We start from the raw sequence: 243,793 nt of genomic DNA on the forward strand, positions 1-243,793 counted from the left end.
ACCATCGATAGGTGATGGGAATTGTTTTAAATTAAGACTTGAATTGTTTGTTTTAAGTAGGTTTTGTAATTCTAGGTCCTGCTCTTGTTCGTGTCTCAACGTTTCGAAGTTTACTGTAGACTGCTGTAGCACGTTCATTTCTAGTCTGGATAAAGCATCTGCCGCCTGATTGTCCTGACCTTTGACATGTCGGATATCGCTTGTGAACTGTGATATATAGTCAAGGTGTCGGACTTCTCGAGGTGAGTATTTATCGGCTCTCGCTTTTAATGCATTCGTTAATGGTTTGTGATCCGTAAAGACTATAAATTCCCTACCTTCTAACATGTGTCGGAAGTGTTTAATGGTCAGGTAGATTGCAAGAAGTTCTCGCCCGAAGGTAGAATACCTTGTTTCGGCTGGAGCGAGTCTTTTCGAGAAGAAAGCAATTGGTTTCCAGGCGTTTTTAACCAGTTGGTTAAGGGTACCGCCTACTGCTTTATCTGAAACATCCACCATCAAAGCAAGTGGGGAAAGAGAATTCGGATATATTAACGTAGTTGCTTGAGCCAGTTTATCTTTAAGCTGTTTAATAGCTTCGATGGCGTCAGAAGACAGTTTGAATTCTTTTGGTTTTCCTTTAAGTGAATCTGTCAAAGGTTGCATTAATTGTGTACAACCTGGTATGAATCTGCGATAAAAGTTAATTAGACCTAGAAAACTTCTCAGTTGTGTTAGAGAACTGGGTATGGGGTATTGTTTGGTGGTATCCACTTCTTTTTTGATAGGTTTAATCCCTTCTGGGCTTATTGTGTGACCGAGAAATTCTAAAGTTTGAACACCGAAAACACACTTACTTTGATGTATGTTTATTCGATGTTCATCCAGTCTTTTCAACACTGTTTGTACATGCTGTTCGTGTGATTGCAAATCGGGGCTGGCAATTAACAAGTCGTCTATATACCCCTGCGCAAATGGCATATCTCGAAGTAGGTTATCTATGAATCTTTGAAATGTCTGTGCCGCATTTCTCAGGCCGAATGGCATGCGTGCAAACTCGAATAAGCCAAAGGGTGTAGTAATCGCTGTCTTGGGAATATCTTCATCAGCCACCGGGATATTGTGATATGCCCTGACTAAATCAATTTTAGTGAATATGTTCATACCCTGAAAACCGTTGGTGAAATCTTGGATATGAGGTATTGGGTACCTATCTGGTACGGTTTGACGGTTTAGGGCTCTGTAATCCCCGCACGGTCGCCAGTCACCTTCATTCTTCTTTGGGACCATATGCAAAGGGGATGCCCATTGACTATCAGAGGGACGGATAATACCCAATTGTAGCATATAATCAAACTCAGCCCTAGCGATTTTGAGCTTATCTGGTGCTAGTCTCCTGGGTTTTGCAAAAACCGGTGCACCTTCGGTTTTGATAGTGTGACTTACTTTTAGTTTGTCTTTAGAAGGCTGTGGGTTTGGTTTAGTTAAGTTTGGAAATTCCGCGAGTATATCTTGGAATTTCGCTGTTGTTACTGGGGGAGTTTGAATCAAGTTAAGAGAGCTGATGTGACTTTCTTTGCCTTTTGTGTAATACGAAGTTTCTTTTAGTGTTAATCGCCGTTTCTTGGTGTCAACTAGAAATTCGTATCTCTCTAGAAAGTCCATCCCCAGTATTGCCAGATCTAAGTCGGCTACCGTGAAAACCCAAGGGAATTGCCTCCTGAACCCCAAATCTAGGGTTAAAGTTTTCTGCCCAAATGTCGCGATTTTAGTTTTATTTGCAGCTTGAAGTGTAATTGATGATGTTTCTTGACTAATCTCAGTTTTATTTTGAGGGATGATGCTAAGAGCAGCGCCAGTATCCACCAAGAAATTCAAGCCAGAGTTTCTGTCTCTAACATAAAACAAGCGACTGTTTAGGCGCCCCTCCTCAGTCGTCGCGACCTGGGGAGGGGTTACTCGTTTCCCGCTGCCTTAGGATTATGCTTAGGCCAGGCGCATGGTTGCATGCACTTGGTTGAGTTGACACCAAACTTCCAGTGGTACCAACAAAACTGCCCAGATTGTCTGGACATTTGTGACCTGATTTGTGACTTGGATCGTGGTCGTTGTGGTGACCTGCTCCTGTTTCTATGACCCATTTGCATTCTGGTGACAGCCTCAGTGAGACTCTTAACACTCGCAATGAGTCCTTCTATGACGGGGTCTTTTGCTGATTCTACTTTTTGTGTGTGATTTATTGTGCCTGATCCAGTTGGAGGACCTCTTTCCATTATTCTGTCGGCTATACGCGCTAAATGAGATAATGAGGTTTCAGGATCTTGTGCATCCAAACAGTGTTGGACGTAGCATAGGAGAGCTTGTATCCATCCTTGTTTTAGGACTGCTTCACCCACTGTGTTATCACCCAATGAGACTTGGAGGTGACGTAAAAACTGTGACGGCGACCGATCACCTAGTGTTTCACCTTGAAAAAGTCTTTGAATTCTTTGACTATCTGATAATGATAAACGGTTCATTATCTCTCGTCTTAAGATGGTGTATGGTTGTGGTGATGGTGGACTTAAAATCAAGTCACGGACTTCTTTGGCGACTGAAGGAGGAAGGATAGAACACAAATCTCTATAGCGAATCCCTTCAGATTTGATATTGTGTCTCGTGAAATAATGCTCTAGTTGAGCAAACCACAACTCAGGATCACTACGATCAAATTCTGGAAGTCGGGATTTCGTAGTCATAACAGTATCTATCTCCACTGGTGACAAATCATCCAGATTATGGGTTTCTATTGAGTCTGACATGAGGTATGTGACAAATATAGCAATAAAGTTAGCACGAAAAAAGGGTTTCTATAACACGAATAACTTAAGGTAATTAAAAAAAAGAAAAAAACTATTTATATATCCAACTTAGTTTACGGATAATCAGGTCTACTTTTACGATTGAGTACAAAAAATATAATATTAATAACGAAAATGAGGTTAAATTTGTGTTCAAAAGGGCTCACCAATTTCGTGTCTATAGGTAACCCTCGTGCTATTGATAGAAGAAACCAGACAAGTAGTGAATAGGTCTTTATTTCGATCTTAGCGCAGTCACAGTGGAGCGTGGGATTATCTGTTCAGACAAACAAAGGCTCTCAACATTCAATATAAGATAATAGGGAATATAACGCTTATACAAAACAAGGAAGTGAATGAATACTTGAACAATACTGTTTTGGCATATACTTGGTTGTTTGGGGTCAACTCTTAACCAACCAACCTAAGCTGTTACAACGTTACACTGTATCTCCATGTCTTCTAAATTTAGAAATCTGAATCGTCTTTAATATTCATCAGTGAACCCATCATAGTCGTTGTTGCTAATCGTATTTGGGTTTATAAATTGGTTTATCATATTAGCAGCCTAAAATGCGAACATAGTTTAGATAATAAGATTAAAAATTTAGGTACTATCAACTGCACTAGTAAAATAACTAAATCTCTAAGTAGCTGTTGGCTAAACAAACGTTTAAAATCAAGACTCCGTAGCCTACTAGAATTAACACTAAACGAATATTTCTGAATTGAAATTTATAATTAAATTAGGCGTCTCGGATTCTTTAACGTTATAAATTTCTGATGATTTCGAATCACCTAAAGCAACAATACCTATTTTTCCACTGACTAATCCTCATTCAACACTACAACTAGTTAAGCATAGTAGTTTCAAGATATCGTCATAAAGCATTGTCATGACATGACAATCACGTAATATGATTGATAAAATTAATGAAACTACTAACAAAATCGGTCAGCAAATTGACTTATAACTATCACTAGTGTTGTTTTTCTTTTATCTTCATTCACTACAGATGATTACAGTATGTTTCTTTATCAGTTGCTCATTCAGTAAATATCTCAAAACCTTGTCAGTCTAATTGATGGTTTAGCGACACAATCATGCATGCAAATAATCAGTATAAGCAGTCGAGCAAATCTCCTGCAAACTGAAAACATCAATGTCGAATTTACCCCAACACTGACTAAGGTTCAAGCCATTATCATAGACATGAGTTGGGAGTGTACTCCCCCTGGTTACAACTTATGTTCTCTCTGATAATCACATGAGCATCACTCACTATTAATCATCTTGTAAAAACTTATTTAGCTAAATACATCTTGCAGCACCACATCACTTCGTAATATGACCCATAGGCTTAACTGATTTTAATAACTTATAACCACTATATCTCAATTAAATCGTATTCCGCCTTATGATAAACTGCATACTTGCAACTAACTTGTATGCCCAACCAGCCAGCAAGTATAAATATAAATAAATAGTCTGCCGCAGATCAGAACATTGAGTCCAGAGCATGTCTCTTACGAATACACTCATGTTTAACGATTTGTTCCTAGCTATCTGTCCAAAATTCATATAATTATCATGTATTTAAATTTTATTTTGATAACCATTCATGTGTATTAGTAGTATTACTAAATTCTATCACGGTCAAGTAAAAATCAGATTGAGAAAATCTCCCCGTAACTAAATAAACCGTATCAAACTAACTGGAACACTAGTTGGAATTCTTCTCCACGGTATACTTTTGTTCCTTCAGTTAGCCTACTAATACAGATGCATTTGGAATTCAATTCATATGGACAACTTACCGGCATAATCGTTATTTGATTTCATAATTTAAACCAAAACTAATACCAATATTAATATTTCTACAACGTTCTAAACACAAAATACTTACTACCTATACGTTAAGCTATTAACCAACGGCTATTAACACGCAACGTTTTATTATTATTGTAATCCCATTTTTTATAGCTCAAATAATCTTCACCCAAATTTTCATTTTAAGCGTGTTAAGCATGGAGGCAGATTTTTTTAAAAATTATTACATGTATTTCCCGACTAGATGCTGTCGCCTTCTTTTTGATTTACTTTTCAGCTTATCATTACCCCGGGGGATTCCTCCTAGTCTTGGTAACCTTCGGCGCACGACAATCCCATCCAATTCGGTATCGAACCAACATCACGTTGATTCTGGTGGGAGAGTAGTGTAGTGGCATTGGACAATAACCGCACAATTCACAAAGCTGAACACGAGACTACTCAGAAAATAGATATTCAATATTTAACGCGGATAAATACCTAACGATGGAGAAGGCGCGAACAATGAATTGAATGGACTGGAGTTGATCGAGTGGCATGGCTCGGCCATGCAGGCGTGGTCTCTGCTGAATGTTACCTTATATCTTCTATTCATATTAAATATATTGTTCTTTCTCTAGCCTAACCTTGTTCTACATCATGTATTGGTAATTGATACGATACAGTGAGTTGGTGTAGTCGATGATGTGACTTCCACGTAAGATCTTATAGATTAGGCAGTTATATCATGACAAATCTACAATTTTAGGATTAGGTCTATTATTAGAGCAGTACTAATATCATAGTAGACCATAATCCTACATATGCTTACTCCTGGCAGGGATATCTAGTTTGTCGCTGGATCAATATCCGTTACACTCGAGGGACCATTTAATCATTCCGCTTAACAAAACAGAATTCAGTTGGCATTTATTAAATTATCGGCTGTTTACTCTTAGAGATGTTACTTGGGAAGAGGTTGCGAGGGAGACATTATAGTCTCATAGAAACCTAGTCCATGTTCAATAACTTACATTATTGCTTAAGTGAAGACTTTTCGCTCATTGTTCACCTTATCTATACAAAAAAATCAGACGAACTTCACGAATAACAAAAAAATCAAATATTCCTTACTTGGAGTCTAGATAGGATGGAAAGATTATGGATAACGGGAAGTCTACTGACATTGTCTCGACCATGAAGAATATTTAATGTAAGTTTTTAAAAGACGGTTTAAGGAGTGAGGCTACAGTATGTAGCACAAAGTTCGTTGCCATATAGACGGGCTGTATGGTATCTCCAAATCTATGGTATTCGGGGGACAAAGTGAAGGTATGGAAGTTCCGTAACTTAACGAATACTTTTGATAACTGGTTTGAGACTCAGTTGAGCTCTGAGATTGTAGTCAAATGTGTTTCAATGACTATAGGATGTAGAGATAATAGGAATTTTAAAACTGAGATGTCTTCACAATCAGTTTTGCAACAACTTAGGAGCTATCATTTAAAACTACAACTTCCATTAAGCTACGACTAACGAGCTCAGTACGAAATGAGCTTAAAAAGGGATGAAAAGAATTTTAACTGGTAAATTACTGAGTTACTGATACATAAAAGTGATAAAACTGCAATAAAGCAGAAGATTCTTATCCAAATGAGGTTTAGAGCTCTGAGAGTGATCTAAGGGATTGTGAAAATGCCGTTATAGAGATGCTTGTTAAAAAGATTTCAAATGACTGTAAATGAGAAGACAGTTTAAAAAACTTCAGCGTTTGGTAATGACGAACCATCAGTGAGCGCAGGTAAAGACTTAGAAATTTAAAGATTAGTATTCTGACACATGTTTTAACGAATCTTTGTCATGTTTTATTGGCTTCTCAGGAAACGTTTATGATTCATCTCGCGATACCTCTTAGAGTATCAAATTTCAAGCCATGATTGTTATCGAAGAGCGGAATTCACGGATAAAATTTAATGCTTTATACTAAACGTCCCCCTTATGTATGCTGCCTTTGAGCTTGATGTTAGAATTCAACTTCAGCAAGTTCATGAGAGGATCTGTTGTAATATTCGCAATTTTATGAGTCATCGTAAAACATTCATACATTGAGAGATATAATGACTTTATACATAAGCGTATATAATAGGTTCTTAAATCACATGATCAATTCTTGCTGTCATTACGAAGTATGCTTCAAAGTGTATCCATCAGTTTGAAGGACGTATTTACTTACTCCAAGCAACATCGAACACCATATTAAAATGTAGATGAAAATACATACCACTGAACTAACTTGGAATGCTTTGCAAAATTGCCAGAGGGATGTTATCTAAATATATTGGGAAAAACACTGGTGTTGTGGCCGCCCGCTGTAAAAGAACTTATTTTTAGTGTAGAAATGTGCATAGTTGCCAACAGTACGCCAAAAACTGACGCTATAAACTGAGGTGACTTTCAATGAATTAAAAGAATAACAAACAGCACTTACGACACAGTGGTACATTAGGTAGGAAAAAATGACAACTATTATGACACGGATTTTACTTGTAAGCATTAAGATACCATAGATATTCGGAATGTGAAAGCAACTTTACACGTAACACCTTTATAATCCAAAGATCACAAATCCAGTAAACCAGAAGTCAGGAATGAAGTGGTTCGAAGATATATTTGGGAAGCTCTCGATGTGTTGAGAAGTGTCTGATCTAAGCTGGCTATCAGTTGCAAGTGATGCGTAGCACGGTGTACCTTTTGAATTATGGTCTACTTCGTTATTAATACTATTACGGTAATAGACCTTATCCTAAAATTATAGATATATAATGATGTGACTGCCTAGTCTATAAGATTTTACGTGAAAATCACAATGTTGCTCACACTGACTCATTGTATCGTAACAATTACCAATACGATACTTAGTACTTTATAAGACTCATTTATACTGAATACGAATAAAGACAAGTTACACAGAATAACCACGTCTGCGAGCCTGAGCCATGCCATCCGATTGAATTCAGTTAACTGTTCCTGCCTTCTCTGTTGTTAATCTTCTTTTCGTGTTAATTGTTGAATATGCATTTTCTCAGTTATCTCATGTCCGGCTTTGAGGATTGTGTAGTTAGGACCAATCCCACCACATACCCGCTCGTGATCTGATACGTACGCGTGACCGAGTGCTTTCATCTAGATATGTCCAGTGAAACTAATGAGGTTAGTATCAATGTCGAAGACTTATAGAACTATTTATTTTTGGTATCTATTTACCGTTACAAGCTCCTCCTAGGGTAACAGCCACAAACAAGATTCACCCGATCAACAAAGGCTCCTCTGCATGACCAGCTCTGATTTCGTGAAGGGAGATATAAATTCAATGGCGTTACTGATTGGTAATTCAGGCCAGAAGTTCCACGTGGTGTAGAGCGGCGTAAACGCATGTTATAACACTATTATAATGTTCGGTCACAGGCCATAACCGATAAAGCAGAAGAACAAACAACGATGGTGGAATTTGCTTGAATACCAACAGTAGCGCATGCATTAACCAGTCATTATAATTACAAAATTATTGAATATACATGTCACCTAAGTGTCCGGAATGTCCCAGTTCGAAGACACGGCGGCTCGATACCTACTACAAGCTCCATTAGTTAGGTTCACATTATTCTTCCATGGACCAAAATGTGGTTAATGTTCGTCAGTCATGATGCTTATCAATCAACTACTTTCCCCTATTAAATGAAATATCTGAGAAATAATGAGACATAGGACAGACAACACCCATATTAAGAGCTACTTTCTCCGTTCCTGGAAACTACGGACATAACAAAAGCGTTCAAACCTTCAGTTAGGCGATTCGTTAGATAACTAGACATATCAAGAAAGTCTCCTTTTTCATGAAACTAGATCTGGAAATTTGAATCCGTATTATTTTCCGAAATGGACGTTTATGTCTTTTTTCAACTACTTAAAATAAGATCCGATGTATATATCAAAATATATTCTGAATGGTCGAAATTGTTCCATGGAATCGCATAGAAAATTTATCACAATTACCTGTACATGAAACATTGAAGGACGAAATAGTCTCCACACGTCTTGTTTGAATCTATCTTTTCGTTTGTGTTTGTGTCTCTTGTTTGGATCGTGGACTTTTCGCTATTGAGACATCAGTCTCTTTTTAAAGACTCATGTTTCCAAGCAGACCACCTGTAAGTTTTGCTAAGCAGTGTTTTTGCATCCTATTTGTATTCCCAGTTCACACTCATTATTATAGGGGCCCTCTGGGCCGGGGGGTTCATGCAAGTTTACTGTAGTAGAAACTTGTGATAGAATAAAAGAAGAGTTCACTTGTATACAACAGCAAAATCACTCGTATGAATACTTTTTGCAATAATGGCTTTTTAGGCTGCAGCTGGAAAGAGAAAAGCTTCTCAGTGAGAGGTCAGACATGCAACGAATTTGTGTAATGTATTATGAGATGGCTAATGGTTTAAACCTAGAAATGCACAGACAAGTAAGTCATTCTCCTCATAGTAAACTTTGCTAGATGGAAATAGCTAAAAGATTAAGCGCTATCTTGACTCAAGTATTACCATTCCTATCACAAGAGGTAAGTTTTTCTATGTTTGCCACAAATTCGTAGCACCAATCCCAAGTTCTTTCAGCTATCGAAAGAGCCAAACAAGTGACAATGCAGGAATTAAACTCTGTGTTGGCAGTAAGTGTTCAGTCATTTGGATTCCAACTCATATATAGGCACAAATAGAAGATGTCAAGTCCTCGAAGTTCTTCAACGGAAATAATATGGGGCTCCCATTAGAACAGTTCGAAGCATACAAGGTACACTTTTGTGCATTAATACATCTTTGTAGCAGCTGTCTGTCATTGGGGGTGCTAACCCAGGCGTTTCCGGTTTACATGCTTCTAATTTGACTTCTAACCATTCTGCGGGCAGTACATCGTCCAGCACCCCTGGATCTCTCCAGTCAGGGTCAGCTAACGCACAGACGTCCAGTCTGCTTCCATCTCTTTCTCCATCTGGTAATCCGTCAGTTTCAGCGGCACTGTTGAATGGCTTGATGTCAGCAGCCGGTGCAGCATCTGTTGGGCCGGGAGCCCTTATGTTACAGTCTTCTGGTTCAAGGATATCTCCACTTGGACGTGAAGCCGAAAAGTTAATGAGTAATGAAGATAAACAAGTAAGTGCCATTCTAAGTGGCTACAGTGTACACTTATCTGTCAAGTTACACAACGAAATACTATCGCTTCGGCTCTGGATTTAAACATAATTGTTTTAACTTTTCAGAGCCTAGTGAACAATTTTTCTGTCACGACTCGTAAAATGAGTGTTGATGCACGTCTCAGCTACTGCAAATAGTATAGTTTACTTTGGTGATAAGGATGGTTAAACCAAAGTTCAATCAAACGCATGTGTCCAACTACTGATCTTAGGCATACAGGAAGTAGGCGTCCTGAATCAGGTCCCAGGGATGAAAGGATATCCTAGTTTGTATTGATAAACTCTGGATGGTTCGTTTCAAGAATGGAGCGTAGTGACGCAAATGTATTCGCTTTGCTTCTTAAACATTTACCCACTTGTTGATTTTTCTATCTCTACTCTGGGTCAATTTTTTCTTTGTACTGCTGCAAAATGTGTCAAGTTGTTATGCACATCATCGGGCACCATATCACTGATATTTTTGAGTCGAACGGTACAAAACACTACTTGAATTGGTTTCCAACATTGAAGCTATATTAACGGGAATGGATAGGGGATTAATGACATTCATCACTCATCATGTGAATAGGTAATTGGTTTTTCTCCGTGACCACATTTAGTCGATATTCGATCACGCATTTTTGCATTAATTTTCTACTTTTAACAGCGCGCTGCTGCTGCTGCAGCGGCGGCGGCAGCAGCAGGTAGTTTCCTGTTATCCAACCGCTCGTCTGGTAACGGCCCGTGTTTAGTCCCTCCACCGCCAAATCCAATCACTGGTTTGTTAGGTGGTTGTGGTGAGTTTCCTGGCTTTCCAGGCACATTCCCGATTAGTGCGGGTCTAGGAGGTGGCGATATTGGGAGGTCCCCTTCATCTCTTCCACCAATCTCTCAGCAGCCGTGTCGCGGTTCATCCACGGATGATGCTGGGGGTCGATCAAGTAACTCAGGTGGGATTCAGTTAGGATCTAATTTTGCTGGCCTTCCTCATTCGAGTTTATCTGCACTGACCAATCCGCTATTGCTTCCTCCACCTATGACTCCTACACCCGGCGGAAATCTGGGTCTCAGCAGCTCAACCCCAACAAGTTCTTCAGTTATGGATGAAAAAAGACGCAAACTTAACGAGCCTAAGGTAAGCTGTTGTGACCATTAGATATAGTGTGTTGTAATAATTTGTCCCTATACTCGCTGTTAGTTAATTATCAGTCTCACTTTTCTCACGATTTTATTGCTTTTGTTTTCTTGTATTCGAAAAGTGTGTTAAGTGTATTTAGATACGTCATGATTTTTGTTGGGATGTTTACTTTATGACCGATCTCATCCACGGGTCGATGTTAGTTGGTTGATAATAATGAGAAATATAGCTCAGATGAACGCCTTCAGCACTTGCGTTCTCTGACCTAGAGGACGTAATTGTAAAGCTTTTTGTCGTTCTAAACAGCATTATCAACTCATACATTATGCAGAAGTAAAGTTTCTGATTATTCCGCAAGCGTACAGTCATTCCGTCTTGGTGGCTTTGTTTCTAACTGGTTGACCTCGCCGGTTTTATTGGAGGGGTTGATTCGCGTCTAGATTTTTTCGAACAAAGGAAGTAGGATTACGAAATTTCAGGTTTTATATCGACCGAGGTCTTGAATGAATAAGAAAACCTAGTATAGTTTCGCCGTATTGGTTTTTGTGCGCATTTTAAGTAGAGAACACCTCGTAAGTAGGGTGGGGCAAACAAATGTCATTGCCTTTCGGCTGTTTGAAGTGTCGTAAGTAATATGGATACCGAAAGATCTGTTCAATTAATGTAGTACTTTATTCTCATTAAGTATAACGTCTTTCGTAATAATACACTGGTGCTTAAAAGTAAAAATCTAAAAAGTTCAGCGCCATATATTCATTGCATTGTCAACAAATAGATTGGCGCAACGCATTTTGAAAGTATTATATACAAACTTTTGATTTTTTAGGAGGGTGGGCACGAAAATGGCAATTGGAGGATGAATGACGATATGCGCACTATCCCAGTAAGTTAAGCTTGTTCACTTTCTTAGTTGTGACTGACTTGTATTTCCTACCTTTAATTTTCACCAAATAGATTACGGTTTGTGAATTAAAATTTATTTCCGACTACTGAGACACTTTTGAATCCCGTTTCGCTCACTTCTATCTGAATGGCCGAATAACATCATTAGCCTCCATAAAACGCATATCGTTTCTTGGTTTTATTAGTTTACAGTTTATGGGTTTTACAAACTATGGCTGATACTGACGACCTAGCCAGATTGTTCTAGCGTCTGTGTTTCTGACTAGAAACCAAGTCCTTGATTTAGTTTCTCAAAATATTAGCACATTTTATTATCAGAACTTTGACCTAGTTTTATTCCATTCAGTACTCATTCCTATCTAGTTCCTGTATTTCTTAGAACAGGTTCGGCATAAATGATTATGTCAAGTGGATATGCAGTTCGCTTAATTTGTCACAGTTGAATTCACGAGTCGACCTAAGATAGACCACCATTGCAAACCTGGAAGCATTGGACGGTCATTTCATCCTAGTATGGGACCCCTCAGCAGTGCGCACCCACGGTCCCTCATATGAGACTCGGACTTAGGACCTTCGGACTCGCACGCGAATGTTTAACCCCTAGGCCACTGAGCCGGAATCCAACGGTGTTAATGTCTAATTTTAATCGGTCCATGATCTTGCGCAACCTTCCACCCATTGTCTCAGGTAGATAACTGTCTCACACTCGACACGGATTGAATTCTACTTGCCACGACTTCTCATTAGAACTCCAGGAAATCCATCTTAAAGCTAATTACTAGTAAGCACATGATTATTATTAGTATGGGGATACACACTGCTAAGTAGTCCTTTAACAGGACGAAACGGTTGTCCAGTGCTTCCAGATTTTCAGTAGTGGTCTAGCTTAGATCGACTCGTAATTTCAACTGTGATAATTTATTCGATGGTCTTTCGACTGTATAACTAAAGGCCCTTAGGTTTTGAATAATTTTGATCAATACCTGTAACATTGAGTCGTGCTTTTGACATCGTGTTTGGATTCAGATTTCAACACTAACTGAATTCCTATTTTTAGAAGAGGATTACTTTGCAATATATTATAATGAGTACCTGTATAATCATCCTCTTACGTTTCTGTCTACTAAGTAACATTTTTTATCTGGCCTTTATTCGTTTGAAAACAAGTCGTCTAGGATCAAAAGACTATGATTTATTATATAGAAATAGATGTATTTATGCTATTGATTATTGCATTACTTTTACAAGATCTTGTATTTTACTTTATTGTAACAAAGGAGAGAGGTCCAAATCTTGGGGGTACTGGTCGTCGAAGTGGAAGCAGTCGTCAGCCTCTCAGTGAGTTATATTAGAGATATTCATGTAGTTTAATTTCCGAATAAATAGTTCTGTTTCCAAACGTACCCAATAAACTCGCTCAATCTCCTGTTTAACGATTGGCGAGTGTATTGAGATATATTAGAAATACGAAATCATTCAAACCTATATCTGTTAATTGAACCCATATTAAATTACGAGTTGACGTGTATTCACAGGCACTAAAATTCACTCATTTGTAGTGAACCTCTGTACTATATTGAGTGACTGTCCTCAAAACACTGGCAAGTCATAACATTATTAGTTCAATGACTTACATAATGAGGCACTGCAACATTATGGCAGTCTTCATCATTAAAAGATTCTTAGTGGTAGTAAAGGAAGCTATTTAGTATCTAAATCTTAATATCAACATCAGTCTTAAGATGGTGGTTGGAATTAGTCAACAGGAACTTCGTGTTACTTGCCACTCGTCAGCAAGGTGTACCTGTAATCTTGGGGAACTGATGCTTCCTGATGGATTTGATCCCGTGTCACCCAGATTCACACTTAGAGACGTCACCATTGAGCTATCCGGGTCGCAACTGGCTTCCTGTAGGACTGAGGTGTATTTACAATTGATTGGTCACTGGGTGGTGACCAACGTCACGTATGTCATATCCTTCTTAATGCAGATCGAATCCTATCAACCAAGTTGTAATATGGCCACTGGTCTAGGTGACTCGACGCAATCTTTCTTTTATATATTACTACCATTGAAGTAACTACTATGAATTTGGTGTTCATCTTGTGCTAATGAGGTGTGGCAACTTGAACCGATGCATATATGTGCCTGGTTATACGTTGTAGCTGACTGACTGACAAAATTACTGATTCACTGTAAACCTTTGAATTCACTTAATCCACATCTGCAATTGACTGGTAGCTGAAGGTGTATTGATAAGATGACAATTAACAACTTAAAATGTTTATGATATTTGAATAACCTACAAACCGATGCGGATTCGGGGCTGCGAAATATAACAATTACTACTATTACATTTTTAATTGCTTGAACAAACCAATAAGACTAAGTTTGTCCAACATCAATTGTCCCTGAATATTATTCAGCTTATCGAAAGACCATTTGCTGCTCACTGAGATTTGTTAAGTATGAGGTAAAGCACTACTGATAGGTATGTATGTGTATAACAACCCAGTTGTCTACAACTGTCAATGCAAGTTAGTGAATGTGTCTTCTTTCGAATTGGTCGTTTTGCAACAAATCAATCTTGTTTTTTACAAAAGTAAAAAGGAACTGAAACGTATTCGCAAAATCGACTCCAACAGTGAGAAGTACTGCGAAGTTAGGGTGATATAATTAAAAATGCAGTAACTGTAATTGTTAACTATTAATGAAACTTTTCAGGCGGTTTTTACACTAAAATGAGTAGAGCTATCATTGGGTTAATATAGAGAATACATACAGAATATACATATCGTGCTTAAGGCTGGGCGAACAATCGGGAACTGGATGGTTTTTCTTCAGAGAAGTGTATTGAAAAACTACATCGCCATCAAAAACCAATACAGTTAATAAGGTCCATAGAGGGTTGAAATGAGTTGTAGACGGTCAGTGCGTCCTAAATTTGTCCACTATCAGTTTTTCCGTTTAACTTTTTCGTAAACCTCACTAATGTACCAATTCTAACTATAACTTTTAAAGATTAAATCCCTATACAAACCTCTTTCGTTTTTCCTCTTCTCTCCTAGATCTTAGTCCACAGCTTAGTTCCGGTCACAACACTACCTATCCAACTACTTCAAGTGCACCTGCAGTCGGCACTGCCAACGCGAATTCTGGACGTCCATCTCAGGTAGGTTTTAATACTTTCAATGTTCATCTTGATCTTTTAGTTTACAAAATGTGGCAAATAGAACTGGTGCACTTTGTCACATGTATTTGTTTTCTTTTTGTATTTTGAATTTCATGGTTTGATTATCACAGTAGTTATTTTAGTAATGTTCTTAACTACTACTTATCGGCTGTTAGGTGATAATTTGTCCAAAAATGACAAAAATCCAATTAGCTAGTTTTTCAAGGCGACCTTGCTTTTCTTGTGTGCTGCTTACTTCTACCAACGTTCCGGAAAACAAAATTTTAGTTTTCGCATACTAGGTTTAGTAACCTGGTGAGATTAAGTAGTCTTATTTCCCTAAACATTTCTCTATACTATCCTATGTTAGTCATTCTATGCTTAGTCACGGATCACAGAGTTTTTTTCTATTCAGAAAGATAATATGAGGGATTGTAGGCGTTGAACCTGAAATAATGTTGCACTACAAGTTCCCATAGATTTCAGGTTGTCATATTAGCCAGCTATCTAACTTCATATCATACGCATATTCTTACTTAAAATCTATATCCACCTAACTTTGCAGAATCGTTCTTCGAGGACTTCACTTAATGGTGTTAGGTATTTTATCTATAGTGTTCTTTAATTTCATCTTTATTAATACACCCATTCCAAAATGCAAATGTTTGCACTTTTTATAACAATCATTTAAGAAAATTACAACAGTTAATTTGACACTTATAATCCCTTTCTTTATTCAAAGATAAAAACAAGCAGTGATTCGTTTTTAATATTTTCGTATCCTGCATTTAATTTTCAGATGTGTGCTTTATGCTATATTGTACAAAGTAGTAAGCTGTTACCTTAACATTATTTACAACAGGAATAGTTTTTCAGTTTGCAGTTATTTGTTTATCGTGCTATGATGCTATTCATTGTAATGAAGAAACGGATATTGAATCCGACTTCCGTGAATGTGTCAAACATATAGTGCAATTCCGCTCTAAATGTCTTTCTACAAAAGTAATACAGTAATCTATTCTCATCAATGGTGGTGGTTGGTTGTCAAATGGGTTTTATTTTCTGAGGTTGAGGTTTCAGTCAGTTTTACTATGGGGATTTCGCTTTGGGTAGGGGGTCATTAAACTCTTGATCATCATCTTAAAAAGTCTCATCTTTGCTGTATGGATTGTCAAGCTTAATCTAGTGACGATTAGTTGCTGATTAGATGAATGAACGTTATACATATAGCTTCTAACTAGAAAAATGGCATTTTCTTAATGAAATCCAAAGTTATGCAATATTTATAGTTCATATGCAGTCCGGTATTATTTTTGTGACAGCATTTTACTATCTGAAAATCTTATTTTTGTTACACATGTGATTATCCTACATTTCCCTGGAGTTCTATAATTAGGAATTGATGTATGAGAGTGAAGTAATAATAATAGTAATGGGAAAAGCAGTTCGGTTAGGAAAAATACAGCCAGAAAGAATTCTTTCAGTTAGAGAAGAGGATGATGAAATTATCAAGATTAGTACCAAAGTAGTAGAAGTGATGGTAATATCAGCGGTAGTAAAAAAAGATGAACAATATAAAACATGATTCCAGAGTAAAGAATTAGTTCGTAGAATAAAAGATGTAAAGCAGACAGTCTGCATCTACCAACATAAGGGGTATTGCAGGAAGTAAAGTATAAATTTTCCAGTTCAAATAAAGGAACTACCAAAATCGTTCACCTGAGATACAAATCATCATCACTGTAAAATCACTAGTTTCTTTCAGCAACTAGACCAAAAGGTCCCAACATCTATGGTCATTGCGTCAAAAAATGTGCGCACATTGTTATGGTTGTTTTTTAAAGACAACGTGTATCTAGCTTCCCGACTGTAAAGTGAGTATGACGCAATCTAGTCTAAATAAATAAGTAGAGAAAGTTAATCTGAAAAAACAAATTGATTCTGTTCGTTATATCAATTATCAATATCTATGGCTTTTCCCAATTTTCTACAAAGTTCACTTCTATTTATATCCACGGAATTATGAGACTTGACAGTTGCTATATCAGTTAATGGCCACAATTAAATAAAGTATATCCATCGATAAGTTTACGTACTTTGATTAGAAGAGTTCACCAGCTTGGTTACTGCAGTGTACTTTTTAAGTGTTGTAAAATAATTTTTGGTTCCTAATTTGAGATACTTTGCTCAATTTATTACCATCTTACTGTTTTCAGTTTGGTGGATAATTCATGCTTCGTTCTTTTCCTTCATATTTTTCAGGCGTCTGAGGTCCCAGCTTCAACCCGGTGGAAACAATCATCTAAAAAGTAAGTTTATGTAAAGTAAAACTAGTGTTAGATTTCTTTCAGAAATCATGTTTGTATCAATAAAAGGGCTGTTGTATATATATATATATATACTAATTAATTTTATATTAAGCATATTTCGGACCTTAATTATACCTGTGGATAACTGCTACCTATTCTTGTTACTATTGTTTCGGCTACAAGCTTACGGGGATGGAGTGTGTGTAAATAATGACTGAGTTTTTGAATTCTTTCTATACGAAAGTAATAGTTTGCTGGTGGTTTTTTCTTTGTTAGAAGTTTCCTGTTTAACACTAGCTTGGTTACATTTATCTCACGCGTTCTATTCACAGATAATTCTCAAGATTCCAACTTCGAGATAAATGCATGTTCACGGTTCGAACAGATAAAAAATTGTCTCGTGATATCCTGAAAATAGTTTATGTTAAACACAGAAGTTCATGTTGACTTATGTTTACAAAAAATTTTCGTCATGTTTTGTAAAAAATTTGCATTTATTTGGCCCCAATATCTATTTAACACACTAGATAGCAGTAATGTCTTGCAGTATTTAAGTTCTTAAGGTAGTAAATACAATTTATAACTGAACATATTCCCTTGCATATGGAATTTAGTGGCCCTATATCTAACTCTAGTTAGATGGTTTCTGACTTTCATCGAAATATACATGTCGTCAGTCCTCTTATATAATTATCGACTTAATTCGCGTTAGTGAATAACAGAATTGAATAAGTCAAATGCGAGAATGAATTTGGAATGTGTATTTCATACAACCGTTGGTCTGGACAAACGATCGAAGAAACGAAGCGAAGTGACGCCCGGTGGAGAAGGCATGTAAGCCAACTCCCAGACATGTAGTGAGTTAGATAAGAAATGCACATACATACGCCTACATAAAAAATAGTCAAGGTTAATAAACGAATAAGTGACAGGGTAAAAATGTGGCTTTTGGAGAATGAATAGATTGATCTGTCCAGAGGCTAGAATGACCTATGTGGGCTTGACATAATACCAGCCACGCGTATTATAGCCTCTGCCACACAGGTCCTACTCACTGCCTTCTCGCTCCCACACTGTTCACGAAACTGGAAGGACGAAAAGTGAATGTTCGGTGCCTTAACCGGGTTGGCGGACACAGATAGTCAACCTAGGGGAGTTGTAAAACCCTGATTCCAAACCAATAGTGCACATAGGCTCCAGTATCCTGAGGGAACAAATGGCGTATGAACCAATTATTAGTCACCGGCTACCATGAGACTGCATCTCCTTACGATGCTCCACTGCCTTGTGGATCAGACCTTTAGGTCAAAGGCTCCGGATGTGGCCCCCTAAGGAAACCGCCGACTTCGGTTTGGGCACCCGGGCAGTATCACAGCCCTCACACAAATAAAACGAAATTAGTGTGGCGCATATGTATCTGGTGCCCTCTTGTACCAATATCTATGTGTTCAAATAAATAAATAAAATCCCTTACAGAAGTGTATTCAGTAAAAATGTTACTGACCAAAATTGACTTAAGGATGAAACGTCTTCCAGTTGAAACGATTTCCGGTTAACTATTTTGATAAAAAGGACACACGAAACCGTTTATTAGTCAACTTTTTAAATGCTGTTGAATGTGCTTACACTACTGTGTTTTTAAATATAAACCACTTTGTTTCTATACGTGTCATATTATACAGAGTTAGATGTTGATTTCATGTTTTGCTAACATGTAATTGTGATATAAAATGCGTCCCTATTTGGACGGATATTAGATAAACATATAATTTTGATTGATATGTTCTGTGAGGATAAATAAGTCAAAGCTCATTGGTTTTCTGTCGTTTAATTTCTCTTTAATCGGATAGGTAATGTACTATTTTCAAAACTCGTAAATTTTTCTAAACATAGTCTTTTACACTCTATGCTTTCGTTTTGAAATGTTATTAATTCAGTTTCTAGTCATTTTTTACATATATATATATCTTGTCCTACCCTTTATTTTAGTGTTCAGTCTGGTCCCGGTGCTTATTCATTCATAGTGTTGCCTAATGGACAAACTCGACCGTGTGCATTGGCGTCCGCTCCCGGAGCGACTACTGCTCAGGGATTGCCTCGTCGACTTCAACACCTTGCTAGTTTACCTCATGGTGACGTCGTTTGTGCTGTCACTTTAGGCCCATGTCCAGTAGGACGTGCTTCTTCATTGGCCTCAGCTGATACCTGTATTGGATCTCGTAATGCTGGAAGTGATACTGATAGTGTTACAGTTGGTTCTCCAGGTTCAAATCACACCACTTCCATCCCCGCCCACTTTGCCTATACTGGTGCTCGAGGCAGCGTCAAGTTATGGGATCTTGCATCGATTAGTGCTAACTCTGGAACTGCCCCACTTGCTAATAGAGATATTACTCCCCTTGCTACTTTTGACTGTTTATGCTACGATAGCTATGTTAGATCTATCAAACTTTTCCCGGTAAGATAACTTTACTATATCATATTTACTGACAAAAATTTTAAATAAAATATGGATTTTTATTTACCGATCTTTCTGGTTTCACGATTTTAGGATGTTTCTGGTCTTATAGTTGGTGGTGAATCTAACGCACTCACTGTTTGGGATTTAAATGGTCCAGGACGACGTAGAGCTGAATTGACATTTGAAGCGCCTGCTTGCTATGCACTTGCACTTTCGCTTGATGGAAAACTGGCCTATAGGTAATTTTGAGTTACATTTACAAGTTTATCGATTGTGTACAGTAGAAATTTAATTTTCTGCTTTTACCACTATCGTGCTGTAATCTGATATTTCTAGTGCGGTAAAATTAATGTTCGTTAGGCAGTCCGATTATTTTAGAGTCTCTAAGTTTATTTACAGAAAACAAGCTTATTTATAGGTTCACAGGTGGCAGTGACTTTATTGAAGCTTTTGGAAATATAATGGGTTTAGTAACAAAATAAATAATTATCTAATCAAATTGTGACACGTAATCCTTAGTTTTTCTGGATGTTTGTGAGAAGTTTTTATTCGATTCTGATTAAGCATGAATTTTTCACCCTTCTCCCGACGTCGGGAGACTATCAAGAGGCTCCCAACAACCAAATAACTTTTTCTGTTTGCTTACTTTTTGAAAGGCTTATTGTAGGCTAAAAATGAATATTTCAGTTTAGCTATAATCCATTTTTATAAACGGTTAAAGAACTGTGTACTAATGGTTGTAGTATTTTCTTCATAACATCAAAGTCAATCATTGACTTCGTGATATTTAAACTTCCAGAAACCATCAACTTTAATCGTTCAGCAACCTACGTAAATTATTCGTCACATCTTGCCAAATATAATTTAACATAAAAACTGGAAACGTAGACTTTAAAATCCAACTTTCCTCAATTTATGTCGTTTGTCGCATGTATAGTCTTGGCTTATCGAAATTTAAGTTGGTTAGGGAATAATTCATTTCTTAATTATAGGACTGTATTTGTTCACTTTTATAATTTAAAACTTGGTTTATTTGAATTTTTATTTGCAAAAATATTTTCCTCTTTCTAGTTGCTGCTCCGATGGCCAAGTTGCTGTTTGGGATATACATAATCAGAGTATTGTTCACCAGTTTCATGGACATGTTGATGGGACATCATGTGTTGAAATTACTGGAGATGGGAATCGTTTGTGGACAGGTGGTTTAGATCATAAAGTCCGTTGCTGGGATATTCGTGGAAATGTAAGTGTATAATGAACATTAACTTTTTAACGAGTCCATGGTAAGTTCATGCATAGAGTTGAGATCAACTTGCATGGACTAGTTGTAGCTTGTTTAGTTAATCTGAAACGAGGAAGGGCAGCTGGTCCAGATGGATTGACTCCAGAGGTCTTTAAGGATGATGGTCCAATTTTAGCTATTAGGTTGACTAATATTTTAGCTAAGATCTGGGAGTTAGACGTTATTCCATCTGAATGGTCACAGTCACTTATCGTTCCAATATATAAGAGAGGGTTAAAATCATCCTGTGACAACCATAGAGGGGTTAGTTTAACTAATATAGTATCTAAAATACTAGCCTAGATAATTATCAGACGCCTAACTAAGACTCGTGAACTGCAAACACTAGAAAATTAGACTGGCCTCGGAACTGGTCGCGGCTGCATCGACTACATATTCACCATTCGTCAGGTTCTAGAACATAGGCATACTTGTCGGCGTCCGACAATGGTGGTCTTTCTTGACTTAAAAGCAGCATTTGACTCGGTAGACCGCGAGATTCTGTGGCAGTGTCTGTCATTGAAAGGCGTACCACAGAAGTACATAAACCTTGTGTAGGCCCTTTACTCGAACACTACCAGTCGAGTCAGAGCTTATTGCGAACTGTCATCTACTTTTGCAACCTCAAGTGGTGTCCGTCAAGGCTGTCCACTTTCTCCATTTTTGTCTAACTTCATCATAGACCTATTGATGGAAATAACATTCTCGTCTACTGAATTCTCGGGTATTGATCTCCTTCCAGGAGGTCCACTTATCGACTTGGAATACGCAGATGATATAGTCCTGTTTGGTGAAGACGCTGATAAAATGCAGTCTTTTGGTAGCACTGAGCAACAATGCCAGAATGTTTGGAATGCGCTTCTCTCCCTCTAAATACAAGCTGCTGCTTCAGGACTGGTCTGCGTCAACACCTGAACTAAGGGTAGGGAGTGAAGTAGTCGAACGCGTTGACAACTTCACTTATCTTGGAAGTCTGATCAGCCCTAACGGGTTGGTGTCTGACAAAATCTCAGCACGGATTCGAAAAGCTCGTTTGGCTTTTGCCAACTTACGTCACCTATGGCGAAGGTGAGATATCCGTCTATCAATAAAAGGACGAGTATACTGCGCGGCAGTCCGTTCTGTTTTAATTTACGGCAGCGAAACATGGCCACTAAGAGTAGAAGACACTCGTAAGCTACTAGTATTTGACCACAGATGCCTTAGAAATATTGCTGGCGTCTTCTGGGATCACTGGGTAAGTAATAGTGAGGTTAGACACAGAGGATTAGGGAATGGTGGTAAATCAGTTGATGAGGTTGTGAATCTTCATCGACTGAGATGGTTGGGCCACGTGTTGCGTATGACTGGACAGCGATTACCACGACGTGCAATGCTAACCGGTGTTGGGGATGGTTGGAAGAAAGTTAGGGGCGGCCGAACCAAAACGTGGCATCAGTGCTTGAAGACACTAACTTTTAGTCTAAGCGATGTTGGTAGATGCAGACTACTTGGTTGGGGTCCGCGTGACTATCGTAACCAATGGTTGGAGACTCTTGGTGACATGGCTCAGAATCAATCACAATGGAGTAGGTGTATACTCTCTCTGTCTTCCCTTAAACTAAGAGATTAAAATCGCTTCATATCTTTCTTTCTACTAACTAATTCCTTCTTCCTGTACTATATCCTTATTGCAATCTTTCTTTTATATATTACCACCTCTGAGTTAACTACTTTTATGAATCTGGTGTCCATCTTGTGTTAATGAGGTATGGCAACTTGGACCGATGCATAAATGTGCCTGGTCCTACGTTGTAGCTGACTGACTGTAGCTTGTTTGATTTCGTGCTTAACAATCGACATTATGCTAACTAGATCAGGCATATAGTAGAACTCTTTGGGTTTTAATTTGGCTGTTCACTTATTTGTTCAATTTGTTATATTATGTTTGTATTAGTGGAGTTCTTTTACTCATATTATCATGTTCAACGTTTTCTTTCAACTTAGTTTTATGTTGATTTAAAGATTCGCTTATTTATTTATCTATCGATCGATACTTCTTTCCCGGTTTATTCTCATTTTAGAAATTTTTTTCTGCGTAAATTATTCGTATTTTTGCTTTTATTTGAGAATGAGAAAGTTATTAATTGTGTGTGTTTGTTGAAAAGAAATTTTTTCAACCGACCAGTCACTTCAACTCCTATCCATCTTAACTAAATAGCCTTTTTTTCATCCTGTTGTGTAATTAGGTATTACCAAAAATTATCTATACATCCTTTCTTTTAAAGATGATTACTATGTGCATGTGTGTTGCAAACACAATGGCTTCAGTATCTTATGATATTTATTCTACAAGCTGATATGAAAGCTCTTCTTAAATTTTTGATCATTAACAAAATTATCTTGAACTTTCTGTTAGTTACTTAGTTCTCATATTCATTCAGATATGATATATCTCATATGTGATTGTTATACTAACTAACGGAACAGAGAATAGATAAGTAGCGTTTAATATATATCCACACAGATTATTCTTTGTTTAATGATATATATATATATATATATATATATATATATATATATATATATATATATATATATATATATATAAATATAATGAAAAATTACCACTTTAAAAAAACTTTAACGCTTCCCTACATCTTCCCACTTCTGTAATTTCATTTCAGTTGTTTTCTTTTCATAAAAACTTTACAAGGAACCAAATATTATACACTATTTTCCTTCTCTTCCTCATTTAGAGTTGTGTTTTTTATTATTTACTGTCATTGTTGCCTGTCTGTACAGATTGTTTATGAACGCCAGTATATATATATATATATATATATATATATATTGCTGGTGTTGGTAAGTAAGAATTGGGAATATTTTTTTTCACAGAAAGACATTAATTAATATTTGATTCTCATCGTTCTGGTTTTAGATTTTCTTTCGTTTGCATATTTTATTATCTGCAAGTATCACCATAGTATACAAAACTTATCTCGGTCATGCTTGCCTACATGTGTAAGTATGTTCTCTATACAATATAGTTAGTTACTTGATAATATATCTGACCAATCAGCAGTTTTCCGCTCTTTGCTAGTCTATTCCTAGACACACACACCTATACGTACACAAATGTAGAATGAGACTTTTTTAAAGTGTTTTTATTCAGTAGAATTAAAATAATGATTAAAATATGTTCGATATTTAATTTTATTTATAATGTTTTTGATTTGTTTCTTTTTGACATCACTCTGTTCTTTCTTTTCAACTCGAAAAGTTTACCGATATGTTTAATAAAGTTGCATCTTGTTATGGATTAGTAAGAAAACATATTAAGTACACAGTTCAACTGATCATTTTTATACTTGATGTTGCTTGTTGTCTTTCAGATGTAAAAGAAACGAATAAACGGTCACTTAAAATAATGACATCTTGTAATAAAAGGTAGCTGTGTTAGTTTCTCATTTGTCAATGCATCATTACATCCTCAACGGTCTCGTACACATAACTCATATGGACTTTTAAAACTTCGGACATATTATAGTGTTTTGTGTTTCACGCGTAGTATATAAAAATGAATACTTTAATCGGAATCTCTCAATAATCTTTGTTGTTAATGCCACTTCTCTAACACAATATTACTTAAATTGCACATCTTTTTGAGGTGAGACTATTGATGACTTTTGAGCGACGCTAAAGTGACATTGAAAATATCCACCTCTTATTAGGACTGAATAAGGATCATAGATCAGTGTGAAGAATTAGGATTAGGATTCACAGTTAGTGGTTGGGGGTTAGGAATTAGATTCGGGGTTTTTATCTCGAACTGACATCAACTAAAGTGCCAAAACGCTATCTAGCTAAATCGATGGATGAATTTTGCGCCAAAATCCAAGACCTACTATCCTAAGTCTGATTTGTTCGTCCATTAATTACAGTCTCGCCCATCAGTTTATTTAGTTTCTACTAATTTAATATTTTATTACAGCTGATTATTCAGTGATACCTCAGGCATAGCATATTATGAAGTATACTTTCATTATTTAGGTCAGTGATTAGTCCCAATAGCATTTCACCTGTCTATTTGTTATTTATTAGACTACAGCCCTTTTTTCTTTAAGTTCTTTATTCGTATGAATCTAATTGATTTTCCAACCTTTTATTGCTATTTCAAAATAGCCACATGTATCCACCAGTTATTGTTTTCTGAATTTACAGCCTTCACGAGATGTCTGTCACATTGAATTCAAGTCCCAAGTGTTTTCACTTGGCTTATCTTCACATATGGCCCCAACTCGGCGCCAAGCTGAATCAGTCTCTCCAGTTTCGGTTGACGGAGAGTCTACCTCTAGTGGTGGTGCTGGTGCTGGAGGAGGTACTCGCGACACAGTTAGTCCACAGTCGTTCGTCAGTGGAAGCAATAAGTCACTATCAATTGAAAGCTGGTTAGCGGTGGGTTTGGAGTCATCTGAAGTTGAAGTCCTAGCTATAGGACCAGATGGACCACCTGTTTCAGCATTCCCTGTTAATTATAATGTACCACGTGAAGAATCTGGAAGTGGGAGTGGTAATCCTTCCCCAATATCCCATCATACTGGATCTAATCAACCTCAACATTTTCGTCTTACTCATCATGAAAGTTGTGTGTTAGCTTTAAGGTTTGCACATCATGCTGACTGGTTCCTTACAACAGGTAAAGATCATCAAGTTAATGCTTGGCGAACTCCATATGGTGCCTGTCTTCTTGAAGTAAGTAATTTCATCAATGTGGTAATCACGTATCTTGAGTTTTTTTTTAAAAACAGAATTAGTTCCAGTTATCTTTTTATTACACATACCATTGTTCTTTAGTATACTGAGTTTAAAGTAAAAGTGACAACTCATTCCTTGTTGATCCTATTTTCCCTTTTGTATCCTGTAGTAAGAGGCGGTAAACTGCTAATCTAACATACACGAGACCTATGCAAATTCATTGAATGTTTTGTCTTAGTAATCGGAAATTAATGTATACTTACACTGATTTCCTAGCATTTGCTTTTGAACCGGACGTTATTTTTCTTTAGGTAGGTAAACTCACATGCTCAACCATCTGCTTTCATCAGTAAATACTTATCATTCATTACCTTTACATCTTTCTGAGTAAAAACAAAAATTTGTTCGTATTGAAGTGTTTATTGCCTGGTGATTTGTGAGAGTCCTGTAAATAATGATTAACAGTCGTATTTGTCAATTGCTTACTGTATGATGATTTATTCTTTGTTCATTATTTCAGGGTTTACTAGTAGTAGACTATGATTATAATCTTTTAATATTACTGTAATTACAATGTTTCACGTCTAAACAGTAGGAATTACTGAAAGTAGGATGGTATTTAACGAATAAACTGAATAGGTTTAGTGTATTTAATCTATTAACCTTTGTGTGTAATCAATATCCTATCGTACGTATTTGTAGCTGTTCGTTTGTATTGTATTTATGTAGTGTACATTAGTCAAAGTATTTATCATTTACCAATTTAGTACAGTCTTTTGATGAGACGTCACGTCTACATTTAACTTTAATTGACATTTCTCAAAATGTAGATACTAATTTTTAATATAAAGAAAAAACACAGCTTAGTTTGATTCCTTTTTTAAATAGTTTATTGCGGAAAGTTTAAAATGTTTATAAATGACAACGCCCATCGATACTAGCATTTGTTTCTACTTGTTACCATGTGGTTTGTGAAGTAACTTTTCACTTTTTGTTTTTCAGTGTCAAGACAGTAAGGATATTCTATGTATTAGTCTGGTAACAATAATCGTTAATTATCCACTCGTATAGGTAACTGAAGCATAAATATTTTAAAAAGACTAACAGATGCGAGTAAATTAAGTGGTATTCGATGTACCAGAACCACAAGCTTGTAGACGGTACTGAAGTTTATATTATTTAAGAACACGCTTTTTATTTATGTGGTAAGTAAATCGCAGTGTGTTTGATTGATTCGAGGTCGTTGTACGATGGTTGTTAATTGATCCAGGTTTCAACTACTTGGTCACACGTTTGTGTCACTCTTCGGTTTGGGAACCTAAACAGTTCCATTCCATTTCCTCTCAACAGCAGGACGTTTTGCTACTTTTTGAGCAACTTACAAATTTCATCAACTGGTAACAGCTGTCTTCAAATTAGTGAATGTGCACATTTTATCGTAGCAAATATCGCCCCTGTAGAACAATTTGACAACAAACTTTATTTGTCAATTTGGCTTTATGACAAGCGTGTATGTAGTGAGCTAATTGAAAGTTGATTTATTCAAGTTTGTTATTTTCTGCATCATTTTTAAATAATAACATTTTGTTTTCTTAACTGCTAGACGAAAGAAGCGGCGTCAGTTCTAACATGTGACATATCCTTAGATGATAAATTTGTGGTTACCGGTTCCGGGGATAAGCGTGCAAATTTGTATGAGGTTATCTTCACTTCTCAACGATAAATTAATGACATTCCTTAAATTTATGTGTGCAAAATGCAACAATGTCTTATACTAATGATCTGAGATCATTCATTTCATTAATGATCCTTTTCGCCTCTCTTTATGACTATAATCCTACATGATATATTGTATCACAACTATCCGGTATGAACTGACATTAATTAGTTTATTAATGTCTCTTAATGTTTCTTACTTATTACTGTTTTTGTTATTGTTAGTACTTTTACTGGTGTAGTCATTGCTGATATTTTCTACTTGTAACTGTTTTTTTCCTCTAAATTTTCTTGATTGTGTGCGTGATCGCACTGTTAGCTTTCCATAGGTGAGTAACCTTGTTGTTGATGATGATTTTTATGTGTCAAAATTTCGCAGAAATAATGCACAAAAAAACTTTCCCATTTCTTATATGAATACTCACCGTTCTCTTTGTTCTCATCATTATTGATTCGCAGTTATTGTTGCTAATGTTAGCACTATAAATCATCATCTCAAAAAAATGCACAACAGAGGTGATCTGGTCGCTAATCTGATCATCATTCTTCATTGACGGTATAATAATAATGATAATAATAATAATTGTTATTATTATTATTATTATTGTTATTATTATTATTATGAATCTTTGCATTTACCTCCAGTAATGTGGAATTTAGCTGCGTTTTTTGTTTTTATTTTCCAATTGGTTTACTCGAGAAAAAGAAATATTTAAATCTTGCTGATGGACGACAATACAGTACGTATGAAAGAGAAATGCATTTATGCCGTTGTCTCCTACTCAACACTCGCCAATTTTTCAGTTATTCCAAAATAACGCTACGCTCGACCTATGTTGTTTGTACACCATAACATCACAATATTGTATATAATCACCCTAAATCTTTTATTATAATACATTATCTCATCTTGGGATAAAAATAAACGTTTCTTTTCTTGTTTTTTTCCTTTTTATATCTCGTAAGTTCTCTTTCAACAACACATACTTTTTCTACTTGGTCCTATCACATTTTTTCTTGGGGATTTTTGTGTGTGCGTGTGTATCGTATTTACATACGTACTCTTGTGTACTTCGTTTTTCTTTTTCTATTGCATTTATATGATTGATTCCTTATCATTGTTGTCGACAATAACGACGGTTATCATATAATGAAAGAATTTTCATTCTGTTAACCACTCTCAAACTTATTATGCATCATTTCAGTCAGTGATTTTTATTGTGTCTGTGTGTTAATTTGTTCCTTATCTCATGGTATATATAATACCCATCGATCGATTTATATGTCTAAAACATTATTATCCAACAAGTCAAATCCGGTCTCATTTTGATTAAAGGACATATCTTATAGTAAGTAACGTCATTTTGTCCAAAGAATAACTTACATTTGTCTTATAGTTCTATAATTATTCTTATAGCCTTCCTAATTATCTTCATATCTATTTATGCGTTATTCCTCTACGTGAATATGTTACACTATTAATGTGACCAAAATAGTCTTCAACTTGTATGCTCTTAGATTTCTTAATGTGGCTAGGTAAAAATTATTATCTATGTATTCCTACATTTATTGATCTGTAGAAGGTAATCAGTAAAATTATTATTGCTTCTTTGAGTATAATTTCCTTTTCCTACTATAAGGGTTGGATTTATCTCGAAATGTGCGTTATTCTCGTCGGGATCTTTTTGTTGATATTTCGAATCGTCGTAAGTCTAATTTCTCAGTCGCAACTAGCACCTCGATGTTATAGTCATATTTGCACATCATGATGATTGATTGAGCTTAATTGGCTGAAACATCTGTTGCCTTAGTTCCCACCGTGCCGGACGGGTTGGTTAGAAAGCTGTAGTATTAAAAGAAGCAAACTCAAGATCTGACGGCAGCATGGTGTCTTTTCAGTCGACCAAGATCCGCAGCGTTGGTGCCTCCTCACCACGGAATGTGTGAGGGTTAGAAAAGGTGCGGCTCAGAAGTAGCTCGGTTCACTACGTCCAAAGGGATCTCCGTTGTTGGCTTTAAAAGTACCAAACTGACATCGAATCCCAAAAAATGCTTTGACCAGCCTCAAGCATTTGTTCCTTAAGCTCTGCAATCCTACTCTCAAATTGTCAAGACCGCTGCTAATGCAGTTCCCTGTTTGGGTCTCCGAAGAAGTATCCTTTAACGTTTTAGGCAGTTGGAGAGTGACAACCATACTTGTACCTTCAACTGATCATTGTTCACAATCAAGTCTACTTAGTGTTCTGTTTTCATTGTCAACTCATATCTCTAGTCCTTTCTCACTTGAAATTATTGATAACGTATGGGGCTCACAGAATGTTTTTCCTGGTCTTCTGAGGTCACTTCAAAATAAACGGGTCTTCCACGACCGTTGTTGCTATCTTGACGTGGTGGTCGGGCTTGCCTATCGTGATGAAGCAACCGAGCCATACTGGCTGGAACAACCGTTCCTCAAGGTCCTACAATGTCAGACAGGTCGGTTGAAGAGCGGTAAGACTACAAGCAACAAACCCAAGGTCCGAAGGCGAAGTCGTACTACTGACTGTACAGAGGTGTGGCAGCAGTAAGGTATTTCCTTCAGGAAACCGGCATGACAGCGATGCTACCTCCCCACAGGGAGGGATGGGGTTAGAAAAGGTCGGCCCTAAAAATGCACACCACCTTATCCCACTGATATCCGTCTCCGGCAGTAAGGTCTCAACAAGTACTGAGCTGACATAAAAATTACCCACAGAAAGGTCGTGTGTGACCGACCTCAAGCAGTTGTCACTTGGGCACTGCGGTCACGCTCTCAGGTCATTAAGACCACCTCTAATCCAATTTCCTTTTCAGGCACCTACAGAAGAAATGGGTCTTCCAGTGTCTGAATCGTGTCAAATTGAGGGCTAGGTGCACTAGCTGAGATCTTGGAACCTAGTACCATCGATGTGTGCTGTCTTCTAAACACACACTGGGTTCTAGTGTGATTATAATCGCGTATGTACTGTCCAAATGATACAATAAGAACTTGAAGGGAAGGCCGTTACCTTATCATTCTCGCCTACTCTTCACTAACTTGACCTTAAGCAGAGTAAGAGACAAATGTTCATATCCTTAGATATATCCGCAACAGGTTATTTTGACCTTCGTCGGTCTTTAAAGTCAATCTGGAAAATACCACACAGAATTCTCAACCTTGGTAGGTTAGTGTTTGGGAGAAGCGCGCTTGACTCATTTCAACCTGCGCCACCTTCAACGTAGTCAAAATGTTAGTCAGCCAACCAAAGGATGATTATACATAATACTTTATGTTACGAACCTTGGTATATGAAATAAAAGGTGCATTGCTCATGTATCATGAAGTCACCGACTGAACAGCGCTTATGTTATGGATATATGCGTATTAGGTTGGTGAGTTTGTTAACTTTCGGTGATTGAGTTGTTTTGGACATACTCAAGTTGCACTTACATCGTCGTACAATGTTAGGTATCATGATAATGTTAGAAGCAATCTGTCGTGGGAACAAACTATAATATTTAGCCTTATTGGCAGTACAATTATTTCAACTTAATATGGTAATGCAACTTGAGATAAAGCGCATTTGTGCCATGCTCCATGGTGATTTTGACTGTCACGATACATACATTACACGAATCAAAGTACTTTTCATAACCCAATTCAGCCAACAATTTATTTTGCTGAGAACGACGCTACTAATTGCACACTAGAAGTGCTAACTTGTTTCGAATAAAAAAAGTAGATCATACTCGGGGAAAGTGTGTATACTTTGTTTTGATGGATTTACTCAACTCCACATAACCAGTATTGTGAATTAACATATATTTTAGATGCGAGTTTAATTATTAGTGCGCGTTTAATAACATCATTGAGTGTGAAGTAGTTTTTGTTGACAATCTCAATAAAGTAAGTTTTCTCAAAGTGGAAAATGCCAGTTCTTATTTTTGTAGTCTAAGATAGTACAAATCATACTAAATTTGTCATTATGTTCATTACGTTTTAACTAGAGTACATGATGTTCCAAGTATTTTGTATAAGCTCGAGTATTCTGTTTATAGATTTAATGACCAATCTCTACAAACTAACATTCTAAATGATATCATTTAGTTTAAATTTTGCCATTTCATTTCTTGAAAAAGATTCCAGTTTAATAACTTTGAAACGATTCTTCTCATTTAAATGCGAAGTTTTTGTCCTATACTTAGTAGGATACATAAACCAATGGCTTTATTAGACAGAACTATTTAGTCAGTATACTGAATGTACAAATTAGAAAGTTAATTTCAGGAACTGTATGTATTGGTAATAGAAGTAATTATGTGTACATATATGTTGTTAGTATTTATCAATATTGATTTATAATACTCTTCAAATAATCAATATCTTGCAGTTATGGTTAGTGAATAATGATAAATGGATTATCATTACAAATGAACTGTGACCTAATCAATTATCAAGTTTATTTTCATCCTTTACTTGACAAGACATTTGAAAGCTTTTTTGAACTACAGATCGATATCAGATTTTCGAAGCCTATATGTATGACACAATGTAATGTGAAGAAAATCAATATCACGAAACTACTTACCAATATGATTCATTGTAGTTGTGTAGTCTTTTTAGAAATATTATTCAATACTTGATTTATTTATAAATAATTCTCATCATGAAATCACATAAACTGGATAATTCATTACGAGTCAAGTTATGACGGACAACTATTCTGCTGTCGATTTTGTTACTTCAATAACATGTATTAAGAACCTTAAATTATTTAAAGTTGACGATCTCAAGACATATCAGAAGGGATTTTGTGGATATTATAGTAATTTTAATAGTTAAGATCACGAGTCATTTGAACCTAGACCACCGTGGGAAACCTGGAAGTACTGGACGGATGCACATTGCTGAGGAGTCCCATAATAGGACGAAATGGCCGTCCAATGCTTCCACGTTTTTTATGGTGGTCTAGCTTCAATTAACTTGTTATCTCAACTATTAAATTGTGAATCATTTATAATCAGGATGGGTTTTGTGGAGATTTTTAGAAATTTCACAGGTTGAAATCATGAGTCAATTGAAGCTAGACCATCATGGAAAACCTGGAAGCACTGGACGGCCGTTTCGTCCTTGTATTGACTCATGATTCCAACCTGTGAAATTTCTAAAAATCACAAAAACCATTCTGATAATAATCAACTGGTCACTAGTGATTGACTTCAGGAGATACTCCTGGAGTTCTAGTGAGAAGCCGTTACCAGTAGAGTTCAACCAGGTCTGTTGTGAGATATCAGCTCACTGAAGACAATGGTATGGGGTGGCACAACTTCGTGGATTGGTTGGAGTTAAACATTAACACTGTTGGATACCGGCTCAGTGGTCTAGTGATTAAGTGCTCGCGCGCGAAACCAGTAGGTCCTGGGTTCGGATCCAGCAGGGTGCGGGATCGTGGGTGTGCACTGCTGAGGAGTCTCATATTAGGGCGAAACGGCCGTCCAGTGCTTCCAGGTTTTCTATGGTGGTATAGCTTCAATTGACTCATGATTTCAACGTGTGAAATCATTTATAGAATGCATGATTCATATATAATTACTGAACTAAATCGATTATCATTTGCTTAATAATCTTTAATATTGGTCAGAATCCGTTTAAAATTAATAGATTTTTATATGATTTTCTTCGCTTCTAGTGGAATTATATCTACTTTTGTTCCACAGTCAATGAATAAAATTGTCAAAATGATCAAATTGACTGAGTAAATATTTCAACTGAAATCAATTGTTGTATTCTATCTAACTTAGTTAGTATTTTGTAGAAGATAAATTCACTGATCAGATTAATGAATATGTATAATAAAAATTTATATGAATTTATATGAATACAAATTTGTTCAAAACCACAAACAAACAAACGATAGTATGATTGAGTTCGTTTGCATCTTGATAGTAAAATGAATGAAATTAAAGGTCACCAAAATAGCCAATTACATTTTTAAAAAAAAAGAAAATTTAATCTGTCATTTTATCAATACTGACCTTAATAAAACAAGTTTAAAGTTTCTTTTTTTTTCTGTATAATTGGTCAATTTTTTTTTACAAAAAAAAATATTTTCATTTTCTAATTTTTTCTTTTTATTCTAACCAAAAAAAAATCACACAACAAATCTCTCTCTATCTGTTTATTTCATTTTAGTTTTCTTGTGAATAATTATTCTCTCTCATTTTTTCTTTTTTGATTGATGATTTGTTTTCATTTTACCGTAAATCAACTCTATTGATACACACACGCACACACACACACACGTGCATACATACATATATACGTATATACACACTCACATACATACATATACAAAATTTACTGACAAAAACATTTGTTTACAGAATAGGTAATAATAAAATTGATTAGTTTCTTTGTTGGTTTCTTTTTCGTGTTTCGATAATTTTGTTCTGTCTAGTTTTCATTATTATTATTATTATTATTATTATTATTATTATTATTCATTTATTTAGTATTTTCTTATTTCAATTATTTTCGTTTTTCATTTTACAATACCACTTCAGTTTACTTCGATTTATGTCTTTTTCTATATCGACCGAAATTCTTGGAATAGAAAAGGGAAAAAAATGGAGGGGGGGGAATTTGAAATAAATATTTTAAAAAAATAATAAGATTTAAAAATAAAGTTTTTTTCTTCAGTTTTGTTTCTTTTTTATTTTGTTTGTTTTCCTATTACCTATAGGATTCAATGTTTTATTTGGAAAATAATAAAAAAAATTAAATTAAATTTCATATATATACACATTGTAAATATGCTTGTTACTGTTTGTTTTTTCTTTTGTATATTTAATTCATTATATGTAATTTCTTTTAAATAGTTTGTTTTGTATGTTTTTCTTTTCTTTTTCCGATTGTATTCAGTCTATTTTGTTGTTGTTGTCCCCATTGTACATTGTTCGTTTTATTATGTTTTCTCTATTATATGATGTTATATATATGTATGTAGTTTTTTTTTTTTGTATTGTTGTTTACATTGACTTGAGTGAAACAGTTAGAAATTAGTTAGTTAGTTAGTATGTTGGTTGGTTGGTCATTAGTAATTGAATGAATTAGCCTGTCAGTAATACAACACAATTGAATTTATTTTGGTCTGTTAGTTAGTCAGTCCAATTTATAAAATCGAATAGATAATATAAAGTTAATCGATCAATCAATCAAATCAATTGTTTATTGATTAATTTATTCATTTATATAATTTTTATAAAGTAAAAAACAATAAGTGATATTAACTGTTATAACTTGTGACCTGTGTGCCCTGCTAATGTATAATGTAATGATACCGCCAATTAGAGAGCAATGACTTGTCGATAGAACCAATGATGTATAAACCCGTATGAGCAGTCTAGAGTCCTTATTGGTCCCGTTTCCTGTCTAGCCCAGCCAGTTAAGTCCAGAACACCAATCCGAGCCTCTGCGATATGAATCATGTATTTTAAACATACTCGGTTTATGTATCAATCAGACAGACCACATCGTACCAATAAAATATGAAACAACATTTGTATAAGAATTAGCCAGATGTGGCTGTGAATAAGCGAGGTAGTATTTAATAGACAGGGCATAATTCAAGAATGGTATAATGATAGTTCATAGGTCAACCACAAACCTCATAATAAGTGGGACAAGGATATGAATAGTTTAGTTACATAACAATTATACGATAAAAATATACGTATAGTATTGGTCCATAATAGATCCCAAAATTTATCACTCATTATGCTTATCGGGACCTAACATTAGTTCTGATTTTTCGAAGGATAATGAATTGAAATGTATATTATTGATTATTTATTTAATATAACTGAATTTAAAACTAAGCATGGATAGTTTGTGATAATGTGTAAGGAAGAATAGATGAGTAGCACTATCGTGAACACAATCTGGAACGACTAAATGTATTTCGACACAACATTACATAATCTCTTAGTAATATCTGGGAATTATATAGTAAATACTTCATTTGCAAAATCTCAATCAATTGTCTCAGACTTGATTGTTCCTTCGTTTTCACACCAATCAATCTATCTTCTCATTGTGTTTTTCCAATCATCTACTATCATGTATTCTACTTTCGAATGATAATACATACTACTTATTTCTATCGACATCCGTAGAATACACTACATTACAACTAAATATTTTAAAAGTAACGTATTAGGATTCTTTTTTGATGATCGAACAAACTACCATCTTTTTGTTTAATTAGTTTAAGATAACCAATATTCATTTTAATCAAAACAAAAACTTAAAATAGTGAATTTTTGTTCATCAGCATACTTTCTTATACATATCATTTATATTTTGTTGTATTTGTATTATCTGCGTTTCCATCTCAGTAGATTGTTTTGACTTTATAAAGATTTTATTAAATACAGTAACGTGTATGATGATAAAAAGAAACATATAATTGAATGATATGTCCTTAGTATTTTATTACCAAAGATTTATTACGTAATTAAAATATGAATTTTAACAACATTTTTGATTTACAAATTAGTATTACAGATAAGAAATAAATGTGAGAGCACAGTGTATTAAGAAATGATGTAACATGTTGAAATTTGAGATTTTACAATGATCAATTGAACTGTACTAAAGAAAAAAAGTTTAAAATGACCATGTTTTCAGTTAAAACATTATTAGAAAATTGCATTTGATTAAATTCGACTGGATTATGTGGGCGTCAACATCTGGGGGTAAGCATAGGATACTATGGATAGCTAGGATGCAGCTGGACGATCTAGACTGCGTAGATGATATGGCCCTCCTATCGCAATCGCAACAACAAATGCAGGAGAAAACGACCAGTGTAGCAGCAGCCTCAGCAGCAGTAGGTCTCAATATACGCAAAGGGAAAAGCAAGATTCTCCGATACAACACAGCATGCACCAATCCAGTCACAATTGACGGAGAAGATATGGAAGATGTAAAAACCCTTACATATTTAGGCACCATATTTAGGCATCATTGATGAACACGGTGGTTCTGATGCAGATGTGAAAGCGCGGATCGGCAAAGCAAGAACAGCATATTTACAATTGAAGAACATCTGGAACTCAAAACAATTGTCAACCAACACCAAGGTCAGGATTTTCAATACAAATGTCAAGACAGTTCTACTGTATGGGGCGGAAACCTTGAGAACTACGAAAGCCATCATCCAGAAGATGCAAGTGTTTATCAACAGCTGTTTACGCAAAATACTCCGGATCCGTTGGCCAGACACTATCAACGAAAATCTACTATGAGAGAGAACAGAACAGATTCCAGCGGAGGAAGAAATCATGAAGAAGCGCTGGAAGTGGATAGGACACACATTGAGAAGGGCACACAAATGCATCACAGGGCAAGCCCTCACACGGAATTTTCAAGGCCAAACGAGAAGTGGAAAACCAAAGAACACATTACGCCGAGAAATGGAGACAGACATGAGAAGAATGAACAACAAATGGATAGAACTAGAAAGGAAGGTCCAGGACAGAGTGGGTTGGAGAATGTTGGTCAGTAGTCTGCTCCCCGTCAGGAGTAACAGGATTAAGTAAGTAAGTAAGCATTTGATTAACCGCATTAATGAAAAGTGCAGAATTGTTAAAAAGAGCCTAAAACGTGATAAGAAGTAAAGACCTTAGAAAATCAAGAGAAATAATGTGTTACGATAGGAGATGAAGGTTTTCAAGTACACCTGATCCACAAAAATAACCATTTTGCGGATAATCACTTACTCTGATACAGCTACATTGGATTGACTATATAGTCGGAGATATTACAATATTGGTTGTTCAATTCTTCCCATTGATATTTAGAACTACAATCGATCAGTCTCTTATTGACATAAGTGCATTCTATGCAGAATGTGACTTAAGTCACAGGTAAGTACATCTAGTTAACGAATTTCAAATAGGAAGAAATGTGCGTCCTGTATTCTCCTGCTAGCCACCATCATCTCCGCTTATAATTGGATATTGCAGTCATATCATTTTTACTGCTTTTTTAGCAAGATGATTGTAATGATCTATATGAATCCATAAATTATCAATTATAATTTGGTATCACTGGTTTAATTCAGAGTGTACAGTTTCGGTTACATATTATACTGAGATGACTGAAACATTGATGAAACAATTATTTCAAGATCTCTGAAGTTCTGTTTTGTGGTGAAATTCATCTTTCAATGTCAACCCACCAACGACGGAAGAAATTAGAATGGCCGTCAGACAAATCAAGAACGGGAAAGCAGCAGGACCCGACAACATACCAGCTGAAGCACTGAAATCAGACGTCGAAGTAACCACAAGCATGCTTTACCCTCTATTCAAAAAGATTTGGGAGGAGGAACAAGTGCCAATGGACTGGAAAGAAGGACACCTCATCAAGATTCCAAAGAAAGGAGATCTGAGCAAATGTGAAAACTACAGAGGCATTACACTACTGTCAATACCAGGGAAAGTCTTCAACAGGGTGTTGCTGAACCGGATGAAGGATGCAGTAGATGCCCAACTTCGAGATCAACAAGCTGGATTCCGAAAGGATCGGTCGTGCACAGACCAAATTGCAACACTACGGATCATCGTCGAACAATCAGTTGAGTGGAACTCGTCACTATACATCAACTTCATTGATTATGAAAAGGCATTCGACAGTGTAGATAGGAGGACATTATGGAAACTTCTTCGACACTACGGAGTTCCTGAGAAGATTGTCAATATTATCCGGAACTCATACGACGGACTACAGTGCAAAGTAGTGCATGGAGGACAGCTGACAGATGCATTCCAAGTAAGGACCGGAGTCAGACAAGGCTGTTTACTCTCTCCCTTCCTCTTTCTTCTGGTGGTCGACTGGATTATGAAGACCTCGACATCTGAAGGAAAACACGGAATACAATGGACAGCTCAGAACCAATCAGACGATCTGGACTTCGCAGATGACCTAGCCCTCCTATCACGTACACGTGAACAGATTCAGATAAAGACAGCCAATGTAGCAGCAGTCTCTGCATCAGTAGGCCTCAGCATACACAAAGGAAAACCAAGGTCCTCAAATTCAAAGCGGAGAACAGCAATCCAATCACCCTTGATGGCGAAACTCTGGAAGATGTAGAATCCTTCACATATCTGGGAAGCATCGTCGATAGACATGGAGGTTCAGATGCAGACGTAAAGGCGAGGATTGGCAAAGCAAGGGCCGCATTCCTACAATTGAAGAACATATGGAACTCAAAACAACTTTCAACCAATATCAAAGTGAGAATCTTCAATACGAACGTCAAGGCAATTCTACTGTATGGAGCTGAAACTTGGAGAACTACAACAACCACAATCAAGAAAGTACAAGTATTTATAAATAGCTGTCTACGCAAGATACTCAACATCCATTGGCCGGATACCATCAGCAATAGCCTTCTGTGGGAGAGAACAAACCAACTTCCAGCTGAAGAGGAAATTAGGAAAAGACGATGGAAATGGATAGGACATACATTACGCAAATCGTCAAACTGCATCACGAGGCAAGCTCTAACTTGGAATCCTGAAGGGAAGCGGAAAAGAGGAAGGCCAAAGAACACATTACGTCGGATAATAGAAGCAGATATGAAAAGGATGAATTACAACTGGAAGGAGCTGGAAAGGATTGTCCAGGACAGGGTTGGATGGAGAATGCTGGTGAGCGACCTATGCTCCTTCACGAGGAGTAACAGGTGTAAGTAAGTAAGTAAGTAAGTCATCTTTCAATAATACAAAATTTCTACATAATTATCTAAATAAATAAATAGTCAAAATTAAATGAAAGGAGACTAGTATGCTAATACATAATTAGGAACATTATTGTCCATTCAAATAATTAATATTCAATTTCTTCTTTTTAACATGTAATTTTGAACTACTCACTATAAAATGAAATTATTTACATTTACCTTATACGTCATTATTATGATTACGTAGCAACTAAAATTATGATAATTGATAAATCAATAATGTTACGTGATTTTACTCATAAATTAATAATTAAGTAATATAGCGAGTTACATCATTCTCTTTTTATGATTAACACCTTTTAAATAACATATTATCAATTAGATAATAATGGTATGCAATGCAATTATATGAAATTTATCTCTAAATTAACTTGGAATCGTTAGTTTAAAAAAAAAATGCAATTCTTACCACTTGTTAACATGTACTTGAATAGATTTTTTCAAGTTGAAACGTATTGAACAATCGTGTGCATTCAAGCTTTTGGAGGACATATCATTCCTCATTATTAGATCCACGTCACCCTGTTACCGCTTCAACAACGAATCGTTACCGTGAAGTGAAATAAGAACACAAAGATCGGTACAAGTGAATATTTATTGATACCAGAAAAAAAAGTGACCACCAAGTCGGAAAGAATACATTCACATTTACATACTGATTTTATTGTACATTTAATGATTAGTTAATAAGCATCATATTTAAATATAAAGATACACAGGTTTATTGTAAACACAAATAAATTTCACGGAGAATATAATTATTACAATTAGACAAAGTTAACACCTATCATATTGAATAAAAATTCACATTCAATTAATACGAAACAATATTAACCTGAAATAATGGAAATAAATGGAAAATGTAAATTCAATATCGTTACTCTGAGGATAAAACCAATGTCAAATGTCACATTGAAAATAAAAATTAATACCATGGATTATTATAATGAGTTAGAGAAAAATAAAAGTGAACTTTGCCTACTTATTCCAACTTATCAATAATATACTAGAAGGTTATTAACATTTTGGAAAATGATCGAAAAATCCAAACCGATTGTTAGCTACTTATCTCATATGTTTATCACTTTTTTGATCTCATTACTCGTATCGTATTCTAATGTTGGGTGGTGATGATCAACTTCATCAATAAACGTTGTTCAACAACACTAAAGACTAGTTATTTAATCTGATGAGATAAAGAGAGGAGGGGAGGGAAAGCCAAGTATGCATATTTAAAAAGAAAGTGTTTCTAATAAATGAAAATAACAGGTTATGCAGAAAAAAATGAATTTTCATCATAGAGTGTTCACATGGTAATCAACGAGAATACAAGTGGAGACAATCGAATGCATCTGAACACAAAATTACAGAACGTCTTAGTAAAATCTGAAAACTATATAGTAAATACTTTATTTGAAAAATATCAATCAATTATCTCAGACTTGATTATTCCTTGATTTCTATACCAATCATTCTCTGTTCTCATTCTTATTTCTTCGATTTTCTTAACCTTCTACTACCAATCATTTCATTTTCCATGGATAATACATACTGCGGTGCGTGCTACTTATATTGATATAAGTAGTATATGATGCGAGTTAAAACGTAATGTCTGGCAGCAGAAGATGAGGGGAAGATCAAGAAAAGAAGAGCGAGAACACAATGGAATTTGTAAGAAAACGCATGAACAATGGAATGAAAGACAATGGATTGGTGTTTGCAACAAGAACAGTCCAGTTTGATATGATGCATTGATATTTTGCAAATTGACAATTTATTATATGGTTTTCAGATTTATATATGGGCACCTTTGAAGGTTTTCTCTTTTTATTTTTCGCCTTATTATTATATATATAATGAGCAAACTTCTTAAACGAAAAAAATCGATAATAAGGAAAATATTTTTTTAGAGAAAAAAGAATAAATCAATATGAAAAATTTTATTATAAAACAAGATTTTTTATTTATTGAATCCTGTTGTAATTAGTACATGTACATATTAGATATGAATTTAAAAAAATAGATCATAAATATTGTACATTCCCCGATATACATGGATGTATGTCACTATGACTTAGTTACTTGGTTACTTAGTTACCAACTTACTTAATTGCTTACGTCATATCACTATTATTTATTCATAAAATATCTTTATTCAGTTTAATATATTCATATATAGTATATATATATGTGTGTATTTAAGTAGACATATTATTATGATTATTATTATTATTGTTATTTCAGTTTAATCAAATAAATATAACAAATGTTTTATATTACGATTATAAAAAAAAGGTTTTATGATTGTAACTTAGTTTGTTTTTTATAAGTAGTTGGATAAAAAATTATTGAAAAGTATGGAATGTTGAATAGACATTGTTTTGGAATTTATTATTTTTTTTTCAAGTATCTTTAAAATATTTTTTTAAAAAACATAATAAACTGTAAGCAAAAATGGATAGTGATTAGTAATGGTGTTGAAGACGTTAGATCCCCCGAACTCACTTAGGAGAGAACCTAATTTTGTAATTTTATTTAGAAAATTTGAATTTCTTTGTTTTCGCGCCAAAGGTGCTCTTGTTACTTTCATGCCGTATTTCCCACTGGGAAAGTATTTTAAATGCTATTGGTCCGTTGCGTCTTTTAGTATATTATTTGATAACCCTCCTCAAGGACGGTTTTGTACTGTATATATACGTTTTGAGTTGTGTTTGTTGTTATCGCTCGTTTCTGGCTGTTTGCAGAATATACTTCTCCATTCCAAGCTTGGACTTCTCCCTCTAGTTAGTAGTGCTGGGAAGTATCAAATAGCTAGCTTACTGGTCTTTGCTCACCGAGTCTTGTTTCGCGTTCGCAGATTAAGTGAACTCGTGATAGCTTCAACCCAATCAAGTGGAATCTAGTTTGACGAGTGTTTCATTCTATTTGAAACTCTTCAGTTAGATGTACCTGTATCAAAGAGTTGATGTTTACAGTGGGATAATAAGATAGCATTTGAAACGAATAGTATTGGATTAGAGTCCTAGGGTGAACATCAACTCTGAGATGTAGGTACATTCAGGTGATGAGTCTTAAATAGGATGAAACACGTGTCTTGGATTCCACTACTAGCCACTATCCATCATTGCTCATAATGTTTCTGAATTAAGGCAATATTGATGCAATACGCATATATGCTAATAAGAGAGTGATCAATTGCAGTCCTAAATATCAATGGGAAGATTCAAATAAACAATACGAAGTGGACATAATAAATTGTTTTTACTTGTGAATAGTTATAATAGTTATGATATCATGACAAATACGATGCTATTAATGAATTAAGTTGTCATCTAATAAGTCAGCCTAACTTGGTACTTGAGTAACAGAACCTAGAATGAGTAGAAAGTTTTGTTTGGTTAATTGAATAGAAGATATTTGAACACAATCATTTAAAAAAATTTTATATATTTATCTTTCTAAGAAAATGAATGGTGATTGTCAATCACTAGCATATATCTATTTATCTAGTAAGTGGCCGCACTAACCCAGGTTCGAATCCTCGCAGCGACATCCGCCTTATTTTGTCGGACAATAGAGATGGTTACTTCGCCAAAAAAATCTAGTAAGTTGACCCAAATCTTGACTAATTACATTCACTAGTCAATATCCCTTATTTGTTATTTAATCTTGAAATGGCATGTTTAATTAACCCAATATATCATATTCACATTATCATTTATAGACAATTCATGATTTAACAATAATCATCATTCAATGTTATTTTTCATATTAATAACATCTAAGAATATCAAAGTTTTGTCATTAGAACTTAGGAAGTTCATCTCATAATAAATCAATAATCAATACGAGATGATGATAAAGTTTGGTATGGTCATTTTTTTTGTAAAAATGTAGTCCAATTTACAATCTGAACTAATAATAATCATAACAATTATTATTATTATTATTATTATTATTATTATTATTATTATTATTGAATAATCTAATATTATTGATAAACATTTTTTTTCTATATTATGTCATAACAACTTAAGTTAATTGTTTTATTTTATAAAGAAATTAAATAAATTACAATTAAATCATTATTAAATTGAATTATTCAATGAATAAATAAATAAATAAAAACAAATTAATTATTCTGATGTTTGTTTTAAATGGACACATACACACAAACAAACAAACATACATACACACATACGTACGTACATACATACACACAGACACCAATATATATATCGATCTCGTATAAGATTGGTTATATTGTCAATATTATAAATGATGAAACTGGTTAGATACAAACTGATTGTAAGAGATATTACACTTATGTAAAGTGTATTTTTATATTTCATGTGTTAATTTATATATAGAACATAAAGAATCATCAACCGATATCAGATGGATATAAAATTGGAAACAATTTTTAATTGTATTTTGTTGTTGTTATTGTTGTTGCTTATTTTCATATTTACTTATCAGTTGACAATCATATAATAATAATAATAATAATAATAATAATAATAATAATAATAATAGTAACTGTCCACCTTTTATTAAAATACATTCAGATGGGAATAAATTGTAGTAAATGGACTAAAACAAACCATCTATTGGATTATTGATGGTAGATAGTTTTCAATCTAATTTTTATTAGAAAAAATGATATTGGTTTCATTGTTTATATTGAAGTAGATGGAATGTGACTAGTAGTAGAATTTACAAATTATGTTTCGTTTTATTTCAAACTTGTCAATTGAATCCATCTAAATTATAGAGTTATTATTCACTCTGAGACTTGTTCCTAATATCATTCACTTGAAATATTAACACATTAACCACTTAGTTACTGATTCCCAGGAATCACTTATTTGTATAACAAATAAGAATTTTAATCTAAATTGTAATTGTTCACATTATCTTTTTGTTGATATCAAATTTTAATCGAAATATCAATAACGGGGATAATTTACATCATTGTGCAAAAAATTGACTCAATGGATTCAATGGCATTAATTGCTTTTGTGATATGACATCTTATTACACACATACACACACACACACAAAGAATTTTATTTTAGTTTTTAGAAAAGTAATTAGATTTCTTAATCCATTTATTTGATATACATAATTAAATAACTAACTATTAAATACTTGTATCAGAAGGGGTTTTGTGGAGATTGTAGTAATTTCAGACCGACTTTAAGAGATATAGTGAGAATCAGTGACCAGTGGAGTTCAACCGGGTCAGTTGTGAGATAGTAACTCACTGATGACAAAGGTAGATGTGTGGCTAAATTTCATGGATTAGTTGAAGTTAGATATTACCACAATTGAATGCCGGCTTAGTGGTCTAGTGGTTAAGCGAACGCGCGCGAGACTGACAGGTCCTGTGTTCGAATCTCTCAAGGCGTGGTTGTGGATGCGAATTGCTGAGGAGTTCCACAATAGGACGAAAAAGCCGTCCAGTGCTTCCAGGTTTCCCATAGTCGTCTAACGCGTGATCTCAACTATTGATGTTAAATATTTTATTTTTTCCAGTGAAAACAATAATCACTAATAATTCAGATATATTAAAAGTTTACGAAACATTAACCTCCTAAATGATTCTAGACTCTTACAATCTTTAACAATGACAATAGTCAATTCATGTGTAGAAGAAAAAATTTTTCTCATTTCTAGAATTATAAATGACTTTAAGATTCTAGAAGTTTTTTAATCCATTTAACTAATCAGATCAATAGAAAACTAAATTATTTCGTTTGTTAGATTCTTTTTTCTCTCAATAGTTCTCAAGATCCTCATTTATTACAAAAGACATCGTTGACATTTCCTGGACTTCAATAAAAAGAGAATTTTGTAATCCATTATGTCTTATTACAGTACCATACTTTGAAAGCTTATTTATTGTATAGATTAAAAAAAACAAGTTTTTGTATTTTATTTTCGAAAATTGTTCTTTGTAATTGTTAATATTATAAAATTATAGATAAAAATTATTGTTAATAATGTGAGTTATTTGTTTCAACGGATAAGTCACAGTCAATTAATGAAATAGTTTTTAACAATTGAATTCATGAGTTAAATGAATTTAGATCAACATGGAAAACTTGGAAGAACTAGACGACCGTTTTATCCTAGTATTGAACTCCTCAGCAGTGCGCATCTATGATACTACTTCAAAAGATTTGAACTCAGGACCTATTAGTTTCGTGCGCAAACGCTTAAACTTTAGACTGTTGAGTTGACTGGTGTCCAACGGTATTAATGTCTAACCTCAACCAATTCACGGAATAGTTTTTTGGCGAGACTATAATTTATAGATGAACTAATCAGATATATAATAACAGGGCTTGAATTTCGGCGCGAAGAAGGTTCCATAAGATTTTCGTATCTACACTATTGAACGCTTTCACATAGCCAAGGAAGTTGATTTATAGTGACGAGTTTCATTGCTCAACAGTTGTCTATAATATCGCAGTTTTATTAGTACATAATCAATCTTCGCTGAATCCAGCTTGTTAATCTCCAAACCGGTTGTCTGCTGAATCTTTCATCCGGTTCAACAGCACACTGTCGAAAACGCTTCCTAGTACTGACAGTAGTGTGGTTTCTCTGTAGTTCTCAACTTGCTCAGATCTCCTTTCTTTGGTAACTAGATGAAGTATTTTTTTTCACGTTTGTCAGAACTTGTTCTTCATCCCAAACCTTGCGAAATCGAAACAGAAGAGTCATTGCAGTTATCTCTATATCTGATTTTAGTGCTACATTTGGTATGTTGCTTGGTCCTACTGCTTTCTCACTCTTGGTATTTCTGATGATCATGCTGCTTCCATTGATTGTCAATAAAGTGAAATTTATAGGAATGTTTATGTGTTCTGCTTCAATGGGCGGTGGATTCGGTGAAGCTGACCTATTCAAGTGTTTCTCAAAGTGTTCTACTCATCTTTTCTCGGTGCTTGGATCTCAGTGATTCGCTTACCTACTTCGTCTTTGATTGCTCTCTCAAAATTATCATATTTCCCTGTTAGTTTCCTCGTCGTTTCATATTTTCCTTTGTTGCAGCTTTCCCGCTGTCGTTGCCAAGTCTTCCATATATTTCTGCTTGTCGGCTCTAGTGTTCTGCTTCACTCTCTTGTTTGCTTTGGTATGTCCAGCTTATGCCTTGATTTTCTCTGTTCTTGTTCAGCTGTTGTTAGTTGCTATCTTCTTATTCTTCCTTTCTTCAATCCTGTCCAGAGCTACAAGAAGGCCACAACCAGGTAGTGATCTGAAGACATTTAAGCTACTTTCCTTGTTCTCACTTCCCCTCTGAACCTTCTGAATGTTTTTAGTGATTCAAAGGTAACCGGTCTGGTCTTCTATTGAGTGATCCGATGAGACCCATTTAGTTCTCTGTGTGTATTTGTGGGGGAAGGCACATAGATTTACAAAGCTCTGAACATCCTTGTTCCCTTCTCACAGTTCATGTCGTTCCACGACATCTTCATACCTAGTGTTATCTTCCCGACTTTGATTTCAGTCTCTGAGATTTAATTTAAGTAAAGTTTTTCACATATATTGTCATGTTTTGGATAGCCGACGGCAGTTAATCCAGGATGAACGTTTAATCCTAACAGGGATTGATCACTTGGATTTACTAGCATCCTAGTATTAATATCCACAATAAGACTAGAACGCAATGTCTATCGCTTTAAAAGTCAACGCACAAACCACTAAAGTACTGAGTCGCGTTAACTACGGAGCTGTCTATTGAGTATGGCACATGTTACTATTTGAAATGATCTGTGTTTTCTTGTTGCAACTATTCAAAACGGCATTTAAGCAATCTCATGTGAACACCAACACTTGGATTCATGTACATTCAACTAAATAATTTCAAACTAATACAAAACAAGTTTCCCATATTCCGTTGTATACCTGTTTCTAGATTAAAATCATTTGTCCTAGAAGTTTATATGTCATCAAAGAGTGGTTAAATTTATTTCAAAAAATAAACTGTAGCAAAATATGAACTGTGATATTTTGTTTAGAATAATTTTCATTTCTATCAAAATACATCCTCGTATTGTATAAATTACACTACATCATTGATTTAATTCTTCAACTTAAGAAGTTGATGGATCATATTCATTGTTTTGTACCAGATTAAATTCATTTAATGTTATTTGCTTATATCTTCCTATTGTTGTTTAGGACTGCAGTTGATCAGTCTCTTGTTGGTATATGTATATCTTGTTCGAATTGCTTCGATATAAATTAGATTATTGCTAGATTATCTTCATTAAGATTTACCCAACTAAATAGATGAAAAGGCAATTTAAACAGTTGAGATCATGATTCAATTAAAGCTGGACCACCATGGGAAACCTGGAAGCACTGGACGGCCATTTCGTCCTATTGTGGGACTCCTCAGCAGTGCGCACCCACAACCCCACCTCGCTGGATTCGAACCCAGGATCGATCAGTCTCGCGCCAGGCGCTTAATCATTAGACCACTGAGCTGGTCGGTATTCAACGGTGTTAATGTATAACTTTAACTAATCCACGAAATTGAGCGACATATCCACCATTGTCATCAGTGAGTTATTATCTCACAACTGACCCGGTTGAACTCCATTGGTCACTGCTTCTCACCAAAACTCCAGGATATACTTCTTGAAGTCAGTCACTAGTGAGCATATGTTGATTAGTATCAGAAGGAGTTTTGTGGAAGCTAGCTCCAACTGACTCATGATCTCAACTGTTTGAATTACTACAATCTCCACAAAACCCCTTCAGATGAAAAAGCATTAGATTATTTACACTTTTTGATCAGATATTTATTTTTAACAAATAAAAATCAAAATTATAGTTTATGAATATACTTACTATTATGATTATTGTAAATAATACTAATATGAATTGACTTATTTATGATGTAGGTAAACATCTAATATTAATCTTAATTAAAATGACTAGTACATTCTATAGTTATTATAGTCAATAATTACCAAGTTTAATCAAGATTTTATTATATATTTTATGATATATAGTTTCAGGGTGTACTATCTTCATGAATAAAAGACTGAGTGATAGACGCTTTTCAATGATCTGACGTAATCGATTTACAATCATCCATGAAATCATAATATTTAGGTGACCTCCTGCTTCTGATAATGAACTATTATAAAATAATTGATCAGGAGAATAGGATGGTTTTGATTGAGATCATAAACCGATTGATGTTCATGATCTCAATCAAAAACTTAATAATCTCCACAACTCCTACACTGATAATTAACATGTGCTCACTAGTGACTAGTTTCGTGAGGGAATTCTCGGAGTTTTAGTGAGAAGCCGTGATCAGTGGAGCTAATTCGTGTCGGGTAGAGACAGGTACCCACCTCAGTACAATGGAAGATGGTCGCGTGATTTCGTGGATTGGTTGATGTTAGACACTAACACCATTGGATGCCGGCTCAGTCGCACAGTAGGTTAAGCGTTCGCACGCGAGACTGAAGACCCTAGGTTCGAATTCTGGGAGGCGGGATCGTGGGTGCACACTGCTGAGAAGTCCTACAATAAGAAGAAAAGGCCGTCCAGTCCTTCCAGGTTTCCAACGGTGGTCTAACACCAATCGGTCCATGATCTCAATCAAAAACTTAATGATCTCCACAACTCCTACACTGAGAATAGAATGTGTTTTTTGTTGTTGATAAAATAACATATTTACAAATAAAATAGTATTGAGAAAAATATTAAAGATCGAAAGTAATTTGAAACAAATATAACTGAAAAACATGAATTTCGTTGGTCGCTTATATCCCAATGAAATTAAGACCTGGCCATCATATTAAATTCTTTTCCATCAAATTAGTTCATCGTTGTTTTAACATCGCTAGTGAATAATATATCCTCTGGAAATAAATTTTATATGAAAATAATGTTCTACGTTGGATTAAAATGTTGAGTTTTAATACTTCGTCAGAAAATGATGTTAGGAACTAACGATGTGGAGCTGATTATTTGTTGGCTGTGAATGGATGTAATGTGATCCCTTGAATGATTGAATGTGATTGTTAAAAATATTAACTCATTCATTTTAATATTCAGAGTAGACGCTTAATTGACAGCAATTAGTTTAGAAACGAGGATTGTTCAGTCGGTCAAGTTCAGTAGTATGCTGAATTGTCATCTAAACACGAAGTGGTAGTTGTTTTTAAATAAGAATTCATATTTTCTAGCAGTTTTATAATTTGACACATCTGTTCGATGACATACTAAAACAATATTGCTTCTTTTTCCGGATTAAACTCCCTATCAGGAACACTCATTCGGATATCCACAACCTTCAGACTATGAATATATGTTAGTGTGCAATTAAACATAGTCCTGAAAGTTTGCTAGTGTTACTGTAGTGAACAAGAACACCAGTTGGGATAATCGAATGTATTTGACACGAAATTACAGAGCATCTCAGTAAAATCTGAGAACCACATAGTAAATAGTTAGTTTGCAAAATATCAATCCATCGTTTCAAATTTGACTGCTCCTTCGCAAATATCAATCCATTGTCTCAGATTTCATTGTTACTGCATTTTCATACCAATTGCGTTCCGTTCCAGTTCTTTCCTTGTCGATCTTCTACTGAAATACATTCTATGTCTGACCATCGTTACATACTACTTATGTGGATATAAGTAACCCACATCATGATATAGGGAGCGAAACTATAAAACGTATATCCTTACAGCTGATTTTTCAGTTATTACTCTCATTTTATTATATTTTTACGGTTTATTTTAAGTGATATGATTTACGGACAAACTTCTAGGGTGATAATGTAACTATTGGATTCCATCTGGATTGATAGATTATCTCGAAATATGCCAAAAAAGAGGGCAGAAACAAGATAATTTGAAATCACTATAATGAAACATTTCACCTTATTACTAGAATTTTTAAAAGTAATATCTGAAATCAAACACTTTCTAAGCAATGTAAGAAACTTAACCAAGAACATTTACCGAGACTAGATACATAAACTGTTGAGCTGTAATCTTCTCAAGAGTATACTCAATAAAATTGACTTCATATTATAGGTATTGAAATGAAAATCTAATCAGTCAATATCACTATTTTATCCGTGTAATTTTTCGTTGTTGATATTGTTCATGATATCAAACAGATCATAAATAAATGTGAGGTCATTAGAGGTCGTTCAGTGGAAGCTCCAAGTTATTTTTGAGTTGATATTCAACAGTAGTTTGTAAGTAACTGATGCTTACTTTAGGATTCAAGCTTGAATCTCCAAGCTTCACAGTTTGAGAACCAACCACAGGTGTTAGTTTCTTTCATAAAAGTACGAAAATATTTGAAGTAGCTAAATCTCAAATCATGTATATTTTAAACTGTTTTGATTTTTTGACAGTTCAGCGGCAACTACTTGACGTTTCACAGACAAATCAAATTATTAGTTAATTTATTATCGAATGTTTTCAAGCAAATGATAGGGAAAATGAATACTTGAGAAGAATGCAAGAAGCAGAGAACAATTTCTAGCATTTATATCTTTTCATTTATTAGTTCTATGGAAAGTCTCTTTCGTAAACAGTTAACTCAATTCTTCTGTCATTATCACTTCTTATCGAATAGTAAATTTGCCATTCATCCATACACTTGAAAAATCTATCAAAATTGCCTTAGTTATATTTGCCTACTTATTAGTAGTATAAAACATAAAGTCAAAACATTTTCTAAGTAGGAGCCATAAACAGCGAATAGTAATAGGTATTTTTTTTTAATATTTTATTTTTTTTCAGGAAAAAACCGTCCTGATTATCTGTAATTCGCTCTATTCCTTTTTCGCTCAGTAATTTATTGTTCTCTAATTTAAGCCGAATTATTTTTGCAACTATAGACAGTAGATGAAGAGGGTTAGAAAAGATTTAAAAGAAAATCAAAATGCATATCCATCTATTATTTGATAATTACAAACAAACAACCTCATAATTAAAAGAATATTTAGTTATTCATGTTTGTTAGTTAGTTTATTTATTGAAAACACACTTCTCCTATCTGAACTAAATTGTCGAACATTTTCGGATTGAGTAATTGAATACCACGTATTGGAAATCGGGCTGTTGAACCTTTAATCAGAAAAGCGTCAGTTTTTAATCCCACTGGAAACTAAACATTCAAAAAAGAAAGAAATGAAAGGGGTTAGAGTAAAGACAAAATTACCCTAAAAGTTCAAGACTAACATTATTAAATAATAATGACTTGCTATGCAAGTCAAAATGAATGAATCTAACAAACGTCTGACTACATGGTGAATTTTTATGCATCAATAAATTTTAGAACAGAATAATGAAAGATAAAAAAAATATGGAGCTTGACTAATTAAATAGTTTATATTACCTTAGTAGACTATTTATTCATAAGGTTTTTCATGACATTTTTAAACAAACTTAATTTATTGATTGCTTTGGCAACTTACAATTGATTAAATTTAAGAAACAAAGAATTTATATCCTTATTCTATTTTTTAATGTTTAAGAGCAAATAAAAAATTTTCTTAACATACTAGGCATTTAAATATTCAGTGATGACATTAAGTGATTTATTATCAATATCATGAAAAAAACAACCATTATTAATATTAAAGATTATGAAGGCGAGACTCTAATTTATGGGCGAGCCAATCAGAAGCGTTTTAGAGATTTCAAGGTCACGGCACCAACTTCAGTGCTTAAGGCTAAAGTACGATCGGTTCACAGGGAAATTTGTACGAAACGTGATAAATGAGCGGCTATAAGAAATAAAACGGCGAGACTGTAGTTTGTGGACGAATCACTCAGGTATAAGATAATAGATTTCGGATTTTAACGCGAAAGCCTTTCATCCATTTGGCTAAATAAATTTCTGACATTATAGCTGATGTCAGTTCGTGATGAAAACCCCATATATAATTCCTAACTGAGGTAAATTACGAAAATTATTGCGAACTGGATAATAAAAGCACCAGTAACACCGGCTGTAGCCAGGTACTACAATATATACGGAATTTTGGAGAGCGTAGAGAGTCCTCCATGGGCTTGGTTATGTGCATCGTGTCGTTATACACACGTAGCATTTTGTGCACTCAACAACAGGAGTGCACATAAACAATATTGAAGCTATATGGTCGGGGCTGAAAGAGTTTTTGAGACTTTATCATGACTCCAGAGACCGACTATTCTGTAGCCATATGGATGATTTCCTCTACTGAATGCATTACGATTTTAGAACTTCTGAAGCTCTTTCTAACCTTGACATGTTTTCGAACCACGTATAAGAAGTGTATCCACTTTATTTCCTTGGTTTTGTATAATATATTTTTGCTCTATACTGACTGTGTGCTGATTGGCTAATATTTCTCAAAGCCACATAAGATTCGTTCAAAGGCCGTACATAAATTAGAGTCTTGCCGATTATGAATTCTAAGCGCAGATCGATACTGGCTAGTAATGGAGTTCAGGACTCATATTTCGTTCTATTCAAGACTTATCAAACAATACAACAATGAATTACAAAAAAATTATCCATTCACTTGAATATTTTAATATCTGAATTGATTTAACAATCAATGACTATCTGATAGTATTTAATTATAATTAGTTATTCAGAAATAAGTAAATCTTTTTTCTCGATTGAATAGTAGATCAGTAAAAGATCTACTTTTGTTTTTACCCTTAGTAACTAGATATCAATTTAAATAATGATAATTATTGATTGAATCATTTTTGATTTCATCAGCTGTTATATTGTAATGATCAATTGAGAGTTTTAATTAATCCATATCTTTTTCATACAGTATTGATTTTCAACAGATCAATATTGATTAACAATTTGATTCATGTTTGTTTAAATAAAATTTGAAAGTTTTGAAAATTCTTATTAATTGATCTTATTTTATTTTCTTAACTGAAATGATGATTGTTACACATTTGCCCTGAACCTCATTTAAAGATATGTGAACAATTCCACAGTAAGTTGAAGTTATGTAATGAACTATTAAAAACGTTGAAGCCATAGATAAGCACTTTACATTGAATTTTTTGAAACAAGAAGGATACTTTTAAACTAATGACTTATTACTCAACAGTTCACATATTTTTTAAAATTTTAACCAAGATGTTACACACAATATGATTTTCATTAAATGTCATCTTTGAATGATTGTTTCACGCTTAATATGTTTGAGTCCATAGGTCGAGAATTTATGTAAGAAATATTACTACTATTAAGTGAAATAACATTGTGGAGATTATCAGTATAGGGTTATGGAGATTGCTGGTATGAAAACAAAAGCCTCTATGAATCCCTTATGATCAGTAATGCAAACGAGGCAGTCGCTCATGATCCGTCCAGCGATCCAGAATTGTCCAATTCAGAAGCATGCCCTGTTGTGGGTTCAAATCCCACTGTGCCTGAAACATGTGAGGTATCCAGCTTACAAGAAGAACCCCTCGCGCCAGAAAATGTTTCCCGTGCATCAAATAATGGTCAGAAATCAAATACGAATTTCAAAGATGCTGTTTATTTTAGTGACCTACTACCCACTGATGGAGTTTTGAAGAGGTCTGATGAATATGTTTCACAAGAATCAAACCTTAATGACCTCATGTCTAATAACACCTCCCTTTTTTTTGAAGATCTGGAGTTGATGTCCGGATTTCAAATTTTTCTCGCATCTATCCTCCCCCTCGAAATAATGTTGGGTCCTCATATACCCAAGTAACAGTTAGTGTGACTCTATTTGAAGCATATTTCCCGCATTGAGTAGAGAGTTTACTAGAACTGACTAGATGGTGAGGATCAGCGACAGTAGATATGAGGTCATTAGGGTTTGATTTTTGTGAAACATTTCCATCAGATCTCTTCAAAATTCCATTAGTTGATAATAGGTCACTAAAACAAACAGCATCTATCAAAATTGTATTAGATTTCTGACCATTATTTGATGTATGGGACACATTTTCTGGCAAAACAATAGGATCTTCTCGTGAGCTGGATACGTTGCTGTCTGTACATGCTGTTTCGGGGATAACGGAGTTCGAATCCATTACCGGGCATGTTTCTGAAATGGAAAGTACTGGACCACTGGGCGCATTATGGATGACTGCCATTTCGTTTGAGGTACAGTTAATCGAGGATTCATGGAGGCTGCTGTCATTTTCCAGCTCACTGTGTAATTCAGCTATCAATCCATCCACTTCCGTCGCATCTTCATAGCATGACTGATTTAGCAGCTGCGTGCGGAACTTGATTAATAACTCCAAATGTCGTTCAAATAGCAGCTGTAATCGATCGGAAGGGAGTGTCATTTTTTTTATCAGCACCAGCAATGAAAATTACTGTATGAATAATGACCAATGTCGTTTTTAATTGAAATCATGAATCGATCGATGTTAGACTACCATTGAAAACCTGGACGCATTGGACGTCTATTTCATCCTAGTATATGACTCCTGAACAGTCCGCGCCCATGACCCCGCACACGAGATCCGAACACAGGACCTTCAGTCTCGCGTTATTACTAAACCTCTAGACCATTGATCCAGTATTCAATGGTGTTAATGTCTAACTTCAACCAATTCACCATATTACGCGATCATCTTCCATTGTCTTCGATGAGTGACTGCCTCGCCTCACACCCGACACGGGTATACTTTGATTACAATTTCGTATGGATGAAATTCTTTTGAAATAAGGTAAAAAGTAATTTAGACATTGATAAATTATTTTAAATTTAAAGTATGCTTTTCAGGACTAATGTTAAACTCGACTTCTGTTTTTACCATTAACATAAATATATTTATCTATCAATACTAGTGACGAATTGACTGAGGTGTTTTCTTTATGGCCATTTAGTTATAGGTTAAAGTTAAATGCTCTCAAGTGGCCACGTGAATACAAGCACTGTCACAGAAGACCTATCCACTGCCTTTTCACGGCACTAGTGTTGTTTACGAAATTGAGAGGACGAAAAATGAATGTCCGGCGCTTTAAACGGGTTGGTGGACACGGAGAGTCCACCTAAGGGTGTTGGAAAACCCTGATTCCAAACCAATCATGTACATGGGCTCCAGTATTCTGAGGGAACAAATGGCGTATGAACCAGTTATTGGTCACCGGCTATCATGAGACTGCATCTCCTGACGTTGCTCCACTGCCTTATGGATTAGACTTTCAGGTCGAAGGCTCCGGATGTAGCCCCCTAAGAAAGCCACCTGTTTCGGTTTGAGCACCCGGGCACTATCATAGCTCACACATAAATCAAGTGGCTTGTGTAGCACATATGTATTCGATGCCTCTTTCTACCAATGTTTATTTGTTTAAATAAATAACAAACGCCTAATAACTAGAAATTAGAAATAATACTTAGAGAAATCGTGTTTTTATTGGTCTATGATGTTTTTTTAAAAACAGGATCATTATTATTACTTTTGTAAAGAATCACAATAAATTTGATGTCTCAACCAGCTTTAACATCTGTGTTCAAACAAACTCAAGCATAGAGAACATTTAAACGACAAGGAAAAACATACAGTCCGCGTAGTAAATAATAATTGTCGTGTCAATAGTAAAGTGGTTGGAGCTACGATTGTTAATGAATAATGGATGATTTTAACCATATTGGATTTGTAGTATTCACTTTTTGATTTTATTCACGGGGAGAGATCTTTATGCATTTCAACTGTGTTCAGTATAGCAGAATTATACAACAATCAGTTAGTCTTTCCTTTGGTCAAATAAAAATTGCAATCAAATGTTACTCAGTTTTTTTTCAAAAGTAGTAGGATTTCCATTGAAATCATGAACCAATCAATGTTAGATTATCATGGAAAACCTGGAAGTACTGGACACCCTCTATGTCCTGGTATGAGACTCGTCAGTAGTGTACATCCATTAATCCGCAAACCGGGACCAAACTCAGAAACTTCAATCTCATGTACAAACGCTTAACTTCTAGACCACTTAAGTAATAGCATAATTTTCAGTAAACCTATTACTGTAATTTAGAATAGCGTAAGCTTGATGTACTTCTACGATAACTTTTATTGGTGTTTTTGGAAACTATAATATTTAAATTCACTTGGTACTGTTTACTTGAATCTTATCATTGATGTTTAGGACTGTAATTGATCAGTTTCTTATTGGCAAATGTGCATACTGTGCGTATTGCCTTGATATCACCTTAATTCATGAACATTATTAGCAAAGATGGATAGTGGCTAGGAGTGGAATCCAAGTCAGACATTTCGCCCTACATAGAACTCATCAGCTGGATGTACCTGTATCAGGACTCAGTAGCTAAGTGGATAACGCGATGGTGTATGAAGCGAACGGTACTAGGTTCGAGTCCCAGAGTGAATACCAACCCTAAGATGTAGGTACATCCAACTGATGAGTCCCAAATAAGATGAAACGCATATCCTGAATTCCATTGCTAGCTAACATTCATCCTTACTTATAATATTTAAAGTTAATAAGTACTAATGTCAGTTTTTCATTGGATTGATAAACAAAATCTCATTTTTCATCATCCATTCATTGATAACAAACAAAATTTTAAAACTGAATATAAACTATGAAAAAAGAAACAAAAAAAAACAAAACAACAACCTACATGACAATTACTTTGAATAATTTCATATCCAAGATAAGGATGACCATAAGAAAGTTCATTACCATTATCTGTATATAATGTGATTGATAAATTTGGCAATGAGATTTGATTTGTTTTAACTGAACATTCTTTATAAATTTGTTGTGTTCCTATTAAACTATGACGTTTTAAATATTCTAATTGACTTCCTTCTAATTCATATATTAACTAAATAAAAAGAAATTATATTCAATAATACTATGAATAATTGATTGAAACTATACAGAAACTATGGATAATCAAAAAGAGGTTTTGTATATATTATAGCAAATTTAATAGTTGAACTCATGATTCAATTGAAATTAAACCACCATAGAAAACTTGGAAGTACTGGATGGTCATTTCATTCTCGTATGGGACTTCTTAGCAGTGTACATCTACGATCCCGCCTACGCGAGATTTGAACCCAGGACCTATCAATCTTGCTCGTGAACGCTTAACCACTAGACTACTGAGCTGATCGATATCCAATGGTGTTAATGTCTAACTTCAACCAATCCATGAAATTGTGCATTATTGAAGTGTCTCATACTAGGATAAAACAGCTATCCAGTGATTTCAGATTTTCCATGATAGTCTAGAAATTATTTGGCTGGGTTTTTTTAAAAACATTCCTAGACGATCGTTTATTCTACTCGAAGGGTAAATCACCTTAAGTTTAATCTTGATTTCTTTCAGGAGTGTTCATTTATCTTTAGTTGTTATCTTTTTCATTAAAGATAATTTCAGGGGAATGATTTATATACCGTAAATGAATTGTGATTAGTTGAGTTCTAAAAATACGTATCGTTTTGCTGTGGATTAATTGCCTGAAAAAAATCAATGTTAAATTAATATGGTGAAAGGGAAGTAACCAGTTTATGATGAAATTGGTAAATAATACAAAATTGAGACATTATTAATAACTGAATTCTTGGTTTAGTTATTCGATAATTTCGATATTTGATTATATTTCCTTGAAAAAGCTTGAACCAGATTGTTAGGCGAAATGTTGAATTTACTTTAAATATATTCTTCCACTTTAATGTCTCAGTCGGTCAGTCAGTGGTCTTGAGTGCTGTTAGAGGTATGAGGGCAGTTATCACTTCCCGGTTGCCTATACCGTGGAAGAGTCCTTCTGGAGGTGCCTGAAAAGTAAATTGGATTAGAGGTGGTCTTAGTGACCTGAGAGCGTGATCGCAGTGCCCAAGGGACAACTGCTTGAGATCGGTCACACACGACACTTTTATGAGTAATTTTTGTGTTAGCTCCGTACTTCTTGAGACCTTACCGCCGGAGATGGATATCCGTGGGACAAGGCGAAGTGTGCATTTTTAGGGTCGACCTTGTCTAACCCCATCCCTCCCTGTGGGAAGGCAGCATCGCTGTCATGCTGGTTGTCTGAAGGAAATACCTTACTGCTGCCACACCTCTGTACAGTCAGTAGTACGACTTCGCCTTCGGACCTTTTGTTTGTTGCTTGTAGTCTTACCGCTCTTCAACCGACCTGTCTGACATGGTAGGACCTTGAGGAACAGTTGTTCCAGCCAGTATAGCTCGGTTGCTTCATCATGATAGGCAAGCCCGACCACCACGTCAAGATAGCAACAACGTTCGGGTTTAATTTCTCACATCAAATCGGTACCCAAATGCTGTGAAACTATTCAATCAAGTTCTTAATTGGTTCAGCCAGTTGACTAGTAATCTGATAATTTGAAGAAAAAAATAGTTTTGTTCTCACAATAACCCATGCTCTTTCATAGCTTTATTCATAAATCCTAAATAGATAGGTATACAGTATTGAGAATAACTATATGTTCACTTTGCTCAGCTATTCTCCATCCCAATGGGCAGTTGATTAGAGGTCTGTATCTTACACTTGTTGGTAGAACATGCTGACGAAGTTACTCATAGAGAAAATACAGTTGTTCTTGAGTGGAAACCTGCCTTTTGGCGAAATCCTATCATTTTTCGAACGACGAGAAGCGTACTACACTTATATAATTTTGAGATGGTAGAGAAGATTTGTAGCTCATTTGGATGATTTTGATAGAGTTTTGTTGTCTGAGCTGAATAGTTTAGTTGTGGAGCTTTCATTATTCTTCTGAACGACATCATCAGTACAAACTTCAGGTAAAAGCCAAACTTCTCAATTATTTTACATTATAGTTTAAGATCATTTATTTCACAATTTCAATATGTGAAAACATTGATTCATCTTCTGATGATCTACTTTCATTAGCTTGAATGTTACGGAAGAGTATGAAATAATATAGAATGAATTAGTATGATTCCTACAAATATACTATGTTTTGCCTCATTAAAAATTCCCCGAATTATAAGGATTCGAAAATTATCTTTCATAATTCAGACCCATAAATTATTTTCATCCTTATTATCTACTCTAATCCCCTTATTGTTATTACGTAACCTCATTTGATAATTAGAGTCTCAAATCACTTTTTGATGTAATCTTTTCTATCCTTCTATAGATATACATCTTCCATATAACTATATATATATGAATGTACAGCTTAAGTAAATGATTTCATCGAAAAGAAAATTTTGTTCGCTGAATAATACAATCAATTAGTTAAATATAGTTGTTTCAACTTAGTATCCAGTTAAAATTAGGTAAACAACAATAACTCGTCATTCAATCTGGTGATAACGATGAATATAGAATGATTAACTATTCAATTTTTATATTTATTTGATACTAAACTAACGTCAACGTCAATTGTAGTTCAAATATATTATTAAGTAATACATCTAAATATGACAGCAACAATTTGAACATTGAATAATGAATTGAAATGATTGTGGATACGCATTGCTGAAGAGTCCCACAATAGGACGAAACGGCCATCTAGTGCTTTCATGTTTTTCATGGTGGTCTAACTTCAATTGACTCATGAATTCAATCCCTCTTTGATAATAATTGAATATTGAGATAAATGAAAAACAAAATTACCCAGATTAATTATTGATCAATTAGATAATCAAAAAATTATTTGTTATCATTTTAACAACTAACTTCATAAAATTGACTTCCTAAATTATTTTGTTCTTCAGTTGAATTTCCATGATCTGGATAATTTGAATTTAGTGCTTTTTGTTTTAATCGAATACATGTTTCACTTGTTTTAAATTTACAATAAGCTTGTACAACATCGTTAATTTCATTTCCATTTGGATCAATCCAGTAATAATCTAATAATTAAATCAACAAACAAAAGGATTCTGAATATATTTAAATACCTTAAATTAATGATTAGAGGATATATATAGAAGAGAGAGGGAATTAATATTCGTAAGTAATCGTACAATAGCTGATGTATTGGTTTGTGAATTTGTTTTCTATAAAAATTCACTAGATTTTAATTAAACCATCACTAAAAACTAGGAACGACAGTATATTTGTTTCATTGTAGTATGGAATACCTCAACAATGCGAACCTACAATTCTTCCATCGGAGATTGAACCCAACGCCTTTGGTTTTACTGGTGAACATTTAAACTCTAGGCTTGTAGGGTGGAATCCAATGGTGTATATGTCTTGAGTAAGTCTATTCATGACTCCGGCTATCTAGGGGTTTATGGTTTTCACTGATGGTCTAACAAAGATCAGTCCATAATAAAAATTACGCAGATTGAATAATCACCACAAAACACTTATGGAATAAAAATTTAGTTAAATATACTTAGATGAAAAATTTGTTAATGAACAAGGATCGTAATTGTTAAAAATGAACAAATGGAATGCCGATCAGTAGATAAGATCCAATAATCCAATGTAACCGAGTGATGATTGCTCATGAAACTGAATTATTGATGTAAGCGCATAATCAGGGTGATATCAGAAGACAAAACATCAGTCCAGTAGAATATGTTTTTTTCTTCATATTAATAACCTACTTATATATGTATTACTCGCTCTCTAATCAATGAATTCTTACCCCATTTAAGTCAGAGTTGTTAAGGCTATGATACAATACTTGAAAAATCGATTACTGAAACCAATAGAACACAACTACAGATGTTATAACAGTAAAGGGATATTAATGGCTAATCATTATAGGGTTTTTGTAGCCCAGAATACAACTAAATAGTAGAAATATATGGCTATTCATGAGTCACATTTATTGTGAGTAAAATGCGAAAATACTACTTAGTTAGTCAAACTTTAATAGGTAGTACAGAGTTTTACTCCGTAAAAATATTTTTAGGGAAGTTGTGTAGTTGAATTACCAAGCGGTAATTCTATGGATATGTTTATTAATTTTCAGTTAAGAAAAATGTGCAAAACTAAAACGAACGTGATAATATGAACTATAATGCAAGTAAAAACGACAATTCTTCTTATCTAACTGTATAAATGGAGACACAGTTGACATATTTGTTTCTTGCAAGATATATCTGCTTATATGGAAGTTTAGAACTCCGCCTGTAGCTCTTCTAGAGTTACTGCCGGTCCCAAGCCCGGGTAAAGGAGGAGGGTTGGGCATGGGGTTAGCGTCCCCATCCCGTAGAAAACTAACTCGCTAAAAAAACGCTTACCAGAAAAAATAATTCAAACCATTTTAACTCTGCCCTGGGAGTTAGAAGGTCTTCATTTAGAAGAATTATGACGCTTCATGGTGAAAGCCGAATTCCTTCGGAAGCCACGAGGCCGATGCCCCTTCTAACAACCAGAGCAAAAATTTTTATAGGTACATGGAACGTTAGAACAATGTGGGAAACCGGGAAGACCAGCCAAATAGCAACGGAAATGAGGAGATACAACTTGGCAGTACTGGGAATCAGCGAAACCCACTGGACCCAAGCTGGACAGAAAAGGCTAGCTACGGGAGAGATGCTGCTATACTCCGGTCACGAAGAGGAAAATGCTCCACACACACAGGGAGTTGCTCTAAAGCTGTCCAAAGTAGCACGAAATGCACTTGTAGGATGGGAATCCCACGGATCCAGAATCATCAAAGCATCATTCAAAACAAAGAAGGAGGGGATCTTAATGAATATTATCCAATGTTATGCACCCACCAATGATAGCAACGACGACATTAAAGATCAATTCTACGAGCGGCTGGAGTCAATCATAGAGAAATGCTCAAGAAAGGACCTCACCATTCTGATGGGAGATCTAAATGCCAAGGTCGGAATAGACAACACTGGATATGAAGATATTATGGGACAACATGGACTGGGAGAGAGGAACGAAAATGGAGAAAGATTTGCAAATTTGTGTGCATTCAACAAATTAGTCATAGGAGGCACAATATTTCCACACAAACGTATACACAAGGCTACATGGATCTCACCGGACCACACTACAGAGAACCAGATAGACCATATTTGCATCAACAAAAATTCCGAAGGACAATGGAAGATGTGAGAACCAGGAGAGGAGCTGACGTAGCTTCAGATCACCACCTAGTTGTAGCCAATTTAAAACTGAAGCTAAAAAAGAACTGGACAAGTGGACAAACAGCAATACAAAGGTTCAATACAGCCTTCCTTCGAGATACTGACAAACTCAATGAATTCAAGATAGCTCTCAACAACAGATTCCAAGCCTTTCAAGATCTACTGAAGGAAGAAGAAACTACCATGGAGGACAACTGGAAAGGCATCAAAGAAACATTGACTTCAACGTGTCAAGAGGTTCTGGGCCTAAAGAAACACCATCATAAGGAATGGATCTCTATAGAAACACTGGACAAGATCAAAGAAAGGAAGAACAAGAAGACAGCAATTAACAACAGCCGAACACGAGCAGAGAAAGTCCAAGCACAAGCTGAATACATAGAAGCAAACAAGCAAGTGAAGAGGAGCATTAGAGCCGACAGGAAGAAATACGTGGAAGAATTAGCAACGACGGCAGAAAAAGCTGCTAGAGAAGGAAATATGAAACAGCTCTACGATACAACGAAGAAACTATCAGGGAAATACAGTAAACCAGAGAGGCCGGTCAAAGACAAAGAAGGCAAGCCGATCACTGAAATTCAACAACAGCGAAACAGATGGGTAGAATACTTCGAGGAACTCCTGAATAGGCCGGCTCCAATGAATCCACCGAACATCGAAGCAGCACACACAGATCTTCCTATAGATGTCAACCCACCAACGACGGAAGAAATTAGAATGGCCGTCAGTCAAATCAAGAACGGGAAAGCAGCAGGACCCGACAACATACCAGCTGAAGCACTGAAATCAGACGTCGAAGTAACCACAAGCATGCTTTACCCTCTATTCAAAAAGATTTGGGAGGAGGAACAAGTGCCAATGGACTGGAAAGAAGGACACCTCATCAAGATTCCAAAGAAAGGAGATCTGAGCAAATGTGAAAACTACAGAGGCATTACACTACTGTCAATACCAGGGAAAGTCTTCAACAGGGTGTTGCTGAACCGGATGAAGGATGCAGTAGATGCCCAACTTCGAGATCAACAAGCTGGATTCCGAAAGGATCGGTCGTGCACAGACCAAATTGCAACACTACGGATCATCGTCGAACAATCAGTTGAGTGGAACTCGTCACTATACATCAACTTCATTGATTATGAAAAGGCATTCGACAGTGTAGATAGGAGGACATTATGGAAACTTCTTCGACACTACGGAGTTCCTGAGAAGATTGTCAATATTATCCGGAACTCATACGACGGACTACAGTGCAAAGTAGTGCATGGAGGACAGCTGACAGATGCATTCCAAGTAAGGACCGGAGTCAGACAAGGCTGTTTACTCTCTCCCTTCCTCTTTCTTCTGGTGGTCGACTGGATTATGAAGACCTCGACATCTGAAGGAAAACACGGAATACAATGGACAGCTCAGAACCAATCAGACGATCTGGACTTCGCAGATGACCTAGCCCTCCTATCACGTACACGTGAACAGATTCAGATAAAGACAGCCAATGTAGCAGCAGTCTCTGCATCAGTAGGCCTCAGCATACACAAAGGGAAAACCAAGGTCCTCAAATTCAAAGCGGAGAACAGCAATCCAATCACCCTTGATGGCGAAACTCTGGAAGATGTAGAATCCTTCACATATCTGGGAAGCATCGTCGATAGACATGGAGGTTCAGATGCAGACGTAAAGGCGAGGATTGGCAAAGCAAGGGCCGCATTCCTACAATTGAAGAACATATGGAACTCAAAACAACTTTCAACCAATATCAAAGTGAGAATCTTCAATACGAACGTCAAGGCAATTCTACTGTATGGAGCTGAAACTTGGAGAACTACAACAACCACAATCAAGAAAGTACAAGTATTTATAAATAGCTGTCTACGCAAGATACTCAACATCCATTGGCCGGATACCATCAGCAATAGCCTTCTGTGGGAGAGAACAAACCAACTTCCAGCTGAAGAGGAAATTAGGAAAAGACGATGGAAATGGATAGGACATACATTACGCAAATCGTCAAACTGCATCACGAGGCAAGCTCTAACTTGGAATCCTGAAGGGAAGCGGAAAAGAGGAAGGCCAAAGAACACATTACGTCGGATAATAGAAGCAGATATGAAAAGGATGAATTACAACTGGAAGGAGCTGGAAAGGATTGTCCAGGACAGGGTTGGATGGAGAATGCTGGTGAGCGACCTATGCTCCTTCACGAGGAGTAACAGGTGTAAGTAAGTAAGTAATCGAAGTTTAGATTGATATCATGAATGGATAAATGTTAGACCACCATTTAAAACCTGAAAGAATTAGGGGGCCGTTTCGTCTTAAAATGGAAGCCCTCAGCATCGAGCACCCACAATCCCACGCGCGGGACTCGAACCTAGGACGTTCGGTCTCACGAGCTAACGCTGAACCTTCAGACCACTGAGCCGGCATCCAACGGGATCGTGGATGCCCGGTAGTGAGGGATCCCATACTATGACGAAACAGCCATCCAGTGCTTCCAGGTTTCAATGGCGGTCTAAAATTGATCCATTCTTGATATCAATCTAGATTCAACAATTTCCACAATCCTATACTGATAATTATAGGAAACTGTTATTAGCCTCTAACTAATTGTAAAATAGTCGGTTTTAAATATATCAAACTGATATTTAAATCGTACAACTTGTTGAATGTAAAATATTTTGAAATTGTTAACTGTCAATCTAAAATCTACACCAAGACCCTAAATAAATATAACCGTCGATATCTTTTGCCTTTCAGATAGATTTCCGTAGAGTAGACTCGTAAAATTAATCAAGTTGAGTATAAGGCTAATGCATCCATCACATTGGATGAAGGTTTACTGACATTGGAAATGCAAACCAATATATGCTGAGCAAGTGCCTTAAAGATATTGGGTTTCTATAGGAACTAAATGAACCTAGTTTCAATTGTTTTGTAGGCTGGTAATTTAGTACTGATAGAAATATACGAAGTAGTTTTTCAGTGCCTTTTACTCAGTACTGGATTCCCAGATGATATTAATGTGTGGTGAAAATTAGCTTTAATTTTTTAAAAGGGTTTTATTCTTTAGTTACCCTTTCAGACTCTGAGCTCTAGGTAAAATGTCACTTTTAAAAATGTTTACTATTCATCTTTTAAGATCTAATGTTTGGAATACTATCCTTCGATAACTACCACACATTATCCTGACAAAGCGTGTACAAGCAGTGTAATAGGAAAACATACTGATGATGATCCGTAGATATTTTAATATATTATCGTTAAAAACAATGATGTTAAATGATCAATTAACCGTGTAGTATTTTAGTGAACGAGAACATCAGTTTGGACAATCGAATGTACTTGGATACAAAATTACAGAACGTCTTAGTAAAATCTGAGAACAATACAGTAATTACTTCATTTGCAAAATGTCAATCAGTTGTCTCAAACTTGACTGTTCCTTTTTGCAAATATCAGTCCATCGTCTCAGACTTTACTGTTATTTCATTTCCACAGCAATTATTCACTGTTCTCGTTCTCTTTTGTTTGACTTTCTTAACTTTCTGCAACCAGACATTTCATTTTTGATTGATGGTACATACTACCTATATCTATCGATATCAGTAGCATACACCACAGTATTTTAGACTAGATTTCATTGACTTTTTTTATATAACTGTAATCAGTTATTCAAATATTTGTTCATGCTGATTAAATCAAAGCTTATAACGGCCAGATTAATCTTATTGTTTAATTACGTTAACCATGTTATATTCATTACATTTATAATTGTGTAATTGTAGTCAATTCACGATCAAATTTATTCATATAAACATTTAGGTTTTTTTTAATTTGAACTATTTCTTAGTAAGTTTAAAAATATATTCTGGAATTATATGAAGACACTATTATAATGTGCATGGAATAATTTCAACCATTAGGTCATAATTGATAAATGCAAAGACATGTGATCATTTTGGTATTATTGTACGGTAAATTACTCGGATCTATTCCTGTCAAGTATAGGATGATTAATGCGTACTTAACTTACCATCAGGTAGATTCTTGTTATATTCACCTAGTTGTTTACATGTCAAAGCAGGTGCAGATCTTGTTCCCCTTGGTCTTGAATGCTCATACGTTCCCATAATTCTTCCTGCCAATGGATCATCTGCGTATATATTTCCAGCTTTTGTACTCCGACTGATTGTTGGTAGTTGTACGGATGGCATTCCTGGTGGTCCAGGAGGTCCTGGAGGCCCCATCGGTCCAGGAGGCCCAGACGATCCATCTCTTCCTGAAGGACCTGGTGGACCAGGTAGCCCTGTTTCTCCTCTTTGTCCTTTGGGACCTTTGGTTCCGGTCTCACCAATAGGTCCACTATCACCCGGTGGCCCTGGATTTCCGGGATAACCTATTTCTCCAGGGTCTCCACGTACACCATCAGGACCAGGAGGACCGGGTGGCCCAGGTGGTCCAGACCATCCAGGGTGACCTCGACCGCCTGGGCTTCCTGGAAGACCACTCGATCCATCTTGTCCGTCTGGGCCAGTTTCACCAGCAGCTCCTTTTGCTCCAGGTGGTCCTGGAAGTCCGGGTTTACCGGAAACACCACGTTCTCCTTGTGGTCCAGGTCGACCATCTTGACCGGGTTGTCCAACTTCTCCAACCGGGCCCAAGGGACCTGGAATACCTCTTTGTCCTCGTGGTCCATCAAGTCCAGGCTCACCAGGAGGTCCAGCTAAACCTTCAGGCCCTTGCTCTCCATCTTCTCCTGGTGGTCCTTCAGGGCCCTCAGATCCAGGTGGCCCTTTGGCTCCTTTCGCTCCCCTTGGCCCTTGAGGTCCCTGGGGTCCAGTTGGTCCGGCTGCTCCCTGTGGACCACTTAGACCGGGTGGACCAGGTGGTCCTCTTGGTCCAGGTCCACCTGATGATCCACGCATACCCTATTTTCGAAAAAAATTAAAGAATAGTCATGATATCAAACATAGTAGCTTCTGCAGTTGGACTATTAGCATTCTGTTGAACAATATGTGTGTTACTTGGGTTATTTATGTTGTTCTTATTTAATGTCCTAGAAAACTCTATCTTCCATAGTATGACCAATAAGTTTCTAATAATTTCGTTAGTTAAAAATATATAATTGGTTTGCAAAATAATATCATAAAATCTGTTTACATCATGTCCAGTTTATCCACAAATTTTAAAATAATAATTCATTAACCTAATTTAATCGATTTGCTACTGGATTTTAAGGGATCTTGGTCAAATTACCAAAATTCTGGCATTGTTTTTCCTTGTTCAGTATTAGGAATCGCTTAAGTGAACTTCTGTATGTGTACATACTAAAGATCAATTCCAAATAGTACTAGTTGAAACAACACTTGTAGACACAATCACTAGGCTATTCTATCCTCAGTTGATTATTTGTAGAACTACGTTAAATAAGGAAATCGGTTAAGTGATCTATAATAAGCAAGGTTGTTCCTTTAATACTTTAAAATGCTAAGTATTTACTGCTGGTTGGAAAGCCAAAGACTTAAAATTTTACCTATCGGTGTCATTCAGTCAAAACTTTACTGTTGTCAGTTATTCATTTTCGTTTATCAATGTGATCTGATTTCACGCTTGTATCATTACTAATTGCTATCAGTTGCTTTCACTATTAAATGTTGATGCTTTTTGTGATCATGTTGATTGTTATTTTCTCAGGTTTGTCTTATCGTAACTTTCTAGTCACAAAATTATTTATATCTCTATAATAAGTAGTGATAATGCTTCATCTGAATTAAATGATATGGTCGTAAAGTTTTCGTTATCCTTCTAGTAAATACAGAAATTTAGCATCTACTTCTATTTTAAGTGAGCGCAGGACGGGGGACTATCAGTAACATCATTGATTGATTGATGTGAGATATCAAAACCGTTAGATGCTAGCTTAGTGGTCTAAACGTTAGGTATTTGAATACAAGACCGTGATTTTGGTGTTCGATTCCCACGTTCATGGTCGTGAGTGTACACTGCTGGGGAGTCTTATACGAGGAAGAAGCGGGCATCCATCGCTCCCAGGTTTTCAAAAGTAGTCAGAATATTGGTGTTAACTCACTCCAGTTTGTAGCAATACTTAAACTTAACCAACAGGATTCATTCATTACTAAGGATTAAACAGCATGACATTATTTACCATTCAAAAATTAATTTGTACACAGCATAAGAAGATGTAATTAATAGTTCATTGCCTAAATAATTATTTTTGATTGTGTTAATGAAAAATTTATCTAATAATTGAATTCATGGGTCAGTTAAAGCTAGACCATCATGGAAAACTTGGAAGCACTGGACGACCGTTTCGTTCTATTATAGAACTCCTCAACAGTGCACATCCACGATCCCGCCTCGTGGGATTTAGAACCCAGGACCAATCAGTCTCGCGCGCGAACTCTCAACCTCTAGACCAGTGACCCAGCATCCAATGGTATTAACGTTTAACTTGAACCAATCCACGAATTTGAGCATGTGATCATATGCACACTAGTGACTGTCTCCAAGAGTTATTTCCTGGAGTTCTAGTGAGAAGCCGTGACCAGTGGAGTTCAACCGGGTCTGTTGTGAGATAGTTACTCACTTAAGACAATGGTGGACGTGGCGCAATCTCATGGATTGGTTGAAGTTAGACAATAACAAACAAAAAATCTAAAGGGCTAGAAACAAGCAAACGCCCACAACAAGTAAGAATAAAATTGTGAAGACTGGGGCTTGGTTGTTTATTAATCACCTTGAGAAATTGCAAGGTATCGACTTGATGTCCCGTTTCCAAGTGATGTTTAGTAATTGCACTGTTTAAAGTCTTTCCTTCCATTAATCCAAGGCTTTTTGGAACATGCTCAAAATATTTTGTGATATGTCCTCCTTCATGTTCGGACAATCTAGGTGCTTTGCCAGGTACGTGTAAATTTATAAACACAGTTGGCGAGGACCAAACAAAACAATAATGAATTCATGTTATTCTGCTCAAATCTTTATATTTTTCTTCTCTTCAAGATGATGATAAGTGGAACTGTTTGTGTGAAATACTTTCCAAGCTGACAAAGGAATGTTTTCCATAAAAATTTTCATTGAACATTTATTTATCTTACCTGAGTTTTAATAAGTGATTTGTGACTATAGCTTAATCTTTAAATTTATTTTTTCTCTAATTGATGACGATAAATATTAAGTTAATTCGAAAGGTTCTACTGATGATCATAAGTTGTATAATATTATTAGATGTTAGTAAACTTTGAATATGTTATGAAGAATACTTCATGTTAGATTGGTAAACGATTCACTTTGGTTGCATAAACCCTGAAACATCAACAAGTTTAATCAGAAAATTCAATGAATAACTTTATAACTTACAATCAGTCCAATAGGTCCATCTCGCCCAGGTGCTCCAGGACTACCAACATCTCCGGGTTCACCTACCGTTCCAGGAGTGCCCGGTTCCCCGGGGTCACCATCTTTTCCGGCTGGTCCAGGTGGTCCTGTCGGACCTTGTTTTCCTGGTTTTCCAGGCAAACCTGTTTCACCTTGTGGGCCACTTAAACCAGCTTTTCCCGGAATTCCTTGAGTACCTTGTCTACCAGGCAGACCACGAGGACCTTGAGGTCCTCTGACTCCTGGGACACCTGCTGGACCTTGAACACCAGGAGGACCTTGCCCACCCAACTGACCTGCGCTACCAGCTCGACCTCTTATTCCTGCACGACCATTTGCACCTGGGCTTCCAGGTGATCCAGGTGCACCTGATGGTCCACGTTTGCCAGGTGTTCCACTTGGGCCCTGGAGACCGACTGGACCAACCTGTCCAGGCATTCCAGGAACTCCAGCATCTCCTTGTACGCCATTATCTCCGACTGGACCAGGTGGCCCCATAATTCCCAGTGACCTCCCACCCACATGAATTGCACCAGGTGGACCTCTAGCACCTACGGGTCCAGGACTTCCAGGCTGACCATCCTTTCCCGGGACTCCATGGGCTCCTGAAATGCCTCTATCGCCTTTAAAACCTGGTGGACCATTCGGACCAGAGGGTCCTGGAGCTCCCGGTATTCCCTAAAAGAGGGTGGTTAATAATCATTGGTAAGTTTGCGTGCAGTTATAAGGAAATAAATTATATCAGACCCGTGTTATTTATACATTTCAAGAAATTTGACCACAGTGAGATCGTTATATGAGTGATAAAAATGTCTAACTAAACAATTGGAAATCTTATAAAATCAAGAATAATTAGGAAAAAATGCGTCGTCATACCGATCATTAGTACAAAATATTCAAATCAGTTGTATTAGAGTAGGCTTAATGTAATTAAAAACTGTCACGTACAGCTCTTATATTACGCAGGTTGAATTTTCTGGTTTTTACACATACGACTACGTTGTTATCTAATTACATTCTATGAAGATTCATTTTCATTTGAATATTCTGCTAAAGTTTCAACATATGATATGAAAAGACTATCCAGCAAAGCTCCTAAAACACCGATCCGAAGTTGTCTTGCTTAAGAGGGATTTAGCTTTCATGAGACAATAGATATATTTAAAAGATCTAAAAGGAATAGCAAATGAAAGAACATTACTCGTCTTTGTGGGGGATTAATTTACAAACGAAGAATCCGTAGCAAGGATATTAATATTACGCAAGTTACGGATAAGTCCAAATTCTTCCTTCACAATGAAGCTTAAATAAACAGCTTCAAGTAAGGTTCAACTAGTTCACCCACCATTTCAAGAGATTATTTATAAGCTACCTGGTTACTATTACCACAGCTAATAATAATAATAATAATAATAATAATAATATTACTTCAGATCCAACTCCTGCTTTTAATACATACACAGTTACTGTTAAAACTCATGTGCAATTATTAATTCACATCCATATTTGGAGACAGTTTAGAACAAGTATAAGGAAAACAGTCATAATTACCAGTCTTGAATAATAATTTGTTTCTTTCCACCACTTTGATGCACAGTCACTCTCTGAGTAATCTTTAGAAAGATACACGAAAAGTAGTATATAAAGTAAAATGAATTTCTAACTAACCATCACTCCCATTCTTCCAGGTATCCCAATTGGTCCTATACTGCCAGGTTCTCCTTTCGGACCAGGCAAACCTCGAGGTCCTGGCTGACCTGCTGGACCTATAGGACCTTGTGGCCCCTCTGGGCCTGCAGCACCAACTTCGCCATCTGGTGCGTCTACTCCTGGTGTTCCGTCTTTACCAGGGTCACCAGATGGTCCAGGATCTCCTCGTGGTCCTCGTAAACCTGGGGAACCAACATTTCCAATCAAACCCTGAAATCCTTTTTCACCAATCGGTCCTTGTTTCCCTTGAGGTCCTGGGGGACCTGCATCACCAACAGCACCAGCCTCACCTAATGGACCTTTCTCACCTTTTTCTCCTTTTGGACCAGGTAGGCCTACAGATCCGGGAAGGCCTCGTTCACCTTGAGGACCCTGAAACAAAATAAAACTTAGGTTAAGTGTTTGATTAACGTTCTCTAAATTTTCCGATTTTTATTATTGGACTCAAAAACAAACGCACAGAATGTGTCCTGAAGATATTGAGACTCTATAACTTTGCATAATTAGAGGAAAAATTGGGAGTCATAGCCACCACAATTAATTATCTAGTGGATAATCATATAAACTTCATAAGAGAATTGAATTATCCATAAAGTGATTCAGTAAATTAACCTTACATTGTTTCTGCAATATTTCTAGAAAAATGTGAGACCTACCTGTTGTCCAATATCGCCTTGTAACCCTGGCGGGCCACTTGCTCCCGTAGCTCCTGGAAGGCCACTTGATCCGGCTTTACCTGGTTGACCCAGTGGACCAGGAGGACCGGAAGCCCCTGGGATTCCATCCCGTCCATTCTCTCCTGGTGGTCCAGGAGGACCGATCCTCCCTGGCTTACCATCTTGTCCTGCTTGACCTGGTTCTCCTCTCGGTCCCGTTTTTCCCATTGGGCCACTTTTCCCTGCTGGTCCTGGAACACCTGGTCTTCCGTCGATACCTGGTCGTCCAGGAGCGCCAGGAGAACCAGCTACTCCAGCCGATCCCTTTGCCCCAGGAGGCCCTTGAGAACCAGGGATGCCAGGTTTTCCAACTTCTCCAGGAGGACCTGAGTAAATAATTTTATATGAAAGCTTATGTTTTTAAGTATCTAGAAAACTGGCAATAACATTATAATGATTATTTAGTTGATTCCGATGTATTTTTTGTTGTGTTCATTGAGAAAAGAACTCATCTCTTACCTGGTAAACCACGAGGACCTATAACACCAGGTGGACCAGAGTTTCCCTGAGGTCCACGATTCCCTGGAGGTCCAGAAACTCCAATGGATCCCTTAGTTCCTTGTTCACCTGATGAACCTGATGTGCCAGGTGCTCCTCGAGGACCTGGCATACCTTCCGGTCCCGGCGCTCCTCGAAACCCTATGTCACCTTTTTGTCCTTGCGTTCCATCTTTTCCAGGCGGACCCTTTTAGAGGCAAAAGAATTAAATATAATCAGTACAGATGAAAATTAACTTTTATAGTCCAAAAGTATTGCGTAAATATATTTATCAGTTACAGTTTTAAACAAAACGAAATTGACAGCTTATGAATATGATCATGTTCGTCAACATTTTATGATGTCATCAAAAGGTAATTTTGCAGTAAGTTTCCCACAAAAGCTTAATGACACATATTTAAAGTGTATTAATATGTGAATAGGTTCATCTAAGTTCAGTGATCAATATGATGTGGCTAAAATAATTCGGTTGTTCACGTTGAAACTGTTCTGGTTCATCATCTTACTCGAAGAAATCATCCAATCTGTGTATTCAGTAATCCTATTCTATTATACACAATCAATTAATCTGTTCACGTGATATTTAATTACTTATTCCATTGTAGTAGTTTATTTAAAGTGTTTCATTAACATTTAGACTATTTAAATCAATAATTTATTATTTAACCCTTGTTATCATACATTATAAGTCATTTTAACATTATTAAGATTTTCCACTCAGTATAATCTTTGAGATTAATCAATTCGAAAGCAAGGAGGTACCCATCAATCATATTAGAGAATCGATCATGAATTCAATCTATGCTAGACTACCATTAAAAACCTGGAAACACTGGACGGGTGTTTCTCCCTAGTATGAGACTCCCCACCAGTGCCCATCCACTATCCTATATGACGGACTCAAACCCACGACCTACGGTCTCATGCGCGAACGCTTAACCTCGATCCATACTAGCGTAGATTGTCTCATGAATTCAACTATTAGAAATAACTACAATCTCCACAAACTCCCATTCTAATAATAAACACAATTATGAACAATTTGGAAATAATCACCTGGTGTTCTAATATGACATAGATTTTTAAGTTAACAGCATAATTTATTAATGAAGTTGATTAAATTGATTAAAATAAAATCGTTGTGGCAGGATCTCATCGAGTAGTTTTTAACACTAACGTTGTTTCCTGAAAGCACAAAGTAGAAGCTTTTTTATCCACAATATAAGATAAATTTTACAATTTTAGTGACAGTTAAAGCTTATTGAAATCAAAATGTGCATATTCTGAAGTTTTTATTACCTGAATTCCTTGTTCCCCAGGTCGTCCAGGTTTCCCATCAAGCCCAGGTTTACCAGGCTCACCAACTCCTCCACGTAATCCAGCTTCACCAGTTTCTCCTTGATCACCAGTTGGGCCAATAGCACCTGGTTCTCCTGGAAGACCTTGTGGACCTGGCGGACCTTGAGCTCCAGGAAGACCATCTGCTCCAGCAGGACCAACTTGTCCTGGCGTGCCTGATGGACCAGCAGGTCCAACTCCGCCACGAGCACCAGTACGTCCCATAAGTCCAGGAGCACCAATATCTCCTCGGACACCCTGATCGAAATACAATTAATACATTGAAACATATATCAGTTTGTCTCTTATAATAAAACTATCAAAATTTCATCTCAACATTGAAAAATCAAAGATTTCTAATTGTTTAATTATGTCGAATTTCCTCTCTAACTATAAAATATTTACTAGATTCATTCCATAGAATTTAATCAGTGTTAAGTTGTTTTGTATGAATTCAGTTGTACTATCATATAAACATTGTGTCATAAAAATATTCAGGCAAGACTATTATTTATGGACGAACCAATCAGATATTAGATAATAGGTCTTGAATTTTGGCGCAAAATTCATTCAGCTAAATAGAGTTTTGACATCAGAAATTATGTGAATTCGTGATAAAAACCCTAAATCTAATTCTTAACCATAACCATCAACTGTAATTCATAATTCTAATTCTTCACACTGGTTTAGAACTCTCATTTGGTCCTAGTTATTAGGTGGACACTCTCAAGGTCAGTCTGGCGTCGATCAACGGTCATCCATAAATTATAATCTCACTAATATTCATCATTGTTTCATTTCTATTTTTTAATATTCAATTAAATTAGATTCTTCATAGTTTATAAACTTCTGTTACAAACTATCTGAATCATAACTCATTAACTAATGTTTTCACAGGTACCATTTATTTATCAGAAAAGAATATACAACTTAAAATAATTAATGATGCATTAAATATTCAATATTGTTCTATTTGTACTTTGTATTATTGATTGACACAAAGTGGAAAAAGATCCAAAAGCAAGGAACATTGGTTAGATTTTAGCTCAATACTTCATAACGATGTAAGTCCACTTGTGTCTTTACAGGAAACTCATATATAAATTATAGAGTAATAAATATAGTAATATTAAACTATCATTTAAACAAGAAAGATTATCATATCATTAACTATTTCCTGGCTTCTAGTTTAAACTATTATTATTTTTGAGTTTAATTTAGGTACCTTGAATTGACTTAGATATGTTCTTAGTTTTATGATTGATTGGATTATATAAATGTTCTCTTAAATATGAGGAAATGTTTATGATAATACACAGCTAAGATGGTTGTTGGAGGTAATCAACAGGAAACTCTGGACCCGGGTTTCGTGCTACGTGGCACTCGTCAGTAAGGTGTTCCTGTAATCTTGAGGGAACTGGTGCTCCCTGGTGGATTCGATCTCGTGTCACCCAGCTTCACAGTCAGAGACGTTATCACTGAGCTATCCAGGCCGTGACCGACCTCCTGTAAGACTGAGATGTAATCACAATTGATTGATCACTAAGTGGTGACCAATGTCATGTGTTTCAAGTCCTTCTTAGACTAGTGCCCATATTGCAACTTGGTTGATAGCATTCGATCTGCACTAAGAAAGACTTGGCACAAACGACATTGACCACCACCCAGTGATCAATCAATTTTGATACACTGTGTGATTTGATTATTTTGTTTTCCATAGGTATTGGGTTTTTTTTTGTAGTATCGATTGATAAAAGAATAGCTATTTAGTTAAGGATGTAAATTTAAATATTTATATTCATATTTTGAATAGAATTTATTCATTGATGGCAGTCGATAATGTCTCGTAGACCGAGATTTCTTTTTAATCAGTTCGTTAAACGATCGACTTAAACCAACTTTCATCAGATACAAAATGCATTGTTATGTCAAGTTAATTAGATTGATTGGCTAGACGTCGGCTTCACTGATATACAATTAGATCAGCAGTAAAGAATACTTACTTACTTATATACTTACTTACTTACTTAAGCATGTTATCTCCAATGGAGCATAGACCGTTGGCCAGCATAGCAGTTAAGAATAGATGATTTAAAATTTAATACTACTGAGTGATAAAATAGTTTATATTTCTGTTTTGAATAATGATGATATTTATGAATGACTTGCTAAACTGACTTTCCAGTTTAAAGGTTTCAATATTAAATAAGATATAATGTTTGTAAAATTCTGATATGCTTTGTCAACTAATTTTCCAGGAGGTGTATTCATATTCGATTTGAAGTATTTACTATTTGTGAATGAATACCATTAAAAAACATGTTGAGATTGCATTACTTGGTAGTATTCAGCACGTATAGATGTTTTTTATTGAGATGGTGAAAAATATTTGTAGCTCTGGTGGATGACTTTGGTGGAGTTTCGTTTTCTGAGTTGGAAATTTTGGTCGTGAAACTTTCATTGTTGTACTGAACAAAGAAATGACAGTTGTTAGTTATGTGTAGAGAAATTCGAATACTTCACTTCTATCTGAAGTTTGTACTGATGATATATTTCAGCAGGACAGCGGAAGCTCCATGACCAAATCATTCAGTCCAGAGGAATGTTTTTTTTATTATTTGTGTGTTTTCTATATGTTTATGCTGAATCAAAGTCAGTGGAAACACTTTAGTCACTCTTTTATATAGAACTCCGACTATCAAGATGAACGTTACAGATACAGACTTTTATGGATTACGATGAGGATACTTAGTTAATATTTTAAAAAATGGATTGAGCATCGATATCTCGAAAGCTTCATCAATGCACATGTTTACAAGGAATAAATTAAAGAAACAGTAATTATTGATACGGTAATGCTTACCTCAACACCATCTCTTCCTGGATCGCCTCTTTCACCCTTTTTACCCTTCAATCCAACAGGTCCTTTTAATCCAGGTGGACCGGTTGGTCCTGATGGACCTGGTGGGCCAACTTCACCTGATGCACCTGAATTTCCAGCTTCTCCATCTCGACCTGGTTTTCCATCTGCACCTGGAGGTCCAGGCAATCCAATAGGTCCAGGAATTCCTGGTCCACCTGTTTTTCCCGTTGGTCCCGGTGAACCTGATGGACCAGGTGAACCATCTGGCCCCGGTGGTCCTGGTGGTCCACGTTCTCCTTGAACTCCCATTGCACCAATTCTATAAGTTGTTACACCAAATGGTGCTGGACCTTTAACCTATAATAAATTTCAGTCAAAATAACTTTTATGGAAATTTCAGTGATTTTTCAGAATGTTATGGTTATTCACAAATAAATATATCCTTGTAAATATCAATAACGATGTTAGAGTTGATAAATTTAAGCAAAATGAACAGAAATATCTTTGATATAAGATTTTTCAGCTTATTTCACACATAAATCTATTCGTAAGTCTTTAAAGTCACGTTTTTAAAATTGACTTCTACTTAATGGATAATTTACAATTCATTACGTTTTATGATCTGAAAATTCACTTCATCATTACTTGATGTTATATTAAAAGTACTAATTCGGATTGTGATTCATGAAAGATAATATCGTGCTTGACCAAAGGAATGAAAGTTCTAAGTTCTATTTAATTTGATCATGCAGTTAACAATGATGACGAATTCCAAAGTGTGTGTAAAACAGCTATCGAATGCTTTCTTATTCACATATTAAATGACACAATTACTAGATTCCATTGGTTACTAATTTAATTTAGATTGCTAATTGTTTTGCTTGAACTAATCACTCACCAGTGATAACTTTTACCAAGATATCAGTTCATTATTAACAAGTAATTTGTTTAAATGAAGAATATAAAACGTTTGTTATTAAACAATCATCATTCTAATAATTTATTCGAATGGGAAATTTCAATGATTAATTTTTATCAGTATAGGTGTTTGTAGAGGTTGTAGTGATTTTTTGAATATTTAAATTCATGAGTCAATCTATACTAGACCACCGTTGAAAACCTGGAAGAATTCGACGGCCGTTTCGTCCTAGTATGGGACTCTTCGACAGTGCGTATGCATGATCCCGAGTGAGAGACTGAAGCACAGGACCTCTAGTCTCACACACAGACGCTTAATCTCCAAACCATTGAGCTGACCAGCATCCAACGGTGTTAATGTCTAGCTTCAATGAGTGGTCTAAAGATTAAGCTTTCACTCGTGAAGCCGAAAGTCCTGAATTCGACCCCCGTATGTGGGATTGTGGATACGCATTGTTGAGGAGTCTCATACTAGGACGAAACAGCTGTTCAATGCTTCCAGGTTTTTAGCAGTAGTCCAGCATAGATCGACTCCTGAATTCAATGATTAATTTCTAGCTATTTACAAAAAGTAAATATGACGCAATACAGTAAACTGTATCTATAATACTTTACTTATTTATAACATAGATCAATTGAACATTTAATAACACAGATTTGAATAAAAAAACTAATATCTTTAAGAAATGCTTGAAGAGTACATACATACTTAACATGTTTTCTAATACATCAAACGAAATGTTACAAGAAACATTAAGTAGCCTGAATTGTTGTTTTGTTTAAACGAAGGAAAGAAAAAGAAAACCTTTTTTTCGATAATACAGTGAGAAGACGAAGTTTATCAGAATTATGTGACGATATATTTGTGCAATACATTTCGAACAATCTGATCACACACAATATACTTGTTAAGACATTTTTATATGAAAATTAAAAGGTCAACTAGACAGGTTAAAGGTAAGCCGTAACAAAGGAAAAAAAACAATGTGATGACCACTCTGGATGATAAATCAGTATTACCAGGGTAGGTAAAGTGTAAGGACGAATTGTTTTTGAATGCATAAAAGGGGATTTTAGTTTCCGTATAGCCAAGGCTTCAATAAACGTTAGTATAGGTTCTTGAAGGTTTTTGTATAACACTACAAATACTGATTTGATATCAACCTTATGACCAGTTTCAATCAAATGTTTCACAATGGAGGATGATGTCTATCTCTCCTGTGATCTTCGTTGACCATAGCAATCCAATGTTTCTGCAGCCATTTTGGTATGTGTTCACCCACCCTTAATTGTAAATCATCTTTTTTTATAAATATTACTCAATGTGTATATCGTTGTGAGTACAATAAACATAACGTTGTTAGTTTAGTAGATAGTGATATTTCTACTGATAATTTGATAAATAACATGATCTTTTTATCTTTAATTAATACTCATTTAATTATCAGAAGGGGTTTTGTGAAGATTTTACTAATTTCAATAGTTGAAATCATGAGTCAATTGAAGCTAGACCACTACATGTTATGAGATATCAGCTCACTGAAGACAATGGTGTATGGTGGCACAATTTCGTGGATTAGTTGAATTTAGACATTAACACCGTTGAATGCTGGCTCAATGATTTAATGATTAAGCACTCGCGCGCGAGACTGATAGGTCCTGGGTTGGAATCTCGTGAGGGGGGCAGGATCGTGGATGCCGACTGCTGAGGAGTCCTATAGTAGAACGAGACAGCCTTCCAATGATTCCAGGTTTTCCATGGTGGTCTAGCTTCAATTGACTCATTTAATTATATGTATGTAAGGTTAATCAACTTATACTGATGATTGTTAAATAAAGTATTGGCCAGTTTTTTATATATAAAATTACAAAGATATAGTTACTTCAGTAAACAATGAATTACTTCATATTTCCTATTCTGATTTTAGTTCGTTTAAGGTAAAAAATTAAAAAAAAAGAGAAAAGGGATATCTAGATTAGATAAGTATTTATACTTATTATAGATAAATTATATATAACTTACTCCAGGACTTGGTACATCTTCAGCTTGACGTTTTAATCTTCGAACACGTTCGCCTGATAGTTAAGAATAAATAAAATGACTTAAAATCAATAAAATGTATTTAGATTATATCAATAAATCAATATTTACATTTGTTTCCTTTTTCATGAAATATAAACGATGATTCAGGATCAAGATGTAAGTATTGAATGGTTAATATGTATTGATTATTTCTTTTGGAAATGTTATTAGTGGTTTGTTCTATTTTGAAAGGAATTTTAGTCAAAGAATATAGTCAAATGCAAAGCTTTTATAAACCACCTATTTTGATACAGTTTACAATTCATGTGTAATGTACAGTCTGAAGCCTATATAAGTTCAGATTACTGATGAATCACAAACCAGGACGAAACAATTGTCTAGTGTTTCTTAGTTTCCATAGTTTCTCAGATGCTTTTTATATTTTTGTATTATATATACATGTATATTTATAATTTATTGAATGGCGATGATACAGGAGCAGAATCAAAGACCGCGGATAAAGATGTATTACTTATCCAAAGTGTATCAAAACTTTGTTTGAATTCACTAATTTTTTATTTGTTTTGTTTACATTGGTCAACAGTCAAAAATCATGAAATTAAATAGATTAACAAGTTACACTAATTAATCAATAACTTAACGTATGAAAACAGTTTACAATATCATAAGATTAAAATGCTATTACAGTTAACGAGAACACAGGTGGGGAAAGCGAATTGTATTGTAGTACAGAATAACGGAGTCCTTTAGTAAAATGTGAAAACTATACATTCATTACTTCATTTTGAAATCCTTCATCAATTGTTTCGAACCTCATCGTCCCCGTTCTCTTCTATTCGATCTTCTTGAACTTCTACTGCCAGGTATTCCACCTTTTATTAGTGTTACATATTACTAATGTCGATATAACTAGCATATGCAACACTATAACCAACACCTGTAACTAGTTTTCAGAGTTATATAATAATTCCTTCCTAACAATCCCACATCTTTAGTTTAACTCATGTCACAAGCTCTCGTATTATGACCCAACTTGATTAATCATTGTATTTCTACATAAAACGATTGTAACGCAACATATGTTAGGTAGGACTGTAGGATGGAAGAATGGATTAATCGCTCAAGACGAAAATTGTAATCTATCCAATTAGTCTGGTCTTTGTTATTTGTATATGATTGTTTCCAAAGTCAAGTTAAATAAAATCATGATTTTCTACATCAAAAGGATTATCTCATTACCATTTGAATTTCAGAAAGCAAATTTTAATCAATAGTATTAGGCTTAAAATACAATAGTTTGAGTCGCTTCTTGCGGATGGATTTTTTGTACCAATGATAATGAAAACGGATTTGATTAATGAACGATCTTGAACCCTTTTGAATTATGAATGAATTACCTGATAAATAACTTAGTTGATGGGATAATAGAATAATATTAATTTGTAATGTAAATCGCCGACATATGAATCGTATATTCACGTGTCAGCCAGTATTTAACTCTTTGACAGTGAAGAGTAGTCTTATTATAATATAAAGATCATTATCTGTCTGATTTACAATTATTATTATTATTATTATTGTTATTATTATTATTATCAGCTTTATTCAATATTATATTTTTGGTACAATATAGAATTCTCAGCGCAAAGTATTTCAACAAGTTTCCGTTTCTTTCTTCTTGATCGGTCCTGGCGATAAATATTGAGTGATCGCCAGTTAGATGTTAACAGTTCACTAAATGAACATCTGACTAATGTGCATTTTTTTCGTTGTATATTGCCAGTAACCACATTGTCTCTTATTGAGTTTTTTGTAACTTTGACAACGAAAGGTTGTACACTTTTCAGAAACGCAGCTGGATAGCTTATGCGATTAATAAACATAATGACATATTAAAACAAACAAAAATAGATAACTTGTTGAAATATCTAGATGGCAGGAACAGGTAGCCCAGATGCTCAAGCAGGCCGCCCAATATTGAGGAACGTGATGACATAAACTGAAAAATTCACACTTTATTTTAATTTCTTATAATAATTTTTTTTCGAACAGTCAGTTTAGTTAACACTATGACAGTGGTTGAACTTGATAGATAATTGAAATGATATAAGCATAAAATGGACAATCTTAAGATTAGCAATTTCCTTACTAACAGGCTTGATCCCATATAAAGCCTTGATAATAAGCTATCAATGATTTACAAATGAATACAATCTTCTTTAGAACAAGATGGTCAAATTATAACTGATTCACTTTATCCAAGATATTATTACAATAATGCATAGTAACCAAATAATAAATAAATAAATAATAGACAGCTCACCTTGTATTAAATGTAATAAACATATTAAAAAGACTAATGTTGTAATTGAATAAAATTTAATGTGATACATTGGACATTTAAAGAAAAAAAAGATTCAATCAATTGTTTTAATGAGCACTACTCATGTATGGTTAGATGATAAATAAGTGGAACCAATTTTGGCTTAACAACTAACTAATGAAATTTATTCAATTATGAATGTGTTAGTTAACAACAAAAAATTTGTGTCTTCACTATTCTATCAGAATCTATAACTAGTACTGTGTATGTTTGGGTCACAATCTTTTTTTCTTGTTTCCATCTTTTGGACTAATAATAATAATAATAATAATAATAATAATAATAAAAGGAACCATTAGGATTAATATACTTCTTTTTTATTTACTCTACTCTTAGTTACCTTTCTCTTCCTTTGTTTCGTCCTAATGTTTTGTTTTTCCTGTATATATATATATATATATATATACGTGTATACTTGTATATAGTTGTATAAGACAGTAGTTTGAGACAAGAATTAGTAAGTATGCACAAAATTCTTGCACAACAAATAGACATTATAATGTATGTGCTATTTATTCAATGTGTGTATGTACTCCTAATAGTTACCGCCATAGATACCCATTCACCTTTTCACAAATTAATGATTTCTTTCCTTCTTTCTTTCTTTTTGAAACAATATTTGGATTAGTGAATCTTTGTGTTTTTTTCTCCTAGTTTTTGGTTACATTGAAAGATAGAACATATTAGTGCTTAGTGTTATTGTCTAAAATCTAGAATAAAATATAAATTTATCAATTTTGTAAAATAGTTAATACCAAGCGATAAGAAAAAAAAATCGAACTTAATTAGGAATTTCATAGAATACGCTTTTTTTTAAGTATAAATGTTTTACGTCAATTTGTGCTAGAAATGAAGACGGGAAAATTTACAGAGTATTACCATAAGGGATATAGACAATCGAATAAACAGGATCAGTGTACCTTATAGCACACATTCACACACACACACACACACCCATACACTGCGTTTATCTTAATGCCAATATCATGTATTATATATCGGACATTTATAAGATTAGGACACAAACAGTTATATACACCATAGAGAAAGGGAGTTATAGGGAGAATGACATTGAAAGAATGAAAGCATTAAAATGAATAATATAATCATTGTAATCATTTCTTTCTGTCCTAGATTTTAGACTAAAGAAATGTGTTCACTTTTAAGTGAATGTTTGTATATGTCTGTAATTCAATGATTGGTTATCCTATTTTTCATTTATGTATTAGAAATACATTTGAAAATGTCAAAGGATAAATACATCTTTATTTTATCATTAAATTATGAAATAAAGATTTTATTTTCATAGATTATACAATTTGAAGTTTACATTGGTCAGTTTATCTAATGAAAATAGGATACTTATCTTATTAGAAGGGGTTTGTGGAGATTTTAGAAATATCTTAGATTGGAATCATGAGTCGATTGAAGCTAGACCACCATGGAAAACCCGGAAGCACAGGACGTCCTCTTTATCCTAGTATTGGACTCCTCAGCAGTGCGCACCCACGATCCCGCACCTCGCGAGATTCGGACCCAGGACCTATCAGTCTCGCACCAAGTGCTTAACCCACTAGACTACTGAGCCAGCATCCAACGGTGTTAATGTCTAACTTCAACCAATCCACGAAGTTGCGCCACTGTATACCATTGAATCTCGCGGGGTGCGGGATCGTGGATGCGCACTGCTGAGGAGTCCCATACTTATCTTAGTTAAAAAATCATTTTGAGTCGTTTCAGTCTTTTAAAAATGGTTATGCGCAGCTATTCATGGATCAGTGAAAGTTAGCTATTAACACCATTGGATGCTGGTCAACTCAGTGGTCTAAAGGTTAAGTGTTTGTATGCGAGATCGGAGGTTCTGGGTTCGTATCCCGCATGCGGGATCATGGACGTGCACTGTTGAGAAATTGCATACTGGGACGAAACGGTTGTCCAATGCTTTTAGGTTTTCAATGGTGGTCTAGTATAGATTGAGCAATGAATTCAACTAATAATATTACTATCATCTCCACAAACTCCATTCTGACCATAGCTTATACATTTTTATACATATTAATATTCAATAAGGATGCATATAGGTCAGTTAAAAAGCCTTTTGATGGTTATGTTATGAAATGAAGATGTATAAATAATTTATATATAATGTATGTATTTTTCAAGATCTATAATAGGTTTTCCCATCCTAGATATAATATAATTTTCACTACAAAAACTCTTCTTTCCTAGTAAATCCCATACTTTTTGGATGTATGATGATAGCTGCCTCAATTAAACGTTGATAAATTTAAGAAAAAAACAATCTGGTGATTATATTTAAACGAATTTGCAATTAAATTACAACCATCAATAGGTAGTGTCAACATGGTATTCCATGGAAGTCATTCAACCATGAATATTCACTACAATATCTAGCATTCAGTTATTTTCTAGTTATAAAATATATTGCTAGTGAAATAAGTAGAGGATAGTTTAATACTGTTATTATTAATCTAAAGATGTTATTCAATAGAACTTCTTGATTCAACCATGAGAGGATCATTTCATAATCAAACTTGGAAATAATATTTCATAAGAAAGTTAACTTTAAAAATCAGCATTACAGACCAATTGAATAACATCCTCTTACTTGGGTAAAATTTGATAAATGATATATTGAGTATTCCACATATCCAATTCTGTAAGCATTGAATTGTATAGTAAATAAATTTACCAAGTATGAGTTATAATGGAAAGAACAGAAACTCCTATCATATTAAACAACAAAACAGAATATTAATTTTATTTATTGATATTTAGTATCAAGTATGTAAGTAGCTGTTTTATTTAATGCCTGATTCAATTGAGTTCACTATGATTCAAAGCATATAGTGTCAATTTCTTTTCGGTTTGGTCAAACAACGAAGCATTTTCCAGTAAGTCTTCGGATAGCGGTTCATTTCTATACATTTCTATACATAAACAATCCGTGGACTTTTTTGCTTCACTGAATTTTGTGCTATGATTTAGATGCTCATTGAGGACTTTGAAGTTAATGTAATCGAAAATTACTTAAATATCTGTTGCACAGAGCTATGGTCATTTGTTCTCATCACATCTTTGAAGAGGAAAGAATGCTTATCCATGATTTACTAAACAAAAATGAATAACCATCAAAGTTCCTGATGAATCATATATTGTTAACTAAGTCTAAAAAAGTCACTGTCAGTACGTAAAAAGCCACAATTCCTGAAATTACAATTTAAAGTCGATATAGCCAGTCAAATTGAGTTTATATATCAAGAAGAACCGGGGACAAACATTTATCGCTGAAACAATATATTCTCCTTTCTTCGTTTATTCATTAATGAAATCGGTAGTGAGCTCTTTCCAGTGATCAAGAAAAAAAGATAAATTATCTACTCCTCCCTTCATCTATTTGTGTGTACCATTTTAGTTGCTGTTGTAGAGCCATTTATATCGACTATACTATCAAACCATTACATTCTTTGATTTCTGAACTTCATTTTATATGGTTTACTAAAGGTGACGATAAAACAATATGTATCTCTTAACTGAGACTGAATGCCACAATTACACAAGTTCGGCTTTCAAAGTTATTCACCAAGTTCCATTGAACTTTCTCTATGATTCTCGAATCAGTCTATTACAAAGGATCCCGTAGGTTTATACAGCCTCTTTCATTTACTTTAACTTTTTACATAAATATCCTTCTGTCTCTCAAAATATTCTTTTCAATTATCCATTCTTGTCATCTTAATTCAGTTTTAATTTCTAAATTTATTGTTATGTAATCTACCCTAAATATCTATCTAGTTTTTTTCTCACTGGCTGAATGAATTATCTGTTAATAAATGTACAAGTAACATTGAACATTCATAAGTAATTGTTTAATTTCGAACTATTCTCATACCTGTGTAACTAGTTGTAATATTCTGTTGATTATGTAATATATCTTTAGTCGTATTCTTAATTTTAACTTTCCATCCATAAATTGTTTACTATATTCAAAACAAATTTTATGATATACATTGTCGAATAGATCTATCAGTTATTTGATATTGATTTTATACTTCGGTTAAAAACTCATGTACAGCATTGACAGGAAACTGCTCGAAAGAAATATCCTATTAATTGGTGGTTGGAGATAGTTAACAGGAAACCCTGGACCCAGGTATTGTGCTATTTGGCACTGGTCAGCAAGGTGTACTTGTAATTTTGTGGGAACTGATTCTCCCTAATGGATTCGATCCCTTGCCACCTAGCTTCATAGTCAGAAATGTTACCACTGGGCTATCAAATTTACGAGGTAATTAAAAAGTAAGATTTTTTTTTCGTTTTACAGTAGTTTAGAATAAAATGTTGAAACCCAGTAATAAACGATGCAAATGATTTCCATCATCATGTAACTATGAATAAATTCATCCAAATTTATTATGATTTATATCGACTATCAAAGCATAAATGAATAAATAAAGAGAACGTGATTATTGATTGATTAACTATCGTGTAGATACACAACGATTTGATACACACGTCATACTACGATGCAGTATCAAGTTGAAACTTTTTTCTACTGACAGATCCAAAGGATGATCGAACCGTTTTTAAAACTGAAGAAAAGAATTTATAGTCTTCTATCCTTTCCTAATTGAAACTGTAACCCATAAATTAACATCAACAGACTATTTAGAGATTCTAATGAAGAATATTTCTTAGTTTTCAGTCATCTTATTTAGCTGACTTCTAATACGACACCTCGGTTCTTACTGCGTTTCTTCCATTAATAGATATATATCTATCTACAGTAACTAGATAATAAATAAGTTAATCCGGTCATCAATATTAGTTGTTATTATGTTTATATTTAGCTAAACATGACTTGACATATATTCTCAACTGTTTTGGTAACTTTTTATGTGTATATATAAGTATACATGTATCTATGTATAAACTGAATGTACACCTATACATAGATCCACCGGTAAAATTTCAGAATATTCTTAGCATATTCTTTCCTATTAAAGTAATAAATTGTGCCCAATCAAATAACTATACTGATTGGTTCTTCCTTTCTTTTGTTTTTTCCTTTTTTTTTACTTCTAAAAGAACAAAATATATTTCTTCATCCTTATAACAAATACACATTTGCACTTATCAGCACTCAGAAGATTATAAAGTTATATACATATACATATACTACCCTATACATATGTACATGTCTATTATAATTCAGATTTAAGTAATGATGAACAATAACCGATTATTAGATGAATGAATCAAATTTTACTTACATGATACAATCCTTATAAAGGGGAATCATATAGAATAGTGTATGTATGCACTTAGTCTTTCTTATAAAAATTTTTTTTTTAAAAAGTAATAATAAAAGTATACAGTGACATGCACACAATTACACAATCATTATTCAATTACACACTGAATAAGTTTCTATGAATGGAACTGGAGAAAAATTAAAACAATTCATGAATTTGATTTAAAACCTTATTATAAAATTACCTTAGTAACTGACAGAAATGTATTTGTCTTTTCTTATCTTTTCTCCTTTTTCTAAAAATGAATATAAAACTACTACTTATATAAATTAATATAAAAAAAAGACTTTGTTACATACTACTTAAAAGAAAAACAAATAAACGATTGTGATTAGTGAGAGAAAAAAGAATGTTATTCCATCTTATTCTAATTCATTGTATTGTTTATATAATCAATGCTCAAGGTAAGTTGATCTATTCAATATAAAATTTTTGTTTTATTTTATTTATTTATTCCCTTTACTTATCATAGACTTCCATCATGAAATGATGAAAGTTGACTTAATGATCTAATTATTATTCTATGAATCTATGGTTAGTTTATTTAAATTGTAGCTTGATTTTTCTTCTTTCTCTTTCGTTCTTGCCACGTAAAGATCATGTTTGAATATCACATAGAGTAATTCATTTTAGATTAAGTAAATATATATACTCTATTAATCTTATTATGTAATTTATTATGATGTATAATTTTCTATGAAGCTGTTAGATACTGGTTACAATTCAATGATTAGATAGTATGTGTTCGATTCTGGTCCAAATGCCTCAGTTTGATGTTTTGATCGAGATAAATATTCTCATTTGTGATAAACTATGACCACAGATTATAATCATTCTATTGACTGATTGACAGATAAATAATGATGTTTTATGATTGTTTAATGATTATAAATTAGCTAGATGTAAGTTTGAATGTATTGAATGTCAGTTTCATCCCCTTATAGTAAATTTTAGTGTTATATACATTACAATGCTGTAAACAGAACACGGATGGGGACAATCGACTGCAAAAGCATGTAATTACAAAGTTACTTGTAAAATAAAAAAACCATATAGTGAATTGTTAATTTGCAAAATATCAATGCATCATATCAACCTGGACTGTCCCTGTTGCAAACATTAATCCATTGTCTCACATTTCATTGTTCATGCGTTTTCTACAAATTGCATTGTGTTGTCGCTCTTCCTTTCTTGATCTTCCCCCATCTTCTGCTCCCAGACATTGCGTTTTCAACTCGCGTCATATACTACTTACATCAATATAAGTAGCGCGCACCACAATAGAATTTAAACTGTTTAATTTAGTGATCTTCCTTGTAAATTCATAAAATTGATACAATTGGCTTGAATAATTACAAATTATAGGTAAACAAGTATCTTTTATATTTAAGTAACACCATTTAAGAATATCATTTTAATTATTATTATTATACTGAGGTTGATTATTTGCATATTTATTAGATTGCTAGATTGGATATTATTAAAAGCTTAAATATTTTAAGTTCAGTTGTAATATTGATTTATATAAAAAAAGATAGATGTTGGCTAATATTGGCGTTCAGGACACACGTTTTGTCCTATTTAGGACTTGTCAGTTGAATGTATTTGCATCCTAGAGTTGATATTCACTCTGAGACTCGAATCTAGTACCATTCATTTCAAATGCTATCATGTTATTCATTTCGATACTGAGTCCTGTTTGTTTGAATCTTTTCATTGATGTTTAGAAGTGCAATTGATCATTCATTTTTGTTGATAATCCTTGTAATTTAAGATAATATCAAAACAATCCTCTCATAGGATATAGATATGCTAATAATGGATTGATCAATTACTGTCCTAAACATCAATAGGATGATTCAAACAAACAATCTTCAGAGAACATAAACTTTCTTAATTATATCTATTGGTTTGACTCTAATAATGAACCGTATTAAGCCATTCAAATTTCACTTATTTTCTTAAAGAATGATCCGTAAATTTTCTTTATTTATAAATGAACACAACTAATCAATAAGTTACTAACCTAATTATGTTAAGTAATATGTATTTATAAAAGAAATTTGGTAATTATTAAATTTTGTATAGTTTCTTCATATTAATATACTAACCGCAAACTATCACTAAGTGATTCTTAGCATCATCAAACTATATGGATATCTATAATAAAATGATAAATTGTTGAAATTATCTATTTGTTTACCTATTACTTGTAACAATTTGAATAAACAGAACAGAATTATCGTTAAAGAGTACTTACTCCCAAATGCCTTGGTATGGCCGAAAGTGGGGACAGTCATCTCTCCCTCTCGAAATGCTTTCACATGGCCACGTACATACAAACACTGCCAAGAAAGTCCTATTCACTGCCTTTTCGTGGCATTACTGTTGTTTAAGAAATTAAGAGGACGAAAAGCGAATTTCCAACGCTTTAACCAGGTTAATGAATATGGAGGTTCCACCTGGGATAGTTGAAAAACCCTTATTCCAAACCAGTGGTGTACATGGGCTCCAGGATCCTGAAGGAACGAATGGCGTATGAACCAAATGTTGGTCACCGGCTACCAAAAGACTGCATCTCCTTACGTTGCTCCACTGCCTCGTGGATTAGACTTTCAGATAGAAGACTGCAGGTGTGGCCCCCTAACATAACCACCTGTTTCGGTTTGGACACCCTGTCAGTATCACAACCCTCACATAAATCGAATGATTGACGTGACGCAAATCTATTTGGTACCTCCTTATATCAATGTTTATATGTTTAGATAAATAAATAATAAAAAGTACTGACAAATGGATTAGTAATGAAATTATTTAACACTTAGTTTTGCATAGATTATAGGGAATAAAACAGTTTTGCAAATACACTATAAGAAATATTCTAAATAAAATTACTCCTCTAACCATCTATAGGATTGCAGTGAGTTTATATGCAAATTGTTTCATTATAAATTTAGTCATTAGACTTTTCAATAAATTTGAGTTACCATAATCATGTTCAATTACATAACGAATTACCTTTTTTGAATTGATTGTTATTGAAAGTGTCTTATCATGGAATGAAGTTTATTGTTACTGAACACTTTACTTTAGAGTAATGAACAAACATATTGGAAATATGGTGCGTAAAAGAAAGAGAAAGAGTGATATGTGCAAATGATTAATCATGACGGAATTAATATAAATCTTTAAATTTTATAGTTGAATACATGAGTCAATCTATGCTAGACCACCTTAGAAAACCTGGAAACACTAGATGGCCTCTTCGTTCTAGTATGGAATTCTTCAGCAGTGCGCGTCCGTGATCCTGCACCCAAGACCTTCAGTCTCACGTACTAACACTTAACCTTTAGATCACTGAGCTGACTGGCATCCAGCGGTGTTAATGTCTAACTCCAACCAATCCAAGATATCGCACCACCGTCCATCATTGTCTTTAGTAGGTAACTACCTCATTGTTGATGAGTCCCATATTAGGACGAAACGGCCGTCCTATGCTTACAGGTTTTCCATGGTGATCTAGCGTAGATCGACTAATGAATTCAACTATTTAAAAAAATGCTACAATCTTCACAAACCTTCCATTCTGATAAAAATGTTTAAATTTCAATACAATTTTACAGTTAAAACTTATATAGATATTTCAAGGAAATCATCAAATTTCTGTAATTATTAATCAGCCTTACTGTAGAATAGATTAACTAATATCCTTGTCTATTTTAAATGATATGCAACATAGAATGGTGAACATTTAATCCACCTTAATATCTATTAAATTTGCCTTAAAAGGATGTAAGTTATGCGGAATTGAACATGTTTATGTTCTGAAAAAACATCCGCTTCAAGTAGGAATAATTTCAGATAGATTTGAGTTGATATATAGAAGGTTCATTGTTAACAATATCTATCTCATTGGTTTAATTTTTTCTTTACATTGTTAAGGAAATATGTCTTAATTAATCACTTAGTCAATATCTATAATGTAGTATCGAAGTTTAAAAGTAATCATTCAAATTAATCACATACTTACATGTTAATCCGAATTCCTAGATGCTAATCACTGAGCCTACTTTTTTCATTCTAATCACCTACATATATATATATATATATATATATATATATATATATATATATGAATAATAAGACATAAGTATGTCTTATGAGCAAAGATGGATAATCACTAGAAATGGAATCCAGGATACGTGTTTCGTCTTATTTGGGACTCGTCGATTGGATAAGCCTGCATCTCAGAGTTAATGTTCACCCCGATAGTCGAACCCAGTACCATTCGCTTCAAACACCATCACGCTATCCATTTAGCTACTGAGTCGTCAACATCAATTCTGAGATACAGATACATCCAACTGACAAGTCCTAAATAGGACGACACACGTATCCTGAATTCCATTGCTAGCCACTATCCATCTTTGCTTATAATATTTTTTAGTTAAAGTAATATATCGAGGTAATAGGCATAAGTCAATAACAGACTGATCAATTGCAGTGCTAAACATCAGTGTTAAGATTCAAGTAAACAATAGCAAATGGACATAACTATATCAGTTATCTGACATAATTTATACAAACTTCATCTCGAAAACTAATCGATTATACGGGGATATTCAGTGGCCAGATCTGAATGATTTAATTGTGAAACTTTAGTTTTTATTCTGGACAAAAGGAATAAGAATGAAAATGTCCCCTTAAGTATGATATATTCATGTTTGTTATTATTATTTCAAATTAATTATGAATAGAGTGAATACATTAAAACAAATAATCAATCAGTAGTATGTCTCAATAAAGTGTTTATGTTGTATATTCTTTATTATGGACTTCTAATGTCTTTATTGACTCAAAATAGACGTTCTCAATCTCTAGAGGAACATTAGTTCCCAGAGTACTGGGAAACAAAATAAAATATACTGAATATGTTGTCCCTTCCAACTTTAAGATTGTGTGTAGTACATCACTTCAAGTTACTTTTCCAATAGTGAATACAGAACTTAAAATTTTCAGACAAATTCAATATTTACTTCATTGAAAACAAATGCTAAGAACTTCCTAATTTAATCTATTTATTATGGTTAACTTATATTTTCTAAATTATGATTTTTGGATTGTTAATGATGAAAAATATTTTCTTGTATTCTTTTAGGTTGTACAATGGACGATGGGAGAGTTTTATCCCCCGGTGAAGAAGTTCGATTAGCAAACTTTCCATGTGCAATATGCCGTTGTGATCCAAATACACGTGAAGTTGTTTGTGAAACAGAAACTTGTCCAACTTTGCAATGTGGAGAAGATGAAGGACAACTTCTAGAACCTGGTCAATGTTGCCCAGAATGTGTTGGTAAATTCATTTGCATTTCTTTTTCTAATGACTGAAATGATTGTTTGATGCCTATTAAAATTAATATTCAACGATTGGTTCAAAATTAAAAAAATTTGCCCTCTAAATTGCTATGATAATTTTAAAATAGTTTACATCACTGACTGAGTTTAGAAGGAAGCATAAAACAGTTGTTGTGTTCTAGTATGAAACTCCTAAAGAGTGTGGAGTCAAGACCCAATTACATGATATAACCATAAACTTCATGTCTCAAACCAATCATATAATTTTCAGACCAATTCCTCCAGATTTTAGACGGTTATGTAGGTAAATTCAGTTTGTTATATAAACTGTTCTCGAATTCAATGGTCTCCATAAAACCACAGTCCTGACTGAACAGTTATGAAACTATTTATTTATTTATTTTAACACGTAGATATTGGTACAAGGAGGCACCAAATACGTATGCGCCACACAAATCTCATTTGATATATGTGAGGGCTGTGATACTGCCCGGGTGCCCAAATCGAAACAGGTGGTTTCCTTAGGGGGCCACACCCGGAGCCTTCGACCCGAAGGTTTGATCCATAAGGCAATGGGGCATCGTAAGGAGATTTAGTCCCATGGTAGCCTGTGACCAACGCCATTTGTTCCCTCAGAATACTGGAGCCCATGTCCCATGTCCCCTAGGTTAACTCTCCGTGTTCACCAACCCGTTTAAAGCGCTGGACATTCACTTTTCATCTTCTCAATTTCGTAAAAAACAATTATGCCACGAGAAGGTAGTGAGTAGGACTTCCCTGGCAGAGGCTATATACGCGTGACTATGTGAGAGTATTTCAAGAGGGATAGCTGACTCTCCCCATTCTCGGGCGTACCAGGGCATTTGGGGGCATGAAACTAAAGGAGATAATTTTAATATTATAAAAGCAAAATTATTCTGTAAGGCTACTAAAATGACTGTATTGGTCAAGTACATCATCTACTCATGTAATCGAGCCACAAATCGCAACCGAACAATGTCAGAATAAAGGACGACTGACTAACTATATATATATAAATTCGGTTAATATCACATAATTGAATTAGTTGATTATTCGTAGCTGGAAACAAAAACCACAGATAAATCAATATTTATCTAATACTGTCCATTATATCAAAGCAATTATCGTTGGACTTAGTTGACTAAGAGTTATTGTATGAAATGTATAAGGTAATTTACTTGTCATACATATTATAAATTAGAAAAAAATTGGATAGAATTATTATTTGTGCAACATTCCACTTAGCTAAACTGACAGAGCATCATAACAGTAAATCAAAGGTTTATGAATTCACTTCCGTTTATTCCTATGACATCAGTAACATATTATTCTGATTTATGTTATTAATTTCAATTTTTAAGGATTTACTATTAAAGCCCCATTTAATTGATGAAATACGTACTAATTCGCCATTTTTTTCACCATTCTTTGTTTCATTTCTAAAAAATTAAAGCAAAGAGTCGTGTGGTAAGTACAGTTTAATAATATAATAAATTATTATTCAGTATACTACTGTGCTATTTAATTCATCCGACAATTTATGTTCATTCATGAGTGCTATTTATGTTATATTTTTTTATGGATAGTTTCTTAGTTCAGGAACTTTATTCAAGCTGCTCGAAGAGTGGAATCATATGTACTTAACGGGATATTGGACTTAAATGATTTTTTTTAACCATTAATTCATCTCATGAAACTGAGATAATCAAAGTATATGAAATTTTCAATGATGTCACGAAGCTAGGATATGGTGACAAAACTTTTAGTGATACATTTTATCTACTTATAGTTTATCAGTAAACAATGATTATCCACTAAAAACTACATGAAAGGAGAATGAATATTTCAGTAAACTAATAATTTTTGACAATGATCTCATTTTCGTTGGCATAATATCGCAATAATAAGTTATCCTTTTATTAATTAAGACGAGTATCAATCGTCTGACTTTAAGTTGAACTGTGTTCCATTAGGATACTTGTATGTATTGCGATAAATATGTTTATTGTTCCATTACAGTCAAGACAATAAATTTAATATTTAAAACAAAATAATTTAGCTGATATATGGTGAAAAACAAGATAGAATATGTGTTCTATTCGTAAAACAGAGCAACTGAAATAACCATGAAGAGAAGAGAATTATTCAAACCACTTTTAAGAAAAGAAAACAAGTCTGAATTAATTGGGATAATGAATGAGACACTAACTTGTACTAAACGATAACATAAGTAGGAACAATCGAATGTATTTGGAAACAAAATTATAGAACGTTTTAGTAAAATCTGAGAACCATAAAATAACTCCTTCATTTGCAAAATGTCAGTCACTTGTCTCAAGCTTGACTGTTCCTCTGTTTGCACTCCAATCATTTTCTGTTCTCGTTCGCTTTTCTTCGATCTTCTTAAGATTCTGATGCGAGTTATTTCACTTTCAATTGGTGATACATACTACTTATATCTATCAACATCAGTACCACACATCACAAACTCAATAGTGAAATTAAACGGGGATTTTTTTATATCATACATCAGATAAGATTACAGATGTTGACCATTGGATTTTTTTTCATTGCTTCATAATAGTTGTCGACAAAAGCTTTGCATAACTATTTGAAAAATGTAAAATATGTCTATAAATGATATTCATAATGAGAGTAGTCTAATAAATGTAATGGAGAATGAAAAAAAACATAGCATCCACATAAATCTTCTTTACATGCATTACTCAATAGAAAGTATGTAAATAATTAAGGTTCATCAATATAAGTGTCAGTTGGACATTCAGATTTGGTAAACTTATTACCGGTATACTTAATATCAAAGGAATAAGCCAAATTAATATGGACGTACTGAAAGATCTGTTTTCAAAAAAAGGGTTATATTAGAGCTGTAAGATTAGTTAACATTCTTCATATTAAACAGAAGAGAAACCACATTTACACTGTATGTAGGGTGACTATTCCGATGTTTTATTTTGCGAATACTCTTCTGTACTGTTGTCGATAAGTGACTCCATGTTTGTATTCATTTATATTTAGAATAACGGCAGAAGGGTTACTTATTGGTTAACCTGTTTACATTTGCTCTGATCATTTTTAGTTTCAAAATACCAATCAATCTTCTGTGATTCGGATAGGAATTTAATTAGAAATTTAATTACACAAAAACATATACGACATAACTAGGTTGCACCAAATAATATTCAAAGTGTGGGTACTTGCCACCAATAGACGAAAATATTAACAATCGAGATTCATATAGATTAGGTAAAGCTAATTACAACATTGGATTACGATTGATTTGAGTATCATTTGTGTTAATTTATTATTCCCTGAGATGGAATACTTGTTGAATTATAGTAGATTTTTCAATTCCAATACAAAATTGACCAAATAGTATTATAAACTACACGTTCTTTTCATTTGACCAATCTAGACTTTTAACATTTGTAGTCCATTTCAAGTATATCAGCATACCAGACAATCGTAACTTAATCATCAAATCAAATCACCATTTGTTTGCTAACAGTTTGATTAACTGAAATGACAAAACAGTGTTTTTAGTATTAACTGTAGTGTTACATAAGAGATAGTGTAGTGTGTGCTACTATTATATAGACATAAGTAGTATATGACGTTATTCGTGAACAGAATGTCTGGCAACAGTGAGACAAGAGAATCAAACAGTAAAAAATGGAAACAAAATGCAATTTGTATGAAAATGCAAGAACAATGAAGTCTGAGTCATTTTAAGACAGTTGATGTACGTTCTGCAAATTACGTATTTACCACTTGATTGCTAGATTTTATTAACAAGTTCTGTAAGCTTGTGTCAAATACATTCGATTGTTCCCCACTGGTGTTCTGTCCACATAAATGTTCTCATATTTTATTTGAGTTGACAAAAACGCATCATAAGTGTAAAATTAAGCAGAGATATTCACTTAATGTTCATTACTTTGATTTAATTTGAAACGCTCAGTTTTTCATAGTGAACTTAGTAAGTTTTAAGACAATCTACATTACATTGCACATTTTTATCTGATCAATTAGGAACCAGTACTACCCCAAGCTACACCTCGTACATATACTGACGAACCAAGGTCGACAAGAACACCAAGACCAACTGCCGAACCAGCACAAACTCTACCACCTCCACCCCCACCATTACCTGATGGGTCTCCAGGACTTCGAGGACCTGTTGGACCGCCTGGACCTCCTGGACCACCGGGAGATCCTGGTTTCGATGGTGAAAATGGATTGCCTGGTATGCCTGGTCTCCCAGGTCCAGTAAGTTTCATAATTTCAAATACTTGATTTTTTTTTCTTGCATAATACAAAAAGATTTTGTACAGTTTACAAACTATGATAAATACTAGCTTATTTAATTTTTTGGTAAACAGTTACAGAAAACATTCTTTTGATCAAAGTGTACAAACTTTCAGGTACATAATAGAGAAGGGGCGGGAATAAACTAAAGATCAATAAGATCATTGAAAATCACTTCTCTACCTTCTTCTAAATATCATTAATTCATATTGGAACTAAGTTTTGCAAATTGTAAATTTAGAATTCATTTTAATTTATCTAGAAAAGTATAAAGACAATAAATTACACAAACATGAATTTATGGTTTGCAGTTGATTGAACTAGATTAAAAGACATATTCATCGATGATTTTGTTACATCTCTTTATATACATTTATCAACCATAACATATAAGGAAACTTAAATATGTAACATTATAAGTCATTTAAAGCTGATAATTGACTAGTTACATAATACATGAAAATATTGTTTCTATCTGTTAAAATAGAATATTTAATGAAATTTTACCCTAAGATTAACTTTCAACCCTAAGCTTACACTGTTTAGACTACACTTAGTTGGAGTTTTAGATATCTATGTTAGTTTAATGACTAGAGCTAGACGATAGTCTAATTTATAAAAGGATTGAAGATACAAATATCGAAACACCTTTAGAGGATATCTGAACAAATTCTATTTTGCTTCAGATTGCTATGTAAAAGAATTATGTCTCAAAACAATCAATCATTTTCATTTTCTGCCAATTACAGATGTTGGCTTCACACACTTAAACCATACTATAATGAATGAGATTAAACTATAGAATCTCTTAGTAAAGTATGAATATTTAATTGGCATATTTCCATCATTTGTCCTTTACGTTCTGTATGATTCTTCTAGTTCAAAATTCCTTTCTATTTTCACATCTATTCAATTCGATATTCTTAGCCTTCTGTTGCCAGGTTTTCCACTTCTGATTGGTATAACATACTACTTATGTCGACAGACATAAGTAGCATACACTACAATATTATCAAAATAATATAGACAAGTGCAAAGGGAACCTAGGTAAAAATAATTATCTCATCATAAGCAAAGATGGATAGTGACTAGCAGTGAAATCCAGGATGCGTGTCTCGTCTTATTTAGGACTCATCAGTTGGATAAGCCTGCATCTCAGAGTTAATGTTCACCCCGATAGTCAAACCCAGTACCATTCGCTTCAAACAACATAACGTTATCCACTTAGCTATTGAGTCCTCGGAGATACTGATACATCCAATTGACAAGTCCTAAATAGGACGACACACGTATCCCGAATTCCATTGCTAGCCAAGTCAATAATAGACTGATCACTTGCAGTCTTAAACATTAATGCTAAGAGATTCAAGTAAACAATACGATGTGAATTATCTCATTGTTATAAAGTTTGAAATTATACACTAAATTAGCTAACTTTTGTAAATAACCAAAGTTGGTCAAATATTTTGTGTGTTTGTTTGTTTGTTGTTGTTGTTGTTGAAAATATTAAACTCTATTGACTTCGTCTTGTTGATAGTAATCAATAATTTTTCACTTTTTTTTAAAATAACACCCTAAGTAACTAGATACAAGTGCTCTATAACTTGAAACAATAATGACTATAAACTAAATAAGAAATTCAACAGATAAACTAATCAGTTGAAGGAAAGCCGAAAGAAATCGCATTTGATTAGAGCGCCAAATTTAGAAACATGACTTTGATTATATAAAAATTTTTTTGATGGAGTTTTGTTCTCTGAGCTAGATGGTTTAGTCGTAACCATCCAGCTTAGAGAACAAAACTCCATCAAAATTATCCACCTGAACTACAAATCTTCTCCATTATCTCAACATTTTTTTTAGAATTTAGGATCATACATTAATCAATCGTTTAATATTAATGTCAATTTTATCTAGTTCTTAGGTCTAAGCATAATCTATCAATCAATTTACAATGTAATTTCTAATTTAAGTAATGTAAACTTATAGTATATCATGTTTTCTATCAAGAAGTTAACGGAAATCGACTAACATTGAACGTGGATAATAAGGTAATGGTAATACCTTCAACTATAACAGTGGATAATTCAGGACTCTACAGTTCGGGATTCTTCTTAGTGACGTCTGTGATAGTTATGTATTCTTTTTCTAGCTCTATGAAAATCTTGTATTTTTATTATTCCATAGACAGATTTATACTGTGGACAACGTAAGTTTTAAAGAACAAGTTCAATAACCAATACTATAAGATGTTATGATTTAAGACAGTGTGACTTATATTACTGTAGGATGTTAGTTGTTTCATCTACTAAAGATGTGATTATAAAATTAATTCTTTGGGATAATGATAATAAAGTTTGTTAAATACTTTACAAAAAGATCAATATCATAATAAACCGTTTGTGAAGTGTTTTTACCAATAATTAATGAATAGTTATGACCCACTATTGCGTTTATCAAATCTTTTCATCATTTAGATGATGTATGTAATTTTAATTTTTCTTTTCCAATAATTAACTAATTTTAGCCCCCTCAAGATGTCGATGACTACATGCAACGTTCTAGAGCAATGGTAAAAGGTCCAGTTGGTGAAAATGTAACCATGTATCAAGATATCCGGGTAACAATGGTGAGTTGTAGTATATATACTTACTTACTCACTTACTTACACCTGTTACTCCCGATGGAGTATAGACTACCGACTAACATTCTCCAACCCACTCTGTCCTCAGCTTTCCTTTCTAGTTCTATCAAATTGTTGTTCATTCTTCTCATATCTATCTCCATTTCTCGGCGCAATGTGTTCTTTAGTTTTCCACTTCCCCTTTGGCCTTGAGGATCCTAAGTGAGGGCTTGCTTTGTGATGCAGTTGTGTACCTTTCTCATTGTGTGTCCTATCCACTTCCAGCGCTTCTTCATGATTTCTTCCTCCGCTGGAATCTGGTCTGTTCTCTCTCACAGTAGATTTTTGTTGATAGTGTCTGGCCAACGGATCCGAAGTAATTTGTGTAGACAACTGTTAATAAACACTTGTATCTTGGTTATATCGAATAATGTGTTTCATTGAAAATTCTCTAAGTGAATAAATATGTCTTGAAGTCAATAATTTTAAGATGAACAACACTCTTCTACACTTATCTATTTAAGAAAGAAAAAAGCTCTTAGGAAGTAGCAAGTAGATAATTCAACAAATCAGTTATATCAAAAGGGTTTTTTGTGGATATTACAGTAATTTTTAATAGTTGAGATCATGAGTCAATTGAAGCTCGACTATCATGGAAAACCCCGAAGCACTGGATGGCCGTTGTGTCTTATTGTGTGACTCCTCATCAGTGCGCATCCACAATATTATTAATTGTAGCAATTTCATCTTGTAATACTGTTCATTCAGTAACCTATTGTTTGATCAATAACAAGTTCTACTCAACTGAATTAATTCAGCTTACACTGATGGTTAGTCAACTATAAATTGATGATATAAAAATCAGTGTATTCAGATATACTGATTTATTTTTGACGTACTACAAATCCTCATGCATTCTCTTTACCTTTTTCTTGCATTGAGTCATATTAGTTTTGTTCAGATTTACTAATGTTTAATGGTAACTTGATTTGTTTTACCATCAATCTTTGCTTATTCTACAACTTGCTGAAGAAGCATTTTTGAGACGAAACTCTTTAAAGTTTATATTTCCTAACTAACTAATAGTTGCAATGCTAAAAATGTTAACTTTATACATCTTTTTAAATACATATAATAACAGTAAAGTTATTAGTCTGATAGACTGTTGAAATAGTTCGGTTACTTGACAACTGCTATAATATCGTATTAAATTATATTTTAATCTTAGGTTACATGTGCTAAAGTTGACCAGAAGTAGGTATATTAAAAGTATGTAGCTTTAATCATTGAAATTTCTGTACAGTTGTTGGTTATTTACTAATTTAAAGGCGTAACAAACGTTTACTATATTAAACGAGTTTTTCCATATGCATAACGATTTCGTTTAACCATTTGTTTTAAAAGAGTATTTAATTGTTTATTTAATTTGGTTTTACAGAGTTATGGCTTCTTTAGTACAATGATATTTTTAGGGCTTTCAATCCTCGTCTTATGAAATACTAATTTTTTTCAAGCATTTAGTCGGAACAAGTATTCTTTACCTGAGATTATTTATTAGTTCTGAAAATTTGCTTTTTAGCTTTTATTTTGCATCTCATAAGCTCAAATCAGTTAATAAAACTACTGTTTATCTCATTAGGGACCACCTGGTGAGCCAGGTGCACCCGGATTCCCAGGAGTCATAGGCACACCTGGACCGATCGGACAACCTGGGCTGATGGGAGATCCCGGTCCATCGGGAAACCCTGGATCGCGAGGACATGCTGGGCCTGTTGGAAATGATGGAAAAGCTGGACCGATAGGAAGACCTGGGTTAAAAGGTGCTCGAGGACCACGTGGCATACCTGGAGTCATGGGAGAAGCTGGGCTTCCTGGAGCAATGGGTCTACGAGGTGAACGAGGAGAACGTGGAGAAGAAGGTATCAAAGGAATGGCTGGTGATTATGGGCCGAAAGGACTACCAGGACCTGTAGGACCGAAAGGTTCGATCGGTCTTCAGGGTCAACGAGGTGAACCGGGCCCCAGAGGATTCATGGGACTGCCAGGACCTATAGTATGTCTTTGTTTTTATCAGTTAATGCTTTTATGATTATGAAGTTTATATCTTTATCGTTTATAACAATTCTAGTAGTGTATTTATGTTGGTATGAGATCAGACTTTCAGTGAACAGTTTTAGAAGACAGTAAATTTTCTCTAGTATACCATGAGCAACTAGTCTAAGTATTATATCCACAAAATATTTCAAGCAATGACTAACTTATGTATATTTTAAACCATTTTCAAACTTCATGTATTTAGTTCAGTATGGTGTTCCCCACTAAAAAGATTAATTTATTAAATAAGTGCTTTATATCATACATATAGATCGATTCTTTTCACGTACAGTGTGACTGTAATGAAAGACGACTCTCTGGGGAAAACCAATTTATGTCTGATGGAAAAATCACACAGTGGCTTAGTAAAACATGAAACCATACATTAAATAAATCATTTGCGCATCTTCTTTAAGTTGTCCTTTTCATACTCCATTATCTCCTTAATTGTATCGTTATTTCGTTTGCTCTCCGATTTCCTTCCTGTTCTCTTCATTTCAATCTTCTGCTGCCAGACATTTCACTTCTGATTTTCACTGTGTACTACTTATATCTGTCAGTATAAGTAGCATCCACCACACGACCACCGACTAATGCTATTTGAAATTATTGATTACAACAGATTCAAGGGGGAATAGGTCTTAAAACTGGGATATTATTGAAGGAAAAATGGTATGGTATAAGTGTTTTGTGAATTTTCAGTGAAACCAAGAAGTTATTTATAAATAAAATAATGTAAAATAATATGGATAGAAACTGGATATGGGATATAGAAACATCTGAAAACCCACGAAGCTAGAAGTCACTAGACATATAAAGAGTTATGATTAGTTAAAATCAGGCTTGAATTCTGACTACAGAAATAAAAGGACGGTATCTAAGTGTTCATGTAAATGTCGAAATTTTATGTTTCAAACTACGGATGACTTGAATAGTTTGATATACTTATATATAAGGGATTTCAAGTTTATGGTTAACAAGTAATTTCTTATGTTTGTTACCATATATTAACATCATTTTATTGTTGCTTATTTTTAACTTTAGGGAGTTGATGGGACAGATGGTGTTCCGGGAGCACCAGGTGACCCTGGAGCACCTGGCCCCCAAGGAAGTCCTGGGTTGCAAGGCCCAGAGGGACCTAAAGGTCAACCTGGTCTTCCTGGCCCTAAAGGAGAGGTCGGTTTCCCTGGATTACGTGGAGATAGAGGGGCGCCAGGACCACCTGGAAATCCTGGAAAGCAAGGTGCACATGGACCTCCAGGAGCGATCGGTAATAAAGGAGAGCCAGGAGATCGAGGACACCCCGGAAAACCTGGGATGATGGGAATCAGAGGATTTTCTGGTGGAGAAGGAGAAATAGGTCTTGTGGGTGCGAAAGGACCAGAAGGCTCGGTGGGTTTGCAAGGTGCGCAAGGTTTGCCAGGACCAGAAGGTATCAAAGGTCGTCGCGGTGAGCGTGGCCCACCGGGACCAGTAGGTGAACAAGGTAGTAGAGGTATACGTGGTTCCGCTGGACTATCGGGAGCCCCTGGGCACGAAGGCAGTCGTGGCCTTCCTGGACTTCGTGGTCCTCCGGGTCCTGAAGGCCCACCGGGTGCTATTGGTCCAGGTGGAGCACCTGGTATAACCGGTCCCGTCGGTGAGAAGGGAGCTCAAGGAGACATTGGCTCAAGTGGTCTCAAAGGTCCTACCGGTCCTAGAGTAAGTTAATGATATTCCACTTTTCAATATTCGGTTTAAGTAAATCTCTATCACATGAGAAATAAAAGAATTTTAGAAATATCGAAAAGTTTAGATGTTATTTGAACAAGTAGCTACAGTAGTAGTATCCTTCTTTCAATATTTTTCATTGAATCATTAATAATCTTCAGTGATTTGATTAATTGTGTACTAGAACACAGAAAATGGGTTGATAAATACAAATTCATGGGAATAAGGTAGAAAGTAATCACAATACGGCACTATTGGACTACTTCAAATAATTAATTATTCATGCATCATTGTTGATATATCTATAGTGTGAAGGAGTTTCACTTTGATTATTGCATAATTTTCTGTATTTTAATGAAAATTCAAGAGAATACTTAGGGTTTAACCATTTTATGACAAGTGTCATCATTAGAAAATATTCTCAAGAGTTAATCTGACAATCGAAAAATAGTTTCACGATTAAAATATATGATTAGTATAAGATTGTGGACATCATAAAGTTTTTGATTGAGATCATGAACCGATTGATGTTAGACCACCATTAAAACCCGGGAACGGGATCGTGGGTGCACGCTGCTGAGGAGTCCTACAATAGGACGAAACGGCCGTCCAGTGCTGCTAGGTTTTCAATAGTAGTCTACCATCAATCGGTTCATGATTTCAATTAAAAAATATGAAATAGTCCTATAAATCATATTTTAAAAAATAACTCACATATCTCAATTTTTAGTATATTTAATGTGATATAACAATGTGTCGAAGTAATCTTTTTAGGATACGCGTATAAATTCCAGTCCATAATATCGATATTTGGAAATTGCAAATTCTTACTTATACCTTTATATCCGTTGAGCAAGTTATTGGCTATTTGAATCCAGCACTTTAGTAGATAAAGCGCTAAGTTTGAAGTGAAAAGTACTGAGTTCAGCCCTCAATTTGAACATCAACATTGGCGCTGATACATCCGAATGGCGAGCGTCCAATAGGAAAAATAAGTAGGCACAATAGATTCCACTGCAAGCTACATACCAAATGTACAAGATTTGATAATCGTCACTCACTCAATGATACTCCAAAATTTAACGTTGATTTTCATCATGGACTAATAGAATGTGGAGAGCAATGGAAAACTAGAAAGTGTTGTACAGCTGTGGAGTTTGAATATAAGACCTTTCAGGATCTTTTAAGTCATGTGGAACTGAACATTGGACTTTCAGGTTTCGTAGTACAAACCATGTCTTTAAAGTATCAATTAAAAACTGAATGGTCCAAATTTCTTTAATTTAGTCAATTGATGTTTGAAGGAGGTCTAATAGTTGAACTAAAAACCAGCACATTAGGTTGTATCATATTTAAGTAATGAATCTAGGAATCATAACGAAATGCTAATACTGGCTGCATTAGTATAAAATACCCACACAAAAAAACAATAACTTAATATAAGTTTATAAATTATCTACAAGTATAATATTCAATTGTTTAACACATGTTAATGTAATATTCATTTCATTCAGGGTTCAGTTGGGAATCGTGGACAACCAGGACCAACTGGTGAACCTGGTCCTAAGGTTAGTTTTTGAGTTGAAAAAATTATTATGTTTCTTGTTTTTAGTAAATAAAAAAATAAAAAAATTCAATAACCAGTAAGCGCATTTGTAAAGTCGTTAGTACTACAACACTGTACAAAATCTTAGTTTTCATTGGGAATATTATATATTTAAGTATAATTATGAAGGATAATGTGTATTATTATCCAATTAAAGGAGGTCTATAAACAAAATTCGAAATTGTAGTGATTATATCAAGCTCAAAAGATTAAGCTTTCTAAACTTATTCAATATAACAATCGTAGATATAGAAACAAAGTATAATAACATAAGTAACTGATTTCGTCATTAAAGAAGAATTATATACAATTTTCTTTGTGATGATCGCATTTCATCAAACTCTATAGTCGTATTAATAGTGACTTAATCTATTGAAAAACATTAAGGCCTTGTGTTCGAATTCCGCGAGCAGGATCGTGAATGCAAACTACTGAAGAGTCCTACAATAGGAAGAAACGGCCATCCAGTGCTTCCAGGTCTTCAATGGTGATGTAACATCAATCGATTCATGATCTCGATAAAATTTTCATCTGACTGTCACTGTTCTCGAAATTTACTTTTGTACTCGCTAACATAGCTCATTGAGGTAGACTCGAGCTAAATATGTATAACACATTTCTCAAACAACTCAGTGGGGAAAGGTTTAATACCTTATCAAATGACTCACTATCGCCTTCAAGTATCATATGACTGATCGCAACTTTACTCAAATGAGGGTTCTAGAGTATACATCATCACTTAGAAAGGGCTTATGATCAGATACTATCAACCAACTCATGTCTCTAACCTCAAAATATCACGTCTCCTAGCTATGAAGATAGATAGACCAAGCTGATGTTCTGTTCTTTATCATCAAAACGGAGACCTCGCCCAAGCCACTGGTTAATCAAGGTATTAAGATTCAAGTGACTGCTCTGTACAGATACTGGTAACAATCCTCTAATGCTGACGAGGCTAAAAACGAATGAAGTGATTTGCATGCTCGACTATTTTACTTTATAATATGGAACTAAGCATTAAAGAAAAATCTGTCGGGATTAGAATTCAAAGTAATGATAATGGTATCGGTTAAACATTTCAACATTCGAATCTTTAATGTCCTTCAACAACGATGTGAGCCAATTAATCCTCTTATCCTAATTCAATATTTTTACTACATGGGATTATTTTTCTGACCTCATATTTTTATTTCCTCATTATCACACAGGGTCCACTTGGATCTATTGGTCGACCTGGCATGCCTGGTGCAGCAGGAATTCCTGGGCCGCACGGCCCTCAAGGAGGACAAGGGTTACGTGGTCTACCTGGCTCGGTCGGGAAGACTGGTGACCCTGGAGCAGTTGGATCAAGAGGTCCCAGGGGTGACAGAGGTCCACGAGGGGAACCCGGACCTCCGGGTCCATTTGGACTGTCAGGTGAGAAAGGCCAACGTGGGCAATCTGGCAAACGTGGTCCTATGGGAGCAGAAGGTAGAGTTGGTCCCGAAGGTCCACCAGGGACACCTGGGAAACTGGGTGATCCTGGGCCAGCTGGAGAACCTGGGCATATCGGTCCACCAGGACCTCCAGTAGGTGACATCTGTTTGTTTTCCGTAATGATGAAGTTATTTGCATATACTACTCACAGTTCGGTATCAACTACAGTTAAGTAGAAATATCTAATGGTTATCTTGATCAGTGGTTACATTTTGAGTTAGATATTGAGAAATTATGCACTCACCATGTCTGTTTTTTAAGATCTGGAAAAAAATCATGTAAATGTTTATTTACGGAAAAACTCGTCTATGTGTGAGTGTGAATACTTTGTTTGCACACTGTATAATATTATTACAATTAGTTTTCTTACCAGTTGTTAGGGAACGTGATTTTAACTGAAATCCTAACTGTTAAAATACTCTAATATGTAACAATAGTTTATTTTTATATTAAAAAAATTCATTACACAGATTTTAGTCTAGATTTTCATGAAACCATAATTGTTGCATTGAAATGTACATTGAAACATATATGTTATCAAGTAAATCTATTAACAGTCTCGTTTACACAACCAATCGACTTTGAATACATCTCAGTCCTAAAGAAGGTCAGTCATGACCCGGTTAGCTCAATGGTAGCGTATTTGACCGTGAAGCAAAGAGATATGAAGTTTATTCTACTAAAAAGCATCGTTTCACCCAAGATTACTCTTAAACCTTGCTAACGAATGACAGATAGCACAAAATCTAGGTCTAAGTTTTCCTGTCAACTGCTTTCAACCGCCATCTTACATTTTCATATAGTATATGGATTATATACTCAATAGCGATGACATAATAATCAGTGTCATTCTTTTTAAACCTTTACGCAGACAATACTTTATCACAAAAACTTGAAATAAGAAATATCCATTATGTTAAATGTTTTGGAGTCAGATGGTACTATTCTTAATGTCAAGTGATTAAAGAGATTATCACACAACCATAAACCTTGGTTAGTTATTCACTTCGACTTATTCATAAAATAAATCTGCATACTAAATCAAATTCTAGCATAAATAATTAGAGTAAACCACACTCATATGGGCAAGGGTAAAATCAAGAGGTTTATAGTTGAAAGTTTCCTTTAATCTCTTCTAATTTATAATTCTTCACAGAATAAAAATACGAAAGCCGGATTTAAATTAGTACAAATAATTATAGCAGCTATCTCTTGAGAAAAATCTATGAGTAGTCAATACAAGGCTTATTCATTTATTCATTTGCATTTTGTCAAAGAACTAAGCACGATTATTTACAAGTATCAATGTATGTTTGATAATAATATTCACTAACATGGTAAGAGATATGACATGTCAAAGGTTAACGGAAATAATAATATCAGAACTATTAGTACTTATGTAATAATTTTATGAGCTCACTTTTCTTTTGGATTGTCATTGTCTCCAATAATCAGTTAGGTAAGTGTTCTACTGATCTGAGCTATATACATGTAAAACCTTTGTAATGAAATAAACATTTCCGTCCGGTAAGATTAGAATTTATGAACGACCTTGAGCAACACTAAAGTGACCCTGAAGATGTCCATCAAGTTACTAGGGCTAAATGAAGGCTATAAAGCAGTATTAAGAATATGAATTGCGATTTACAATTGATGGTAAGGGTTGGGAATTAGAATTATGGTTTCCATCACGAGCTGACATAAACTAAAATGCCGAAACGCTATTTAGACAAATGGATGAATGAATTTCGCGCCAAAATCCAAGACATGTTATCCGAAATCTCATTGGTTCGTGCATATATATAAAAGTATCGCATTTCTCCTTATTGTTTAAGTTTCTAACAGCAGCAAACAAAACAGGAAGGTAGTTAGGAAAACTCAGAATTAGGCAGTAGCAACAGCTAGCTAAAAACGACTGTTGCACGTCCTGTTTATTTATAAACTCATAAAACTGTTTTGTAGTGCAAAATGATTTTTTTTGTAACTTTTAGGGAGAACGTGGAGCCCCAGGACAAATGGGCCCACCGGGCCCACCTGGAAGGGCTGGGGACAAAGGAGCTTCAGGTCCAGTTGGACGTGATGGGCTCAAGGGCGACAGGGGCGAAAAAGGTGACATGGGAGACAGTGGGACGGTTGGTGTTCCCGGCCTTGTTGGCAATACTGGAATTCGTGGTGAGAGGGGTGAAAAGGGCGATAGAGGACCCACTGGGCCACGAGGGGAACCGGGCCCAGTGGGAGCTCCAGGACAGAGGGGGTCCGACGGCCCTATGGGACACCCTGGACCGCAAGGACGAACTGGTAACAAGGGGATATTAGGAATTCGTGGTTATCAGGGCGACAAAGGGACACCTGGGGATCAGGGACCACAAGGTATTCCGGGTGATTCAGGTATACCAGGGCCACCCGGCCCACCTGGTTCTGTCGGAATGAAAGGAGTTAAAGGGGAAATGGGTCCACGTGGACCTCGTGGTGAGGCTGGTAACATGGGAATAAAAGGAGTTCAAGGACCACCTGGGCCTAAAGGTCACCCTGGATTACCAGGTCAGCAGGGTGATAGAGGCCAACCAGGTGTACAAGGAGATCAGGGGTCGGAAGGTTTAATTGGAGAACCTGGACCCCAAGGGCCACCAGGAGAAAATGGTCGACCAGGCCCCCCAGGACCTGCTGGACAAACTGGGCCTAAAGGTGAGGCTGGGGACCCAGGACTCGAAGGACCTGCGGGTTCAGACGGAATGGCTGGACTTCCGGGTCCTGCAGGTGATAAAGGGGAACGAGGAGACCCTGGATTACCGGTAAGATTACACTGCTATTTTGAGTGAATCTTAATTAGTTACAATATATATATCAGCTGGCATATTATATTACTTATACGCCACAGTTACACAGTATTTAAATGTATTATTTTCAAATAAGTTTTATCTTATAACATTCCCATCTATTGTGAATTTTTCACTTCATAAGAGTATATCTTTACTGGTTATTTTTCGGTGTTGTAATTATTTTGATCATACACACTATAAGTACATTCATTTTGTTGAAATGGCTAATCCAGACTACTTTTGGATATTACTTATATTTTACCATAGTAATGTTCTTTTTTCAGAAAACTAAAACACTAAAAGAGTAAATGTAGATTTAATCTGTATCATTTGGATAAGTGTGAATAACTGACAACTTAATTAAACCTAATATTCCATTAACCAATGAAGTAAAATATCATAACGACGAAAACTGGCGCTTGTAATAAAAAAAGCATTGAAATCTGCATGATGCAAAGAAGAATGTGAAAATTTATAGCCAATGAATATTTTAATTAACCCCCCAAAAATATGACAACCACTTAACTACAATACACTGATTTGTATAACGAATGTATTGAAATTTAATAGTTGGTCAAATAAATAAAATAAGATGAAATGTTAGAAATGAATTTTATGCAGAATTCATGCAAAACTTATGCTGTACGAACGAAATTCACACTAAATTGTCACTAAACGAACTATATATATAAATCATACTGAATTAGTTGAAATCATGAACAGATCGATGTTAGACCAATATTAAAAAGTTGGAATCACTAGATAGCTATTTCGTCCCAGTACACAACTCTTTTTGTGGTCCAGTATCTGACTCTAGTTTGATTATATGAAGATGCTATGAATATAAATCTTCCATTTAACGCTGAATATTATCTAGGCTAACCCCATTTGTGTAACGGCAGTAATAAAAAGCAAATACGGGTTCCGTTGTAGGGATTTATTTCATGCATTCGTTTATCATGACAGACATTTCAAATAAGAAGCGGCGAAACGAAGCGAAAAGGAGCAGAGAACGCGAGTAAGCCAACTCGATTGGACAAAGCATGACTCAACATTTATAATCAGGCAAAAATAAGCCAAATACATGTGATGAACAGGGTAAGCAATACAGAAACATACGCTTATATAGAAAAGTCAAGGTTACTAAGTGAATAATTAACAAGTTCAAAATCCGATTCAAGAAGAATGAATAAACTAGTCCGTCGGGAAGCTAGAGTAATCTATATGGGTTTGACGCAGTAATAGACACTACACTCCTCAGAAGTGCACTCCCACTACATTGCAAGTGGGAATCGAATCCCGGGCCTACGATCTTGCGCTCGAACGCTTAGCCTCTAGACTGCTGGGCCTGGATCTAATGTCGTTAATATCTACCTTCAATTGCGCGTGAAACCGAAAATCCTGTGTTCGACTCCCACACGCAGGGTCGTGAACGACCAATGCTCAGGAGTCCCGTTCCAGGTGTTCAGTTGTAATCTAACATTGATCTTTTCATGATTTATCAAGTAAAGCTTTGCATAGATGGTGTGTAAGAGGTAGTTTTGCTATCCAGGAGCCAACATCGAAGTAGATTGAAAAGAGTTCAGCTTCAAGTTATTTAGGTTTACACTACAGACAACAATTTCAACGACTACTGCATTTTTTATTTCATAAATTAATCTCATCACTTTTCATAAACTGAACAACTAGCAGTAATTAATGTTTACTCTGAATTATCGGTATAGAGTTGTGCAGATTTTAGAGTTTTTATTGAAATCATGAACCGATCACTGTTAGACCGCCATTGAAAACACAGAAACAATGGACGGCCATTTCGTCATGGTGTGGATGTGCACTGCTTCGAAGTCCCATACTGGGATGAAACAGCCATCCGGTGCTTCTAGGTTTTCAATAGTGCTTTTGCATTGATCGGTTCATGATCTCATTAGAACTCTGGACCAATTAAATCATTTTTTTCTAATCGATTCACTATGTATATGAATTGTATTGATGAATATAAAAAAGAACCGGATTATTTTACACTTACATGGATTAACTAGATCTGTCTAATAAGCTCAGCTACTATGTTGCCAGTGAATACATAATAATTTTTCGAAATATTTTAAGACCCATTTTAATGAATGGTATCTGAATACCCTCTTATTTCATTAATCCACTAAAAGAACGAAATAATTTTTCAAAAAATTATTTTATCGGTTTTTATAGACTTTTATTCTATAATCTAATATGACTAAACCATTTAAAAAGTAAATATTAGAATATTATTTTTATCTCGATAACCTTTTCTCCCATAGGGTACAGTAGGTCCAATTGGACCAGATGGTGATCAAGGACCAAGTGGTGCACCGGGAAAAATCGGACCAACGGGACCACCTGGTAATGTGGGGAAACCTGGCGAAATGGTAATATATGCATTGTTTTATTTTTTTAATCTGGTTAAATAAAATTGATTCAATATTTTAGTAGTAATTTCTATTTATATAAAATAAAAACGTTGTGATTGATTAAAACTTATTGTGAAAGTCTGTATCTTTGATATTCTGATAGCTTTGATTGATATTTCCAGGGTCCACCAGGAAATGCTGGTTTACCTGGAAGAACAGGTTTACCTGGTCCTCCTGGAAAAGACGGTCAAATGGGAAAACAAGGTCCTCGTGGTGAAGAGGGACCTCGAGGACCAGACGGGAATGCAGGAATGCAGGGCCCACCCGGGGCTTCAGGTGTTAAGGGTCCTCCAGGAAGCAGAGGACCAACTGGTCCAACTGGAATCAGAGGACCGCCTGGACTAATTGGACAACCTGGACCACCAGGTAAACAAGGAAGTCAAGGAAGACCTGGAAAACCAGGTCCAGATGGATTTGAAGGGAAACGAGGTCCTCCGGGTGAAATAGGAGCACCTGGAGTTACTGGAAGCAAAGGACTAGTGGGAGACGAAGGAGAACCTGGCTCAAGAGGTGCATCCGGAAACATGGGTCTTACTGGACCACCTGGTGATGGTGGACCTCCTGGATCGCCAGGAAGTCCAGGTTCAAGAGGACCACAAGGACCAATGGTAAGTTATTGTACGACATTTAAAAATTGTGGTCACATTCCTCTTATTTACTTGTTTACTAAGAAAACAAATGTATTTTAGCCTCTCTTTTTAAATTATGTTGAGTGGAGACGGCACGATAGTCAAATAACTGATTACACAAAACCAATTTATTCTGAGTTAGAAATTTCTTTGACAAAGCTGTCTCCTGAATATTAGGATGAAAATTTCCGCAAATTTACATTAAAGACCAGATCAGTTTCTCCGATGACTGAATAACTAGAAGGAATTATCAGATTTGAAAAAAGGTTTTAGAAGGTCACTTCCAAATTACAGATGTATTTCTTTAGTAGCTCAAGTTCAAGACCTGGTTATTTAACCAGGTTTCAACATTTGGCTGTCCAACTAACGTGGCAATTGAATACTTTACTATTCCAAGTATCTGAAATAAATTTGAAACTTAACCAACAATTCATTCTTGTAATTTAATCTAGCAAAATACACTGTGTTATCAATTTGAACGACTTTGGTAGTATAAATTCTATTAAGATACATGCTTTCATTCAACTTCAATTATCATTATGGTATCAGTAACGAAATGATAATCCAAACACTAATTTTGATACGTTTATTTTAAATTGGCCAAATCTAATTTTATTTAAATAGATTTATGAACGTTTAGTAATTTTTATAGGTATTTCTCATAGCATTTGATAATTATAAAAACTAGTAAGCTTTAAACAGATTGATAGAACTAGTATAGGGGTTGTGAAGACTATTAAGTTTTTGATTGAGATCTTGGACTCGCACTGCTGAGGAGTCGCACAATAGAACGAAACGGCCGTCCAGCGCTTCCAGGTTTGCAAAGGTGATCTAACACCAATCGGTTCATGATCTTAATCAAGATTGATAGAATTCGATCACCACTAAAGTCTAGACGAGCATATCATTGATACTACTCAGTAACTATTTCTTCGCATATCAGAACTGTCCCTATAGTGAGCATCTACAATCGTATATATGACGAAATTTAACGCTTTAGAGTCTGTTTAGAGCATGATCCTTTTGAGCCGTCAAGTTTAAATCCAATGATTCGAATTTTTTATCATTCTTTTATTCATATAACACAATCATTTACTAGTATTATCTGTAATTTACTGTTTCACTCATCAATTGATTGCTTATGGCTACTCCTCACAACTTTTAATCAGAGGGTAGCTACTCGTGATAATTAGTGATTTACGGCCTACTACTATATAATTCACAAGATGTTATCTGACAGATTGATTAATGTAGGTTATCTCCTAGCCAACTATATCGAACAGCAGTATTCATCAAACTGAAATCAAACATTATTCATCTATTATAATATTGTTTTTAGAACTGAATAAGAGAATAATCCGTGTACAGTTGTACCACACAGCCATATTTTTAGATATTTCAAGTATATGTTTTTTCTGATTAATACTTAACCAAAACTACTACTCAATAGTAGGAAACCTAACTTTGTGCACTTAAAATATCACCTTTGTAAAAATTGCGATTGAAGAGCTCAACAGGCAAATAATGTTTTTTTTTACCAAATCTTCAATCAAAAATTGTCAACTCACGTACGTTTTCTATGTGTTCAGCTGTGTATTTAATTATGATATATCTAATCATGTCGTTCATTAAATGAATTCCTAGTGTCCCTGATGACTAGATACTTGATTTTTTAGTCAATCATATTGTTATATATACTGATAAATAGCTTTTGATGTTACTTACCTAGGGTGAAGTTGGCCTAAAAGGTGAAACGGGTCTTCCAGGAGTTCCAGGACCAATTGGGCAACCAGGACCAATGGTAAGTGATAATAGTTGATTGACTAATATATTTATTATATAAAAGTAAACAACTTGATCAATGAAATATGTAACTACTATGTTAGTCACCTAAGACAATCTGTTCGATTCTTAGCATAAGCGATCGACATTGACTGAAATGTAATTACCTGATGATTACAACTTTTCAAATACACTCACAAGGCTGTGTTATCTTAAAAAGTAAATAAATTGTGTGAAGGGTAATTCTCACACAATTTGCTGTAACGATATTTAACTTGTCATCGGAGGATGAAATGTTTATCGTTACTTTTAGACTAATGGAAGTTGCGAAAGCATGTATGATGTTTTGTTTTTGTATGTTCTCACCGTTATTTATTTGGGGATATTTACGTCGTTTAGTTTTATTGTAACGTTATTGAAATTTTCACAGGGACCACCAGGTATTCAAGGTCCACCTGGTGAACCAGGACCGCCAGGAAATGATGGTCCTCCGGGAGCCATTGTAAGTGAATTTTATTCTTGTATACAATATAATTTCTAAGATTTTGGAGTGATATTATGTTCGAAATCAGCGATTATGTAAAATATTTTACCATAGAAAATGAACTGTTTGTTCTTACGAGTATTTGTTAAGCACTGGCGTCAGAGTTATTCAAACTAATTTGATTAATCAGATAAATTAACTTTCGTTAGGTCCCGATAAACATAATGAATGGTAACTTTGGGATCCTATTATGGACCAATACTAAACGTATATTTTTTGTCGTATAATTGTTAATTAAATAAACTATTCATATTCATGTCTCTCTTATCATGAGCTTTATTTTGACCCATAAACTATTATTATACGATTTTTCATTCTTGAATTATTCCCTGTCTATTAATCACTACCTCCCACATTCACAGCCACATTTGGCCATATTTTGTACAAATGTTATCTTCTATTTTATGGTACGATTTGGTCTACTTGATTGGTATATAAATAGAGTATGTTTGAAATACACGACTCATATTACAGAGGCTGAGATTGGAGTTCTGGACCTAACTGGCTGAACTAGGTGGAAAGCAGGACCAATCAAGACTCTAGGCTGCTCATACGATTTTACACGTCATTGATCCGATCGATAAGTCACTTCTCTCTAATCGGCGGTCGCAAGATATAACAACTTTAAACGTTAAAATTAAAATGAGAGCTTGTTGAACACCAATAATAAAATCAAGCCATCTTACTTGTTCAGTAGTAAAATTTTCTTCCTCCAAATTTGTTGTCATACAAGTCTGTCTCCCATGTAGACAATCAGTGAGTTATCTCTTAACGACATATTTATATAAATGTGTAACATCGGATACCAACTCAGTGGTTCAATAGCTATAAGCTTACTGCGAGACCTAAGGATCGTACGTTTGTTCTCCCTAAAATTTGTAGGTATGGATTGTTGATGTACCTCATAATAGAAATAAACATATGTTCGGTACTTCTTGAGCCTTAATGGTAACTTAACGAATGTCAAACCATGATAAATATCACTTCCAAATTAAATTAACTTCTATAAAACTCCATCACAAAGGTAAACATGTAGCCTAAATTTTTTTCAGTTTCATTTAAAACCGTTTTAAAGGGTAATTGAACTGGTTACCTTATTTAATTCATCTATGAATTTCTTTTATATTGATTCTTGAATAGGGTTTGCCTGGACCACCGGGAGAGTTTAAAACTGACTATACATCATTGTTTAGTCGTAGAAGAGAATCAGATGTTGGAATGATGGTAAGGTTGAAAAGTTAATTGGTAATATATTTAACAGATATTTACTGAATACAATAAAAATGCATGTATATAACGTTTTTGCTAGTAGGATAGTTTACGGACGTTTTGTATGTTTTTTTTCAATGTGTGAATCATAGTACAGTTTTGTTCAAGTTTAAACAGTTTTGTAAGGTGGTTTTGGAAATAGATTCATTTATGAAGTACTGACACCTACTAGAAATCCATTGCAGGCCAGAGAAAACTGAATAGCTATTTTTTTCCAAATTTTAGACTGTTTAACAAGATATCCTCGTAGCTTAACATGGGATCAAACTTCAGATTTTCGAATTTTGATTCTTAGTAGCTTAGTGAAAATGCATGGCTGTTAAAAATCAGCTAGGTTATTAGTGAAACAAATATCATCATGCTGTATATCTAATAAAGTCACTGAATTCCACCTAAGTTATAAAAATCGTCGACTTTGGACCAGCATGGAATCATGTTCAAGTAAAGATGGTGAATTCTAAAGCCATTCAATACTTCCTGGTTTCAAACAAATCTTTATTTAATGTCAATACATTAGATAAACTGTTATCAGATTAACAAAATTTTGTGACATTATTTAGATTTGAGTACGCTGTGAAACTATGGACTCGTGTTGCATCCTATTTAAAACTCCTCAGATGCATCTACTTCCAACACATTGAGATATGATCAACTCAGTATAACCTAAAACATAGTAGTTATTGCTTCAAACTCGTAATTCTCAATCAAGGAAACGACTCATTCATGTTTTGTTATTTCGAGCTGACAAACAAATTACTAAGGTATTCATGTATACAAAACAAAATGAAATGAAAATTTAGTTTAATTAATTCTCTCCATCATATCAACAAGTATATATTAAAAAAATAATAATAAACGGAAAATCTTTGGACTTAATTACATTTCAAACCGGCTTCATAAAAGATTGAACTCATTCTAAATAAATTAACAGTTTTAGCAAACCTTACAGATAACTATTGTCATTAGAGTCATATTCAATTTTGAAGTATTCTATCATCAGTCTGTCTATTATAAGGCTTTTTGTTGATAAAATTGATTAGAAAGAACTAACGAAGTTGATGCAAGATCATTACAGAAATGATAAAAACAGAAGCAAGGAAGGAAAATTTTAAAAAAAGTTTTAAAAAAATGTAAATGAAAATGAAATCATGAAAATGAAAGGGATTGTACATACCGTTTCAGTATATACGGATCTGCTTTTTTGATTGCGTATAGCTACAGTATCTACAATTCAAAGGAGATAAAAATACACACTTTTCTGTTGATTAAGTTTGATCCTATATATGGTATAGAATGGGAAGTCGGGTATTATATGTCCAGTCATTTATAGTGTAATAAACGATTTTATAGTTGTAAATAGTATGCTGAATTATGTAAAGAAGTGATTGTTAGCTTATCTGAAAATGTTCCGCGTTGGATGATCTATATAGCTAACCTTATAAAAGCAGGTGAATAAGTATGTGCACATTGAGATAATCTGTCAAAGTAGTTTGTCCTTCACTCAAGGACAAACCAGTAAGTATTTAGTGAGAATTATAATTCGAAAATTTAGTATTCAGTTTTGCATTTTCTTATCTTTTTGATAGTTTCTCTCTTGCCTCGTTTTTTTATTATTGTACCTGTCTGAAATAAAAACAAACAAAAAACGTGAACTCATTTAGCAAGCTGATGAACCCCGTAATAGAGGAAGGAGAATACGTCGTTCATATGAATGGAGTGATGAAGATTATGACCCAAGCAAAGAAACTGATCCTAATGATGAGGTAAGCGGAAATGACGAATACAAATACTGTTAAGTATTATATGGTGTATAATTGTAATCTTGTGCGATTATCATTCTGATAACTTTGAATATGTTTGTATAAGCCGATATTATCACAAGATTCATTGTTCAAGGTTATTTATAATAATTAAACCAAATACCTAGTTGACTAGATAGGCCGTAGAAATTATTAGACATTGAAAGAAGGAATGTGATTCATTAGCGCATACCTGTAAATTTTATTCTGCTTTCTTCTACATACACGTGATGTATTTCACCATGAAAATAATACTAAGTTTCATACTGCCTTGTTCTTTAGTTGTTCTACTTTAAAAATCATATGATTCATGAGGTAAATAAATATCCCTTTCCTGTACTTTTAAAGGAGTTTGCGGGCTCATTGTTAACCTGGTTAATAATCAAAGCAGATTAGCGGGAAAATGTGAACATTATAAGAAACTCATACTAGCTAAAAGATGCATACTATCACTCTTCAAAACTTTTAACAATGGAAAAAGCTCTATATAACCTAGCTCTCTACCCATGTTTAAATCTGCGATTGATACTTAGGTCTCTAACACAACATTTGATGTACTTTGCTAGCCAATAGACATAAGCTTCTCTGCCGTAAACTATATCTTGGCTATTAAATAATCACAATCTAGTACAAAACAATTACATAATACCAGAAATTTTCAATGGTTTTTTCGACAACACTCATTAACAGTAGAGAATATCTTCAAAGTTTGCCTCCTACCTTCACAATAATCTTCAATAGGATATTTTCATGATATTCAAATGCTATTTGGTCTTAATAAAGACGATTACTTTTACATCTTCCATTACACAGTTTTGATTTTTCTTTGTTTTAAACACCATTTTCCAACTAAAAATAAGGAGGAAGATATTTTTGAAGCATTGCGTCAAGTTGGAAGACTTGTAAATAGTTTGAATAGTGGGAGTGGAACACAATTCAATCCTGCACGAACATGTCATGATTTAAAAAGAGATCATCCAGAGAAAAAAGACGGTTAGTCGATATTTATTTTTCGCCTATTTAAAAGAATCCACTACCAGTTTCTTTATAGTTCCCGAAAACAATAATTTATTAGCAGTAATAACTGTTATTCCGTTTTGCATTCAATATTGAAGCAATGGTCTTCTTGAAAAAATATATAATTAAGCAAATGTGCTTTTTTTTAAGTTTAATGATGATGGAGTTTCTAATCTTATGGTAGTTACAATTGCCAACATAACTTCAGAAAAACTGACGACACGAGAATTTTTCGATTTAGTCTAATTTGTTGGTTACATGAGGTTTCTTGCTGATTGATTGAAATCTTTTATTTTATTCACGAATATATATGACGGTCTCTTGTTTGACTGATGCCAAAAGTTACTCAGCTTATGAGTTTAAGGCACACTATCTACTATGTTCATGTTTATTAAAATTACATTACGTACAATGACTAGTTCATCACTCAAATCTCTCTTATTATCAACCTTATCTGATAAGATAAGAATCTTTCATATTCATTTAATGGGCTACAAATATTTGGAATTATCCGTAAAATTAATTATCACTGAGTGATCTATTTCTCAGTGTTTGTGAGTGTCTTTTATTTCATGTTCATTTCGGTAACTGATTCGACTACTGATTGATTGGAGCAGAAAATACTTTTTTGTTCTTAAACAGCAATAAAAGTCTGGAATTAGTCAACAGAAAAAGAAAATGACAAAATCAGTCGTTATTTTAGTCATGTGTGTTAACCTGATGATTAATTCAGCCGAAGCTGCTACCTTGACGCGGTGGTCGGGCTTGCCTATCGTGATGACCCAACCGAGCTATATTGGCTGGAACATATGTTCCTGCAGGTTCTACCATGCCAGGCAGGTCGATTGGTGAACGGTAAGACTAAAAGCAGCAACTCAAGGTCTGAGGGCGAAGTCGTACTGCTGACTGTAGAGGGGTGTGACAGCAGTAAGGTGTTTCCCTCGGGCAACCAGAATGACAGCGATGCTGCCTTCCCACAAGAAGGGGTGGGGTTAGAAAAGGTCGACCCTAAAAATGTCACACCTCACCTTACCTCACGGATTTCCGTCTCCGGCGGTAAGGCCCTATGAAGAACGGAGCTAACACGTCAAAAACCTTCCACAAAAAGGCCGTGCGCGACCGGCCTCAAGCAGTTGTCCCTTGGGCTCTGCGGTCACGTTCCCAGGTCGTCAAGACCAACACTAATCCAATTTCCCTTTCAGGTTCCTCAAGAAATACCCTTCCACGGTGTGGGCAGCCGGGAAGTGACATCAGCCCTCATACCCGTAACAGCACACGAGACCAAGTTGATCACATTCAAATCCTTCCTACACCTCCTAATACCTCTCTTATCTCCATGACTAACCCTCCTCACGTCTCTTTATCACCTCGCACCGCTAGGGCAAACGATTCGAGTACGTGGAACGCTATTCCTGGTCTCCTGAAACCACGCTCTAAACTACACGTAGGAGCTTTTAACGTCCGAACACTGTGCCAAATAGGACAGCAGGCTTCCTTAGCTAAGACTTTAGAATCCCGCACCACCGAGGTGTGCTGCGTCTCCGAAACGCGCATACAAGATCCGAGTAGCGTCATTCATTTAACCTCACCATGCCAAAATAAAGGACCGACTCGATTTACGCTTCGTGTATCTGGAAGCCCTGATTCTGCTTCCCGTGGCCTCGCCGGCGTAGGTATAGCATTGAGTCCTAGGGCAGAACTAGCTCTCTTAGAGTGGATCTCAGTAGACAGTTGTTTGTGCGCTGTCCGACTGAACGGAACAGTAAGAATCCGGAAAGATAGGGACACTCGTCGTTGCCTCTTCGTCGTCTCTGCTTATTCTCCCACTGACTGCAGCTCAGATGATGTAAAAGATGAGTTCTACAGAAAGCTTTCGGACCTTCTCCGAAAAGCTAAGCGCTCGGATGTAGTAATAGTGGCCGGTGACTTTAATGCTCAAGTAGGTAAACTAAGCGATAGGGAAAGACACCTAGGTGGATCTTATGGTGTCGTGACTCAAAGAACAGATAATGGCGACCGTCTGTTGCAGCTATGCTCAGATAACCGCCTGTTCCTTGCAAATACTAACTTTAAGCATAAGGAAAAACATCTTTTAACATGGAGACCCCCTAATTCGTCCCATCGTTGGACCCAAATAGATCACATAGCTATCAGCCACCGATGGAGGGGCTCGACAGAAGACTGTCGCTCATTCTGGAGCACATGCTTAGATTCAGATCATGCTCTAGTGCGAGCACGTATTTGCTTGCGTCTTACTGGACGTAGGAAAGACGCTGCAAGGAAACCTCTTAGGGGCCTACTTAATGATAGTCAAGCTAAGAGTATATTTGGGGAACAACTAGGAAAACAGTTAGGCAGCCATGTATGTGATGCCCACCCCGAGGCAGCATGGAATGATATCCGAAAAGCTGTGGAAACAGCAGTGATATCTGCTAGTAAGGTAAACCAGAAGGTTAGGGAGCAACACTGGATCCCAACAGCATCTATCTCACTGATAGATGCTCGGAAACTCATTCCACCTGGCTCTGAACATAATGAAGAGCGGAGTCAGCTTAAGCGCAAGCTGATAAGAAGTCTACGCAATGATCGCGAACAGTGGTGGGTAGCGAAAGCAAGAGAGATGGAAAAGGCAGCGGCAATAGGTAATAGCAGACAATTGTTCAGACTCGTTAAGGAAACCGGAATTAGGAACCCGACCGTTAGCGAAACAATCTCAGAGAAAGATGGACACATTATTCATTCTCAATCCAGGAGATTGGATCGATGGGTAGAACACTTTAGGGATCAGTTCAACTGGCCTTCAGCCACACTTCGGTTTCCCACGATCTCCAGTCAACCTGAATGGCAAGTTAATGTAGGTCCTCCGTCCCTTTACGAAGTTGAAACAGCCATAGGAAATCTGAAACGAGGGAGAGCAGCAGGCCCTGACAGGTTTACTCCTGAGATTTTTAAGGATGGTGGTCCAGTATTAGCAATGAGATTAACCGAGGTCTTAGGTAGAATTTGGGAACTGGACGTAATCCCATCTGACTGGTCTCAATCACTGATTGTGCCAGTCTATAAGGAAGGACAAAAGTCCTCTTGTGACAATCACAGAGGAATCAGTTTGACTAATATAGTGTCTAAAATATTAGCCTCAGTAATACTTCGACGCCTAATCAAAGCTCGTGAAGAGCAGATTAGAGATAACCAGGCCGGTTTTCGACCTAGACGTGGTTGTATAGATCAGATATTCACACTACGTCAGGCTTTAGAACACAGACACTCGTTCAGATGCCCCACAATGGTAGTATTCCTCGACCTTAAGGCGGCATTCGACTCTGTTGATCGTGAGGTTCTATGGCAGTGTTTGTCACTGAAAGGAGTACCAAAGAAGTACATTAACCTTATAAAGGCTCTCTACTCGAACACAACTGGTCGAGTGAGAGTTTATGGCGAACTGTCATCAGAATCGATTACCTCAAGTGGTGTTCGTCAGGGCTGCCCACTCTCCCCATTCTTTTTCAACTTTGTCATTGACGTACTTTTAGAGATAACACTCTCCTCATCTAAATTTACAGGGGCTGAACTTCTATCGGGAGGTTCACTTGTTGACTTAGAATATGCTGATGACATAGTTTTATTTGGTGAAGACGCTGACAAAATGCAGAGTATTCTGACCACTCTAAGCAACAATGCAAACATGTTCGGGATGCGATTCTCTCCCTCGAAATGCAAAATGTTGCTTCAGGATTGGGTTACATCGACACCCGAACTAATGATAGGAAGTGAAGTAGTTGAGCGTGTCGACCGCTTCATTTATCTTGGAAGTCTGATCAGCCCTTGTGGTTTGGTGTGTGACGAAATCTCAGCACGGATACAGAAGGCTCGACCAGCTTTTACCAACTTGCGTCGTTTATGGCGTAGGCGAGATATCCGTCTATCAACCAAAGGACGCATTTACTGCGCAGCAGTTCGTCCCGTCTTACTTTATGGCAGTGAAACATGGCCGGTAAGAGTAGAGGATATTCGTAGGTTACTAGTATTCGATCATAGGTGTCTTCGAAGCATTGCTCGTATATCATGGGACCATCGAGTAAGTAACACAGTTGTTAGGAAACGGGTACTAGGTAAGGATGGCAAATCAATTGATGAAGTAGTGAAACTTGATCAGTTGAGATGGCTGGGACACGTGTTACGTATACCCAACGACCGACTACCTCGACGTGCGATGTTCAGTGGTATAGGAGTAGGTTGGAAGAAAGCTAGAGGCGGCCATACCAAAACATGGCACAAGTCCATGAAGTCACTGACAAGTGTGGTGAGTCATGTTGGTAGGTGTAGACTACCTGGTTGGGGACCACGAGATGATAGCAACCGATGGTTAGAGACCCTGAATGACATGGCTCAAAATCGTTTGCAATGGCGCAGGTGCATCCACTTTTTGTGTTCTCCCAGATTCTAATCTTCTGAATTCTTCATGTCCCTTTTTTCCTCTTTCCAAATTTACTTCACTGGATTATACTCTTTAAATAACATCTCCAAACCCTAATCTTCCCTATTACTGCTTATACTCTTGCTACCTCTACCACTACGGGATTTGAATGGACAACTGCGTCTCTGTGCTAAGGTGGTGTGGCAACTCAAACTGATGTACGTACGTACGAAGTTCTACGTTGTTACTGACTGACTGACTGACTGACTGACTGAATTCAGCAGAAGACAATGCAAACGGGTGATTTTTAAGGAATATGACGTAAAAAGATATTTAAAACTTTTTTAATTGGTATTAATGTAATGTAACACTTGGTACTAGGGTATGTCATGTTGCCTAGTCCCTATTTCTGATCAAATTCCATGGATTAAGTTTCAAGATGACCACTAGTCAGGGTAACCTGATGTAGAACGCACCATATCTTACCGTTAATAAACTGAGGTTCAATGTTTCTGGTTGACTATGTTCAACCAAACAACAATTTAATCCAAATTTATTTCTAATCGTAATCTAAAACTTTATTATGATTAAAGTGACAGTACTATTGAGTTTTTGATTAGTCTAATTCTGTACTAAACAATTTCCATCATAAGTTAACATCGGGTAGAGAACTAGTAGAGATAAGGAAGCATTCGACAGCTACTTCATTCTAGTCTAGGACCGCTCAACAGTTTACACCTAAGATGTTGTATATGATTAAATCTAGAACCCATATATTTCAAGCCCAGCACAAAACTGAGTCATTTAGATGGAGTTTTTTCCTCTGAGCTGGCTGGTTTAGTCTTGTAGCTTTCATCGTTCTTCTGAACGACATCATCAGCACAAAATTCAGGTAGAACTGAAGTGTTCGAATTTATCCACATGTGGTTCACAGCTTGTTCTGTAGACCTCTATGTTGATTGGTTCTTGTTGACCTTAAACCTGTCCTTGTTTACTTCTTTGTTTTGGTAGTATCTGCCATTGGTTCGATTTTTGTTACTATGTTTGTGCATAATTTTCCTGATTGGTCTACAGGACAAGCTGTGAACCACCTGTGGATAAATTCGAACACTTCACTTCTACCTGAAGTTTGTGCTGGTGATGTCGTCCAGGAGAACGATGGAAACTCCACGACTAAACCATCTAGCGTAGAGAACAAAACTCCATCAAAATCATCCACCTGAGCTACAAATCTTCTCCATCATCTTAACAAATACTATTTATATATATATATATATGTATATGATTTATCTTAGAATTCTTTTTTCAAATAGGTATGTATTATGTTGATCCAAATGGTGGTCATTGGAGAGATGGAATTAGTGTTTATTGTCGTTTAAGCGGTTTAGAAACTTGTGTTAGTCCTATTACAGAACAAATGTCATCAATTTATTTATCACAAACTAAACAAAAACGTTTATGGTATTCGGAATTTTTAATGAAAACAGAAAATGCTGTAAGTTTTTGTTTTTTCTTTTGTTTTAATAACATATTAAGTTTGTTTACTTTTTCTTTATATAATTTTCATTTAGCCAACTGAATTGATATTTTCATTATGATTGTTTTGTTTACAATAATATAATCACTGATTGATTTGAAATGTAAATGAAATAGTAACCTTTTGTTGTTGTTCTTGTCGTCGACATTGTTGTTGAAATGTTTAACAACAAATACATGATATTATACAAATATTAAACTTATAGTAAATATACAAAACTTTTAATAACCATCTAGAACATTTATTGTAGAATATAAAATTTACTAGTGAAACAGTATTTAAAGCTTAATGAAAGTTTAAAGCCCGATCGTTGTTGCTACCTTGACGTGGTGGTCGGGCTTGCCTATCGTGATGAAACAACCGAGCTATATTGGCTGGAACAACCGTTCCTCAAGGTCCTACCATGTCAGACAGGTCGGTTGAAGAACGGTAAGACTACAAGCAACAAACCCAAGGTCCGAAGGCGAAGTCGTACCGCTGACTGTACAGAGGTGTGGCAGCAGTAAGGTGTTTCCTTCAGACAACCAGCATGGCAGCGATGCTGCCTTCCCACAAGAAGGGGTGGGGTTAGACAAGGTTGACCCTAAAAATTCACACCTCACCTTATCCCACGGATATCCGTCTCCGGCGATAAGGTCTCAACAAGTACTGAGCTAACACAGAAATTACCCACAAAAAGGTCGTATGTGACCGATCTCAAGCAGTTGTGCCTTGAGCACTGCGGTCACGCTCTCAGGTCACTATGACCACATCTGATCCAATTTCCTTTTCAGGTACCTCCAGAAACTTCAAAGGGTAAGAATGTATTCGAAAAATCTTAGCGAAAGAATTTAAAGTAAATCCGTTTCACCTAGTAATCTGGTTCAAGCTTTTTCAAATTCTTTCGCTGAGATTTAACAAATACATTCTTACTCTTTAATGTCTCATTTTGATTCAATACCTAAATACTGTGAAACTATTCGATCAAATTTAGACGAAAGTTATTATTTAATGAGAGTTTATACTATTTAACTGATATTTTGTATGTATTAATTGTGTTTTACTTGTTCTATACTGTTTTCATAATGATCATTTAACTTAATTTACTTAGTTCAAATATTTAACCACTTATTGAGAAGGAGGATTCAGATGGCGACAATCAATGTATTTTAATACAATATTACAGAGTATTTTGGTAAAATGTAAAAACCATACGCTGAATATTATAAGCAAAGATGGATGGTGGCTAGCAGTAGAATCCAGGACGCGCGTTTCGTCCTGTTTGGAACTCGTCAGTTGGATGTACCTGCATCTTAGAGTTGATATTCACTCTGGGACTCGAACGTAGTACCGTTCGCATAAAACACCACCACGTTATCCACTTAACCGCTGAGTCGTGATATCCACTTGCTTGTGCAATGAGATGAAGCTTAAATTCACTTGGCATTGTTCACTTGAATCTACCCATTGATGTTTATGACTGCAGTTGATCAGTCTCTCATTAGCGTATATGCATACTGTGCGTATTGCCTTGATATTGCCTTAATTCACAAGCATTGTAGGCAAAGATTTTCACGCTAAATACTTTATTTGTAAATTTCCATCATTCATCCTTCACACTCTGCATTATTCTTCAGGTTTATAATTCTATTCTATTTTGTTCAACTTGATCTTCTTAACCTTCTGGCTGCCAGGTTTTACACTTCCGCTCGGTGTTACATACTACTTATACCAGTCGATTTAAGTAGCATACACCACACTAGCATCGTTTCAGGTTGCCCCACTGTAATTAACTCATTTATTAAGTACATGTACCTGGCCCTTTGAGAAATTCAATTTTTGTTATGGCTGGTGATGCCAGTCTACTGCATAGGCTGCAATTAATAAGGAGGTGATTGAACCTAATATTGTAAACATTAACCCCCAGTTCGATTGTATACTGTTATAATAACTATAAATGATATCGTTTTAGCAAAAATTATGGTGATTTATACTCTGACGATTGATAGGAAATGTTGATCGTAACACGTTTCGAATACACGAACCTATCTTTTTATGGTAGATCAGGCTAAATTTAATCATCAACCTTTCTATGTATCTTTACTAGATATATATTTGATTTACCAGACGTATTAGTTTGTAAGGTATCTTCTCAGTTCTTAATAAGTCACTACTTTTCTAATCAGCAATAATTTAGACAATTCTAAATGGCACAATAGATCGTATTTAATATTTTAGACAGCCAAATGACAGTGAATGTAAGTAAATACCTATTAAATCGTGAACCATATGGACAAGAGAATAATTTTACACGGTGACTGTTAAAATATTTAAGTGTATAAGGGATAAAATGACTGAGATATATTAACGCTTTGTATATGGTCTTGGACGGATGGTGTTCATCATAGTAATACAAAATGAGTTACTGAAACTATTGGTGTGTTCGAAGCTTTTCATTCTGTGAATTTAACAGATAATCTAAGAATATGGTTGGTGATTATAGTCGTTTACACAAGTATGACTATTACTTCAAGAGATCGTTTGTCGATCTATGTCGATTAATAGAGTTTTCTGTTGACTATTTTTAATAATCTCATAGAGTATATTATTTTCCGACATGCAAAGTGGTTACTCAGGGAGCTACGTGATATGGATTGAAAATAAATGGAAACCAATTTTTATATATTGATTGTTTGGAACTTTCCATGAATGTTTAGGACTGCAATTGACCAGTCTCTTATGGTGCATACACATCTTGTGAGAACTGCTTTTGTATTGATATTGGGTCACAAGCATTTTTAGCAGAGATGGACGGTGGTTAGTAGTGGAACCTTGGATGCGCTTTACGTCCTATTTGGAGCTCATCAGCCAGATTCGCCTACTTCCTATAGTTGATGTTCACTCCAGTACACGAATACAGTACCTTTCTCGCGTTAACCACTTAAGGTCTTAGAGTAACGATCAATCCTGAGATTCAGGTACATCCAGCTGATGAATCTTAAAGAGGAAGAAACGTGCGTCCTGGATTCCACTGCTAACCACCACCAATCTCTGGAAATGGAAACTATTTGCTTGGACACGCCAACATATTAATATAATATTTGTAATCTAGGAGAATATTCCTTGTTACTTTTCTTCATTTATGCAAGATTTTTGTTGCTTTAAAAACTTATAATGTTTTGCTGAGTGACATTACTGATAGTGAAATTTAGTGGTGTTGGGTACTTTATGCTCAAAGATTTAGTGATCTGGATTTTATTGTTTTTATAGACAATAGTTTCAACGCCTAACCCTGTTAGAATCGTCATATTCAAACCCACTGGTTCGGAAGACCCAAAACTTTTAAGTTTGATTTTCAGAGGGATAGTAGGTGCCCGCTGTTGTATGGGCTCATATTACAACAAGAAATCTTTCTAAAACTGTCTAGTTGTCAATAACCATTCCAATTAATAACACTTCATGATGAAAACCAACTTTTAATATCATATTTTAAATTCTGCAGGTAAATAACTATGGTTTGTGAATAAACAAATTAAACGGAATAAACCCGTAGAGTCATAAAATAATATTGATAACGAAATTGTTCACCTTTTAAACATTTCAACTTTACTTCAGAAATAACACATATACAACTTTAATAGTTGAGTTCATGAGTCGATGTAATCTAGACTACCATTGAAAACCTGGACGCGCTAGACGGATGTTTCGTTCTGGTATGGAACTACTCAGAGGTGAGCCTCTACAACCTAGCATACGGAACTCAAACGCAAGACCTTCGGTCTCTCGCGCGAATGTTTAACCTCTAGATCACTGAGCCAGCACTTAACGTACACGATTATTATTTGATCGATTTCACTAAAAACTTTCATTTAAATTAGTTGTTTTTATATTTCTTATTCTTTTTTTTCATTCCATACAAAAATAAAATGAACATTCAGCAAATAGAGTATAATATACCAAAGGATCAATTAGTTTTTCTTCAAATGTCAAGTGAAGTAGCCATACAACGATTAAAAGTGAATTGTCGAAATATACAAAATATATTAGAAATTATATCTTTGTTAAGTGATAATAATGTGTTGATTGAATTCAATGAAACTATACAATTATTTTCTATTGAAATAGAAGAAAATACATGTGGGGTAAGATTTATTATATTTTGTATAATATTTTGACAATATTAATGTTTATTATTTATTAGTATCAGAATGTGGGTTTGTAGAGATTGCAGTAATTTAATAGTTGAATTCATGAGCTGATTTAAGCTAGACCACCATGGGAAACCTGAAAGCACGGGATGGTTGTTTCGTCCTAGTATTGGACTACTCATCAGTCCTGGATTCGATTCTCGTATGTGGGACCGAGGATGCGTACTACTGAGGAGTTCCGCACTAGGACAAAACAACCATTCAGTGCTTTCAAGTTTTCCATGGTGGTCTAGCTTAAATCAACTCATGAATCCAACTATCAAATTTATCATTACGTTTGAAGAGTGAATATTTATGTCTTTATATGCATAAATGACTAATTGATCAATTGAAATGTGGTAGGTTTACATTTTTTCGGTGAAATTGATGGATGAGCTATGAATGTGAATAAAATGTGTTATAAAGAAAAAAACAAGATTGCAAGCACGGATGACTGTATTCACTAGTCGCTGAAAGGATGATACTAATTAATGTTACTAAATAGTTCTTTGGAATGTTATTCAGTTTAATACCATCATGAACTAAAAGAAATGAAGACACATGATATTATTATTATTATTATCAATGGGTGTGATTTGATTTTCATGATTAGTGTTGTTAAATCTACAACCTTCAATTTTCCTTCTTTCATTACTTGTGATATATAATTAAAATGAATTATACATATATATTGGATAGTCATACAGTTATTTTATTCACTAAATAATAAATCAGAGATCAGTGTTAATGTTCTATGATAATCTCTAATTCTGAAATCTAAACTAATTATTACATAAGGAGATATTAAGCTGAAATTTGTCAGCATGATTTTATACGGTATTTAGTTTCCTACATTTATAACACTATCTAAGTGATATCTTTGGTGATCCAAAAGTTTTGTAAACATTAGTTTAAATGATTTTTGTCATAGAATGACATTAATCGAGGTACCGTTGAAAACTGGTAAGCACTGGACTGATGGTTCCTCCTAACCCTAACATTTATCTTTCATTAATGAATTACTACTTCACTTTCAACTTGATTAGTTCCAAAGGTCATTGGTACTAACTAGAATTTTCAGAAATCTTTATCAAAGCTAATCACTAGCACAACAAGATGAACACCGGATTCATAGAAGTAGTTAATTCAGTGGTGGTAATATATAAAAGAAAGATTGCATATAAAGATATAGTACAAGAAGAATGAGTTTGTGGAAAGAAGACAAAGAGTGTATACACCCACGCCGTGTTACTCAGGGTCTCCAACCATTGGTTTTGATAGTCACGCGGATCCCAACCAAGTAGTCTGCACCTACCAACATGGCTCAAACTAGAAATTAGTGACTTTAAGCACTGATACTACGTTTCGGTTTAGTCACCCCTAACTTTCTTTCAACTATCCCCAACACTAATCAGCATTGCACATCGTGGTAATCAGTGTTCATAATAATTATTATCTAATACTATTTGATTTTAATAGTTCATAGTGAAAATTAATTCCAACTCATTGTTATGTATATCAATTAAAAGGATCTTTCTATGATGTTAGTTGTAATCTAAGAAATAAAATCTTATACTTAGTTATTTATAAATCATATGAATTGACAGATTTTTCTAGATAAAAGTAACTATGTGCATAGAGTCAAACTACTTAAAAAAAGAAAAGAAAACTTATCCATCAATTCAATAAAGATGATAAGTATGTATATATACTTAACTAAATAATGAATAGAAATGGTCAGGTAGAACCGGAATTAAAATGATCATTTTCATTATTGATTTAAAATTAATCAATATAATATACTCAAATAAATAAATATTACACCATTACAAATGAGCATAAGATAGTGATGCAAGAGTTTTATAAGTAGTAGCCTTTCAGTCAATTATTTTTCTTATAAGATACTTATTATCATATATACATTTATTGATTTGCGAACAAAATATAAACGTATGTTTATTAGGTTTATTAATACAAATAAATTTATTTATCAAAAACTGATGGTCGTTGACGCCTAGAAATAAATAGTTCATTAGAAAAATCTCTAAACAATGATTTTAACTTAATTCTTATAAGTAATTTTAATAGTTGAGATCATGAGTCAATTGAAGCTAGACCATCATGGAAAATCTGGAAGCACTGGACAGCCATTCTGTCCTATTATGGAACACTTCAGCATTGAGCATCCATGATCCCGCCTTGCGAGACTCGAACACAGGACATATCAGTTTCGTGAGCGAGCGCTTAACCACTAGACCACTGAGTAGGCATCTAGAGGTGTTAATGTCTAACTTCAACTAATCCACGAAATTGAGTGACGTATCTACCATTGTCATCAGTGAGTTATTATCTCACAACTGACTCGGTTGAACTCCACTGGTCACTGCTTCTCACCAAAACTCCAGGATATACATCTTGAAGCCAGTCACTAGTGAGCATATGTTGATTAGTATCTGAAGGGTTTTTTTGGAGATCGTAGTAATTTCTATAGTTGAGATCATGAGTCGATTAAAGCTAAACCACCATGGAAAACCTGGAAGCACTGGACGGCCGTTTCGTCCTATTATGGGACTCCTTATAAATAATTTACAACATGGTATGTTAATAAAGTTTTGTTTTTCTCATTATTAAGTGATATATTTCAATGTAATTAGTATCACTATGGAACAATAATAATTTCTATCCTATATGGTATATATTTTATTCAATTCATACTTTGACCATTTCTCTGTATATGATTGATTACACTTGTTGTATACACGTTGTTTCATAATGCCGTTTGTGTGTAACTAGTAACTTTAATGATCTGAAAACTTATTTATTACTTAAATAACGAACCGCCATCGTTTGATGAGTCATTGACAACCTGAAAGAACTGAATAATTGTTTCATCTTGTTTTGAGATTGTTCCATAGTAAATACCCCCAACCCATCACTTACTGGAAAACAGAAATTTCCGATTTCGTAATATGTCACGAATAGCATCTAATGTTACCAATAAATGAGTGCCTCAGTTTCAGTTTGATCGACTGGTCGGATGAATTGTATCTCACTCAATAAGACAACTAAAGTTTTGAAGGGAACCTCAACTGAAACCATAAGTGCATACTGTTGGGTAGTCCCAGATGAGAACTATGTTTAAATTAAATAAACATCTATACACCACGTAAGTTACTTGCAGCCATTCATAATAATTTAGATCCCCAACAATGTACTTACTAATTATTTTAAACTGTTACAAATGTTACTTGGTTGTTTACAGACAACATAGTATAAACATAAATAAACGAATTTATAAAGATAATAATCAAATAGGAACTCTGTAGACTAGAGTAACATTTTTCAGAGTCCGTGATTTATTGTTTTATTTCTAGTTGGAATTGGCATTATTAGTAAAAATTAATACGACACTAATAACAAGTAATGAAATCAGATGTTTACAAGAATTAAATACTATTAAAATTAAAGAAAAAATTACTAAAAGTAGATATACACTTAAACTAAATATTCCGTGCTAATGTTAATCGATGTATAAAATTGAGTTTTCGATTTGCAAATTTTCACTGATACTGACGTTTAGATCAATGTTTCCAAGACTAGCCATGAAAACTCAAAGTTAGGTAGGGAATTAAAAAAATCAGATGAAATATTCCAATCATGGATTGTAAATATTGATCATTACTATTGATAAGCTTCCATAACATTTTCGATCTTGATCTTATTTCTCTAATTTGATTGGAAATTATCTCTGAGCATCGATTATCGGTGGTTTTCTGATTCAATAACTAATACTTTCATTAAGACAAATGCCACATTGGATGTATAATTAACTGTTACTTATAAAACTGTGTTAGAGCTTGCTTTGTGATACATTCTGATGATTTTCACAATATATGTCCTATCCATCTCAAACGTCTTTTCCTAATATACTCTTCCGCTGGAAACAGGTTTGTTCTCTCCTACAGTAGGTCGTTGCTGATGGTATCCGGTCAGTGAACATTCAGTATCTTGTGCAGACAATTGTTTAAAAACACTTGTACTTTATAGGCGATGTTTGTTGTAGTTCTCCAAGTTTCAGCTCCTCATATTAGAATTGTCTTGACGTTTATACTGAAGATTATGACTTTGATGATGGCCGGCAATAGTTTTGAGTTCCATGTGTTATTCAACTGTAGGAATGCTGTCCTTACTTTTACAATCCTTTGCTTCACATCTGCATCAGATACTCTACGTTCGTCGATGATGCTACCAAGGTAAGTGAAACTTTCCACCTCTTCCAAAGTTTCCCCATCAAGTGTGATTGGGATGGTGTTCTCCGTATTGTATTTGAGGATCTCGCTTTTTCCGTCGTGTATGTTGAGGCCTACTGATGCAGAGGTTACTGTTACACTGTTTGTCTTCACCTGTATTTGTTGGTGTGTATGGGATGGAAGAGCTAAATCATCTGCAAAGTCCGGATAGTCTACTTACATCCAACCTGTCCATTGTATTCAGTGCTTCCCTTCAGATGTCGACGTCTTCATAATCCAGTCAACTACCAGAAGAAATAGGGAAGGAGAGAGTAAGCATCCTTGTCTGACACCGGTCCTCGCTTGGAATGTATCTGTCAGCTGTCCTCTATGCACCACTTTGCTCTGTAGTCCGTCGTATGAATTCCGTAGTGTCGAGATTGGATCCTTACCGAATCCAGTCTGTTGATTCCGAGGCTAGGTATCTGCTGAATCTTTCATCCAGGAAAATAACACTCCGTTGAAAGCTTTTCCGTGTATTGATAGTAGTGTGATGTCTCTGTAGTTCTCAAACTTGTTCATATTTCATTTCTTCGGTATCTTAGTGAGATATCCTTCTTCCCAGTCTGTCAGTGGCACTTATTCGCCCTACCAAATCTTATTAATTAGAATATGGAGCACCTTTGCAGCTACCTCTTTGTCCTTCATTAGTGCTTCAGCTGTTAAGTTGTCTGATCGTGTTGCTTTCCTACTGTTGATTTGTCTGATAGCCAACCTGATTTCTTCGATCGCTGATGGAGTGACAACTATAGGAATATCCATACGAATATTCGTCAAGATTGGAACGAACAGTTTGACAGAAACTGGGTGCCGAGTATAGAGAAGTCATTATATGTGAAAATTATATTTGATTATTACCCTGAAGACGTTCAGACAAGTTAGCTGGACGAAACGTTGGAATAAGTTAAATTTCAATCGCTGAGATTATTTCAAATATAATTTTCACATATAGGAATATCTGTTTGTACTGTTTCAACGTCCGGTGGGTTTGGACGGCTGGTCTATCCAAGAGCTCCAAAATGCCCTATCCACCTATTTCGTTGCTCTTGAATCTCAGTGATTGGTTTCCCTTCCTTCTTCCTGACTGGTCTCTCTAGTTTACCATATTTCCCTACTAGCTTCTTTGTTATGTTACATGGTTGTCTCATGTTCCCTTCTCTTTCAGCTTTTCCCACTGTCGTTGTCGGGTCTTCCATGTATTTCCGCTTGTCGGTTCTAATGCTTCTCTTCACTCGTGTGTTTACTTCTGTGCATTCAGGTTATGTCTTGACTTTCTCTGCTCTTGTTCGACTGTTGTTAATTGCTATCTTCTTGTTCTTCCTTTCTCCAATCCTGTCCAGAGTATCGGTAGAGATGCATTCCTTATGATGATACTTCTTGAGGCCCAGCAACTCCTGACACATTGAAGTTAATGCTTGTTTAATCCCTTTCCAAATGATCAATATGAGTGGTTTCCTTTTCCTTGAGTAGATCTTGCAAGGCTTGTAATATGTCACTGAAAACTATTTTGAATTCGCTGAGTCTGTTAGTACTCCTGAAACGGAATACTGTTTCTTTTTTAATTTATTAGTACCCTACTCCTCTCTCTAAAGAGTATTTATCCATGTTGATTTTTTAATACTTAGTGACATGAAAACTATTTTCTGTAGACTTTTTTTTCTTCAATTTATGTATTACCTTGCAAAAAAAAGACACTTAAATTATTGATTTTCCTCTAATTCTTTATTCAATTATTAGCAAAAACAAAGTGGAAGTCTTCTTCTTACTGTACGTACAAAACAACCATCTTTATTACCAATCCGAGATATTCGAATAACAACTAATGGATTATATGATTCTGAATTATCTCTAGAAGTTGGTACAATTTGTTATGGTGGTATGGATCCTGAACAATTCAATATAACAGATATTGATAATAATAGTAATAATAGTAATAAAGAAGATTCAAATCACAATATTTATGATCATATTGAGCATAAATCAAATTTTCAAGTGAAAAAGTCCAATTTCAACGAAATGAATAATAATAATATTAGACTTGTATCTGAATCATTTTAATTTAACACTTACTATGGTTATTATTAATATTAGGGGAAGAGGTGGGGTTGGTGGAAGATTTATATACTCTCAAAGTAATATAATGATAAACCAACAATTACCATGGCAATATAACCAATGCTTTATCTTTAATCAAGAAATATTTGTAAATCTATTTCAAAAATAAAAATGCAATAAGAATATGAAAAAAAGTATATTTTATACATGAATTTTATTAGATTTCATTTCATTTCTCTTTTATTGGAAGAAAGATTGGGTTTTCATAGTGTTCCAAGTTAGTTTTCATTATCTTCTATCTTTAATCTCATTCATTAAAGAATGAATATTGTATGTCATTGAATGTCTAATAGAATATATGATACAATAATCAGTTAATCAATATTTTTTAACTGATAAATTAATCAATATTACTTCGAATAGTTGTCAGTTAATTCATTTTTATCACTTCATTTCCCAATCGGAAAACGTCCTCATTTTTTTGATGATGATGATGATGATGATGATGATTGTTGTTTGGCTTTGATGTTTGTGTATATGTTTGAAATAATCAATGATTTGAAAAACAATTTTTCATAATAAATTGATATAATTAGGATATCGAATGGAAACAGATTGTTCAGTATGTAAACTTAATCAATCTACTGCAATTTATAATGAATAGATTGAATGACAGATATGATCAGACTAGAACCTAGCACATGTGTACATTGAACCAATTTGACATACAGAAATCGAAATGAAATTGACAAGCTGAATAAGAAGTCAAGGTAACAGTAGTATCAGAAAGACTAAGCAAAGAAGTTACGATTCGAAAAGGATGAGTGAATTTGAATAACAAAAACTATGGATTTATACATCAAAAACTACTTACGAAAATGTTGTATACAACTAACCTCAAGTAGTTGTCCCATGAGCTTTATAGTTTCGTTCGTGTATAAACAAGACCCTCATTAATTTTGTTTTATTTTCATGATTATTAGGAACAAAGGTCCCTCCGTAAAATAACTAAACAGCGTCAAACTCCAGTACATCCCCCAACACACAAGTCCGCTGTACTCATGTAATATTGTCAACGCATATTTATGTCTTACATCGTTATTGATTGATGATTTGTAGATAGATATGAGTGTTGGTAATGAGAGAAATTTGACTTAACAGCTAAATTAACTTCTTGAAGTGACTAGATTAGACTAAAAAAGACAACAATAATTAGAGTGATATTCGGTAGATTTTTATTCAATTGTCATTCGCAATGGTATCCAAAATAGTCTCGACAGATATACAACATTAATCCATCAGATAATAACGCGATCGTTACCGTATGGTTACTTGAGATGTAACACACTTCTTTACGTGTTTATCGACTGAGTAAACTAAATGATAGCTGGTGTCGCAGTGGATTGGGATGAAGTTAGGGGCAATAATACCAGAAAATAGCATCAGTTCATAAAGACACTATTTGACTGACCCACGTAGATAGGTACAAACCACCTGGTTGGAGTTCGAGTGATTATCCTTACCAATGATTAGAGGCTTTGTGTGACACGCCTCAGAATCATTCCCAGTAAAGCAGGTGCATTCACTCTTTAGTTTTCCTTAGATTTTAAATTTCTATACTCCCTATGCATTTCTTTATTCTACATATTCATATTTTCTTCAGTCGTATCCTCGATAAGTTTTTCTATCATTACCAATACTGTTATTATACCTGCTACCCTGGGATTTTCCTCAACATTCTCATCTCGCTACGTTAACGGAGTATGGCAGCTTGGACCGACGTGCACATGTGCCGGGTTATACGTTGTGTAAAACTGACTGACTATTTAGTGTCACTACCTCGTAAAACTCAATTCAATGAATTTGTCATACTTTGCAGGTACAGTTACAGTGGTTTCCACATTACTAGATTTCACTAGGGGTGGGTAGAAACAATAGAGATAGTCGGTTTGATATGGTATGTTGAAATGAATGGTAGTGTTGGATTACCGTCTGTTGCTATGTCATAACACCCTGCGTGAGGCCCTAAGGATCCAATAACTTAGTGGTTCCAAGCATCATCACACACGCAACGGCATTGAAGCGAACGATACTGGGTTCGAGTCCCAGAGTGAACATCAACTCTGAGATGCAGCTGACGAGTCCCAAATAGGACAAGACGCGCGTCCTGGATTCCACTGCTAGCCACTATCCATCTTTGATAATAATCTCATGTTTTATTATTTAGATTATTTTCCCGTTATATTCTCCACAAGATAGCATGTGATACCTACAAGTGAATGGCAATCCAGTTTCCTTTCTGTTATGCACCAGTACAGCAATAAATGGATAGCTCTATTTTTAATAACTGATATGTCATTTTCTTCTTTAGAGGTGACATCGATTTACATGTTCTAGCCATTAATTCCGAGACTAGTTTTTCGAACTATTAAGCCAAATGCCTCTAACTGAAATTGTAATCAATACACGAAACAATTCTATTCAGTTTAATATTGGAATATTTCGGATGGCACTGAATAAAAATAACTAGATGACGCCAAGTAAAAGTTGGTAGTATTGTTAAAACCATTGAGAACTATTATGAACGTATTGGTTTGAAGTTTACCTACACAAAAACTATTTTGATTAACATAAAATGTACAAAATAATTCACATTAAAACCATTTTTAAGTCATTGAATAGTTTGTTTTGGTGAAATTAAATATATATAAAAACACTTTTTAACTGAACGTTCCTTTTCTGCAGATAGCTTTTAACAGGATATTGCCTCCGGATAGCTGACAAACTGAACTTCCCAACAGTATTCTTTGGGTTACTACTCATAGCAGTGAACAGGAATCAAAATGGGTCACGTACCAACATGACAATGGGGGGGTTACTACTTTTACTTGCTTCTAGAATAGCTATCCGGACAGGTAACTAATTTAATTAAGACAAATCAGTAACTAAGGGCAAATTCATATACCCAACTTTGAGATACCTTTTTATTGTGAAGGATAAGTAGTTTGAATCTGGAAAAAAAGTGATTGAAAATCAAGTATTCTAACAACTATCTCTTTTGTCACCCATCACACGAGAGAATAGAATGATTGTTATATAGCTAAATATTACAAAGCAACAATAGCCATGGGTTATAAGCAACTAATATGAAGGACAATGAGAAGAACTGATCGATCAATATGACAAAAAAAACCTGATATATTGGCTTATGGAATCGCAACTCAAAAATAACCAATAGCCAGTCGAAAACTGTCAACAATCAATGTATGTATCATTAAAATTTTCGTACGATCCATTAAGCTTCACTTAGCGCATTCATGAACATCAATAAAAAAAGGATGAAGACTATTATTTACACGAAATCTATTTTACGTTTTATGGATCCCTTCAAGTGCTTTGAGATCACAGTGACTTTAATTAAGACAATTGTTGTGTACGAACACAAATATAGAGTGAAAAACAGATAAATATGCACAAATTTGTGTGTGCAAAGACCAGTCTGTTTCGCTAGTTTAAAGAAAATATATTAAAAATGAACTCATCGAACAAATGATAATGGGGATATGGGGGCTTTTATCACTTGTGAAGATAATATTGATTATAAATTGGGATAGATGAAAACAATTAAAGCAATAATGTATACAAACACACAAAGAAATAGGTGAAATTAAGGTTGTTTCATTAGTATTTATGACTAGAAAATGTTACGTTATGTTATAAAATTAATCTGTCAAGCATCCATGATGTGTTGCAGAGCTATATGGTATGGCACTAGCATTGACGATAATAATAATAGTAATGACAATGAATATGGAGAAGACAGTTCAAAGAACGCTGTTCGGATCAAGTAAAGGATCACGTTGGTGCCGATAGCGAAGAGCTGTCCAGACTCCTAGAAGCTGTAGACAAATAAAACATGATGATTAAAACGATGAGCTAATGAAAACAAATATGAGAATTTAATGATTAAGGAATTAACCACACAAACAAAATAAGACGAGAGTCGAGAATCATCGACCTGACATTTTTTGAGAACACCTACATACTCATTTAATTTACATACACCTACTGCCTACTGTCTTCATCGGGGTTCTCCCGTAACTATATTTAAATAAGACAAGCACACACAAACATTACTTACTTACTTACTTACCTACGCCTGTTACTCCCAATGGAGCAGCATTCTCCAACCCACTCTGTCCTGGGCCTTTTTTTCTAGTTCCATCCAATTTTTGTTCATTTTTCTCATGTCTATTTCCATTTCCCGGCGTAATGTGTTCTTTGGTCTTCCTATTCTCCACCTTTGCCCTTGAGGATTCCAAGTGAGAGCTTGTCTTGTGATGCAGTTAGGTGCTTTCCTCAATGTGTGTCCTATCCACTTCCAGCGCTTCTTCCTGATTTCTTCCTCCAGTGGGATCTGGTTTGTTCTCTCCCACAGTACGTTGTTTCTATTACTGTCCGGCCAACGGATCTGAAGTATTTTGCGTAGACAACTGTTAATAAACACCTGTATTTTCTGGATGATGGCTTTCGTAGTTCTCCAGGTTTCTTCCCCATATAGTAGAACTGTCTTGACATTTGTATTGAAAATCCTGACCTTGGTGTTGGTTGGCAGTTGCTTTGAGTTCCAGATGTTCCTCAGTTGTAAATATGCTTCTCTTGCTTTGCCGATCCGCGCCTTCACATCTGCATCAGATCCACCCTGTTCATCAATGATGCTGCCCAAATACGTAAAGGTTTTTAACAAACATAACTACTATCCACATATTAGGCCAAATAAGACAAACAGACTTACAGATATGGCACTTGACATATTTTACGCATGACCGCCAGCCTGAAACTTTAGGAGTGCGACAAGGGTATATAATTTGAGTTCTCTTTGGATATTTTTGAGCTATTTATGTACTAATCACAAGCTGGAGCTTTACATAATAAATGATGCACTGGTTTCGCAGAAACCATAAAAAGGTGGTAGTCAATTTGAACTTAAGCAAATGGAAATGAAGACAGTGTCATAACTACGTTAAGTCCGCTGGGAACACCGTTCATATAATACTGAAGGGTGGAAACGCATGCTTAAAAAATGTATCAATAATTCAATGAAGTGAAACTTTTATTCATAATTTTCTAACAGCCTCTACATTCAGTAATATTCGCTGGCGCTGGAATTAAATGGAAAATCAGAAGTGCTTAGTTTATGAAATGATAATGGAAAGAATCGCGGGGGATTTTTTAGAAACATTATACTCTGGTGCTGATTCAGATTTACAAGCATGTAAATTTTATTTTCAAACGCTACAAAGTCATGATCCTAAACCTATTGGTACGGATATAGTTGTGGATCTTCCATATTTTTTTTCAGGCAGTAATGTTCCGGCTGTTTATGAGATTAGGCTTTCAGATCACAGGTTCAACATATATTCGAGGTAATTATATCATTAAAAATACACTCGTTTAGGTTTATATGACCTCTTTCACTCGTCATCCGATTGCTGTCAAAGACTTTTATCTCTCTGAATCTTTCTAACTGATTTGACATTTGATTGTAGAAGGCCATCCTGCAGTACAGCTATTTTACAATCATGATTACAGCAATAGTTTTCCACCAGTTGCATGTGAACTGTATGTTATAAGGCTAACTGATTAATATAAATATATATTAAACTAGTAAAAGCACAAAATACCAGTGGCTGTAACACAATTACAAACTAAGAACTCACTTCAATAACGCTGAAGAAAAGGCTAGTGGCACCAGTAACTCGGACACCAGTTGATAACCGTTCTTGAATTACAGTCCAACAAGTTGTAGTACATGGGCAAAACGTGTTATTCCCCACATCTGGACCTTGGCAGCATTTAGCAGTTTCACCATCAGGTGTATCGCAGCAAGACAGCTAGAGAAAATAGTGTGATACTATTAAATCACCTTAAGTTTGATTAAAAACTAGAACTGGATAACCTAGTCCGATATAAGAATAAATATCCTATCAGTCATAGTTGTAATACTTAGAACTAGATTAACAGGATATCGAATAAAAAAATGGTAAAAACTGCAAAAATATATAACCTAATCAGTAGGTATAGGTTAGAACAAAAACAAACTAACATATCAACTTCGAATCTGAGTCTAAGTTGCTGAACATCGTAATACAAAAACAACATAGGCCAACATATTTGTACCAAGTTCTGTGTTGTTAATGTCTGTCTGTAATAAGAAGCGGTAAATCAGCATAAATAGGACGACAATAAAACGGACGAGAAGCACAGGAGTTGAGAACGGCAAACAAATAACCGGTAGTAAAAAGTTTAGGAAAAGATTTTCTCATTGGGAGTACTCGACACAATTTAGACTAACAATCAATGACTTTATGGACTAATGCTATGTTTTAGTCTGATATCACTTAGATTTCCTCAAGCTTACTACAGCTTTAGACAGTACCTTCGATGACAACGCTGCGTGACTAGAACATGATTTCATTTTTTTAAACAGAAAAGCCAAAAATCCAAATACAGTGGGTTGGAGTAAAAAATAAACAATTCCTATTGCAATTCAGGGTTCTACTATTGACTTATACACCTGTAAGGGTGTAAAACAACAGTTTCACCGATTTATTTATCAGTTATTTGAACACATAAATATTGGTACGAGGGGGTACCAGATATATATGAGCCACACAATAACAATGAAAATGGGACGAGAAAAAAGAACGTAAGGCGCGTAGAAGAAGGAATTAAAAAAAGAGAACAATAACGACCACATATTAGTCTATGATAGTGTAATAATAATAATAATAATAATAATAATAATAATAATAATAATAATAATAATAATAATAATAATAATAATAATGGGGGAAACGGGAATGTACAACCAGAAAAAATTCTTTCAGCTAAGGAGGTTACAACCACTTTTTATGAAGAAAGTAAAAGATTACAGCAGGATTACCACTGGCTTCTATTCTGAGCATAGAGCAAAAATGCCCTCACCGACGCGTTGTAGATCCGACCTTTTACAGCCAGACTGACATCACGAAGGCGCCAAAGATGGCCCAGATTGGCATAAGCCGCTCTGGCTTTCACTATGCGTGCATTGATCTCATCACTCAGGCCACCACCAGCAATTACGCAGCTACCAAGATACATGAACTTCTCGACTACTTCTATCTGCTCACCACCCAGGGTGAGTACAGGATTAGAATCCTGCCAGTCTTGTAGAAGTACTTTGCACTTCGAAGGTGCAAAGCACATACCATACTTACGGGCATTGATTGTCAACTGATTAAGTGCGGATTGTATGGCTTGGGCATTATCGCACAGTAAGACAATACCATCCGCATACTCAAGGTCGAGAAGTCTTTCTCCAGGCAGCAGATCTACACCGCCATTACTCACATCCTTCAGAGCTATTTCCAGAATGTCATTGATGACAAAGTTGAAGAGGAATGGTGAGATTGGGCAACTCTGCCTAACCCCACTGCTTGAATGGAACATTAGAGAGAGGTGGTTGTATGCCCTCACTCTGCCTGAGGTGTTTGCATATAGGGCCCTTAGGATGTTAATAAACTTCTCAGGTATACCTTTCTTCAATAGACAACTCTAGAGAACAGTCCTGTTCGACGAATCGAAAGCAGCCCTGATGTCAAGAAACACTACGATTGTTGGTCTGTGATAAGTATGACGGTGTTTAACATTTGCGGAGGGTGAGGATATGATCAATACATCCTCGACCAGAACGAAAAGCAGCCTGCTCCTAGCGAGTCAATCTTTCTCGGGTTTTGAACAACCCACGAAGTATGACAGAAGTCAACAGTTTGAACGCAATTGGAAGTAGACTTATCCCCGATAGTTGTTACAGGAACGACATGAACCCTTTTTAAAGATAGGGACAACTATCGACTCATTCCATGACGTTGGTACACTCTCTAGCTTCCAGACCTTTGTAAACAATGTTGTCAGTTCCCTAACCAGAAAGTCACTACCATCTTTAAAAAGAGCCGGAGGTATGTCATCTGAGCCCGGTGATTTGTAGCGCTTTAAGAGTTGGAGTTCCTTGTGGACTTCCGCTTCATTTGGTGTATCAGTCGTCACAGGCCATGGGGGGCAGGACAGTCTGACCAATGTTCCTGGGGCATCAGGTCGGTTGAACTGCCCTCGGATGCGTTGGAAGAGCTTCCGGTAGTTACCAGATGCAACTGCTGCTTCCAGCTCATCAGCACGCACCGACCACCAGGCTTCTCGGTCCTTACACAAGCCTTGATCAATTTCATTACGTAACATCCTTCGTTTGTGGTTAAACTCACGGTCACCCGGAGTAGACCGACGGGTCTTGATGAGTTGTAAGAAGCCTGAAGAAACCCAGTGCTTATAAGCGGGCTGTTTCGCGAACCCACAACTGACTTTGCTCGCCATTTTCATGGCGTCATGCAATTGCAACCAATACTCATCTATACTTTTCGGTGGAGTGGTAGCCAGCCTAGAAGCTAGCTCGGTTCGATACTTACTAGCAACAGAAGTTGCAACCAACTTGCTGACATCAATCCTTTGGTGGTGGTCACTTCGTCGGCCACTGAGAAGTAAGGTAAGATTGGCGCAGACCAGGTCATGATCAGAGTGCAGATAGGTACTCCAAAAGGATCGGTAGTCTTGTAAACAACCACTCCAGAGGTAGCTGATCGCGATGTGATCAATCTGAGTCCAGGCTTGAGATGCAGAGGGAGGACGCCAGGTGGCACGTCGGCGATGACTGTGCCGAAAGTTAATGTTAGCCAGAAACAGGTTGTGGTTTGCGCACAGTTGTAGTAGATGGTCCCCGTTATCTGTCCTGCGACCAACAGGTCCCCATCGGCCACCTAAACGACTCTCTTCTGTGCCTAGACGCCCGACCTGAGCATTCAAGTCTCCGGCTAGTACTACAATATCTGTCGAACGCACTTTCTGGAGAAGAACAGACAACTGGTGGTAGAATTCGTCCTTGATTGCATCCGGGCTGCAATCTGTCGAGGCATAGGCGGAGATGACGAAAAGACATCGTTTCTCACGCCGATTTCTCCTCACTTTGATGGAAATTTCGAACCTCACAGCATATAACCGACTGTTAATGGGGATCCAATCGATTAGTGCTGTCTCAGCTTTAGCGCTTAGTGCGACATCAACGCCAGCAAGACCATACGAAGTTGCCACAGGGTCCCCGGATAAACGCACGTAAAACAAGCTTCTTGGATCGACAGATGGAGGGCGAATTCGTAGTATTTCACCAGAGTCTTGAATACGGGTCTCGGATAGACAACAAACGTCGATATTAAGACTTTCTAAAGACATAGCCAGCCCTATCTGTTGTCAAACCTGCATAAGTGTGCGAACGTTGAAGGCAGCCAGTTTGAATGGTGCATGTGGTTTCAGAAAAACTGCTTCAGTACTCGTATTCGGTGGTAGCATTCAATTTCCAACCAGGCAGTGACTCGAGAACGTTAGATAGAGCCGAATTTCAACCATAGGCGAGCTGCTGTATAAGTCGAAAAGTAAGGATACATATAGTGGGAATAAAAGCGAGTGAGTAAATGACGTAGTAAATAATAATAATAATAATAATAATAATAATATGAATCATTTGATTGTTAATCCCAGCGAAAAGAGTATTTTTCATAAATATAGACAGTTTATCATATTTGTGTGCGGGCTGTGATACTGCCCAGGTGCCCAAACCGAAGCAGGTGGTTTTCTTAGGGAGCCACATCCGGAGCCTTCAACCTGAAGGTCTGATCCACAAAGCAGTGGAGCATCGTAAGGAGATACAGTCCCATGGTAGCCGGTGACCAACGATTGGTTCAAACACGACATTTGATCTTTTAGGATACTGGAGCCCATGTACACCATTGGTTTGGAATAAGGGTTTTCCGACTCCCCTAGGTGGACTCTTCATGTCCACCAACCCGTTTAAAGCGCCGGACATTCACTTTTCGTCCTCTCAATTTCGTAAACAACAGTAATGCCATGAGAAGGCAGTGAGTAGGAATTTCCTGGTAGTGGCTGTATACACGTGGCGATGTGAGAATATTTTGTGAGGGATAGCTGACTCTCCCCACTCCCGGCCGTACCAGGGCGTTTGGGGGCCACCGATTGACTCAGCTTCCTTCCTTCGACTATTCAGTCTAAACCTAAAACTTTCTGTTTAGTGACTGTTATTTCGAATATATTCGCAACCAAACATCTGTAATCAATACATATTTTCTAATGGTTGCATTTGTCTCACAGACACAAAAACAAGTTGGCTAAAATATTGGTTAGGGATAAGTGGTAGACTGATAATAAGGTTAGGAAGAAGATCTAGATTATCAGCAGTACAATGTGGATTGTTTAGATATGCGCCATGAAATCAAAGGTTAGCATTTTAGGATTTGATTTTGTAACAAACTGTTACAGTGAAAAGTCGGGAATCGTGAAGTAGCTTGATAAAATAGTCCGTATTATTTCGTAATATAAAAAACAGTAAAGCAGAGCTTCAGGAGCATTATATGTGTCCAGTTCATCAGATATACAATGTTTTGGGAACAAAACATGAATTATATACTTAGATAATTGTGTACTCACAATTGACTGATCACTGGGTGGTGATCAATGTCATGCTTGTCTAGTCCTTATTAGTGCAGATCGAATGCTATCGATCATGTTGCAATGTGGCCACCAGTCTAGGTGACTCGACACTGCAGGCACTATGTATTGAGATTTAGATGGTGGTTGGAGGTAGTCAACAGGAAACCCTGGACCCGGGTTTCGTGCTACTTGGCACTCGTCAGCAAGGTGTACCTGTAATCTTGAGGGAACTGGTGCTCCCTGGTGGATTCGATCTCGCGTCACCCAGCTTCACAGTCAGAGACGTTACCACTGAGCTATCCGAGCCGTAACTAACCTCCTGTAGGACTGAAATGTAATCACAATTGATTGATCACTGGGTGGTGATCAGTGTCATGCTTGTCTAGTCCTTATGATGTGAATTAATTTATCATTTGGTAAACTCTCAAAATAGTATTTCAATATATCAAATCCTACTAAAATAGGAAGTCATTTTCTAAGAAAAGATATTCATATATAAATATGATGTTTTAAATAATGAATTATTCGTATGTCATTCAAAGATAAACATCTCATCAGTCTACTCAATGAGTTAATAACAAACATTTAAGTGTTGTCAGGTTACCATTAAAAACTATAAAACACTGAATAGATGTTTTATTCTAGTACCAGTTCCCTCAAGATTACAGGTACACCTTGCTGACGAGTGCCAAGTAGCACGAAACCCGGGTCCAGGGTTTCCTGTTGACTACCTCTAACCACCATCTAAATAATTGTGTACTGTTTCAAGATATTGGAATTAGAAACGATAAATTCTAACAAGTTAATGTATATAATTAGTTAACTACTTACCTTGGCTAACTTGCACGGGGGACATCCCAGTGGGTCAGATGGAAGCAGATCGGCTTTATGGAGACCACAACATTTAAACGCCGTCATGACAGTTAGTTTTGAGTTATTGGAGCTTTGTTTCCACGCCGTCTCAACTAAAATCTTTTGATAATCACTGGAGAGTGACAGACAAGCGCATGCTACAGAAAACTGGACGAGAAAGAGGCTGAAAAGTAGGATTATATACTAATGACTAATAAGGGACTATAGACGAGTTTTGTGAGAGGTGAATATAATTCACTAAGTAAATCTGTGAGCATTCATTTAAACCCTGAAGTGGAGTCAAGTTTTTTTCACTTGAGTTTTAAGGATTTTTACAGACCAATGCCTACACTTAATAGATAATACGACTTGAAACCGATAATATTGCTTATTATCTTAATCCCCACATATCTTACAAAGATAACTCTTTTTGGTTATGCATTTTAGTGACAGTGATTACACGAATAAAAAGTGGACTAATTTAAGTTACTACACTGTACAACAAAGGAAGACTAAACCAAGTGCAGCATATGAGAAAAGATCTTCATTACATTTCGATGAAGAGATAAAGTCCAAAAAGAATAGTCACTTACTTTCCGTCACGGTTGGAAAGTCATAAGTTCAGGAGTTTTGTGTAGCTGTCTGAGGAATGTACAAAACTTATGATTTAATTAGTGCCTGGAAATTACATTCAAATAATTTTAAGATGCTACATTATCGAGTCCAATAACCTATGGTAATTAATTTTCAACCATCTACTTTATAATACCAAATCAATATTACGAATCATCGCATTTTATACTCAATTGTACATTCAGTTAGGGTCTGATCAAGTTTTCCGTAGTTGGCGAAAATAAGGACTGATACTTATTAGTCGAAGAACTAGGGAGCTTTCTTATTGTGCCAAGTACAGAGACGTAGTAGTTCCAGACCAATGTGTCACCCATGTGCTTCAGTGAAGTATGTCTGCTTCGTGTCAGAAAAAACATAATTACCCCAAGCCAAGAAACGAACTGAGAGAAGCTATCCATGAATATACAAATGTATTAATCAGAGAGGTTTGATTATTAAAAGGATACGAAAAATAATATTGGCTGGTTGTGTTTGATAGCGCCCAACAATCCAACTACAGCAAGCACAAAGAGGAAGACTCCACAAGCTATAATACCGCCAACAATATGAACGCTCGTCACATAGATGCTCAGCCTGGCATACGCAGCAACGCCAACAAGAATGAAAGCAACAACCTAAGAAAAATATTGGCTCTTATACACAATTTCCAAGTTACTAAGTAGAGTAAGTTAAGGGCTATGAGCAAGTACTTAGAAGATTTAAAACTAAAAGCCATTCTTTGACCAGCTTCCTGCCAGTTAGTCGTGGTTTTGCAAACGATGTATCAATGTCTCTGAATAGCTTGGGTGTTATTTGGACAGAGATCTAAATAGTTAGTTAGTTTACATAGCAAACGGAACAGTACAGTTTACCCCTAGCGTCCAGTCGACTACGGTCTCTAACTAAAGTTTTGTGTAAAATTTATTTGGGAAGTGGTGAAAAAACGTATGACTGGAGATGTTTATTGACTCAGCTAACTCGATAATCTAAAAAGGAACAATAAGAACCAAAATTTTAGACTCAGAATATATAACAGACTTGAACCCAATAAAAGATTAGGATATAAACGAATTAGAGGATGAGTGCGAACTTAAAATATTATGCTGACCGAATTGGAAACTTTTGTACAAGGCCTTGACAAAGTACCGCAGAGCTTGAAATGCGGCTCAGCCTTCAGTTTTCAGCATCAAGGATACTCAACTTTTGAACCATTTAACTGATTCGTCAATCTTATAAATTATTGATCCTTGTGTCCTGACGCACGCTATTTAAAGGAGACAGTGATCGATCAAGAAGCCAAAGTATGTTCTCGCGCACGTTTTAGATGTTGTCGATAATTTTGGATATCGTTATTTACAAGCTATTAACAGCATTTTTTCGTCATATGTCAACTTTTGTAATAATTGTGCTTATCACATAGCTTTTATTCCAGTTTATTAGTAGTTTGACGTAGTTGTTGTTCACAACCTGGCTGAATGTTCAGTCGGCCTAATGTGGTTATTTGTAACAATTCAAACTCAAGTAAGCGAATTTCAAGTCAAAAATAAACTACAGTCAGAATTTTAAGTAAAAATCAGCTCTAAAGCCTTTCACATTTGATTCACCTTCATAATTATGGTGGTGATGAACATGGATAAGTGTAGGTTAAAGCCATTGAGTGTTAAACTGCTTTTGAATACTGTGTAAGTTGTTAATAAACAGCCATCAACAGTTCTATCCATAATATGTATCATGGTTTTCGACCGGACTGATATATTATTTCGTAACTTAACTGAGAAAGAGAACTTACATGGGTAACAACTGACGTTGATAGCTTTTCCTGCGCTCTCTCTGAACATATACAGGAACTATGTGTAACATTATTGTGTGTGGCATGTTAATTAGTCACATATTCTTTTTCAGTAAAACGATTGTAACTAAACCACGTCATCGTTTATACTAATTTATGATGTGTCCGTTTTTAGGGTTAACGAATGAATTTCTGTAAAAAGAATCCGAAACCACTGACCAAATTATAAACAAAGTTCTAGTGCATAATAACGAGTGATATCTAAATTGTCCTTACCAATGATGTCATTATTGTATGTAAACAGTGAATTGCTAATAAAATTACAAACGTTGTAATTGGATTTTTTCAGATTTCATATTACAAATTAAAGTTTTGGAATCCGCTGATTTAGTGCCTGTGGTTTCTTTGTTATTACAAAATGACTAGGTGAAATTCTAATAATTATAGTAGTAATTTATTCTCAAATAACAGTCTGTTACATGAGGCATGCCAGTTTACAGGCAAGATCGAATCGTTGCAGGTGATACAGTTTCATTGTGGTGGGTTACTCAGCTAGTCTGATACTTTATAAGGTACATTAATTATAAAAGTATGTGGGATAATACAAAGCATAAAACAAAGCATGTTATGTTCGTGCATATTAAAAATGAGTCATTTGTAATTAAATAGAGAAGTTATGACTACTTAGTCTAGTTTTCTATTATTAAGGTACTTTTTAAGCAAGACCATTCTAGTAGGTTGAAGAAAACATACGTAAATATACTGTGAATCGACAAAGAACTGTAAAAATGGACGTGGTTCAAAAAGAAGCTGAAAGTATAGGATTGTGTGAAGTAATAAAATATAGTACTGCAAACAGTATTCTGATACACAAATGGTTTTCTCCCTTTTTTGTCGAGGCTATTTCTGCTCATTCTTATTTTTATTGATTACGTAGGGTCGTGAGCAAACTTCGTTTTTAGAAAATTGTCTAGCTTTGCTTGTAATAAAATTACTCGGTAGAAAGCGAGACTAATTCAACGTCATAAACAGGATTTAAAGAGGCATTTTTTATAAAAAATAAGTACGAATATCATTGGTTCGTGATATTCCATGTGACCATCAGGAGTCATAATTTGACAAACTGTTCTAGAAGGGTTAAAAAACGAAGAGTACTATTTAAAACAAGTAAGTCACTTTCAGGTACATTATGTTATCGGCTGTTTCATTTACTTATTGAATTTGATACAGATAATGAAGGTCAGTCGTTTGTTTCACGATTGATCTGTTGTTTTTCAGAATTGCATCAATCTGAGAAAGCCCTCATACTTTTTTTATATGCGACTTATGGCTTCTGTCAACAAGTTGAAAGGTTCGAAACTTTCTAAAAATCAAGTCTATGCCAGTGAACAACTTAGAGGATTTCTGAATACAGAAGATTATGTGGCGAAACAGTTTACAAGCTGACGATAACTATGTTTTATATTGACTACTACCACAATTATTAATCTGATGAGTTATTTAAATATAAATATAACAACTATACTCAGTCTTTTACATCAAAAATCTTGTTAGTATGTAGAAATATAGTTCAGTTCGGTACTAATACCACTTTGATAATAGACCTAATCCCAAAACGGTGAATATATCATGATGTATCTAATCTGTAAGAACTTAAGTGAAGGTCGCATCACTGTTTACGCTGACTCATCGTATCGTGACAATTAACCATGATTCTTAGTACTTCCGAAGAACACATTTGCGCTGGAGATGGAATAATATTTTTAGTGTGAATAGTAATAAGTTCCACAAAATGAGCACGTCCGTAAGGCTAAGCCATAGCATCCGATTGAGTGAATATCTCCAAGTTCACCATTGCCGAGCTTCTCGAAGTGTCATGTCGAATATACACCCTTTCAGTCATCATACGCTTGACTCCGAAGACCATGTGGTTAGGAAACGATGCCACCACAAGTATCTGTCCGAATATACTTTCATAGTGAAAAAACTTATATATACAACGCAACACTATGGCGAAACTTCTAAACCGATGCAGTACTACAAGTTTTCGTAATGAAACGGGTACTTATAAAGCAAACACTTAGTTGTTTTTAATTTTCACAAACAGTTACTTGGTAAGATCATCGGCAAATCTACGAAAACGGAAACAAAATTTGGGCAAGAGTTCACTGATGTATCATCATTACTGATACAGGAAGAGCAAAAATTGATGCTGAAAAATCAGTTGACATTTTAGATATATAGTTAAATTAAAAATACTACTGCAAAAAACTTCGTCTAGCAGACAGTTCCTGTCAAGTATCCACACTTTGTTATATTCCGATCCATATATTCCATTGTAAAGGATACCACACAAAGGCATGCGTTATAGAAACTACCCTCTTATTGATGATTCTTAAGTGAAAATTGGCTTCGCTGAATGTGTACATACTGTTTGCTTCCTCTGGGTAATGAAATTTTCGTTCCATTATGGAAGGTGTGTGTGTTATCTATCTTCCATCGACTGTAATGTCTAAGAATATATATATTATACGTTGAAACTCTTGGCTTACGTCGATTAAAATATCTCTTAAACATGAAGCACTACAAGAAACAACTGGGCAATAATTACAAATCACCTATTCACTGTAACACTACTTTACTACGTGACGCAAGTACTACTAACATTGAAGACATACCGGTTATTTGACATTTCATCTTGACCCTTGAGTAAAACAACGATCCACACAAAGTTCGAGTATCTAGAACTGTTAAGTGATTTTTACTTTTGTTACATTGCTTTCTGGATTTCATCACGTTTTAAACGAAGGCGATGAGGTTCAGTAGAAAAATTGGTATCTGAGATCAAGTTACAAAGCAGCAGTCGACTCATCGTGTGCACTGTAAGTCAGAGTAGACTAAATTAATGCGGTTTCTTTTTAGAAAAAGACCATTTAAATATGAGAACACGTAATATTTGTGCAACACAACGGACACTCAACTAACCTACGGCAATTAACCTACGAAATGGCCACGCTCGCGTCAGGCTGTTCAAGATCGTTTAAACTAAACAGCAGGTGGCTTTGAGAGGATCTCTCCATCTTTACCATGAATATTTTTTCGTATTGAGTTATATTTATAGTTTTGATTGTTTAGCACGCGTTAAGAATACTGTAACGACCGAACTGCCAGTCTTCGGTTTGAACGCAGGACTGACGAACCAAAATTTATTCTAATGGGCCAGACTACGCTCTTCTGTATAGCGTGAGAGACGTTTTTGAGATACCCGTATTAAATTATATCAAAACACAAACTCTGTTCTAATTTAGGAAATAGGACAAATTATATCAAAAATACAAAATACCTCAAACGGCACAGCCTGTGCTATATAGTCAGAAGTTTCTCTAACGCAAGGTAGAGTGCTAAACAGTAAAAGAAACAATTAATACCAAACGGCTTGATACCTGAGAATCAAGAAAAATATTTCTAATAAGATGGGTTCAAATATCTGCCTGCAGGGATTCCAGAAACCCTCCCAAGCAGAGAGTCTAAAGGTTAACAGTTACACTAAACCACGCCATGACCTTAAGCTTAGTCAGACACGACCTTACTGTCAATAGTCTGGCAAACGTGCAATAGAAAATCGGGCAACAAAAGATACATCTTTAATCGAAATCACATAATAAAGGTTCAGACGAGAAAGACTGAAGAACAAACTGTGTGGTTAAAAGAGGTTAAAATACATGACAGTACTGTCCAACAAAAACGCTGTGGAAGGATTTTCAGCCTTCTCTTCCCGTTACAACTACTGTTTTCACTTTGAATAAAAATATCCCAGTTAAAGTACTCAGTATATAGACACAATGATCGATGTTAAGATATCTCAAATAAACTCAATTTCAACTGACTTTCGTGAAACAAAGAACAAAAGACCGACTTCAAAACAGTCTGTTAGAAATGAAAGCTCAACTATGCATATTACTTCTGTTTACCACCCTCTAAATAGCACGGTCGAGAAATGCTTAGAAAACCTAATCTCACCCTTCCGATTCTTGCCATATGCAACAAATTAAAGGCATTAAATACGCGTTTCCAATATAGAGACTATGCAAACGCTGACTGGGAAATTGTTGGATTACTAATAAAGCACTCTGACTGGAGCAGTTTCTTTACAAGTGATAACCTCTTAGAAACATTAGAAATATTCAATACCACTACCAAATCTGCACTAGACACTACTATAACCTCTAAAGTTGGTTTTAAAACAGTCACTCCCTATATAAACCAAAAGACTAGGTCTAAACTGCGAAAACTGAAAAGGACACACTATATATAAAAAGACTTCAGTGCCCTGCACCAGATATAATCTTTACTTGAAAGAGTACAAAGTCAACACAATAAGCATAAACAGGTAGAGGAACGTACTGCGCTCATTCCTGCATCTAAAGCCCAAGCCTTATGTCGTCTCCTCACGAAACGCATAAGGAAGAACACAGATCACAACATTCACTCCTTACTGCACGATGGAGGGACGTATAATGACCAAACCGTCACATGTGAACTATTAGGTGAATGGTTTTCCCACAATGGGAATACATCTCATTCTCCGGATATCGACATTAAGTGCATCGGCAAAAGCTATCTTAGTACCATAAACTTCGATATTAGGAGTATACATACCGCCATTAAAAACATCATGCCAAATGCGAGTTCTGGTGCCGATTACATCCATTCAATCCTTTATAAAATGTCAGAACCGGACATACAAACGCTACTACCCAATATATACACATTATCTTTAAAGACACGTACATATCCGGAAACCTGGAAGGTAACCTATGTTCTTCCCATACACAAATCCGGACCGAGAAACCTGGTCGAAAACTACAGACCTATAAATATCACTCCAGTCATATCACGCATAATGGGAAAAGTGATACAAAATCAAATATCTGATCACATACTCAGGGAAGATCTAATAGACTCGTCACAACACGGCTTCATTAGAACAAGGTCGTGCAGTACATGCCTGATAGACTTCTTTAACGAGGTTACTGGTATGCGCGACCAGAAAAAACTAGTTATTATACTATAGTTTGATATTAAAAAAGCCTTTGATAACGTACCTCATAATCTTCTAATCAATAGACTTAAGTCAGTTGGAATTATAAATCCCCTTTTGCAATGGATCAAGCCTTTTCTTACGAACAGATACCAAATAACCAAGATTAACTCTAAAACATCTACACCTCGACAAATAACCAGTGGTGTCGTGCAGGGTAGTGTTTTGGGTCCATTGCTCTTTATAATCCACATCAACAATATATGCAAGTGCTTTAGCACAGGTAAGACCTACCTCTATGCCGATGACTTAAAAGTCATCTATAAAACTGACATTTGCGATTTAAGTAGTACTATGCAAACAATCCAACATGAACTCAACATGGTAGACGACTGGTGCAAACGCTGGAGGTTAGAGCTCAACACAGGAAAATGCTGCCGGTTACGTATAGAAGACACGTCTCTTAAAATGAAACGAACACTTAGCAATCACACATTGCCCAGACTGGCATCAGTAACTGACCTAGGGGTACGTTACTCACACAGTCTTAATTTCTCTGAACACATCTCAGCCAAAGCATCCAAAATGCGGAAGTTGCTTGGCTTCATTCTCCGTAATTTCTATCAGAATGGATCTGAAATCCTTCTTTAAAAAGTTTGTGTAAGATCTATCGTGGAATACTGCTCGTTCTTATTTTCCAGCCTACGCCTATCTGATATACTAAAGGTGGAAGGAATACAACGAGACTTCACCCGCAAAGTACTTAAGACTGACTCGGTCATTGACTACAGTTCTCGATGCCAAATCTTAGGAATAGCACCCCTTTGGGAGAGAAGGCTTAGGTCTAATTTGATTCTCTACTTCAAACTACTCAAAAACCTTACTTATTCAACATGTAAGATAATTCTTGCCCGAGATTCACATGAATACGGACTTCGAAACAAAGTATCTACGGTCAAAGTTGAGAAATACAGATCAAAAACTCGGGAAAACTTCTTCCTCACCAAGTATGCAGTAATATGGAACAGTCTTCCCTCCGAAACTCGTATGGCGGATGAACCACATACGTTTGTAAAACTGCTTGATCAAGCCCTCAGTCGCACTGATCTTGCACGTACGAACACACCAGCGCCCCACTCAGACATCATAGGCTCTCTCCATGTCTAGACCAAAATGGACTTCAAGTTCAGTTTGCCTTATTTTTCCAACTTTGCAGTTGTATTAATTACTTTTTCCACCCTATTTCTTCACTTGAAGTAGACAGGTAACTTACTGGACCTATCATTACTGTTAAACTAAACTCGGTCGATAAGGGACACTCACTACCACCCTAAAAAGTCAAGAGAACCGCACGATCGACTGCTTATTACTAGTGGTCTTGCATCTATGGAGCCTGTTACCAATCAACTGGTTAGGACAACACAAAATAACATCAGCACCAAGTTACTGTTAGTTTCTACCTGTTTATCCTGTATTAACTTTTTACTCTTCTGTACACTACGTTGACTAGCAATTAATATTATTTCTCCACTCGTTACCTTATCTACAAATCAATTACTTCTATACCTTTCCGCCTGTTTTAGTAAACAACTATCCTACATTATATCCTTCTTAATGCTTATACTCTGATTGGCAAACTATACTTTATATTATAGTCAACAAAAGCACTGCATGGATGCCTTACCCACAGTCCATAGCTTGTAACTGCCTGACGAACTTGTAAAATGGTAGTTATAAAAATAGTGCTTTCCAACAGGATGTGAAACGCATAGGACTGCGTGAGGTATGACATATATACAAAAATAAGCTTAAATGAGCCTAACATCACAAAAGGAGGGAGGGTGGAGGTACTGACCAGCAAGCATTGATGGTGAGGGCGATAACTTCAATCCACCCGTGTTTGTGGGGGCAGAACATTTTGTGTGTATCAGGCCCTTTGTGATTGAGAATAAGTCAATCAATCTGTGATATAGATTGCTTTCCTACGCTCACCACACAGACTCACGTTTCCAGTATTATGCTGGATTAGCTATTCTACTAAGACAACCTATAACATGCTAACTCGGACTTTTACACTAGGATTGTGTGGCTGGCATCGCATAAACAAAAAAAGGAAAAAAAGTTGGACGACAAAAGATATAGTCATTAGTATTCTTAACACTTCACCCTCTGTATACACACCCTTCTAATAAACTGCTTTCCTTGTGCCAGCCTTGACTTCCTTTCCTTCATGTGAGCTTACTACAACTCGTTAAACGACACAACTCATTGTTTTTTATTACTACATTCTCTAATATGGAGCCTCTGACTTCATTTCACTCTAACAAGAGATAATATGAATTTATTCTAATTTATTGATTACTACTACACAGTGTTAAGCAACGTTTGGCGTTCATATTTAAGTGCCTTGCTGCTCTTCTGTTTCTCTTTTTTTTCTTCAAAAATTTGCTCTGAGGGCACAGCTATGAAACTTCTGACGTCTGGGACAAACTTGACGTGCGCGTCCCCTCAAGATCACAGTTAACAGCAAGCGCTCTACGGGTATACTTTATAACAACTATAAACTTAATAAGTTGCGAAGCATTTTGTGAACCAACAAATATTGCAGTGTATAGATCATGCCTGTAAAAATGGCGTGTACCTGCGCATGCAGAAATATATATTATTATTATTATGTTTCTAGCAGGAAAACCTGCAATCTGACCACCCGAGTCACCGATAATCATCTAGTGTCTTGCAGTGTATGTGTGGCGCCACTGTGATTGCTACTCCGATGAACGCTCATGAATTGGGTACAAGTCAGGAATAAGAAGAGACCTAATGTTGCCAAGGAAAAGTCCGTCCACCAAAAAGTAGCTGAGAAATCAAAGACTGGTCATAGTGACAGGCATGTTGTCATTCATAGTCATGGACAGTGAAAGTTCGGAACCAAGAACTCGTTTTGAGCATGGTCCCGAGTTGATAAAAAAATTAACAAACCACCTAATATTTTAGGATATCCCCGGGTCACGTTGATAAACGTCTTTAGGCTAAGCATCCAAAAGTAAAACAGAATCAAACCATGCCGCCAAAAATAGTATTCAGATCTGCCAATGAAAGTAACTAAATACCATATAACAGACAAAAACTAAAGGGGTCAGCAGTTGTTGTGCGTAATGCCCTTGAATTATTTTTGTTAAGGTTTGGAACTTTCATCTAACCAATTTTGCAGACAATTTTCCGGTTAACTCTTATACTTTCGACTATCTTATGTATTATTGACGATTTTCCACTTTAAATCTGTCTAAAATGTTCATATATGTTTATAAATATGGACAGCCAAATTGCTTCCTCCATGTAGAGACAGGGATGCAATGTGATGATTGTAGAAAGTGGTTTTACAGAGTGTGTATTTATTTAAATTTCACCACACACCAAAAATATCCGAAGCGTAACTCTCACTGGATTGATATGTTTCACAGTTCGAGTAACATATTATTAATCTAAGGGATAATTACACTTCTGGAGCAAGCCATTACGAATGTTGATAGGGGCTGAACGGAAAACATTCGTACTGGCATCAAATAATGTGTCAGTGTAGCAAGCGTAATTACGAGGTGAGCTAAACGCCCAACTGTGAAACCTGGAAAAGGAACATCATCCGTGGAACAAACGAAGAATAAATATTGATGGTCACGACTCTAAAGTAGCACCTGAGGACGAGGATAAAACAGTCGTCGTTGTAAGCTGTCCCGAATGACAGGAACTGAAGAACATGGAGGAAACTAAGAAAAAATGAAGAAAGCCACAAAAAGACCCCGTTTGGATGATACTTCTTTGATGGACTTGTAGAATTATGGTCCACTATGATATTAGTACTGCTCTGATAATAGACCTAATCCTACAATTGAATATTTGTCATGATATAACTGCCTAATCTATAAGATCTTACGTGGAAGTCACATCATCGTCTACACCAACTCACTGTATCGTAACAACTACCAATACATGATGAAGAACAAGCTTAGGCTAGAGAAAGAACAATATATTTAATATGAATGAAAGATATTGAATATCTATTTTCTGAGTAGTCTCCTGTTCACAGCTTTGTGGATCGTGTGGCTATTGTCCAATGCCACTACACACTCTCATTCTGAATCAAAGAATACTATGCCAAAGTCCAGACTTAACACGACTTAGCTCAGGCGTGACTGTAGAATGAGTGATCTCATTGGACATCGTTACGAGTTGTTAGCTACAATCCAACGACCGTGATCCTAAAATTAGACACGCGCATGATTTGAAAAGGGTCAGGGCGTTTATTCGTAGCATTTTGTTAGACAGCTCTATAGGAATTCAGGTAAAAATTCAATAAGAGTAGGTAAGAAGACCTTACCTCATGTCATCTCAGGAAGAATAACGAAATCCTTCGACCACTTTGACAACAGAACTTTCAATATAATCTTCAGCAGTTTTATTCGTCCCCATTTAGAATACGGAAACATAGTACTTCCTCCTTCACTCCAAAATGATAAGGACATTCTGGGGCGTATTCACCGGCGAGCCACGAAATCAGTTCGGGGACTAAAATTCAAACCTTGCGAAGAGCACCTCCAATCACTTAACCTTCACTCATTAGAGTATAGGCGTCTTAGAGGTGACCCAATAGCTTACAGTATCCTTAACACTTCTTGACATCACGTTAAACACCCACTTGAGTTTAGCTTCAACACAAACCTAAGGGGTATCTTCCAGAAACTAGAGACACAACACAGCAGAACAGACTGTAGACACATCTTCCACTCCTCAAGAGTTGTCAAATGCTGGAATTCGCTGCTGGCTTAGCTAGTCCAAGTGGCTTCCTAGAAGTCGTTTTAAGGCAACTTGACTTTTTCTTAAGGACTTGAGATAATGTCTTACTATGATTCCCCACTTCTTTCTTCTCCATTGTCGTTAATATACCTAGGTTCCTTCCTGGAGGTATTGGTGATCCACAGCGAATGTAGTGAAGGAGAACACAGGTGAGGACAACCGAATTGTATTTAGCACAAAATTACAAAGTTACTTGTAAAATAGAAAAACCATGTAGTAAATCGTTAATTTGCGAAATATCAATGCATCATATCAACCTGGACTGTTTCTGTTGCAAACATCAACCCACTGTCCCACATTTCATTGTTCATGCGTTTTCTTACAAATTGCATTGTGTTGTCACTCTTCCTTTCTTGATCTTCCCCCATCTTCTGCTGCCAAACATTGCGTTTTCAACTCGCGTCATATACTACTTACATCGATATAATTAGCACGCACCACAATATAATTTAAACTGTTTAATTTAGTGATCTTCCTTGTAAATTCATAAAATTGATACAACTGGCTTGAATAGTTACCAACAATAGTTAAACATGTATTTTTTATATTTAAGTAACACCATTTAAGAATATCATTTTAGTTATTATTATTTGAGACATATTTGTTGGATGTATTTCCATCTCAGAGTTGATATTCACTCTGACACTCGAATCTAGTACCATGCACCACACTACTAGGCACGGAAGCCCGTTAAGCGAAACCTCCTATATTCAGTCCACAACCATTTGAACGTGTACTTGAAGTGAAGACAATACCAGCACTCGAGTAAGAATTCACGTGTCTCTAGAAGACAGAATAAAAAGGAAGGTGAGATTTAGCGAAATAGAAGCGTGTCGACAAAATGGAAAAAACCTTCGCTTAGAGGGTATTCGAGTCGACTAGTCTCGGGAGCGAATTCCATGAAGAGTCGCATAGATACGTTATTCTGTTTAGGAGTTATATATACGAATACTCGTAGTCAATGAAATAAATCACATGAACTAGGAATATTGGTCAATACTCCCGAGACCTTGTGAGTATCACGAGAGATTCTTAAAACAATTTATACGCGCGCTACACGAAAGCTCATAGTCTTGGAAATAGAACCTCTGAGCTGTGCTTGATGTTTAATTAATTAAGTCCTGATATAATTGTTGTCACAGATACGTACCTAACGTTAGATGCAGACTGTTCTCCAACCACTGTAGGATAAATCTGTATTAGAAGCGATAAAACTACAACTCATAAGGGTGGTCACTTTCTTCCTGTTTTAAGAAGGCACGCTTCAATAGTCAGTGTCGAAATAATCTGGCCGTAAAACTTTAGTTGGTAGAAGAAATAAATGGGGCATTTCTGTCATCGTAGTTAAGATGTGGAGTTTAATTAACTTTTATCAATTCAATAAACTTGGGAACTATGTTTTTGACGTTATTAATTTGATCTCGATTTTTGAGATTTCCGGGAAACGGAAATAGGTTGAGACATTTTAGTCGGAACTTCCTTTCACCATTGTGGCTCTCGCAGTTTTATCGTTTTAAGCACATTTGCTTCATGTTCGAAAAAACCGTAGATCACAAACGTGGATGATCTGCGTCGAACGTTTGGGGGCCACTGAATTAAGATGAGAATGGTACGAAAGAACTAGCTGACTTCGAAGTCAGCATCTTACGTGGATTACCCTTTCGTCCCATTAAGGTACCATGGCCGCTTTGAAGACCGTATGACTCAGAGGACGTTATTACAGACATATGTTAATAAGAGTAGGTATGAGGAACTTGGTAAATATCGATAAACTGTTCGACATTGACTGACTCGACTGCCGAATGATTTGGCTACGGCCCAGTGACATTTTACTGGCTCCACAAAATGAATATGCCCCTGAAACCTATATTTTAAATGCAACTTCAAACATGTTGGGTACAATTTTTTATTCAAATTACCAAGACCAGCAAGGCTTTGTCAGTGGCCATTTTACACTTTCTAGTAATTGTATTGTCCTCAATATGACGTCGAAATCTTTATGATTAATAACTTCATGCAAACAGTCCTAGTGAAGATGCTACAGGCATTGGAGTTTGACAATGCTTTAACCAGTAACACCTAATATGAAGCGTACCCACCAAGTGAGATCAAAAGACAGAAGCGAGGAGGTTCAAATATATATTTGATATTGAGCACGGCGTCCCCACTCGTGATCTAGTGCAGACGCACGACCGAGCAGCTTCAGCCAAGTGAGTCCATTAATACTGATGTGTTCAGCACCCAATATCGAAGACTTACAGAGCTACTGATTTCGAAGGGGTTTATTTACCGCTACATATCACTCCCCTCCATGGTGGGGTAGTGATCACCCTAAGACGTGGCCAGCCAGAAGTTTAAACCCAACGAGTTGGTCGTTAGTAAACACTGTTCTGATAGCTTGGTATGCTTAGCAGCGTCTGGTCGTCTTTCCTTACTATAACGGACCATATAATGCAATATGATAATAAAGAAACAAAGTACAATGAAAATTTCGGTTCCTAGGAAACTTCATCGTTCGTTTTATCGTCTTTTCCAGCTGTCTTAGAAAAGAAAAAGAGAACATGCAAGTGCATGTCGAAATACACTCGTACACGTGTAAAGACACAAAGCGGGCGGAAAAGGTAAATAAACTCATACACATGCGATAGCGCAAAAGCGATTTTAAAAGAATTTTTTGGATTTTTTAAGGAAAAAATTAAGTATACACATATTAGCAAGAGGAATCTTGTTTCCTTTGGAATAAATATATAAGTGTAAGCATATACAATTTTTTATTATGTGTAATACAAAGTAAAATCGAGATGAAGCAAACTGTTAACTAGTGTCTTACGTGCAATAGTCGTTTAACTGTTCCGAAAATCTTACTCTCCTTCTAGAACGCGTTGTTTTTAGTTTATTTTCTGAAACTGTCAAAGTATTTTCGTGCGTGTTGACTGTCGGATGAGGTATTATAGGTGTAAGAGCCGCGTCGTTCGATTGTACCGAAGGAAAATCGATGTGGATCAGATTTCCTTCTAAATACGCTGCTTTGAGGCGATCGATGCTAATGTTATCGTTGGTTCCGTTCTTATCGATTAGATAGTACTTCGGTTCGCGTTGAAGAACTTTGAAAGGTCCTTTTTATGCTTATTCGAGAGGTCGTCGATGCGAGTCCCGACGTACGAAGACGTGTGTACTATATCACAAGTCGGGTTGCACGAAAACATCGGTTGATTGTGGTCGAATGGAAGCAGGTTTAACTAAACGCATTGCGTTTGTAAGCCTGTTCGTGTAGGAGGTTAGATCCATGTTCATAGAAGATGAAGGATCCACGAATTCTCCTGGAAGTCGAAGTGTCGTTTCATAAACGAGTTGAGCCGCAGTGCATCCAATGTCAGCTTTCACTGCATTGCGAATACCTAGTAAGACGAGTGGAAGAGCATCGGTCCACTGTGAAACGTTTGCAGCTGATAGTGAAGTCTTTAATTGTCGGTGAGAGCGTTCTACCAACCCGTTTGCTTGTGGGTGATAGGCAGTCGTTCGGAAGCAAGTGATTCCTAATAGTGTGGTTAGACAACGGGAAAGTCCACATTCGAACTGGCGTCCGCGATTTGTAGTGACGGTTGAAGGTCAGCCAAAGCTTGCTACCCATCGTTCGATGAAGGCGCGGGTCACTGTTTCGGCAGTATTGTCATTGATAACTATTGCTTCTGGCCACACAGGGTAAAAGATAAGAGTATCCATTTAAATCTGGTAAATGTCCTACCAAATCCAGATGAACACGGTAAAAACGAGCATCGGGAGTTTTAAGTGAACATAAGGGATATTTGTTGTTATTCAGATTATCAAGACCAGAAAGGCTTTGTCAGTGGCCCTTTTAAATTTATCAGCAATTATTTTGTCCACAACATGACGCCTAAATCTTTATGATCAAGAACTTTATGCAAGCAATTCTATGTATTTTGTTGATTGACGGATATTTACGTTTTCATATCGATTTCGTGTGTAATAATCGTACAATCGAGGATCCCAAACCCAGTCGAACCGCCTTCCTGACTTCTACAGGAATCAGGAAGATGGTTTGGAGGTATATTTGGGAAAATATTCGGTGTGTTGAGAAGTGGGTGATCTAAGATCAACAACTGTTGGGCGAGATGTGTAGTATAGAGTACCTAATAATGGTCTGGTGAAGAAGCTTGACCGTGAACCTTCAACTAAGGTGTTCCCAGTAAAATCAACGAAGCCAAGACCAATGCTGAAGACTTATAGAACGTTTTGTTGTCAGAATATATTACCGCAACAATGTGAATGGATTTTAGGATGTACGAAATAACGACAACTATGAAACAGATATGTACTAGCAAATGTGTAATGAACCAACGCAAAATTTTTTCTCCCAAACTCGGAAATGTTCATAAGCGTTAATTATGAGTTTGACCTGAAGCTTCTGGTATGACAAAAACACAACGAAGGCTGATTATATTAAAAAGTGGAAAAAAATTACTTTTGCTCTTGGGTCAGCTAGCATGTGACGAAAATTGCAAAGACTACCTGCATTAATAAGTCACCATTTTGGATTTTCAGAGTTAATTGTACGTGAAAAACCTAGATTCTTGATATTCTTTGTTACCCCTTGACCTTGAGTTCCTGACCTTCATTTATGTCTAACAATTGTCACTTATCACTAACTGAGAATAAACTCATTACTATCGGCGTTATTGGGCTTCCAGGTTCAGGAAAATCATGCTTTTGCAATAGATTTGTTTTTCGTCACCCAGATTTGTACGTCAGGGATCCTCATTCCATTAGTGATACCTCTCAATCCTGCGATGCCAATCTAAGTGATAATCGTTGGCTGTACTGGGGATGTGCGTGCCGTCAGATAGATGGAAGTACCATAAAATTTCAAATACTAGAACACACGAAGTCCCCGGACGGTGTATCGTACTCAATACCTCCATACTCAACATGTAATTACGATATCAATCAGTTTTTAGAATATATTCATAAAAGCATTGAAATTCACTTGGTATCTAAAAATAAGTTAACCTGTGCGTGTAAGAAAGAAGTGTGCAAAGGTTCAAGTATCGGTGATTGCTTTGGATCAAACGAAGTGAAGGTTGATGGATTTATTTTGATATTTGATACTACCACTTGCACGAGTAAGACTCACTGTGTAGATCCAAGCTACTTATGCAACTCAACTATCCTGCAGGAGACATTGAACTGCCTTTCAAGAGTTCAAAAACCAGCCGTTGTTGTGTTGACTAAGTTGGATAGTTGTGATATTTCTAAATTAGGATTAGATGTTTTTCTCAAGTCAAATGAATTCAAGAAAATTCCTGTGATTGAGACTTCGGCACATGAAAATGTTAATATCGAAGAAGCGTTCCTCACTCTTTACAGGCTTATGGAATCTAAAACTCGTGTTCATAAATGGAGACACATTTCATATATAGGAGCTGCTTATAAACGGAGTCAGTTGGTCAATTCAGCGATGCATTCATTTATACGTCTAGTGTTCATATCTCCTCCGGAATTTTTAACTGATTGGGAAACCTTCATGGGAAGATACAGCCATCACACTGATGTAGTAAACTATATATACCTGGTTGGTTCTTTAAATGCAAGGTACAAATTCAAGGCTGTAGTTGAGGAACGTTTCAGAATGACAAGGCTGAACTCACTGAGTAAAGTGCCAGGTATTCTTATGCATCTGTTGCCGAATCTGGACACGGTTCATGGTTTGTAAGTCCTATTATTAACAACTTATTATACAAAATTCATTAATGTTATACAATGTTTTCTGGCTAACTGGCTGCTTTAAGATTATCTGGTATTATCCTTAAGTTTCATCTACTTGTTGAAAATTGACTACACTAAGACGAAGAGACTATCTTCTTTAATAATATCATCACGTTTCGTTTAGATCAGGTAGGTTACATTACTAGTCCTTTGACGCTAAAGCGTTACTGGTCAGTTATACAGATCTGTGCTTGGTAACTGAGCTGATTTGTTGTCATTAATGCTCTCCTTGCGCTTTATATATATATATATATATATATATATATATATATATATATATGACCTTGGTAACTAGTGTAGGTGACATACTTGAAACCTTTTGTGGGCTATGTGATAGGAAGGACTAAATATAGAATAATGAGGCTTGCAAAAATCCAAAATTAGTACTAAAGAGCACGTTCTACAGGTAAATAGTGTCTATAAAAGCCATAGAAAAAAATTTCGAACAGATATAGCAGAAAGTTTCAAAACTGGTAAGGGTAAAATCTTTGATTAATTTTACTGTAGTTAGAGGAGAAACATGTTGTACAGGCTTTTCTTGAGTTAAGACATGGATTGTTAGCTTTATTTCATGTGGCCCTAACTGTATAGGAAAAGGTCAAATATAATTAGTGACATATAGATTGCAGCGAATTGTCGTGTTGTGAGTCATAATTGTGGATCCAAAGCTCAAGAATATATAAATTATAGTTGGTTTATATACACTGCCATTTTTTTAAAGCTGGAATAGTCGGCAATCAAAAATAATCACCTAATTATTATTAACCTCTACACTATCATACCCTATTAATTTCAAGATATTATGTTTTGGAGTTAAGCCATTTGGACTTGAATCTTCTTCTAATTCTAGGATAAGACGAATGATCTTAAATTATGTAAAATACTTAAGTCTAGGCAATCTATGTCGTATCAGAAAACGTTCCACCTGACAAACTGTAGTGTAACCTCTATGCTCACTGGATCTCATTAAAGCACCAGTAGTAATTCAGTCCTAACATTTCAGGGGCTAGTGTGTACAGCGTTTTGAATAAAGCTGTTTGTCATATGAACAGGTAAATGTCTTGTCAGTGAAAAATGTACAAGTGTGCAGATGTCAACAAAGTTTTATTTCCTTATTTGGAAAAATTTCAGTAATTGTGTTACAGTAATTTTCTACACTGTACACAAAAATATCTGCGAAAATTAAATGTAAATTATCATAAGACATGTTTGTAACAAAATATCATAACAGTTATTTTAATCTATGTTGTTTTATATACAATACACGTGATGCTTATTTACTACTGTGCTTTCTTGGTAGTTCATTTGAACAGATCGTATCACACATTCGTCGTCATGAAGAATTTTCTCTATGCTTTCAAGATGATACGTACTATAACTGCAGCACAGGTCTCAATAATGTACTACATGACGATTCACGTGTACCTTTTCATCTGGCTATTGAACCAATAGCTGAATCCGAGAATTGTCTATTAAAGCAGCATGTGGATCGTTTGACTAACATAAGACGTCGTCATACAGAAAAGGCATTCCTAGAGACTTCTCTTCATCATGGATTTCGAAACTGCCTCACCGCCACTCTAAATGAGGACTTTTCCGACGAGCGTATACTACCGGGACAACCACTCTCGGATGTTAAGTCAAATATTAGTTCACTTGATTTGCTTGAGCTTACTAAGGAGGAAATATCTGGGGTTAGTCATACTCAATATTTTTTGTGTTTTGACAATATTTTAGGTATGTAGAGTATGAGTAACTGTCATTTATCATATTTTTCAACAAACGTTTAAAGTTTATTATCCATCATAAGTTTATTAGTGGAATTCTTCATTCTCAATTATCCTAGGTATCTCTATTATGGAAAGAATTTCATTGTTTATTGGTTTTTGTTTCTTAAAATTGCTGAGAATATGTCTTAAGAATGCGTGTAGTGTATAATTTACGAGGTTTAAACACGTTAGTTGTCTTTCATTTTTTCCTACCTGTTCATCATTAAAGCTGACCCTCATTATTTTACTGGTTGACATTTTGTCAGATAATACTATGACCTATGGTACCAACGCTCTTTGTAAACTTTATCATCTCACATGTTAGCTTACCGTATAAGTTTTATTTTTTATGAACTCGTGATGGGATGATCGACTTATGTATAGAAACGTCTTCGATTGAGTGATAGTTGAAATGAATATTTTATGCCTAGCTAAGATCAATGTATATTATGTATCAGTGCACGAAACTAGCTTATCAGTATAAATAGTCAACTCACAATAACTTACAGGTTTGAACTCTGTTCCACTTATCGAAACTTGATCAGAAGGAACACATAATTATTTTAGTTATTTATTCTTTAGAGAAGTGATTTACAATAAGTTGAAAATTGTGATAAAAGTGATTTTCTACCCATTGAGATGTTAAAGATATATCATCTTTTATCACAACGATATTATTATCGCACAATAAGTCTAATACACTAAACTATAAATAACTATTGGGCTACACAGTTGTAGTTGTTAATTACCCATATATGGTGCAACGTACCCTTCTGTAACACTGGAGGTGTTAGTATTAGTAGCCTAGTCTCTACATATTCCATCAAAATGAATCGACTGTCGAAATTACAAGCCTTTATCCAACAGCTAAGTGCTTAGAGCACCAAGTTGGTGCTCTCGATTATAGCATACATCTTTAGGCTTATCTACTATTGAAAATGTTTCTTTTCTCCTAACCTATACTGAAGTTTCGACCTTTATGGTAGATTAATTCTTCATTAGTTACTTTAGGGATTCTGTAGACTAATTTTATGATTTAATTTGTTTTCATTGTAGATATATCAACAGTTTCAACTAGGTTTGCATATTCGAGTACGCGAGGACTTTTTAGATTTATTGGTTGAACAAACCGAGATTTTTGTCAAGACAGTGTTAGGTTATTTGGATCACCTTCGCGACAGTTATCCATATATTACGCGTGCATTGGATTCAGCGAATGGGGATTACAGTGAACGATCTTCAAAGATAAATCACGACCTATTGCCTTCGAGAACGTTACGTACATCCGACCAAAACATTTGTGTTCAAACAGCACCATCACCGTATGTATCTTTTAATCAAACTAAGTATTTAAGTGCTCCCCCTAGAGGCGTGAAAGAAACTCAAATTACTTGGTTAAATGAACAGTTATCTAAAGACGATCGCTACCAAGCCATGGCTTATCTACCATCGGAACGACAAACTTTAATTACAGCTTATTTTGATATGCTTATTCCGTCCACTGATTCCCACAGATTTATCCCAAGAAGTCTGTGGAACGATATTTTGACCATGGACTTTAGAGGTTAGTTTTGTTTGTTTATCAGACTGCTAAGATTTTCTGCACAACCACATAAATTTAGTGTATTATCTGCTTCTTGTGATGTCTTACAACAAAATGGCCCCATATATGCCGTTTTGTTAACAGTATGTGTATTCCTCTTCATAGTTTAGTCGGAAGTTATGTTAATGGCTGGTATATATATACCATTACTGAAAATGATGACAAAACCCATATTAATGCACAGCTGGTCAGTTTGATATGAAAGAGGTAACGTTTAAAGAAAATAAAGGTGCATTGATTGGGAAGACTTAGTTCCCAATTGATTTTGATTAAACATATGTCGTAGGGTTTTCAATAATGTGAAGTACACACCGTATTGGTTATCTTCTTAAAAGCAGGGTTGTCTCTAACAAGTCCTGAATGCAAAACATAAATGCGTTTATAGAATGTTATATTTGCAAAGTTATGTGCGTTTCAAATGATTGATGGTGCATCTTTGCCACGGAAGGTACATCAAGCAGTTTACTCACTAATGATACGGCTTTGTGTTTCATAACACTTCCTTGTTCTGTATTAATTGTGCATTGCTGTCCTTGTTTGGTACTATAGTACGTTGAGAGGTCGTATATTAGGTTTATCTTGTAGAAAAGAACCAAGTTTACTAAGCGCTAATGCGTCTATTGTAATTCAGTTAGACTACCTCGCCATACTTAGTGTTTCTTCTCAGCATTCGATCATCTGGCCATAAAGTTGAGTCTCGCTCCATCTATTTGGTTTGAATGCCGAGTTGGTGTTGTCGTCCATCACGTGGTTCAAAGTTCAACTCATAAATCCGTACTTGTTGAGTGGTTTAATTACAGTCAGGAGGTTTCAAAGTAATGATGTAGCCAACTATACAGTTTGATATAGAATTTTTAATAGGAAGATGTATTTCTACATGTTTATAGGTAGTTTGGATTTTCGAATGCCAGCACCTTCTTGTACTTTGGATTTATCCATTTTGTTGATTATTTTTACTGACGTTGATATATCCAATCACATCGCAAATTTAAAGTTGTGTTAATTTCGACCAGTCTTGTAATATCATTCCTTATGGTCAATATGTCTGGAAAGTACTTGGGCATTTCGAAATTCCTATCCAAAACTTCCAGAGAACTGGGTTTTAACAACCATTTTTACTCTGAACAGATCTGTTATTCGTTTTTTTGTCCGGTCTTAGGTAAGTGCATCACTCGCAATCCCAGTCTAAATATGAATTCACTTACATGTTACTCCTGTAGCACAGGCTGCCAACTAGGATTCTCTAACCAACTCTGTCATAGGCTTGGTGTGATATCACTCTTTTCAGTTTTTCGGCACTTGTTCTTCCTCCCAAATGTTTCTGAGTAGAACGTGGAGAATCTTTATAATGTCTGGCTTCAGTGCTCTAGCTGGTGTATTGTCTGGTTCTACTGCTTTGCTGCTTTTGATCTGTCTGATGGCCACCTTGACTTCTTCGATCGTTGGTGTGACAACTATAGAAATATTTGTTTGTACTGTTTCAACGTCCGGTGGGTTTGGACGGCTGGTCTATCCAAGAGCTCCAAAATGCCCTATCCACCTATTTCGTTGCTCTTGAATCTCAGTGATTGGTTTCCCTTCCTTCTTCCTGACTGGTCTCTCTAGTTTACCATATTTCCCTACTAGCTTCTTTGTTATGTTACATGGTTGTCTCATGTTCCCTTCTCTTTCAGCTTTTCCCACTGTCGTTGTCGGGTCTTCCATGTATTTCCGCTTGTCGGATCTAATGCTTCTCTTCACTCGTGTGTTTACTTCTGTGCATTCAGGTTATGTCTTGATTTTCTCTGCTATTGTTCGACTGTTGTTAATTGCTGTCTTCTTGTTCTTCCTTTCTCCAATCCTGTCCAGGCCCCCAAATGCCCTGGTACGGCCGAGAGTGTGGAGAGTCAGCTATCCCTCTTGAAACGCTCTCACATGCCCACGGGTATATAGCCTCTGCCAGGGAAGTCCTATTCACTGCCTTCTCGTGGCATTACCGTTGTTTACGAAATTGAGAGGACAAAAAGTGAATGTCCGGCGCTTTAAACGGGTTGGTGGACACGGAGAACCCACCTAGAGGAGTTGGAAAACCCTTATTCCAAACCAATGGTGTACATGGGCTCCAGTATCCTAAAGGATCAAATGTCGTATGAACCAATCGTTGGTCACCGGCTACCATGGGACTGTATCTCCTTACGATGCTCCACTGCTTTGTGGATCAGACCTTCAGGTTGAAGGCTCCGGATGTGGCCCCCTAAGAAAACCACCTGCTTCGGTTTGGGCACCCGGGCAGTATCATAGCCCTCACACATATCAAATGAGATCTGTGTTGCGCATATGTATTTGGTGCCTCCTTGTACTAATATCTATGTGTTAAAATAAAATAAATCCTGTCCAGAGTATTGGTATAGATGCATTCCTTATGATGATACTTCTTGAGGCCCAGCAACTTCTGACACGTTGAAGTTAGTGCTTGTTTAATCCCTTTCCAGTTGATCAACATGAGTGGTTTCCTCTTCCTTGAGTAGATCTTGTAAGGCTTGTAATTTGTCACTGAGAGCTATTTTGAATTCGCTGAGTCTGTTGGTATCCCGAAATGGAGTGTTTATTAAACTTTTGTAGTTCCGTTCGACCGATTTCCCACTTCTTCTTTGGCTTTAGTTTTAGCGTAGACTATCAGATGGTGAAGTCATATCAGGTGCTTACCTTGTTCTTACGTCTTTCATGAACCCTCTAAATAATTTTATTAATTCAGACTGGTTCTCTGTAGTGTGATCCGGTGAGACTCATGTAGCTTTGTGTATGCATTTGTGGGAGAATATAGTGCCACCTATAACCATTTTGTTGATGGGATATGGATTTGCAAATCTGTAACCCTTCTCTTTCCTTTCTCCCAGTCAGTCTATACTTTCCCATGATATTCGACTTTGGCGTTTAGGTCTTCCATCAGTATGGTCAGGTCCTTTCCTGAGAATTTCTTTACGATCGAATACAGCCTGCCATAAAACCGATCTTTATCAGTTCCAGCTTGGGTTCAATGGGTTTTACTTATTCTGAGAACCGTCAAGTTGTATCTCCTCACTTCGCAGCTATCTGACTGATTCTCCCGGTTTTCTATATTGTCCGGACATTTCATGTACCTATATTAGTTGCCGCTCTGGTTATGCAAAGAGCCATCAGCTCGTGACTTCCGAAGCATCTCGGTTTTCACCATGAGACGAAGATCTTCCAACTTCCAGGGCAGAGTCTAAGTGGTTTGAGTGATTTTTTGTGTTTAAGGTTTATTTAGCAAAGTTGTTTTCTACGACATCGGGTTGCTTCTCCCATGTCCAACCCTCTTGTTTTATCCGGTCTTGAAGCCTGCAGAAACGTTAGAGTGGCTCCAGACGGAGTCCATTCGCAGTTAAGCCGAAAGTATAAAGAAGAGAATACCTCCGTTGGGTATAAAGCAGACGGTAAATTTACAGAGAGTATTGAATTAAAAGTTCTTCAAAGTATTTTAATGGATGTGAGGATCCTCTTTTCAAGGATTTTATACTTAAATAGGTAATTTCAGCCTTTCTCATTGATGAGTTAAGCGTTTGCTCAGTGAACTGAATACTGAGTTTCTTAACTTCAGTAACAATTTTTGTAAGTCTTATAGTTTATAGATGATTTTGTTGTGTATTTGACATCTTTAAGAAACAAACAGCTATTCTTAATGTATATTAACAGATTAACGATTTATTTATTCCAATTGATCCGATCAATATATAAAGTAGCAATTCAAACATATTTCGTTCAGTTAATCAACTAAGAAAATTTTTGTTAACTTTTTGTTGAAACAGTCCAAAATGCAAGAAATCCCATGGCATCCAATGAAATGGATTCTCCAGTAATAGATAATGCCTTATGTATTGACCCAACAACAGATTATTGCTCTGAAAGTTGTCGATTTGAATCATCATATTTATGTTCACCATGTTTGTCTGTTTTATGTGGCGGGTGTATGGATGTACTCTTTAAGCAACTCGCACATGAATACCTTCCGGGTAATTTTGTATACTCCAGAGGACAATTCACTAACTTTTCCGAAGGTAACAGTAATTACTTCTGTTTGGATAAAAGTATGTTGTCTATTCCCAGATCAAGTACACCTCGAATACCTAGTCTTTCATGTCTTCCTTTATCGGTTAATGACCATTCACCGCTAGTTTTATCAATTGCTATCGCATGCATATGCACTGATACATTGGCTGCACATGCCATCATTAATCTGCTGTCGTGCGCAGGGTTCTGTATGGCTTCCTTTATTTCAAAAACTTCAGAGCATTCAGTTGATCATCGATCTGATCATTGCCAGGATTATCACCATCGTCATCAACACACTAGTCTGAAGCCTTCAACTTTGCCTACTTCAGAGGAGAACAGTATATCAGATTCTTTAGTGCTAACTGCTACATGGCCTCTACCGACAACAAGATTGTTTATGTCTGGTTTCTCCAGTACACCTGTTTCAAGTCCATCTATAATAAGTTCATTTAAAGACGTGGAGTCACTTAAGATCTACGATGGTCAAGTTCACATTCATTTAATGTCACACCATACAGTAAGTTTGTTTAACAGTTGAATCCATTTGATTTAATCTTTATTTCACTCTATTGGTTGGATATCACTTTGTTGATTAATTCTGTGATTGTGTCGCAAAATGCCCAATCATGGACTATTGGTTTATAATAATCGATGTTTGGTTTATTTAAGGACTATACAATGATATTGTTATAAAGTAATATTTTACGGTTTGATGAACGAAAGTTTCAATTGCTAAAATGAAAGTAAAGAATGATCATCAGTCAATGATACATTATTTCCTACTTGACTACTTATCGATCTAAAGTGATTTTCATTCTCATACGTTATATTTGGTGTTTAGCATTCCCAAAATACATCAACTCGAATATTGGTAATATGGGATGGCAAATTTCATGTCTCAGCTGATCTGAATGGCGATAAAAAGTTTGGTAGTAATTTATCAATCCTACCTGTTTTGCAATTTGAATGTGTCAAAAGCGCTTTATTATTATTCATGATGTTTAATGTTTTTTGACTGATTGAAGAAAAAGTAAAAAAATATCAACTTTAGAAATGTGTATATTATTGTGTACTGACCTAAGGTGTTTTGAATATAGACCAAGCTGTTCACAAGAAGAGCTACCAAGACTTGTTCAACTGATTTCAAACGCATATCGTTTGTACCTCTTAAGTTGAACATAATATATATAGAAGTGATGACCAACAGTAGATGGCGTGTATGGCTGAAAGTAAGTGTTACTGCAACCATTAATAAGAAAAACTTTTTATTACTCTATGTTTATAATAGTCAGTTGAGGAGACGTTTAAGTTTCATGTCTCGATTGTTATGTATATAAGCGTCAACAAACCATGCGTGTTCATTTGTGTGAAGATTTTGAATTAAAACATCAAGAAGCGTAGTTGACCATAGTAGGTTATCGGCTAGGTTCTGTTGGGTAAAATTTACAAACTATTAGATTTTATACGATGATAAATTTCATTTATGCTTATAACTTCATTGGCTTATTAATTTGACAGACAGTCATTGAATGAAAACTTTATATGTTCATCCTTCTTGTTTGTCATCTGTTACAAAACTAACCAGTAATTATGTTAGAATATTGAATTAGAGTAGTTTATTTTGTTGGTGGACGGCCTATGCTCCTCCACGAGGGATGAATTATTTAATGGTGGTCAGTTTTTTACACAACGAATTTTCTACTCAGTTAATATAGAAACCTCTGTCAAATTAATGAGTTAGACTTGTTTTTTAACAATGATGAACAGTTGCTATTCTCCATTTATTACCGTTATATCATGTTCTTGTTTATAAATTTTTTATACACAAATCATAGTTTTTTTTTTCTTTTAAGCTATTGAATAAACTATTGTTGTATCGAGAGAATATTACAAGTAAATCTGAACAATCTAATGGTATATTACTTGAAGAAAACAATGTAGACTTAAATACTACGAATTCACACCTCCTACCCTATTCAGGGATAATCCTTTTTACTAGCGCTCCATCTCCTGCTGATAAAGAACAGTGCAATGAATTATCACAGGAAACCGGTGAAATCTCCCCGCCTACACACTTATCAAAAAAACCCCAAGATAGAGTTATAAATTCTATGAATTTGCGTGGGGTAAATATGCATGAATTCAGTTCGTCACCTCAGTTACTCTTAAATGATCACTCACCTGACGAAAATGAGTGTGATTTTAAGGCACATGTAGAATGTGACCACTCTTCTGAATTTCCTTGTTCTCTTGATCAGTTATCATGCACGTGTTGCAACCTATTTTACAATAAAAAAGAAATCAATGCTTTAGGTTGTGTCTGTGGTCAGTGTTGTAATTGTGTGCATTCGTTGAAAAATTCCAACAACAGTTCTCTATTGCATATTAAACCTGATACATGGAAAGACAAAAAATTATATTCCAGTTTAATGTGTCCACATCGTAGACGTTCTTGGGAAGCAAGAGTTGCAGCCGTCAATTCAATTGTTGATCAAGTACCAAGAAATATTCCTCATTTAGTTCTATTAACCGAATCGTCCGATTATAGTGCCAAGTCAGAAGATCTACCACCATCTATTTATCCTGCCACCGAATCAATAAGATCCTCTACATTTTCCAATCAGTCGTACCCTAACATGTCATGTGATAAAAGTGAAAATTCATCTAGTTCATTGAACCGTGAATCTTGTTCATCCGATTGGATGCCTGTCGGAACAAATATCCTAGGTAGTTTGAAAATATTTTTGTGCGTTTTAATTAGATTTGTTTTTTTATTTATTTATTGATCTAATGCCTTTTAGTCTATTCAACATACCGCCCTAAGTATTCCCTCGACCAGTGACTTCTTTGTTGGTACACCTCAATTTGACTCAGCGTAATTAGGAACAGCCAGAATTAAATACAATTGAAGCTTAAGGTTTTATTTAAGGATTTTCTAAAGAGTCTTTAGTTTGCACAAGGTTATCTGATAAAATTATTTCGTCATCTAGGATTATCTATGGGACTCTGCTTCGGTTTGGGCACCTGGGCAGTATCTCAGCCCTCACACAAACCAAATGATTTATGTGGCGCATATCTATTTAGCGCGTCCTTGTGCCAATGTTCATGTGTTTAAATAAATAAATAATATCTATGGGGACTGATGGGTTGAAGACTGACTAGTCAACTTATTCCAACGATCCTCTCGTTATTGGTTGGAGTTGATATGCTGTATTAATTTGTCACTAGTCAATACTTTTAACTCTTCCATTATTCTTCAATAGTCGATGCTAATATACTGCTTTTTATAAATTTTGGTTTTGTTGCTATTGCGAAATTATTAACTGATCTACAGTACGTCATTTGTCTTGCAAGTTTTATTAGCCCTGGTGGATTCGTGTCTGACGAAATTTCGGCACAGATCCTAAAGTCTCGCTTGATATTTTGAACTTATACTACCTACAGGTTAGTCGAAGAATCTGTCTGTTTACTGAAGGGCGATTATAATGGTCACAAGTTCGTTGTGTTTTACTTTGAAAGTGGAAAGCATTCTTTATTTACTAGTGTTCATTGAAGTACTGCTTACGTATGATGGGACAGCCTAATGAGTAAAGTAAAGTTCTGGTGTAGGGTACTTAAAGTGCTGGTCGGCTTATGAATAGGTTAGACAAAAAGTAGACTTGGGTGAATCAAGATGGTAGCCGGTGACCAACGATTGGTTCATACGCCATTTGATCCTTTAGGATACTGGAGCCCATGTACACCATTGGTTTGGAATAAGGGTTTTCCAACTCCCCTAAGTTGACTCTCCATGTCCACCAACCCGTTTAAAGCGCCGGACATTCACTTTTCGTCCTCTCAATTTCGTAAACAACGGTAATGCCACGAGAAGGCAGTGAGTAGAAATTTCCTGGTAGTGGCTGTATACACGTGGCGATGTGAGAATATTTTGTGAGGGATAGCTGACCCTCCCCACTCTCGGCCGTACCAGGGCATTTGGGGGTATTTGTTTATTTCTGCTCATTACTAAAGAGAATAAACCCAAGACAACGAACTTAATTTTCATGATGGTTTATTAAACCCTAACATTAATAATTTTGTTTCTGTTAATTTTCCTGTCCTTGATTTTCACCACTACTTGAATTGTCATTTTTATATTTCTTTACAAACTTCTAGATCATGTTATAAACTTTCTTAGTCATTGTTGGAACAAAATGAATCAAAATGTGTCTTCTAAATATGTTGGAAAACATAAACACACCTGTCGTGTCACTCCTTCCAAGAACTCTGAAATTTCAAATAGTCCTAGTTCACCACATCTAATGGTAGCAAGAAACTATGCAAATCAGTCTTCTGCAGAAATATCATTGGATAAACCTTTCAGTGGAGGACTTTTAAATACCTTATCAGTTGCTTCAGCCACTGGGCGGAAGGCTATGCATTCGGCCAATCAGGCTTTAAGAAAGCTTTCTAATACTACCAAATGCTATCATAATTGTAAATCATCTCTGGCGACCAATTCGAAAGGCTTTCTTTCCAGCTTTATCGATTCTCAAAGTAAGGTTAGCGTTGATGAAAAATCAGAAACAATGCCCGAACAAGTCTCTTTCATCTCAAATTCAAAATCAAAGACTTTAGAATCAATGATCTCACCGGGTACTCTTATTGCTTCTAATGATAACCCAATAACTATTACTTCTCCACCAACCATCCAAACAAACAAATCTTTCAGTGAGCATAATCATACACCTAAAAGGTTCAATTGCAGTGAACATCCTGTTCGATGGACAGTTGGCCCTTCACCACTTCATGCGTAAGTCAGTGTTTCTTTTTAGAGTAAATTATTTCTTTTATTGTTAGAGATAATATTTAAACAAAGTAAATTGTACATCATGCCTTAGTTCAATTCTTTTCTAAACCTAAAATAACCTGAATAGAACACTGGATGTGACCACTAAGACAGCTATATGTCAATAGTTGGAACTCTCAAATTTTAATAATTTGGTTAGAAATTTGAAACCCACTCCACCTACTTCAGTTTGGACATTCACGTAGCATAATGACCCGTCGTACACAAATATTGTATGGTTCAAAGATGAGAATACAAACCTATTGTTGTTATTGAGGCAGCTTTTTCCACATATTGATGAGGATTCATCAGCATACATAATTAGGAAAATCAAGTTATTGAACTTATTAGTTTGTTTCAACAGATAAAATATGTTAATATAGAACAATTATGCTTTGCTGTTTCGTGCTTCAATTGGCTGAGATTTAGACTTATCAGAGTGATGAAAATAAGAAGCAGAAGGGACTATCGAATTAGTTCAAGATCAATAACTATGATCAGATTTCATCTTAACTACTATTAGATATGATAACATAACAGTCAGTGTATTGTTGCAAACATGAACCCAGATAAGTCCAGAAAAAACAATTACTTTATGCTTAAGCAAATTTCAACATGAGTGGGATGCTTAGTTAATATTATGGGATGATAAGCGTAGCGGCTTACAAGGTCAGGGTCATTCATTGGTGATTATCGCCCATAATGTGGTAATTTGTACAATTCAAAATATTGATCTCGCATAAACCTAATATAAAACTCTAAGTTGCTTAGATTTAAAAGAACACAACATAATATCTGTAGATTTCGGAGTCACTTCTGTTATTGGATTTTGAATACTGCTGCTTAAATAAGTGCAGATTTAGGTGAGTTTAATGTTTGTGATCAAATAATCAGAAGTTGAATGGTTCGCCACTGGCTTCTATTCTGAGCCATATCTGATAACGTCTCTAGCCACTGTGTCGCACCATCTCTCAGACCCCGGCCAGGGAGTCGTGAAGGACCAACAGAAGCCAGCCCTTTGCAGCTTTCTTTCATGCCACGACACCACGTCATACGCCGACCACCTCTCCGCTTTCTCCAACCAGTCCCAGAGTCAACAGATAATGCACGACGTGGAATTCTCTGGGACGACATTCGTAGAACATGTTTAAGCCACCGAAGTCGGTGTTTCAAGATGGTGACACCAATTGCATTATCGTCTCTGCGCCCGAACACACGATCCCGAATCTCTGCATTACTGACATGATGTTGCCACTGGATGTCAGCAATCCTTTGGAGACGGCGATGATCGAACACAGAGAGTCGTCTAACGTCCTCAACTCGTAGAGACCAGGTTTCACAAGCATAGAGCAAAACTGCCCTCACCGACGCGTTGTAGATCCGACCTTTTACAGCCAGGCTGACATCACGAAGGCGCCAAAGATGGCCCAGATTGGCATAAGCCGCTCTGGCTTTCACTATGCGTGCATTGATCTCATCACTCAGGCCACCACCAGCAATTACGCAGCTACCAAGATACATGAACTTCTCGACTACTTCTATCTGCTCACCACCCAGGGTGAGTACAGGATTAGAATCCTGCCAGTCTTGTAGAAGTACTTTGCACTTCGAAGGTGCAAAGCACATACCATACTTACGGGCATTGATTGTCAACTGATTAAGTGCGGATTGTATGGCTTGGGCATTATCGCACAGTAAGACAATACCATCCGCATACTCAAGGTCGAGAAGTCTTTCTCCAGGCAGCAGATCTACACCGCCATTACTCACATCCTTCAGAGCTATTTCCAGAATGTCATTGATGGCAAAGTTGAAGAGGAATGGTGAGATTGGGCAACTCTGCCTAACCCCACTGCTTGAATGGAACATTAGAGAGAGGTGGTTGTATGCCCTCACTCTGCCTGAGGTGTTTGCATATAGGGCCCTTAGGATGTTAATAAACTTCTCAGGTATACCTTTCTTCAATAGACAACTCTAGAGAACAGTCCTGTTCGACGAATCGAAAGCAGCCCTGATGTCAAGAAACACTACGATTGTTGGTCTGTGATAAGTATGACGGTGTTTAACATTTGCGGAGGGTGAGGATATGATCAATACATCCTCGACCAGAACGAAAAGCAGCCTGCTCCTAGCGAGTCAATCTTTCTCGGGTTTTGAACAACCCACGAAGTATGACAGAAGTCAACAGTTTGAACGCAATTGGAAGTAGACTTATCCCCGATAGTTGTTACAGGAACGACGTGAACCCTTTTTAAAGATAGGGACAACTATCGACTCATTCCATGACGTTGGTACACTCTCTAGCTTCCAGACCTTTGTAAACAATGTTGTCAGTTCCCTAACCAGAAAGTCACTACCATCTTTAAAAAGAGCCGGAGGTATGTCATCTGAGCCCGGTGATTTGTAGCGCTTTAAGAGTTGGAGTTCCTTGTGGACTTCTGCTTCATTTGGTGTATCAGTCGTCACAGGCCATGGGGGGCAGGACAGTCTGACCAATGTTCCTGGGGCATCAGGTCGGTTGAACTGCCCTCGGATGCGTTGGAAGAGCTTCCGGTAGTTACCAGATGCAACTGCTGCTTCCAGCTCATCAGCACGCACCGACCACCAGGCTTCTCGGTCCTTACACAAGCCTTGATCAATTTCATTACGTAACATCCTTCGTTTGTGGTTAAACTCACGGTCACCCGGAGTAGACCGACGGGTCTTGATGAGTTGTAAGAAGCCTGAAGAAACCCAGTGCTTATAAGCGGGCTGTTTCGCGAACCCACAACTGACTTTGCTCGCCATTTTCATGGCGTCATGCAATTGCAACCAATACTCATCTATACTTTTCGGTGGAGTGGTAGCCAGCCTAGAAGCTAGCTCGGTTCGATACTTACTAGCAACAGAAGTTGCAACCAACTTGCTGACATCAATCCTTTGGTGGTGGTCACTTCGTCGGCCACTGAGAAGTAAGGTAAGATTGGCGCAGACCAGGTCATGATCAGAGTGCAGATAGGTACTCCAAAAGGATCGGTAGTCTTGTAAACAACCACTCCAGAGGTAGCTGATCGCGATGTGATCAATCTGAGTCCAGGCTTGAGATGCAGAGGGAGGACGCCAGGTGGCACGTCGGCGATGACTGTGCCGAAAGTTAATGTTAGCCAGAAACAGGTTGTGGTTTGCGCACAGTTGTAGTAGATGGTCCCCGTTATCTGTCCTGCGACCAACAGGTCCCCATCGGCCACCTAAACGACTCTCTTCTGTGCCTAGACGCCCGACCTGAGCATTCAAGTCTCCGGCTAGTACTACAATATCTGTCGAACGCACTTTCTGGAGAAGAACAGACAACTGGTGGTAGAATTCGTCCTTGATTGCATCCGGGCTGCAATCTGTCGAGGCATAGGCGGAGATGACGAAAAGACATCGTTTCTCACGCCGATTTCTCCTCACTTTGATGGAAATTTCGAACCTCACAGCATATAACCGACTGTTAATGGGGATCCAATCGATTAGTGCTGTCTCAGCTTTAGCGCTTAGTGCGACATCAACGCCAGCAAGACCATACGAAGTTGCCACAGGGTCCCCGGATAAACGCACGTAAAACAAGCTTCTTGGATCGACAGATGGAGGGCGAATTCGTAGTATTTCACCAGAGTCTTGAATACGGGTCTCGGATAGACAACAAACGTCGATATTAAGACTTTCTAAAGACATAGCCAGCCCTATCTGTTGTCAAACCTGCATAAGTGTGCGAACGTTGAAGGCAGCCAGTTTGAATGGTGCATGTGGTTTCAGAAAAACTGCTTCAGTACTCGTATTCGGTGGTAGCATTCAATTTCCAACCAGGCAGTGACTCGAGAACGTTAGATAGAGCCGAATTTCAACCATAGGCGAGCTGCTGTATAAGTCGAAAAGTAAGGATACATATAGTGGGAATAAAAGCGAGTGAGTAAATGACGTAGTAAATAATAATAATAATAATATGAATCATTTGATTGTTAATCCCAGCGAAAAGAGTATTTTTCATAAATATAGACAGTTTATCATATTTGTGTGCGGGCTGTGATACTGCCCAGGTGCCCAAACCGAAGCAGGTGGTTTTCTTAGGGAGCCACATCCGGAGCCTTCAACCTGAAGGTCTGATCCACAAAGCAGTGGAGCATCGTAAGGAGATACAGTCCCATGGTAGCCGGTGACCAACGATTGGTTCAAACACGACATTTGATCTTTTAGGATACTGGAGCCCATGTACACCATTGGTTTGGAATAAGGGTTTTCCGACTCCCCTAGGTGGACTCTTCATGTCCACCAACCCGTTTAAAGCGCCATTTGTTCCCGCAGGATACTGGAACCCATGTGCACCATGGGAGTAATAACACTATCATGGGCAGTAGAGAAGATTAGTTGTAAGGAGCACGATTTGAGAAAGAAACATTAAATCGCTGAATAAAAAGTGCAAGGTGATTTTAAAACTCAAAATCTAAAGTGAAGCAAAGATTGAATGCATTTAGATAATTGAAACTGATAATGATTTATTTCACCAAACGTCTCCAGCCGTTGGTCATGATGCTGGCAAGGATCCGAACCAGGTAATCTGGACCTACGAACATCGCTCATTCCACCAGTCAATGACTACGGATTGATCTCATGTCTTGCTTTGATCAACCTGACTTTCTTCCAACCTACTCCTACACCATCAAATATCTCTAGGTACATGGTGTCTAGGCGTACATAACATATGTCCTAACTACCTCAACTGATAATTGTTTATAACCACCTCAACCAACTCCCCATTTTTACCTAGTACTTTGGTCTTTTTATAAGACGCTAGCAATCCTCCAAAGACACCTATTATTCTAAACCGTCTGCCTATATGTGTCTTCTACTTTCATATACCATGTTTTACTGCCAAAAAGTGGAATAGGGCAAACTGTCGGACAGTATAGATCCCCTTTGATTGACAGACGGATATTTCGTCTACACCATAAGTGACGTCATTCGCCAAACGCCGGCCGGGCTTTCTGAATCGGTATCGAGATTTCGTCCGACATCAATACCTCGATGCTGATGAGACTTCACAATAGGTGCAATAATCAACTCACTCAACCACTTCACTCCCTCTCACTAGTTCAGACGTTGACGCAAAACATTCCTGAAGCAACATTTTGTATCTAGAGCGAGTGAAGCATATCAATATCCTAAACATTTTCTTTAAGACAGTGATGCATTTTTAAAAAAATGTGTATCACCAACGAAGATGCAGAGTCTGGATCTACTGTCTGAATAACTACCATGAAATACTTAAAGTCCTTTTGTTAAATAAGCATACGGAAATTTCGGCACAATTTCTAACTCTTAACGTACAACTATCCCGATGGCTTAGTTCATTCCCTTAAAATAGAAGTTTATCAAGCATATTCTTTTTAGGCCACTGGTTAATTGCCGTTAATAAGCTTCATCGGATAATAATTGTTCGGTAATTCACCCCTAATATTTTCTAATTTATAATTTAGTGAACCATCAGAGCATAGTTTTGTTACCCTTAAAAAAATTGACCGAAAGCTGTTAAAATGTAGATACTAACCAGATTAAGAAATTTTGTTGTAGATAGAAATTTAAACTAAATAATCCTCAGTTATTGTGATCTTGAACGCCAAAATTTATTCTATTTCGCGATTCGTACTCCCATGTAAATTTCAAGTTTGAGATAGCTGGATTAAAACATTTAGGGATCTGATCAGTGTGGTCTTTTTTAACACATGTAACGAAGATATCGGCAACCCATCTCACATATATCGTTTTTTATCGCTTTTATGAGTCTTCGTAGTTTCTGGTTGTGCAAATATTGGGCTTTGCACTTAAATCGATATTTTGTATTCTACCGACGTAATGGAGATTACTTTCCAAGGTATATGCAGTTAACTTTGTTTACTGGCTGTTTGTGTTATGTTTCAACGTAAATTCATTCGGAAGCATGCTTCAGCATATGCAGTCTCGTCAGACTTTACCAGTCGACCACATTGTACCATCAGGCATCATATATCAGTAAGACCTTTTCAGTGGTCTATATCACAACCAAAACGTATTTATAACACAAGCAAAACCTTCCCCAATAACATATTTCAATAGTTGTTCTTGGATATACTTCCAACACTGTACAAGATGTAGCATTTAGTGCAATTTCACCTAAAAATTCATTTCCTTAGCTGGGTACATTTACAGTTATTGAAAAAATTCAGATTAATTTAAACTGATACCATCTTTCTCATATTATGTTTGTTTCTCAGTGTTGTCTTTGTTGTTCTCTTTAATTTTAAAATGTAGTCATCGTAAAGAATCATCTATTCGAAAAGCAACAGAAAAATTACAAAGTAAAGCTTTTCATTTGAAAAAAAGCAATCCGAAATTGACGAATGATAAGACCATCTCATCAACTAAGTTAACTAATTTCGGCATCGACTCTACTCCGTTTTTATTCCCAATCAATGTTCAAGATAATGAAAAAACTACTCCTACTAGTAAAGGAAATAAATACTTACAGACTGATACGTTCGTATCAAAACTTTCACCAGCTCAAAGTCCTGATAAACTACCATGTTGCGAAAACCGGGAACATAGTATACACAATATTAGAAATTCATATATTGGATTATTCGATAAATGTTGTTATTGCACGAGTGATGTACCGGAAGATAACTTAAACATTAGTATGTTTCATAATTTTAAAATGTTTTCTTTGAATGTATGGAACCTTAGTGTCGGATGACTAAAGTTGTGAATTAACTTTTTATCTTAACTATTCAACTTTCAACCATTGTATGTCACCTGTTCAATTCTCCTTCACCTTACTCCATTTTAAGTAACCATCACTTCATGAATGTGACTTAGGACACTTAACTTACTGGAAATTCTATCAGATAGTTTGAATTTTTGGGCATAGTTCTATTTAGTCAAAATACTGGATAAATATATGGTCTAAAGATGATTTTCATTAGTGTGACTATACATTGGTAATTTACAAAACGACTTTACTTTCTAATAAACTTATCACTAACAATGAAGGCTTGAACGCCTTCATTTATCTTGAATATATTACTAGCCAATGTCAAGTAGAATCTTTATAATGGGTATACATAGCATAGGAAACGTTTGTTATGTGTAACGGGATGATTTGGAATTTACGCTAAATTTAAGACAACGTCAGGAGTATCCATTCCTATCGCCCTCTCATTGTTGAAACTATCGGTCGAATTATGCCATAGCTAGGTATGTGTTTGCCTTTTCAAGTATGCTAACCGACCAGCGATTTCACAAAACTATCTTGAATGATAGCTTTTTTTAATAAAATTATCTTACTAAACATTCACTACATTGAAGCTGAAGGCATTTTTATAATTGAATGGGTTTTCTGATCATTTATTTATTTATGTCTTCCAAGACGTAAACTTTCTACGTGGCGCAGTAGAAATCAATTCCTTCTGTTGGAATAGTAAATTTTAAAAAAATATAATGTGGTTCATTCAAAAAGTTTAGGTTTGTGTATTCTAATTTTAGCCACCATTTTTGTGTATTAGCAGCGCCCAAATGAAAGAAAGGATAATAGAAGTTGAACCTGCTACCTAATGCTTGGAAGCAAAGTCCTTTGACCATTTAATCACCGTCTAAACTAAAGATTTATATGAAGATGAGTGGATACAACTGCACCTCTGTGATCGATTACGTGCCACATTACCAAGCGTTGACAACAGTAGATTAAGATTAGCTTACGGACTTCAAAAAGATAGTTTAAACTTATCTATATGGCTCAGACGAGCAGTCACTACATGAATTGATGCCCTCTGGTACTAGTTTTCTGCTAACCTCCTATGGTAGCCAGGATTAGACGTTGGGGTAGATACCAGCTTGGTATCCATAACCTGATTATCAGCTACCTCAGCCGGTAAAGCTTTAAAATCTTACCAATAAATTCATCGTCCTTACCTAGTATTGTACACCTAACCCCCAGCTTTACTCACTAAGTGGTTCCATTATATATGTGTAATTGTTTAATGAAACCTAAGCTCTAATACGATACATGTCTTTGCGGGCGTAAGGCAATTCATAACGAACAGATATATTATTTTAATTGATTTTGATCTCACTACTTTCGATTGGTGGCAGCCCAGTGGTTCAAGCACTCAAATTTTCACCTTTTCGATCACAAGTTGGAAGCCATGTTCATATACTTCACTTTGAGTTTCTAACCGGTAACTTATGTAGTAATTATGGCTTGATACATAAGCATACACTCAGTTGCTGAGTTTCAATAAAGCCTAACCGCTCTTAAAAAACTATTTGAGATGGGCTTGGTCATTATGGAATTCTTTTGGATGGGATAGGTAAATTGTATTTTATTCAGTATCTAGGATAAAACAAGACACGAAAATGATTATACCGAGTGTAATAAGCTTCTATGTCCACTGAAAACACCTTGAAGAGGTTCAACTCTGAGTATCAAGTCTCGTTATAAAGCAAATTGGTAATTAGACACTTTATACTTAGGTGGGGTTATGCTTGAAATTATAGAAATATACAGAATGATGAGTAGGTTGCAGGTAATCTGTATTTAGCTCTAGGAATATTTAATCATGCATCAATGAGTAAAATCGGAGATATTTGGATGACGCTTTTATTGTATTTGGATTTTGAAGATATTGATGGATGTTTTACATTCAGAAACGTGTTTTTTGTGAGTTAAAGACTCTTTGCTATTTCACTTTACATCTAACCGTTACCAAGGATTTAGAAAAAATTCAAAAGCTACCACCACTCCGACTTATACCCTTGTCTTTTTTAATATTTTGCCATTGTTAAAGTCCTATTTCTTTTCTGTTCTATGAACTATTGTAAGGTTGTACATTAATATGTCCATCTGTCCGTTAACTCGTAAATTATGGAAACACAGATTGTTGTCGAAAATCGAAAACCGATCATCATTATCTCTTATTCGATAATAATTTCAATTTTATGAGTTTGATATGGTCGTTTGTTCATCCCTTTGCTTTCTCTCGCCTTTTAGGGATAAATAAACAAGATAATCAGCAGTTTATTGGAGGTTCACCTTCAGACATTTCTGTAACTGTAAGTTTATGAGTTCGTTCTCATAATTTGATCACTTAATCACTAACTTGATGATGCCTTTTTTTAACATTGTCATGTGAGGTTTGTCATTCACTTCATTTGTGAATCTTCACTAACTATTGATACTGTTTTCACGTATGTCCCACTACTTCTAAGGTTGGTCGTAGTTTGTTGACGTAGAAACGAATGACGAAGCCGAAGCACGGGCTTGGTCCATTAGGTTATTCCCCGTTGATTTAATCTATGTGGAGAGGTACACAGGTCTTTTTAGTTGGTTCCTTAGTGGTTGTAAACTTCAGTTGATTTCCTGTAAATTAAATTATTAATGCGTTGATTACTTATTTTTTATATCTGTTTACTCTTACTGATTATTCACAATTTGGAGATAGTCCGCTTCATGGATCGATATCATTTAAAGAACGACCGCAAATTATCGAGCGCTGAACATAGGTATCATTTTAATCTGGGTATCCCAACGGTTCACACCCAACCTTGCGTGAATTACAACTCAGGATCTTCACGTTTCACAGTAAACACGGTATATCGAGATCACCGGTGGGGACAACCAAACGTATTTGAACACAAAATTACAGTATCTCAGTAAAATATGAGAACCATACAGTAAATACTGCATTTGCAAAATGTCAATCAATTGTCTCAGACTTTGTTCCCTCGTTTCCACACCAATCACTATTCTCGTTCTCTTCTCTTCGATCTTCTTAACCTTCTGCCGCCAGGCACTCCACTTTCGATTGGTGATACATACTACTTATATCTGTCGACATCAGTAGCACGCACCACAGGTGCACATATACTAGTGTTTCAGAGTCTAAAGACCCATATTCTCAACTTCAGTTAATTCACAGTTATTACGCAGTGATTATCAAGTGTTATTGATAACATTTGTCCCATTTTCGACACGACTGATGCTATTGATATTATTTATCTGTCCACATTGAAATAAAATGAGCGGTATTCAAACTTAAAACCTATCGGCTAAAAGTTAGCTGCCTTGACCACTGAAATTTCCAGAGCTAGACATAATCGTCGAGATTTTAGTGGCCATTAATTCTAAACTGTAGTTAGTTAGTTACTCACGCCTGTTACCCTCATAGAGGAGCATAAGTCATCCTCCAGCATTCTCCATTGAACTCTGTCCTGGGCAATGTTTTTCACTTTTTTTTCAGTTGCTATTCATCCTTTTGATGTCTGCTTCCAATTCCCGACGCAGTGTGTTCTTGGATCTCTCTCTTTTCCGTTTCTCTTCAGGATCCCAATTTAGCGCTTGCCCCACAATACAGTTTGATGATTTCCGCAATATATATCCTATTCATCTCCATCGTATTTTCCTAATTTCTTCTTCAGAAGGATGCTGATTTGTTCTCTCCCACAGTAGGCTGCTACTGATGGTATCCGGTCTACGGACATTGAGCATCTTACACAGACAATTTTTTAGAAATACTTGTAGTTTTATGATGATGGCTGTAGTAGTTCTCCAATTTTCAGCTCCATGCAGTAGAACTGTCTTGATGTTCGTATCGAATACTCTTACTTTGATGTTAGTTGATAGTTGTTTTGAGTTCCATATGTTCTTCAACCGTAGGAGTGCGACTTGCAAAACTGTAGTTAACACTATCTTAAAATGAGTGAATATCTCTTTTCCCTATATTTTTTCGTACATTGTCTCCTCATGTCGTGTTTATTGTTGGATATTGATTTTCTATGTGTATGTTGACCCACGAGTATTCTAAAATTTTATGTTGCTATCTCTCTGTTTATATATGTGTATGGGTAATGTGAATTAATTTTCTGTTATTGATGATAATTATTCTTGAATTAAATTGAATTTTCAGCCAATAGTTATCAGTACACCTTCTCATTCGCCAAATCGTGATGAAGCAACGAAAGAGCTATTTAAATCGCCTAATAAACTTGAAAATCCATTTATTTTAACAATGTTCAATGACAATAATCATCTGATTGCATCAAAATCATTCGATTCTAATAATTGCTCAATGAATTCCTCGTTATATAACCATAGTTCTGATATGTTTTGTATTATGCAAAGTGAAGAGGAAAAACAAGACGATATCGAGTCAATCTATGAAGAATTTATTCTAGCTGATGGGTCATCACAACCGTCATCATTTCCTGGTACACATACTACTACTACTACTACCAATAATAATTATAACAATCATAGTAATACTGGGCATCACTCAAGCGGTGTTGTGTCACCACCATCACTAACGGCTTCTACCAATACATCTAATACTGATGAACATATTTATATGGAGCCTGTTGATTGTTTAACACATGGATGTCTAGAACGATATCATATTATTTCACAAAAGTTTACAGATTTTCACACCAACTTAAGCAGTTCATCAGCTGTCGTGTCAAATAAACAAGAGTTTAGTAGTTCAACACCGTCAAGTATGTAATAGTTTTGTATCAGTTAATTTTCAAGCTTATTTTCTATTCAAAAAATCCCATGTTTAGTAGTCTTTATTAATCTTTTTTTGAATACATATTCTGTAGTTCGGACAAGTTGATCATTTGATATGAACACAGTACAATACTTCATATACATTTCAACCCAGTGGCGAAATATGTTAAGCATTCTAATATATTGGTTAGTGCCATACACATACAGTAGTCGTAGTCTTTGGTTGAAAATTTCGGGTGACATCACCCAAAATCTGCCATACTGGTGAATTTACTTGTTATCCTCTTGTAAATTCCGAACGCTGTATTATTCTGTGATTTTTATTTACCGATTTCATTTCTAATGCTTAACTTTCTATCGTAGTTGATATTATTATTTTGTCTCTACTACTCTTCTCGTTAACTATCTATATGTCTGCTGATTAAAGGTTTTTTTTTAAAACTTGGATTGATAAACATTTTTGTCAACTTTTGCACATTACTTGTGACTGATTGGCTGATATTTTTTTATTGAACATAAAAATCTCATAAAAATATAATCGAGTAATTGGCAATAAACTTCCTGATAAAATTACTTAAAATATGTAGCAGTATGTATAAAAATCTCAAATAAAACCTTTCTATTTTACAAGGCATTGATGTGTAAGACATTTTGTTTTGAGTATACATGGGTAATAAATATATTTTCAAAATGTCAACTACTTGGTAGCTTATCACTAAATAACCTAGTTAACAAAAGGAAAATCGGATTTCTGGAGAAAATTATTCATTTGAATAACATTTTGCTGACTGTCTCAGTATTATTATGTAATGGAAACGGAGAATTAGTAAAGTTTATGACGTTTAATCACACTTTTATTGTTTCAAATCTAACATATTAGCGTTGGTGACTATTGTTGATTCTTGCCATTTCTTTATGGCTTTTCGACTAAAAGAAGCAAAAGGATTCAAAACGTTGTTTCGTTTGCTCCAAATAATTAAAAAGAATTAATTATTTTCATATGCTGTCCTTGGTTCAGTTACTCTATTATATTCAAAGCGATTTCTCTGTCGTTTTGCACTTTATTATGACTTTTATGGGAATAAACCAGTTTAAACGACTAGTTTTTTTTTATTTTGATTTTTTTAGTTCCTTCAACTAGTATTGTTACATCTTCAAATGTATCAAATAGTTGGACAGAAAATGATGTAGGTTACAGACGTGAACGTTATCGTTCGTTTAGTACACCTGAAGGTAGCTCTTTATCTCATGATGATAATGAAACACAATACGTTGGTGGTGGTCCTTCAATTGGTTCGTCATCCAACATCGCTTTTCCAAGAAGTATTTTTCAACCTTTCTCTGGAAATCCAATCCATTTTCGTTCTGTTAGATCTAGTCACCTTTATGGATCTTCTAATACTTCACCATTGAAAACTCGTATACATAGTACGGATGCAGTTTTCGAATCATTGACACACTATAATACATCTGTTATTTCTCCAGCTTCAACCACTTTAAGTGAGGATCTTAATGAAAATGTTATAATTAGTGATAAATTTCCTAAATTCTCCACAATTCGTGCACAATCACTTCCAAATCCTCTCTCTCGTTCACATCATCATCATTTCTGGCATCATCCTAAATGTCCTCATTATCGAATTCATCGAGATTCAGAGGATAGTGGTTTAGGCACGGCATCGTCATCTTCGTCTAAAGTAGGTGATATTGTGTTTTTTCTTTTATGTAGTTATCATTATTTGAGTGGATAATTTAATAACTGCACAGAAATATATATATATATATATATATATATATATATATATATATATGAACGTTAAATGTTTTTTTCTGAATATGGGAAATGGTCTGAGTTTTATTACGTATTATTTTTGCACTCAGATCCTCAAGATGAATGTTTCCGTATATTGTTCATCTTGTGATATTTTGATAATTTCTGTTAGATAAGACATGATTGATTTAAGGAATATAAGAATAATGACTTTCAAGTTTCAAATTTTATCGAGTAAATAGATGAATGAATGTGTAACTCGTTATATATTAACATATTACCAAATTATTTTGTCACAGACTGTTTTTCGGTTTAAGTTAATAACATTTATATCCCTATCTATTTCTCTTCTGTATATGAGCACGTTGTTATGTTGACAAAGAATTAATACATGTATCACTCAGTTAATATGGTTTATTTCATAATTTTTCCTTTATAACCACCCACCTCCGAATCCCAAATGAATTGATATCAGAACACAGAACAACTAGTAAACTGACCAAAATATATCACGAAAGCAAACGAGTACAGTCTTTCTGATAATAATTTAAAGTCTGAAGTAACTAGTAATCCTTTCCTTCTGTCTGTCCATCCACGAAATCAAATCTTCTAAACTGTTTTCAACTATGATGTAGAAGACATAAATAACGATTTGTTTTAGTTTTATGAATAAAATTTGCTTAGATCCATTGGCTGTACGAGACTTCAAGTTGAACTGGTAATAAAATATAACTATTAATTATAAAGTGTATAGTTTTAATAATCCATCTATACATGATATAAGTTTTAATCTTAGAGATTTTATTTCAGCCAATAACAGATATATCATCTACTTATCGACTAATGTATCTTCATCTTTATCATGTATTTTCACGATTTATCATTTAATAAAAAAGATTGGTTCAACGAATGGGTATATTCTGTTTACTTAAAAATTTCTAATTTATTTTAGTTCCAATAAATAAACAAGTGTTGATTCAATGACTTGAAATGTACATAACTATATACAACATCTTTGTGTTGTATCATTATACCCAGTATTTACAAATAAGAATACTGTCCATTATATAATCCTCATGGTTTACGCCTTTATTTGAGAAAGAAATATATGTTATCACGTTACTGAAATTACTCACACATCGTCTTTCAAATAGTTGCACCAACTAATTATCTACATAAAAATGAAATTAATCGTTTTTATTATCTGAAATCGTATATTAATATACATCAGCATGGGGTTGCGGAGATTGTTAATTTTTTGATTGAGATCATGAATCGATCGATGTTAGACTACCGTTAAAAACTTGGAAACACTAGATGGCCGTTTCGTCCTAGTATGGGATGCTTCAGCAGTGCGCATCCATGATCCCTCACACGGGATTTGAACCCAGGACCTTCGGTCTCACATACGAACACTTAACCTCAATATGTATATACTTTTCTGTTCGGAAAACACCATTTTCTAAGTATTATTAATTAAAATTTATCACCTAGGATATTTTTATTATTTTGTATTGAAATGACGTATCACTATATAATGTTTATATGTTTCTTTCAGTAGTTATTTGATTCGAGTACCATTAATCTAAAGTAACATGTAGACTATATTGGATAAGATCTTAGAAAGGATGACTACTGAATCCAATATTAAATTAACCTTTATAACATAACTGTATTATTTAACGATCCCCTAAATTAACTTATCACGTACCAAACATTTATTTGATCCGTTCAGTAAATATTATTCTGAAGTCATCAGTGTTTTTTGAATTTTTGTGTCGGATATCTGTCCTGTTGTACTGAAAGCGTTTACTTCAGGTGTATTGCAGTTTTCTAAGTATCGTTCAGTGAATCACTAGTCCAATTATTGTACTTTTTTGAATATTTCACTGCTATTTGAGCTTTGTTTGATTGCAAAATGTCCAGCCAATATTACACTTGAGTTTATTTGAATTGTTAATTTGTTCAGTCCCTATGTTGGTGAGTTTAATATGCTTTTTGTGCATTATTAGTATATTAGGGAACTAGAGACACAATTATTTCATAATATATGTAAACAAAGTAGTCCAGTCACAAATTAGCACTTTTCTTAGAGTTGTTTTTCTTATTTTCCTTATTGTGAATTGTGAAAATTTCTCCCCACTTGTCCATGCAAAAAGCTTTTTCGGATGAATAAGGGAATTGGATCCGGGATATTCAAATTTCATGACTAACAACATAACATAATAACATTTAAACATTGAGTCAGAATTCAACAGTTCATATTCTAAACTTTTTTTCTCAATACATCATGATTGTTATCTTTAATATCTGTGATATCTATCTCACTACGAACTTAGTTGACTCCACATGTCACGTTCCACCAATAACTATAGAAACCCTATTTTGAAGTGGATCAGTAATGACTACAGAGTTACAATAATGATGATACGGTAAAATTTGTTGCATAAAACGTTTCAAGTAATAATTTTCATTAAATACTAGTCAGTGAAATACTTGTTTTGGATATTTATATAAATTTAAATATTTTTTGTTATTCTAGTTTGCCTTCCAATCACAATTTTCAACAGACTACAATCACATCAATTATTGTAACAAAATTTATGATACCGATACTAACAAATCTTCATCAGAATTTCTATCACCTATTAACTTATCCCAACAACTTCCGTGCAAATCTTATTCACCCCCTTACTCTTGCGCACATTTTAACTGTTCTAATAATTCTACAACATCTTACAATATTAGTAGTACACCATCGAAACCAATTTTTATTGATCCTACAGATTTTCAAACTCATCAGCCTACACAATCTTCTTTAACATTTCCATCATATAATTATCTTTCAATTAATACTACGTCAACTACTATTAATACTGATAATACTGCTGCTACTAATGCTACGCCTCATATTAGCAGTATGACTTATCGTCGCAATACATCTTATCAACCATCTCAAGCGCCATGTAATCAGAATATTTCAACATTTGCAGCTACGAAAGAATTTAAATGGCTACGTCGTAATAAACCGGTATGTAATCTATACAAGGATTTTTCAGTTCTTCATTCCCAATAGATTATCATATTCACCATGAACAATAATTGTAAAGAATTCATACATTTAAAAATTAGCAAGTAGTGCTTAATTAGTTTGTTTTTTAGAATTGGGGTCTAGTCAGAGCTTATGGCAAATTGTCATCTGATTTCTCAACCTCAAGTGGTGTCCGTCAAGGCTGTTCTTTATCTCGATTTCTGTTCAATTTCAACATAGACCTACTGTTAAAAATAACGTCCTTATCGTTTGAATTTTCAGGGATTACTCCTTCCAGGAGATTCACTTATCGACTTATAATACGCAGGTGACATAGTCCTGTTTGGTGCAAATGCTGATAAAATTCAGAGTCTTCTGGTAGCACTAAGCAACAATGCCAGAATGTTTGGAATGCGCTTCTCTCCCTCTAAATGCAAGTTGTTGCTTCAGGACTGGTCTGCAGCAACACCTGAACTAAGGATAGGGAGTGAAGCAGTCGAACGCGCTGACAACTTCACTTATCTTGGAAGTTTGATCAGCCCTAATGGGTTGGTGTATGACGAAATCTCAGCACGGATTCGATAAGCTCGCTTGGCTTTTGCCAAATTACGTCACCTATGACGAAGGCGAGATATCCATCTATCAATAAAAGGACGAGTGTACTGCGCGGCAGTTCGTTTTCTTCTACTTTACGGCTGCGAAACACGGTTGTTAAGGGTAGAGGACACTCGTGAGTTACTAATATTTGATCACAGATGTCTTAGGAATATAGCCAGCATCTGCTGGGATCACCGGGTAAGTAATAGTGAAGTTAGACACAGGGTATTAGAAAATAATGGTGAATCAGTTGATGAGATTGTGGATCTTCGACGACTGCAGTGGTTGGGCCACGTATTACTCAAGCGCAACCACCGTCTACGATGTTGCGCAATGCTGACTAGTGTTGGAGACGGATGGAAGAAAGTTAGGGGTGACCAAAGCAAAACGTGGCATCAGTGCTTGAAGTCACTAGTCTGAGCCATGATGGGAGATGCAGACTACTTGGTTGGGGTCCGCGCGACTATCGTAACCAATGGTTGGAGACTCTGAGTGACATGGTTCAGAATCGATCACAATGGCGTAGGTGTATAGATTCTTTTTCTTCCCTTAAACCGTGGGAATAAAATTGCTTCATACCTTTATTTGTACAAACTAATTCTTTCTCCCTGTATCATATTTTTATATTTGATCTTTCTTTTATATATTAATACTATTGAAATAACTAGTTCTATGAATTTGGTGTTCGTCTTGTTGTGCTAATGAGGTGTGGCAACTTGAACCGATGTATATATGAGCCTGTTCCTACGTTGTAGCTGACTAACTTTTTAGAATTCGAGTCTTATCACCAGTAGTCCTCACAATCGATATCATTTAAGAAAAGGAAAGTTCAGTGCAATTTAGGTCTTCCGGTGGACACCTGGCTGTTTCTTGATTATCATTAAAAAAATGTCATGTTTAATATAATCCAGTTGAAATAAAATCATGAAATTTTCCTTACTCAATCTTAGTATGTTCGATATAGTATACCCCAGAACGGAAACAGAAAATTAATGACTGAAACGCTTCACTGTCAGCTTTTCTGTTATTGGTTCTAACTTTGTTCGACCAACAGATTGGTATTGTTAGGCTTTAAATAAATTATATAACTCAGAGTCTTATGTGCAGACGTTCACATGATTATTGAGTTGTACTAAAGCTAGAGAAATATTTTTGAAATAGGTGTTTGGTGATGATTTTGAAACTACCATAAACTAGTTTTATCCAACTTACTCTGATTTTCCGATGAACTTCATTGAAAATAATTAACTCCATACTTTTCGAAGGATAATACATCTTATATCATCCTTCAGTCAATCAAAACGTATAGCCTGTACGTATGTATATCAATAGAAGTTACCATACCCCATTAGCACACCGAGATGAAATTGTCAGTTCAAATCCTAGAATAGTAGATGTAGTGACAGTATCAGTGATAATAGTAAAGACTGGGCACCGATGATACGACTCGAAAAGAAAGTATAAGTTGGCGAGATCAATACAAAAAAGTTATACGGAATTTAAAATCTCAGGATTTGGTAGAAGACAAAGAATAGATGTACCTATGTCATTGCAAACGATTTTGAGCCATGCCATTCAAAGTTTCTAACCATTGGTTACGATAATCACGCGGACCGCAACCAGGTAGTCTGTACTTAATAACATATCAGTGACTTCATAGACTAATTTCATATTTTAGTTTGGCCGACCTTAGCTTCTTGAAAGCCTGCATCTGCAGCCAAATACATAGCTCATCGAGGCAGGCGTTGGTTGGGCATGTGCAACATATGTCCCGACTACCTCAGTTGATGAAAATTTCTCACCTCACTAATCGGTTTACCATACTTACCTAGTACTCTATTCCTAACCCAGTCGCTGCTTACTATGTAGTCCCTGCAATTCTCCTGTGTGGTTTCATCCTGTATGAACTATTCTTTGAATACCCCTAAGATCGAATGCTGAAAACTTAACCTTGTCGTTTAGAGTTACTACGTCGTACATCCTTACAATTACGCAAAATAGTACGTGTTATAAATACACGTAATAACATATATCATTGGATTCCCTAAACTCTTTATACATTTATATTGAGTCTTGAAGCAATCCCATAGGTCTATTAATGACTATATCTTTCTGTTATGTAGAATTCCTTAACTTTGAAGTCGTAGTTTTATTTCTGTATAATTATAGTTTATTCTGATATCAATTATTTTATATGGATTTTACTACAAAGTTGACGATTTAAAGAATGTTAGTAGTAGGTAGCAAGATGAATTAAATTACATCCTTTGTACGCACATCATGGATACAACAAAATATAAAAATATTAGGTATAGTCACATCAAATATCCATCCTATTTGTTTAATGATTGAATGCGCTAATCATTAAGTCATAGCCCAATTACTCGTTGCATTTTACAAGCAATCTATCTGTTTGTCGACGTTTTTTCTTATACATTATTCTTGTACTGTTTTGTATTGTCAGTTGAAATTTTTCGGGCATCGTTTTTCATTGGAAACCCAACCAAATCCATCTCCACCTACAACGCCAGCTCCACCTGTACCACAAACTGCTCCTCCTCCGCCTCCATCTGAATCTTATCTTTTCCCTTTTATTACACCAAAGAATTCTATGTCGACGATGAACAACTGCAGTTCAACAGTACATAGTAAATCTAACTTATCAGGCAATAATAATTTGTCAGGATCTTTGTGTTTTGAAACGCAACAATTACCTGTAAGTACTTTTTTAAGTATGCAGTATTTTTCTGTATGTTTAATATATCTTAATCTAAAGAATGTTTCTTTTTTGAATCAGTGTTGCAGAACAGTATTACGAATTTGTTTTCTGTTGATCTGTATTGCATCTTGAGGACCCGACGACCGGAGTTTTTTTTTCGTGGTTAAATATTTTCAATGAAGTTTCATGAATGTATGGACACTAATTAAAACCCAGTATTTTCATAAGTGTTTGTATCGTGCAAACTTAGCCAAGTATTATTTGAGATTATGAATTTTTGTCACTTTTACAGGATATCACGTTCGTTAAATAAAATTACTGTTGTCACTTGTTCTGACTATTTATTATTACACCTGTTTAAAGTTATTCTAGTTTCTGGACAGATAAATCATTCTGATCTTTTCGATATTCTACACACTTTCACATATTCAACCTTATCAATTATACACTTGGATCCTCGAGTGTTTCCAAATGTATGCGTGTACGTCTATCGCCTTATCCGCATTTTGTATGCCGTGTATTTTCACGTATGAAACGATTCATATTTCATCATCGTCATCCTGGGAGTCAATTTAATAGCTATAAATTGATATTTTATGTAAAGAACAGAAGTTACCCCATCGTAGATGGTACCTTGACGCAGTGGTAGAGGTTGCCTATCGCAATGTCCCACTCGAATTATATAGGCTGGAACACTTATCCATTTATATTTTAAAATAACGTTCAGGTTTTTTAGGTAGCGGTAAAACTAAAAGCAACAAACTCATGTTCCGGGAGCAAGGGTATGACGACATTAAGGTGTTTTCGTCAAGTAAGTTTTCAAAACGGCACTTCTTTCTCACAGCGGTTGTTGGGGATTAAAAAAGGCCAATCCTTGAGGTCACACACCTCAATTTCTCTAGTAGATCTCTGTTTTCTACAGTAAGGTCTTAGAAGTGTAGATTTAGTGCATCAAAAACCACTCATAAAAAGCCTATGTATAACCGAGCTTGAGCAGTTGTTGCTTGGGTTCTGTGGCCCATCTCAACTCAGTTCATGGAATTCTATATTAGGTTTTCCGAAACTGCGCACCACGCTACATGTTGGAGACTCCAATATCCCAATCGTATGTCATATCAGACATCAGGTGATGAAAGAAAACAAGATGGAAAAAGGCCTCTGCAATTGTCTAGGAAATAAGTATAAAAAATCAGCTGTTAGTGAAACTATTTCAGAAGAGAAGACGGGACCACTTTTTGCTTTTAATCCAAGGGCTTAGACCGATGGGGTGAGCACTATAAGGAACAGTTCAATTTCCCTTCGGCTACCTTTCAGTTACCTACTATCATGAAAAAAACCTAAATAGCAAAATCAAAGAAGTCGTCCAATTCTTGTTGAGGCTAAAAAGGCTTAAAACATAAAACCCTGATGGACTAAATCTGAAGATTCTCTAAAATGGTAGTCCAGTATAAGCAGTTAGATAAACTGAGCTATTAGCAAAGGTTTGGGAGCTAGTTATAATTCCATCTGATTGGTCTCAGCTGATGATCATTCTAGTTTGTAAAAAAGGACAGAAAACGTCTTATGATAAACGTAGAGGAATCAGTTTGGCTAGCATGCTATCTAAAATACTAACCTTCGTAATCATTCAACGCTTTCAAACCCTTAAAACATGTAAAACTGGGTTAATTCCAGGTTTAAATGGGGATGTTTCGATCAAATATTCGCCCTTCGTCATGTGGAACACATATATTCCAATATTCGATAATAATGCCATTTTTTGACCTAAAAGTAAGATTCAACTTCCTCAACCGAATGGTTTTGTGACAGTTTTTCACTGAAGTGTGTACCGTGAAAGTGAAGAAGACTTGTGACGGCCCTCTACTCGCACACAATTGATCGTCTCAGATCTTGAGGCTTTGAAACGTTGCCTATGACAGTAACAGATATGCGCTGACTGCACGTTTTTAGTCAGTGGTGTTTCAAAAACTCATATGTCTGAACTGCCGAATGAGCAGGTTAGGAGTTGTGGTTATAAATCTTCATCGACTGAGGTAGTTAGGACGTGTGTTTCATGTCGCTAACCATCATTTACCTCGACTAGCTATGTTTGCTGGCGAAGAAGTAGGTTGGAAGAAAGCTGGAGGTGGCTAAACTAAGACATGGGATCAGTCCATAAAGTCATTGGCTGATGAGTTGAGCGATGTTGGTAGATCCAGACTACTTGGTCGGGGTCCTTTCCAGCATCGTACACAACGGTTGGAGATGTTGGTTGACATGGCTCATTGTCAGTCACAATAACATAGATACATTCAATCTTTAACGTCCCTTAGTTTGTGCGTTCCAAATTTTTTTTAGACCTTTTACTGTCTGAATTCATTATTTTTTCTCAAACTATATTCTCTATCGTATTTTTTACTTCCACATTGGCAATCATCTCATTGTGCTAATGCGGTGTGTGAACTTGGGTTAGTTCACATTTGTGACGGGTTATATGTTGACTTTGACTGACTGACTGACTGCATATATTATATGCAAATGCGATAAACTTATTACGTATCTCGGTTAAAGATTTCTTTCTAATTTATATATCCTTTTGTAAATAATCACAAATGATAAAGCATGATTTACGTGGATCTTCATGTTCTTAGAGGGATAAATACTGAAAGATAGAAATAGCCTATGTAGAATATTTGGCTTTTGTGTATTTGATTTTATACATTTAGTTTCCTTTATTATCTTGAAGACAAGAAGAACAAAGAATTGAGCAGAACATGAATCTATTTAATTTCGTAAAGTTCTCATCAACTGCTTACAGCCTATAATATTTAAGCCAAAGAATCAAAATTATTGTAATTATAACATTAAAACTGGTTATGTATGATCATGGTGGAGCAATGCTCGTGAGGACACATAAAGATTTGTCGTAAATAAGTATAATGTATGGAAGAAGATTCTGGATTATCAAACATAGTAACAAGAGGTAAAATAAATTACGAATAACATAAGCTGAGATCAGTCAATTAAAAAAAGGAATAAAGTTATGAAGTTAAAAGAAGTAATGCGATTAAAACAAAAGAAAGGGATGACGAAAAAATAATTGAAAAAGTGATGTTATAAACTGACGATTAAGCCAACGTAGTAAGGAAAGATTTACAACAATTTTTTAATACATAAGTTCATCTTGAGTCATTTGATGGTTATGACTTCGGTGAATTTGAGAAGAATGGAATTTAACTGTCGGTTAATGACGCTGAAAGATTTCAGTCTATCAACATGATGCTCTGTGTCACAGAGGTGTTTTGTTATGGCACTTCAAAGCCCTTAATCCCATTGACCTTGGGATTTTTGTTATACGTTCTTGGGATCGAGCGTAGGTCTTTCTTCCTGTTCTACCAATATAACTGCTTTGGTTTGTAAGCTGCTGATGAGAACTTCATAAAATAAAATGAATTCATGTTATTTTACTTCATTATTTGCAATTGCATGATAAACGATCATAATGTGGTTTGCGCTACTTATGAGGACAGATATAAGTAGTTTGTGACAGGAATAGGAATTCGAATACTTACCAGCAGAAGATTGAAATGAAAAGGGTAGAAAGGAAAACGGAGAGCAATCGGAATAACAACTGGATCAAAGAATATTGAAGCACGTAAAGGATAATTAAAGGAGGATATACAAATGATGTATTTACTGTATGATTTTCATGATTTACATAGACACTGTTTGATTTTCCATTAAATCATAAATTGGTTTTTTTCCAATTAAGTCTTCGTTCACTACAATAATAACTATTTGAATATTTTCTAATCAAAGTTACATATTACTTCGTTTATAATGTTCATCTAGTAATTTTGGGTCAGCTGAATATCAGTATGATATTTACCTTATGGTTTCTCATAAAATGTCGGCATTTTAATTGACTGCTAAGTGTAAAAAATATCATAGTTTAACATTTAACGTTGAATAAGTGGGTTTAGTTTTATTATTTAGCAAATCAATCACATATCTCATTCAATATACTTTCTATTAGTCAATAACTTCGAATGGATCAGGTTTTTCCTGAAGCTATTTTGAATTTGACAAATAACACTTAATACATATTAAACTGCTTAGTTTCAAACTTAAATTTTCTCACGTAACTACTTGTGATAATTAACCGGTTATATGGACTTTGAATTACTACTATCAAAGATACATTGCCAACTTGATCTACCACTACTTATTTCGCATTGATTTTATAGTTAGAGATAGATGATGGCTTAGAGTTGTATCCAGGATGCGCGTTTCGTCCTGCCTCGGACTCGTCAGCTTAATGCACCTGTGCCCCAAAGGTAATGTTCTTTCAGGGACTCAAACCGAGTGGCGTTCGCTTCAAACAACTTAGCGTTATCCACTTAGCTACTGAGTCCAGATGGCCACTAGCTTATGCATTGGAGTGAAGTCTAATCCATTTGTATTGGTCGTTTAGATCTTCCCATTTATAATTAAAACTGCAATCGAAGCAATCCGCTCAGAATACATATATACAATCTTAAACATCAATGAGAAAATTCAAACAACCATTACATATGAATTTTATAGTTAATTTAAAAACCTATATATTATTGTACAGACTTGACGCAGTGATTGAAACGAAACATTTCTTCTCCTAATTTATAGTTTTAGTGTCTTAATGAGAATATTTGATAAAATATAGGAGAAAAATTGTGATACTCAAACAGATAGCTGATATTTAGAGATATGGATCTAGTTATTATTTTTAGAAGCCTGTTGTGATTTATTTGAATTTAATCCTACAAAACGTGTGTCGTTTAGTGGATTTATCGATGTTGACATTACACATTTTGTTTTAGAGTAATATCTCCACGGGTACAAAAATTTCATGTATTAATAATAATTATTTGACTTCTCATTAACTCTGAAATGATGAGCTAACGGTTAACGCATTTGGTTTCAATTAATAAGTTATGGATTCATACCACTTCTCTCTCTTTAGTTACTTCTGCTTGAACAGTATCATGATTGTCACACTGTTACCCTTCACGTGAGCAACATGGCTTCCGAGCCCAGTAAATAGATTTGTACTTAGTAAATAATTTACATTGGTATATTTTAAGCGTTTGTATCAGCATTCAGTGGTTCTCCTATCAATGTATGTCCTAAAATTTGATTCTTTGAGATTTATTTTGAGTACACGTATTACATTTGATATATGCATTAGAGTTACTTGTTGGCTAAACTTTCTAAATTATTAGTTAACTGATTGCGTATTCCACCTACTATTTATACAAATAAGATTAATCAAAATAGGAGACGAAGTGAACAAAAACACCACCTGGTAGAATAGGTAACGTGATTTCATTCATCAGCTGATTTCAGTTCATCGGAAGTTTTCATGTTCTGAACCTTAATATTTGATTTTTCTTAAAAACTAATCAGTTACATCATATTTGTTAATAGCTGAACTGAAACACACAGTGTTTCTTGTAATTTTCCAATATGAGGTTTTGCAGGTTGAATGTTTTCGGGATCAGGAACTAATCTAAGTTAGATAACCATTGAAAACCTAACAGTACTGGACGGCCGTCTCATCTTCGGATGAGACTCCTCAGCAGTGCTCAGGTACAATTCCACAAGGGGGAATCGAACCCAGGACCTCCGGTCCCAAGCAAACATTCACGCTCTAGACTTACTGAGCCGAAATCAAATGGTGTAAAAGCCTAACTTCAGTCAATCCACGATATTGTATAGTCATCTTTCGTTGCGTTTGGTGAGTGCTTTCTTGATTAGTTAGAATACTTCATTTTTAACAACATAAGGTTGCCTCAACTAGATGGTTTGATCATGAAGTTTTCATTGTTGTTCTGGTCAACAGTATTATCATCAACACTTGGAGTTCAACACCAGCGGAAGCATTCATCTAAATGAAACAAAATATTATTATGTAACAGTTGAATCTAGCTACAAAAAATCACAAGTAGTTTTCATCAAATCATATAACCATTGAAAACGATAAGAAGCTGGATAAACCACGCAAACTTTTTATTCATGAAAAGTACATTATTAGACTTGAGATTTTGACTTTAATACATCATTCAAAAAGATAGTAAAATAATGGACAGGAAACCAGAAGCAGGGCATACAAAAAATAATTGTATTGTTGCCAGTGTGAAAGAGATTTCTTTGTTTTAGCATCCCTTACGTTTTAATATTACAGTAAGTATGCATAAATCTTTTCACTCTTTTCTATGCTTTACTACCAATAATATTTAGTAAAAACAACGTAGCAATCCTCACTGTACTTCTATCATATCATGAGTACTTTGCTAGGAAATCACAACCATGATTGTAGGTGCTTTTTCATTACTCCAATACTAAACGACGTTGAGCATAAATGAACAGTTAACTTAATACATATGCACCGTCAAAAAGATAATGATTTTCCTCAGTATATATCCACTACCTTTTGATAATAATTAATACCTGAGGTTAATAAGCTTTAGTAGTCAATGTAGAAGAATGCTAAAATAAATTAAAACTTCATTATAAAATATCAGTAATCATCTAACTAGGACATTATTGATCAACAAATCGTTTTTCTCGAGACTCTTGGAAAAATGGAGACTTATTAGGTGTTGAATCAAATGTATTCGTACATATGTGGTAATTATATATATTTATATTCAACTCTCATACAGTAACTGTGGCTTAGCTTATTAACATCCACTTGCTCTCTGATATTTACATTAACAGGACTTATCACATTTGAATAAATATTCATTCCAGTCAGATATAAGCAAACATTAGGCAGTTAGATTTGAAGATTTGGCCGCCTAAAATAAATACAGGGACAAATCATTCGTCTTAACAGGTGCTTCAGTTATGTGTCTTATGGACTGCTTTATTTTCTATTCTTTGCTAGTAAGACAATGACTTGATGGCTTTAATAATCAAGTCTTTAGTCGAAAGTACATATTCTATCCTATACAAATAATTTTGTAGCAGGAGAATAGTTTGTCAATCTGACAATAATTTTTTATCGTTCATAAAATATAATTTGAAGTTCTTAAGACAAAAATATTCATTTACTAGATAACTGTTATAGAGTTCATATCACTAAGACTATACAGCAAACTTATCTGTATATCATACTGCTATGTGTTAACGTCATTATCGTGAACAAATTAAGTATTTAAAAAAGTATAGAATTATAGGTCGGTTACTACTATGGTATACTAGTTTTTTGGTGAGACTATAATTTATGGATGACCTTTAAGCGGCGCCTTAGTGACCTTGAGAGTATCCACAACTTGGATCAAATGAAGGTTATCAGCCAGTGTGAGGAATTAGAATTATGAATTTCGCGCCAAAATCCAAAACCTGCTATCTTATACCTGATTGTCAGTCAGCTACAACGTAGGACCAGGCACATATGTGCATCGGTCCAGGTTGCCATACCGCATCAGCACAACGAGATGAACACCGGATTCATAGCAGTGGTTAGGTCAAAGGTGGTAATATATAAGAGAAAGATTGCCTATAGAGATATAGTACAAGAAGAAAGAATTGGTTCGTAGAAAGAAAGATATGAAGTGATTTTAATCTCTTAGCTTAAGGGAAGACAGGGAGTGTATACACCGACGCCATTGTGATCGATTCTGAGCCATGTCACCAAGAGTCTCCAACCATTGGTTACGAAAGTCACGCGGACCTGATTGGTTCGTCCATAAATTATAATCTCGCCGTTTTTTTTAAAATACCGATCGTACTCTATAGTCATAATATAACATCAAGTTGGTTTATGATAAATAATCATATGTTTTTATATTTTTTGTAGAGAATATTTTTATTCTAACTTTTCTATCTAAAATATTCATCACTTTTATCTCTTCATTTCGGATAATAAAGCAATTGATTTCTTCTACGTTATGGGATGAAGGTGGGGAATGCTAAGCATTTTTATCCGTTACGCATTATTATAATGGAGTAGCTTAGGAAATAGTTCAAGCACTACAATCTAAGCGTTTTTCTACAACCAATATGACTAAATATGCTTGTAGTGTAGCGCTTTTTCAGCCTGTTGTTTATTATTATTTGAGTTTTTTTGTTTGTAAAAATTAACCTTTACTTCTTATAAATTTTAGGTTACTTGTTATCAGTCGTCAGTACGAAATATGACTGGTTTCTCATTGTTTGTGAATAACAGTAGTAACAACACCTTGAAATCTGTATTTTTTAATCATCATAATAATACAAAAACAACAACAACAACTTCTACCATTGTATCATCATTCAGACATCAATAGAAATTGATATTCATCGAATTTGTGATTGGAATATATTTACCTCCCTTGTATTAATACTATATCTTTTGTATTAACAGTTTATTATTATATTCAATGTTATGTTCCTTTTACAAGTTATTTTCTAATCATAAAACAATCAAGATTGTTATCTATAACGAAATGATACAACAAATATATCATTCGTTCGCATTCATGATGATAATATTCTCTATTGAATCACTTTCTATGCTGTAAGTTCATAGATATTATCAAATATTTTTTAAGTAGATTATGTTGCCTTTTTATGTTAATGAAGTATAACTGGGATCTTTTAGGATAAGACAAACTTCTTCAAGGTGATAAGTGGTGTTTTAATCCGGCAAGACTGTTCTTTTTGTTTAGTTATTTTCTAAAAGTTACAATCTTGATGGGTTAGTTTGCATATGTACTCAACAGACCATATATATCAGTTTAATCCTCTCTTAGTCAAATGATTGAATGGAATAACTCGTTACTCATCTAAACAATATTCTTTGATTAGGCTTCATATATGCTGAGATAATAAACTTTCTACACTCGTGTTTTTGTGTATTCGTCATTGATTGATGTAAACTTGAAAAGCATTTTAAATCACTAAACTTTAGCATAAAAGGCTACATGTAACCGTCCACATCAGTTTATTAATTTTCAAATACCTAATACATACAATACACTCAATTTCAAAGTTATATGATTATAATGGCAGACGGATTGAAAGAAATTTATCGATCTAATCAATCCACATAAAGGTCATTCAAAACGTTTTATCGATTGAAAGTTTAGTGTTGCACGTTGGTTTATTTACTTTGGATAATGTAATCGTCCAAGTAGGTCGCAAATTTATATATAAGTAAGAGAATCCACTAGTTGTCTGCTCGATATATTTCATCACTAAATGACAATAGCTTAGAAAACTTGGAGAAATAATTCAGTGTAACATAGTTGTTTAGCTGAGTAAAGCGTACGGTATAGGTTATATTTCATTAGTTCCTTTTCGGTATCATTTTTTTATGGTAGCAAAGAATTGCTGATACCAATGGTACAACACTATCATTTTTACATCCTTCAGTCCTGTTTTTAAATAAAATTGCTGTTTGTTAAACACCTAGAAAATCTCGTAACTAACCATTCATCTACCATAAACAATCAGGTTTGTGAGAGGAAAATAAAAATCTGCTACTATAATCTAATTTGTGTTGCCCATTGGAGAGTATCTAGTTTTTTTTCAAACCAGAAAACAACATTGCTCACTGTCCCGCTGTGATAAGTGATCGTTTAAAGTGGGTGACATGTATGCAACCACAGATATTCTCCAGATAGTTTGTTTATCAAGAGACTACTGAATAATCAATGTTAAAACTAGTTTTTTTCAAGTGAGTTTATTCTTATCGACAGTGAAGGATCGCAAACAGTAGCTTGCTTAGTTATAGAAAGTCGGTGAATACAATCAATTTATCTCGCAAAATTGATACACCTTACTATAAGTGTATTCAATCTTCCTAGAGCCTTTTGATTTCTCCGATAAATCATTTTTTTGGTTGATGTATTGGTCTACTTGGATTGTAACCAGTCCTAGTTTAACTGTTTTCACGTTTAACATGCTCATTTCTGCTTTACTTGAATCTTCTTTTCAGAGAAACATTCATTGGATTGAAAAAAGAAATAAACACTGAGCACAAAAGAGATATGCAAAATGAAATATTCTTATTTCCTAGACCTGACATTATTCATCACCACTAATATGACTTCTCTTTTGACAATATATACATACCCTACCTTCATAAATCGATTAGTTCTTTCTACTAGTTTTACTGTTATAAATCTTTGTAAAATAGACTATTACTTGTGTTAATTATAATCGCAGCAATAATTAACATTTTTATTATCATTGTTGTTGTTATGTAACATTGAAAGATATCTATTGTTGCCATTTTTGCTTGAGGGTGGGGAGATTCTTCCATTTACTTCCAACATTCAGTTTATTGTGCAGTTCTATTGATTTGTTATTATATTTTGCTGACATTGCTTCAGAACTATTTTTTTAAACTCTTGTTCAATGCCAATTTGTTTTTAGATATCTCATAGGCATTTACTATCATCATCATCATCACCGTCATAATTATTATTATATCATCATTTATTTAACACAGCGTTTCTGTTTGTTTATTTGTCACATTGTAATTTCTCTTTTTTTTGTTTTATCTCTGTGAACTGAAATCTATTTGAACAATGTAGTGTCAATGGTAATTATATATTTGTAATTTTTATCCCAGGTAATTCTCTCCATATACAATGTAAAGATACCGTTGCTTTTCCCTGTTTTCTTTGTTCATTATTTCTAGTCATTGTATATCAGTATTGTTATCATTATTATCACCATCGACACTGTTTATTTGTCTTTTATAAATAAATAATAAAATTATTTGAAAAATTGTTGTAAACTACCAATCACCCTTTTTCTCTGTTTTATTTATTCTCATCTCTCTTTTGTTGTTGGTGGCTAACATACAACAAAATAGAGCCAAGAAAACTATGTCGTTTAATTTCTAAAGTAATAGAAGCTTCGAACCAATCAATTAAAACTAATGATCAGTATTTTATCGCGTTGACCATGTTTTCACTTAATTCGATGTTTACCGCCAAGCAGTTTATAAATTTTCAGTGTCCATTTAATAACACCTTTTTAAGAAAATGAAAACTAGTTAAGCAATATGATATTATTAAAAGTAGGATGTAAAAACGTACTAAATATATATTTTTAACGGACTTAAATTAAATGATATGACTAAACGATCTTTTCTCCTATTTGGTGACAACACGCAATAGTTATTCCTTATAGTTTGAAATTACGGGTCAAATACGTAGAAAACACTAAATGTATAAAATATATTTGGAAAAATGACGGGTTAAGGTATAAATAATTGCAACATTTCTCCCAGCAACCTGGTTCAAATCTTAAGGAAATTTTGGGAATTTCTATTTGTCGTGATTTGAAATGGATACTGTGGGAGAGAAACAACTGTGAGGAATATGCCATTCATTTTACGTCAATACTGGCCAATAAATGTGAACAAGTATTGGTCAAAAATGGAATAACAATGCCCTAAGCAACTCTAATGTTATGAAGTCTAGGTATTAACAAATAACCAATGGGGTGTATCTCTCATTTGTTTCGCTCCAACGACGACTAACGTATGAGCGTCAATCAGCGGAACTTCGATACAATTAAGCATGGCTCAGTAGTTTTAGTGCACATACAACACTTGCAAACGTCAAACTAAGTTACAGATATCCTCCATCTCAATATCATGTACATAATTTACGGAAGTAATTGTCAGCAATACGATTAGTGTGATGTTAAGTTGAATTACGAGGTGATATCAACTGTAAAGCCCATTGAGAATCAAGAAGTATCATACAGCCGTCTGAGTACATGAATTGTTAATGAGTCACGAATTGAAACGCAACAGCTGTCACATTGCCATTTGAGCGTGAGAATATGTCATTACAAACAATTCACACATTTTTGTTAGAATAAATTTGACCTAGTATTGTTTCTAAACAAAACTCGATTTAAGACAATGTATAAATAAGTTCTATTTAAATGTAACACAAATATTCTTTTATTAGAAAGAAAAAGCAGGTTTTTAGTCGGGAGTTAAAGATGTCATTTTTAATTTATTAATTTCTCTAGCGACTTTATGAGCAACCGGTGGTCCCTGATAAACAAAACTTGTATATAACTGTACTAAGCTAGCACCGGCATTTAACTTGGACAATGCATCTTCACCGCAGCTGATACCACCAACACCGATCAGGGGTATAGCACCTTTGGTTAATGCAGAAACTTTCCTTAAACAATCTGTTGATTTTTCAAATAATGGTCGACCGCTTAAGCCACCATATACAACATTTTGTTCATTGTTCCCTGGTATTGGAGCAGCACCGCAAGCTACAGCCTCTTCATAAGTTGCAAGTGTTGTGTTTGAAATGATCATTCCATCTATTCGAGTCTATAAATTGAAAAGAGGTGTACTGTTAACTAAGGATGAATTAAGTGATATGGAAACAACCTAAGTTATTATTAGTAGGTTTATGTACTCGCTTTTGAGTCATAATTTGTAGACAAGGAGCATGGTTCGAACCAGCGTGCAACTCAATGGTTTACAATTACTAAATATCAATGGTAGTTTCTTCTACAATCGATTTATAAGACGATGTTAGTTTATTAACCTTCCGTTAGATTTATGCTCATCATGTTTTGCGTACATTAATTGTTTGAAATCATTCACACAGATTGTTGCTGGAAAAAGAGTTGTTAAAGCACACCAATTAAAATGAAATTGAGTAAAAGACAAAATAAATGCAAAAATTAAAGTATTCTCATCATTTTATCCATCATCCAGGTAATTGTTACTAACAAGACAGATTTTCAATCCAACCACAAACATTTACTTTTCATAAATATCAATAAAAATAAGTGTTTTTGGAGGTGCTACGCTCTCTATAATGGACGGTTTAATTGTATTTACAGAAAGATAAAGAATCGATTCATTTTTACCACTGCAATCAATTCTGATTCATGTTTTAACAACAGAACAGAAATACAACACGAACCCTAATCAGGAAGTTTGCGCTTCTCTACACAGGTCAAATCGAAAGTCAGTGAATTCATAAACTTATGCCAAATTGCAGATTCATCATATTTACCTATTTTCCAATCTACCATAACCCAAACTAACATAACTCGTAAGGAAGAGCAATGATTGATCATTATTCAGATTCATAACCGTTATGAATAACTTTGAGTTTGATGACCACGAATTATCTATGAATTAATCACGTAACTATAAAGGTAATAAGAGATACATATTGAATGTTTTGAAGAGTACTTTGGGGTGGAAGTGACTGAGAGAGTTTACTTTGAGTTCCATTAATCAATAAATAATAATAGTAATGACTATGGGTGATGGTATGCATATTGTATAACGGTCAATAATACTAACCAATAAATCCGAATAAAAAGGCGAGTTCACGTTTTCTCTAACTCGATATAACATTTTATGACATTAGTTTTATTTGCAGTGTAATATCCTAGTCGGCATGATAACCGCTTCATCTTTTCCAGTGTAACATTATTTCTGGTTAATATGTTTGTATTAGTGTGATAAGTGTGAAATTTTGCCCAGTATGACAGTTATATTCTTTGTATTGCCGTCAGTTAACTTTTTTTGTATTTTGTAGTAACTCTGTATCGTTTCATTCATATGACGTTTATCGACTAATCAACAAGCGAATGGTAAAATCAGTATGTAAATGAGTGTATTTGGTTTAACGATAACAGTTTCGGACAATCTGTTTAAGGTTCTCGTTTTAGAAAGTCCATAAGCCTTCATCTGTATCAGTTTTTGTGTTATCGCTTCACATTATGGAAATTACAGTGGTTCCCAACTGTCAAGTATAGGTAGGAAGACCCCAGATACATCAGAAACTATACAAACATAACACTAACCGTCAATAATCAAATTAAAAGTAGCTTTGATGAACGGTTTATTGACTGAAAATTAAGTATCAGTATAGGGTTGTGGAAATTATTAAGTTTTTGACTGAGATCTTGAACCGATTGACGTTAAACCACCATTGAAAACCTGGAAGCACTGGACAGCCTTTTTGTCCAATTGTGCGACTCCTCAGCAGTGCGCATTCACGATCCCGCTCACGGGATTCGAACCCAGGGCCTTCAGTCTTGCGCGCACTGCTGAGTCCCACAATAGGATGAAACAGCCGTCTAGTGCTTTTGTGTTCTCAATGATGGTCTAACATCAATCGGTTCAAGATCTCAATGAAAGTTAAGTACCTAAACTATTGAATTAAAACTTCCCCGTTAACTTTTAAAAAATTCATACAAATTGATATGCAGTAATGAAAATAAAATATTATTGTTCATTGAGCGTGGAGCAATAGGCATTTAGTCCAATTAACTATCAAATATATGATTTCCCTTCCTGTCATTAATATCTACTCTGGATTGGCTGACAATGACTGTTTGTAATTGTATTGAATAAAGTGTTAATCTAGTTCTTTATTCGGTATACAGCCTCTGCCAGAGAAGTCCTACTCACTGCCTTTTCGTGGCGGGGGTGTTGTTTACGAAAATGAGAGGACGGAAAGTGAATGTTCGGCGCTTTAACCGGATCCAAAACCAATGGTGCACATGGGCTCCAGTATCCTGCGAGAACAAATGGCGTATGAACCAATTTTCGGTTGCCGGCTCCCATGGGACTACATCTCCTCACGATGCTCCAATGCCTTGTAGATCAGACCTTTAGGTCAAAGGCTAAGGGTATGGCCCCCTAAGAAAACCACCTGCTTCAGTCTGGGCACCCGGGCAGTATCACAGCCCACACACATAGACAAAAATATGGTGTGGCGCATATATATTTGGTGCCCTCTTGTACCAATATTTATGTGTTCAAATAAAATAAAATAAAAATCTTTATTCTGAGTAATAAATCCTGATTCCGGTATAATGTAACTAGTCTTATTATCGTATTAACGTCTTATCGTAATATACTACAGAGATAGTGGGATATATATAGAGAGAAAATATTTTAAACAATCCATTATATCATAAATATTCCATGGAACTTGAATAATAAATCACATATTGTATATAAATGAATTTATTTACTAGTTTATAATGGAATGAAAACCTTTTGTTTTTTTGTTTTTTGAAAAACAAAATATGTTAGTACATTGTAATTAGACAAGTTTTTCATCTTCATAAGTTTATATAAACATTTTTCATAATTCTCAGTGTATTAATGATGATGATTTCAATGGAAAATGTTTAGTATAATTTACCTGGAGTTAGATTTTATAGTTTTATCATCATTGGATCTCTTAAACTATTTCATTATATCACCTTAAATATTAGAATTAAAAACAAGTGAATTATATATTTTATATAAATATTCTTACTTTCGAATCCAAAGCAACTTCTACTATATCTTTTAAACTTTGATCATTTTCATCTGGAGAAATTTTTAATAAAATAGGAGTTTTTTTCAATAATTGATTTCGAGCTGATAAAACCTATGAAAAGATCATTTTTATTTATTAAGTAACATATTCAAGATATTAAGTAGCATAACTATTGAATAAATCTGGTTATAATTCCATAATATATGCGATTTAACAGAAACCTTTTTTTTTAAAAAAAACTGATACTATTTTATTTTCAGAAGGGGTTTTGTGAAGATTTTTTTTAGAAATCTCACTGGTTAAAATCATGAGTCAATTAAAGCTAGACCATCATGGGAAACCTGGAATCACTGGACGGCCGTTTCGTTCTAGTATGGGACTCCTAAGCAGTGCGCATCCACGACCTCGCCCCCTGCGAGATTCAAACCCACGACCTACTGGTTTCGCGCGCGAGCACATAACCACTAGACCACTGAGCTAGCATCCAACGGTGTTAATGTCTAACTTCAACCAATCCACGAAGTTGCGCCACTGTACACCATTGTCTTCGGTGAGTTGATATCTCACAACCGACTATTTTATTTACTAATGAAGTTATTGAGTAGTATAGAATAACACTAAGAATATCTAAATTTGTAAAATTATTCCTAGCGATATAATCAAACAAATGCAATTAGAACGAGAAATATAGAAAACTGATGGGAAAAATAAGATTTTTTCTTATAAAAAAAAATGTATTGCACAATAATGATAACCAAACTGATAAGATTATCATTTTAATATTTCATATACAACGTCATTCAATGTTTATAAATCTATAAAATATAGTTGACTGATAAAATTACAGTTATGTAAAGTATAAATGAATCTATATAGCCGAGATGAATACCAACTGAAATTCTAAAGCATCGACAATTTCATTCGATTAAACAGAAATAAGCAACTAGTGACCATCCTGTAAAGAGCTTCATAATACTACGCCTAAATAAGTAGAGTAAGAAATTCTGTTGAATAATAAAAAATCAACACCAATTTTTAAAAATTCTATGACAGTGTCAAATTTCAACGACAAATAAGAAGAATTAAAACGAACTAATGAACTGGGAAAATGTATACTTTAAGTAATTCTCAATATGGTATCGCTTCCGATGAACACTGTAAAATAAAGTTAATTACTTAGTTTCTTACAGTATATTAAAACTTGACATGATGGGCTACTGACGAATGCATTACATTCCAAAAGGTTCATATGGCTTTTGCCAACTTGCGTCACCTATGGCGAAGGCGAGATATCCGTATATCGATTAAAGGACGAGCAGTTCGTCTTGTTCTACTTTACGGCTGCGAAACACGGTTGTTAAGGGTAGAGGACACTCGTGAGTTACTAATATTTGATCACAGATGTCTTAGGAATATAGCCAGCATCTGCTGGGATCACCGGGTAAGTAATAGTGAGGTTAGACCCAGGGTATTAGGAAATGATGGTAAATCAGTTGATGAGATTGTGGATCTTCGACGACTGCAATGGTTGGGCCACGTATTACTCAAGCGCAACCACCGACTACCACGGTGCGCAATGCTGACTAGTGTTGGAGACGGATGGAAGAAAGTTAGAGCTGTATCACTACCAGAAGAATAAACTGTGAGAGCATACAGTTTAAGAACATGAATAATAAATATATTGTTTACCACAAAAGTGAAGCTCACTCATCACAACGAGCAAAGCAAGACGTTCTCGCAGCATTACCGTTGAGACTACTCTAAGTTACTGAGTTATTTGACTTTCAGAGATTCAGTCTGAATGTCATCACCAAACAAAGCTCGAAATTCGATTTAAACATTTATACCAAATAACAATCTCCGTATTTGGTATGTGCTAAACTTACTTTAGATAAGAGATCGCGCAATTTTTCTCTAGTCTGTAGGGAGCGTAGTCCTGGAGTATTTGGACTAGACACATTGATTACTAAATAGTCAGCTACTTCGCCAAACTTCCGAACACCTGCCACATAATCAGCAGTTGGATCTGTACTTGTTTTATTGCAGCCTAAATTGACACCAATTACACCACGGCCTAAAACAGGTTAAATTGAGAAAATGTTATATATATAAACATAATTAGCTACCCTACTAGTTACCACATATACTTGATTAAGTCAAACATTCACGTGAATGTTCATATATTGTGTGCAAGGCACTGGGACCACATGGATAGACAGAACTTTATAAATCAAGCAGGCCATTAAAACAGTTTACAAAATAAGTCAACATATATACATGATTAACATGAAAACTGCAAACTTTAAACAATCATTTAACTTGAATTTATAAACAAATCCAAAAGAGTAGGGGGAGAAAATCAACTGAATGAAAACTTTCTGTGAATGATAAATACAATGACAAAAATATGAAGGAATATTTAAATTTAGTAAAATCAGTATACTTACAATTAGCCTACCTTCCCATGGACGATCTTTGAGTCTTTCATATACAGCATCATGTCCATCACTGTTAAACCCACATCTGAAATGATAACAGAATGGAGAATGAATGAATGCGACCAGTAACACTTAGGAAAATACAATACAGATAATATAACTTGATTCGATTGTCACAACAGGCAAATCATTTAAATGCGTGAAGGTATTTGAGATGGTAAAAATACGCCGATCAGTGGGTTAGTGTTTGACTATGAAGTATTAACTAAAGGGTTAGAAACCCGCCCGATCCATTATGCTTGAGGTAATCACTTAGTAAAATCGATATACACGACAGGTGTATCTCAAAGTCAGTCCATAAACACTTAAACGGTACGTCTTATATTAAATGTAAAAGACTCCAGTATTAACAGAATGCTATATAACGTACCAAATGATCACACAATATGCTTCAACAGCTGAATTGGTGACAGCATGTTTTGAAGGATGCCCTGATGATTACGGATCCATGAAATTCCCACCCTATAAGTGCTCTTCGTGCTTCTCTGGAAAGGATTAGTGCAATTACTTGAGTATACAACAGCACTTCTCCCGAAGCTAATCTCTTCTGTCCAGCTTGCGTTCAATGGGTTTCACTTATTTTGAGAACCACCGAGTTGTATCCCCTCATTTTTGCGGCTATTTGCTTGGTGCTCACAGTTTCCTAAATTGTTCGGACATTCTATGTACTTATAATAATTGTTACTCTGGTTATGAAAAGGACATCGGTCTCATGATTTCCGAAGAATCTCGGCTTTCATCATGAGGCATCATAACTATTATATATGGAGACTCTTCAACCTTTAGGGCAGAGTTTAAGTCGTTTAAATGATTTTTTCTGGTCAACGTTTTCTTAGCAAGGTTATTTTCTACGGGATGGAGTTGGTGACTTTATGCTCAACCCTGCTCCTTTATTCGGGCTTGAGACTGGCAGTAACCCTAGCAGGGTTACAGGCGGAGTCGAAATAGTCGTCTCCCAATCAAAGGGCATCTGTAGTGTCTGACAGTCTGCTCTATTGTACTTTATGGCTGTAAAATATAGTCTATGGAAATAGAAGACAAATGTTAGCCAAAAGTTTAGGATTGCAGGTGTCTTTGGAACATTTCTGGCGTTTTATGAAACAACCAAGTGGGCAAAGTTGAGGTTAAACATAGAGTAGTTGGCAAGAGATGAGGTTGGAAATCATTGATTGATATGGTTAGGATATATGTTACGTAAGACCGACTATTGCCTACCTCAATAAGCGATGTTTAGTAGTGCAGAAGTAGGTTGAAAGACAACAGAGGGCGGATAAACCAAAACATGGCATCAATCCATGAATTAATTGAGCTTTGGTTTGGATCATGTTGGTAAATGCAGACTACCTGTTTGGGGTCCACATTTCAACTGTAAACTGTGGTTGAAGACTGGTACGGCCGAGGGTGGGGAAAGTTATCTCTCCTTCTCGAAATGCTCTCACATGACTACGCGTATACAGCCACTGCCAGGGAAGTCCTACTCACTCCCTTCTTGTGGCGGGGGTATTTATTTATAATTTAAACACATAAATACTGGCACAAGGAAGCACCAAACTGATATGCGCCACATAAATCAAATGGTTTATGTGAGAGCCGGGATACTGCCAGGGTGCGCAAACCGAAACAGGTCGTTTTCTTAGGAGGCCACACCCCGAGCCCTTGACCTAAAGGTCTAATCCACAAGGCAGTGGAGCTACGTCAGAAGATGCAGTCTCATGGTAGCCGGTGACCAACGATCGGTTCATACTCCACTTGTTCCCTCAGGATGTTGGAGCCCTTGTACACCATTGGTTTGGGATCAGGGTTTTCCAACTTTCCTCAGTGGACCCTCCATATTCACTAACCCGGTTGAAGCGCTGGATAGAAGTAGTGTGACTCATTATACTGGAGTCGGAGTCGTGAATATATTAGCGTAGTGAGTGCCACTTTTCAAACCACATTCCCACGAATAAGTCTTCTATCTTATCATTGTTGCCACATTATATCGATCTTTTCTGTTATTATTATCTTGCCATGCTAATTTGGTATGGCTATAAGCCAACGCACATCTGTACCAGGTTCTAAGTTGATGATGTCCGTTTGTTTATAAAAGCTTAACTGTATGAAGTATGAACGGTGAGTTTACATAGGTGTAGGGAATGAGTGAGACAAATAGAATAATGCCAACTGAGCAATAAAACAAAGATCAATACTTACAATTATATTGCTTCAGTTCGTATGTGCATAAGTTATCCATAAATATCATTATTTGCTTAATATAACCTTCCATTTAGAGTTATTCATTAAAACAGACTGAGTAAATCACACTTTAGATATGATTGTTATGGGCTACTGAAAGATTCAAACAGTTACTTTACAAAGTAGAAAGTTATCCTTACCGGTTTATTACCGCTTCTTTCTTGGTCCATCTGAATATACGAGGACGTGTGTTACCTGGCTGAGGATCCGGGGTGACAGTTCCAACTTCAATATGTGAAAATCCTGCATTTAAGAGACCCATAAATGCCTCTCCATTTTTATCAAAACCTGCAGCTAATCCTATGGGATGGTCGAATTCGAGTCCAAAAACTTTACATTTGAGGTGAGGGAATGAGTTTCGAGGTTTATGTGGTATAAAACCATGACTTGCTAAGTAAACTGATAAATTGTGGGCAGTTTCACCATCACGGACTAAGATACGGGCAGTAGGTAGAAACCAATCCTTATAGAAGTGCTCATTTCCAGAATACAAAGCTTCTGCAGTGAACAATCCAAATCCAAGACTTAAAACTCCAAGAGATGTCCTAATTCTACTCATTATTGATAATAAATCTAAAGAGTGAAATAATTTTTAGAGAAATTTATTAGTTGAGTCATTATTAAATAGCGATTGATTCCCTGTGATGTGTAAATCAACTGCCAGTATTTATTTTAACTGAGACAAAAGAAAAATCTTTGCTCAAATGTTATTGGGAGGACTTTTCTGCAAAGACTAAATTCGATTGATATCTAATCTCAAACCCTAACCAACCAATAGTTCTGAAGTCATCAACCTTGTTGAATCAGTCGGTACAAAAATACGTAATTTAGAATAATCACACATGAATGAAAGCAAAGACAATTGAGGCAAACCTCTTCGTATTTGTAACAATAAGGTTACGGGATATCTTGAGATAGTATGCAGTTGATGACACGGAAATGAATGACATTGGGTAAATTGATTAACCGAAGTTTTAGAACAGTGACTGAAGGTAATAGCCCAGAGAATTCCTTATAGTTTCCAATTACAACAAGTACTGAATAGTGGTATTCAATAATGGAAAGGGACTACTGAACAATAAGCTCTTGGATTTAGATTTGTCAAAGAAATTATTTCGCAAAAAGTTATAGTTAAATATGATTATGGTGAATGGCCGCCATTTGGAATGACAACTGAATGTCCAGTGTGGAAGTTTACTGTCTTTAAAAATCACGGTTAAAGTATTATTAAAGATAGTGCCGAATTTCCTAATATTCTCGTCTACAAGTCCTCTAGTCAAGGAATGGTCACCATACCATACGGAACAGGCGAAATTTAATTATTTGATCTACTTACACATTAATGGTTCGGGTTATTGAAACTCTAGCAGTCACGTCTAAAAATTGAGGACGGGATAAAATTGTTATGCCATAAAATTTCGAGCCAACTTTAAAATGCAGTGTTGCAGTATTATGGCTAGTTCAAAGTGCGCAAAAAAATTTAAAATGACTTTCCTCAGACACAGGCTTATACCAGGACATGGTAGCCTTCTTAGTAAGAGGGGTGAGGACATTCCTGTAGATATTTGTCCTGTAAGACACAGGAAGGGAACGAGCAGACATGCCCAAAATGTTTATCAGATTCGAAGTGAAAATACCCTGCTATGCATATGGTTTTCAAATAGCCTTAATATGGTGACTGGCTTTCTGAAGGACTCGCCTATATGAAGAGAAATACTTATGTGGGGTTGGGTCACTGCTTTTGCAGTAAGTACTGATATCTGAGGAATCGGAGCTTCTAAATGACTCATTAGGTAAGGTACTTTCCTACCGTACCGTTGGTACCTTAAGGTATCTTAAGGGTTTGCAAACTCAGGAGTTCATGCTGGAACTTAATATGATCGTTTAACAGATAATTTTATATATTGAAGAGAAGTAAAGTCACTATTTGTTTAAAATATTTTTAGCACAAAGTAAGCACATCAGGGACTCACTCAATCCAGCAGTGCAATCCGAAAACGCTACCACTTTGACCTTGACGTAACGCACACTCATAAAACTAACGATTTTTTTCAAATCTGAGTATTGAGAACAAAAAGCCGAAAACTTGTTTTAGTCTATTTCTAGTAGGTTTCTGAGAGTCCTTTATATCAACGTGAGTCAGTTTTAGGACTAGACACCTGTGGCATGTTCATTGGTGAGCCTAATTTGATCTGGTACACCAAAACGCAAACTGTGAATCTGTTCCGTTTTGGGATTCTATGTATCATTGCCTTATCTTAATTTTTTATACATTGTGATATTTTTTCGTGTTTTTGGACATATATATTTTTCCCTCGTACATTCTCGTACTTCATATTTCATCATGACTGAACAGACTTAAGCTTAAAACATTGTCCCCACCTTCGTTCCAACTGATGCCCTTCTGGCCAGACAACATCGAAGCCTAGTTCTATTACTCAGAAGCTGACTTCTCCGAGCACGGCGTGATCGACACACGTGCACAATTCCTCACAGTAGTCAAAGCACTACCGCGCGAATTCAACAGGTACGTAACACCTAGCATGTTTACTAGTAATGTTTCTTAACCCTACGAAGCACAGAAACGATCTATCCTTAAATGCGGAGACCTAACCGGTCGACAGAGGTTAGACCAACTCCTTAATATCATTGACCTGCAACACGGTTCTGCGACAGACATGTTGCAAAGAATGAGAGAGTTTATCGGCCATCGAACCTTCGATGATGGCCTATTCATACAACTTTTCTCATCCAAACTTCCTCAACAGGTGCAAGCCGTGCTGGTCTCGTTTCACAACAACGCCGTAGACGAGCTGGCTGCATCCGCCAACCGCACTTTAGAAATCACCAAATCTTCTAATACCGAGGTTTTTTCAGTCGAAGAAAAACCTCAAACGACCCAGAATGTTATAACAGAGTTATGTCATACACTTACACGTTACCTTAAGTTTCGTAACGACCGTAAACGTTTACGCGCTCCTCGGAGAAGCACTTCACGTAAGCGATCTATCTCTAGACCACGAGAGACGGATAAACACGACTGGTGCTGGTATCATAACCAGTATGGAAAGTCTTACAGAAATTGCAGAAAACACTTCCTTGAACAGTTTCCAAGGAATCGACCTTCAGCTTCGAGAAAAAGACATTGGTCTTCAGCACGAGTTATCGTCAACAACCCTTAAACTGCGCACTAAACAGATAGGAACAGGTAAGGAAACCTCGCTTTGTGACACATCTACAGGTAGGGATCGCCCAATCGTGCCGAAACATTATCTACGCAACGTCTTCGATACGTTGCACAAACTTTCTCATCCAGGTGTTCGTGCAACCATCAATCTTATAGCAGAACGGTTTTGCTGACCTGGCATGAATAAAGACGTGAGGGAGTGGGCACGCTCCTGTATAATCTGCCAAAACTCTAACGTTATCAGACACAATAAATGTTCCTTAGGCTCATTTAAACTCTCGACGCTCGTCTCGACCATGTTCATTTGCTTTTCGTAAGACCTTTGCCAGATTTAAATGGATCTTCTTATCTCTTAACCTGCATAGACCGTTTCACTCGATGGCCAGAAGCAGTATCTATCAAGGACACCCCTGCTGAAACAGTGGCTCCCGCCTACGTCGAACGATGGGTAGCAAACTTCGGCTGCCCTGCAACTATCACTACAGACCGCGGACGTCAGTTCGAATCTGATCTTTTCCGTCGTCTGATCACACTTTTAGGAATCACGTCGGGCTCACCAATGAAGATGCCACAGGTGTTCAGAGTTTAACAACGCTTTAACCAATAACACCTTCTAATATGAAGCGTACCCAACAAGTGAAAATTAAAAGACAGAAGCGAAGGGGTTCGAAGATATATTTGATATGTTATCAATATATCGAGAATCGTCTGATCTAATCTGGCAAGCGATTGCAGGGGATTTTAGTCAGTATCACAGTTGGCGCGCTTCATGAAAGTTGCGTTGCGAATGTGCAACTGATGGTCAAGGATAGGTCCATTGAAGGTGAGAGCTTCTAGAAACCGCAACCTTATGTCCATTAGGAATATCTAAGGCTTTAAGCATGGTGCACGATGAAGTCACCCGTTCCATATCTCAAGGGGGCTAAAAGAGGGAGCAAGTAAAAGGAAGGACGAGAGGCAGAGTGGCCAATATTCATGAAGGGATGTTTAAGGTATGATTACTCAGTCTAATTTTCTTTTATTAAGGTATTTGTTAAACAAGAGAATTTTAATAGGTTAAAGAAAATAAGTGTAAACAAGGTATGAGTGGACATACAACTGACAAAAGGAGGCGATTCAGAAAGGAGCTGAGAGTATGGGATTATGTGTGGTTATAAAATATAGTTCTAAAAACAGTATTGTGATATACAATTGACTATCTTTCTTTTTTATCGAAGCTACTGGAGCCCTTTTCATCTTTTTTTGTATTATTATTTTTTTTTAGGTATCATAGGGTCTTGAGTAGGCTTCGTATATTATCGAATTGTCTACTCTGCCTTCAATCCCACTTTGTTTAACGCTCAAATAACATCCACGTATATTCCCATTTTGAGTGTGTTGAGAATTATACCAAATATTTTGAAGTCATTACATGTATTTCTCGACCAACTGTTGCCGCCTTCTTTATGATTTATCTTTCAGCTTATCGATACCTGGGGATTGTTCATTTGGTAATCTCCCGCGCGCAATAATCCGACTCTATTTGATATAGAACCAACGTCACCTTGATTCTGGTGGGGGAGTAGTATAGTGGTATTGGTTCTTCATCACATGATTCACGAGGCTAAAAAAATAATCACTAGGAAGGTCGACATTCAATATGTAACACATGGAGTAGGTCGATAATCGTGAACTTAAGAACAATGAATCAAAATGGCACAGTTCAGTCATGAAGGCGTGGTCACTCTATGTAAAACCTATGACGTTTCGTATTAAATATATTACTCTCTACCCAGTCTAAACATGTTCTTCAGAAGTGTTGAACGTTATATCGTTGATTCTCATAATGGGACGGGTTACTGTGTATAATTATGTGATCTCCGCGTAAGGTTTTATAGATTAGGCTTTTATATCATGATTTCATGAAAGACAAAGGTCTTTCAAAATGGCACAGCATACAGAAAACTCGCTAAGCCTAACTGCCACACTGTTATGTGCATACATTATTGAAGGCAAAAACGTGTAGGCATTTTGTTTCACTATCTAACAATACGACGCAATGGTACTAGTGAAGCAAATTTAAGGTTCAACAACAATCGACTAAAGGACCGAGTTTAATCATCTAGTGTATGTCAAATTGGCCCAGCTCGGTGTGCACAAAGTATCAATTTCGGTTGGTAACGTTTCAGTCCAGAAGCTTGTGAAAAGGTCACTATCCGGTTCCAAAATATACATCCAGTATATTCCCAATCGAGCTAAGCACCCTACATAAATCAATACTGACAATATGAACGAGGTGCAAATAAGTGTTCAAAGCACTAGGCTACTTCAAAATTTTGAAAATTATGCTCCTTAGAGTTCAGCCGTTTAAAGGACGATAATAACCAACAACTTCACATAACGACGTGACAGGCATTGGAAGTGTCACAGATGGAGTACAGTGGAAAAAATGTATTTATAAATAAAATTAACTATACTCGACTGATACGTTTCCGGCTGGTAAAGATATTTGACAAAAATCAACTATCGTAATAAGGGAAATATCCTTATCAGTTAAACAATAATACTTTAACCAGAGAAAAGGGATAGATAAGTTAAAATTACTACAGTAACAATTAAGTAAGAAGTACGATTGGTTAATAGTTGACAATAACAAACTTTTACAAAACAATCAGGGAACATGATTCCAAATTAACCAAATGGAATGGAGGCAATCAGTTCACAAATTATGAACCACGGTACAGCAGTTCAACATGGAAACCGACACGAAAACGTTAAGTGAGTCGATATCAGGGAGTTAGTTAGGGTTAAGGATTGGTAAGCATCATAGTAATAATAATTGGAAGCAGATTGAAAATGGAAACTAACGCTTGAAAACGCAAAAAACACTAGATGCAGCAATGTAGCAGTCATAATGAAAAACATACGTAGAGAGACATTCTATACATTCCCACAGAAATTTATCATAGCGGATTTTGCAAAGTGAGCTTAGATAAACTAAAATTCCGATTTTGGCAAGGGAGCTCTAAGATCAATGAAAATGAACAAGTACATTTGATAGTCTGGTTTATCAAGATGTCAAGAATAACAAATATCTTAGCTTGAAACATCTACATGACAGACCACTTGATTAGTTGACTGGGCTTTCAGTAATGGAAACATATGGATTCAGTCCTTTATTATTCTCAACACTCCTACACAGCTCCATACCCAAATAAATAATTAACATTTTCTGTACATACTTATCCATATAAACCATTTTTACCATGTTTCTGACAAAATATGATTATTAGTTTATCGGTACGAGTTCGAGATAAAACGACAAAAAATATACTTTTATCTATGCACTTTTATCCTACATGAACCTCTAATCGGTAACTTAATTGTAGAGATATGTAACAGTGTATGTGGTCTGCTTCGATGGACGAAATAAGCGCATGATGGAGTCATTTATAATAGTCTGTATAATCATGTACAAAAACGTTCCTTTGATGAATTACTTACTAAAAAATCTATAAAAATCAAGGAGTTAGTCACGAATCAGAAATTGTCAACAATGTATTAACGGTAACTGTGGGCGAGCCATAATAAAAACGAACAAACGACAATAGAAGCACTAGTAATGGAAACGATATGCACAAAGAAAGAACAAGGAACCTGTTGTAGTGTAAACGTACACGGAGAGATTTTCTCTTATGTTCGCACAGGGACGTGCCCAAGCGGATTCTAGAAAATGTCAGTGACAGTGTTGAATAATGCATTTTAGTTCGTATTTTACCACCACGACCACTAAGCTCATGTTTGATATTCGTCATTAGTGGAAATGCTAGAAGGATTCGTAAGTCAGATGTGGTGGAGGAGCGGAAATTAATTTTACATGTATGAGAATAATCCGCATATTAAGGTTGTATTACGTCAACCTACGCTATACTACCAGCTTTTTCTAATAAAACGTGCTCATAACAAAGTAAGCTTATGCGTTCTGTTACCGCAAACAAGGGAAGGGCTATCACATAAAAAACTCATTCAATTTACCATTCGTAACTAATATTGAGACTGGCTAAGATACATTATGTAGGAAATTTTAATAATAAAAGCTAGATATATTATTATGAGAAAGACTAGTTTGTAGTGTGACGTCGAGTCGCGCTTGACTATGATCACCAGTATAGGAAGACTACGTGCTAGTTAACCGATAAGATCTCCTGAAGGTCAAACTTCAGAAAGCTACTGATGACTGTAATCGAGATGTATTTGTTGGCGATCTCGTGGTATCGAAAGAATACCGAGTTCGTGCCAGGTTACAAGTGTGGTTACTGAGCATAATCGAATTCGTGCAAGGTCACAAGTAACGAAAGGAAGAATGTTTTTAGTAAGGCCAAACAAACAAGCAAAACTATCACTGGTACAATAAGTTATAATGATAATTATTTTCATTACACAAATCGCGTTCTCTTAATAAAAGTAGGTAACAACAAGTTCAGCGATGAGTTCTCTTTTCGGCGAATTCATTTTCAAAGCTGTACAATCGCAAATATATATGCTTACTTTTACAGGATGATGATAATACTGATAATAAACTTCTGTTATATATGGTGACAGTGAGGTTAAATAAACTGAGGTATTAAAAACATTTTAAAACAAGGAAAGTTCAATAATCGTTTGATTGTTAATGGCTTAAGTATTTATCAAAAATAGATAGGAAAATTAGCATTGGGAAAGAATGGCTCAGCATGATAAGATAAAAAGCTGAAATTGAGATCAAATGTTATCAGAATGATCGCGAAAACAAAATGAACCAGTGGGGGTTAGAGGATTTAAGGGGTGAAACAGATGGCTGTAAATGAAGAAGAGTATGGAAAAGAGAAGAAAGGATGTTATAACACTATTATAATCTCCAGTCACAAGTCATGGCCGATTAAGCAAAGAACAGACGACGTAGATAGTGTTTATTTGAACAACAGTGGTAACACGTATCTATTTTTATAACCTAACAATCATATCCGTTTTTAAAAAATGATACAGATGTGGTGGACCAGACAATATATAAACGCAAAAGGTATCAACAAAGTTAATAACAATCAATAGTAATATTAATATATACAAGTTAAATGTTACAAATACAATAATAATTAAGGACGTTACTTAAATTGCCCAAACGTTGCGTGTTCTGATTAAGTCCAGTAATGTAAATCCACAATTATAAATGCTTGATGACTCTGAGCAGGTTGGTGAACTCTCTAGCGATATAGTCCAACGTAGGATGTGATATATTCCGATTATAGTCTATAAATGTAGATAGTATTTGATTTAAACTTCCATTAACTCAATCACAAATGAAGATAGAACTAGGAATGCGTGAGTAGTAATGTATTTGTTAACCAGCACGAATATGTCACGCTATGTAGTAGCTCAACGGAAAGTGTCTTCAAGGTCAATGACTAAAACAACACGTACAGTCATTTAATGATGAATGTACATACAGTGAAAAATTGACAAAATAAATACAAATAATATCAAAAACTATTTACAAAATAAGCTTGTTAGAGTTATCTCCACATAGCTCCCCCCAGAGTGTCCGGAGGTAACACTGGTTATAATAACAACAAAAATGTGAGAATATGATATGTATATAAAAAAAATAATATTTACAGTTATAACCAACAAAGATGTGGAGATGCGTATGATATGTATATTAGTGAGACATACCGTGTGTTATCGAGTGAAAAAAATAACAGTGATGTCACAGAATAACAAACACAAAAAAAAAGAATATACTGTCATTAAATGTCTTGTTTAGCTAACAATGATAATGTGTAAAACTGTTAATGACCCACACACACACAAACAAAATTGAACCGTTTATTTTTGTGTATAATGAATAAATAATTAAATAGAGTTTACCCGTTTATTATTGTAACAAAATTTTTTTTTGAAAAAGTGACAAAACGAATAATTGTGGGAAAATGTGATTAATCATATACACTGTTAAAAAAAATTTTTTAGATGGGATTGATAGTGTAGGTCCTCGATAATTGTTTGCTTTGATTGTTTTAGTTTTTTTTATATGGCAAAATGTACGTAACGCTTTGGTTTTTTTATAAGTCTCCCAGAACGTGTTAAACAAGAGGGTGTAGTGCTAAGTTTTTCCTCTTCCTCTTGTTTCTTAGCAATAGATGGGAGTGATTGTTTGTTCGCAGTATTGTCTTCTGTGTCATGAGGGACTTCGTAGGAAGCTGGTTTTATTCGGTCTATAGAAATTGTCTCATGGTTCCCATTTTTGTTGATAATGAAATATTTGTCAGTGCGTTTTATTACTTTATAAGGGCCTTCATATGGTGGTGTCAGTGGCTTTTTCACCGCGTCTACTCGGACAAAAACAAATTTGCAAGTTTCTAAATGTTTATCGAGATGGACTCGGTTGTCGTATTCTCGAGGTGGTATTGCTCTGATGCTCTGCATCGTTTGTAGTAATCTGCTCACAAAACGAGAAGGGTCTCCTGGTGTTGTGGTTTCATTCTTGACCAGTTGTCCTGGTAACGTTAATGTCGTGCCATAGACTAGTTCAGCGGCCGTGCATCCGATGTCTTCCTTTACAGACGAGCGAATCCCAAGGAGAACGAGCGGTAAAGCATCGCTTCATTTTGAAGGGTCCGGTTGTGCCATCAGAGAGCTTTTTAGTTGGCGATGGAATCTTTCAACCATGCCATTAGCTGCCGGATGATAAGCTGTCGTTTTAACATGATTTACTCCAAGAAGTTTAGTGAACTCGTTAAATAGAACGGATTGGAATTGGGGACCGCGATCTGTTGTGATTGTTAATGGTACGCCAAAGTTGGATATCCAGCGGTCGAGGAAAACTGAAGCCACTGTCTCTGCCGATGTGTCTTTAATGGGGCATGCTATGGCCCATCTTGTGAACCTATCTATTGCGGTGAGGATATGTGTGAAAGAGTTTGATGGTGGCAGAGGCCCAACTAAATCTAAATGCACGTGCTGGAAGCGTTTGTCAGGGATAGGGAACTTCCCAATTGGACTGTAGGTGTGTTTTTGCGTCTTACTGCGTTGGCACTGGAGACAGTTACGTGTCCAACGTTTAACATCCGAGTTGATTTTAGGCCACACAAAACGTTCGGTAATGAGCTTTGTTGTTGCTCTGATGCCTGGATGTGAAAGACCATGCAAATGCTGGAATATTTTTCGTCGGCAAGCATGTGGGACAAACGGACGATTGTTGCCTGTTGAAGTGTCGCACATGATGAATTCGTCTGAAAGGGGAATAGGTACAGGTTTGAGGTCTAAGCTAGACTTTTCTTTGCAGACTTTTAATTCTGCATCGTCTGCTTGTAATTTAGCCAAGGTTTCAAGGCTGATGTCATGATTGAGTACCATCGTATTGATATCCCTCCTAGATAGTGCGTCTGCAACAATGTTCGAGTGACCTTTGATAAACCTGATGTCTGTGGTAAATTGTGAGATATAATCAAGTTGTCTTGCTTCTCGTGGGGAGTGTTTGCCATACGATGTGCTAAAAGAATGGCAAAGGGGTTTATGATCTGTCATAATGATGAAATCACGACCCTGTAGCAAAAAGTTGAAATGTTTTACTGCTAAATACATAGCTAAGAGTTCGCGTCCAAAAGTACTATAACGTTCTTGTGCTGGCGATAATCTCTTGGAGAAAAAGGCAATGGGGGTAATCGTGTTGTTCACCCGCTGTTGTAATACTGCCCCTACGGCTTTTTGTGAAGCATCCGTGCATAGGATCAACAGTGTTGTGGGGTCAGTATTTAGGTGTTGGAGCATGGTAGCATTAGCAATCATGGATTTAGCTTTTTCAAATGCTACTTTGGCATCGGAAGGTAACTTGAATATTTGGTTCTTTTCTTTCTTGGTACCTGATTTATCGTTTTTCAGTAAATCTGTCAATGGCTGTAGTACATCGGCACAATTTGGTAGAAATCGTCGATAAAAATTACATGTTCCAAGAAAACGGCGTAGTGATTTTACTGAGGTTGGTTCTGGATAGCTGGAGATGGCTTTGACTTTCTCTTCAAGTGGTTTAATTCCTTGGGAATCAATGTGGTGTCCCAGGAATTCCAGAGATGAGGCGCCAAATATACACTTCGAAGGGTTGATTACAACACCATAACTTTTGAAACGTTCAAAAAGCGTGTGTAGGTGTTGAACATGTTCGTCAATGGAAGAACTAGCGATTAAAACATCGTCGATATAGACAAATACGAAATCCAGACCTCTAGTTACTTCGTCCATAAATCTCTGGAAGGTTTGAGCGGCGTTTTTAGTCCGAAAGGCATCCTCAAGAATTCAAACAAGCCAAAAGGTGTGATTACAGCTGTTTTCTCGATATCCTCAGGTGCCATCAGTATTTGATGGTATGCTCGGACTAGATCTAACTTTGAAAAAATCTGTTTTCCATGTAGATTTAAAGAAAAATCATGCAGGTGAGGGATCGGATACCGGTCTGGGATAGTCTGGTTATTCAATCGGCGATAATCTCCACATGGGCGCCAGTCTTGATCTTTCTTGGGAACCATATGCAGCGGCGAGGCCCAAGGACTGTTAGATTGTCTGATTATCCCAAGTTGCATCATATGTTCGAATTCTCTCTTAGCGAACTGCAACTTGTTTGGAGGGAGTCTTCTCGCCCTGGCGCGAATAGGTGGTCCTGTAGTAGTAATACTGTGTTGGACACGATGTGTGGAGCATTCGTTTTGGCAATCAGCTCTGGTTATACTTTCATAATTCGATAGGATATCGGTGAAAATTTTGTTTTCAGGTCTTAACATACGGACTCCATGAATTTCGTAACTGGAGATAGTTGTGCCACTGACCTGTAAGCTTGTGTTTTTGTCGATTAGTTTCTTTTTTGCCATATCTACAAGTAGGTTGTAAGCACCGAGAAAATCGGCCCCGATAATGGGTTGTTTGATTTCAGCTACGATGAAAACCCATGTGAAACGTCTCCGGAGACCGAGATCTAAAATAAGTGATTGCTCGCCATAAGTTTTAATGACTGTGTTATTGGCTGCGACTAGAGACAATTTAGTACTCTGAGGATGCCGTCGTTGAGAGAGCTGTAATGGGATAATGCTGATTTCGGCTCCTGTATCGACCAAAAATCTGAGCCCGAAATTCGATCCCTGACATGAAATAGACGGCTCGGGTAGTGGCCAGAAACAGGCGCCGCCATCACTGTCTGGCCGGGTCGTTTCCCTGATTTTCTGTGTCAGACGCAGAAAATGTGCACGGTCGTGTACAACGCCGTGCTTTGGTGCCGTATTTTTGGTGGTACCAACAAACATCAAATGTTCGCTTCGGTGACCGAGATCGTTGTCTAGAAAAAGATCTTCGTCTGGAGGGGGATCTCGATTGTCTAGCTTGGATGGTTTCTATGGTCGATTGCAGTGACGCCAGCTGGCTCGTTAATTGTGTTAACTGCTTTTGAAAGGAGGCTAAACAGCTAATATCTGTTGGTCCAGGTGGTTGCAATGAGTTCACACAGTGATTGTCGTGGTATACTTCCATCATTTTATCTGCCATGTCGGCTAAGTCATCAAGTGCGACGGATTTCCCTGAAACACTGAGAATTTGTCGAACGCTGTGTGGTAATCTTTGAAACCACATTTGCTTTAGGAGGGCTTCGTCTAGCTTGTATGGACCGGCGAGTTGTTTCATGTGGCGGAGAAGTTGCGAGGGTCTTTTATCACCCAAGTCACAAGATGTTAAAAACTGTTGTAGCCTTTTCTCATCTGAGACCGTGGTGCGTTGAATAACTGCTGCTTTTATCTTATCATATGGTTCAGATTCTGGCACGTGATCGATTAAATCACCAACTTCAGCGGCAATCTCGATAGGAAGTGCGCCGACTACGTATGCATACTTTGATGCCTGAGATCTTATGCCTCTAGCCATGAATAAAGCTTCAATTTGAGCAAACCAGACTCTGGGATTATTAGCTCCATAAGTTGGGAGTCTGAATTCTGAGATAGAATTAACTGGACTAAAATTATTTTCGGGAGAGTTCGACAATGAGACAAAAGTTGTTACTGGAGGCGAATCCATATCAATGAGTTTAGTGGGAGAGGACATTACGAGAAAAAAATAAGCCAGTAAATTGTATGAAATGAAAAACAAAATAACCGTTAGGATAAACACGAGGCTCACCAAATAATTGTGGTGGACCAGACAATATATAAACGCAAAAGGTATCAACAAAGTTAATAACAATCAATAGTAATATTAATATATACAAGTTAAATGTTACAAATACAATAATAATTAAGGACGTTACTTAAATTGCCCAAACGTTGCGTGTTCTGATTAAGTCCAGTAATGTAAATCCACAATTATAAATGCTTGATGACTCTGAGCAGGTTGGTGAACTCTCTAGCGATATAGTCCAACGTAGGATGTGATATATTCCGATTATAGTCTATAAATGTAGATAGTATTTGATTTAAACTTCCATTAACTCAATCACAAATGAAGATAGAACTAGGAATGCGTGAGTAGTAATGTATTTGTTAACCAGCACGAATATGTCACGCTATGTAGTAGCTCAACGGAAAGTGTCTTCAAGGTCAATGACTAAAACAACACGTACAGTCATTTAATGATGAATGTACATACAGTGAAAAATTGACAAAATAAATACAAATAATATCAAAAACTATTTACAAAATAAGCTTGTTAGAGTTATCTCCACACAGAGAAACAATAGATATTGAATATGTGATTACATATGAAGTGTTACAAATACATACATTATTGAATATAAGTGTGACTATAGTATCTATGATACATGAAACTAGCGTTAGATGTCGGAATTTCGCTTATCGAAGATTTACAAATATGAGTCCTCCTATTTCCCTTCATTTACCATAAATGTGAAAATTTGTAATTGTCTTATTGTGTTGCATTAAATTACCTAAATCAAAATTCCCAAATCTGTCTAAAACGTGCTGCAGTAGTCACTAGTGCACAAGAGTATGAAGGTGTGAATCTATGTGAGCATACATCACATGTATTATCCTACCAAGTTTATCAAAATTTGTGTTTTATGAATATTGTCGTCTTTGTCTTTATCGTTACAGAACTAAGTGTTGTTTTCATAAATGGAGCTAATTCAATTAGCTCTTGAAATGTGGAAAATAACAAGTATCCATTTGAAGAATTTAGCTAGTCAACGTCAGTGACCGTGTAATTTAGGGTGAGAAAATTTTATGATCATACTTTTATATGTGGTCTTGTTCACATTAATGAATTCAGTTCTGAATTATTTACTCTTTTCATTTTTTTGAGACTTACTACAATGTAACACGTACGTGAGATTATGAAGTCCTGCAGAAGTAAGAATTATAGTTGTAGATGATGTCTTCGTCTTTTTCTTTTTGGAGTATTCAAAGTGAACTAGTAAAGAAATTATATTCATGTATTTAAGTTGTTTGCATGAAATCAACTAATGACAGTACTGAAAAATTATCGAAATACGATTTATAACTGACGACTTATACTTTTACCTTCTGTTTTTTTTTAAAATATTACTTATTTCTTTTGATCGGATGTTTTGTTATTGTTGAGAACGTTAGATCCCCAGAGTTCACTTGGAAAAGGTCTTAATTTTGCAATTTTATTCTTAAAATTTGAATTTCATGTTTTCGCGCCAAGAGACGTTTAATTGACCTACAGCTTACAGTTCCCACTCGGAAATCTTTGACTGTCATTGGTTGACGGACTTTTTAGCACTCTAATTTGTGGTTCTCTCAAGGGCGTTTCTATCATTGTATAAATAAGCTTGATTTGTGTGCTTAGTGACCTCATATTTTCTCTACGCCTCATCAAGACTTCTTGAGCTAGTTAGCAAGGCTGGAGACAACAGATTAGAATAGCCTATCATGTCATTTTATCTTGACCTTCGTTCCGTTTACCGAGTAAGGTGAACTCGTAATAACATTCAAGCATATTGGTTATCACTACTGTTATATAACTTTTCTCAGTAAATTTAATATACTATTTCCTATTTTTTCATAAAGCAACTATTTTCAACCGTTATATCCCTACTAAATAAATAAAATCATTTTTGATATAAATAGAAATATCGAAAGACAGGGACATTATCAAATATACTAATGTCAGTGTGTAGGTTTAGTATTATTCTAGTTACCAGTTCACTAAAATCGTATTTAACTATTGTCGAATTTATTAGATTTTTGTGTTGTTTAATTACAACTGATAATTAACGCAAAGGAATTTTTTATCAGGCTCTTAATGTAATATCAATAAAAAGGATCACATTCCTAGTCTATATCATACGAAATAAAAGAAACTATGCACTTGGTTAACAAATGTGGTATGTCCTAATTACTGGTTATAGTGTATAAATTTAGTGATAAGTGTAGGTGTATCTGTTTTGTTGAGCTTAAAAAAGTTTTCTTAATTGTTCATTAGGCTATTATAAAAGAGTTGGTAGTAAGAGATTTAGATAAGATGATATTTCCAATAGAGATCATTCCTTGTGAAGATATCTTTGGTATGACCCACTTACACTAGTTACTCATTATTTACTGAATATTATATGGTAAAGATTTTAAAGATACAAAGCATATAGTAAGTATCTGTATTTTACTTCGTGTAACACTTAGCACAATTTTATCGTACGATCATCAGCCGTATCCTTATTAGATGAGTGGTACGTTTGTTCAATAATGCTCATTCAAGTTTCATATGGAGGGTTGATTCTCTAAAGTATCTCATAGTGGCAATACTTTTTCGTACTCAAAGTTTTATGTAGAAAAAAGTTCGACTGAGGGTAGTTTATCATGTATGCCGGTAAAACAACCTTCATAAACTAACTAGCAATCAAAGGGAATATTGGAAATTTTAAAGCAATAGCTGGTAGTGTATTTTTAAACTAGAAGACTGCTGGGTTATATATCCTGATAACTATATCAAATCGAATCTTCCTTATATAAACGTAAGTTTTGTGGTTTTCATCTCGGAGTATACATATCTCACTAAATTTCATGTTACGAAAAACTAAGGTGAAACCCATTAGTAAATTGTGCCTCGATTTCACTTTACTTAGTAAGGTTATCCATGAATATCTTATGATTGACAAACTAGGAGAATTTTCATGAGAACGACATTCTATTTTGATCATTTTCTTCAGGTGACTACAAAATCAAAATTAGAAACATACTAAGGGAAAGTCTATCGTTAACATCATCCAGTGTGTAAGCCGATAACGAAGGCTAAATCAGTTTACTCGCTTTTAAGCAATACTTTAGATCTTTAGTTTAATATTATTCCCCAAATGTCAATACACGAACAGGTCGAAAAGCATTTGAACATTCCTGTCTATGGTGATAGACCATTTAATTTCACAATTATTCCACCTCTTGACCAGCCACATAATTCGAATCCTTTATATACACAGTGCTCTTTCTTTGTACCAAATTATATTTACTTGTATCTTAAGCAATGGATTATGGTCATTTACGGACCAAAATAATAGGCATCAATGATTCAAATCTAATGAGCACTATGGATTTCATTGAGATTCTTGATTTGCCTTGGCGGTGAATGTCTATAATATTTGCCTAAAACTATAGCACTGATTCCATAGGTTTGAAATGATATTACTCGAATGTAACGTTTACAACGACTAAGTAACATCTCCACAATATGCTTCTTTTTATCACACAAATAGTGTCACATCAAATATATCTTCAGAATATTTGATACAACAATCAGAAACTAAATTATAATTGATTACAACTAATGCAGTTGATTTCTCGGCAAAACTATAATTTACGGACGAACTAATCGGACATAAGTTAACAGTTCTTGACATTTGGAGCTAAATTCATTCATCTATTTGACTAAATAGAGTTTTGGTATTTGAGCTGATATCAGTTCGTAATGAAAATCATAAATCTAATTCCTAATCCTAACCATAAACTGTAACTCATAATCTTTATTCTTCACACTGCTTTGTAGCCCTCATTTAGCCCTAGTAACTAGGTGAATATTCTCAAGGTCACTAGGGCGTCGCTCATAGGTCTTCCATAAATAACAGTCTCACCGATTTCTCTTTAATGAACAAAGTTAGGAAGATGCTAAAAACTGTTTAGTTGATTATTTTTAATGTTGAAAATCTAACTGACATATGTAACCAAGCCATTTTTTTTACATCGAAATGATCGACGATCATATGATATTATCCTTAGCTCTCGTCACAACTTAGCTTCATAATTATTAATAATATTCATTAGTATCAGAAGGGGTTTTGTGGATATTATAATAATTTCAGTGGTTGAAATCATGAGTCAATTAAAGCTAGATCACCATGGGAAACATAGAAGCACTGAACAGCTGTTTCGTCCTATGGTGGGACTCCTCAGCATTGCACATCCACGATCCCACCTCGCGAGATTCGAACCCAGGACCTATCAGTTCCACAATAGGATGATACGGCAGTCCAGTGATTCCAGCTTTTCCATGGTGGTCTAACTTCAATTAACTCATATTCACAACCGTTAAAATTAATATTTATTACTTGAAAATATATTTATGTAGTAAGAAAGGAAGCAATTCAGCGAAGATTCTCTTCTCGACAATTCTTATTTGCTTATACACTACAATCGTATTTATATATATTTATAATTAATTAACCTATTTTCTTATATCAGTTCTAAAAAATTTCAATATAAATAAGAAAAACCTAATGGTGAATTCTCGGCTTACATTAATGAACATTGATGATCCAAATTTTTCAAGGTCGTATAAACGAAGAAATGTCTTTTAAATGAAAACTGACAAACTGAAAATAAATATAAACATGTATTCATTTGTACTACCACTACTACTACTACTACTACTACCACTACTACCTACCTTCCTACCTACCTACCTACCTACCTTTAAGCAAGCAAACAAACAAAACTAAGTTTTGAAAATAACAAATATCAATTTAGTTTATTTTTTTATATTCATTAAAAAGGTCAATGTTTTAACATATGAGAGAAATTACTGGCATTTAATTATTGAACAATGAAACTGATAGTTTATTACTTAGTTATACACATAAAACGTCTCTTTATTTAATAAAACAAATTCAAAATATTTACTTTTATAAACCTTAATAATAATAATAATGATAGTCACATCAACGATAATGATGATAATAACGATAACAGTTTAAGCTCAAAATCTCTTTGTATAAGATAAACTTATTAATGATAAATTAATTCTGTAATCAACATAGAAGTAATTAGAATAGATTAAGTCAATCAGTTTACTGCAATTTAAAGAATGACCATTTTTGTAATAATAAATTATAATTTATTTCAATTTACCTAAATTAGAACAAGATATATTGATGAATAGTATTGTTTATTGATAGATCTTTGATCCATTAGAATATTTACGTGTATATTTGGAAAATATTAGATCAATCAAAGAAATTTATGAAATCAATGATAATCATAAAATAAGGATCAAACAACTGATCATAATTTCACAGGTTGAAATCATGAGTCGATTGAAGCTAGACCACCATGGAAAACCTGGAAGCACTGGACGGCCGTTTCGTCCTATTGTGGGACACCTCAGCTTCAAATGACTCATGATCTCAACTATTGAAATTACTATGATATCCACAAAAACCTCTTCTGATATTAATCAACATATTCTCACTAGTGACTGGCTCCAAGAGGTATTTTCTGGAGTTCTAGTGAGAAGCAGTGATCAGTGGGGCTCAATCGGGTCTGTTGTGAGATAGTAGCTGACGGATGACAATGGTAGATGTGTCGCTCAATTTCATGGATTAGTTGAAGTTAGACATTCACACTGCTGGGTGCCAGCTCAGTGGTCTAATAGCTTAACAACCGTACGCGAGACTGATAAGTCCTGGGTCCGAATCTCGCGAGGCAGAATCGTGGATGAGCACTGCTGAGGGTTTCCACAGTAGGACGAAACGGCTATCCAGTGCTTCCAGGTTTTCCATGGTGGTTCAGCTTCAACTGACTCATGATCTCAACCATTGAAATTCTTATAAAATTAATAAACGAGCATCTTAAGGAAGTTATTAGTATACTACAGTTTTATCAGTAACATATTCACTAATGCTTTATCAAATGTTGAAAATGAGAACTGTTAAATCAATTCAACAATGTACACCAAGCAATCATGTTCACTTGTGAGGAAGAACTAGACATCGAAAATAAAGAATATTTGAGCGAACAATTGTTTTTCATAACTATATCATCCGGCTTTATAATTATAAGTCCATAATTATTGTGATATTTTACAAAGGCTAAAATAAGGTATGTATTAATGAATTTTACGATGTTATATGCTGAAAATGGTGAACGTTTGCATTTGTTACAAAATAAATACCTCAAAATTGTGTTACTTACAAATCAGTAAGGTCATTTAATAAAGGTCAGAATGATTTGTAATAAAGTGTCAAGTCATAATTCGTATAATAGTAATATAACAAAATAAAAAAATCGTATCAGTAAAATGCATAGTAGAAGTATTTCATCTTGTTAATCGAGGTAATCATGATAATAATAATGGTAGTAATTAGATATCATTTTGCAATTCCTCCATATCCTGCTTATTCTTAAAGATGGAACTATTAGTAGAGGAACATATTGAAAAGTTCATCTGCGGTCGGTACATTATTTCTCGCCCCGTAGCCATTCTTTACAGGAAAAGAACTAATTAGGTGCCCTACAACGAGAACTGGAAAGATATACTCAGAAGACATTATAGACAAAATTAGAGTTTACACAAATGCTGTTTGGAAAGATTTGTCTTGAAGATATTCTGTGAAAGTACAATAAACAGGAAAATGGAAACACAACCTATTCGTGAGACACTTTTTTTCTTGAAGCTGCGATTCGATGGTAGCATGGCTGGTGATTTGCTACGAAACAGATGAACCATAGTGGTGAAAAGAACTTTTAATGCAGCTGATCCATGTTATTAAATTTTTAATAATAGGGTTTCCCTAACTCAAGAATCAATTACTTGACTTCGCTACATCAGTATATATTAACCATTTCTGGTGCTCATGTGGAGAAGATATATCTTGGGCATGAATAGACAACACGAACAACGAATTAGCAAGTGTCTCACTTCGTAGTTTGAAAAGGGTCATACGAAATCAATATACAGCTCTTGTTTACCCCATTTGGCAGATAGTGGTAGGGTATTAGAAAGGAATAAAGTATTCAGAGTTATTTTTAAAAATTCTTCAAATTTTCTGAATGGGGTTTGTTCTCGTCTATTACATATGATGGAGATCGCAAAGATTTGGACTAAGAAACCCAAACTTTTAGTTCAGAAATATTTTGTTCTATCGCTTCCAATTTCTAAGTTAAAGGAAATCTAACAGACATATTTATGATTGTTTTCTAACTTGCGTTTATTTCTCTTCGCACCTTTACCATCAACATACCTAAAGTGACTATTTATACGCTTATTATGTAATTTTTAACGATAACAATGTCAATATGGGAGGTTGTAAAGATTATTGAATCTTCATGGTTTACTTCATGGACTGATCTCGGTTTATAATTTCTTATTTCTCAATTTAATGCAGGTAATGTTTTATCTTTGACTACTACAAAATTTCCTGTGATATGATTCATTGACTTCGTTCTTCATTCGAAGGATGTTTAAACAATTATTCATGAGTAACATTAGTAAATGAGCCTACTCTAATTGTGTTTTCTATACCATAGGGTTATCCAGTATACAATGTACTGGTATAATAAACTTTTGTTAGTATTTTGATGCTATATTAATTAACTTCGAAAGATACACTACATAAAATAATGAGTTAAGGATTTTCAGTAGACTAACGAAAGGTGTATTAGGCTTGGGAAATGCACTAGTCATTGCAAAAATAAATGCACTGAATAAAGATTTCAATTTACGAAGGGTGAATTCTTTTAGGGTTTATTATAAAGGAATATTAGTTCATTTTATTGACAGCTATTTATAGAATATCTTACTGTTCAGTTATTTTCACACTGACTCTTTTCATTTGATATGACACTATTTGTTACACTGATACTTTTCAAGAATTGAATTTATCAAAATATCCAATGTTATTACATCCTGTTATGGATGCTGAGGAAAAATAGACCAATAATTATCATGTTAATTCCAATGGTGTCCTTGGACTTTAAATGGACATTTCCTATTGGTCGATATCTGTTCACTTGTTGATTATTGTACAAAATGTTGTTTTCTATTTTATGGTACGATGTGGTATGCTTGATTGGTATATAAACAAAGTATGTTTGAAATATAATGATTCATAACTCAGAGGCTGTGACTTGCGTTCTAGACTCAACTGGCTGGGCTAGACAGGGAAGCGAGACCAATCAGGGCACTAGGTCGTCCTTACGTGTTTACGTGTCACTGTCCACTGTAATCGATCGATATAAACGCTGCTTATCAAAACCTTCAGTCCCACCCGTTACAACACATCCGTATTATTCACGATTATCCAAGAAATCGAAATAAATTTTTCCTAATTAATAAGTCTCATCTTTTTAAGTTTTCACTCGGAATTCACTCTCAAATAAATATTTTGAACGTAACAAACACATCGCCACCTAATCAACATTTAAACTCTTACTAATATTGATATCAACATAATATCCCTTGATTAAGTTATTAGCGATCTGAGTTGAATAGGTCAGTGTATAATGCGCTAATGTTTAAAACGAAAGATATAGTGTTTGAGACCCGGTCGGAACATGAACACCAGGATGCAAATACATATAACTAATGATTCTTTACTTGAAAAAAAAAGATGTATCCTAGATTCCACTTCTAGCTACAGCCCATCTATTCTAACAAACGTTTGACAGTGATTTATGAAACGCAACTACCTTCAGCAAATGAAAGTATACTCATAATACAGTAAAAAAATTAAAATTATACGGTTCAACAATCTGTTTTTCTTTCATAATGAATTTTGCATATCCAATAAAAATATTTCATTTATAGTATTTCCGTTTGTTTTTAATGTTGGTACAATTACTTCTAATAATACCATAAACAGTAATAATAATAATAATAATAATAATAATAATAATAATAATAAAGGTTGGATAGAATGATTCTCGTTAACCTGATTTAAATAGAAGAAATGATCTATCTCCAAGAAAAAAATATAAAAAACCTTGTTCTTCATATGAAACGTCACTAGAAATTGAAGAAAAAAAAATCAAAAAATAAGAAATCGATTAAATTAATTATTGATTATTCATTGATATATTGTACAAAATTATCAAATTCTATTTCAAATAAAAAGAGAATGCTGATCAATTTTCAAATGTAAAAATCAAAAAAAATTATTGATTCATATGAAATTTTGTAGAAAAATATTTTGAGAAATAAGAAATTTTAATTTTAACTGACGAGTCTCAAATAGGATGAAACACACGTCCTAGATTCCACTGCTAGCCACTATCTACCATTGCTCACAAAAAGCTTGTGAATTAAGGCAATATCGAGGCATACGCGCAGTATGCACATATGCCGATAACAGACTGATCAATTGCAGTCTTAAACCCCAATGAGAAGATACAAGCTAAATAATACCAAGCGAACTAATTACTTTCTGTTTCTAGATTTATTCAGTTATTGTTGTGAGAAAATGCACAAAAACTTGATATACATAAATTGTAATTACAACAACATACACTATATTACACATTTCTAAAACATAGATACAGTTCTATAATTCAGAATTATTGAATAAATACCATAAATGAATATAAGGAATTCCAACAAAATCGTTGTTATTTGTACTAACCCATTTGCAATTGAATCGTATTATGAATTAATACGACAAAACATAATACACAAAGGTTTACTCTAAGTAAAATATACGAAATCATTTAAGAAATCGGGCTTTATTATTGTCATCATGAATAGGAGTCCATAACGAGTCATCAAACATTCGAATTTTTATCACTTGATTAATATTCAATTTGTTTCCAAGATGTAATAAAGATTCATCGGTAAAATGTATCATACAATCCCGAGAAATCTTTTTTTTTATCTCAGACAAATGATTTGGGTTTAGTTGAGTCGTTCTTAAAGGATGGTTTATTTGGGAATTTTTAAATGTTATTTTAAACAATATAATTGACGTCTAATTCGGCACAAATGAAATAAAAGTTGAGGAAATCTACTAATTTGATGTTTTTCATAATAAATTAATCAGAAATACCATTTTTTTAATATGGCAGACTAAAATCAGTCGCAGATGATCAAGTGGTTCTTCTGTTAGGTTTTCGGTGTTAATTAGCTACAGGTCTTGAGCCTACATTTGGTGCTTGCCGGCCTTCGTCAACAAGAGGCATCTACAACCTCGATGAAGTTGTTGCTATCTGTGTATATTCAACCTGAAACACTGGTTTTCACAGTCATATATGTAAGTATTGGGTTACTTGGGTCACGATCAACTTTAAAATGTGGGCTTATAGTCTCCTCCCAATCGCCTCAAATCATTTATCATAGAAACATATTGGGTGAGATATTGGATTGCAACTTGATTGATAAAACTTAATCTTTGTCAAGAACTAAACAAAATATACATGCTGGTTACTATTCCATATACGGACATATTTAAAAATATTTTAGGCTATGACTAATCTTATCAGTCGAAAATCAATATTGACGTACATGTATGTAACCATAATGATCGAAGTTACAAGAGACATTCAATCAAATCAAGATTTGGTACAATAATTTTCAGATTAAAATCTTAGTTATTTAATAACCAAACTGTTAAATCAAAGTTTGAGCTTTTGTTTAATTTTATTCACTGATCGTTGTGCTCGTCTGTTTTGAGAATCACTACTGTCCAAATGCTAATAATTCATTTTTTGTTGTTGTAAAATCCACATAGATTTCCGTTTTTATATAAGTAACTTGATTAGATTGAGCTTATTATTGAAATTTAGTTAGAATTCAACAAAATGTTCAATTAAAGGTTAATGACATTAGTATCAGAAAGGGTTTTGTGGATATTATAGTAATTTCAATAGTTGAGATCATGAGTCAATTGAAGCTAGATTGCCATGGAAGACCTGGAAGCACTGGACGGCCGATTCGTCCTACTGTGAGACTCCTCAGTACTGTACATCCACGGTCCCACCTCTCGAGATTCGAACACAGGACCTATCATTCTCGCGCGCGATCGATTAACCACTAGACCACTGTGCCGGAGTCCGACGATGTTATTATCTAACTTCAATTAATCCACGAAATTGAGCGACATATCCACCACTGTCTTCAGTGAATTGATATCTCACAACAGACCCGAACGAATTATACTGATTACTGCTTCTCACAAGAATTCCAGTAAATATCTCTTGAAGCGAGTCACTAATGAGCATATGTTGATTGACATCAGAAGGGGTTTTTGTGAATATTATAGTGATTTCAATGGTTGAGATCATGAGCCAATTAAAGCTAGACCACCATGGAAAACCTGGGAACACTGACATTGTTTTAATAAATTTTACTGATCTTTTCAACAGTCTATTAAATAGTGAATGGTTAATTGGATGAAGTCGAAAATATGGCATGATTTTATATTTTATCCAAGATATTGATGAGATACTTTTAATTTGTTTTATATAAATATTTAAGTTGATTAATCTCATACGATTAAATAGTGATTACGTAATCTGGACTACACAAGCCTGAAAGCTGTTTTTCTTGTTTAGGTTGCATAATAAATAACTGGCAATATGTCTATTGAAGGTTTGGCAAACTGAGAAGGTTCATAAGTCTTTTTTTCACATCTATAGGTGTTCTCATCGATAGAGCTTATCGTTTATTTGTGCTAACAGTTCAATTATGCTCTTCATGTACAATTACGGACTTGATAAGTTCACAAACTCTCAAAATAGGATATTAAAACTCAAAGACCTTTTACATAACAACTAAGTAGGGTAACTTACTTTTATAATTACAACGTTGATATTACTTGATAATTCATTAAAATAAAAGAACCTACATAATTGTCACTAATAGATTACTATAAGAAAAATTAGGGAATTATTCTTTACAATCAAAATTTCAATTAAATTATACTTAAATTTATTTACCTTCCAAACTGTTTTCCAACAATACAATGCCATGTTCTTCCATATTTCAAATTAAAATATTGTTTTAAATGTGAAGCCATATCTTTATCTATACCATGTTTATCCATTCCATCTGCCGCTACAGTCAAAGCTTCTTCTTGCATATACCGATCCATATCAGAATCTTTAATAACGGCGTTCAAATATGACATAGTGTTGAATAAACAAAACGTTTATATGAATGTTATATATTAAGTTAAATTTCCAAATCAGTGCTAAGTATATATATATATATATATATATATATATATATATATATATATATTACTGATAGTCATTCGAATATACTAATGGAACATCATAATGAATTTAAAGTAAATGATCACAATGTACTTAAATCTTCATAGTTATATAATAAAATGTTTTATTTCATTCGATGTAAAGAAACGGATGAACAACAAAATGTATTTGACGTGTTTCTCTCATTTTAGGGCATTGTATGTTGATAGTGAAGTTTCATTTATTATTTTTTTCATCATGATCTGAATCATGTGTATGATTAACATACAGAGTACTCGACAGTGAAAATGTTCAAATGCTAAGTGTATACACATATATAAAAGAATATAATATACATCATGTAAACACTGACAATTTAATCTGAGTTTTTCTTTTCCTTCATTATAAATTATCTTTAATAATAACTAAGTTTTATCCCATCATTGTATTAAAACATTTAAAAGTAATCCCATTACATTAAATCAAATCATAATGGAAAAAATAAGACAAATTTTATCATTTCACTTATCTAGTTCAGTTAATCATTGTGATCATGATCTATCATATGCTTTGATAAAGTTCTCGTGATTTGATTTAGTTATCAAGTGTAATACTAACAATTCTATGTTCAATTCTACCAGAGTTGTATATTTTATGATTGCTAAAAAAATTTTTTTCTTATTATCATGGTAACTATATTTATAATCCTGTAGTTGAATAAATCTATTTTCTATTAGAATAAGGTATTGTCCCCCAATAAGTTTCGAATCCATTATAAATAATCATTCATTCGTGAATTAGATAAACAATATGTATCCCAAATTGTTTCAAAGTATACTAAGATGATTACTATACTAATAATTCTGTTGTAAGTACCAGTTTTGAATAAATGACAACGAGTTATCTTGCTTAAGTGATAAAAACATCATTTTTAAGAGTTCGGTAAGCGGAGTGAAAGTACTGTAGTGATCAGAACAGAGCTGGAGACAGTCAAATGTGCAGAGCATCTCAATAAAATCTGAGAACCATATATCAAATCATTAATTTGCAAAATGTCCACCAGTTGTTTCAAAATGCCTC

The 243,793-nt window shown here is 35.4% G+C and overlaps 6 protein-coding genes across 9 annotated transcripts; 3 read left to right on the forward strand and 3 right to left on the reverse strand.

Annotated features, from left to right (window-relative positions):
• The first annotated feature begins 8,726 nt into the window (after positions 1–8,726).
• TLE2 (Transducin-like enhancer protein 2) lies at positions 8,727–34,645 on the forward strand. Of its 2 annotated transcripts, XM_051213705.1 has the most exons (17): positions 8,727–8,837; positions 8,903–9,000; positions 9,034–9,142; positions 9,176–9,238; positions 9,272–9,346; positions 9,385–9,468; positions 9,501–9,827; positions 10,515–10,982; positions 11,812–11,868; positions 13,166–13,226; positions 14,958–15,061; positions 17,324–17,370; positions 19,360–19,828; positions 19,922–20,070; positions 20,903–21,074; positions 25,317–25,847; positions 27,454–34,645. In XM_051213705.1, exons 1-17 carry the CDS (start codon positions 8,817–8,819, stop codon positions 27,571–27,573), a joined length of 2,955 nt encoding a protein of 984 aa, XP_051069705.1. In that variant the 5' UTR covers positions 8,727–8,816; the 3' UTR covers positions 27,574–34,645. The 2 variants fall into 2 exon arrangements, with proteins under 2 accessions (XP_051069705.1, XP_051069704.1); XM_051213706.1 differs by lacking the exons at positions 14,958–15,061; positions 17,324–17,370; positions 19,360–19,828; ... (2 more) ...; positions 25,317–25,847; positions 27,454–34,645 and having other exon boundaries at positions 8,727–9,468; positions 9,504–9,827; positions 9,935–10,982; positions 11,812–14,557.
• A 16,552-nt stretch (positions 34,646–51,197) lies between these two features.
• COL1A1_1 (collagen, type I, alpha 1) lies at positions 51,198–82,586 on the reverse strand. The gene is made up of 12 exons (XM_051213707.1): positions 82,277–82,586; positions 79,933–79,985; positions 76,992–77,348; positions 74,090–74,386; positions 72,752–72,977; positions 72,233–72,618; positions 71,535–71,948; positions 69,849–70,544; positions 66,502–67,396; positions 60,085–60,260; positions 57,030–57,236; positions 51,198–51,544 (listed from the first exon to the last, which is right to left on the reverse strand). Exons 1-12 carry the CDS (start codon positions 82,344–82,346, stop codon positions 51,410–51,412), a joined length of 3,912 nt encoding a protein of 1,303 aa, XP_051069706.1. The 5' UTR covers positions 82,347–82,586; the 3' UTR covers positions 51,198–51,409.
• Positions 82,587–87,480: 4,894 nt separating this feature from the next.
• COL1A2 (Collagen alpha-2(I) chain) lies at positions 87,481–136,238 on the forward strand. 2 transcript variants are annotated; one of them, XM_051213708.1, is made up of 17 exons: positions 94,433–97,338; positions 99,905–100,006; positions 101,640–102,053; positions 103,139–103,795; positions 105,319–105,372; positions 106,619–106,978; positions 108,878–109,678; positions 112,000–112,107; positions 112,272–112,757; positions 114,508–114,579; positions 114,991–115,062; positions 116,245–116,328; positions 118,035–118,136; positions 119,033–119,165; positions 124,917–125,098; positions 129,058–129,261; positions 135,333–136,238. In XM_051213708.1, exons 1-17 carry the CDS (start codon positions 97,318–97,320, stop codon positions 135,651–135,653), a joined length of 4,173 nt encoding a protein of 1,390 aa, XP_051069708.1. In that variant the 5' UTR covers positions 94,433–97,317; the 3' UTR covers positions 135,654–136,238. The 2 variants fall into 2 exon arrangements, with proteins under 2 accessions (XP_051069707.1, XP_051069708.1); XM_051213709.1 differs by lacking the exons at positions 94,433–97,338; positions 99,905–100,006; positions 101,640–102,053; ... (6 more) ...; positions 114,508–114,579; positions 114,991–115,062 and adding an exon at positions 87,481–88,076.
• A 2,758-nt stretch (positions 136,239–138,996) lies between these two features.
• Positions 138,997–148,900, reverse strand: TSPAN13 (Tetraspanin-13). Its single transcript, XM_051213710.1, has 6 exons — positions 148,743–148,900; positions 148,381–148,690; positions 148,172–148,339; positions 147,072–147,296; positions 141,371–141,544; positions 138,997–139,549 (listed from the first exon to the last, which is right to left on the reverse strand). Exons 2-6 carry the CDS (start codon positions 148,438–148,440, stop codon positions 139,475–139,477), a joined length of 702 nt encoding a protein of 233 aa, XP_051069709.1. The 5' UTR covers positions 148,441–148,690; positions 148,743–148,900; the 3' UTR covers positions 138,997–139,474.
• A 15,121-nt stretch (positions 148,901–164,021) lies between these two features.
• Positions 164,022–207,828, forward strand: ARHGAP5_1 (Rho GTPase-activating protein 5). Of its 2 annotated transcripts, XM_035729749.2 has the most exons (14): positions 164,022–165,112; positions 166,470–166,863; positions 167,995–168,502; positions 172,348–173,108; positions 174,445–175,318; positions 176,747–177,383; positions 183,726–184,108; positions 186,460–186,521; positions 188,375–188,957; positions 190,099–190,667; positions 193,284–193,772; positions 196,834–197,085; positions 205,218–205,609; positions 207,032–207,828. In XM_035729749.2, exons 1-13 carry the CDS (start codon positions 164,928–164,930, stop codon positions 205,377–205,379), a joined length of 5,859 nt encoding a protein of 1,952 aa, XP_035585462.2. In that variant the 5' UTR covers positions 164,022–164,927; the 3' UTR covers positions 205,380–205,609; positions 207,032–207,828. The 2 variants fall into 2 exon arrangements, with proteins under 2 accessions (XP_035585462.2, XP_051069710.1); XM_051213711.1 differs by lacking the exons at positions 164,022–165,112; positions 166,470–166,863; positions 167,995–168,502; ... (7 more) ...; positions 205,218–205,609; positions 207,032–207,828 and adding an exon at positions 169,020–169,700 and having other exon boundaries at positions 172,348–175,467.
• Positions 207,829–208,969: 1,141 nt separating this feature from the next.
• MS3_00010648 (uncharacterized protein) lies at positions 208,970–242,646 on the reverse strand (the record flags this gene model as incomplete). The annotated part of the gene is made up of 9 exons (XM_051219039.1): positions 208,970–209,410; positions 212,379–212,492; positions 214,268–214,455; positions 214,840–214,904; positions 217,255–217,687; positions 219,088–219,171; positions 231,612–231,713; positions 240,148–240,209; positions 242,456–242,646. 9 exons carry the CDS (start codon positions 242,644–242,646, stop codon positions 209,045–209,047), a joined length of 1,605 nt encoding a protein of 534 aa, XP_051069711.1. The 3' UTR covers positions 208,970–209,044.
• Between the last annotated feature and the right edge of the window lie 1,147 nt (positions 242,647–243,793).

This window comes from Schistosoma haematobium, chromosome 3, assembly GCF_000699445.3.
Source record: "Schistosoma haematobium chromosome 3, whole genome shotgun sequence".
In the NCBI taxonomy this organism is placed as follows: domain Eukaryota; kingdom Metazoa; phylum Platyhelminthes; class Trematoda; order Strigeidida; family Schistosomatidae; genus Schistosoma; species Schistosoma haematobium.

What these genes read in the sequence shown, in the direction of transcription:
- COL1A1_1 (XM_051213707.1), bottom strand. Translation starts at nt 82,346, where the DNA reads ATGTATCACATTAAATTTTATTCAATTACAACATTAGTCTTTTTAATA. An exon ending in ATGGACCTATTGGACTGATT is followed by an intron (nt 67,397 to 69,848) that starts GTAAGTTATAAA and finishes TTTCGAAAATAG; the next exon opens with GGTATGCGTGGATCATCAGG. An exon ending in TTATTCAAAGTAATTGTCAT is followed by an intron (nt 51,545 to 57,029) that starts GTAGGTTGTTGT and finishes TTGAATGTTTAG; the next exon opens with TTTCCAGTGGGATTAAAAAC.
- TSPAN13 (XM_051213710.1), bottom strand. Translation starts at nt 148,440, where the DNA reads ATGGCTTTTAGTTTTAAATCTTCTAAGTACTTGCTCATAGCCCTTAAC. An exon ending in CCCTTAACTTACTCTACTTA is followed by an intron (nt 148,340 to 148,380) that starts GTAACTTGGAAA and finishes TATTTTTCTTAG; the next exon opens with GTTGTTGCTTTCATTCTTGT. An exon ending in CCCCGTGCAAGTTAGCCAAG is followed by an intron (nt 141,545 to 147,071) that starts GTAAGTAGTTAA and finishes TATTTTCTCTAG; the next exon opens with CTGTCTTGCTGCGATACACC.
- TLE2 (XM_051213705.1), top strand. Translation starts at nt 8,817, where the DNA reads ATGTTTCCAAGCAGACCACCT. An exon ending in AACAGTTCGAAGCATACAAG is followed by an intron (nt 9,469 to 9,500) that starts GTACACTTTTGT and finishes ACATCTTTGTAG; the next exon opens with CAGCTGTCTGTCATTGGGGG. An exon ending in GATGGAAAACTGGCCTATAG is followed by an intron (nt 20,071 to 20,902) that starts GTAATTTTGAGT and finishes TCCTCTTTCTAG; the next exon opens with TTGCTGCTCCGATGGCCAAG.
- COL1A2 (XM_051213708.1), top strand. Translation starts at nt 97,318, where the DNA reads ATGCCTGGTCTCCCAGGTCCA. An exon ending in TGCCTGGTCTCCCAGGTCCA is followed by an intron (nt 97,339 to 99,904) that starts GTAAGTTTCATA and finishes AACTAATTTTAG; the next exon opens with CCCCCTCAAGATGTCGATGA. An exon ending in CTGGTGAACCTGGTCCTAAG is followed by an intron (nt 105,373 to 106,618) that starts GTTAGTTTTTGA and finishes ATTATCACACAG; the next exon opens with GGTCCACTTGGATCTATTGG.
- ARHGAP5_1 (XM_035729749.2), top strand. Translation starts at nt 164,928, where the DNA reads ATGGGAAGATACAGCCATCACACTGATGTAGTAAACTATATATACCTG. An exon ending in CTGGACACGGTTCATGGTTT is followed by an intron (nt 165,113 to 166,469) that starts GTAAGTCCTATT and finishes CTTTCTTGGTAG; the next exon opens with TTCATTTGAACAGATCGTAT. An exon ending in TAGTAGTTCAACACCGTCAA is followed by an intron (nt 188,958 to 190,098) that starts GTATGTAATAGT and finishes TGATTTTTTTAG; the next exon opens with TTCCTTCAACTAGTATTGTT.